Source organism: Hyla sarda, chromosome 10, assembly GCF_029499605.1.
Source record: "Hyla sarda isolate aHylSar1 chromosome 10, aHylSar1.hap1, whole genome shotgun sequence".
Classification (NCBI taxonomy): domain Eukaryota; kingdom Metazoa; phylum Chordata; class Amphibia; order Anura; family Hylidae; genus Hyla; species Hyla sarda.
In genome coordinates, this window is record NC_079198.1 from 55,103,191 (window position 1) to 55,391,548 (window position 288,358).

The 288,358-nt window shown below is 43.8% G+C and overlaps 1 protein-coding gene and 1 long non-coding RNA gene across 5 annotated transcripts; both read right to left on the reverse strand.

Moving 5' to 3' along the window:
* Positions 1 to 21,787: 21,787 nt before the first annotated feature.
* Positions 21,788 to 132,669, reverse strand: LOC130293503 (3-beta-hydroxysteroid sulfotransferase-like). Of its 4 annotated transcripts, XM_056542282.1 has the most exons (9): positions 132,547 to 132,669; positions 132,339 to 132,401; positions 123,028 to 123,120; positions 74,179 to 74,331; positions 51,826 to 52,034; positions 51,063 to 51,189; positions 27,155 to 27,249; positions 26,412 to 26,592; positions 21,788 to 22,033 (listed from the first exon to the last, which is right to left on the reverse strand). In XM_056542282.1, exons 2-9 carry the CDS (start codon positions 132,385 to 132,387, stop codon positions 21,924 to 21,926), a joined length of 1,017 nt encoding a protein of 338 aa, XP_056398257.1. In that variant the 5' UTR covers positions 132,388 to 132,401; positions 132,547 to 132,669; the 3' UTR covers positions 21,788 to 21,923. The 4 variants fall into 4 exon arrangements, with proteins under 4 accessions (XP_056398257.1, XP_056398260.1, XP_056398261.1 ...); XM_056542285.1 differs by lacking the exons at positions 123,028 to 123,120; positions 132,339 to 132,401; positions 132,547 to 132,669 and adding exons at positions 101,599 to 101,693; positions 102,228 to 102,348; XM_056542286.1 differs by lacking the exons at positions 123,028 to 123,120; positions 132,339 to 132,401; positions 132,547 to 132,669 and adding an exon at positions 108,652 to 108,784.
* Positions 132,670 to 139,665: 6,996 nt separating this feature from the next.
* LOC130293504 (uncharacterized) lies at positions 139,666 to 167,745 on the reverse strand. The gene is made up of 3 exons (XR_008848227.1): positions 167,686 to 167,745; positions 157,492 to 157,562; positions 139,666 to 139,804 (listed from the first exon to the last, which is right to left on the reverse strand). It is a non-coding gene; the product is annotated as an uncharacterized LOC130293504 (long non-coding RNA).
* Between the last annotated feature and the right edge of the window lie 120,613 nt (positions 167,746 to 288,358).

The following is a 288,358-nucleotide window of genomic DNA, read 5'->3' on the forward strand; positions in this document are numbered from 1 at the left end:
TGAGAGCCCCCGCGATCTCTCTGTAGCACCCGCATTCTATGTAGGTGCTGAATCTCCAGTTTTGGAAACCTCCAGGTTTCCGGGACTGGGGACGTGACGTCACGCCATGCCCCCTCCATTCATGTCTATGGGAGGGGGCGTGACGGCCGTCATGCCCCCTCCCACAGACATGAATGGAGGGGGCGTGGTGTGACATCACATCCCCAGTCCTGGAAACCCGGAGGTTTCTGAAACTAGGGACGCAGTCCCCGCATAGAATGCAGGTGCTGCAGGGAGATCGCGCGGGGGGGGGGGGGGGGTCTCAGCAGCGGGCCCCCTGCGATCAGACATGTTTTTGCCCGGAAAACTCCTTTAATACATGTGCCTCTGGTGATAGAGATGGGTAGGGAATTATTTGTGTGGAGTATAAGGAATAGCAAGGGTTTGGAATGAGCAAACTTTGAAACATCCACTTATCCAATAAACCCAAAAATAGGTCCACAACACACTTTGAATTAATTGTCTTTCTGACCACAGTGCTCTCTGCTGACACCTCTGTCTGTGTCAGGAACTGCCCAGAGCAGGATAGGTTTGCTATGGGGATTTGCTCCTGCTCTGGACAGTTCCTGACATGTACAGAGGTATCAGCAGAGAGCACTGTGGTCAGACAGAAAAGAAATTCAAAAAGAAAATAACTTCCCCAGAGCATACAGCAGCTGATAAGTACTGGAAGGATTAAGCTTTTTTTTTAATAGAAGTAATTTACAAATCTGTTTCACTTTCTGGCACCAGTTGATTAAAAAAAAAAATTTTAAACGGAGTACCCTTTTAAGGCTGCTCCACCACCTTTGATGCTGCTTAGATTCTGCTCTTGAGTTTCAAACTGGCCAGCTAGCACAGTACAATACTTAGTGGGAAAACCATTAGATCTGGCTGGCTTTATTAATTTTAACTACTTTAACCCCTTAAGGACCAAGCCCATTTTCACCTTATGGACCAGAGAGTTTTTTGCACATCTGACCATTGTCACTTTAAGCATTAATAACTCTGGGATGCTTTTATTTTTCATTCTGATTCCGAGATAGTTTTTTAGTAACATATTCTTCTTTATTTTAGTGGTAAATTTTCATCAATGCTTGCATCATTTCTTGTTGAAAAATTTGAAAATGTTGCATTTTTCTATATTTGAAGCTCTCTGCTTGTAAGGAAAATATACATATCAAATAAGTTAGTACACAAAAAAAGGACCCAAATTGATACTTTTCTATTTCATGTATCATTGTTTATAGTCAGATTCTCTCATGATCCTACAAAGAATGGTCACTCCACAATACTATACCACTAAAGAAAACACAAACCGGAGTGTATATACCATATCAAATCAGTACATCTTTATTGAAAACATAAATACAAAATTACACTACAAAAATGAAGAGAGGAGCAATAAAACAGATCCTGAACTGCTGCCGAGGTACAATATTGTTCATATATCACGTAGCCTGATACACAATTACCACGGATAAAAAAACATTCAATGATGCAATTAAACACAAATATCTCCACTAGACCACATTTCAATGAAGTAAACAGAGATTAGGCTAATCCAATATCAGAAGCAGAGACTCTGAGGTGCAACTTGCATACCTCAATAATGTAACGAATCCTGCTGCCGAGAGCCTATCTCCATAGTGCAAGTATGCAATGTAAACTCTATACACAAAAGGTGTATAGTGCTGTGGAAGAAAACAGTGGTAAAGTGCATAGGGCTTACCCATGTATAGTCAGCGTACCTCGGCTCCCCAACGCCGTTTGGTACCACACTTTTTCAAGGGGCCGCCGTCTACTCTTTACTGTTTGGATCGAGTTTTTATATCCGGTAATCCGGAAATAACTGTCACGTGATTACGGCTCTCATGGCGCAGGCCCGGAGCTGAGCTCCGCTCTACACTGCCCCACTTCTGTCGCCCGCTCCGGAGAGCGCAGGCCCGGGCTGACAACCAAGCACCAGGCGGACGGCGGCTGGGGCAGGTCCGCTGGAAGCTAAGCTCTGAACATGTTCACTAGCTGCAATCACGGACTAGGTAAAGATAATGGGAAATAGATGAAAAAAGACTCTAACTCACAGCAGAATCCCTTACTACTTCAATATTAAAGGCCAGCAGCATCATTATATAGCAATAATTTAAAAATGGACATGAAATAAGATGGATAAATTTCCCCTCCTCATATCATCTCCCCCAAAATCACAAAGTATAAATAGAGTAGAAATACAAGTTTTATATATGAAATAAATGAGCATAATGAATAGATAGTGATATACGTAATATTAACAAAAATAATACCCCTTTTATTCTCACGTGCATAATGTGTAATAATAATACATGTGACTAATACTAATGGATAATTCAAGAGGGTGAGGATGGGTGTTTGTATAAACTTGAGGGTATGTATATATATATATAATGAAGGAGGGTGATAGGTGTTCCTGTATAAACTGGAGAATCTGTATATAATGATCGGTGTATATGGGAGAGAGGGAAAAGTATGGGGGAGAAAAGTATCTTGATAGGTGTTTGTGAATGATTGGAGAGGGGGATGGTAAGTGTTACTGTATAAATTGGAGAATATGCATGTATATAATGAATATTTGTGATGATAGGTGTTTCTATATAAACTGCAGGATGTGTGTGTATATATTGATCGGTGTATATGGGAGAGAGAAGTATAGGGGAGAAGGAAATGATTGAAGGAGAAAGGGGATGATGAAAGAGAGATAGAGGATGGTGAAAATAAAAGAAAAGGCTCTTACTTGGATAGATAAAAGCGTACTTTATTTGTAATTTAATAATATAAAACAGGAAAAAACGCTGGGCCCTAGCGCTTATACTTTCCAATGCATATGAAACAGTTAAAATAATTCATAAATGTAATTCATAACAAGGTCAGTAGATGAAAAGCACTAAATAGTTATACAATGTGCAATAGTAGGTAAATGAACCCGGTGCTGCGACCACAAGGTATAACAGACCAAGTCAATTGCTCTCGGTACGGCGACCGTAGAGATGTGTGAAATAGTCAAGTAGTCCACGGTGCTGCGACCGTATGCCAGAAAGAAGAAACAAAGTCACAATGTAGCGGTACTGCGACCGTATGCCAGAAAGAAGAAACAAAGTCACAATGTAGCGGTGCTGCGACCGTAGTTGGTAGTACAATTCAATGGGACACAGTGTGTCAATGTTGCGAGGGTGCGTGCTGTCTCTAACAGAGTGAGGGAGCCATGGATTGGCAGTGGGCCAAAAGGAGGAAGCTCCAGCGGTTGCAAGGCTGGGTAGTGGAAAGGGGGAAGAAATATCTTGTGGTACTATGTACCTCTCACCCGGTCACTCCTATGGACTTTGTGATGTCGGTCCTCACTCTGGAAACGAAGCCGCTTGTTTGTGGCTGTCTGCGGTCACTGGTGCTCGGCTTCTCCTCGTGGCGGTGAGCGTGTTGGGCGCGTAATAGAATCCTGGCGCGCTGTGATGATCCTGTGGTTCAGCTGGTGGTGATAGTGCTTGCAATGGTGTCTACTGCCTTAAGACTAGACGCGTTTCGGACCCTCTAGGTCCGTCCTCAGTAGTCTGCTTGAACACTGCCAAATTGTGCCTTTATATACAGTCCAAGTAAAAGATGGAAGGAAAACATGGTGGAAGATCCGGACCCGGGTCCAAAATGGAATAACAGGAATGGACTCGCAGTCCGGGTGGTGAAAAAAGAGGTAGGTGAATTGGGGAAATAGAGTTTGAAGAGTTAGAGGTTGTAGATGATTAGTATGTGTATATGGCAAGGTGTGGATTTGACCTAAATGTATATATATCTCCAGGTGTGTTCTTATGGAAGGTCTGGTGGAGGTAATAGGTGAAGTATATATTACATGATGAATGGTATGTTTGAGGGGACAAGAGCTGAATAATTAATGTTTGCAGGTATGGCTGGGTAAATGTAGAGGTGAAAACAGTTTTTCCATGTAAACTTATGTATAAGCCAATGGATCTATAGTCATGAGTAAGAAGAATATAATGAATGGTGTGTATGGAGGGACAAGAGCTGTGTAATTAACAGGTCTGGCAGGTGTATGTGGGAATGGAAACGATTAATTGTATGATTATATATAAATCAATAGATACATAGGTATATATAAGAAAAATGGGCAAGATAACTGATTGTAAGAGTAGATATGGATAACAATTGGTGATATTCTGGGTGATCTAATAAATATGAGTAAGATCAAATTAAGTGGTGCAAGTGGGAGAAGTAGTGAAAAGATATTAAAAAGATGTTAAGGTAAAAAATTGGATAATAGAGGATATATGTAGAATGTGGAGTGCTGCTCTTATTGGAACACATGATTAATAGTAATAAATATGAAATAAAAAAATAATAAAATAATAAAATATAAAAAATATAAAAAAATATAAAAAATATAAAAAAATTAAATAAAATAAAATAAAAATAATAATAATAAAATAAAAATAAAAATAAATAAACAAAAATAATAATAAATAATAAAAATAAAAATAAATAAATATAAATAAATAAAAATAAAAATAGTATAAAAATAAAATAAAATAAAAAAATGTAAAATGAATATAAAAATAAAAATGCTAATAATAAAAATAAATCTAAATAATAAAAAATATAAAATAGTAAAAATGGTAAAAGATGTAGTAGAAATAAGAATAAATGTAAATAATTGGGTAAAATGAGTAAAATAATATAAAATATAATATACTCTGTAGCTGCGTACTGAAATTGTCTGTTTATAGGAATCCGAAAATTTCCAAGTCTGCGTTTAGTCCAAAGGGCGCCAGAGTTTGCAGGTCATAGATCATTTTGCTTTCTTGTCTCGACATTTTCCTGATGTGGTCGCCTCCCCTCCAATCGTGTTTTACTTTTTTAATGGCTGCAAAGGTAAGTCCTGATGGGTTCCTGTTATGTTTATCTCTAAAATGCGTTGATAGAGAATGGTTCTCAAATCCTGTTTTTATGTTATGAACGTGTTCTTGTATTCTTTTTTTGAGGCTTCTTTTTGTGCGTCCTATGTATTGTAGTCCACATGGACATGTGATAATATATATCACAGACACGCTGTCACAGGTGAGGAACTCGGTTATCTTGTGTTCCTGTCCATTACCTTTGGATATTATTGTCTCCGTTTTCTTTGGGAAATCCGTGATCTTGCAGTTGGTGCATTTTCCACAGCGAAAAAAACCTTTGAGTTTTAGCCACGTTTCTGTTGGTTTTTGGGTTTCTCCAATCACTGGTTGTTTAGTACTGGGGGCTAGTTTCAGTCCCAAATTCGGCGCTTTCGTGTAAACTATCTTCGGTTTGTCAGTTAAAATTGAGTTTAAGGCTTTGTCCTGTTTTAGTAGTTCCCAATTGCGTTTGATAATATTTTCAATTTGTTTATGTTGGTTGTTAAAGGGTAGGATAATTTTCGGATTTTGTTCCATTGTTGTAAGTTTGGTCTTTGGTTTGAAATAGTCTTTTCTTTCTTGTTTTCTGATTTTTTCAAATGCATTTGTCAGTATTTTCTCTGGATAGTCTTTGTTCTTGAATTCTTCTGTTAGAGATCTTGCTTCCTCCTCAAAATCTTCCTCGTTGGTGCAATTTCTTTTTAAGCGTCTAAACTGGCCCTGGGGTACATTTAGGAGCCATTGGGGTAGGTGGCAGCTGCTGAAGAGGATATAGGAATTCCTCGCTGTGGGTTTTTTGTATGTTTGGCATTTTAAATTACCGTCATTGATTGAGATGAGAAGATCTAAAAATTCGACCCGTTCTGTACTGATTTGTGGGGTAAAACGGAGATTAAAATTATTGTCATTAAGAGAATCTAAAAATGTATCCAATTGGGGTCTTGAACCTCTCCAAATCATTATAATGTCGTCAATGTATCGCTTCCATAGGACCAGATCTGCGCCAAGCTTGGGGATAATAACCTGTTGTTCCCAATATCCCATGAACAAATTAGCATAACTCGGCGCAAATCTGGTCCCCATGGCTGTTCCGACCTTCTGGCGATAAAATTGTTGATTAAAAAAGAAATAATTATGTGTTAAAATATATTTGATACTTTCTGTTAAAAAGCCGATTTGGGTGGGAAAAAGTTCTTCTGCTTGGGTTAAAAAATAGTGCGATGCTTCTATCCCTTGTTCATGATTAATACAGGTATAGAGTGAACTTACATCTAGGGTTCCGATTATCCAGTCTTCATGCCACTCTAGTTTTTCCAATGTGGTTATGGTGTCTGTTGTATCCCGTAGATAGGATGGTATTCGTTTCACATAAGGTTGTAAGTAATGGTCTACATATTTGGATAGATTGGACGTGATAGACTGTATACCTGATACTATAGGGCGTCCAGGTGGGTCTGTTGGATGTTTGTGGACTTTTGGGAGGCAATAAAATATTGGGAGTCTTTTTTCTGTTCCTAAGATAAAATCCAATTCAGTTTTGTTTAAAATTTTTTCTAGTAGCGCTGCTTCACACAGGGATTCCAGTTCCTTTATGTACTGTGTTGTGGGGTCTTCTAATAGGAGTTCATATGTTTCTGAGTCTGATAGTTGTCTATTACATTCTTTCACATATTTGTCGGTATCTAAGATCACGATGGCTCCTCCCTTATCAGCTGGTCTGATGGTGATTTGATGGTTATCTTGTAATTCTTTTATTGCCTGAATCTCCTTTTTTGTTAAATTGTTAGTTAGTTTGTTTACAGGTTTTAAATTCCGTATCTCTTTCTCCACGCAGTATCTGAAGGCGTTGATTTCTCCTCCTACTTCTTGTGTTGGGTAAAACGTAGACCTTTTCTTTAAATTAGAATGTACATAATGTTCTGCTGGGAGATCCCTTCTTTCAAGTGGTTTTTTCAGGAAATATTTTTTAAGACTCAAGTTCCTAATGAATTTTTCAATGCCGACATAAACATCAAATTTACTCATCTCTTTAGTTGGGGCGTATTTCAGGCCTTTGTCTAATAGTTTCTGTTGGTGTGGTGTCAAAATGGTTTTGCTCAAGTTGATGATCGCTGTCTCTAGCTGGATTTTCCCATCTTTTTCTTTCGGTTCGGGGTTCTCTCTTGATCCGAAATTTCTGTTTCTATGTCTAATTCTCTTTTTCTGCTGTTTTTTTCTCCTCCCAGGTGCTGATTGGATTTTTCTTGTATTTTCTTCGGCTGCATGTATGCTATCATGCTTGTCGTTCTTACTGGTTGGTGGTGTATCTGTGCTATCGTAATTGTCTCCTTCTTTTTCGTGATATTCTCTGTTGGTTGGTTTGGTTCTTGTGTTGGTATCCTCTCCTCCTCTTGTGGGTCTGGGTTTCTTTGCCTCTGGTCTCTTATTGCTTGTTCCCGTGGGTGGCTGTGTGATTGCTGAGTCTGGTGTTTGTTTCTCTGCGTTTCTTGATATGACTTCTGAGGATGGTTCCGGTATTGTGGTCTGTATCCTAAAAAATCATTCTGGGGGTAATAGTTGCCCCTCACTGGTCTATGGTTTGATCCCGATTGTGTCTGGCTTGAATAGGTGGAATAATGATTTTTGTAATAATTATGTCCTGTGTGGTGTCTTGGGCCGTCATATTGGTTGTAATGGTTATGACGTCCTCTCACCATGTTTTGGTCCTGGGTGTAATATCTTCTGTTTTCAGAGTGGTAAGTCTGTGTTTGTTGTCCTGTCTGTTCATAGGTCCGTTGATTATTCTGATCTTTCTCCCAATTACCTCTCAGTTTTCCAGATTTTTTCTTGATTATCTCTTGTTCAAGTGTGTTGAGAGATCTTATAATGGCAGTTTGATAGCGATGGTATTCTTCATTCTTTTCAAATGTTTCAATCCTTTCTTTTAATACAGTTAGATCCTCTTCCATTTTCTTGGTCAGGATTTTCCTTCTTTCTATGATCAATTTGACCAGTTCTATAGATTTTTCTTTGAAGAAAGTGTCCCACAAATTTTTGAATGGTTCATCTTCAAGGTCTCTGGATATTGTTTTGTACAACGTGAGGCCTTTTGGTACCATATTCTGTTCTACCAGGAATGTCAGGGATTTAATTTCCCATTGGTGTCTCAATGTTTTCTTTAAAAGGTTTTCCAATTGTCTGAATGTTGTAGATATATCATGATTAATTATAGGTGTTCGTTCTGGTGTTTTCGGTGAATCCTTTTCTGTCTCCTCTATGAACTGAAATTCATTTATAGTATTCTTTTTCTGTTCTAAACAGTCCCATAAATTCATTGTGGTATAGATGTGTGTTATATAGGGAATATGATCAGAGAGTACTATCTCTGGAGATAAAGAATGAATTGAAAACGATTAAGGAAGTGTGAGATGTACTCAATCTGGTGTGGTGACCGAGAACTTCAGTCTGGGTATAATCTCCTGTATACCCTGATTAAGCAGAAAATTCGTAAAGATAAATGGGGGTGACTGGTTCTCAAGGTCTTGAGTGTGATGGAAATGTGTTGTATGGTTTTGTCTGTGAATATGTAATGATGATAGTGGTGTTTATGAATAATTCAAGAGGGTGAGGATGGGTGTTTGTATAAACTTGAGGGTATGTATATATATATATATAATGAAGGAGGGTGATAGGTGTTCCTGTATAAACTGGAGAATCTGTATATAATGATCGGTGTATATGGGAGAGAGGGAAAAGTATGGGGGAGAAAAGTATCTTGATAGGTGTTTGTGAATGATTGGAGAGGGGGATGGTAAGTGTTACTGTATAAATTGGAGAATATGCATGTATATAATGAATATTTGTGATGATAGGTGTTTCTATATAAACTGCAGGATGTGTGTGTATATATTGATCGGTGTATATGGGAGAGAGAAGTATAGGGGAGAAGGAAATGATTGAAGGAGAAAGGGGATGATGAAAGAGAGATAGAGGATGGTGAAAATAAAAGAAAAGGCTCTTACTTGGATAGATAAAAGCGTACTTTATTTGTAATTTAATAATATAAAACAGGAAAAAACGCTGGGCCCTAGCGCTTATACTTTCCAATGCATATGAAACAGTTAAAATAATTCATAAATGTAATTCATAACAAGGTCAGTAGATGAAAAGCACTAAATAGTTATACAATGTGCAATAGTAGGTAAATGAACCCGGTGCTGCGACCGCAAGGTATAACAGACCAAGTCAATTGCTCTCGGTACGGCGACCGTAGAGATGTGTGAAATAGTCAAGTAGTCCACGGTGCTGCGACCGTATGCCAGAAAGAAGAAACAAAGTCACAATGTAGCGGTACTGCGACCGTATGCCAGAAAGAAGAAACAAAGTCACAATGTAGCGGTGCTGCGACCGTAGTTGGTAGTACAATTCAATGGGACACAGTGTGTCAATGTTGCGAGGGTGCGTGCTGTCTCTAACAGAGTGAGGGAGCCATGGATTGGCAGTGGGCATACGGTCGCAGTACCGCTACATTGTGACTTTGTTTCTTCTTTCTGGCATACGGTCGCAGCACCGTGGACTACTTGACTATTTCACACATCTCTACGGTCGCCGTACCGAGAGCAATTGACTTGGTCTGTTATACCTTGCGGTCGCAGCACCGGGTTCATTTACCTACTATTGCACATTGTATAACTATTTAGTGCTTTTCATCTACTGACCTTGTTATGAATTACATTTATGAATTATTTTAACTGTTTCATATGCATTGGAAAGTATAAGCGCTAGGGCCCAGCGTTTTTTCCTGTTTTATATTATTAAATTACAAATAAAGTACGCTTTTATCTATCCAAGTAAGAGCCTTTTCTTTTATTTTCACCATCCTCTATCTCTCTTTCATCATCCCCTTTCTCCTTCAATCATTTCCTTCTCCCCTATACTTCTCTCTCCCATATACACCGATCAATATATACACACACATCCTGCAGTTTATATATAAACACCTATCATCACAAATATTCATTATATACATGCATATTCTCCAATTTATACAGTAACACTTACCATCCCCCTCTCCAATCATTCACAAACACCTATCAAGATACTTTTCTCCCCCATACTTTTCCCTCTCTCCCATATACACCGATCATTATATACAGATTCTCCAGTTTATACAGGAACACCTATCACCCTCCTTCATTATATATATATATATATACATACCCTCAAGTTTATACAAACACCCATCCTCACCCTCTTGAATTATTCATAAACACCACTATCATCATTACATATTCACAGACAAAACCATACAACACATTTCCATCACACTCAAGACCTTGAGAACCAGTCACCCCCATTTATCTTTACGAATTTTCTGCTTAATCAGGGTATACAGGAGATTATACCCAGACTGAAGTTCTCGGTCACCACACCAGATTGAGTACATCTCACACTTCCTTAATCGTTTTCAATTCATTCTTTATCTCCAGAGATAGTACTCTCTGATCATATTCCCTATATAACACACATCTATACCACAATGAATTTATGGGACTGTTTAGAACAGAAAAAGAATACTATAAATGAATTTCAGTTCATAGAGGAGACAGAAAAGGATTCACCGAAAACACCAGAACGAACACCTATAATTAATCATGATATATCTACAACATTCAGACAATTGGAAAACCTTTTAAAGAAAACATTGAGACACCAATGGGAAATTAAATCCCTGACATTCCTGGTAGAACAGAATATGGTACCAAAAGGCCTCACGTTGTACAAAACAATATCCAGAGACCTTGAAGATGAACCATTCAAAAATTTGTGGGACACTTTCTTCAAAGAAAAATCTATAGAACTGGTCAAATTGATCATAGAAAGAAGGAAAATCCTGACCAAGAAAATGGAAGAGGATCTAACTGTATTAAAAGAAAGGATTGAAACATTTGAAAAGAATGAAGAATACCATCGCTATCAAACTGCCATTATAAGATCTCTCAACACACTTGAACAAGAGATAATCAAGAAAAAATCTGGAAAACTGAGAGGTAATTGGGAGAAAGATCAGAATAATCAACGGACCTATGAACAGACAGGACAACAAACACAGACTTACCACTCTGAAAACAGAAGATATTACACCCAGGACCAAAACATGGTGAGAGGACGTCATAACCATTACAACCAATATGACGGCCCAAGACACCACACAGGACATAATTATTACAAAAATCATTATTCCACCTATTCAAGCCAGACACAATCGGGATCAAACCATAGACCAGTGAGGGGCAACTATTACCCCCAGAATGATTTTTTAGGATACAGACCACAATACCGGAACCATCCTCAGAAGTCATATCAAGAAACGCAGAGAAACAAACACCAGACTCAGCAATCACACAGCCACCCACGGGAACAAGCAATAAGAGACCAGAGGCACAGAAACCCAGACCCACAAGAGGAGGAGAGGATACCAACACAAGAACCAAACCAACCAACAGAGAATATCACGAAAAAGAAGGAGACAATTACGATAGCACAGATACACCACCAACCAGTAAGAACGACAAGCATGATAGCATACATGCAGCCGAAGAAAATACAAGAAAAATCCAATCAGCACCTGGGAGGAGAAAAAAACAGCAGAAAAAGAGAATTAGACATAGAAACAGAAATTTCGGATCAAGAGAGAACCCCGAACCGAAAGAAAAAGATGGGAAAATCCAGCTAGAGACAGCGATCATCAACTTGAGCAAAACCATTTTGACACCACACCAACAGAAACTATTAGACAAAGGCCTGAAATACGCCCCAACTAAAGAGATGAGTAAATTTGATGTTTATGTCGGCATTGAAAAATTCATTAGGAACTTGAGTCTTAAAAAATATTTCCTGAAAAAACCACTTGAAAGAAGGGATCTCCCAGCAGAACATTATGTACATTCTAATTTAAAGAAAAGGTCTACGTTTTACCCAACACAAGAAGTAGGAGGAGAAATCAACGCCTTCAGATACTGCGTGGAGAAAGAGATACGGAATTTAAAACCTGTAAACAAACTAACTAACAATTTAACAAAAAAGGAGATTCAGGCAATAAAAGAATTACAAGATAACCATCAAATCACCATCAGACCAGCTGATAAGGGAGGAGCCATCGTGATCTTAGATACCGACAAATATGTGAAAGAATGTAATAGACAACTATCAGACTCAGAAACATATGAACTCCTATTAGAAGACCCCACAACACAGTACATAAAGGAACTGGAATCCCTGTGTGAAGCAGCGCTACTAGAAAAAATTTTAAACAAAACTGAATTGGATTTTATCTTAGGAACAGAAAAAAGACTCCCAATATTTTATTGCCTCCCAAAAGTCCACAAACATCCAACAGACCCACCTGGACGCCCTATAGTATCAGGTATACAGTCTATCACGTCCAATCTATCCAAATATGTAGACCATTACTTACAACCTTATGTGAAACGAATACCATCCTATCTACGGGATACAACAGACACCATAACCACATTGGAAAAACTAGAGTGGCATGAAGACTGGATAATCGGAACCCTAGATGTAAGTTCACTCTATACCTGTATTAATCATGAACAAGGGATAGAAGCATCGCACTATTTTTTAACCCAAGCAGAAGAACTTTTTCCCACCCAAATCGGCTTTTTAACAGAAAGTATCAAATATATTTTAACACATAATTATTTCTTTTTTAATCAACAATTTTATCGCCAGAAGGTCGGAACAGCCATGGGGACCAGATTTGCGCCGAGTTATGCTAATTTGTTCATGGGATATTGGGAACAACAGGTTATTATCCCCAAGCTTGGCGCAGATCTGGTCCTATGGAAGCGATACATTGACGACATTATAATGATTTGGAGAGGTTCAAGACCCCAATTGGATACATTTTTAGATTCTCTTAATGACAATAATTTTAATCTCCGTTTTACCCCACAAATCAGTACAGAACGGGTCGAATTTTTAGATCTTCTCATCTCAATCAATGACGGTAATTTAAAATGCCAAACATACAAAAAACCCACAGCGAGGAATTCCTATATCCTCTTCAGCAGCTGCCACCTACCCCAATGGCTCCTAAATGTACCCCAGGGCCAGTTTAGACGCTTAAAAAGAAATTGCACCAACGAGGAAGATTTTGAGGAGGAAGCAAGATCTCTAACAGAAGAATTCAAGAACAAAGACTATCCAGAGAAAATACTGACAAATGCATTTGAAAAAATCAGAAAACAAGAAAGAAAAGACTATTTCAAACCAAAGACCAAACTTACAACAATGGAACAAAATCCGAAAATTATCCTACCCTTTAACAACCAACATAAACAAATTGAAAATATTATCAAACGCAATTGGGAACTACTAAAACAGGACAAAGCCTTAAACTCAATTTTAACTGACAAACCGAAGATAGTTTACACGAAAGCGCCGAATTTGGGACTGAAACTAGCCCCCAGTACTAAACAACCAGTGATTGGAGAAACCCAAAAACCAACAGAAACGTGGCTAAAACTCAAAGGTTTTTTTCGCTGTGGAAAATGCACCAACTGCAAGATCACGGATTTCCCAAAGAAAACGGAGACAATAATATCCAAAGGTAATGGACAGGAACACAAGATAACCGAGTTCCTCACCTGTGACAGCGTGTCTGTGATATATATTATCACATGTCCATGTGGACTACAATACATAGGACGCACAAAAAGAAGCCTCAAAAAAAGAATACAAGAACACGTTCATAACATAAAAACAGGATTTGAGAACCATTCTCTATCAACGCATTTTAGAGATAAACATAACAGGAACCCATCAGGACTTACCTTTGCAGCCATTAAAAAAGTAAAACACGATTGGAGGGGAGGCGACCACATCAGGAAAATGTCGAGACAAGAAAGCAAAATGATCTATGACCTGCAAACTCTGGCGCCCTTTGGACTAAACGCAGACTTGGAAATTTTCGGATTCCTATAAACAGACAATTTCAGTACGCAGCTACAGAGTATATTATATTTTATATTATTTTACTCATTTTACCCAATTATTTACATTTATTCTTATTTCTACTACATCTTTTACCATTTTTACTATTTTATATTTTTTATTATTTAGATTTATTTTTATTATTAGCATTTTTATTTTTATATTCATTTTACATTTTTTTATTTTATTTTATTTTTATACTATTTTTATTTTTATTTATTTATATTTATTTATTTTTATTTTTATTATTTATTATTATTTTTGTTTATTTATTTTTATTTTTATTTTATTATTATTATTTTTATTTTATTTTATTTTATTTTTTTATATTTTTTATATTTTTTTATATTTTTTATATTTTATTATTTTATTATTTTTTTATTTCATATTTATTACTATTAATCATGTGTTCCAATAAGAGCAGCACTCCACATTCTACATATATCCTCTATTATCCAATTTTTTACCTTAACATCTTTTTAATATCTTTTCACTACTTCTCCCACTTGCACCACTTAATTTGATCTTACTCATATTTATTAGATCACCCAGAATATCACCAATTGTTATCCATATCTACTCTTACAATCAGTTATCTTGCCCATTTTTCTTATATATACCTATGTATCTATTGATTTATATATAATCATACAATTAATCGTTTCCATTCCCACATACACCTGCCAGACCTGTTAATTACACAGCTCTTGTCCCTCCATACACACCATTCATTATATTCTTCTTACTCATGACTATAGATCCATTGGCTTATACATAAGTTTACATGGAAAAACTGTTTTCACCTCTACATTTACCCAGCCATACCTGCAAACATTAATTATTCAGCTCTTGTCCCCTCAAACATACCATTCATCATGTAATATATACTTCACCTATTACCTCCACCAGACCTTCCATAAGAACACACCTGGAGATATATATACATTTAGGTCAAATCCACACCTTGCCATATACACATACTAATCATCTACAACCTCTAACTCTTCAAACTCTATTTCCCCAATTCACCTACCTCTTTTTTCACCACCCGGACTGCGAGTCCATTCCTGTTATTCCATTTTGGACCCGGGTCCGGATCTTCCACCATGTTTTCCTTCCATCTTTTACTTGGACTGTATATAAAGGCACAATTTGGCAGTGTTCAAGCAGACTACTGAGGACGGACCTAGAGGGTCCGAAACGCGTCTAGTCTTAAGGCAGTAGACACCATTGCAAGCACTATCACCACCAGCTGAACCACAGGATCATCACAGCGCGCCAGGATTCTATTACGCGCCCAACACGCTCACCGCCACGAGGAGAAGCCGAGCACCAGTGACCGCAGACAGCCACAAACAAGCGGCTTCGTTTCCAGAGTGAGGACCGACATCACAAAGTCCATAGGAGTGACCGGGTGAGAGGTACATAGTACCACAAGATATTTCTTCCCCCTTTCCACTACCCAGCCTTGCAACCGCTGGAGCTTCCTCCTTTTGGCCCACTGCCAATCCATGGCTCCCTCACTCTGTTAGAGACAGCACGCACCCTCGCAACATTGACACACTGTGTCCCATTGAATTGTACTACCAACTACGGTCGCAGCACCGCTACATTGTGACTTTGTTTCTTCTTTCTGGCATACGGTCGCAGTACCGCTACATTGTGACTTTGTTTCTTCTTTCTGGCATACGGTCGCAGCACCGTGGACTACTTGACTATTTCACACATCTCTACGGTCGCCGTACCGAGAGCAATTGACTTGGTCTGTTATACCTTGCGGTCGCAGCACCGGGTTCATTTACCTACTATTGCACATTGTATAACTATTTAGTGCTTTTCATCTACTGACCTTGTTATGAATTACATTTATGAATTATTTTAACTGTTTCATATGCATTGGAAAGTATAAGCGCTAGGGCCCAGCGTTTTTTCCTGTTTTATATTATTAAATTACAAATAAAGTACGCTTTTATCTATCCAAGTAAGAGCCTTTTCTTTTATTTTCACCATCCTCTATCTCTCTTTCATCATCCCCTTTCTCCTTCAATCATTTCCTTCTCCCCTATACTTCTCTCTCCCATATACACCGATCAATATATACACACACATCCTGCAGTTTATATAGAAACACCTATCATCACAAATATTCATTATATACATGCATATTCTCCAATTTATACAGTAACACTTACCATCCCCCTCTCCAATCATTCACAAACACCTATCAAGATACTTTTCTCCCCCATACTTTTCCCTCTCTCCCATATACACCGATCATTATATACAGATTCTCCAGTTTATACAGGAACACCTATCACCCTCCTTCATTATATATATATATACATACCCTCAAGTTTATACAAACACCCATCCTCACCCTCTTGAATTATTCATAAACACCACTATCATCATTACATATTCACAGACAAAACCATACAACACATTTCCATCACACTCAAGACCTTGAGAACCAGTCACCCCCATTTATCTTTACGAATTTTCTGCTTAATCAGGGTATACAGGAGATTATACCCAGACTGAAGTTCTCGGTCACCACACCAGATTGAGTACATCTCACACTTCCTTAATCGTTTTTAATACTAATGGATAACTATATCCATTACATGATAAGAGTACACCATGATACTCCGTACGTTTCATAACGTGCAAATAAATGTAACCTAGTAACATAGTTCATAAGGTTGAAAAAAGACCAAAGTCCATCAAGTTCAACCTATATCCCTAATGAGTCCCTACTGAATTAATGTGTCACTATGTGTGAAATAATATGCAATAAATAAAATATGGATGTAAGGAGCCAAGTGCCAACCTGTGGACCTGGTACCACATGTCCACTGCGTGGCTCTCAACCACCGAACACCACTGCCAGATACCCAAGTGATTTACATAAGAAAAATAATGTTGAATTGCACTCATACTTCAAAATAGTGAAAAAATAAACAAACAATATATGGATTATTAACCCCCACACATGCGCAAAAAAAAAAAGGAGGAGATTAATGGAATGTACACAATTTTTGTAACCATAGTGTTCTTTTATCTTTCTGGTGGGTTCCTTATGATGGGCTGCTGTGAAGATCTTCCGTATGGTGAGTATCCATATATCTTGACATGTAAAAATCTCTCTCCCGGAAAATTAAATCTAAAATCACAGAATTAAAACAGAACAAAAAGCCTGGTTTTCAGCGGTCCTGCCCTGGCCGCCGGCCGCCTGGTGGGCGCATGCTCTGTTATCAGCCCGAGCCTGCGCTCTCCAGAGCGGGCGACGGAAGTGGGGCAGTGTAGAGCGGAGCTCGGCTCCGGGCCTGCGCCATGAGAGCCGTAATCACGTGTCAGTTATTTCCGGATTATCGGCTATAAAAACTCGATTCAAAGAGTTAAGTAGTAAATGGCAGCCCCTTGAAAAAGTGTGGTACCACACGGCGTTGGGGAGCCGAGGTACGCTGACTATACATGGGTAAGCACTAGGCACTTTACAACTGTTTTCTTCCACAGCACTAGACACCTTTTGTGTATAGAGTTTACATTGCATACTTGCACTATAGGCTTTCGGCAGCAGGATTTGTTACATTATTGAGGTATGCATGTTGCACCTTAGAGTCTCTGCTTATAATATTGAATTAGCCTAATCTCTGTTTACTTAATTGAAATCTGGTCTAGTGGAGATATTTGTGATTAATTGCATCATTGAATGTTTTTTTATTCGCGGTATCAGGCTACGTGATATATGAACAATATTGTACCTCGGCAGCAGTCCAGGATCTGTTTTATTGCTCCTCTCTTTCTTTTTGTAGTGTAATTTGTATATATGTTTTAAATAAAAATGTACTGATTTTATGTTGTATATACACTCCGGTTTGTGTTTTCTTTAGTGGTATATCAAATAAATGATATATTGATTCACATATACAATATGTCTACTTTATGTTTGCATCATTTTTGCTTTTGGAAGACATCAGAGGGCTTCAAAGTTCAGCAGCAATTTTCACATTTTTCCCAAAATTTTAAAAATCAGAATTTTTTAGGGACCAGTTCAGTTTTGAAGTGTATTTGAAGGGCCTTCAGATTAGAAATACCCCAAAAATGATCCCATTATAAAAACTGCACCCCTTAAAATATTTAAAATGACATTCAGTAAGTGTGTTAGCCCTTTAGGTGTTACACAGGAATAGCAGCAAAGTGAAAGAGAAAATTAAAAATCTTTATTTTTTACACTTGCATGTTCTTGTAGACCCAGTTTTTGAATTTTTACAAGGGGTAATAGGAGAAAAAGCCCCCCAAAATTTGTAACCCAATTTCTCTCGAGTAAGGAGATATCTTGTACGTCAATTGTTCGGCAGGCGCAGTAGAGGGCTCAGAAGGAAAGGAGCGGTAATGGGATTTTGGAGAGTGAATTTTGCTGGAATAGTTTTTGGGGGGCATGTCACATTTAGGAAGCCCCTATTGTACCAGAACTGCAAAAAAAAAAAACACATGACATACTATTTTGGAAACTACACCCCTCAAGGCACGTAACAAGGGGACCAGTGAGCTTTAACACCCCACAGGTGTTTGACGACTTTTCATTAAAGTAGGATGTGTAAATAAAAAATAAAAATTTCACTAAAGTACAGTTTTTCCACCCAAATTTATCATTTTTACAAAGGGTAATGGGAGAAAATGCCCCCCAAAATGTGTAACCCCATCTCTTCTGAGTATGGAAATACCCCATGTTAGGACACAAAATGCTGTGCGGGCGCACTACAATGCTCAGAAGAGAAGGAGTCATATTTGTCTTTTGGAAAGCAAATTTAGCTGAAATGTTTTTTGGGGGGCATGTTCCATTTAGGAAGCCCCTATTGGTGCATGAACAGCAAAAAAACACATGGCATACTATTTTGGAAACTAAACCCCTCAAGGAACATAACAAGGGGTACACTGAGCCTTAACATCCTACAGGTGTTTGATGACTTTTTGTTAAAGGTATAAGATGTCAGATCGCCGCGGTCCCGCTTCTGGGAACCCCCGGAATCGCCGCTGCGGCACCGCACTATCATTACTGCACAGAGCGAGTTCGCGCTGCGTGTAATGATGGTCAATACAGGGGCTGGAGCATCGTTACATCACGGCCCCGCCCCTAGTGACGTCACGGCCCGTCCCCTCAATACAAGTCTATGGGAGTGGGCGTGGTGGTCGTCAGGGGGGGCGGAGCTATGACATCACGCTGCTCCGTCCCCTGTATCGCCCGTCATTACGCACAGAGAGAATCCCGGGGCAGCGATCCCGGGGGTCCCCTCTTATCCCCTTTGGATAGGGGATAAGATGTCTAGGGGCGGAGTACCCCTTTAAAGTCAGATGTGTAAATCAAAAAAATGTTTTTTCATTTTCCCATCCAACTTTAACGAAACACATTAAAGTGTCAAACAATTGTGGGGTGTTAAGGCTCACTATACCCCTTGTCACGTTCTGTGAGGGGTGAAGTTTTCAAAATGGTGTCACACGTGGGTATTTATTTTTTTGTGTTCATGTCAGAACCGCTGGGAAATCAGCCACCCCTGTGTAAATCACCAATTTAGTCCTCAAATGTACATAGTTTGCTCTCTCCTGAGCCTTGTTGTGCGTCCACAGAGCATTTTACGCCCCACATATGGGGTATTTCCGTACTAAGGAGAAATTTTGGGGGTATTTTTTTCCTTTTACTGCTAGTGAAAATAAAAAGTATGAGGCAACACCAGCATGTTAGTGTAAAAATTTTTTTTTTTTACACTAACAGGCTGGTCTATACCCCAACTTTTCCTTTTCATAAGGGGTAAAAGGGCAAAAAGCCCCCCAACATTTTTAACACAATTTCTTCCGAGTACGGAAAAACCCCATATGTGGCCCTAAACTGTTGCCTTAAATATGACAGGGCTCCCAAGTGAGAGAGCGCCATGCACATTTGAGGACTATGTTAGGGATTGCATAGGGGTGGACATAGGGATATTCTACACCAGTGATTCCCAAACAGGGGGCCTCCAGCTGTTGCTAAGCTCCCAGCATGTCTGGACAGTCAGTGGCTGTCTGGAAATGCTGGGAGTTGTTGTTTTGCAACAGCTGGAGGCTCCGTTTTGGAAACACTGACGTACAATACGTTTTTCATTTTTATTGGGGGGACCATGTAAGGGGGTGTATATGTTGTGTTTTACCCTTTATTTTGTGGTAGTGTAGTTTACTGTTTTTAGGGTACATTAACACTGGTGGAGGTTTACGGTGAGTTTCCTGACAGACCATGCATGCTGGGAGTTATACTTTTGCAACAGCTGGAGGCACACTGGTTTGAAAATCTTCAGTTAGGTTCTGTTACCTAACTCAATATTTTCTAACCAGTTTTCCTCCAACTATTGCAAAACTACAACTCCCAGCATGTACTGAACTCAGAAGGGCATGCTGGGGGATGTAGTAATGCTACAGCTGGAGGTACCCAACTACAACTCCCAGAATGCCGAGACAGCTGTTTGCTTTTTGTGCAGGCTGGGATTTGCAGTTTTGCAACATCTGGAGAGCTACATTTTTGAGACCACTTCACAGTGATCTCCAAACTGTGGCCCTCCAGATGTTGGAAAACTACAAATCCCAGCATGCTAGACAGCAAACTGCAGCTCTCTAGCTGTTGCAAAACTACAAATCCCAGCATGCCCAAACAGCAAACAGGAGGATCGCCGCCAAGGGTAAGTGACCTCCAGCGCTGGTCACCAACGGTTCCCCTGCTCTACAACAGTGGGTGGGCAGAGCTGGGGAATCGAACATTAACCCCCCTGCCCCGATTGACCAATAGCAGGGATAGGAGGGGTGGCACCCCTGCCACCTCACTCCTATCCCTTCAGGGCAATCGTGGGTGTCCTGGACAACCACAATCCCCCTTATTTTCCAGGTCACCGTAGACCCATATGACCCGGAATCGCCACAAATCTCCGGTGTTAATTCACCGCTGCTTTGCTGCGATCAATATGCACCCTAAAGTTACTTATGTGTATAAAGACATTATGCCGGGCTGAACAGGCTGATATATCTAGCACATCATAAGTGACTAAATATTGGGAAATTCTTGAGTAGATTAACCCTAAAGTCTTAATCACAGTCTTAGGAGTTGTAGTTCTGTTCTTGTTTACTACCCCTGCTAACACAATAACTTGGAATTACCTTGGATAAAAAATTGGAGGCAAAGACTGCACAGTTATGAGATGGACATTTAGAGACTTAGATCTGGCTTATTTATATTAATGGTTATTAGCTTTATCAGCATTTTGGTACCTTTGTGTCAATACATGGAAAATGAAGAATACTTAATAAGTGTAGGGCTGTAGTGATTGCTTATTGGATGATGAAGGGACTGGATATTCGTGTTTATTGTATAAAGAAGCTACAAGAGAGCTAGATCCTTCACATCTCATGATTGGTTGGGTTATAGAAGTCGGTCCCCTACTGATCATAAAGTGATAGCATATCCTAGTGATAAGTCATATCTTTACATGATATAAATTATAAGCAGGGTCAGCTCTGCCTATAGGCAAAATAGACAGCTGCACAGAGCGCCCTCTTGATGGGCCTGCCGCAAGAAAGTTAGACGATCAGCATCTGAACCACTGGCTCAGCCAGCACCATAAGGAGGAGGTATGTTACAGTGTGTCACCACAGTAGTAAGGTGGGTCGTGTCAAAGGGTGGGCCAATGGGCGGAGTCAAGGGGCAGCAAAATAAGCTTTTGCCTAGGATGGCAAAAATCCTTGCACTAGCCCTGGTTATAAGGGGATGCCTCTTTATTGTGAAACAGTTCTTTCAGGTAGAAAACTTTATACTAGTATGAATCCAAATATTTTTATTGAACATTTATTTCATACTTTTTATTGTAAACAAATAATACTCATCCTCCCATGTTCATTTTATAGACTATTTTATCTTCATATGTGTTTCTTTATAAGGAAAGTAAAAATATTTTAATTCCAGGAATAGTTTCTTCATTTTTTTAAAAGGGAAATGTTGATGTCTTCCATACACTCTTTGTAAATCCTTTCAAATTCCTCTTCTTGAGCAGGAGTAAAATGATTCTTATAATCTCCAGCGATACCTACAGGGAAGAAATGGAATATGCAAGAGTATAAATACTACTTGTATGTAATTGGAAGCAAGGGTCTCTTCCTTATTGACAGTCATTTAGTTTTCTGTACATGATCTTTGAATTTCAGTTTTTAAATTCTGTGAGTGCACCCCTCACATTTCTGTTAATATTTTATTATCTTTTTATGTGACAACAGTGAAGAAATGACAAGCTGCTACAGTATAAAGTAGTGAATGCACTGCCTGTACAGGGTGGGCCATTTATATGGATACACCTTAATAAAATGGGAATGGTTGGTGATATTAACTTCCTGTTTGTGGCTCATTAGTATATGTGAGGGGGGAAACTTTTCAAGATAAGTGGTGACCATTGTGGCCATTTTGAAGTCGGCCATTCTGAATCCAACTTTTGTTTTTTCAATAGGAAGAGGGTCATGTGACACATCAAACTTATTGGGAATTTCACAAGAAAAACAATGATGTGCTTGGTTTTAACGTAACTTTATTCTTTCATGAGCTATTTACAAGTTTCTGACCACTTATAAAATGTGTTCAATATGCTGCCCATTGTGTTGGATTGTCAATGCAACCCTCTTCTCCCACTCTTCACACACTGAAAGCAACACCGCAGGAGAAATACTAGCACAGGCTTCCAGTATCCGTAGTTTCATATGCTGCACATCTCATATATTCACAGCATAGACAATTGCCTAGGAATGCTGGGACCTGGCACGTTCCCTGAGTTTTTCCAGCAAGATGGTGCACCACTACATTATGGGTGTCAGGTCCGAGAATTCCTAGATGGGGCCCCCGCAATCTCCTGTATGGGGCCTCAGCAGTATGCAGGAAGTGCCAGTGCCATGTCATCCCCAGCAGGAAGCCACAGCAGACACCCTACAGGAGATGCCCAGGAAGGTCCCAGTGGTCAGGCCCCCCGCAATCTATAACTTATCCCCTGTCATTCGGATAGGTTATATTGCACTACAGTTCTCCTTTAAAAAGAGTACTCCACTGGAAAAAAAATTTTTTAAATCAACTGATGCCAGAAAGTCAAACAGATTTGTAAATTATTTCTATTTAAAAATTCCTTCCAGTACTTATCAGCTGCTGTATACTCCATATTGAGTATGGCCACATATAAGGAACTGTCCAGAGCAGGATAGGTTTGCTATGGGGATTTGCTCCTACTCTCCTACTCTACTCCTAGTTCCTGACATGGACAGAGGTGTCAGCAGAGAGCACTGTGATCAGACAGAAAAGAATCATACAACTTCTTCTGTGGCATACAGCAGCTGATAAGTACTGGAAGGATTACGATTTTTAACCCCTTAAGGACGCAGGGTTTTTCTATTTTTGCACTTTTGTTTTTTTTATCCTTACCTTTTAAAAATCATAACCCTTTCAATTTTTCACCTAAAAATCCATATGATGGCTTATTTTTTGCACCACCAATTCTACTTTGTAGAGACATCAATCATTTTACTCAAAAATATACGGAAATATAAAAAATAAAATCATTATGCCACAAAATTGAAGAAAAAACACTTTGGGGGGGGGGGGGGGGGCATCCGTTTCTACACAGTAAATGTTTTGGTAAAAATTACACCTTCTCTTTATTCTGTAGGTCCATAGGATTAAAATGATACCCTACTTATATAGGTTTGATTTTGTCGTACTTCTAGAAAAAATCATAACTACATGCATGAAAATTAATACATTTAAAATTGTCATCTTCTGATCCCTATAACTTTTTAATTTTTATGTGTACAGGATGGTATGAGGGCTAATTTTTGTGCCATGATCTGAAGATTTTACTGGTATCATTTTTGTATTGATCAGACTTTTTGATCGCTTTTTATTCATTTTTTCATGATATAAAAAGTGACCAAAAATACGCTATTTAGGATTTGGAATTTTTTTGTGTGTACGCCATTGACCGTGCACTTTAATTAACAATATATTTTTATAGTTTGGACATTTACGCATGCGGCGATACCACATATGTTTATTTTTATTATGGTTACATGTTTTTTATATGGAATTTGGGAAAAGGGGGTATTTGAAACTTTTAAAGGAAGGGGTTAATGGGTGTTTTTTTAACCCCTTGGTGACGGAGGGTTTTTCCGTTTTTGCACTTTGTTTTTTTTCTCCTTTCCTCTTAAAAATCATAACCCTTTTAATTTTGCACCTAAAAATCCATATGTGGCTTATTTTTTGTGCCATCAATTCTACTTTGCAATGACATCAGTCATTTTACCCAAAAATCTATGGTGAAATGGAAAGAAAAATCATTGTGCAACAAAATTGAAGAAAAAAACGCTATTTTGTAAATATGGGGGCTTCCGTTTCTACGCAGTACATTTTTTGGGTAAAAATGACACCTTCTCTTTATTCTGTAGGTCCATATTATTAAAATTATACCCTACTTATATAGGTTTGATTTTGTCGTACTTCTGGAAAAAATCATAACCGCATGCAGGGAAATGTACACGTTTAAAATTGTCATCTTCTGACCCTTATAACTTTTTTATTTTTCCGCTTACAGGGTGGTATGATGGCTCATTTTTTGCGCCATGATCTGAAGTTTTTAGAGGTATAATTTTTGTATTGATCAGACTTTTTGATCACTTTTTACTAATTTTTTATGATGTAAAAAGTGACCAAAAATACGCTATTTTGGACTTTGGAATTTTTGGGCGCATACGCCTTTGACCATGCAGTGCGGTCCAAATTTTATTAGGGAGGGGTTAAATGACCTTTATTCACTTTTTTTGCAGTGTTATAGCTTCCATAGGGGCTATAACACAGCACACACTGATCTTTTACATTGATCAATGGTTTCTCATAGGAAACCATTGATCAATGATTCTGCCACCTGACTGCTCATGCCTTGATCTCAGGCACTGAGCAGTCATTCAGCGATCGGACAACGAGCTTTCCTAAAGCTGTTCGGGATGGCTCAATTTTGCCACGGCGATCCCGAACAGCCCACTGAGCTAGCCGGGAGCAGTTTACTTTCATCTTAGATGTAGCATTCAACTTTGAATGCCGCATCTAAAGGGTTAATAGCACGCGGCATCGCGATTAGTGTAGCACACTATTAGCCACGGGTCCCGGAGTTGTACAGGTACGCCCTCCGTCCCCAACAGGTTAAACTTGTTATTCAACTTTTCTTTTTACACTTTTAGTCCCCTTAGGAAACTTTTAAGAGAAATCATTAGATTCCTCATACAGATCAATGTCATTTCATAGAACCACATTGATCGGTGTGCTCTGCGCTCGATTGATAAAGCCCGGCCCTGCCACAGATGGAGAGGTAAGCCCCCCGGCTACCTCAGAAGTGGATTACCCCCCCCCACGATCACACTGCAGGGGGCAATCCACCCCACTGGACCACCAGGGAGCGATTAAATGTCCCTTTAGACGCCGCAGTCAACTTTGACAGAGGTGATCTACAGGGTTAATAGCCGGCTGCTGCAATTGCCGCATGTCGGCTATTAATGCCGGACCCCAGCTACAGGAATCAGCTGGGGGCTGGTCGATATGACGCGGGCTCGAGTCGGGAGCCTGTGTCATGCAACAGTGCCGTCTCAGGACGATCCAGCTTTTCCTTAGATGGCAAACGGTTAAAAGGAAGCATTTTACAAATCTGTTTAACTTTCTGGATCCAGTTGATTAAAAAAAATGTTTTAGTTCAAGAGAAGGTACACAGGGCACATAAGGCATGAAAAGCTTATCTAGGGTCCTGTTCCTCTATTCATTATTGACTTGTGAGTGTTCAGCACACAGACATTTGTAATTAGTTTTCTCCAGCTTTTGGCCAATCATTATTTGTTATGTATTTATTTATTTACTTATTTTAATAATATCATTTTTATTATTGTTTTCAACAACTATATAAAAATGAAAAAACCATTGTGTGATAATAGATGTCTATTGCTATCTAAAACTGACCTGTCTACTACCATTAGATGTCTAGTCCTGTCAGTGAGTTGCCTTTTGGATTATTGCTTTTTACATTAATGAATGCTTGTACTATTTCCTTGCACAACTGCTGACTGTTTAGCCTATTCTGTCCTATCATAAGTCATGAAGGTATCTGAGTAATGATAACTATTATTCGGTCCAAGGAAAGGGTACTGATAAAGGTGAAGCCAGTTTTTTTAGTCTAGTAAGCCCTTACAATTGTTACAATACCCTACAATGAATTCAGTTCTATCACTTATTCTGCAGACCCCAGCTTCTGTTCATTACTGTATATTCCCTCATTTAGGATACTGTTGTAAGAAAGTACAAAAATGTTTTATAAGTAAATTTCTTTCATGTATTGCTTTTTACTGGTGTTGAATGCACCTGTTTTCATAATTTTTTTTCTTAAACACACCCACCTTTTCTGTGAAAATTTCCCTGGTCTTTGTTAAAAACATCATTGGGCACTGCAGAATAGTTGGACATGGGGTTGGCCTTCATTGCATGAAAACTAGAATGCTCTACAACAGAATCGATGGCAGCATCATCCAGCTCTTTTCCCAGGAATTTGCTAATTTTAATAACATTGCTTTTTAAATCCTTGAGGAAAAAAAGCAAATGTTAGTCAGTATTTTTTACTACTAAAAAATAATCACAAGTGAATATAAATATGCAGAGAAAATGTGTTTGGTATTTAAATAAAAAGAATAAAGGCTTTATAAATATTAAGTTAGCATTTCTGGCCTGTATGATAACCACAAATTCTGGCCTGATCATAGGTCTGATCACTCAGACTAACAACGTTATAAAGGGCCTATGATATTTTAGTTCCAGTAAGCAGAATGACAGATGAGCTAGACTCAAATGTTCCCATATTAAATTTGCATAAAATATACCACAAGTGATTCTGTTGTATTACATATTACTAATTAGGTTAAGCAAATATAAAAGCTATGATGAATCTTGTTTATAAGAAAGGGTGATAAGATTACCAAAGATAATCATGTACATTTATAGGAGGGGATTGAATAGACTTTATCCCATACTAATGTTAATATTTTGTTTCCTATGAATAACCCAGGGATTCCAACTCACCATTCATCCTTCACTATTTTGATGAAATACTTAATAATTATTTCCAGTTCCAAAATTTATTGCATACCTTAAGCATGTCCTCATATGACAGAATAAGTAAGTTTGGGTTATCTTTTATTGTTAGCCATCCTTTTACATGTTCAAACCAGCGACCAAAGATAACTACGAAACGAAAAAAAAAATTCAATGTATAGCCAATTAGCAACAACAGTGACCCTAACCTTTCAGAATATTTAAATGGATTTTTAAGGCTAAATGTATTAATGCCCTATATTCAGCATAGGTCAACAGTAACAGATCGGTGTGGTGCCAGAGCCGCACCACCCACATATATGGAGAACACAGCCAGCAGCAGACAGCTCTGTACATTGGGGGAGATTCATCAATACCTGCATAGAGAAAAAGTTGACCAGTTGCCCATAGAAACCAATCAGATTGCTTCTTTCATTTTTCCGAGGCCTTGTTAAAAGTAAAAGAAGCAATTGTATTGGTTGCTATGGGCAAATAGTTCTTGACAAATTTGGACCCTTGTGTTTTAGCTGTGCTAGGTAACTGCAGGTCAGTTCCCATTAAATTGAATGGAATCCCACTGTGCCTCCATAAATATAATGCTGCCACACACTATGTTGCTAAATATAATGCTGCTCCTCACCATGCCCCCTGAAAAAACTATTGCATCCCCAGATATAACACTGCTGCATACTCTGTATTCTGAATATGGTACTTCCATACATTGTGCTTCCTGAATATAATACTCCATACACCATTTGACACACTGTGCCACCTAAATATAATACTCTTACTTACTATAATACTCTCACTTACTCTAAGTGGTGAGGTAGATTGGTCACAGGTGTATACATTTTAGTTTGGGAGCGTGCTTTGTTTCAGTGGACTTTGGAAGAGAGGCAGTGAAAGAGAGTTATAAAACTTTGCAGAGTGAATCTGTCAAATTGGAGTGACTTGTGTTAGTACTTACATTTGCACATAGAGGGATCACTGATTAAACAGCCTTTTCACTCTTTTTTTTTCTGTACTCAACCTCTGGGGGGAGGGGTAGATTGGTTACAGGTGTATAAATCTTAGTTTGGGACATAGCTCTGTGCGTGCTCTGTTTGAGTGGGCTTTGGAAGAGAGGCAGTGAAAGTTATAAAACAGAGTTTGAAAGCTGGAGTTTGAGTGTTACTTTACTTACACTGTAGAGAGCAACTGGCAACATTGAGACGCATTGACAACTTGGGGAGGAGTCTCCTGCTCACTGAGCAAGTACTCTCTGGGGTAGAGGTGGGGGAGGATATTGAGACGGAGGAGCAGGACAATCAGGCAGTTAGCAGGGTTACAGTCAGAAAACGGGGTTAAGGGAAAAGTGTCAGGGAGGCTAGTCCTGATCTGGCACACCCCAGATTGCCCAGTTGGCGGATGGGGGGGATGCCATTTCAGACCTAGCAGTACTGCAGCAAGACACTGCCTCTGATCCCCATGGGGGTGTCTGCTCCAGTAAGGAGCGAAGTAGGAGTGCAGGGCAGGCCAGAAAGGTACTGGTAGTGGGGGAATCAATTATTAGGGGGACAGACAGGCCGATCTGTAACAAAGACAGGGATCGCCGAACAGTGTGTTGTCTTCCTGGCGCTTCAGTTTGGCACATCACAAATCGGTTGACAGGTTGCTGGGTGGGGCTGGAGAGGACCCAGTGGTCATGGTACATATTGGCACCAATGACAAAGTGAGAGGTAGGTGGCGTGTCCTTAAAAATTATTTCAGGGACTAAGGCCGCAAGCTTAAGGCAAGGACCTCCAAGGTAATATTTTCTGAAATATTACCTGTACCAAAAGCCACATCAGAGAGGCAGCGGGAGATTAGAGAGGTAAACAAGTGGCTCAGAAGCTGGTGTAGGAAGGAGAGGATTGGGTTCATGGAGAACTGGGCCAACTTCGCTGTTGGATACCGGCTCTTCCGTAGGGATGGGCTGCATCTCAATGGGGAGGGTGCAGCTGTGCTTGGGGAGATGATGGCTAGAAGGGTAGAGGAGTGTTTAGACTAGGGATTGCGGGGGAGGGTACCTACAACATAGAGGGGGAAGATAGTGTAGATAGAGAAGGGGGGACTTATTAAAGTACCAGGGGTGGAGCGAATGCAGGGGTTAGAAAAGTTAATAGGGATAGGCTTCATAGGAAAAAAAAAAACATAGACCATTGAAATTCATGTTGACTAATGCCAGAAGTCTGACCAATAAAACTGACGATCTGGAGTGGTTGATGTCTGGGAGAATTATGACATAGTGGGTATAACAGAGACTTGGTTGGACGATAGCTGTGACTGGACAGTCACCATAGAGGGTTATAGTCTATTCAGGAAGGATCGGACAAAACAGAAAGGGGGAGAAGTTTGTCTTTATGTGAAATTGAATCTGAAGGCCGCACTGTGGGAGCATATATGGGAAGGAAATGATAATGTGGAGTCATTATGGGTAGAAATATATGGAGATGAAAATAAAAAAAATTCTGATAGGGGTTTGCTATAAGCCACCAAACATAATGGAAGAGGCAGAAGGTCAATTACTGAGGCAAATAAACAAGGCATCAATTCAAAATGAGGTGATTATACTGGAGGACTCTAACTATCCTGATGTAAACTGGGAGACTAAGACCTGTGAATCTCATAAAGGAAACAGGTTTATGACTATAGCTAAAGACAATTATCTGTCCCAAATGGTGCAGGGCCTGACCAGAACGATAAGGGGCAATCAATGACAAAAATTAAGCTTTTACACTATTAAAACAGGACAGCAGTGAAGAAGCATTAAAAAGCTATAGAGAAAAATGTAAAATATGTAAAAAAAAACAAAACGATAAAATTCACAAAAATAGAGACAGAAAGACTCATTGCCAAAGAGAGTAAAACTAACCCCAAAATATTCTTCAACTATATAAATAACAAAAAGGTCAAAAATTTCCATTTTGCATTTTCGTTCTTTCCTCCTTACCTTTAAAAAATCATTACTCTTTCAATTTTGCACCAAAAAATCCATATGATGGCTTATTTTTTGCACCACCAATTCTACTTTGTAATGACATTGATCATTTTACCCAAAAATCTACGGCAAAATGGAAAAAAAATCATTGTGAGACAATTTTTTTTTAAACGCCATTTTGTAAATTTTGGGGGCTTCTGTTTCTACACAGTACATTTTTCAGTAAAAATTACACCTTCTCTTTATTCTGTAGATCCACACGATTAAAATGATACCCTACTTATGTAGGTTTGATTTTGTCGTACTTCTGGGAAAAATCATAACTACATGCAGGAAAATATATATGTTTAAAATTGTCATCTTCTGACCCCTATAACTTTTTTATTTTTCCGCGTATGGGGCGGTATGAGTGCTAATTTTTTGCGCCGTGATATGAAGTTTTTAGCGGTACCATTTTTGCATTGATAGCACTTTTTATTAATTTTTTTCATGATATAAAAAGTGAACAAAAATGCACTATTTGGGACTTTGGAATTTTTTTGCACGTACGCAATTGAATGCGGCTTAATTGACAATATATTTTTATAATTTGGACATTTCCACACGTGGCGATACCACATATGTTTATTTTTATTTACACTGTTTTTTTATGGGAAAAAGGGGGTGATTAAAACTTTTATTAGGGGAGGGATTAAATGATCTTTATTCACTTGTTTTTCACTTTGTATATCTCTGCATACACTGATCTTCTACATTGATCAGTGGTTTCTCATAAGAAACCACTGATCGATGATTCTGCCGCTTGACTGCTCATGCCTGGCACTGAGCAGTCATTCGGAGATCGGATAGCATGGAGACAGGTAGGGATCCTTTGGCTGTCTTGTAAGCTATTCGGGATACCATGATTTCGCCCCGGCGATCCCGAACAGTTCCTGAGCTAACCGGCATGGTTTTACTTTCACTTTAGATGCGCGTTCAACTTTGAACGCCGGGTCTAAAGGGTTAATAGCGCGCAGCACCGCGATCAGTGCTGCGCGCTATTAGCCACAGGTCCAGGCCGTTGTTAGAGGCCCGACTCGCTATGACGCAGGGCCATTCCATGGCCCTGCGTTATAGAACGGGAGCGGACTCATGAAGTATCGGTACATCATGAGGCTTTTCTAATGGATGCTATTTTGGAGTATCTTGAAAAAATAAATGTTTGACTCCATATCAGCATGGCTTTATGAGGGATTGGTCCTGTCAAACTAACCTGATCAGCTTTTATGAGGAGGTGAGCTCCAAACTGGACCAGGGAGAATCGCTGGATGTCGTATATCTGGATTTTTCCAAAGCATTTGATACGCTGCCACATAAAAGGTTGGTGCATAAAATTTGAAGGATTGGGCTGGGGGAGAATGTGTGTAAGTGGGTAAGTAACTGGCTCAGTGATAGGAAACAGAGAGTGGTTATTAATGGTACTTATTCTGATTGGGTGACTGTTACTAGTGGGGTACCACAGGGGTCCGTCTTGGGTCCTGTCCTATTTAATATATTCATTAATGACTTTGTAGATGGGTTGAATAGTTAAGTAGCAATATTTGCAGATGATACTAAACTCTTTAAAGCGGTAAACACAATAGAGGACAGGGAACTGTTTCAAATGGATCTGGATAGGTTGGAGGTTTTGGGCTGGGAAGTGGCACATGAGGTTAAACACTGATAAATGTAAGGTAATGCACATAGGGAAGAAAAATCCGGGCTAGAATTATGTATCAAAGGGAGAACACTTGGGACGACTGATGGGGGAAAGGACTTAGGAGTCTTAGTTAAAAGTAAATTTAGCTGTTGTGACCAGTGTCAGGCAGCTGCTGCCAAGGCAAATAAAATCATGGGGTGCATCCATAGGGGCATAGATGCCCATGACAAGGAAATAATTCTACCGCTGTACAAATCACTAGTCAGACCACACACAACTGTGTACAGTACTGGGCAGCAGTGTACAAGAAAGATATAATGGAGCTGGAGAGGGTTCAAGGACGGGCAACCAGGGTAATACGGAGAATGGGAGGACTACTGTACCCAGAAAGATTATCCACCTCTACAGTTTATTTGCCAGCACCTTGTCTTTTTCTGCAAAAAGACTGTCTTAGCACCCCAGGTACTAAAGAAGATATTCAAGATAGTTTCCTGCTAATGATTTGTGTAAGAAAAATCAGCATTTGGACAGTGATAAGAAGGAGCATTAGGTGGAGGTAGAGGACATAATGAATTAAATGCCTAGCTGTTTTGGCAGTGGTAGTAATGGCTAGAGATTAGCACATTTTTGAAAACTTTGATTTGGCCGATTTGCCGAATTTTCCCAAAAAATTTGGTTAGATACAAATTTATTTCCGGTGAATCGCAATTAAAAATGGCAATTTCCTGGCTACACAGAGCCTCAATAGGGGTGTAGAACACTTTGCCTTGCTGTAACACGCATATGGAGTATGCTGTGTTAGTGAAATAATACTATTATTCAGTATGACATGGAGATCACAGGTGTCGCAATTAGAATCACTGCCACACATCGGCACAATGACAGAGCCTGATTATTGGAATAAGCAAACTTTAAATCCATTTTTGAGGACACATTGGAGGGCAAGTCTGGTGCCAGCAACCATGGTAATTCCAGCTCCAATAATGTATAATTGCTGCAGTGTATAAGTTGCTGCAGTGAAAAAGCTTGTACTTGTATCTTAAAAATTAGCTGGCGGTCTGCAGCTAGGCCAGATACCACCTGTCCCAGCCCCTGCCGCTCAGCGCACCCCCATGCTCATGACTGAGTATCCACTTGAAAAGGGAGGGACTGCAGCACCAGCAACTTGGACAGGACAAACATTCCAACATTCAGCTTTTGCACCTTTGGATGAGTGGGCGCATACTGCTATAAGTTGCTGCAGTGAAAAAGCTTGTACTTGTACCTTAAAATCGAGCTAGCGGTCCGCTGCGAGGCCAGCTACAGCCTGTCCCAGCCCCTTCCTCTCAGCGCCCCCCCCCCCCCCCCCATGCTCATGACTGAGTGTCCCGGGGTGCCTGAAGTGTTTATTTAAAAAAAAAATACTGTCAAACTACAAGATCAATTTAACAAGATCACATGGCGGCACAATGACAGAGCCTAGAGGTGACAGTAGTATGATGAGACCATATGTCGGCACAATGACAGTCTAGAGGTGGCGGCAGCCTATGTAGGCTGCAGAGGCACAATTTTAGAGTAGTGTGTCAGTTTGTACTCCCTCTAGTGGTGCAGGCCTGACTTGGGAGGGCTACTGGGTAGATCCTGCCAGTATCAAATGTTTGTCGAAAATATCAAGGCATGCACATGTAAGTAAACACGACTGGTTCTGCAAAGTGTATAATTATTGCAACAAGATCAATATAACAAGATCACATGGCGCACAATGACAGAGCCTGGAGGTGGCTGCAGCCTGACGAGACCATAGTGCCTCTAAATTGAAAAGATTAAATATATTTTTTAAATGTCAATTGTAATTTAACGTGCCAGCAGCATAAGGAGACCACATGGTGGCAGAATGACACAGCCTGGATGTGGCAGCTGCATAAGGAGACCATATAGTGGGTGTGGCTGAATGAAACAGCCTGGAGGTGGCAGAAGCATGAGGAGACCATATAGTGAAAAAATGACACAGCCTGGAGGTGGCAGAAGCATGAGGAGACCATAAAGTGGCTAAATGACAGCCTGGAGGTGATGGCAGCATGAAGAGTCCATATAGTGGCTGAATGACGCAGCGTGGAGGTGGCGGAAGCATGAGGAAACCAAATAGTGGCTGAATGACACAGCCTGGAGGTGGCAGAAGCATAAGGAGACCATAAAATGGCAGAATGAAACAGCCTGGAGGTGGAGGAAGCATGAGGAGAACATATGGTGTCTGAATGACACAGCCTGGAGGTGGCATCAGCATAAGGAGAACATATGGTGGCTGAATGACACAGCCTAGATGTGGCATTAGCATGTGAACATATGGTGGCACAATTACACAGCCTGGAGGTGGCGGCAGCATGAGGAGACCATATAGTGGCAGAATGACACAGCCTGGAAGTGGCATCAGCAGCATCAGGAGTCCTGAAACTGACCCAGTGACAGAGTGGGGCGGTGGATGTCAATACCAGTACCAGGAGACGAAGGTGGGTAAGAGAAGGAGCACTTGGCTTCAGATGTGTAACATCAGGTGGGTGGCAGGATCAGAATAGTAGCTGAGGCAGATAGGCAGAAGAAAACAGTCTCTTTTGTCAAAGTGTTGGTGTGCATAAGTAAGTATTGAGGATATGCATTCTGTAAAAATTAACTTTTAATACTATTCCTAGGATAAAATATATGGACCCAAATATTTTTTGAAATCAGACAAAAGGAAAGGTGTGCAGAGAACACCATGTGCCACCAACACCACCAAGTATTGATGTGAGAAAAATACCTCTAAAAGGTGGAAGGGAACAACGTATTGTCCATTGTAACAGGTGGGGTAAAAAATTCCCTCTCGCCGTATTAATTCCCTTCTTGGCAAGTGTTACTCGACCACACGTGAACCTCTCCCTGTTTTCACCTAAAAACCCTGGGAAATGGCAGTCTTTTAGGTGGAAATAGGGAGTGGTTCCTGTGTGGGGCTGCCCTTTTTAAGGCCAGTAACACTTGCCAAGAAGGGAATTAATAGGGCACGAGTAGGGCCTTACAAGGGAAGTTTTTACCCCCAACCTGTTGCAATGGACTAAATGTTGTTCCCTTCCACCTTTTAGAGGTCTTTGTATCACATCAATACTTGGTGGTGGAGGTGGCACATGGTGTTTTTAGTACATCTTTCCTTTTGTTAAATAAATAAAAAAATTGGGGTCCATATATTTTATCCTAAGAAAAGTTATGTTTTAGCTAATGCATATTCTCCATACTACTTGTGGTCTGATGAGGAGGAATTTCTTTAACTGGGGAGCAGCACCTTAAATGTTTTTTGCAGAATACATATTTGTGAAGTGTTGATGTGGCACCATGGTCAATCTACTCTGATGCATCAGGCATTGGTGGGTAGAAATCCTGGCTGATCAAAGCCTGATTCATCTTCACAAAGGTCAGTCTCTCCATATTTTTGGTGGACGGATGAGTTCTCCTTGGGACTACTATGGCCCTGGCAGCAATAAACACCCGCTCTGATGGCACACTACTGGCCGGGCAGGACAGCATTTCCAGGGCAAACTCTGCTAGTTGCGGACGCAAATCAAGTTTGGCTGCCCAGAAGTCCAGTTTTGCATGGTCATGTCAAGGTATGCCACCATCTACTGGTTCAGGTCCTACTCCAGGTCTACCTGCTGCTGATGAGTTGCTTCACTATGCAGGTGAAGAAAGGTACTCGTCAGTGACTGTAGACTCAGGCTGGGTACTGATGGAGCTGGTACTGCTCCTGCCACCCCACCCCTCCCCAGCAACCATAGCAGTGGAACGTGAGCGCAGGGGGCCCCCCCTAGTCAGACCTGCAAGAGGCTGGACGATGGCGCCGATAGGCATCGGCACACTGACTACATAGGATGTCTCTGTAGTAGGTCAGTTTGTCCAGTTTGCCCAGTTTGCAGAAGTCATCCCACTGCCGAATGGTGACAATACGCTGTCACTATGCAAGAAACTGAGCATGCATCGTGACATTTTTGCAAGTGACTCGGAGCACCTCCCTGCCTCCATCTTCACTGCATACTGCCATGGTGTGTCTGGGTCCTCTGTCTTGCCTTCCTCATAACACTCTAGCTCCTCTGGCTGCTCCTGCTCCTCCTCTCCTGATGACTAGAAAAATTGCCCATTTGGCGAACCCTTAACTGTGTTCCACTGTGCCCCTCCTACTCCAGTTCAGCCCCCACAGGGCTCGTGTGGCCGTAGGATGTAGGTGCCATGTCTCCATTGCCCTGAGCAGCCATCGTTTCCAACACGTGTTGTAGTAGATGAAGCAGTGGAATGTCGTTGTTCATCCCGTAATCCTGGTGACTTACTAATAATGTGGCTTCCTCAAAGGGCCTGAGCAAATGACAGGTGTCATGTATGAGCTGCCAATGGTATACGTTGAAGTCACACAGTGGAGTCCCCCTATCCGCTTGGATCATCAAGAAATCAGTGATGGCTTTTCTCTGTTCGTACAGTCAGTCCAACATATGGAGGGTGGAATTCCAACGTGTGGCAAAGTCACAAATCAGACTATGTTGGAAGATACCATTCTGACTTTGCAGCTCAAGGAGGGTGTGCATTGCGGTGTACGAGTGACTGAAGTGCATGCAAAGTTTCCTTCCAATTGTTAGGATGTCTTGCAGATGGGGGGGAACAACTAAGGGACCTCTTCCCAACCAGATTGAATGCATGTGCCATGCAGGGGGCATTGCTCAGCCTTCCCAGTCACAGTGCATGCAAGATGTTTGTCCCATTGTCCCAAGTTGAATAACTTTTAGCAGTTTCTCCCCTGTGTGACTCCGTTCCCAATGCAAACCATGTGAAGAACAGCGTGACACTGCCGTGCCCTGCACACATGGTATGCTGAAGGGCCACTGAGACTTGTCTGGGCAGTGGAGGCTGAGGACACTATAGAGGATGAGGAGGCGGAGTCACACACTGTCACAAGACCGCTGACCTTAGAGCATGGAGGAGGAAGCGGCGTAACTTGTTCAAGTTGGTGTTGTGGTTGTTCAGGAACCATATTCACCCAGTGAGCCGTAAAGGACATGTATTGTCCCTAACCATAGTTACAGCTCCAGATGTCGGTGCTGCCGTGCACTTTGGTACACACAGAAAGGCTCAAGGACTTGCCCACCTTCTCTTCCACAAAATTGTGCAGGGCTGGTACTGCCTTCTTCACAAAGAAATGATGGCTTGGCACTCTCCACCTCAGCTCAGCACAAGCCATCAATTCTCTGAAAGGTGCAGAGTCCACCACTTGAAAAGGGAGGGACTACAACACCAGCAACTTGGACAGTAGCACATTCAGCTTCTGCTCCATTTGATGGGTGGGCACATGCTGTTGTCTCTTGGACATGGCTTCGCTAAAAGTAGGAGGAGCAGGAGCATCTGGAGCAACAGAAGGAGGGTATGACACACTGCTCCCTTCGGCTGAGGTGGTGGAGCCTTGGCTGGCTGAAAGAGAGAGCGGAGTGCCACTGGGTAATGCAGCAGGCTGGACCACTACGTCGGAGCCACGGTTCTCCCAGGCCGCTTTATGGTGGTGAAGCATATGTTGATGCAGGGCCATGGTGCCAACATTGGGACCCTGGCCACGCTTCACTTTCTGCCCCGACATATCTTGCATGTGGCTATGGGATCCTCCTCCGGATGCTTGATGAAAAACTGTCACATCGCAGAGTAGCTGATTTTCCCACCAACAGTCCACACTAATTGACTGCTACTGCCGCCGTCTCCAGGAACCCCTGTTCACCTACCTCCAGGGAAGGTAGGCTGCCACAAAGCAGGAGTTGTCCCCTGGGCACGTTTTGCTCCAGAATCTCCACTTCTGCCACAATGCTGACTTCCAACCATGCTACCACCTTGCTGGCTCAGCTGCTGCAACTCTCTTGATGATGATAAAGCCCCTTCTGCACTCAGCTCCCTAATGAGATTGGCTTCATCATCATCAACAAGTGTCTGCACGTCACTGATGTCCTCATTAGGTTCCTCAACAGTGTCTGCTTCAGGACCTTGAACCCTGGCAACACCGCTTTGCAGGTCCCTCACCTTATCACTACTTGCTTGCCTAGTAGGGGAAGCTGCAGATGTCTCCTCCACTTCTTGGCTGGGCAGTAGCTGCTGACTGTCCTCTATTAGATCGTCCTCAGTGAATAGTGGAGCTGAACCCACAGCATAAGATACTTATCTAGGGGAGGAAACAACATAGGGCAGAGGCAATGGGAGGACATGGACTGCTCTTGGGAAATGCCAACTGAGGGTTGTGTCTGAGGAACCCACCGACTGTTGACTGGGGGTATCAGATGTCACTTGTGATAAAATGGATGACCATACTGACTAATCGATGACTGCAGATGTGTTGCTGGTTGAGACAGCTAGCTGATAACGGGATCTCAGGCCTCTAGCAGTAACTCCTGCTGCCACTCGCCCCTAGTCTTCTGCGACCTCTGCCTGATGAATTTAGGCCTCTGACACTCCTCTGTACACATCCTGGCACTTCTCTGCCTAACATACTGAGTACGTATATGAGGGGAGTACAATACACTTTACTACGCTTAAAACAGTATTTGTCTAGAACAGCAGCCAGTGATTACTTTTGTCTGGTCTTTCACAGTATGTAGGACTTTGACAGATTAACAGGTACAAAATAGTACCCTACTTAGATGCAGGTATGTGGTATTTACTTATGAGGGTAGAAAAATGCACTATAGTACACTTAAAAAATAATCTGAGTACAACACCAGCCGGTGATTACTTTTGCCTGGACTTTCACAATATGTAGGCCCATGACCGATTAACAGGTTAGAAATAGTACACTACTTAGAGAAGTACGTATGTGGTATGCACTTTTGAGGGCAGAAAAATGTGGTACAGTATGATATGATTAAAAAAAGTATTTTAGTCGAACAACAGCCGGTGATTACTTTTGCCTTGACTTTCACAGTATCTAGGCCCTTGACAGATTAACAGGTACAAAATAGTACACTACTTAGAAGTACGTATGTGGTATGCAGTTATGCAATTATGAGTGCAGAAAAATGTGGTACAGTACGCTTAAAAAAACATATTTTAGTAAAACACCAGCCATACTTTCACAGTATCTAGGCCCTTGACAGATAAACAGGTACAAATAGTACACTAATTAGATGTATGTATGTGGTATGCACTTATGAGGGCAGAAAAATGTGTTACAGTATGCTTAAAGGGGTTATCCACCATAAGGTGATTTTAGTAGGTACCTGGCAGACAGTAATGGACATGCTTAGGAAGGATCTGCGCTTGTCTTGGGGCTAAATGGCTAAGTCAAGAGATTACCATAACAATGTGGCTAGCTTTTTGTGAACTTGTATTTCCTGTTTGACTGTTCTTTTTTTTACTACAAATCCCACAATTCTATTTTCCTCCTTCCCACACATCAGCCACCCAACCATTGAAACATAAATGAGCTGAAGGCCTCTGGTTTTCAATCAGGGTGCCTCCAGCTGTTGCATTAGTTGCATATTGATCCCTCCACCCATTGAAGCAGACAGGCTCCCTGTCATCAGCTGACTAGTGAGTCAGGTCTCGGCCGCATTGCAAGTTGGGAAAAATCTGAGACAGCAGTCATTTTGTGTGCTAGTAAAAATAAATAGCGGGGTGAAAATCACAGAAGAATTGTGAGAAAACGGTCACACACAGGTACAGACACTATATTAGGAACTACACTAACTTTACAGCCCCTGTAGCATAGTCAAATAAAAAAAATTCCCGGAAAAAAAACGTATTTTTGCACAACACCAGCAGTACACAACAGTGCTGCAGAACAAAAAAAAGCTGCGTGCTAAACACAAAATTGCACTCTGTCACAGACCATTAGGAATGGACTGCTGGGTATTATACCGTCTACAGACTAGTATAACCAGTAGATGATTTGTTGCGGAACAAAGACACAGAATTGATATATTATTCCTGCCTCCTCTGCTAAGGTTTATGAAGTTGAGGCAGCTTGTTGAAATGTATGAGGCAACACACAGCTATCTGCCCCTCTCTGTAATACAATGCTGAAGAAAGTAACTGGGAGGTTAATGGCTGCAGTAAAACTTATTTTCAGTGAAAAAAACACTGCTCTCTGTCTATCAGTACGCTGATGTGACTAGGATGTGAAACACTGCTGAATGAGCTTTTCTGTGTAACACACACACACACAGCAATGTCTCTATGCAGTGTAATGAATGATATGACATCACAGGGGTGACTGGCTGCTGATAGGCTGCATCTTGCATGTGATTCAGGGTCATCCCGTCTACTTCCCTTCCCGCCTTGCCTTCTCGCCTTCCCAGTGTTCCTTGCCCCATGTACTGACATGTGGATCCGCCATTTTAGATGCCCTGGAGCCCTGAGTAAATGGAGTTCAATAAAGCGATTTGTGCGATAGAATTGCGGCGATATCCGCATTCATTGCAAATCTAATATTTCCTGAAATTCATAACAAATTCGGGTTTGTCAGCTTTGATTCGCTCATCTCTAGGGGGAATGGTGGTAGCAGTAGAAAAACTTTATAGCCATGATGGTGGCAGGTGTAGTTCTGGTAGGCGTGGCGGCGGAAGTACTGGCACTGATAGCTCAGTTGTTGGAGAACTTGTAACAGTGGTGGTGGTAGGTGTACCAGTAGCTGTGGCAGCAGTGGTACTCAAGGCAAATATAGAAGTGGGGATCATAAGCATGGGCAAGGAGTCCATGACATATCCCATTCTGAGAAAGTATTAAGGGGGGGCTAGATAAATATGACTAAAATGATGAATATATGTTGGACATGATCTGGAAACTGCATCGGGTGAGGAGATTATTAGCAGCAGGAGTGTGACACTAAAGAGCTTATGTAGCAAAATCATATTGGCCACCAGTATCAGGAAAAGCCTATTCCTCCATTTCCTCCTCCACCCTATCATCATGCTAGTAGTAAGGCCACATCCATCATTGATTTAATCAACATCATTATCTACTGCCTATCTTACACCTCCTACTTCTCTTCTTTTCCATTGATTCAGACGGACAGACTGGTGGTGCAGTTGCTTTAGGCAATTGATAGTGTGTGCTCATCCTCAACGACGAATACCTATCCACCATTATTTCTCAAAGTTGTTCCTGCCTTGTACTTTCATATTTTGATAATGTGAGCTGAACCTCGTGACAAAGCAGCCATTATAATCAGGGATAGAACATGCGCTTCATGGTCCACAGGGTCAGTGTTTCTATTGGCACTGGCGATGATGCTCCACAGCACTTAAGTGGCCAGGAATAACACTGACACCTTTACAGTTGTGTAAGTCTGGTTCCGACAATGGGAGCTTGTACATTTCCTCCTGTCATCCTCAATTGGCATTGCCCATGTCTTCTTTTACACTGTTTGTGTGAGCTGAAGCATTTCTATGTTGTCTTACTTATGATAAATCTGGATGCAAAAAGCCACACAACGGGTTTGTTTGCTGTTCAGCACTTAGAAACAAATTTCCTGAGTCTCCCAGCTCACTATACCTGGATATTGTACTAAGTAACAACAGCAAGAACATTGTTACTGCACTTCTACTGTATTGCTGCTGCAGGAATCCCTGCCTAAAACAATTAGCAAACCTTAAACTGCGACCCCCCAAAAAAAAAAAAAAATGTAATGCCATTGTTTAAAAGCCATTGCTTTTTACTTTCCAAGACCATCGGGTATACTACAACTGGCACATGTAGTAATGGCAGTGATGGATAATTTGTGCAGTTCATTTATTATTATCATTTTTATTTTTTAAATAACGCCAAACCTGTTGCTACTATCAAGAAAGGGATCATTTCTGGACAGCTTACACCCAAAATGAATTAAAAAAATGCCCAGTTAGCAAACTCATCACAGTGTTATATTCGTAGCTTACACTGCCCAGTACTATTCTATAATGTCCAAGATGCTGTTGCTGCTTTATAGGCTGTACTATAGGCCTACCTTAGAGACAACTGAAAATTAGAAGTTTGCAGAAAAGAAATATGGTAAAGATGCAATTTAAAGTTTTATAATAGCTAAAAATAGTCCTACTTTTTATATATGCACACATGAAAGCTTATCCAAAGGAGTTACCTGAAACTACTGCTACACTTTATTTGCATTACAGCATTTAGTGGCTCTGATGATTGCCATTAGAGAAGAGCGAATTTAAAAAAAATTTGATTTGGCAAATTTTTCTAAAAAAATTAGTTTTGATCCAAATTTACTTGCGGGGAATCTATATTAAAAACTGCTATTTCTGGCCTACAGAGAGCCTCAATAGGGGTGTAGAACACTTTGCTGTGTTTTATCACGCATATAAAGTGTGCTGGGGTAGTGAAATAATATGAATGACACAGCGTGTAGGTGTTGGCAGCATGAGGAGACCATATAGTGGCTGAATGACACAGTGTGGAGGTTTTGGCAGCATGAGGAGACCATAGAGTGGCTGAATGACACAGTGTGGCGGTATTGGCAACATGAGGAGACCATATAGTGGCTGAATGGCACTGTCTGGTATTGGTTACAGATGAGGAGACAATAGGGCATCACAATCTCTAAGAATAAAAAATTAATTTAGAAATTTCAATTGAAGAGGTATGGTACCTAGTGCTACCATAAACATATATAGGTAATGTCCTAGGCCCAGCAGCATCACTAAACTATGTAGTTGCTGAATGACACAGACAGGAGCAGGCAGCAGCATGAGTACACAAGAGGGGTTCACTACCCCTAACATTAAAAGGTGAATGTTGAAATCTCTATTGAAGATGCATGTTAGCTAGGGCTACCATCCAAAAATGTAAGGACCAAGCTCAGCAGCATCACTAAACCATGTAGTTGCTGAATGACACAGACAGGAGCAGTCAGCAGCAGGAGTACACAATTAAGCATGTATGTAAGCTAGTGTTAACATTCAAAAATTTAAGGACCAAGCCCAGCAGCATATGTAAGCCAAGTAGTTCCTGAAAGGCACAGTCAGGAGCAGGCAGCAGCAGTACTCAAGAGGGTTTTATAACCCCTAAGATTGTAAGATCAATGTTGAAATCTCTATTGAAGAGGTATGCTACCTCGTGCTATCATCAAAGAATTTAAGGCCGAAGCCCAGCAGCATCACTAAGTACAGTAGTTCCTGAAACACACAGCCTGGAGCAGGCATCAGCATGAGTTTACAAGAGGGCTTCAAAAGCCCTTACATTAAAATGTTAATGTTGAAATCTGTATAGAAGATGTAAGTTAGCTAGTGCTAACATCAACATTTTTTAGGCCCAGGCCCAGCAGCATCACTTAACCATATAGTTGCTGAAACACACAGCCTGGATCAGGCAGCAGCAGAAGTACACAAGAGGGCTTAATAACCCCCAACATTAAAATATTAACGTTGAAATCTGTATAGAAGATGTATGTTAGCTAGTGCCAACATTAAAAAAAAATTAGGCACAGGCCCAGCAGCATCAGTAAGCCAAGTAGTTCCTGAAACACACAGCCTGGATCAGGCAGCAGGATGCATACAAAAGAGGGCTTAACAACCCCTAACATTAAAAGATCAATGTTGAAATCTCTATTGAGCATGTATGTTTGCTAGTACTACCATAAAAAAATTGTAGTTAATATCCAAGACAGTCCCAGCAGCATCAGAAAACAATATATTGGCTAAATGACACAGCCTGGAGGTGGGGAAAGCATAAAGAACCCATTTAGTATCTGAATGGTACAGCCTGGAGGTGGCCGAAGCATGAGGAGACCATATAGTGGCTGAATGGCACAGCCTGGAGTTGGCAGAAGCATAGGGAGACAAAATAGTGGCTGAATGAATCAGCCTTGAGGTGGCAGCAGCAGCATCAGAAGTCCTGAAAGTGACCCGGTGAGAGAGTGGTGCGTTGAGTGGCAAAACAAGTACCCAATAATGAAGGTGGCTGGAATGTTTGTAAATGGGGAGCAATGCCTTAAATCTGCATGGCACACTCCATATTTGTGAAGTGTTGGTGTAGCACCATGGTCAATCTACTCTGATGCATCTGGCAGTGGTGGGTGGAAATCCAGGCTGATCCATGCCTGATTCATCTTCTCAAAGGTCAGTCTCTCCACATTTTTCGTGGACAGACGATTTCTCCTTGGGGTGACAATGGCCCCTGCTGCACTAAACACCCACTCTGATGGCACACTACTGTGCAAGTGACTCCGAGGGACTCCCTGCCTCCTTCTCCACTGCATACTGCCACGGTGTGTCTGGGTCCTCTGTCTCGCCTTCCTCATAACCCTCTAGCTCCTCTAGTTGATCATGCTCCTACTTTCCTGTCAGATGATTAGAAGCACCACCCATCTCATGAAACCTAAACTGTGCTCCACTGTGCCCCTCCTCCTCCAGTTCAGCCATTACAGGGCTCATGTGGCCGTGAGATGTAGGCGCAACGTCTTCATTGCCATGACCAGCCATCGTTTCCAACATTTGTTATAGGAAATGAAGCAGTGGAATGACGTAGTTCATCCCGTAATCCTGGCAACTTACTAATAATGTGGCTTCCTCAAAGGATACAAAAAAAAAAAGTTTGCAGCAGCACTCTTGGTCAAAAATTGAGTCTCTTAGCGCACCTTTTGATCAAAACGTGTCCCACATCCAGGTGGTCTCATTTTGGATGGGACCCTAAAATTAATTTCACTCACCTCTGCTGGGCATATGGCCTCTGACTGAGTGACATGCTGTATCCACTATCAATTTAAAAACCTCCTGTGAAAAAGGGGAGGGGTGCACGGCTAGGGAGGGTGCCAATCCCCCTAAATTGCACAGCAAAAACAAAGAGAAACATAGCCTGCACAACTACCTAATACACGGGTGCACGCTGCTGTGGCAATAGAGTTAAATAGTGAAAATAGTGTTACGGTCCCGTCCGAATTGAGGCCACCTCCAGCATACCACTGGGTGATACAGCAGTCTGGACTACTACATCGGAGCTACGGTTCTCCCAGGCCACTTTATGGTGGTGAAGCATAGGTTGACGCAGGACCGTGGTGCCAACATTGGGACCCTGGTCACGCTTCACCTTCTGCCATCATATCTTGCATGTGGCTATGTGAACCTCCTCCGGATGGTTGATGAAAAACTGCCACACTGCCGAGTAGCTGATTTTCCCTCCAACAGTCTGTACTAATTGACTGCTACTGCTGCCGTCTACAGGAACCCCTGTTCCACTACCTCTCGGGAAGGTAGGCTGCCGTGATGCAGGTGGTCTCCTCTGGGCACGTTTGGCTCCAGAATTTCCACTTCTGCCACCACGCTTACTGCCAACCATGCTACCACCTTGCTGGCTCAGCTGCTGCCTCACAGGCAACCTGCAACTCTCTTCTCCTGATGATGATGAAGCCCCTTCTGTGCCCAGCTCCCAATTGCGATTGGCTTCATCATCATCAACAAGTGTCTGCACGTCACTGATGTCCTCCTCAGTTTCCTTAAGAGTGTCTGCTTCAGGACACTGAGCCCTGGCAACACCGCCTCCCACGTCACTCTCCTCATCATTACTTGCCCGTCGAGTGGAGGAGTAAAATGGAAAAAAGGAGGAAATTGGGTGGAGCGCTTCTGCTGGAAATGACAGGACTTGGAACACCATGACATTTATGAAAAGATTTCGGACAACGCATTTCGGCGCAGGCACGTCCTCAGGTCTCCAAAACAATCAAGTTAGTGCATCCTGGGTATTGTAGCTGTGCTATTGGTGGCATGCTACCGTTGCAGGGTCTCACTTGTTTCGTTGGACCACTCCAGCGGATCAGGTGTGTCACCAAGCACTAGATGGTGGGTTCCGTTCGCTTTTTTCTACAAACAGCACTCCAGATAGCAACCTTTTTTTTTTCTTTTTTCTCTGCACGTCTAGTGGAGGAAGCGGTGGATGTCTCCTCCACTTCTTGGCTGGGCAGTAGTTGCTGACTGTCCTCTATTAGATCGGCCTCAGTGAATAGTGGAGCTGAACCCACAGCATAAGATACTTCTGTAGGAGAGGGAACAGCAAAGGACAGAGGAAAGTGGAGGACAGGGACTGCTCCCGGGCCATGCCAACTGAGGGTTGTGTCTGAGGAACCCACCAACTGTTGACTGGGTGTGTCAGATGTCACTTGTGATGAAGTGGATGACCGTGTTAACCAATCGACGAAGGTAGATGGGTTGCTGGTCGAGACACGACCGCTAGCTGATAACGGGAGCTCAGGCCTCTCGCTGTGACTCCTGTTGCCACTCTCCCCAAGTCTGCTGCGACCTCTGCCTGAAGTATTTAGGCCTCTGCAACTCCTCTGTGCACGCCCTGGCACTTCTCTGCCTGACATACGTGGTATGTACAGTGGTCCCTCAACATACAATGGTAATTTGTTCCAAACGAGCCATCGTTTGTCGAATCCATCGTATGTTGAGGGATTCGTGCAATGTAAAGTATAGGAAGCTGTACTCACCTGTCCCTACCACTCGAGATGGTGTCCCCGGGCCTCCGCTGGGCTCTCCGCTGTCTTCTCCGGTCCTCCGCAGTCTTCTACGGTCCTCTGCTTTCTTCCGCAAGGCCTTACTGGGCCTGCTTAGCGACATCATTACACCGCTGCGTACGCCATTCTTATTGGATGACGTGCGCAGCAGCGTATTGACGTCATCGGAGAGGGCCGAGAAGACACCGGAAGACCAGCGCTGGACCCGGAGGGCACCGCGGAGCATCGTGGAGGGGTAAGTAATACATACCGCACCACACGGGGAACATTAAGCTGCTATCCGGCAGCAGCTTAAGCATTTGGCGCTGCCGGATAGCACTTAATGCGATGGCCCCGACATAAAAAAGCATTGTATGTCGATGCTTACATCGACATGCGATGGCCTCTGAGAGGCCATCGTATGTCGATTTCATCATTTGTTGGGGCCATCGTAGGTCGGTGGGTCACTGTATATGAGGGGAGTACGATACACTTCACAACGTTCAAAACAATATTTGTCAAGAACAGCAGCAGGTGTGCACTTTTGGCTGGCCTTTCACAGTATCTAGGCCCTTGACAGATTAACAGGAAAACAATAGTACACTACTTAGATGTAGGTAAGTGGTATGCACTCTGATGAGGGCAGAAAAATGCTCTGCAGTACACTTAAAAAAGTATCTGAGTGCAACACCAGCCGATGAGTATGCGGTTGTAAGGATGCGGTATGCACTTATGAGGGCAGAAAAATGTGCTACAATGAGCCTAAAAACACCAGCTGGTGATTGCTTTTGGCTGTCCTTTCACAGTATGTGTAACGTACCGGCAGGACTGGTAGTGGATCCTCCGGACCAGAGAGGCGTTGACGCGGGTTGTACTAGAGGACCGGTTCTAAGTGGTTACGGGTTTTCACCAGAGCCCGCCGCAAAGCGGGATGGACTTGCTGCGGCGGTAACCACCAGGTCGTATCCTCCAGTAGCAACTCAACCCCACTGGTAGCTGATATGGCGTGGTACACAGGGAGCAGGCAGGAGCGTAGTCGAACGTAGCAGAGGTCAGGGCAGGCGGCAAGGGTACAAAGGCGAATAGAGGGTAGCAAGGGTACGGCAACAGGCAGGGCAGTATACACAGTATGGAACGCTTTCTCAAAGGCACTAGGGCACAAAGATCCGGCAAGGGCAGGAAGAGGCAGGAGACTTTTATTAGGGAAGGAAGCAGGGATAATTAGCCAGAACACCAATCAATGGTGCACTGGCCCTTTAATTTTACAGAAGGTGGCGCGCGCGCCCTAGAGAGCGGGGCCGCGCGCGCCGAAGGCAGAGCCAGTCTGCGCCGGGAACGAGGAGCCAGGTAAGTCAGACAGGGACGTGGCACGTGAGCGGGGACCGGCCGCCGCGGCAGCCGCGTCCCCGACACGAGGGATCCCGTGCTCCCGGTCAGTGTGACTGTGCGCGAGGCACCGGGATCCCGGGAAGGGGAAGTGGGGAAGCGAGCGCTCCGGTCCGGAGGCGGGGACCGGAGCGCTGGCTGTGACAGTATGTAGGCCCTTGCCAGATTAACTTCCTTCTTATCTGCCAGACACTAAGGACACTGTTCTCAAACTGACAGATATCACGGTAACAGATACCACTATATTAACGAGTCCGGACGGAGAGAGTCTCTACAGCAATATACAACACCAGCTAGGTTTGGAAGCTGTCTCCAGATATGTAAGAACCAAAAGTACACTATTTCACAGACACAATAAATTTGTTTTGACACTACTTGAATTCATTCTTACTCACAATTATTTTCTTTCAATGGCACTTTTTATCACCAGACACAATGCACCGTTATGGGGGCGTCTTGTGCACCTAATTATGCAAATGTATTTTAGGGGTGGTGGGAGAGCACGTTTGTTTTTTCTGATGAGTTGAGTTTTTACACCGAGCACATTTTATTTTATGGACATTATATAGATGACGTCCTCCTCTTATGGGACGTGTCTTGCAACTTATTTCAGGAATTTAATGATAAATTGAACAATAACAACATTGGAATGACATTTACTTCGGAGATTGGAGGCAGAGCCATTACGTTTTTGGATTTGAGAATATACATTGATGGATAGAATTGTATACAGACGGATATCTTTGTAAGCCTACGTCCACTAATTCTCTCCTGCACTGGGATAGCTAGAACCCGGGGTCTCTGAAAAAGAGTATCCCGGTTGACCAGTATCTCAGGGCAAGGAGGAATTGTTCAGAAGAAGCTAGCTTTCAGAGGGAAAGCTCCAATCTATTTAGGAGATTTAGACAGAGGGGTTACCCTGGAAAGTACTTGAAACAAGCTTTTCATAGAGCATATAACTCTGAGAGAAACACTCTAATGGCCAGATCAAGCATTTCTTTAAATTGTAATCTTCAGTTACAAATTTCTATAGACTTACAGCGTTTAATTTTAATATTTATGTGTTGGCTGCCAGAGCGAGTTACTAAGTAGGACCCTTCCTCTCCTGCAAAGGACATTAGGCCAATTTGGAAGACATCACCCACTAATGAATAATCCCTATTTTAATTTGACATATTACTTTACTCCAATTTGACATATTAATCACAATGCTACCAAATAATCCTCAACTAAATTTTTACATACTAGCTGAATTTTCTCTAATATAGGTATATTAAAACTCTCTTGCATAGTGAATATTAGTATCAACCTTTAAGTTATATCTATATTTACTTTCATATTGGTTTTACCTATGAAATGTGCATTATATCATAATCACTATTATCAAGAGAATTAACACAATGGCATAGAGATTATATAGGGACATAGAAGGTTTTGTCTTTAAGTGTACACACATGCGCAGTCTTTTCTTTGATGCGTCTAAGTACTAGCGCGTGCGCAGTAATGACAGCTATGTCAGACTCAGAAGCAGAAGTTCTCCGGATCGCGGAGCAGACATGCGCGGCGCATAGAAGTGACACAGGCACCTTACATCGGCGCTGCACACTGACAGCGTGTGACGTGTACATGTTGCGTTCTGAAGTGAATCAACATCCAAGTACGGGATTGGTGAGGTCTGGAGGCACACAGGTGATTCCAATGGCTACTGTCATGGGATTGGTAAGATGTGAAGTAAGATATTAAATGGGAATCTCTATAGAAGATAGCTAAGGTCCAACAATTATGTCACTAGGATGGGTTATAAATACCCCCATCGCCATTTTGGAGCAGCCATTGCCACCATTGCCTCTTGAGAAAGCCGTTGTCACGGCAAAAACATGTAAAGGCGGCAATAGTGTGATTTTTTAAGCGATACCAGTGTGATCAGAGATTTTGCGGCCACTGCAGGGCTGCACCATCACTAAGAGAAGAGTGTTCTCCAATTATAAGTTACACCTACCATGAGATCACCTGGTTATCAGTTTTAAACACCTTTTTTGTTGGGACTTTGATATTATATTAATAAGTACACAGTAAAAGTTATGTTTTAGAGGTTGTATTATAGGGGTTTTACACCCCGGGCTGTGGCTCAGAGGTTACGTCATTTTGGTCAATTGGCCCCTTACTGCCCTTGGGTAGTTTGTTTTGTACCCTTGCCAGATTAGCAGGTATAAAATAGTACACTACTTAGATGTATGTATGCGGTATGCACTTATGAGAGCAGAAAAATGCGCTACAGTACCCTTAAAAAAAATATATTTTTGTAAAACACCAGCAGTACACAACAGTGCTGCAGCCAAAGAAAGCTCTGTACTAAACACAAAATTGCACTCTGTCAAAGACTATTAGGAATGGACTGCTGTGTATTATACCATCTACAGACTAGTATAGCCAGTAGAGGATTTTTTGTGGGACAAAGACACTGAATTGAGCTGAAAAATTATTCCAGCCTCCTCTGCTAAGGTTTATGAAACTGAGGCAGCTTGTTGAAATGTATGAGGCAACACAAAGCTATGTGCCCCTCTCTGTAATACTATGCTGAAGAAAGTGACTGGGAGGTTAATGCCTGCAGCTGCAGTAAAAATCCTTTTCAGTGAAAAAAAAAACAATGCTCTCTGCCCACGAGAACGCTGATGTGACTAGGAGGATGTTAAACGCTGCTAAAATGCACTTTTCTCTGCTGTAACACACACAGTCTGTCCGTCCAATCTCTCTGCATTGTAATGAATAAAGTGGCTGGCCGCAATATGGCTGCCGATTATATAGGGCTGTGACATCACAGGGGTGACTGGCTGCTGATAGGCTGCATCCTGCATGTGATTCAGGGTCATCCCGCCTACTTCCCTTAATAGCATCCCTTGCCCCATGTACTGATATGTGGATCCACCATTTTCGATGCCCTGGAGCCTGGAACGCTGTAAAATGGAGTTTAATGAAGGGATTCGCGGGATAGAATTGTGGTGATATTCACATTCATTGCAAATCAAATATTTCCTGAAATTCGTAAATAATTCGGGTTCATCAGCTTCGATTCGCTCATCTCTAATTGCCATGATGGACACCTAATAGTGTCCAAACCTACATGGTTTCATAGCAAGAAAATTGCACAAAACACAAACTGTTGACAAAATGTAGCTATAGCTGTGGTTCCTCTATTGTATTTAGAAGACCACTGACAGAATTCTATTAATTTGTATTTAATTTTCCAATGTGTAGTTTCACATCTTCCATTATGCATAGTGATCACAACTCTCACCATCAAAAGGAAATTTGCAGAGCTTCATAATAGCGGTCATGCCTGCTACCCTGGTAGCTACTCCCATAGCCGGATCAATATATACTAGATACATTTTCACCAAAACCAGCAAAGATTAAAAATCTTGCAACAGGCAGAATAAAGCACACACACTGTAAAGGGGTTATGCTGGAAATTTTTTATGACATGAGATACTCACTGTCTTTACTAAGAAACAAAGACACAAAATCCTGAAAGTCTTCTCTGTATTCCATAAATTGTGCAAACTTAGAGAAGTGGTAAAGGGAAACACAAACATCTTTAGGATTCCGTATTGTGTAGATAGCCTAACATAAAAACAAGAAATAAAAAAAAATAAAAATAAAATCTTAAATTAAAAAGAAAAGCAAGGTTTCTATTTAAATGAAAGGAAGTGTATATTACATTTTTAAATGCACTTTCATGGCTGAAATAGGGCACAATATACAGACACATTTTTTTTAAAATGCTTGTACAGTATATACAGATATGGAAAGTCAGAAAATATAGGCTTGATCAGCATTACTCTAAAGACATTTTTGTCACATGACCCTTATGTAGGACAAATGAGACTTTCACTATGTTAGAGTACTTTTCCTGTCATTGTTTCATATGCTGAAGATTAAAGGGGTATTCCGCCATTAAACTTCCTATCCCATATCCAAAGGATAGGGGATAAGATGTCTAATTGGGGGGATCTCCATATAAGATGAAGATAAGATGTCTATGGATGGAATACTCCTTTAACTTGTCAAAAAGCTAATAAATAATAAATAAATAAAACTCTTTAATCATCCATACTCCTTGCAATACTTTAATCCATAACATGTTTAGAAGAGCATTAATGCATTAAATTATTTAGAAGAGTTCTCAAGACTTGCAGGCATTGAAAAATGTCATTTAGAACTGATGTGCATAATATTATTGTTTGAGTGTCTACATACTTTGGCTTTGGTCTTGGAGAATGATTGTGGAAACAGATGAAAAGGAAGATGTGTTGTAATAAGTCGAGGAGATGGTTTGTGTTCAAGGTGTTGTCGTCCACTATGCTGTTCAATCCATGGCACACGATCCCAGCTTAAAGTTGTTTTTACTGGTGTGGGATCTCCATTGCTATAAACAAGAGAAAGGATCTCTTGCAGCCATGTGGTACCTATAACACAAAATGCATAGTATAACATTATTCTTTTAAAGAATATTTAAAAAGTGTACAGTTATAATCAAAACAATAATAAAAAAATTATGAGACTCTATTCATTAGATATTTTAATTTAAATGTATTTAAAGACAATGACAAATGCACTTATTGTCTGCAAGTAGAACAAAAATCAAAATAGAACAATAAACTGCTTGGGAGTCCTGGCCACCACATATGTACCAATAACACACTGATTCATTTTTGACATAAATATTTTTACTATTGCTAAGAATAGCCTTTTGCTAGATGGAATCCAGTGCAGGATTTTTTAGTCCCTCCAAATTATGTCACAAATAGAGATGAGCGAATCGAAGTTGACGAACCCGAATTCGTTGCGAATTTCATGAAAGATATGATTCGCAACGAATACGAATATCGCCGCGATTCCATCGTGCGAATCGCTTCATTAAACTCCATTTTACAGTGTTCCAGGCTATTTGGGACCTAAGATGGCGGATCCACATGTGAGTACATGGGGCAGGGGATTATGGGAGGGCGGGAAACAGCGGCGGAAATGAAGGTAGGCGGGCTGACCCTGAATCACATGTGAGATGCAGCCTATCAGTGTTCACTGACCCCTGTAATGTCACAGCCCCTATATAATCGGCGGCCATCTTGCCTCTCTTCATTTCATCTATGCACTCAAATGGAGAGGACGGGACTGTGTGCGTGTGAATAGCTCATACCACAGCATTACACTGCAACTGCTAGTCACATAAGCATTAGGGAAAGACAGGAGTGCAGAGTGCTGTGCTGTTACACTGAGAAGGGTCATTGATTGCTAAACCTCCTATTCACGTTATTGAGCATTGCAGCAGAGAGGGGCAGATAGCTGTCAGCTGCCTCATACAGATCTCCAAGCTGCCTGAACTTTCTAAAGCATCTTATCTCTAGTGTTGCTCTCGAATATTCGCAATACGAATTTTATTCGCGAATATCGCATATTCGCGAATTCGCGAATATTCGCCAATATAGCGCTATATATTTGTAATTACGAATATTTTTTTTTTTTTTTTTCACAGTACACATCACAGTGATCACCCCTCTCTGCTTCCAGCTTGTGTGGTGTAAAGAAGGCTCTAATACTACTGTGTGAGACTGGTGTGCGAATTTTCGCATATGCAAATTTTTGCTTATGCTAATTTAGTATATGCTAATTTTCGCATATGTTATTTTCGCATACGCAAATTTTCGCATATTTTCGCACATGCAAAAATAAAACGAGAATATTACGAATATGCGAATATTCGCGAATATATGACGAATATTCGTCCATATGTTCGCGAATATTCGCGAATTCGAATATGGCCTATGCCGCTCAACACTACTTATCTCCTCATTGTTCAGCCCAATTGAGTTTATTTTTGTTTGCTCCACAAAACTGCAATTGCAATTTAGGGTTTAATCCCTGGATTTTTTTTTTGTGGTGCTGCACTGTTGGGTCCTGCTGCTGTTCAGAAATACGTGATTGTTCAGTGGACTGTAGTGCATTTGCACCATTTTGTACCTGTTAATCTGTCAAGGGGCTGGCTACATACTGTGCAAGTTCAAACAATACTATTCACCGGCTGTTTTTTTTTTTTTTAACAGTTTTTTCTGCGTATAATTACGCATATATAACTGCCCTCATCAGTGCATACCGCATAGGAACATGCAAGTATTGTACCATTTAGTACCTGTTAAGCTGTCAAGGTGCTCCATACCGTCAAAGTCCAAACAATAGTATCCACCGGCTGGTGTTTTACAAAAATACAGAGTTTTTTCTGCTAATAGGCATATTACTGCCGTCATCAGTGTATACCGCATACGTACATCCAAGTATTGTACCATTTAGTACCTGTTAAGCTGTCAAGGTGCTCCATACCGTCAAAGTCCAAACAATAGTATCCACCGGCTGGTGTTTTACAAAAATACAAAGTTTTTTCTGCTGATAGGCATATTACTGCCCTCATCAGTGCATACCGCATACGTACATCGAAGTATTGTACCATTTCGTACCTGTTAAGCTGTCAAGGTGCTCCATACCGTCAAAGTCCAAACAATAGTATCCACCGGCTGGTGTTTTACAAAAATACAGAGTTTTTTCTGCTAATAGGCCCTCATCAGTGCATACTGCATACGTACATCCAAGTATTGTACCATTTAGTACCTGTTAAGCTGTAAATGTGCTCCATACCGTCAAAGTCCAAACAATAGTATCCACCGGCTAGTGTATTACAAAAATACAGAGTTTTTTCTGCTAATAGTTAGGCATCTTACTGCCCTCATCAGTGCATACCGCATAGGTACATCCAAGTATTGTACCATTTAGTAGCTGTCAAGGTGCGCCAAACCGTCAAAGTCCAAACAATAGTATCCACCGGCTGGTGTTTTACAAAAATACAGAGTTTTTTCTGCTAATAGGCCCTCATCAGTGCATACCGCATATGTACATCCAAGTATTGTACCATTTAGTACCTGTTAAGCTGTCAAGGTGCTCCACACCGTCAAAGTCCAAACAATAGTATCCACCAGCTGGTGTTTTACAAAAATACTGATTTTTTCTGCTAATAGTTAGGCATATTACTGCCCTCATCAGTGCATACCGCATAGGTACATCCAAGTATTGTACCATTTAGTACCTGTTAATCTGTCAAGGTGCTCCATACCGTCAAAGTCCAAACAATAGTATCCACAGGCTGATGTTTTACAAAAATACAGAGTTTTTTCTGCTAATAGTTAGGCATATTACTGCCCTCATCAGTGCATACCGCATAGGTACATCCAAGTATTGTACCATCTAGTACCTGTTAATCTGTCAAGGGCCTACATACTGTTCAAGGACAGCCGTAAGTAATCACCTGCTGCTGTTCTAGACAAATACTGTAGTAGTGTAGCGTATTGTAATACCCTCATAAACGCACTAAGTATGTCAGGCAGAGAAGTGCCAGGACGTGAACAGAAGAGTGGCAGAGGCCTAAACACTTCAGGCAGAGTTGGCAGCAGACTTGGGGTGAGTGGCAGCAGGAGTCGCAGGGAGAGGCCTGAGCTCCTGTTATCAGCCAGTGGTCGTGTCTCCACCAGCAACCTATCTGCCGTCGTCGATTGGTTAACACGCTCATCCACATCATCACAAGTGACATCTGACACCCCCAGTCAACAGTCAGTGGGTTCCTCAGACACAACCCTCAGTTGGCATGGCCCGGGAGCAGTCCTTGTCCTCCCATTGCCTTTGTCCTATGCTGTTCCCTCTCCTAAAGAAGTATCTTATGCTGTGGGTTCAGCTCCACTATTTACTGAGGACGATCCAATAGAGGACAGTCAGCAGCTACTGGACAGCCAAGAAGGGGAGGAGACATGCGTTGCTTGCTCCGCTAGGCGGCCAAGTAGTGATGCGGAGAGTGACGTGGGAGGCGGTGTTGCAAGTGTTCAGGGTCCTGAAGCAGACACTGTTGGGGACCTGAGGAGGACATCAGTGACGTGCACACAACTGTTGATGATGATGAAGCCAATCGCAATTGGGAGCCGGGTGCAGAAGGGGCTTCATCATCATCAGGAGAAGAGAATTGCAGGTTGCCCTTGAGGCAGCAAGGCGATAGCACGGTTGGCAGTCAGCGTGGTTGCAGTAGTGGAAATTCAGGAGCCAAACGTGCCCGGGGGAGACCACCTGCTTCGCGGCAGCCTACCTTTCCGGGAGGTAGTGGAACAGGGGTTCCTGGAGACGGCGCCAGTAGCAGTCAATTAGTGCGGACTGCGGGTGGGAAAATCAGCTACTCGGCGGTGTGGAAGTTTTTCATAAGGCATCCGGAGGAGGTTCATGTAGCCACATGCAAGATATGTCGGCAGAAGGTGAAGCATGGCCAGGGTCCCAATGTCGGCACCACGGCCCTGCGTCAACACATGCTTCGCCACCATAAAGCAGCCTGGGAGAACCGTGGCTCCGATATAGTGGTCCAGCCTGGTGCATCACCCAGTGGCCAACCGCTCCCTCCTTCATCCAGCCAAGACTCCACCACCTTAGCCGAAGGGAGCTGTGTGTCAAACCCACCTTCTGTCGCTCCTGCTTCTCCCGCTTTTAGTCAGCCATTCCGCCAACAATCCATCGACGAAGCCATGTCTAAGAGACAACAGTATGCGCCCACTCATCCAACGGCGCAGAAGTTGAATGTGCTCCTGTCCAAATTGTTGGTGTTGCAGTCCCTCCCATTTCAAGTGGTGGACTCCGCACCTTTCAGAGAATTGATGGCTTGTGCCGAGCCGAGGTGGAGAGTCCCAAGCCGTCATTTCTTTGCGAAGAAGGCAGTACCAGCCCTGCATAAGTTTGTACAAGAGAAGGTGGGCCAGTCCTTGAGCCTGTCGGTGTGTTCAAAAGTGCACGGCAGCACCGACGTGTGGAGCTGTAACTACGGACAGGGACAATACTTGTCTTTTACGGCTCACTGGGTAAATGTGGTTCCTGCACAGCCACTATAGCAACTTGGACAGGTCACACCGATTCCTCCTCCAAGCTCTCGCTCCCAGGCAGTTGATCCTGTTACAGTGTGCGACGCTGCCTCCTCATGCTCCACCGTGTCCTCGGCCTCCACTGCACGTCCAAATCTCGGTGGCCATTCATCGTACCATGTGTGTAGGGCACGGCGGTGTCAAGCTGTTGTTCACATGGTTTGCCTTGGCGAACGGAGTCACACAGGGGAGGAACTGCTAAAATTCATTCGTAAACAAATCCGAGTATGGCTTACTCCACAAAATCTGGAAATGGGAACCATGGTGACAGACAACGGGAAGAATATCGTGTCCGCGCTGCGACAAGGAAGTGTGAAACATGCGCCCTGCATGGCACACGTGTTGAATCTGGTTGTCAAGCACTTCCTAAAGTCTTCACGCCATTTGCAAAACTTCCTGAAAATGGCAAGGAAACTGTGCATGCACTTCAGCCACTCGTACACCGCCAAGCACACCTTCCTTGAGCTGCAGAGTCAGAACGGTATCCTACAACATAGTCTTATTTGTGACGTTGCCACACGTTGGAATTCCACCCTCCATATGTTGGACAGATTATACGAACAAAGAAAAGCCATCACCGATTTCTTGATGATCCAAGCAGATAAGAGTACTACCCTGTTTAACTTCAATGTGAACCAGTGACAGCTCATACGTGACACCTGCCATTTGCTGAGGCCCTTTGAGGAAGCCACATTATTTGTGAGTCACCTGGATTACGCCATGAACGACGTAATTCCACTCCTACATTTCCTACAACAAATGATTGAAACCATGGCTGGTCACGGCAATGGAGACGTTGTGCCTACATCTCAAGGCTACATGAGCCCTGTGGGGGCTGAACTGGAGGAGGAGGATGATGAGGGGCAGAGCGGAGCACAGTTTAGGTTGGATGAGATGGCCGGTGTTTCTAGTCTTCGGACAGGAAAGGAGGAGCAGGAGCAGCCAGACGAGCTGCAGGGTTATGAGGAAGTTGAGACAGGGGACCCAGACACACCGTGGCAGTATGCAGTGGAGATGGAGGCAGGTAGTCCCTCCGAGTCAATGGCGCAAATGGAACGATGCATGCTCAGATGCTTGTGTAGTGACCCCCGAATTGTCAAAATTCGTCAGCGGGATGACTTCTGGATCTCCACCATATTAGACCCTCGCTACCGTCCATAAATGGGGCCTTTTTTACACCCACTGAGAGGGAAAAAAAACTGACCTACTACAGAGAGATTCTACGTAGTCAGCTGGCTGATGCCTATCGGCCACATGGTCCATCCACTCGCAGGTCTGACTCGGGGGGCCCTTTGCGCTCACCTTCCACTGCCATGGATGCTGGGGAGGGGAGGGGTGGGAGGAGCAGTACCAGCTCAATTAGCAGCAGCCTGAGTCTACAGTCGCTGATGAGTAGCTTTCTTCACCCGCATAGCGAAGCAACTCATCAGCAGCAGGTAGACATGGAGCAGGACCTGAACGAGCAGGTGGTGGCATACCTTGACATGGCCATGCCAACAACCATTGAAGATCCGCTGGACTTCTGGGCAGCCAAACTTGACTTATGGCCACAACTAGCAGAGTTTGCCCTGGAAAACTGTCCTGTCCGGCCAGTAGTGTGCCATCAGAGTGGGTGTTTAGTGCGGCCGGGGCCATAGTCACCCCAAGGCGAACTCGTCTGTCCACCAAAAATGTGGAGAGACTGATGTCCAGCCACCAATGCCAGATGCCTCAGAGTAGATTGACCAAGCTGCTACACCAACATTTCCCAATTATGGTTGGTTATGAATTAGGGTTATGGAACCCTCTTTGGTACTGCGATTGCCTGCTCCTTGCTCATCCTGTGTCTTTCAGGAACTACTTACCTAACTGATGCTTCTGGCCTTGGGCCTTTAATTTTGGGATGTTTAGCAGCAGCTAAATACATGCTTAATGCAAATTTCAACATTGACTTTTAAATGTAAGGGGTTGGTTATGAAACCCTCTTGGGTACTGCGAATGACTGCTCCTGACTCATTCTGTGTCTTTCAGGAAATAATTGCCCCCCTGATGCCTAAGGCCTTGGGCCTTAAATTTTTGGAAGTTTAGCAGTAGCTAATACATGCTTAATGCTAATTTCAACAATGATCTTTAAATTCTCAGCGCTCTACTAGGGCCTTCTCCTACCCCGCCGGGGCCGATCTGAGAACCTCACTAAACCATAAAATCGGTAGTAGAGACATGCGGTGTGTACAAAGGGCAGGGACTTAATGAACCCGAGCTTATGACCGGCGCTTAGTTGTGATTCTTCTTTCCTGGCAAATAATTGCAATCCCTGATCCCTATCGCGAAAGGGGTTCAGCGGGTTACCTGCAGCCCCGTACATCTGAGGGCATAACACACCTGTTATTGCTCGATCTCGCGAGTGATCGTGCAATGTAAGGAGTTATTAAAGCCTCTTGGGTACTGCTGATGCCTACTCCTGACTGCTGCTGTGTCTTTCAGGAAGTACTTGATTTCCTGATGCTTCTGGGCTTGGGCCTTTAATTTTAGGATTTTTGAAATGCATACATACATGCTTAATTAAAATTTCAACATTTATGGTGCAATGTATGGGGTTAATAAACACTCTTGGGTACTGTTTTTTTTTTACATTTTCTGATAATTATCACAGTATTAAACTTGAATTTTCCACAATAGCAACCATTACACCATTGAACGACTGTTGCGTGTGATTTTTTAAGCAAAAACTTCAAAGAAAATACGCAGAGGGATGAACTCTGCTTCTTTATTTCATAAAAAATTCTTTTAAAGAAGAATGTCTTTTGGTGGTCCACCGTCCTGCATTATAGAGGCTTCTGGACTCTTGGATATGCGCTTGTTCTTAAACAAAGGTACAAAAACCAACAATGGCAGGTCAGGGCTATGGAGACGTTGCGCCTACATCTTACGGCCACATGAGCCCTGTGGGTGCTTGTGAGATTATGTCCTTTGTACCCACACGGCTGGGTCCGGGACACAAATTTTGATTTAAATTTCAAATAAAAAAAATCACACATTTCAATGGTCTCCTCATGCTGCAGCCAACTCCAGGCTGCGTCATTCTGGTAATATATAGAGAGCACTCGCTGTCCTAAATTTTGGTTAAAATTTTTCCTCAAAAATGTTTGTCTTTTTTTATTAGGGATTGTGAAGCTTTGGTGCGTACTCATGCATTAGCCAACTCCAGCCTATGTCATTCAAGCAATATATGGTTTACTGATGGCGCTGCTGGGCCTGGGTCTTGGAATTTCAAATTTTTTCATAGGTAGCACCCTCTATCCATAAGTCTTCTTCATAAATTTCTACAATTGTTGTGTTGTTTTTTTGAGGGATTGTGAAGCCCTAGTGTGTACTCATGCATCAGCCAACTCCAGGGTGTGTCATTCATGCATCATATAGGTAGCACCCGCTGTCCTAAATATTCTTAAAATTATTTTGAAAATGGTTGTTTTTTCTTTGGGATTCTGAAGCCCTGGTGTGTACTCAATGATGCTTCCTGCTACACTCTGTCAGCCCGTTGGTCCTGCGACAGTGTGCTACTCCGCCTCCACATCCTCCTCTGTGTCTTAAGCCTCCACTGCCCAGACAAGTCTCAGTGGCCCTTCCATGTGAGCATTTCACGGCGGTGTCACACTGTTCTGCACATGGTTTGCCTTGGCGAGAAGTCTTGGAAACAATGGCCGGTCAGGGCGATGGAGACGTTTCGCCTAAATCTCACGGCCACATGAGCCCTGTGGGGGCTTGTTGGATTTGGTCCTTCGTACCCACATGCTGGGGTCCGGGACAAGCAAAGGTTGTTTTAAATTTCAAATAAAAAAATGATGGCGCTGCTGGGCCTGGGTCTGTTAATTTCAAATTTTCTCATGGGTAGCACACGCTATCCAAAATCTTTTTCAAAAATGTCTAAAATTGTGGTGTTTTTGGGGGGGGGGGGGGGATTGTGAAGCCCTGTTGTGAACTCGTGCATCAGCCAACTCCAGGCTGTGTCATTCAGGCAATATATGGGTTACTGATGCCGCTGTGGGGCCTGGGTCTGTTAATTTCAAATTTTCTCATAGGTAGCACCCGCTATCCAAAATCTTTTTCAAAAATTTCGAAAATTGTGGTGTTTTTTGGGAGGGATTGGGAAGCCCTGGTGTGTACTCATGCATCAGCCAACTCCAGGCTGTGTCATTCAGGCAATATATGGGTTACTGATGCCGCTGTGGGGTCTAGGTCTGGTAATTTCAAATTTTATCATAGGTAGCACCCGCTATCCAAAATCTTCGGTTTACATTTCTTAATTAATCTTTTAATCTTAGGGATTGTGAAGGCCTAGTGCCTACTCATGCTACTGGCAACTCCGGGCTTTGCCATTCATCCACTATATGGTCTCCTCATGCTGCCAACACCTCCATGCTGTGTCATTCAGCCACTGTATGGTGTCCTCATGCTTCAGCTTCATCCAAACTGTGTCATTCAGCCACTATATGGTGTCTTCATGCTGCCAACACCTCCACACTGTGCCATTCAGCCACTATATGGTGTCCTCATGCTGCCAACACCTCCATGTTGTGTCATTCAGCCACTATATGGTGTTCTCATGCTTCAGCCTCATCCAAGCTGTGTCATTCAGCCACTATATGGAGTCCTCATGCTGACAACATGTCCATGCTGTGTCATTAATCCACTATATGGTCTCCTCATGCTGACAACACCTCCATGCTGTGTCATTCTGCCACTATATGGTGTTCTCATGCTTCAGCTTCATCCAAGCTGTGTCATTCAGCCACTATATGGTGTCCTCATGCTGCCAACACCTCCACACTGTGCCATTCAGCCAAAATATGGTGTCCTCATGCTGCTAACACTTCCATGCTGTGTCATTCAGCCACTATATGGTGTCCTCATGCTTCAGCCTCATCCAAGCTGTGTCATTCAGCCACTATATGGTGTCCTCATGCTGACAACATGTCTATGCTGTGTCATTCAGCCACTATATGGTGTCCCCATGCTGCCAACATGTCCATGCTGTGTCATTAAGCCACTATATGGTCTCCTCATGCTGACAACACCTCCATGCTGGGTCATTCTGCCACTATATGGTGTTCTCATGCTTCAGCTTTATCCAAGCTGTGTCATTCTGTGTCATTCAGCCACTATATGGTTTCCTCATGCTGCCAACACCTCCACACTGTGCCATTCAGCCACTATATGGTGTCCTCATGCTGCCAACACCTCCATTTTGTGTCATTGATCCACTATATGGTGTCCTCATGCTTCAGCCTCATCCAAGCTGTGTCATTCAGCCACTATATGGTGTCCTCATGCTGACAACATGTCCATGCTGTGTCATTCAGCCACTATATGGTGTCCTCATGCTGCCAACATGTCCATGCTGTGTCATTAAGCCACTATATGGTCTCCTCATGCTGACAACACCTCCATGCTGTGTCATTCTGCCACTATATGGTGTCCTCATGCTTCAGCTTCATCCAAGCTGTGTCATTCAGCCACTATATGGTGTCCTCATGCTGCCAACACCTCCACACTGTGCCATTCAGCCACTATACGGTGTCCTCATGCTGCCAACACCTCCATTCTGTGTCATTCAGCAACTATATGGTGTCCTCATGCTTCAGCCTCATCCAAGCTGTGTCATTCAGCCACTATATGGTGTCCTCTTGCTGCCAACACCTCCACACTGTGCTATTCAGCCACTATATGGTATCCTTATGCTGACAACACCTCCATTTTGTGTCATTGAGCCACTTTATAGTGTCTTCATGCTTCAGCCTCATCCAAGCTGTGTCATTCAGCCACTATATGGTGTCCTCATGCTGCCAACACCTCCACACTGTGCCATTCAGCCACTATATGGTGTCCTCATGCTGCCAACACCTCCATTCTGTGTCATTCAGCCACTATATGGTGTCCTCATGCTTCAGCCTCATCCAAGCTGTGTCATTCAGCCACTATATGGTGTCCTCATGCTGCCAACACCTCCACACTGTGCCACTCAGCAACTATTTGGTGTCCTCATGCTGCCAACACCTCCATTCTGTGTCATTGAGCCATTATATGGTGTCCTCATGCTTCAGCCTCATCCAAGCTGTGTCATTCAGCCACTATATGGTGTCCTCATGCTGCCAACACCTCAATGCTGTGCCATTCAGCCACTAAATGGTCTCCTCATGCTGCCAACACCTCCATGCTGTCTTTCAGTCACTATATGGTCTCCTGACACTGATGCCACCACCAGGCTCTGTCATTGTGCTGCTGTGCGGCAGTGATTCTAAAAGTGATGCCGGTAATCTGCATGTTATTCTGAATAACAGTATTATTTCACTAACCCAGCACACTCCATATGCGTTTTAGAACACAGCAAAGTGTTCTATACCCCTATAGAGGCTGTATGTAGGCTAGAAATAGCCTTTTTTAATATAGATACGCCTCAAAAAAATTCTGATCAAAACAAACTTTTCTGGAAAATTCGGCGAATCAGCCAAATCGAATTTTTGAAAAGTTCGCTCATCTCTAGTCAAAACCACAGAAAAAAAGACAATAGACAGAAAAGTTTTGCCAAATCAAATATGTCATTTAGTTTCTATTGCCACAAGAATACACCAAATTATCAGCATCAAAGTCCACCCTTGAAAGAAAGATCTTAAATATTTAAACTTAAACCTTAGCATCTGACTGCACACTTAAACTTTCACTCCATTTGTAATCAAGGGCAGGTCATATTGGTGTAAGTTACTGGGTAAAATATTAGGTGGCATTGTTGACAGCTACCATGGATGTCAACAGGATTCACTGTTGATCTAATGTGAAAGGCAGCACGAGCCTTAATTTTCTGTTAGGCTATGTTCACACAGCAATGCCCGCTCAGAAAATCTTTGTGCAGACATTGCCCCTGAAGGCAGAGTGCTCCTACAGACCAGGCCCGGACTGGCCTTCCGGGATACCGGGATCTATCCCGGTGGGCCGCTGGGCCTGGGGCCGGATTAACGTAGGGGCTCCGGGCCCCTACATGAAAATAGGACTAGTGGGATGCACAGGCGGCCGCATAGGCCGCCTGCAGGCCCGGCTCTATAACTAGGCGGACCAAGCGCCAGGGGCGGCCAGGTCCGCAGTCCGGGGGGGGATGAAAATTTGCTGCCCGCTCCGGTCTGTGTCCACCCGCTCTGTCTGCCCCCCTGTCCAGCCTAGGGAGCGCAGGGGAGTCACGTGCGACGTCACGTGCGGCGTCATTCCCCCCTGCGTCTTCATTCCCCCCTGCGCCGTGAAGCTGGGAGCCCAAACTGCTGCTGAGCGCGGGACGGATCTGCGTGTGAATAAGGTAAGACTGAGGAGAGGGGGGGAGGTGTTGTATATGTATTATTGATATTGGGGGGGAGGCTGGGGGTGACGAACAAGGAGGAAGGGGTGTATAATTATGATTGATGGGGGGGAGACTGGGGGGTTAGGACCAAGGATGAGGGGGTTGGGGGGTTAGTAGCAAGGATGGGGGGGGTGTATATTTATGATTGATGGGGGGGAGGCTGGGGGGGTTAGGACCAAGAATGAGGGGGGGTGTATATTCATGATTGATGGGGGGGGAGGCTGGGGTGTTAGGACCAAGGATGAGGGGGGGTGTATATTTATGATTGATGGGGGGGAGATTGGGGGGTTTAGGACCAAGGATGAGGGGGGGGTGTATATTTATGATTGATGGGGGGGGCTGGGGGGTTAGGACCAAGGATGAGGAGGGGGGTGTATATTTATGATTGAAGGGGGGAGGCCAAGGGGTTAGGACCAAGGATGAGGGGGGGTGTATATTTATGATTGAAGGGGGGGAGGCCGAGGGGTTAGGACCAAGGATGAGGGGAGGGGTATATATTTATGATTGAAGGGGGGGAGGCTGGGGGTTGTTGATGAGGATAACAAGGATGGGGGGGTTTGGGGAGGTATGAGGCTGAGGAAACCAAGGATAAGGGGGAGGTGTATATGCATGATTGATAGATGCGGGGTCCAAAGAATATGGGATAAGTTATAGATTGTGGGGGGGGTCCAAGCGCTGGGACCCCCGCGATCTCCAGTACGGGCCTTGGCAGTCAGCTGGAAAAGAGGTATGCCGACCCCGCAAGAAGTGCCGGCCGACACACCCCTCCATATACTCCAAAGAGATACATGGAGGGAGCGTGCCGACCATGGCTTCTGGCATACTGACTGGGCCCCCGTGCAGGAGATCGTGGGGGATCTCAATGCTTGGACCCCCCGCAATCTATAACTTATCCCCTATCCAAAGACTAATGGCAGTATTATGTTTAGGGCACAGTGCATGGCAGTATTATATTCAGGGCACAGTGTATGGCAGTATTATATTCAGGGCGCAGTGTATGGCAGTATTATATTCAGGGCGCAGTGTATGGCAGTATTATATTCAGGGTGCAGTGTATGGCAGTATTATATTCAGGGCGCAGTGTATGGCAATATTATATTCAGGGCGCAGTGTATGACAGTATTATATTCAGGGTGCAGTGTATGGCAGTATTATATTCAGGGTTCAGTGTGTGGCAGTATTATATTCAGGGCGCAGTGTATGGCAGTATCATATTCAGGGCACAGTGTATGGCAGTATTATATTCAGGGCGCAGTGTATGGCAGTATTATATTCAGGGCGCAGTGTATGGCAGTATTATATTCAGGGCACAGTGTATGGCAGTATTATATTAAGGGCGCAGTGTATGGCAGTATTATATTCAGGGCTCAGTGTATGCCAGTATTATATTCAGGGCGCAGTGTATGGCAGTATTATATTAAGGGTGCAGTGTATGGCAGTAATATATTCGGGGCGCAGTGTATGGCAGTATTATATTCAGGGCGCAGTGTATGCCAGTATTATATTCAGGGCGCAGTGTATGCCAGTATTATATTCAGGGCGCAGTGTATGGCAGTATTATATTCAGGGCTCAGTGTATGGCAATATTATATTTGGGGCGCAGTGTATGGCAGTATTATATTCAGGGCTCAGTGTATGGCAGTATTATATTTGGGGTGCAGTGTATGGCAGTATTATATTCAGGGCTCAGTGTATGGCAGTATTATATTTGGGGTGCAGTGTATGGCAGTATTATATTCAGGGCTCAGTGTATGGCTGTATTATATTCAGTGGGTACAGTGTGTGGCAGTATTATATTCAGTGGGTACAGTGTGTGGCAATATTACATTCAGTGGGTGCAGTTTGTGGCAGTATTTTATTTAGGGCACAGTATCTGGCAGTATTATAATGATTATTGTCGTTATACAGAGGATCTGCTGACATAGTGAGGAGCCAATTAAGTTTGGGCCTCAGACTCTGCAGAGAAGATGAAGCTGGAAGAAGACCTGGCATCTGGACCAGAGGAAAAGGAACGACAACAGAGAAGACATCACTCAGGTCAGTGATATCATTGTGTATTCTCCTGACTGTCCCATCACTGCTGTCATTTGTAAGTTCTGCAGTGATGATGGGGACACTGTACTCCAATCTGTGGCCTTCAGCTGTTACAAAACTGCATACCATAATGCCTGAGGCTCCAGACATGATGGGAGTTGTAGCTTTGCAACAGCTGGAGAGCAACTTGAAGCGAGGTGATTGGTGGAGGTCCCAGCATTCAGACCCAACCAAAAAAAAATAGGGGACTGCTTATTCTTAAATGTCAGAGTGTATTTTTGGTCCCAGTCCAAACCCCCTTAAAAAAATTCGCAAATTTAAGCCTGGTCAGACCTGGCTTACAAAATGTGCTGTAGCATTTTAAAAAAAGGTGCACAAAAAGTTGCAAACTGCTACTTTTTGTACAACTTTTTGTGAAGCTCCGCTCCCCGGCCATTTGCCCGCATCTACCTCCCACTGGCTAGCTGGTAGAACTACAACTCCTAGCATTTCCTCACTGTAAGAGCATGCTGGGAGTTTAGTCTTCCAACAGCTAGCTGGCAGGTGGGAGATGTGGGGGGGGGTGTCTTTGTTTTTGTACTTGAGGATTGGGGGGGGGGCTGTCCTCAGTGTACAGAACCCCGCTTGTCCTCAGTGTACAGAGCCCTGCTTGTCCTCAGTGTACAGAGCCCTGCTTGTCCTCAGTCTACAGAGCCCTGCTTGTCCTCAGTGACTGCACCTAATGTGGGGAACTATACTGCACCTAATGTGGGGGGAACTATACTGCACCTGCTTGTCTTCAGGTACAGACCCCTTCTTGTCCTCAGTGTACAGAGCCCTGCTTGTCTTCAGTGTACAGATCCCTGCTTGTCCTCAGGTACAGATCCCTGCTTGTCTTCAGTGTACAGATCCCTGCTTGTCCTCAGGTACAGAGTCCCGCTTGTCCTCAGTGTACAGAGCCCCGCTTGTCCTCAGTGTACAGAACCCCGCTTGTCCTCAGTGTACAGAGCCCTGCTTGTCCTCAGTGTACAGAGCCCTGCTTGTCCTCAGTCTACAGAGCACTGCTTGTCCTCAGTGACTGCACCTAATGTGGAGAACTATACTGCACCTAATGTGGGGGGAACTATACTGCACCTGCTTGTCTTCAGGTACAGAGCCCTGCTTGTCCTCAGTGTACAGAGCCCTGCTTGTCTTCAGTGTACAGAGCCCTGCTTGTCCTCAGTGACTGCACCTAATGTGGGGAACTATACTGCACCTAATGTGGGGGGAACTATACTGCACCTAATGTGGGGGGAACTATACTGCACCTAATGTGGGGGAAACTAATATTTTTTTAAATGCATGATTTTACCTTTTATGAACAAGAAAATGACGACGTGCTGGTATAATGACGCAACACTATGGGGCTGGTATGTAATTTTTTCCAGGGCTGGTTTTCACACCCAGTCCAGCCCTGCTACAGACTACATTACAATTTCCCTGTCATATACAAATATACATAAATATTTTCAAAATATAATATTTACATCAAGGGAGAATGAGGTGTGTGAGCTGAGCAGTGCCACATGAAGAGGAGCAGGCTAGGAATGAATACAGCAGCTTTTATGGACTTTCTGTGTGGGGAGTCTGCTGTGCTATGCATGTTTTACAGCAGCTATGGGTAGGGAACTGGCATGAGTTCTATCGGAGGGTAGTGGTCAAGGTGGAAGAGCTGAGGTAATGCGCAATCTGGGAATTGGAGGACAGAGCAACTTCTCAATCAGAATAGTGAGAGGACATGGAAGTGGAAAGAATTAAATGTTTGAGGATGGTTTCATACAAGCATTTTTAGAAATTATGCTATCTGGGCCTATGGGTATTCTGATTATGTTGGACTACAGAAAGCTCTAAGCACATCATTTGCAATTAAGTTATTTTTTAGCTATACTTGGAAGAGGACAAACACAAAAGCAATAAGTGGGAGCTGTCCTCATGTCATCATGTCCTTATGTGGGGAATGCCTTCCTAATTCCAAATAAATAAATAAAAAAAAGTCCTCTGGATCAATACTGACCTAAAATCAATAACTTGCCTATTGTTATTTTAAATTCACCTAAATAGTTACTCATTATTGCTTTCATAGCCAAATTAACATTAACGCCATGCGACCTGTACGATCTACGAAGCAAGAGCTTCATAGAACATGCATTCCAGTTGCAATCAGTTAATCGCACTGATTACTGCCATTAATCCTTTAGATGCCGTGATCAATACTCCAACCAAAGCATTTAGGGGGCTTTGTGAGACTCATCGAACCACCCACAACTCTGCTGTGAACTATGTGTTTGGTCTGCCTTCTGGCAGGCTATACAAGAGCCCATGCATAGCACTGAACAGTAATAACAACCAGAAGATTGTAAAAAGAAAAAAGTAATACAATGTTTTTTAAATTGTAAAAAAAAAAATTACCCCTTTTTCCTATTTTACAAAAAATAAAAAAAATAAACATATTTGGTATCGGTGCATGCGGGAATGCCCAAAATATTAAAGTAAAATGTTAATGATCCCTTATGGTGAACTACAGAAATGTAAAATAATAGCAAATATAAAAATTGCTAGATTTTTGGTAACATCACATCCCATAAAAGTGCTTCCCCCTACCAATAAACTACCGATCACGTGTCAAAAATTAACCCTAATACAGTTGCATGTATAAAAAAGTAGCAGAAGGTGTTGCGGGAGTCTCTGGCGGGGGTTGTCCCGAAGGTCCGACTTTCGGGAGCGGCGCTGCACCGGGAGGTGGAAGAAATGGACGTAGGCAGTGGAATTGTGGAAACCGTTTTTATTTGCCGAAGTGCGGGTGGTACAAAGGCAAACAGGTTCTCACAATGATATTGGTAGGCTGGACAGCGCATTTTGAGAGGGGATTCCTCTCTTCGTCAGGTCCGCTATCACAGGAGTTATGAAATGTATTTATACAGTAGTGGAGTTGGACACATTTTCTAATTTTGGCAGGTTTGTGAGGTCACTGGGGGCTGGTGGTGGCAGTAAGGTAGTGCGTGAGACAAATCTCATAGGGGATTGAAAGCATGGGGAATTGGGGAGGTGAAAAGGTGATGAAATAAATGTTCTTGTTTAAGAGTTTTAATTATCTTAATAATTTCTGATTATTATTTTTATAATTTTTTGGTGTTTGCTATTATGCTTTTTTTATTTTTTCAGTTTATAGTTTTTTTAGGTTTTTATTATTATTTTGTGTTTTTTTTACGTGTTATTTTTTTGTATTGTTTTTTTTTACCTATTTATAGATTTTTTTTTATTTTTGTATGTTATTGTTATATTTATTATATTTATGGTTTTCTATTTTTATAAATTTTTATTATTGGTTTTTATACTTTTTGTTATACTTTTTAGGGTATTTTGCCATAGGGGGTGTGGGCTGGTTGGGGGGGTATAAGGTGGGGATGTGGTGTGACTTGTAGTGGGTAATGCTTGGTGGGTAGACTGGTGGTTAACTTGTAGCGGGTCCGGCTTATGTGGGTAGACCAGTGGGTAAGCGCTGCTGGTGGTTACATGATAAGTTCAGTTGCATTGTTTAGGCCTTGGGGTTGGAGTGTCCCCAGGCGGTAGATCCAGTACATCTTACGCTTCTTTAGGTTGTAAATCAGTCATTTCTGTGTGCTGGGATGTGATCACTGGGACAGATGGTCATGGGGTTGGTCATGTCCGGATATTTTTCGTGGCAATGTTTTGAAAGGCTGTGGTGGAGAAATTTTCATTTTTTGTTGTTCCTGTGTTGATTCAGTCGGAGGTGAAGTTGTTGATTGGTCCTTCCCACGTATTGCAGACCGCAGATGCAGGTGATTAGATAGATGACCAGGCTGGATTTGCAGATTAAGGAAAATTTTATGTTGAAGGTTTCCTTGGTGGATTTATTGAGAAAGTTTTTTTTTTGTTTTGGCTAATGGTGGTACAGCATAGGCATCTTTTTGTTCCGCATTTGAATGCTCCATTTGGTTTTGTGTTTGGGGTGGTTTCATGGTTTGTGTGACGTCTAAGTTTGCTTGGGGCTAGAATGTTTTTCAGGGTTGGTGTTCCTCTGTGGGTGATTCTTGGTTTTTTGGGGAGGGCTTGTTTGAGTATTGGTTCGGATTGGAGTGTCAGAGTTTTTGGGTTTGTTTGTTGGAGGATTTAGACAGTCGTCTTGTGTCATTGATTTTGTTTTGTTGAAGGCCTCATTGAGAATGCTTTTTCAATTTTCCCTAAACTGCAAATCCAGCTTCGTCATCTATCTAATCACCTGCATCTGTGATCTTCAATACGTGGGAAGGACCATCCAACAACTACACCTCCGACTGAATCAACACAGGAACAACATTAAGTGAACACTTCTCCTCCACAGCCTATCAAAACATTGCCACAAAAAACATCTGGACATAACCAACCCCATCACCATCTGTCCCATTGACCACATCCCAGCACTCAGAAATGACTGATTTACAACCTTAAAAAAGCATGAGATGTATTGGATCTACCGCCTGGGAAAACTCCTAAACAATGCAACTGAACTTATCATGTTACCACCAGCACCGCCTACCCACCGGTCTACCCACATAAGACGGACCCGCTACAAGTTAACTACCAGTCTACCCACCAAGCATTACCCACTACAAGTCACACCACATCCCCACCATACCCCCCCCGCAGCCCACACCCCCTATTGCAAAATATCCTAAAATGTATAACAAAAGTATAAAAACCAACAATAAAAATCTATAAAAATAAAACACCATAAATATAATAAATATAACAATAAAATAAAAAATTTATAAATAGATTAAAAACCAATACAAAAAAAAAAAATAGCACGCAAAAAAACACAAAATAATAATAAAACCTAAAAAAACTCTAAAATGAAAAAATAAAAAAGTATAATAGCAAACACCAAAAAATGATAAAAATAATAACCAGAAATGATTAAGATCATAAACACAAAAAACTCTTAACCCCTTAAGGACGCAGCCCTTTTTCACCTTAAGGACTGAGCCCTTTTTCGCAATTTTGACCACCGTCGCTTTACAAATTAATAACGCGAAAACGCTTTTACCGAATATTCTGATTCTGAGACAGTTTTTTTGTGACATATTCTACTTTATTTTGATGGTAAATTTTCGGCGTTACTTGCATCCTTTTTTGGTGAAAAATCCCAAAATTTCATGAAAATTTCGAAAATTTAGCATTTTTCTAACTTTGAAGCTCTCTACTTGTAAGGAAAATGGATATTCCCAATAAATTTTATTTTTATTCCCAAATACAGTATGTCCACTTTATGTTGGCATCATAAAATGGACATATTTTTGCTGTTTGAAAAAATTAGAGGGCTTCAAAGTAGAGCAGCAATTTTCAAAAATTTCATGAAAATTGCTAAATCTGAAGGGACAGATGTTACAGAATTACAACTCCCAGCATGCCTGGGCAGTCCAGGCATGCTGAGAGTTGTAGTTTGGCAACATCTGGAGGGCTACCGTTTGGGCACCACTGTAACAGTGGTCTCCAAACTGTGACCCTCCAGATGTTGCAAAACTACAACTCCCAGCATGCCTTTGGCTGTCTGGGCATGCTGGGAGTTGCAGTTTGGCCTTCCTAGTGGTTGCCACAGTAATGATCACTTTACTTTCACTTTCATTCCACCCCCGCCCCCACCGTAGTTTCCCTACCTGAGCCAGGATCCAGCAGTCTCCAGCAATGATCGGGGGTCCCAGGCATCTTCTCCTCCAGGAACCGGCCTCCATGTTCTCCCCATGTTCCCCTCGACATCCAGGGGTGGGCAGAACGGGGGGTTGCCGTGACAACCCACTGTCCTGCTCTGCCATTGGTCAGAATCAGTTCTGACTAATGGCCTATTGATTTCAATGGGCAAAATTCTTTAAAGGGGTTCTCCGGTGCTTAGACATCTTATCCCCTATCCAAAGGATAGGGGATAAGATGCCTGATCGCAGGAGTCCCGCCGCTGGGGACCGCCGGGATCTTGCACGCTATCACGCCCCCTCCCGTAGGCTTGCATTGAGGGGCGGAGTGTGATGTCACACGGGGGCGGAGGCGTGACGTCACACGCCGCTGGCCTTTTGGTCGTCGGTAATCAGACCCGGAGCGAACATGCTCCGGGGACTGATTATAAATGGGGTGCCGCGTGTAAGATCCCTTGGGTCCCCAGCGGCTAGATTCCCGCGATCAGGCATCTTATCTCCTATCCTTTGGATAGGGGATAAGATGTCTGAGCACCGGAGAACCCCTTTAATGTTATAGATACACACAACACAGCCTCAGTAAACCCTCCCATAGAGGTCACGGAGGCTGACTTCACACACCAGCCCCCAGTGACCTCAGAAGCCCGCCAACATTTGAAAATTTGTCCAACCCCACTACTGTATAAATACATTTCATAACCCCTGTGATATCGGACCTGACAAAGAGAGGATTCCCCTCTCGAAATGCGTTGTCCAGCCTACCAATATCATTGTGAGAACCTGTTTGCCTTTGTACCACTCGCACTTTGGCAAATAAAAACGGTTTCCACAATTCCACTGCCTACATCCATTTCTTCCACCTCCTGATGCAGCGCTGCTCCAGAAAGTCGGCCCTTTGGGACAACCCCCGCCAGGGACTCACGCACCACCTCCTGCTATGTTCTCGACTGCTGCCTGTGGTACTGACGACCGGCTGCTTCTGAACCGTGCCGCAACTTGTCAAAATGCTCAACAGTGTGCCTGCCGACTAGCACAACCCCGCAAGGTAAGCGGCATTTCTCATTTTCCTCTGTCTACATTTTAAAACCTACTATCAGAGCGCCATTTCTCTTGTCTTTTCTCATCCCCCTACTACATGTATAAAAAAGTATGAAAGTTTTGTTAAAAAAGTTAGACTTTCTAAAAAGCATTACAGTAATAGAAAAGCATGTAATCATGGGTATTGTTTTGACACACAGAATAAGCATAACATGTTGGTTTTCCCGTAAAGTGCACTGCGTAAAAACAAAATCTCCTAAAAGTAGCAAAATTCTGTTTTCTTTTTAATTTCCCACCACAAACAATATTTTTTGGTTTCGCTGTACATTTTATGATAAAATGAAAGGCCCATTCCAAAGTACATTTGGTTGCACAAAAAAAAAACAAGCCTTCATATAGCTTTGTGGGTGGAAAAATAAAAGAGTCATGGCCCTTAAAAGGCAAGGAGGAAAAAACAAAAACATAAACATTTTAATTGGCTGTGCCCTTAAAAGGGTACTCCGGTGCTAAGACATCTTATCCTCTATGCAAAGGATAGGGGATAAGATGCCTGATCGCGGGGGTCCCGCCACTGGGGGCCGGTGCATTGTGATGTCACGGGGATAAGATGTCTTAGCACCGGAGTACCCCTTTAAGGGAAAAATTGGCTCTGTCCAAGGGGTTGAGATCAAATACTTTTTCAAGATGTACAACATAGACCTTGTCATTGTTTTCTTTGAATGGTTCATTCCTGAGTAAAAAAATAAAAATAGTTGAACCAACAATCTGAAGAAGCTTTATATTTTGCTAAATATATGTCCGTAAGCTGCTATTGTACACCGTGCTTTGACATTTTTATTTTTAAAAATGCCAGAAAAACATTGGTTTTAAGTGTTACAAAGTAAGGAATGCCATTGAAAAGCTAGGTACTAGAAAACTAGGTAGATTTTGTGCATTTTTGGCTGTCTAGTTTAAATTCTGTCTAATAATTAGTTGGCTTACCTTACACAAAAAACATTTGTGGCAGAATGTTGTGTCAAATTCAAGTAATGCCCCTTTCCCCATTTAGCCATGCCTCCTATTGACCCTTGGTAAAGGTTAAAAAGTGATTTAAAAAGCTTTTTGGTTGGAACAGCATGACTATTCTGGTGCATTTAAAATAGTAACTCTACCCTAATATGTACAACATAATTCATTTATTTCTTCAAAGTAAAAGCTTAATATTTTAGAGAAAATCACAAAATAGATCTATAAGTGGACAAGAAGAGAAGGTGAACAGTAGATGGGGACAGTAAAGAATGATATCACACAAAACTCCTGACTATGTTGTTTGTTACTTTATAGTTTGTATAACCATTGATACATACAATAAGCCTGTAGAAGAGCTGTATGCACAAAACAATATTTCTTATCATATCCCCACAGACTTTCACTTGGTGAAATGGGGCTATATTCTGCAAAAAGGCCTAAGCCCACTGCAAGTTAATAAATGAGTTACCTGATTTGGGATATGTGACATTGAAAACATCATCATCACGTGTTTCAAATTCTTTCCATGCGTAGTTTAAGCTTTCCACTGTGTGTACACCTTCAGGTACTCTTATATCCTCATACTGCATGTATTTTCTGGTGGATCCAATCATGATAAAACCTTGTGGGGAAAAAAGGATATGGTTAACATCAGAATGTAATAGATATGTAAAATAAAAGATGTTTTCAAGAGAAGGTGCCACCATACTCGGAGAAGGAAGCAGACAGCTCCGTACATTGTGTAGTGGCCATTCTGGGTTACTGCAGCTCAGTAACAGGTTTTGTTTTTTAATTTTACATAACAATAAAGACAAATCAAAAAAAAGAAAAACAGAGGTAGAGAATGAATAACAGACGTCGAGTTTAGATGTTGAGATAGTCCACAAATAGGTTCAGTCCATTCATGTTGTTGCCAATTCGTGGAATGGTGGATATGTTGGATACATGTTGGAATGGGTAGGTGCAGTCCAAAATTATCTCTATTAAACAGTCAAGCATATATGTTGATCCTTTATGTTGGATCATAAACATCTTAAAATTCTTTGTTCTTGTTAATTCAATTCAGTGACTGCTGTTTATAAGTAAATATCACCTTCCCCTATTCCCCGCTGCCACTGTTCTGACAATGCCTGGTCTTGCTGCTTAACATGGTCCCACTGAGGAGGAGGAGCACTGGATAACATCTGAACACCAATGGCAGAGGATCTGTAAAGGGTACAGTTTTGTTCTTTTTTACGGTAACTAGCAATGTGTGCAGCTCACAACCAGAGATCTAAGGTCTAAGTGGTTAAATGCCGATCCCCACTAGCAAGAAAGGAGAGTACGTAACAAAGATTGCCTCCAGGTAAGTCCTGGATGGATAATATATTATCCATACAGCACCAACGGCAAAATTTGGAAAGCCCAATTATTTACTGAAAATATCCAGGACTTACCTGCAGTCAAAGTTTGCCATAGCTGCTGACATCACCCGCTACAAGTGAGACCGTGCACTTTTCCACCTGCCGGAGTCCTAGCCAGGACTGTGATCATCCTGCTCCTGCCAGAGCCCTGACCTGACAAACTCCTTGCTCCTGCCAGAGCTGCAGTGTGACATCTCTACTAGTGTGACAACTTCTGCCAGCGTGATACCACTGCTGGAGTCCGTCCAAGTCAGTACAGTGTAACATCAGCTGTCTCCGCAAGCAAACCTCCCAGTGTCCAGCTATTCACACTACATCCATCAGGTAAGTCAGAGCACATGACCACACTGGTGAGTGTATCAGTACAATTACAACACAGCAACAGCGTGTCCACATGGGTGCTTTGTATAAATAAGAATGATAAAATCTATTTGAGAATATTTAAAGTTACGGACATTTGTCATTACTACGAATGGACTTTCTTTGATTTTAATGCCGATGCTATTTAACAACCATTTTAGATTAATTTATTATACCATCTACCACTAGGGCCCAGTGGTAGAAATCAATATTGGTAGAAACTATTATTGGTGCTTTCACTGTTATTTTTTACATATGTTTTATTAATACACTTTTTATCATTTTAAATTTAATTATAAATAAATATATATATAAATATATAAATAGTGTAAACAATTTCTGCATTTTTTCAAACAAGTCTGTCTTCATTAATTTCATTGAGTACCATCAAACTTTTAATACATTTTTTATCAATTTTATTTGGAGTAAAATGTTATAAAAAAAGCAGCAATTTTGGAATTTTTTTTTTACGTTCATGCCGTTCACCAGACGGGATAATTAACATTATATTTTAATAGTTTGGATATTTACGCAAGCGGCTATAACAAATATGTTTATTAAAAAAAATTACACTTTTTGGGGGTAAAATGGGGAAAACGACAATTTAAATTTTTATTGGGGGAGGGGATTTTTCTAATTTTTTAACTTTTGTGTTTTACTTTTTTTACTTTTATTTTTACACTTTAATAGTCCCCACAGGGGACTATTTATAGCAATCATTTGATTGCTATTACTGTTCAGTCCTATGCATAGGGCATAGCGACTGATCAGTGCTATCGATCACAGATGACCCGTGGAAGGCAGCGGAGGCAAGTGATGGGACCTCCATCTGCCGTTCTGGAGGATCGGATCACCGTGGCAGAGCTGGGCGATCACATCCATTTCCAATCATCCATTTTACTGACTGCAGTGCTGCAGATGCCGTGATCTATTTTGATCACGGCCTCTAAGGGTTTATGGCAGACATCCGCACGATCGCAGATGCCCGCCATTACCGGCGAGTCTCTGGCTGCTATCAGCAGCCGGGACCTGCCACGCATGACCCGAGCATTGCTCCAATGCTTGCGGTTATATATAGGACATAAATATACTTCCTGATGCATTATGTACCACCGCACAAGGTAGTACATTTACGTCCTGTGTCGTTAAGGGGCTAAGATCTCTCCACAGTTATTCAATGGGATTTAAATCTGGTATCATTGCTGGCCACTTCAGAACTCTCCAGCGCTTTGTTGTCATCCATTTCTGGGTGTTTTTGACATATGTTTAGGGTCATTGTCCTGCTGGAAGACCCAAGATCTCGGACACAATCCCAGCTTTCTGACACTGGGCTGTACAGTGCGAACCAAAATCCGTTGGTAATCCTCAGATTTCATGATGCCTTGCACACATTCAAGGCACCCAGTGCCAGAGGCAGCAAAACAACCCCAAAACATCATTGAACCTCCACCATATTTCACTGTAGGTACTGTGTTCTTTTCTTTGTAGGCCTCATTCCATTTTCGGTAAACAGAATGATGTGCTTTACCAAAAAGCTCTATCTTGGTCTCATCTGACCACAAGATGTTTCCCCAGAAGGATTTTGGCTTACTCAAGTTCATTTTGGCAAAATGTAATCTTGCTTTTTTATGTCTTTATGTCAGCAGTGGGTTCCTCCTGGGTCTCCTGCCATAGTGCTTCATTTCATTTAAATGTTGAAGGATAGTTTTCGCTGACACTGATGCTCCCTGAGCCTGCAGGACAGCTTGAATATCTTTGGAACTTGTTTGGGGCTGCTTATCCACCATCCGGACTATCCTGTGTTTACACCTTTCATAAATTTTTTTCTTCCATCCACACCCAGGGAGATTAGCTACAGTGCCATGAGTTGCAAACTTCTTGATATTGTTGCACACTGTGGACAAAGGCAAATCTAGATCTCGGAGATGGACTTGTAACCTTGAGATTGTTGATATTTTTCCACAATTTGGGTTCTCAAGTCCTCAGACAGTACTCTATTCCTTCTTCTGTTGTCCATGCTTAGTATGCGCACACACACAGACATACAATGCAAAGACTAAGTAAACTTATCTCCTTTTTATCTGCTTTCAGGTGTGATTTTTATATTGCCCACACCGGCTACTTGTCCCAGGTGAGTTTAAATAGCATCACATGCTTTAAACAACCAAATAATTTTGTCCAGACCATTTGTGGAGTTTGGTGGGACTTTATGTCCAATATGCTTTTTTTCCTCCCTTTTTTTGGTTTAGTTCCAATACACACAAAGGGAATATACACGTGTATAGCAAAACATGTGTTACTGCAATCCTTTTCTGTGAGAAGTACTTCATTTTCTCGAAAAATTTCAGGGGGGCCAACATTTACGACCATGAGTGTATATACAGGGTGGGCCATTTATATGGATACATCTTAATAAAATGGGAATAGTTGGTGATATTAACTTCCTGTTTGTGGCACATTAGTATATTCACACACTGATAGCAACACTGCAGGAGAATTGCTAGCACAGGCTTCCAGTATCTGTAGTTTCAGGTGCTGCACATCTCGTATCTTCAAAGCATAGACAATTGCCTTCAGATGACCCCATAGATAAAAGTCTAAGGGAGTCAGATCGGGAGACCTTGGGGGCCATTAAACTGGCCCACGATAACCAATCCAATTTCCATGAAACTGTTCATCTAGGAATGCTCGGACCTGACACCCATAATGTGGTGGTGCACCATCTTGCTGGAAAAACTCAGGGAACCTGCCAGCTTAAGTGCATAAAGAGGGAAACACATCATCATGTAGCAATTTCGCATATCCAGTGGCCTTGAGGTTTCCATTGATGAAGAATGGCCCCACTATCTTTGTAACCCATATACCACACCATACCATCAATTTTTGTGTTCCAACAGTCTTGGAGGGATCTATCCAATGTGGGTTAGTGTCAGACCAATAGCGGTGGTTTTGTTTGTTAACTTCACCATTCACATAAAAGTTTGCCTCATCACTGAACAAAATCTTCTGCGTAAACTTTGGGTCCAATTTTTGTTTTGCCCATTCTCCAGCACCTGAAACTACAGATACTGGAAGCCTGTGCTAGCATTTCTCCTGCGGTGTTGCTATCAGTGTGTGAAGAGTGGGAGAAGAGGGTTGCATTGACAATCCAACACAATGGGCAGCACATTGAACACATTTTATAAGTGGTCAGAAACTTGTAAATAACTCATGAAAGAATAAAGTTATGTTAAAACCAAGCACATCATTGTTTTTCTTGTGAAATTCCCAATGAGTTTGATGTGTCACATGACCCTCTTCCTATTGAAAAAACAAAAGTTGGATTCAAAATGGCCGACTTCAAAATGGCCGCCATGTTCACCACCCATCTTGAAAAGTTTCCCCCTCACATATACTAATGTGCCACAAACAGGAAGTTAATATCACCAACCATTCCCATTTTATTAAGGTGTATCCATATAAATGGACCACACCTTATAGATGCAGGTGGCTTTCTCGCATCTAGATAGGACTATCGCATCGGGTGTCAGGAGTGACACCTGCTGTGATCTGTCCTCAACTGCAGGTACTATTGCTCCCAACATGGAGCATACTCAGCTCCATGCTGGGAGCTGTAGTATCTGCATTAATAGACAGATCGCAGTGGGTGTCACTTCTGACACCTGATGCAATTATCTTGTATAATGTATAGATGCGGGCAGCTGGTTGCTCTTCTCTGGTCCCACTCTAGTATGAGTATATGCCATATTTATACCTATTATTCATATTTCCCATGGAGAGCTGTGATTGGCTGAAACCATCTGGCCAATCAAAGCTCTCTGCAGGAAATATGAATAAATGATGTGAATTCTATTCACATCACTGGCTGGCCAGAGTATAGTGCAGTGTTGCGAGCGCAGGAGAAAGCTGCTCCATCTTTGACACAGAAAGGACAATCGCATTGTTACGCCGAGCGCTCTGGGTCCCCGCTCCTTCCCGGAGCGCTCACAGCGTTCTCCCATTCGCAGCGCCCCGGTCAGACCTGCTGACCGGATGCGCTGCGATAATGTTCCCAGCCAGGATGCGATTCACGATGCGGGACGCGCCCGCTCGCGATGCGCATCCCGACCCGCTTACCAGACTCGTTCCCCGTCTGTGCTGTCCCGGCGCGTGCGGCCCCGCTCCCTAGGGCGCGCGCGCGCCGGGTCTTTGCGATTTAAAGGGCCAGTGCGCCACTGATTGGTGCATGGGTTTTAATCAGTACCTTCACCTGTGCACTTCCCTATTTATACCTCACTTCCCCTGAACTCCCTTGCCAGATCTTGTTGCCATTGTGCCAGTGAAAGCATTTCCTTGTGTGTTCCTAGCCTGTGTTCCAGACCTCCTGCCGTTGCCCCTGACTACGATCCTTGCTGCCTGCCCTGACCTTCTGCTACGTCCGACCTTGCTTTTGTCTACTCCCTTGTACTGCGCTTATCTCAGCAGTCAGAGAGGTTGAGCCGTTGCCGGTGAATACGACCTGGTTGCTACCGCCGCTGCAAGACCATCTCGCTTTGCGGTGGGCTCTGGTGAAAACCAGTAGCAACTTAGAACCGGTCCACCGACACGGTCCACGCCAATCCCTCTCTGGCACAGAGGATCCACCTCCAGCTAGCCGAATCGTGACAGTAGATCCGGCCATGGATCCCGCTGAGGTCCCGCTGCCAGTTGTCGCTGACCTCACCACGGTGGTCGCCCAGCAGTCGCAACAGATAGCGCAACAAGGCCACCAGCTGTCTCAACTGACCGTGGTGCTACAGCAGCTTCTACCACAGCTTCAGCAACCATCTTCTCCGCCAACTCCTGCACCTCCTCCGCAGCGAGTGGCCGCATCCAGCCTCCGTTTATCATTGCCGGACAAATTTGATGGGGACTCTAAATTTTGCCGTAGTTTTCTTTCGCAATGTTCCCTGCATTTGGAGATGATGTCAGACCAATTTCCAACTGAAAGGTCAAAGGTGGCTTTCATAGTCAGCCTTCTGTCTGGGAAAGCCCTGTCATGGGCCACACCGCTCTGGGACCGCAATGATTCTGTCACTGCCTCTGTACACTCTTTCTTCACTGAGATTCGAAGTGTCTTTGAGGAACCTGCCCGAGCCTCTTCTGCCGAGACTGGCCTGCTGAACCTGGTCCAGGGTAATTCTTCTGTTGGCGAGTACGCCATCCAATTCCGTACTCTCGCCTCCGAATTGTCCTGGAATAACGAGGCCCTCTGCGCGACCTTTAAAAAAGGCCTATCCAGTAACATCAAAGATGTGCTGGCCGCACGAGAAATCCCTGCTAACCTGCATGAACTTATTCATCTTGCCACCCGCATTGACATGCGTTTTTCCGAAAGGCGTCAGGAGCTCCGCCAGGATATGGACTTTGTTCGCACAAGTCGGTTTCTCTCCCCGGCTCCTCTCTCCTCTGGTCCACTGCAATCCGTTCCTGTGCCTTCCACCGTGGAGGCTATGCAAGTTGACCGGTCTCGCTTGACACCTCAAGAGAGGACACGACGCCGCATGGAGAACCTTTGCCTGTACTGTGCTAGTACCGAACATTTCTTGAAGGATTGTCCTATCCGACCTCCACGTCAGGAAAAACGCACTCCGACTCCGCACAAAGTTGAGACAGCTCTTGATGTGAACTCTGCTTTTCCACGTCTTACTGTGCTTGTGCGGATTTCGTCTTCTTCCTTCTCCTTCTCAGCTGTGGCCTTCTTGGATTCCGGATCTGCAGGAAATGTTATTTTGGCCTCTTTCATCAACAGGTTCAATATCCCTGTGACCAGTCTCGCCAGACCCCTCTACATCGCCTCTGTTAATAATGAAAGATTGGACTGTACTGTGCGTTACCGCACGGAACCCCTCTTAATGTGCATTGGACCCCATCACGAAAAGATTGAATTTCTGGTCCTCTCTAACTGCACTTCGGAAATTCTTCTTGGACTACCGTGGCTTCAACGCCATTCCCCAACCCTTGATTGGACCACCGTGGAGATCAAGAAATGGGGTACTACTTGCCACAAGAACTGTCTTAAGCCCGCTCCCTGTACTGTCAGTCAAGACCCTGTGGCTCCTCCGATACCTGGTCTCCCCAAGGCCTATCTGGACTATGCTGATGTTTTTTGCAAAAAACAAGCAGAGACTTTGCCTCCTCACAGGCCTTATGACTGTCCTATTGACCTCCTCCCTGGTACTACTCCACCCCGGGGCAGAATCTTTCCTCTGTCTGCTCTGGAAACACAAGCCATGTCAGAGTACATCCAAGAGAATTTAAAAAAGGGGTTTATCCGCAAGTCTTCCTCCCCTGCCGGAGCTGGATTTTTCTTCGTTCCCAAAAAAGACGGCTCCTTACGTCCTTGCATTGATTACCGCAGACTTAATAAAATCACTGTAAAAAAAACGCTATTCCCTACCTCTTATCTCGGAACTCTTTGACCGCCTACGAGGCGCCCACATCTTTACCAAGCTGGACTTAAGAGGTGCATATAATCTCATCCGCATCAGGGAGAGGGACGAGTGGAAGACCGCGTTTAACACCAGAGATGGACACTTTGAATATCTGGTTATGCCCTTTGGGCTTTGCAATGCCCCTGCCGTCTTCCAAGACTTTGTAAATAAAATTTTTCGTGATCTTCTACCATGGGCCGAATTCTCGTACAATTGCAGAGTCTCTGAGTCTCCTGCTAAATCCCCATTTTTTGTGGTGTACGGCCGTCATTCTCTTCCCCCCCTTCCCACTCCCATGCCTTCTGGTTTGATGAGGTGTTGATGAGGTGACTCTGGACTTCTCCACCATCTGGAAAGAGACTCAAAATTCTCTCCTACAGGCCTCATCCCGGATGAAGAAACATGCCGATAGAAAAAGAAGAATTCCCCCCATTTTTTCTCCCGGAGACAAAGTATGGCTCTCCGCCAACTATGTCCGCTTTCGTGTCCCCAGTTATAAACTGGGACCACGTTATCTTGGTCCTTTCAAAATCAAGTGCCAAATCAACCCTGTCTCTTACAAACTCCTTCTTCCTCCTTCTCTCCGTATTCCCAATGCTTTCCATGTCTCTCTCCTTAAACCACTCATCCTTAACCACTTCTCTCCCAAGGTTGTTGCTCCCACTCCTGTTTCCGGGTCCTCTGACATCTTTTCGGTGAAAGAAATTCTGGCATCCAAGACGGTCAGAGGTAAAAAAAAAAATTCTTGTTGATTGGGAGAATTGCGGCCCAGAGTAGAGGTCATGGGAACCCGAGGACAACATCCTTGACAAGAACCTTATCCTCAAATTCTCAGGTACCAAAAAGAGGGGGAGACCCAAGGGTTACGCCGTTACGCCGAGCGCTCCGAGTCCCCGCTCCTCCCCGGAGCGCTCACAGCGTTCTCCCATTCGTAGCGCCCCGGTCAGACCTGCTGACCGGGTGCGCTGCGATAATGTTCCCAGCCGGAATGCGATTCGCGATGTGGGACGCGCCCGCTCGCGATGCGCATCCCGACCCGCTTACCAGACTCATTCCCCGTCTGTGCTGTCCCGGCACACGCGGCCCCGCTCCCTAGGGCGCGCGCGCGCCGGGTCTTTACGATTTAAAGGGCCGGTGCGCCACTGATTGGCGCATGGGTTTTAATCAGTACCTTCACCTGTGCACTTCCCTATTTATACCTCACTTCCCCTGCACTTCCTTGCCAGATGTTGTTACCATTGTGCCAGTGAAAGCGTTTCCTTGTGTGTTCCTAGCCTGTGTTCCAGACCTCCTGCCGTTGCCCCTGACTACGATCCTTGCTGCCTGCCCTGACCTTCTGCTACGTTCGACCTTGCTTTTGTCTACTCCCTTGTACTGCGCTTATCTCAGCAGTCAGAGAGGTTGAGCCGTTGCCGGTGGATACGACCTGGTTGCTACCGCCGCTGCAAGACCATCCCGCTTTGCGGCGGGCTCTGGTGAAAACCAGTAGCAACTTAGAACCGGTCCACCGACACGGTCCACGCCAATCCCTCTCTGGCACAGAGGATCCACCTCCAGCCCGCCGAATCGTGAAACGCATCGGGTGTCAGGAGTGACACCTGCTGTGATCTGTCTATTAGTACAGGTACTACAGCTCCCATCATGGAACAGTCATGCTGGGAGTAGTAGTACTACCTAAAAAAATTTAAAAAATAGAAAAAAGTGAAACACACATACATACACACTTTATTAAACACAATATTAAAATACATTACTAATAAAAAATATTATAATTATTTAAAATATATTATTTTTACTTTTAAATGGCCTCTTTCTACGTTTTTATTATTGTACATTTTTAAGTCCCTGCCCACCCATATAGATTGAAGATTAAAAATGAACATTTACTTTTTTTTTGTGGCTTTATAATTTTTTATACACCCCAGAATGGAGTCTGAATGTTATTATATTCTGCCAAAGCAGAGAAAATCATTAACTGCAAAGGTCACGGGTTAAATATGTGGTTAACCAAAATTAATTTGCATAATAAGTAGGTCAATTGTGTGTATTCTTTTGGTTTACAACTATTTAACCTGTGATCTTTGTAGCTACTGTTTATTGATAATGATTATTTCAGCTCTGTGCTGAAAATAAAAAAAATCTGCTATGTGGATTTCAATAATTTCCTTATATATCACAAAAATAAAGAAATAAAAGATGTAAAACTGATATTGTGGCCATGCCTGAATTTGTAGGCAACACAACTTAAATGTTTTAAAACTAAATTATTTTTGAAAGCAGTAAACTGAGAACCATGGCAAGCCAATATTAACATGCAAAGCAGCCTGTGAAAATGAATAGAATACTGTAATATAGTATTACAGTAAAGGTTAGAATAGACAAATAATATTCTTAGACTGGTGCTTTATATACAGTCATCACTGTAAATGTTGGTACCCCTGAAATATTTCAAGAAAATGAAGTATTTCTCACAGAAAAGGATTGCAGTAACACATGTTTTGCTATACACATGTTTATTCCCTTTGTGATTATTGGAGGAGAAAAAGCACATTGGACATAATGTCCCACTAAACTCCAAAAATCGGCTGGACAAAATTATTGGCACCCTTAACTTAATATTTGGTTGCACACCCTTTGGAAAAAATAAGTGAAATCAGTGGCTTCCTATAACCATCAATAAGCTTCTTACACCTCTCAGCTGGAATGTTGGACCACTCTTCCTTTGCAAACTGCTCCAGGTCTCTCTTATTGGAAGGGCGCCTTTTCCCAATGGCAATTTTAAGATCCCTTCACAGGTGTTCAATGGAATTTAGATCTGGACTCTGGCCACTTCAGAACTCTCCAGTGCTTTGTTGCCATCCATTTCTAGGTGCTTTTTGACGTTTGTTTGGGGTCATTGTCCTGCTGGAAGACCCAAGATCTCGTACGCAAACCCAACTTTCTGACACTGGGCTGTACAGTGCAACCCAAAATCTTTTGGGAATCCTCAGATTTTATGATGCCTTGCACACATTCAAGGCACCCAGTGCCAGAGCCAGCAAAACAACCATGAAACATCATTAAACCTCCACCATATTTCACTGTAGGTACTGCATTCTTTTCTTTGTAGGCCTCATTCCGTTCACGGTAAAAGGTAGAATGATGTGCTTTACCAAAATGCTCTATTTTGGTCTCACCTGTCACCTATGTCTCTGTGTCAACAGTGGGGTCCTCCTGGGTCTCCTGCCATAGCGTTTCATTTCATTTAAATGTCGACGGATAGTTTGCGCTGACACTGATTGTCCCTGAGCCTGCAGGACAGCTTGAATATCTTTGGAACCTGTTTGGGGCTGCTTATCCACCATCCGGACTATCCTGCATTGACACCTTTTCATAAAATTTTCTCTTCTGTCCATGCCCAGGGAGATTAACTACAGTGCCATTGGTTGCAAACTTCTTGATAATGTTGCGCACTGTGGACAAAGGCAAATCTAGATATCTGGAGATGGACCTGTAACCTTATCATTGTTGATACTTTTCCACAATTTTGGTTCTCTTCTCCTCTTCCTGTTGTCCATGCTTAGTGTGGCACACACAGACACACAATGCAAAGACTAAGGGAACTTCTCTCCTTTTTCTCTGCTTTCTCTGCTTTTATATTGCCCACACCGGTTACTTGCCCCAGGTGAGTATAAAGGAGCATCACATACTTGAAACAATCTTATTTTCCACAATTTTGAAAGGCTGGCAATCATTTTGTCCAGCCCATTTTTGGAGTTTGGTGTGACATGATGTCCAATTTGCTTTTTTTTCCCTCCCTTTTTTGGTTTAGTTCCAATACACACAATGGGAATAAACATGTGTATAGCAAAACATGTGTTACTGCAATCCTTTTCTGTGAGAAACACTTAATTTTCTTGAAAAATTTCAGGGGTGCCCACATTTATACTGTAATGTCTGCAGGAATAGTTTACACTGCCGTGTGCAGAAGATTGAATCTGCCTGTGGTACAGTTCTGCCGGGATGGATTTATTTTGCTAACATTTTTAATAAGGGGGAATAGTGAAAAGTACCACTATTAAAAATACTAGGTTTATATGGCATAACAAAAGGTGCTCCAGGCGCAATGGTACATATGCTGTACGGGTGTATTTTGTATATAAAGTATATTATATATTCAATAGCGGTACTTTTAGTCACTATTCCACCTTATTAAAAAATGTTAGCAAAATAAATCCATCTCGGCAGAACTGTACAACAGGCTGATTCAATCTTCTGGTGTATAAAAAATTATAAAGCCACCAAAAAATAAGTTAATGATAATTTTTAACTCCTTCAGGACGAAGGGCGTACCTGTATGCCTTACGCCCGGTCCCGGTGTTAAAAACGGGGTCACACTAACGATAGCCGGGACCCTGGGCTAATAGCGTGCGGCACCGATCGTTGTGCCTTATGCTATTAACCCTTCAGATGTGGCGATCAAAGTTGATCTCCGCGTCTAAAAATGAAGGTTAACGCTTCCCAGCAGCTCAGTTGCGAACGGAGACCCCCTTACCTTTCTCCATCGCGTCCGATCGGTGTTTGAACCCCTCCCCTATTAAAAGTTAATCACCCCCCTTTTCCCATAAAAAAAAAACAGTGTAAATAAAAATAAACATATGTGGTATTGCTGCGTGCGGAAATGTCCGAATTATAAAAATATATCATTAATGAAACTGCACGGTCAATGGCGTGCACGCAAAAAAATTCCAAAGTCCAAAATAGTGCATTTTTGGTCACTTTTTATATCTTTTTATACCGCAGAAAAATAAAAAAGTTATAGGGGTCAGAAGATGACAATTTTAAACGTATACATTTTCCTGCATTTAGTTTTGATTTTTTAAGAAAGTACGACAAAATCAAACCTATATAAGTAGGGTACTGTGCAGAAACGGAAGCCCCCAAAAGTTACAAAATGGCATTTCTTTTTCAATTTTGTCTCACATTGATTTTTTTTCCATTTCGCCGTAGATTTTTGGGTAAAATGACTGATGTCGTTACAAAGTAGAATTGGTGGCGCAAAAAATGAGCCATCATATGGATTTTTAGATGAAAGATTGAAAGAGTTAGGAGGAAAAACCGAAAATGTAAAAACGGAAAAACCCCGGGTCCTTAAATGGGCACTGTCATGAAATAAAAAAAATTGATATGTTGTTGTACTTAAGTACTACAACATATCTCTAATATACTTTAATTTAAAAAAGTGATTTTAAAACAGTTTAAAATCTTTTTTAAATTCGGCCACTAGGGATCGCCCTCCTAGTGGCCGAATGCATTCCGCAGTGACGTCACTAGTGAAGGAGGGGAACGCTGGAACCCCAAGACATGACTTTGTCCGCTGAACCATGAAGAGGGTCCGGCATTTCTATGGGGATGTGTTTCAAGCAATCATCAGAACAGTCACACAAGACATTGTAAGGTCCCAGGCAGAAACAGTCCCAGAGTCTATTCCGTAACACGAGATAATCCAGACGTCAATAATAGAGGGAAGGGGCCAAACGTGTCGAGGTGGTGAGGGAGGTGGGAAAGGACAGGGGCGAAGGGAGAAGGGATTAAACATCCAGCATCTGGGGTATAGCAACAATTTCGGTCACCTTCCTGCATTGTGAAATAAAAAGCGATCGAAAAGTCTGATCAATACAAAAATGGTACCGATAAAAACTTCAGAACATGGCGCAAAAGACTGAGCCCTAATATCGGCCCGTACGTGGAAAAATTAAAAAGTTAGAGGGGTTAGAAGATGATAATTTTAAACGTATAAATTTTCCTGCATGTAGTTATGATTTGTTTCCGAAGTATAACAATATCCAACCTATAAAAGTAGGGTATCATTTTAACCGTATGGACCTACAGAATAAAGATAGAGTGTTATTTTTACCGAAAAATGCACTGTGTAGAAACGGAAGCCCCCAAAAGTTACAAAATGACATTTTTTCTTCAATTTTGTCAGGCAATGAATTTTATTAGCCATCATATGGAATTTTATATGCAAAATTGAAAGCACTATGATTTTTAGAAGGTGATGAAAAAATGAAAATGCAAAAAAGGGAAAAACCCTGCATCCTTAAGGGGTTAAATAATTTATGTGGGCGGGAGGGGACTTATGTAGCCGACTATAATAAAAATGTAGAAAGGGGCCATTTAAATGTAAAAATAATATATATTTTTTATAATTATTTTTTTTTATTTTTTTTTATTAGTAATTATTAAATTGTGTGTATGTGTGTTTCACTTTTTTCTATTTTTTTGTAAACATTTTTTAGGTAGTACTACTACTCCCAACATGTAACAGACTCTTCCATGATGGGAGCTGTACTACCTGTACTAATAGACAGATCACAGCAGGTGTCACTCCTGACCCAATTGCTCTTTCTATTGCAGAAATGGAGCGGCTTTCTCCTGCGCTCGCATCACTGCACCATACTCCGGCCGGCCAGTGATGTGAATAGAATCCACATCACTAATTCATATTTCCCGCAGAAAACTGGAATTGGCCCGATAGTTCCAGCCAATCACAGCTCTCTGCGGGCAATATGAATAATAGGTATATATACGGCATGTACTCATACTACAGTGGGATCAGAGAAGAGCGGCCGGCCACCCGCATCTAGACATTATACAGGGCAATTGCATTGGGTGTCAGAAGTGACACCAAATGTGATCTGTCTATTAATGCAGGTACTACAGCTCCCAGCATGGAGCAGAGTGTGCTCCATGTTTGGAGCAGTAGAACATGCAGTTAACCTCTTCAGGACCCATGTCGTACCGATACGTCATGAGACCCTGGTAGTTAAGGACCCATGACGTACATGTACGACCGTGGGAATTCCGTCCCTGACGCGATCAGTAGGCACCCCGTGTAAATGCACAGGGGGGTCATCAGACCCCCCCCATGTCGGCGATCGTGGCAAATCGCAAGTGAATTCACACATGCGATTTGCGTGATTCCGGGTCATTACGGGTCTATGGTGACCCTGTGACCCAAAATATAAGGGGGATCGCGGTTGTCCAAAACACCGACGATCTCCCTGAAGGAATAGGAGTGAGGTGGCAGGGGTACCACCCCTCCTATCCCTGCTATTGGTCGTACAGATGCGACGACCAATAGCAGATCGGGGGCGGGTGGTTACTATCCGTTTCCCCGTTCTGCCCACCCACAATAGGTGGGGAAGAAAGGGGAAACTGAGAGGGACCGGCGCCGAAGGTGACTTACCAATCGGCGGAGGCTGTGGGCGACGGTGATTGGCGGGCGGCGATGTTGTGTGGCTGGCTCCCTGGATCCTACGGAAGCCGGTGAGTTGCCTATTAACATCTGGAGGGCTACAGTCTGAGACCACTATACAGTGGTCTCTATAGTGTAGCCCTCCAGAATTTGCAAAACTACAACTACCAGCATGCCCAGACAGCTGTTTGGGCATGCTGGGAGTTGTAGTTTTGCAACAGCTGGAGGTCTACAATTTACAGACCACTGCACAGTGATCTCCAAACTGTAGCCCTCTAGATCTTGCAAAACTACAATTCCTAGCATGCCCACACAGCAGTTTGCTGTCTGTACATGCTGGGATTTGTAGTTTTGCAACATCTGGAGGGTCACAGTTTGGAGATCACTGTGCATTGGTCTCTAAATTGTAGACCTCCAGATATTGCAAAACTACAAAACCCAGTGTGCCCAAACAACAAACAGCTGTCTCAGCATGCTGGGAGTTGTAGTTGCGTACCTCCAGCTGTTGCAAAACTACATCTCCCAGCATGCCCTTTGGCGATCAGTACATGCTGGGAGTTGTAGTTTTGCAACAGTTGGAGACACACTGGTTGGAAAATACTGAGTTAGGTAAAAGAACCAGTGTGCCGCCGCGCAAACTCCTAGCGGGAAACTGACCGTAACCCGCCAGTGTGAATGTACCCTAAAAACACTACACTACACTAACACATAATAAAGGGTAATACACTACATGTACACCCCCTTACACTGCCCCCCCCCAATAAAAATGACAAACGTATTGTACAGTAGTGTTTCCAAAACGGAGCCTCCAGCTGCTGCAAAACAACAACTCCCAGCATTTCCGGACAGCCACTGACTGTCCAGGCATGCTGTGAGTTTAGCAACAGCTGGAGGCACCCTGTTTGGGAATCACTGGCGTAGAATACCCCTGTGTCCACTCCTATGCAATCCCTAATTCAGTCCTCAAATGCGCATGGAGCTCTCTCAATTCAGAGCCCTGTCGTATTTCAAGGAAACAGTTTAGGGCCACATATGGGTTATTTCCGTACTCGGGAGAAATTGCACTACAAATTTTGGGGGCTTTTTTTCCTTTTACCCCTTATGAAAAGGAAAAGTTGGGGGCTACACCAGCTTGTTAGTGTAAAAAAAAAAAAAAATCACTAATATGCTGGTGTTGCCCCATACTGTACATTAGAGGCCTAAATTGGTGATTTGCACAGGGGTGGCTGATTTTACAGCGGTTTTGACATAAACGCAAAAAACTAAATATCCACATGTGACCCCATTGTGGCAACCACACCCCTCACCGAATGTAACAAGGGGTATAGTGAGCCTTAACGCCCTTAACACCCCACAGGTGTTAAAATTCTTCAAAGTTGGATGGAAAAATGAAAAAAATAAATTTTCACTAAAATGCTGGTGTTACCCTAAATTTTTCATTTTCACAAGGGAAAATAGGAAAAAAGAATTTTTTTCTGAGTAAGAACATACCCCATGCGTGGATGTAAAGTGCTCTGCGGGCGAACAACAATACTCAAAAGTGAAGGAGCGCCATTGGGCTTTTGAAGATAATTTTTTTCCGGAATTGAAGGCCACGTGTGTATAGTGCCAGAACAATGGACCCCTCCACATGTGACCCCATTTTGGAAACTACTACCCTCATGTAAGGTAATAAGGGGTGCAGTGGGCATTTATACCCCACAGGTGTCTGACAGTTTTTTGGAACAGTTGTCCGTGAAAATGAAAAATGTAATTTTTCATTTGCACAGCCCACTGTTCCAAAGATCTGTCAAACGCCACTGCACCCCTTATTAAATTCTGTGAGGGGTGTAGTTTCAAAAATAGGGTCCCATGTAGGGGGGTCCACTGTTCTGGCAGCACGGGGGACATTGTAAATGCATGTGGCCCCTAACTTCCATTCCAAGCATTTTTTTTTTCCAAAAGCCCAATGGCGCTCCTTCTCTTCTGAGCATTGTAGTGCGCTAGCAGAGCACTTGACATCCACACATGGGGTATTTTCATACTCAGAAGAAATGAGGTTACAAATTTTGGGGTCATTTTCTACTATTACCCCTTGTAAAAATGTAAAATTTGGGGAAAAAACTGCATTTTAGTGAATTTAAAAAAAAAATTCATTTACACATCCAACTTTAACAAAAGTCGTCAAACACCAATGAAGTGTTAAGGCTCACTGTACCCCTTGTTACGTTCCTTGAGGGGTGTAGTTTCCAAAATAGTATGCCATGGGGTTGTTTTTATTTTATTTTTTTGGCTGTTCTGGCAGCATAGGGGCTTCCTAAATGCGACATGCCCCCCAAAAACCATTTCAGCAAAATTTGCTTTCCAAAAGCCAAATGTGACTCCTTCTCTTCTGAGCATTGTAATGCGCCAGCAGAGCACTTGACGTCCACACATGGGGTATTTCCATACTCAGAAGAGATGGGGTTACACATTTTGGGGGGCATTTTCTCCTTGTAAAAATTTAAAATTTGGGGGAAAACTAGCATTTTAGTGAAAAAAAAAATAATTTACACATCCAAATTTAACGAAAAGTTGTCAAACACCAGTGGGTTGTTAAGGCTCACTGTACCACTTGTTACGTGCTTTGAGGGGTGTAGTGTCCAAAATAGTATGACATGTGTTTTTTTTTTTTTTTGCTGCTCCATAGGGGCTTCTTAAATGTGACATGCCCCCAAAAACCATTTCAGAAAAACTCACTCTACAAAATCTCATTGTCGCTCCTTCCCTTCTGAGCCCTCTACTGCGCCAGACGAACACTTGGCATACACATATGAGGTATTTCCTTACTCGAGAGAAATTGGGTTACACATTTTAGGAAGATTTTGAATTTTCTTCTTTCATTTGCTGCTATTCCTGTGAAACCCCTTAAGGGTTAACAAACCATTTGAATGTCATTTTGAATACTTTGAGGGGTGCAGTTTTTATAATGGGGTCATTTATGGGGTATTTCTAATATGAAGGCCCTTCAAATCCACTTCAAAACTGAACTGGTCCCTGAAAAATTTAGATTTTGAAACTTTTGTGAAAAATTGGAAAATTGCTGCTATACTTTGAAGCCCTCTGATGTCCTCCAAAAGTAAAAACATGTCAACTTTATGATGCAAATATAAAGAAGCCGTATTGTATATGTGAATCAATATATAATTTATAATTTATTTGTGATGTCCATTTTCTTTATAAGCAGAGAGCTTCAAAGTTTAAAAAAATGATACATTTTCATTTTTTTCATAACATTTTGGAATTTTTCACCAAGAAATGATAAGTATCGACAAAATTTTACCACTAACATAAAGTAGAATATGTCATGAAAAAACTATCTCAGAATCAGAATGAAAGGTAAAAGCATCCCAAAGTTATTAATGCTTAAGGTGACAGTGGTCAAATGTGCGAAAAATGGCCGGGTCCTACAGTGAAAATTGTCTGGTTCCTTAAGGGGTTAAAGGGGTTATCCAGGTAAAAAACTTTATATATATATATATATATATATATATATATATATATATATATATACTTGTAGTCCGCTGCAGGCATCCTCCATTGTATGCATTTTTATGCTGGGGATCGCCCTTAGCAACGGACTACAAGGGCAGGATCTGCTCCCCCAGTATAAATGCACAACCGCATTTGGGGTTGAGCACCTCCAGCCATCTGAGACCACGTTTTTTGTTGTTTGTTTAAATTTTATACTTGGAGGTGTGTAAACTCCAAAATTAATGTGCCTTGAATATCTTCAAGGCAGCATTAAGGTAGCACCTGTGAGGCCAGGCACCCATATTAGCCAACTCAGGTGGGGCTTGCAGCTTGCCTCCCTCCTCCCATTGCATGTGTGCTCAGACACGCTGGAGGGTATCTGGGAGGAAGTTGTGAGTCGACCGAATGCTGCCGTAATTGCCCACTGGCCCCTGTTTTGCTTATCAAGCACAGGTAGGATTAGCGTAGGTCCCGCACCATCTTGAGAAACCATGGCGTTGGTGTGCGGGCTCTGGTGTGTCCTTCATATAAGGATACACTGGCGAATGTCTCAATTTTAACATCAGTGTTGAGGGATAGCCAATGTCATTGTATACATCTACCACAGTAGTGCACCCATATTCCTGTATTGTGCATATATATATATATATATATATATATATATATATATACATATCAAATGGCTCCAGAGAGTTAAACAGATTTGTAAATTACTTCTATTAAAAAATCTTAATCCTTTCCGTACTTATGATCTGCTGAAGTTGCGTTGTCCTTTTTTGTCTAAGTGCTCTCTGGAACTGTCCAGAGTAGAGGCGCATCCCCATAGCAAATCTCTTCTACTCTGTGCAGTTCCCGAGACAAGCAGAGGTGTCAGCAGAGAGCGCTGTTGCCAGACAGAAAAGAACAACTCAACTTCAGCAGCTGATAATTATTGGATGGAGAAAGATTTTTTAATGGAAGTAATTTACAAATCTGTTTAACTTTCTGGAGCCAGTTGATATATAAAAAAAAGTTTTTTCCTGGAATACCCCTTTAAGGACAGATCACAGCAGGTGTCACTCCTGACACCCGTTGCGATCGTCCTATCTATTGCAGAGATGCGAGCAGAGGAGAAAGCCGCTTGCAGCTATACATTATACAGGACGATCGCTGGGGTGTTGCTAATAAAGAAATTTGTTATTTCAAACAAAGTTTTCATTAAATTCGTAACTAATTCTACTTCGTCAGATTTGATTCGCTCATCTTTATCTTTAGAACCCTAATATGTTTGGAATGCACATGGATGGAATGAGTGTTTGCGGAAAAATATGCCAGATACGTGTCAGAGGAACACGCTTTTGCATGCCAGAGATGACAGCACAATGAGTACTGAAGGTTTTTGTGGAACAATATAAAATTCAAAAGACCAGTATAAACACTACAGGCTACATATGTGTGACTTAAACACACGCTTTTTGACTGGCAGAGGAGACAGCACAATGAGTACTGATGGTGTTTATGGAACAATATGAAACGCAACAGACCTGTATTAACACTACAGGCTACATATGTGTAACTTCAACATGCTTTTTGGGTGACAGAGGAGACAGCACAATGAGTACTGAAGTTGTTTGCTGAACAATATTAACCCCTTCCCGCAGAACGCTGTATATATACGGCGGATGATGTGATACCTTTGCGCATTCCACTGTAAATATACAGCGTTCACTGAATATGTGCTCCTGCAGCGCTTATCGGGTAAATTAGCTAAAGTCCTAGGGTATCTGGGGGGAGAGCAATCCCGCCTGACACCCCGGGACCCCATTAGATTAACCCGATCAGCGATGGGGTGTGCATGTGCGGCAGAATCGGTGGGTGCGCGCGGCAGGATTGGTAGGTGTGCGGCAGTTGTCAGGAGGTCCGGTGGCAGCTATGAAGCGGCGGGTGAGTGCACTCCCCCTTTCAATTTTCAAAACTGTCTGGGCATGCTGGGAGTTGTAGTTTTGCAACATCTGGAGGACCACAGTTTGGAGACCCCTACACAGTGGTCTCCAAACTGTGGTCCTCCAGATATTGCAAAACTACAACTCCCAGCATGCCCAGACAGGCATTGGCTGTCTTAACATGTTGATAGTTGTAGTTTTTCAACATCTGGAGGACCACAGTTTGGAGACCACTGTGTTGTGGTCTCTAAACTGTTGCCATCCACATGTTGGAAAATGACAACTCCCATCATGTCCAGACATCCAATGCCTGTCTGAACATGCTGGGATTCTCTGCTGTGCGGCCTGACCGTACCCCATGTGCAGACTGTGCTGATTGCTGATCAGTGAATTATTGATCACACTTTTTTAGGGTACAGGCATATTTGCTTTTTGGGGGGGTAGTTTGCGGTCCGGCCACACATCGCAGAACAGTCGCTGGTGGCACGGACCACAAACACCTAAAATAAAAGCCCCCCCCCCAAAATCTGTACCTGCAATAATTCACTAATCAGCAATCAAAGCAGCCTGAACGTGGATTACGGTCCGGCCACACAGCGCAGAATATTCGCTAGTGGCAAGCACACATACGCTCCCCAAAAAGTGCAAAAAAATTAAAATAAAAACCTTCACCGCAAAAAAGCCTACAGTAAACATAAATATCACTACACTACACCTACACTACACACTGAAATAAAGTGAAAACACTACATTTACACACTTACTACCCCCCCCCTCTATAAAATATAAATACCCTTAAGCCTTTTCGGTGGAGGAGGCATACGCCATACGCATACGCCACACCAAGACCGCCAATGAGGGAGAGGAGAAAGACCCCACATTTCTTTCTCCTCCCCCATCATCATCCAGTGATGATGAGCCCCCCAGAGGGTGCTGCAGGGCAATAACAGTAGTAGAGGTCCCCCCATACTAGTGACCCTGTCCTCTATACAATTCCCCCTGTCCCCCACATAAAGGTGACCCCGTATTGTGTCACATATATGAGCGACTGATTCTTTTTTCCTTTTACCACTTCTGAAAACGAAAAAATTGGGACTACACCAACATGTTCGTTTAAAAAAAATTTTACACTAACATGCTGGGTTTTTCCTTAATTTTTAATTTTCACAAAATAAGTAACACAATTTCTCCTGAGTATGGAAATACCCCATATGTAGGCGTAAAGGGCAGACATCATGGCTCAGGAGTGAGAGTACACCATGTACATTTGAGTCCTAAATTTGGGATTTGCACAGGGCTGGCTGAGGTTTTGACATAAAAGCTATAAAAAAAATAAAAATAAAAAAACTGTGCAGTGAGCATTTAACTTTTACAAATTCCCATCAGGGCTCACACCCATCCAGGACTAATGATTCCCAGCTAGGGAATCCCCAAATTTCTATTGTTTAAAATTCCACTTTATTATTTCCTCTTAAAAAATTCAAAAGGTGACAGAAAACAAAATATACACATGGGACTTAAAATCCCAGCTTCTGGATCATTTACTAATGGAGTACAGGCTCCTATTAATACGTTATGGACAACCTAATAGCTCCCTAAAAGGATGCCAAGTTTTTTCCATTGTATTTATTGTTTTCCAACATTGTTATTTGATCCAGGTATGCTGCTACTTAAAAATGCACCACATACAATTGACCATGTAATTAGGTTGTCCATAATAAAATAATAGGAGACTGTACTCCATTAGTAAATTTTCCAGAAGCTGTGATTTTAAATCACAAGTGTATATTTTGTTTTCTGTCACCTTTTGAATTTTTTAAGAGGAAATAATAAAGTGGAATTTTAAACAATAGAAATTAGGGGGCTCCCTAGTTCAGGATCATTAGTCCCGGATGGGTGTGATGGGAATTTGTAAAAGTTATAAACCCTGGGTGCCCTTCTTGGGAGATTTAGTATAAGTCAGTGAGCATTTACGCCCCACAGGTGTCTGACAGATTTTTGGAACAGTGGGCCGTGAAAATGAAAAATGAATTAAATTTTGCTTACCTGAAAATTTCAATTCCTGGAGTCCGTAGGCAGCACAGAATGGGTTAAGTTCGTCCTCCCGAACATGTCAGAAGAGGTAATTAGCATAAAATTTTTTACAAATTAGCGTAATTAGCCCAATTAACAGACCCCTCCCTCTAGGTATAAATGGACAAACCCACAAACAGGCCATAGAGTAGTTATAAAGCAATATTTAATTAGGGTGGGATCCCTGTGCTGCCTACGGACTCCAGGAATTGAAATTTTCAGGTAAGCAAAATTTAATTCATTCCTGGACGTCCTACGGCAGCACAGAATGGGATTTAAGTAGCAGAAAATAATAAAGGGAGGGCATTACTTCTTAAACACTTCTTCCAACACTGCCTTGCCTAGGGCTGAGCTACTGGAGACGTCCAGACGGTAGTGTTGAATGAATGTGGTTGGCGTTGCCCACGTAGCCGCTCTACAGATCTCCTGAAGTGATACCTGAGAAGCTTCAGCCCAAGCTGCCGAGGTTGCCCTGGCAGAATGGGCTTTTAGATCCCTTGGAGGCTCCAAGCCTTCTTTATGGAAGGAAAAACTGATAGTCTTCTTAATCCAGTTGGCAATAGTGGATTTGGCTGCCTTTGAGCCTTTAGATTTGGCTCCGAACTGCACAAACAAGTGTTCCGAACACCTGAATGATGCTGTTCTAGCAATATATTCCAACACTGCCCGTCTGACATCTAACTTGGAGATTTCTTGATGTTCAGCCAGAGCCGGTAGAATAATTTCTTGTTGAAGGTTATGCACAGAATGGACTTTCGGGATAAACCCGGGAAGAGTACGAAGTACTAAGGCATCCCCAAGATCTCTCAGATATGGCTCACGGCAAGAGAGTGCCTGAATCTCACTGACCCTGCGCGCTGAAGCGATAGCCACTAAAAAACAAGCTTTCCACGTGAGAAATTTTTGTTTCAAATACATTTTTATTGAATTTTCAAGAATACAAAGAACTAATAAAAATGACATATAACTAAAACAAAAATAACATGTCTGTATATAAACAATAAATCTCAAACAATCTGAAACATGTTCTAGAATTGTAACACATGTGTCAAAATTAAGGCTTCAAACGTAAACTGTACTTATTTTGTTACTATCAAGAAGCTACGTATAGATAAGTGAAGCTCGGAAATTCTCTACATATACTACATACAAAATATATATAATGTAGTGGGTGTTAACATCTTAAATATATTGAGCATATTTCAGTTGAGTAGGGATAGAAAATGTGAACAATAAATTTTCAATAACAGTTTATACCATATAATCATACAATCTTACTTGATTTCCGCACTATGCTTCCCCAGGCTCCTCCGTCTCCCTTTATTTCAGAGCACTCGTCTCGTCCGTCCAGGTAAGTATAAACAGTTCGTAAAATATACCAATGTATGTAGTGTTTCATATGCCTTTATTGAAATGTGAGTTCCATTTTTGCCATGCCTCTCTACATGCAATGCCCTTACCTAATTGCCATGCAAAGGTACATTCATATATTCCTGCCGTGGAAACCATTTCCGTGATTTCATTGATATGTGGTATGGTAGCTGTTTTCCAGTTTTTTGCAATGCAACATTTTGTTGTAATCGCTACATGACATAATGGGGTTCTAACGTCGTTGGGAAGGGTGTCCACGTGAGAAATTTTATACCATGGATTGAATGGGTTCAAAAGGGTCTGATGTGAGGCACTTCAAGACTCTGGAAAGATCCCAAGACGGTATAGGCTTGCTTACTTTCGGGCAAATATTATTTACCCCTTTAAAGAATCTTTTGACCAACGGGTTTCTAGTAAATCTTCCTGCTAGAAAAAAATTTATAGCGGCAAATTGAACTTTCAGAGTGGACTGCTTGAGACCCTTACTGAGTCCGAGCTGAAGAAAGTTCAGAATATCAATAATTGACGGATCATCTCCAGGAAATTTAGACTTGAAAAGACTCCATACTCTGGAGTAACACTTTCTTGTACCCGTCTTGCTTGATTTGTCCAAAGTAGATAAGACCTCACTAGATAGCCCTTTGGACCTCAGCAGGTTCAATTCACCTCCCAAGCAGTCAGATGCAGGGAGTTGAGGTCCTGATGGCAAATCCCCTGCTGGGATAGAAGATCCTTTGTCTTGGGCAGATGCCAGAAACGATTGTGAGATATTTCCATGGCTAGGGAGAACCAAGCCCTCCTGGGCCAATAAGGGAGGATCAGGATCGCTCGAGGGTTCTCCGTCTTGACCTTCAGTAGGGTCCTCTGGATTAGAGCAGGAGGAGGAAACAGATACAGAAACCTCCCCTCCCAGGATAATGACAGACCGTCCAGATGATATGGGTGGTCCAGACAAGAGAGAGAGCAGAGCTTCTGCAGCTTGGCATTCCTCCTCGTCACAAATACATCTATCTCCGGGGTACCGAACCGTTCTTTTAATTGGTTGAAGATCTCCATGCTCAATTCCCATTCGCCTGGATGAAGGGATCTCCGACTGAGAAGATCCGCCTTGACATTCAGGATACCTTGTAAGTGTACTGCCACAAGACTGTTGACGCTGCATTCCGCCCATCTGAAGATCCTGGCACACTCGGACATCAGGGATTGAGACCTGGTTCCCCCCTGTTTGTTCAGATAGAAAACTGTAGGCAGATTGTCTGATCTGACTAGGACATCCTGGTGAAGCAAAACAGGGTTGAAGTGAAGCAGTGCTAGACGCACCGCTCGCAGCTCCTTTATGTTTGAGGACAGCGATTCTTCTTCATGGGACCAAAGGCCTTGGGTCCAGCGATTGCCAATGCAGGCTCCCCATCCACGAGCTGAAGCATCGGTCGTGATGACCATTTGCTGCGATGGTAGTAACGATCTTTCTTGAGAGAACCTGTTCCGCATGAGCCACCAACGAAGTTCCCTGCGGAAAATTGAAGGAATCCAGACACAGCTTTCCAAATCTGTCTTTGATCTGTTCCAGCATGAGAGAACCCTTGTCTGCAGACTGCCAATATGGGCCTTTGCCCAGGGGACTGCATCTATCGTTGATGTAAGGCTGCCCAGGACTCTCATTGCTTGACGAATAGACACCTTCTTGGATTTTATCAGGAATTTTATCTGATTCCTCAACTTCGTTTCCCTGTCCCGGGAAATGGAGATTTTCATCGCTAGGGAATCTACTATGAACCCTAAAAAAAGAATCTGCTGTGATGGAATCAACTGAGACTTTTCCAGGTTGACTAAGAAGCCATGAACTTGGAGAAAATGAATTATTTCCTTCATGTGATGGGACAAATCCAGGCTGGACCCAGCTCTCACCCACCAGTCGTCCAGGTACGGTACTACCGTGATTTCTTGGAGGCGTAATGCCGCCAAAAGAACCACCACTAGTTTCGTAAACACCCTCGGTGCTGAGCTCAGCCCGAAGGGAAGACACTTGAACTGTAGATGCCATGTTGTGTCATCTACCATTAATGTGAATCTGAGAAATTTTCTGTACGCCGGATGGATGGGAACATGTAGATAGGCGTCTGACAAATCCAGAGTTGCCATGAAGTCCCCCTGGTTCACCAAAGGAAGCACTGATCTTATAGTTTCCATTTCTTGATCATGAACTTGTTCAGGTACGTGAGATCCACAACTAATCTCCACTTCCCGCTGGACTTCGGTACTGCGAAAATCCTTGAATAAATCCCGGTGAACCGCTCCTGATGTGGTACCCATTCCACTGCATTCTTCTCCAGAAAACTCTTGACCAGAGAAATCACATTCTGGTCCTGCTTTGTGTTGAGAAGAAATCTCCCCGGAGGGGGGTAAAGAAGCTCGAGTTTGTAGCCTTTCTGAATTACTGAAAGAACCCACTTGTCCTGTGTTGTACGAGCCCACACTTGAAAAAATGTTTCTAACCTTCCTCCAACCTTGGGGGATGCTAAGGTGGCGTCATAAGGCCTTCCTTTTTTCTGGAGGTTTGCTCTTAGAGGCAGAGCTAGAGTTTGCGCCTCTCCTCTGCCTCCCAAACCTAGGCCTATTATACTGGCCTGGCTGAAAATTCCTCCTTTGGAACTTGGGAGACCTCCGCCATTTTGGACGGCCTTTAGATGCTTCCCTTTTGGATGTTCCTGGGAAGGCATCGTTGTCATCATTCATGTCTTTGAGGATACTCTTTAGGCTTGGCCCAAAGAGAGATTCTGGGGAAAAAGGTAAGGAGCAGAGGTTATTCTTGGCTGCAGACTTCATGACAGGAATTTTCCTGATGATGTCGTCCCTAGGGACTCCATCAATAAGATCTCTGGATAATTGACTTATCCAAATTCGGAGCGCTCTGGCCACCGGAACAGAGGACATTGCCACCTTGGATATTGCTGCAGCAGTAGAAAAAGCTTTTTTAGACAGAGACTCTGCTTTTCTATCCATAGGATTAGCTAGAACAGAAGATTCCTCGGAAGGAAAGTATGACTTCTTGACTAGCTTGGCTACAGGCAAATCCACTTTAGGCGGATTGAACCATGAGGAGGTAGCCTCGGATGACAGCTTGTATACCTCCTTGAAACGGGATCCAACATCCACTCTTTTCTCCGGCTTATCCCAGTTGGCCGTGAACCACTTGGTGATGGCAGGATGAGAGGGTAACACTCGGTCCTTGGAGACAGGAAAGTAATAAAGACTTTCCCTGGGAAGTCTCCCCTCTGTGGAACGATCCGTCTCTAATACGTGTTTCACTGACTTTATTAGGGAATGCATGTCATCCTTGTGAAAGATATAGTAATCCTCCGGAGAGTCTTGTGACTCTACAGAGGACCTTGATTCAGATGCCTCCGAGTCTGCAGGAGAGACAGCTCTGTGTTGTATCTTACGCCTTTTTACTGAGGGACTCTCTCCCGGTAGTATAGTAGATATGCGTTTTTTAAACCACTCAAGGTGGAGGCCTCATCTCCAAACCTATCATCTTCCACTGCCTGCTGTAGTGAACATCTGCCGCACACATACCCTTCTGCATCATCTGCCAGAGGCTGGGAACATGATTCACATAGCCTGTGTTTTGTCTTGCTGGACCTTTTGCCCCTAGGTGCCTTGTCCGACATCTGTAGAAAAAAAGGGGGGTCAAATAGTAAAGCAGTTCTGAACTGTATGACCAGACCACAGCATAAATAACCACGATAGTAGCGACAGTAATTAAACGGGAAGGTACTTCACAGTAACCTAAATAATAGATGTATATTCACAGTATGCTAAACAATCAACTACTATATACATATTGGCAGTGTGGGAAACTTCACAGTTAACCATGTATACCCAGAAGCAAAACAAAAAACTTACTTTAAATCTCCAGAGCCCCGCTGCCCTAAGCACAGTGTCTACGGCAGCAGGGATGCCAAGGAGCAAGTTTATAAGCCTTACATGCGGGAACGCAGGCGTCCCGCCCGCCCCCCGTGACGCGCAGCTCACTTCCGGTCTCCCGCGAATAGCGACTCACTGCACGCGGGAACGCCCCCTGGATCGCGGACCTCCGAGCGCTCTGGAGACTGGCGCTGCGTTGAATCGGAAGCAAACACGCCGAGCCAAGAGCACACAAGACCGGGCAGGCGCCGTATGGTAAGCTAAGTAGTTCACAGTACCTGCTAGGCTCCAAACACACATCTTATGTGACCGGGATTTCACAGCACCCCGGTTCACCATCGTAGGGGCCTTCACAGTCACCCAAACACACTGAGAAAAAACGTAGTGCTTCACAGCCTATCCGCATAATCCAGGCCAAAAACCTGTAAAAAAAAGAAACAACAGTATATATAAAGAAAGGAGGGATAAAAAAAAACCCTAAATACCCCTTCTGAGTCCAGAAGAATAAAAACTCTATGGCCTGTTTGTGGGTTTGTCCATTTATACCTAGAGGGAGGGGTCTGTTAATTGGGCTAATCACGCTAATTTGTAAAAAAATTTATGCTAATTACCTCTTCTGACAAGTTCGGGAGGACAAACTTAACCCATTCTGTGCTGCCGTAGGACGTCCAGGAATGTAATTTTTCATTTGCACAGCCCACTGTTCCAAAAATCTGTCAAACGCCAGTGGGGTGTAAATGCTGGGGTTACAAATCTTGGGGGATATTTCTCCTGTTACTCCTTGTGAAAATGAAAAATTTGGGGTAACACCAGCATTTTAGTGAAAAAAATTAAATTTTTCATTTTCACGTCCAACTTCAACAAAAATTCATCAAACACCTGTGGGGCATTAGGGCTCACTGTACCCCTTGTTATGTTCCTTGAGCAGTGTAGTTTCCCAAATAGTGTGCCATGTTTTTTTTTTTTTCCCTGTTCTGGCAACATGGTGGCTTCCTGAATGCGACATGCCCCCCAAAAACCATTTCTTCATTTCACTTTCTTGAAAATCCCAAAGTTGCTCTGAGCCCGTCTGAGCCCTCTAGTGCACCCGCAGACTGCTTTACATTCACATATGAGGTATTTCCATACTTGAGAGACATTGGGTTACACATTTTGTGGGGCTTTTTCTCCTTATACCACTTGTAAAATTGAAAAAAAATGGGGCTACAAGAACATGTAACTGCAAAAAAATTTGATTTTGAGAATTCTCTTCCACTTTGCTGCTATTCCTGTGAAACACCTAAAGGGTTAGCAAACTTTCTGAATGTCATTTTGAATACGTTGAGGGTTGCAGTTTCTATAATGGGGTCATTTATGGGGGATTTCTCACAGAAAGGCCCCTCAAATCCACTTCAAACTGAACTAGCCCCTGAAAAATTAAGATTTTGAATTTTTCAAGAACATTTGGAAAATTGATGCAAAACTTTGAAGTCCTCTCATGTCTTCAAAAAGTAACAACATGTCAACTTTATGATGCCAACATAAAGTAGACATATTGTATATGTGAATGAATATATAATTTATTTGGCATGTTCATTTTCCTTACAAGCAATGAGTTTCAAAGTTAGAAAAATGCAAAATTTTCATGAAATCTTGGAGTTTTTCACAAAGAAATGATGCAAGTATTGACGAAAATATTGCACTATATTAAAGTAGAATATGTCACGAAAAAACAATCTCTGAATCAAATTCATAAGTAAAAGCATCCCAGTTATTAATGCATAAAGTGACGGTAGTCAGATTTGGTCAAAATAGGCTATGTCTTTAACCTTCTTAGCGGTTATACCGAGCGTCACTCAGGGTTAATTTTCCCTGCCAGGTGCGGTAACCCCGAGTCACGCTTGGGGTAGAATTACAGAGTTGCCGGCGGGGCTGCACGATATATCGCAAAAGCAATGGAATTGCGATTTTTGCTTTCTGCGATATAGCGATACAGCCCCCGGGAAAACATGCGATTATCTGCTCGGGACGGCTCCCGTGATGGGGGGGGGGTGATAAGGGGGGGATGTGATGGGGGGATCTGATAAGGGGGGGAATGTGATAAGGGGGGGGATGTGATAAGGGGGGGGATGTGATAAGGGGGGGAATGTGATAAGGGGGGAATGTGATAAGGGGGGGAATGTAACAAGGGGGGAATGTGATAAGGGGGATGTGATAAGGGGGATGTTATAAGGGGGGGATGTGATAGGGGGGAATGTGATAAAGTGGGGGGAATGTGATAAGGGGGGTGATAAGGGGGGCTGTGATAAGGGGGGGAATGTGATAAGGGGGAATGTGATAAGGGGGGATGTGATAAGGGGGAGAATGTGATAAGGGGGGAATGGGATAAGAGAGGGGAATGTGATAAGGGGGGATGTGATAAGGGGGGGATGTGACATGGAGGGGGAATGTGACATGGAGGGAGGAAGAATGTGACAAATGGGGGAATGTGACAAGGGCAAAGAATGTGACAAGGGGGGATGTGACAGCGGGGGAGGGGAATGTGACAAGGGGGAAGAATGCGACAAGGGGGGATGTGACAGCGGGGGAGGGGAATGTGACATGGAGGGGGGGAATGTGACAAGGGGGGAAGAAGGTGACAAAGGGGGGGATGTGACAAGGGGGGGATGTGACAAAGGGGAAGATAATTTGATAAGGGGGGAGGGGATGTGACAAGGGAGGGGGAATGTGACGGGGGGGAGATGTGAAATTTCAATGCACAAAATTGAACCACTTTTGGTAAAAATTTCTAGACATAACCATACCGCCAGGGAGGTTAAGGGGTTAAATACACTACAGGCTAGATATGTGTAATTTAAACATGCTTATTGGGTGGCAAGGATGGCAGCACAATGCGTACTGAAGGGGTTTTCAGAAATCTATTATTTTTCACTACTGTGTTGAAAGGCCTTATAGGTATAAAGGTGCCCCTTGAATACGTTTTGTGGGTGGGTGGCATAGATCATTGAACCTCACTGGATACTGAAGCTGGTTCAGGAACACTATTTAATTCAGGTATATGCAGGTATGGGCCTTGAAAAGGGCTTTGATTTTGTGGTAGCAAAATATGAGCCCTTCAGAAGCTGTGATTAAGATGTCTCCTCCTTATGTGCTGTTTTGGTAAATAGGAGCCCCTATAGGATTCTTCTTATACATGGGAATAAATTCCACACACAAGGTCTCTATTTCTAATCTTTATCTCTATCTTTATGATCACTAACTGTCTCTATTTCTCCTCTCTTTGTAATCTGTATCTCAGTCTTTATCATTCTAACCACTAACTGTCCCTATGTCTCGCTCTCTCCCTCTCTCTTTCTGCTCTCTGCAAAAGTTCCCAGTGTGTCCTATTGGCCTTTTTTTGCTTGATTGACAAAGTAAGCAGCAAATCACATGGTAGACCTGGGTTATCATGTGATCTACTGCTTTCCTTACATCATCTCACCATCCCCTGCCCGTCCTGCTTCTTCTGTTATCTGCCAAAAAAAATCATGCTTTCATGTTTTTCGAGCTATTTACTGCCTCGTGCAAGCTGAACTGGTAAAGGCTCGAGTGTTCACCGAGCCAGAAAAATTCTAAAGTTTGGGTTGAATCCTGGCGTGCCTGATTTGGCTCGCTCAGCTCTATTCCTAACACCCTAACATTGGCCCTCTTGACTCTGACATCTCCCAAACTAACCCATAATATGCTAACCATAAGCTTAATCTTAAATTTATACAGTTCAATGGGTCTGGTGCCTGTTGAAGACATTAATGAGGTTTCTTCAGCAAAAAAACAAAAGTGACTAATGATCTCACCATGGTCTTCTTTGCAGGTTTTGCAGATATTCTGTTACTCTCATAATACAAGCCTCCAATGGTAATATAGATGACCCACACTGCAGGTCTTATATCACTCTCAGGACCTTGCTGCACACTGACTGATTTACTGTCAGGGTCTTTGCCATTCTCTGCTTATCTACTTGCTTCTCAGCAGCTATCAACCCTCTGCTGATGCTATCAAGCAGCTTATCATTTCCTGCTAATTAGCCAGCCCTTTTTCCTGCTAGGCCCATGCTATGCAGTGCCTCTTTCCTTCTGCGGTCTCTAATCTCCAAGCTCATTCTTGTTGTTCCTGTTTGTGATTCTGTGTATCAACCTGGCCTGGCTGACAACCACTCTGGTTCCTGATACTGGTTCTGACTTCTGACTATGCTGCTCCCAATATATTCTGACTCCAGCTATTCTATGTTGGCTCCAGATCCCAGACTGTGTATTTTACCAAGCCCCAGGATTCCACTATTGTTTGTTATATTGCATATTTTATCATTTTAACAAAGGCAAGATTTGTACTATGATCTCTATCAGCTTTAATTGTTCCTGGCATTTAACTCCTTAAGGACGCAAGGCGGTTGTGATGGCTAACAGTAACCGGGACACAATCTAATACCGGACATCACTGATCACAGTGATGTCCGGTTTTAACCCTTTAAACGTGGCGATCAAAGTTGATCACAGCATCTAAATAAAAAAAAAGCATTTCTGCTGCTCAGTCATGCTGATGCTTTTTTTTTAAATTTAGATGTGGCGATGCTTTAAAAAAGCATTCCCGGCTGCTCTGGGGAAACCGGGGTATCCCGATCAGCTAGGACGCACGAGGAGGGTCCCTTACCTTCTCCTCCTCGTCGGATTGGTGATCCCGGCTTGAGCAATCGACCGCCGATAACACTGATCAATGTAATGCTATGGCATAGCATTGATCAGTGCCTGCAATCAATGTAATGCATGCTATAGTCCCCTATGGGGGCTATAACATTGTAAAAAAAAAGTTAATAAATGTGATTTATCCCCTTCCCTAATAAAAGTTTGAATCACCCCCCTTTTCACATAAAAAAAACTATGTAAATAAAATGAAATATAAACATATGTGGTATCGCCGCATGTGTCAATGTCGGAACTATAAAAATGTATTGTTAATTAAACTGCACGGTCAATGTAAAAAAAAATTCAAAGTCCAAAATAGCATATTTTTGGTCACTTTTCATACCATAGAAAAATTTATAAAAAGCAATCAAAATGTCTGATCAAAACAAAAATGGAACCAATAAAAACTTCAGATCACGGTGCAAAAAATGAGCCCTCATACATCCTCGTATGAAGAAAAAATTTAAAGTTATAGGGGTCAGAAGAGGACATTTTTAAACATACATTTTTGTGCATGAAGTTATGATTTTTTCCAGAAGTAAGACAAAATTAAATCTATATATGTAGGGTATCATTTTAATTGTGTGGACTTACAGAATTAAGATGAGGTGTCATTTTTACCGAAAAATTTACTACGTAGAAACGTAAGCCCCCAAAATTACAAAATGGCATTGTTTCTTCAATTTTGTCGCACAATGATTATTTTTTTTTTCGCTATAGCTTTTTGGGTAAAATGATTTATGTCATTACAAAGTAATGTCATTGGTGGCACAAAAAATAAGCCATCATATGGATTTTTTGGTGAAAATTTAATGGAATTGTTATGAATTTTAAAAGGTAGGGAGGAAAAAACTAAAATGCAAAAACTGAAAAATGCTGAGTCCTTAAGGGGTTAATAGTGGAAGTCCTCACTAAATCCAGGCTTCTCATAAGCAATAGATCAATAGCAGGCTTCTTAGATGACACAAGAAAGAAAAATATATACTCCTTCATGAAATGATGAGGTGCATCGGCACCACTCAGTGCTTGTCTAAATGAGGCCCACTCTATTTCTAATGTTCTCCTCCGACCAGAAAGACAAATCATCCTCACTGTCAGCCAACATCATGGTCTCTGACAGCACTGCAAAGCCCAGTGGCCCATCACCCCATAATGTTCTTAAAGCAGAAAGGGGCTTTCCACACAGGGCACTTCAACATTCATATAACATGTTTTAACATAACAGAGGCAAACAGCGGAGTTGTATCTCATATAATAGGGCTGAGTTAAAGAAACACAGCTTATATTACCTGCAGGGGATAAAAAAAGAACATAATATTTACTGCCTTTATAGGCTAAACCATGTCTGATTCTTAACTCCCTGACACCCTGGACCTGAGCTGGTTAACAGTAAAAAATTGTGCTTTTCAAGTATTGTGTAATATTGGTTGTAGTCATAGTATAGTTGAAAAAGACAAATGTCCATCAAGGTCAAACAAGGAAGTGAAGGTATAAATGATATAGTTATTTATAATAACATCTTCTTGTGTACTGTAGCTTCATTTCTTTTCTTTTTAAGTATCTGCAGAAACAAATTAAGATTCCAGACAAGTATCACATTAGTCTACAGAGTTGTGTTGAACTGTAATTAAAATGATGTGTGCTGGATCTCTTCGCTTGCACTATTAAAGGAATACATAAATATCAACTGGACTCATTCATCTACATAAATGAAATTATATTCTAGCTATCTTAATTCATAAACATTTTGAATTACATTATAGTTAGAAGGAAACAACAAGCAGCAAAAGATCACATAGTGCATGCATCCCTCTAGTTTGCCCTAATATTATTTCCTTTTACATGTTTATCCCGAATATGCTTTAATTACTGTTGATTTCCAAACCACAATTGCTGGAAGTTTGTCCCAGGCATAAATATTTTTTTTTTAGTAAAATCATATTTTCTAACATGTCATACTATACTATTTAAAATACATTCATGGATGTTTACTCGTCTTGCTTACCAGAGGAGTGTAGAGATGTCAACTTCCAACAGCTAAAACTGAGACGTCTCAATCCTGCTCCAGCTAGTTAATGTATGAAAGGGGGACACATTTATAGAATAGGTTTCACTACAAGTGGGAGAAAGTGCTCTGCACTGTCATGACACTCCCTCTGAGAGGGCAAAGTGCACATGCAGTCTTTATCAGGTATGATCAGGTTTCTTATCAGTCCACTGTTAACCAACATGTCTTTAAACTAAAAGGTTTCACATTTAAATCTTCAACTATGTTGAACTTATAAAATGTTAGCTCCATTTCATTCTATTTTGTTTATTCTATTCTGTTTTTAGTATATGTTACACCTCAAGCACTTACTAGAGTTACAAGGCAAAATACAAACAATTTTTTTACACCCTCACATATTTTTTTGCTAGGTTTTTAATATTAAGTGATATATTTTTTTTTAAATGATACATTTGCATTAGTTGAGTTTGCTTCATATATGGAGGAAAACAATGGGTCATATACACTGTGGACAATTGGTGTGAAACACCAAATTTGAAGACAAATATGTGTCTCTAATTCTGTGGACACATATAAAACATATTTTAAAACAATTAATTAGAGATGAGCAAACTTTTCAAAAATTAGATTCGGCCGGTTCGCCGAATTTTCCGAAAAAGTTTTTTGCGGGGAATCTATATTAAAAAAAAGGCTATTTCTAGCCTACATACAGCCTCTCTAGGGGTATAGAACACTTTGCTGTGTTCTAAAACGCATATGGAGTGTGCTGGGGTAGTGAAATAATACTGTTATTCAGAATAACATGCAGATTATCGACATCGCTTTTAGAATCACTGCCGCACAGCAGCACAATGACAGAGCCTGGTGGTGGCATCAGTGTCAGGAGAACATATAGTGACTGAATGACACAGCGTGGAGGTGTTGGCAGCATGAGGAGACCATATAGTGGCTGAATGACACAGCATGGAGGTGTTGGCAGCATGAGGAGACCATATAGTGGCTGAATGACACAGCTTGGATGAGGCTGAAGCATGAGGACACCGTATAGTGTCTGAATGGCACAGCGTGGAGGTGTTGGCAGCATGAGGAGACCATATAGTGGATGAATGACACAGCCCGGAGTTGCCAGCAGCATGAGTAGGCACTAGGCCTTCACAATTCCTAAGATTAAAAGATGAATTAAGAAATGTAAACCGAAGATTTTGGATAGCGGGATGCTACCTATGAGAACATTTGAAATTCCCAGCCCCAGGCCCAGCAGCGCCATAATTTTTTTTTTGAAAATTAAAACAAACTTTGAGTGTCCCGAACCCCATCGTGTGGGTACGAAGGACCAAATACAACAAGCCCCGACAGCAACATCAGTAAAGCATATATTGCCTGAATGACACAGCCTGGAGTTGGCTGATTCACGAGTACACAGCAGGGCTTCACAATTCCCCCCCCCCCAAAAAAAAAACCACCACCATTTTAGAAATTTTTGAAAAAAAATTTGGATAGCGGGTGCTACCTATGAGAAAATTTGAAATTCCCAGGCCCAGCAGCGCCATCATTTTTTGATTTGAAAATTAAAACAAACTTTGAGTGTCCCGGACCCCATTGTGTGGGTACGAAGGACCAAATCCAACAAGCCCCCACAGCAACATTAGTAAAGCATATATTGCCTGAATGACACAGCCTGGAGTTGGCTGATTCATGAGTACACAGCAGGGCTTCACAATTCCCCCCCCAAAAACACCACAATTTTTGAAATTTTTGAAAAAGATTTTGGATAGCAGGTGCTACCTATGAAAAAATTTGAAATTCCCAGACCCAGGCCCAGCAGCGCCATCATTTTTTTATTTGAAAATTAAAACAAACTTTGAGTGTCCCGGACCCCATTGTGTGGGTACGAAGGACCAAATCCAACAAGCCCCCACAGCAACATCAGTAAAGCATATATTGCCTGAATGACACAGCTTGGAGTTGGCTGATTCACGAGTACACAGCAGGGCTTCACAATTCCTCCCAAAAAACACAATTTTAGAAATTTTTGAAAAAGATTTTGGATAGCGGGTGCTACCTATTAGAAAATTGGAAATTCCCAGACCCAGGCCCAGTAGCGCCTTCATTTTTTGATTTGAAATTTAAAACAACCTTTGAGTGTCCTGGACCCCAGCGTGTGGGTACGACGGACCAAATCCAACAAGCCCCCACAGGGCTCATGTGACCGTAAGGTGTAGGCGCAACGTCTCCGTTGCCCTGACCGGCCATTGCTTCCAAGACTTCTCGTCAAGGCAAACCATGTGAAGAACAGCGTGACACCGCCATGACCTGCACACATGGTATGCTGAAGGGCCACTGAGACTTTTCTGGGCAGTGGGGGCTTAAGACACAGTGGGGGCTTAAGACACAGTGGGGGCTTAAGACACAGCGGGGGCTTAAGACACAGTGGAGGATCTGGAGGCGGAGTAGCACACTGTCACAGGACCAACGGGCTATCAGAGTGTAGCAGGAAGCAGCATTGAGTACACACCAGGGCTTCAGAATCCCAAAGAAAAAGCAAACATTTAAAATAAGAATTTAAGAATATTTAGGACAGCGGGTGCTACCTATATATTGCCTGAATGACACAGCCTGGAGTTGGCTGATGCATGAGTACACACTAGGGCTTCACAATCCCCCCAAAAAACACAACAATTGTAGAAATTTATGAAGAAGACTTTTGGATAGCGGGTGCTACCTATGAGAAAATTGATACCTATGATAAAAATTTAACATTTTTAAAAAGGGTAAAAGCAGAAAATACCCCCCATAATTTGAAGCCCAATTTCTCCCGATTCAGAAAACACCCCATATGGGGGTGAAAAGTCCTCTGCTGGCACACTACAGTTCTCAGAAGAGAAGGAGTGACATTTGGCTTTTTGAAAGCAAATTTTGCTCTGGGGCATGCCGCATTTAGGAAGCCCCTATGATGCCAGAACAGCAAAAAAAAAAACACAAGGCATACCATTTTGGAAACTAAACCCCTCGGGGAACGTAACAAGGGGTAATGTGAACCTTAATACCCCACAGGTGTTTTCAAGAGAGAGCGCCATGCGCATTTGAGGCCTAAATTAGGGACTTGCATAGGGGTGGACATAGGGGTATTCTACGCCAGTGATTCCCAAACAGGGTGCCTCCAGCTGTTGTAAAACTCCCAGCATGCCTGGACAGTCAGTGGCTATCTGGCAATACTAGGAGTAGTTGTTTTGCAACAGCTTGAGGCTCCGTTTTGGAAACAGTGGAGTACCAGACTGTGTAGGGATATGTGTATATGTAGCGTTTTTTACTTTTTATTTTATTGTGTGTTAGTGTAGTGTAGTGTTTTTAGGGTACAGTCGCATGGGCGGGGATTCACAGTAGTTTCTCGCTGGCAGTTTGAGCTGCGGCAGAAAATTTGCCGCAGCTCAAACTTGCAGCCGGATACTTACTGTAAACCACCGCCCATGTGAGTGTACCCTGTACATTCACATTGGGGGGGGGGGGGGGGGGAAACATCCAGCTGTTGCAAAACTACAACTCCCAGCATGTACGGTCTATCAGTGTATCAGTGCATGCTGGGAGTTGTAGTTTTGCAACAGCTGGAGGCTCACTGGTTGTGAAACACCGAGTTTGGTAACAAACTCAGTGTTTTGCAACCAGTGTGCCTTCAGCTGTTGCAAAAGCTACAACCCCCAGCATGTACAGACAGTGGAAGGGCATGCTGGGACTTGTAGTTATGCAACAGCTGGAGGCATACTACTTTGGCTGGGGATTGTAGCTATGCAACATCTGGAGACACACTGGTTTGCTACTTAACACAGTGTTTCACAACCAGTGTGCCTTCAGCTGTTGCAAAACTACAACTGTCAGCAGTCACCGACAGCCAACGGGCATGCTGGGAGTTGTAGTTATGCAACCAGCAGATGCACCACTACAACTCCCAGCAGGCACTTTAGCTGATTGTGCAAGCTGGGAGTTGTAGTTATACAACAGCTGAAGGTACACTTTTCCATAGAAAAAATGTGCCTCCAGCTGTTGCAAAACTATAAGTCCCAGCATGCCCATAAGGGAATGCTGGGAGTTGTTGTGGTCTGCCTCCTGCTGTTCCATAACTACAGCTCCCAGCATGCCCTTTTTGCATGCTGGGAGCTGTTGCTAAGCAACAGCAGGAGGCTGTCACTCACCCAACTGCTGATCAACGCTGCAGGTCAGTCCCTCGCCGCCGCCTCTCCTGGGGCCCTAATCCCAACAGGGACGCCGGGGATCGGGGTCCCCAGCTGCCGGGGTCCTCTTCCCGCACCCGATCACATCCTCCGGAAGAGGGGCGGATCGGGTTGCGGGAATGACATCCGCAGCAGGTGCCCTGATTGGTCGGCCGGTAAACCGGCCGACAAATCAGGGCGATCGTGAGGTGGCACTGCCAACTCACCCCTGCTGGCTATGGCTGTTCGGATCAGTCAGAGACGGCCCCAATCAGCCAGTAATTCCAGGTCACCGGGTCACTGGAGACTCGATTGACCCGGAATCGCCGCAGATCGCTGGGCTGAATTGTCCAGCGATCTGCGGCCAACGCTGACATGAGGGGTCATCATGACCCCCCTGGGCGATATGCCGCGATGCCTGCTGATCGATATCAGCAGGCATCGGGCACCGGCTCCCCTCCGGCTAGCGACGGGGGGCCGGGAATGGACAGGACGTACTCCTACGTCTTCGGTCCTTAAGGACTCGGAAACGGGGGCGTAGGAGTACGTCCATTGTCCTTAAGGGGTTAAAGGCTCAAGCCCAGAAGCATCATGAAGTCAAGGAGTTCCTGAAAGAAACAGAAGCAGTCAGGAGTAGGCATCAGCAGTACCCAAGAGGCCTTAATAACCCCTTACATTGCACGATCAATCGCGAGATTGAGCAATAACAGGTGTGTTATGCTCTCAGATGTCCGGGGCTGCACGCGCGCTACACTGAACAGACCAGCGTGTCTATCTTTCACCAACAGGTGCGGGTAACCCGCTGAACCCCATTCACGATAGGGATCAGGGATTGCAATTATTTGCCAGGAAAGAAGAATCACAACTAAGTGCGGGTCAAAAGCTCGGGTTCATTAAGTTCCTGCCCTTTGTACACACCGCATGTCTCTATTACCGATTGGATGGTTTAGTGACGTCCTCGGATCGTCCCCGGCCGGGTAGGAGAAGGCCCTGGCAGAGCGCTGAGAATTTAAAGATCATTGTTGAAATTTGCATTAAGCATGTATTAGCTACTGCTAAACTTCCAAAAATTAAAGGCCCAAGGCCAGAAGTGTCAGTGAGGCAAGTAGTTCCTGAAAGACACAGGATGAGTCAGGGGCAGGCATTCACAGTACCCAAGAGGGTTTCATAACCCCTTACATTTAAAGATCAATGTTGAAATTTGCATTAAGCATGTATTAGCTACTGCTAAACTTTCAAAAATTAAAGGCCCAAGGCCAGAAGTATCAGTGAGGCAAGTAGTTCCTGAAAGACACAGGATGAGCCAGGAGTAGGCAATGGCAGTACCAAAGAGGGTTTCATAACCCTAATTGATAACCCAAGAGGGTTTCATAACCAACCACAATTGGGAAATGTTGGTGTAGCAGCATGGTCAATCTACTATGAGGCATCTGGCATTGGTGGCTGGAAATCCTGGCTGATCCATCCCTCATTCATCTTGACAAACGTCAGTCTCTCCACATTTTTAGTGGACAGAAGAGTTCTTCTTGGGGTGACTATGACCCCGGCCGCACTAAACACCCGCTCTGAAGGCACACTACTGGCCGGGTAGACAGCTTTTCCATGGCAAACTCTTCTAGTTGCAGATATAAGTCAAGTTTGGCTGCCCAGAAGTCCAGCCGATCTTCAATGGTTGTTGGCATGGTCATGTCAAAGTATGCTACCACCTGCTGGTTCAGGTCTTGCTCCATGTCTACCTGCTGCTGATGAGTTGCTTCACTATGCGGGTGAAGAAAGCTACTCATCAGCGACTTTAGACTCAGGCTGCTGCTGATTGAGCTGGTACTGCTCCTGCCACACCTCCCCAGCAGCCATGGCAGTGGAAGGTGAGCGCAGACTGCCGCCCGAGTCAGACCTGTGAGCGGATGGACCATGTGGCCGATAGGCATCGGCCAACAGACTACATAGAATTTCTCTGTAGTAGGTCAGTTTGTCCTCCCTCTCAGTGGGAGTAAAAAAGACCCCCATTCTGGGACGGTAGCGAGGGTCTAATAAGGTGGAGATCCAGAAGTCATCCCGCTGACGAATTTTGACAATTCGGGGGTCACTACGCAAGCAACTGAGCATTCATCGTGCCATTTGCGCCAGTGACTCGGAAGGACTACCTGCCTCCATCTCCACTGCATACTGCTACGGTGTGTCTGGGTCCTCTGTCTCGCCTTCCTCATAACCCTCCAGCTCCTCTGGCTGCTCCTGCTCTTCCTCTCCTGTCCGATGACTAGAAACACCGGCCATCTCATCCAAACTAAACTGTGCACCGCTCTGCCCCTCATCATCCTCCTCCTCCAGTTCAGCCCCCACAGGGCTCATGTAGCTTTGAGATGTAGGCGCAACGTCTCCATTGCCGTGACCAGCCATGGTTTCAATCATTTGTTTTAGGAAATGTAGGAGTGGAATTACGTCGTTCATGGCGTAATCCAAGCAACTTACAAATAATGTGGCTTCCTCAAAGGGCCTCAGCAAACTGCAAGTGTCACGTATGAACTGCCACTGGTTCACATTGAAGTTACACAGGGGAGTACTCCTATCTGCTTGGATCATCAAGAAATCAGTGATGGCTTTTCTTTGTTCGTATAGTCTGTCCAACATATGGAGGGCGGAATTCCAACGTGTGGCAACGTCACAAATAAGACTATGTTGTGGGATACCGTTCTGACGCTGCAGCTCAAGGAAGGTGTGCTTGGCGGTGTACGAGTGGCTGAAGTGCATGCACAGTTTCCTTGCCATTTTCAGGATGTTTTGCAAATAAGGTGAAGACTTGAGGAAGTGCTTGACAACCAAATTCAACACGCGTGCCATGCAGGGCGCATGTTTCACACTTCCTTGTCGCAGCGCGGACACGATGTTCTTCCCATTGTCGGTCACCATGGTTCCCATTTCCAGATTTCGTGGAGTAAGCCATACTCGGATTTCTTTACAAATGAACTTTAGAAGTTCCTCCCCTGTGTGACTCCGTTCGCAGAGGCAAACCATGTGAAGAACAGCTTGACACCGCTGTGCCCTACACACATGGTACGATGAAGGGCCACCGAGATTTGGACGTGCATAGGAGGCCGAGGACACGGTGGAGGATGAGGAGGCGGTGTCGCACACTGTAACAGGACCAACTGCCTGGGAGCGAGAGAATGGAGGAGGAGGAAGCGGTGTGACCTGTCCAAGTTGCTGTTGTGGCTGTGCAGGAACCACATTTACCCAGTGGGCCGTAAAAGACAAGTGTTGTCCCTGCCCATAGTTACAGCTCCACATTTCGGCGCTGCCGTGCACTTTTGAACACACCGACAAGCTCAAGGACTGGCCCACCTTCTCTTGTACAAACTTATGCAGGGCTGGTACTGCCTTCTGCGCAAAGAAATGACGGCTTGGGACTCTCCACCTCGGCTCGGCACAAGCCATCAATTCTCTGAAAGATGCAGAGCTCACCACTTGAAAAGGGAGGGACTGTAACACCAGGAACTTGGACAGGAGCACATTCAACTTCGGCGCCGTTGGATGAGTGGGCGCATACTGTTGTCTCTTGGACATGGCTTCGCCGATGGATTGTTGGCGGAATGGCTGACTAAAAGCGGGAGAAGCAGGAGCGACAGAAGGAGGATTTGACACACAGTTCCCTTCGGCTGAGGTGGTGGAGCCTTGGCTGGATGAAGGAGGGAGCGGATGGCCACTGGGTGATGCAGCAGGCTGGACCACTACATTGGAGCCACGGTTCTCTCAGGCCGCTTTATGGTGGCGAAGCATGTGTTGACGCAGAGCCATGGTGCTGACATTGGGACCCTGGCCACGCTTCACCTTGTGCCGACAGGTCTTGCATGTGGCTACGTGAACCTCCTCCGGATGCCTTATGAAAAACTTCCACACCGCCGACTAGCTGATTTTCCCACCCGCAGTCCGCACTAATTGACTGCTACTGGCGCCGTCTCCAGGAACCCCTGTTCCACTACCTCCCCGAAAGGTAGGCTGCTGCGAAGCAGGTGGTCTCCCCCGGGCACGTTTGGCTCCTGAATTTCCACTCCTGCCACCACGCTGACTTCCAACCCTGCTACCGTCTTGCTGCCTCAAGGGCAACCTGCAACTCTCTTCTCCTGATGATGATGAAGCCCCTTCTGCACCCGGCTCCCAATTGCGATCGGCTTCATCATCATCAACAGGTGTGTGCATATCACTGATGTCCTCCTTAGGTTCTCCATCAGTGTCTGCTTCAGGACCCTGAACACTTGCAACACTGCCTCCCACGTCACTCTCTGCATCACTATTGGCCGCCTAGCGGAGCAAACGGCGCATGTCTCCTCCCCTTCTTGGCTGGGCAGTAGCTGCTGACTGTACTCTATTAAATCGTCCTCAGTAAATAGTGGAGCTTAACTCACAGCATAAGATACTTCTTTAGGAGAGAGAACAGCATAGGACAAAGGCAATGGGAGGACAGGGACTGTTCCCGGGCCATGCCAACTGAGGGTTGTGTCTGAGGAACCCACCGACTGTTGACTGTGGGTGTCAGATGTCACTTGTGATGATGCGGATGAGCGTGTTAACCAATCGACGACGGCAGATGGGTTGCTGGTGGAGACACGACCGCTGGCAGATAACGGGAGCTCAGGCTTCTCGCTACAACTCCTGCTGCCACTCGCCGCAAGTCTGCTGCCAACTCTGCATAAAGTATTTAGGCCTCTGCCACTCCTCTGTGCACGCCCTGGCACTTCTCTGCCTGACATTCTTTTGCGTTTATGAGTGTATTACAATACGCTACACTACTCTTTAAACAGTATTTGTCTAGAACAGCAGCAGGTGATTACTTACGGCTGTCCTTTCACAGTATGTAGATTAACAGGTACAAGATGGTACACTACTTGGATGTACCTATGCGGTATGCACTGATGAGGGCAGTAAGATGCGCAACTAAAGGCAGAAAAAACTCTGTATTTTTTTTAAAACACCAGCCGGTGAATACTATTGTTTGGACCTTGACGGTATGGAGCACCTTGACAGATTAACAGGTACTAAATGGTACAATACTTGAATGTACCTATGCGGTATGCACTGATGAGGGCAGTAATATGCGCAACTATAGGCAGAAAAAAACTCTGTATTTTTTAAAAACACCAGCCGGTGAATACTATTGTTTGGACTTTGCGGGTATGGAGCACCTTGATGGATTAACAGGTACAAAATGGTACAAATGCACTACAGTCCACTGAACAATCACGTATTTCTGAACAGCAGCAGGGCCCAACAGTACAGCACCACAAAAAAAACAAAAATAGAAGGATTAAACCCTAAATTGCACTCTGTCACACAATTCTGAGCAGCAGAAGATTTGTGAAGCAAAAAAAAAAAAAAAAACTCAATTGGGCTGAAAAATGAGGAGATAAGATTCTTCAGAAAGTTCAGGCAGCTTGGAGATCTGTATGAGGCAGCTGACAGCTATCTGCCCCGCTCTGCTGCAATGCTCAATAACGTGATTTGGAGGTTTATATATATCGTAAGATCTTCCCCAGTGAGAACATAACAGCACTGCAGTCCTGTCTTTCCCTAATGCTGATGTGACTAGCAGTTGCAGTGGTACACTGTGGTATGAGCTATTCACACACGCAGTCCCGTCCTCTCTATCTGAGTGCATAGATGAAATGAAGAGAGGCAAGATGGCGGCCGATTATATAGGGGCTGTGACATCACAGGGGTCAGTGAACACTGATAGGCTGCATCTCACATGTAATTCAGGGTCAGCTCGCCTACCTTCATTCCCTCTGCTTTTTCCCACCCTTCCATAATCCCCTGCCCCATGTACTCACATGTGGATCCACCATTTTAGGTCTCCAATAGCCTGGAACGCTGTAAAATGAAGTTTAATGAAGCGATTCAAGCAATCGAATAGCGGCGATATTCGCATTTGTTGCAAATCAAATTTTTCATGAAATTCGTAATGAATTCGAGGTCGTCAGCTTTGGTTCGCTCATCTCTACTCAAGACGAAGCACTAAGGCGCGATAACGGACCGTCGCCCATCGGCTGCATCCACACGCATGCTTGTCATCTGTCCACCTCCCTGCTACCTTGTATACAGCAACATGAAATAAAGCATCTTCGCAAGAAATTACCTGGTGTCCGAGGTTAGTGCTCCAATGTTCACACATCTCTTTGTCCATGATACACTTAAAATAGTATTTGGGTAGAACACCAGGTGTTGAGTATTTTTGCATGGACTTTCACAGTCTCTAGGCCCTTGACAGATTAACAGGTTTAAAACAGTACACTACTTAGATGTAGGCATGTGGTATGCACTTATCGGGGCAGATAATTGCGCTTAATTAACGTATTGGAGTAAAACACCAGCCAGTGATTACTTTTAGCTGTCCTTTCACAGTATGTAGGCCCTTGACAGATTAACAGGCACAAAATAGTACACTTCTTAGATGTACGTATGTGGTATGCACTTATGCGGGCAGAAAAATGTGCTACAGTACACTTAAAAGTATCTGAGTAAAAACACCAGCCGAGGATTACTTTTTCCTGGACTTTCACAGTATCTAGGCCCTTAACAGATTAACAGGTTTAAAATAGTACACTACTTAGATGTTGGTATGTGGTATGCACTTATGAGGGCAGAAAAATGTGCTACAGTACGCTTAATAAATGTATTGGAGTAAAACACCAGCCGGTGATTACTTTTGGCAGTCCTTTCACAGTATGTAGGCCCTTGACAGATTAACAGTTACAAAACAGTACACTATTTAAAGTAGATATGTGGTATACACTTATGAGGGCAGGAAAATGCGGTACAGCATGCTTAAAAAACGTATTTTAGTAAAACACCAGCTGGTACTTACTTTTGCTTGGACTTTCACAGTATCTATGCCCTTGACAGATTAACAGGTTTAAAAAGTACAGTACTTAGAGGTAGGTATGTGGTATGCACTTATGTGGGCAGAAAAATGCGCTACTGTACCCTTCAAAAACTATTTGAGTAAAACACCAGCCTGTGATTACTTTTGGCTGTCTTTTCACGGTATGTAGGCCCTTGACAGATTAACAGATACAAAATAGTACACCACTTAGATGTAGGTGAGTGGTATGCACTTATGAGGGCAGAAAAATGTGGTACAGTACTCTTAAAAACTTTAAATTTTAATTTTAGTAAAACACCAGCTGGTGATTACATTTGCCTGGACTTTTAAAGTATCTAGGCTCTTGACAGATTAACAGGTACAAAATAGTACCCTACTTAGATGTAGGTTTGTGGTATGCGCTTATGAGAGCAGAAAAATGCGCTACTGTACGCTTCAATAAATATTTGAGTAAAACACTAGCCGGTGATTACTTTTGTCTGTCCTTTAGCAGTATCTAGGCCCTTGACAGATTAACAGGCGAAAAATAGTATGCTACTTAGATGTAGGTATGGGGTATGCACTTATGAAGGCAGAAAAATGTGGTACAGTACGCTTAACCCCTTAAGGACCGGGGTTTTTTCCGTTTTTGCATTTTCGTTTTTTGCTCCTTGCCTTTTAAAAATCATAACCCTTTAAATTTTGCACCTAAAAATACATATGATGGCTTATTGTTTGCACCACCAATTCTTCTTTGCAGTGACATCAGTCATTTTACCCAAAAATCTACGGTGAAACGGAAAAAAAATCATTGTGCGACAAAATTGAAGAAAAAACGCCATTTTGTAAATTTTGGGGACTTCCGTTTCTACGCAGTACATTTTTCGGTAAAAATGACACCTGATCTTTATTCTGTAGGTCCATACGGTTAAAATTATACCCTACTTATATAGATTTGATTTTGTCGTACTTCTGGAAAAAATCATAACTTCATGCAGGAAAATTAATACGTTTAAAATTGTCATCTTCTGACCCCTATAACTTTTTTATTTTTCTGCGTATGGGGCGGTTTGAGGGCTCATTTTTTGCTCTGTGATCTGAAGTTTTTCAGATTACCATTTTTGCATTGATAGGATAAAAAGTGACCAAAAATGCACTATTTTGGACTTTGTTTTTTTTTTTGTGCGTACGCCATTGACTGTGCGGTTTAATTAACAATATATTTTTATAATTCGGACATTTCCGCACGCGGCGATACCATATATGTTTACTCTTATTTTTATTTACACTGTGTTTTTTTTTAATGGGAAAAGGGGGGTGATTCAAACTTTTAATAAGGGAGGGGTTAATTGATGTTTATTAACTTTTTTTTCCTCTTTTTTTTGCAGTATTATAGCTCCCATAGGGACCTATAACACTGCACACACTGATCTTTTACATTGATCACTGGTTTCTCATAGGAAACCAGTGATCGATGATTCTGCCACTTGACTGCTCATGCCTGGATCTCAGGCACTGAGCAGTCATTCGGCGATCGGACAGCGAGGAGGCAGGTAGGGACCCTCCAGCTGTCCTGTAAGCTGTTCGGGATGCCGCGATTTTGCCGCGGCTATCCCGAACAGCCCACTGACCTAACCGGCATACTTTCACTTTCACTTTAGAAGTGAATAGCGTTAATAGGGTTAATAGCGTGCGGCACCACGATCAATGCCGCGCGCTATTAGCCACGGGCCCCAGCCGTTGTTAGAGGTCGGGCCTGACCCGCTATGATCGGGCCATGCGTTATAGATCGGGAGCGGACACATGACGTTCCAGTACGTCATGTGTCCTTAAGGAGTTATAAAAATGTATTTTAGTAAAACACCAGCTGGTGATTATTTTTGCCTGGACTTTCACAGTATCTAGGCCCTTGACAGATTAACAGGCATAAAATAGTACACTACTTAGATGTAGGTATGTGGTATGCACTTATGAGGGCAGAAAAATGCGGTACAGTTTGCTTAAAAAAATACATATTTTAGTAAAACACTAGCCGGTGATTACTTTTTCCTGGACTTTCACAGTATCTAGGCCCTTGACAGATTAACAGATACACTACTTAGATGTTGGTATGTGGATGCACTTATGAGGGCAGAAAAATGTGGTACAGTACGCTTAAAATAAGTATTTTTGCACAACACCAGCAGTACACAACAGTGCTGCAGCACAAAAAAGCTGTGTACTAAACACAAAATTGCACTCTGTCAAAGACTATTAGGAATGGACTGCTGGGTATTAAACCTTCTACAGACTTGTATAACCAGCAGATGATTTGTTGTGGAACAAAGACAGAATTGCGCTGAAAAATTATTCCTGCCTCCTCTGCTAAGGTTTATGAAGTTAAGGCAGCTTGTTGAAATGTATGAGGTAACACACAGCTATGTGCCCCTCTCTGTAATACAATGCTGAAGAAACAAACATTGTTCTCTATCCACCAGAACACTGATGTGACTAGAATGTGAAACGCTGCTGGAATGAGCTTTTCTGTGTAACACATACACAGTGATGTCCATCCTATTTGTCTGCAGTGTAATGAATATGACGAGCCGCAAAATGGCTTCTGAATATATAGGGCTGTGACATCACAGGGGTGACTGGCTGCTGATAGGCTTTTTCCTGCATGTGATTCAGGGTCATCCTGCCTACTTCCCTTCCCGCCTTGCCTTCCCGCATTCCCAGCGTTCCTTGCCCCATGTACTGACATGTGGATCCGCCATTTTAGATGCCCTGGAGCCTGGACCGCAGTAAATGGAGTTTAATGAAGCGATTTGCACGATAAAATCGCGGCTCTATTCGCATTTGTTGCAAATCAAATTTTTCATTAAATTCGTAATGAATTCGGGTTTGTCAGCTTCGATTTGCTCATCTCTAGTGAGGATGTTGAAACCACAGGTTGCCAGGACACAGATTAACCACATTTGTATGCTTTTCTGCAACCACAACTGTGTCAAAATCCATATATATTGTTCCACAATAGATAGATACTGTTTTGTCCACTGTATTTGTACTTGATGTAGACATTGTGCACCATCACTTTGAGATGAGGAACCAATTTTATTTATTACATACAATCTTCAGCTTGCAATTTCAGGGGACCATAGACAGGGCCAACAAAAGATGCATTTCTTTAACATTTGCATAGATTTTCTAAACATCAACAGGAAGAATGTTGCAATTGAACCAAAGCTTTGAGGGTATTACTTTTGATGTAGTAGACCACAAAGCAATTTTATTGAGTTGTACCTATCAGCACAATTGAAAAAGTTGAGCACACACCTGATTTGTTCTTGTTCTCTTCTGCACTGTATACTAAAATATTGCCCTCAGTTAAGGTCTTCTGTGTTTCCTCATTGTCTTCTTTTCCTCCAGCTATAAGCATACATACAATAAAGTGAGCCATTATACATTATGGGGGAGATTTATCAAAACCTGTTTAGAGGAAAAAATTGCTGAGTTGCCCATAGCAACCAATCAGATCACTTCTTTCATTTTTCAGAGTCCTTTTCAAAAATTAAAGAAGCAATCTGATTGGTTGCTATGGGCAACTCAGCAACTTTTCCTCTAGACAGGTTTTGCTAAATCTCCCCCTATGGTCTATGGTTTAAAGTCGACAAATAGCTGAAATGAAATATTAAGAGGTTAGTAATACTTTGTTTAATTGAAACAGAGGCAACATCCAAAAATGAGTATTTTGTTTTAAAATAGCAACATAGCTTTCCACTGGATTTTTTTTTTTTATGTATTATTTAGTTGTGTATAGAATGTCTGCTTTATGTGTGAGTTGTCTAATGAATTTTGGAAGTGAGTAAATAATTTAAATGCACAGCATCTACTGTGGATAGGAATGAAAAGGCTTTTCTTTAAGCACTAATTTGCTTAGATGTAGGAGACAGTTGATAAATTATACATATGAAAGTTTTTATAGTGAAAGTACTTTTGAATTTTCATTGTGCTTTTCTTCCATTGCTTTTCAAACAATGATTTACGCTCAATATGAGTGGTTTATTCCAGTCTACTGTATGAGTTATAATGAGTAAAGTATGACATTTTACAGACACAATACATATGATATGACACTACTTTTAGTAAACATAAACAATTACAGTTACTAAACTGTGATCTTTAGTGTTATGTTCTTTCGGAATATAAATGAAAAATCCAGTACATTTTGAAGGGCTGTAAATTTGTATGAGGAAGAAAAAAGCAAGAGACCGGAGGAGGCGCCTCGTGTGATACCGTATGGGTGGTTAAACAAGGGAGAGGGGAAGAAGATGATGCGGGGCGTGCAGGCCCCTTAGGTCATAGCTGCTCACAAAGGAGCAAGTATTAAACTTGAACCGCTGCTAGGCCTGAAGGTGCAGATGAGGGGAAACCGTCTCCTGGAGAAAGGCAGGTAGTAGTAGAATAATCAAAAAAACTCTGCATGGCGCTGCTAGTTCCGTGGATGGGTGTAATAAACCAAATCCGGAGTTGAATAGGTATAACAGCTTGAAGGTTTATTGCATGAAGAGAAAAACAATAAAACCAATACAAGACAGAATGAATACAATCCTGTCTTGTATTTGTTTTATTATTTTTATCTTCATGCAATAAACCTTCAAGCTTTTATACCTAGTCAACTCCGGAATTGGTTTATTACACCCATCCACGGAACCAGTAGCGCCACATAGAGGTTATTTTTGTTGTTCTACTATTACCTATCTTTGTAAATTACATATGAAGATTATAAATGTTAAATTGGTAATAATATACATTTTAATTTCAATTCATAAACAAATCTACTGACATATTGGCCCTTATTTACTAAGAGTGTTGTGTAGGTTTCTTTGTGGGTTTTAATTCCCTAAAATTTATTTTCCACGGCATTTACTAAGGTTTCCCTACATGTTCCCCTTTCCCTACACTTTGCTTTTTTTTACACATGCTCTGATCTGTCTGGTTTTCCTCAGCGCAAATCCACCACATTTTCCGTGGAAACCTTAGTAAATATGTTGGTTTTTTGTGAAATTGTCGGGAACATGCCCCTTTTCAGAGACCACGCCCCCTTTTCACGGCTTCCCACCCCTTTTTTGGGGTTTTCTTAGCAAAATGGAGAGTTAGTCGGGTTTTTTCAATTCTGGCACAAATTATGGCGCAAAATCTGGCGCAGACAATATTTCTTTTGCAATGCGACAGAATCAGGCACACAACCTGACAAAACATGTCAGGTTTGCAATAGTAAATGAGGGCCATTGTACCATTTTCAACCATTATTTAGGAAGATTCCATAGTGTAAGAAAAGCTTAGCTGTTAATTAATGATGTGCCTCTGCCGGGGCCACTTATAGTATCTGTGGCCTGGGCCAAATTAAAAGAAGGGCCCCAAATGCTGAAATATGACACCAAAAACACATTCATATACTACAGTAAACCATTATACAAAGACTAATATAACCAGAATTCCCCCATGTAAGGCCAAGTAATACAAGATCAGGAACACTACCATTACACAATAGTGACTAAATAATACCATTATGCTGCTACTGAATGAAACACTATGCTAAGACCAATATTACCCATTCACCATATATTTGTATATCACAGCCAAACAATTAATCTGTATACTATACATGTGATTACAGCTTTTTGACTTAAAGGGGACGTCTTCTCTGATTAGAATCATTCACTTTCCCTTTTCTTCTCCATCCAGATGTTTGATGTTTGCACAGTTAATGTCTCTATATACTTATTAAAGACGGTAAGACTGTAAACCCCTACGTGTTAACATTGCCATATTTGGTTTTTATAACATTGTAGTCAATGCAATCCGCATTGAGCATCCAATTTGTACAGTTGTGTCAGTTTTTTTGAATACCATTTAAAAAAAAAAAAAAAAAAACTGATACAAAATTTTATTGCAAATTAAGATGTGAATGTAGCCTTAGTGAGAGGAAGTAAATGGGACAGCCTATCTCCTGCATAGTTGTTACGCCGAGCGCTCCGGGTCCCCGCTCCTCCCCGGAGCGCTCGCTACACTCTCGCTGCTGCAGCGCTCCGGTCAGATCCACTGACCCGGTGCGCTGCGATACCGCCTCCAGCCGGGATGCGATTCGCGATGCGGGTGGCGCCCGCTCGCGATGCGCACCCCGGCTCCCGTACCTGACTCGCTCTCCGTCGGTCCTGTCCCGGCGCGCGCGGCCCCGCTCCCTAGGGCGCGTGCGCGCCGGGTCTCTGCGATTTAAAGGGCCACTGCGCCGCTGATTGGCGCAAGTGGTTCTAATCAGTGTGTTCACCTGTGCACTCCCTATGTATACCTCACTTCCCCTGCACTCCCTCGCCGGATCTTGTTGCCATTGTGCCAGTGAAAGCGTTTCCTTGTGTGTTCCTAGCCTGTGTTCCAGACCTCCTGCCGTTGCCCCTGACTACGATCCTTGCTGCCTGCCCCGACCTTCTGCTACGTCCGACCTTGCTTCTGCCTACTCCCTTGTACCGCGCCTATCTTCAGCAGTCAGAAAGGTTGAGCCGTTGCTAGTGGATACGACCTGGTCACTACCGCCGCAGCAAGTCCATCCCGCTTTGCGGCGGGCTCTGGTGAAAACCAGTAGTGACTTAGAACCGGTCCACTAGCACGGTCCACGCCAATCCCTCTCTGGCACAGAGGATCCACCTCCTGCCAGCCGGCATCGTGACAGTAGATCCGGCCATGGATCCCGCTGAAGTCCCTCTGCCAGTTGTCGCCGACCTCACCACGGTGGTCGCCCAGCAGTCACAACAGATAGCGCAACAAGGCCACCAGCTGTCTCAACTGACCGTGATGCTACAGCAGCTACTACCACAGCTTCAGCAATCATCTCCTCCGCCAGCTCCTGCACCTCCTCCGCAGCCAGTGGCCGCTTCAGGCCTACGACTATCCCTGCCGGATAAATTTGATGGGGACTCTAAATTTTGCCGTGGCTTTCTTTCTCAATGTTCCCTGCACTTGGAGATGATGTCGGACCAGTTTCCTACTGAAAGGTCTAAGGTGGCTTTCGTAGTCAGCCTTCTATCTGGAAAAGCTCTGTCATGGGCCACACCGCTCTGGGACCGCAATGACCCCGTCACTGCCTCTGTACACTCCTTCTTCTCGGAAATTCGAAGTGTCTTTGAGGAACCTGCCCGAGCCTCTTCTGCTGAGACTGCCCTGTTGAACCTGGTCCAGGGTAATTCTTCCGTTGGCGAGTACGCCGTACAATTCCGTACTCTTGCTTCTGAACTATCCTGGAATAATGAGGCCCTCTGCGCGACCTTTAAAAAAGGCCTATCCAGCAACATTAAAGATGTTCTGGCCGCACGAGAAATCCCTGCTAACCTACATGAACTCATTCATCTAGCCACTCGCATTGACATGCGTTTTTCAGAAAGGCGTCAGGAGCTCCGCCAGGATATGGACTTTGTTCGCACGAGGCGTTTTTTCTCCCCGGCTCCTCTCTCCTCTGGTCCCCTGCAATCCGTTCCTGTGCCTCCCGCCGTGGAGGCTATGCAGGTCGACCGGTCTCGCCTGACACCTCAAGAGAGGACACGACGCCGCATGGAGAATCTCTGCCTGTACTGTGCCGGTACCGAACACTTCCTGAAGGATTGTCCTATCCGTCCTCCCCGCCTGGAAAGACGTACGCTGACTCCGCACAAAGGTGAGACAGTCCTTGATGTCAACTCTGCTTCTCCACGTCTTACTGTGCCTGTGCGGATATCTGCCTCTACCTTCTCCTTCTCTACTATGGCCTTCTTGAATTCCGGATCTGCAGGAAATTTTATTTTAGCCTCTCTCATCAACAGGTTCAACATCCCAGTGACCAGTCTCGCCAGACCCCTCTACATCAATTGTGTTAACAATGAAAGATTGGACTGTACCATACGTTTCCGCACGGAGCCCCTCCTAATGTGCATCGGACCTCATCACGAGAAAATTGAGTTTTTGGTCCTCCCCAATTGCACTTCCGAAATTCTCCTCGGACTACCCTGGCTTCAACACCATTCCCCAACCCTGGATTGGTCCACTGGGGAGATCAAGAGTTGGGGTTCCTCTTGTTTCAAGAACTGCCTTAAACCGGTTGCCAGTTCTCCTTGCCGTGACCCTGTGGTTCCCCCTGTAACCGGTCTCCCTAAGGCCTATATGGACTTTGCGGATGTTTTTTGCAAAAAACAAGCTGAGACTCTACCTCCTCACAGGCCTTATGACTGTCCTATTGACCTCCTCCCGGGCACTACTCCACCTCGGGGCAGAATTTATCCTCTCTCTGCCCCAGAGACTCTTGCTATGTCTGAGTACATCAAGGAGAATTTAAAAAAGGGCTTTATCCGCAAATCCTCCTCTCCTGCCGGAGCCGGATTTTTCTTTGTGTCCAAAAAAGATGGCTCCCTACGTCCTTGCATTGACTACCGTGGTCTTAATAAAATCACGGTAAAGAACCGCTACCCCCTACCTCTCATCTCTGAACTCTTTGATCGCCTCCAAGGTGCCCACATCTTTACCAAACTGGACTTAAGAGGTGCTTATAATCTCATCCGCATCAGAGAGGGGGATGAATGGAAAACGGCATTTAACACTAGAGATGGACACTTTGAGTATCTGGTCATGCCCTTTGGCCTGTGCAACGCCCCTGCCGTCTTCCAAGACTTTGTTAATGAAATTTTTCGTGATCTCTTATATTCCTGTGTTGTTGTGTATCTGGACGATATCCTGATTTTTTCTGCCAACCTAGAAGAACACCGCCAGCATGTCCGCATGGTTCTTCAGAGACTTCGTGACAATCAACTTTATGCCAAAATGGAGAAATGTCTGTTTGAATGTCAATCTCTTCCTTTCCTAGGATACTTGGTCTCTGGCCAGGGACTACAGATGGATCCAGACAAACTCTCTGCCGTCTTAGATTGGCCACGCCCCTCCGGACTCCGTGCTATCCAACGTTTTTTGGGGTTCGCCAATTATTACAGACAATTTATTCCACATTTTTCTACCATTGTGGCTCCTATCGTGGCTTTAACCAAAAAGAATGCCAATCCTAAGTCATGGCCTCCTCAAGCGGAAGACGCCTTTAAACAGCTCAAGTCTGCCTTTTCTTCGGCTCCCGTGCTCTCCAGACCTGACCCATCTAAACCCTTCCTATTGGAGGTTGATGCCTCCTCAGTAGGAGCTGGAGCGGTCCTTCTACAAAAAAATTCTTCCGGGCATGCTGTTACTTGTGGGTTTTTTTCTAGGACCTTATCTCCGGCGGAGAGGAACTACTCCATCGGGGATCGAGAGCTACTAGCCATTAAATTAGCACTTAAGGAATGGAGGCATCTGCTGGAGGGATCAAGATTTCCAGTTATTATTTACACCGATCACAAGAACCTCTCCTATCTCCAGTCTGCCCAACGGCTGAATCCTCGCCAGGCCAGGTGGTCTCTGTTCTTTGCCCGATTTAATTTTGAAATTCACTTTCGGCCTGCCGATAAGAACATTAGGGCCGATGCTCTCTCTCGTTCCTCGGATGCCTCGGAAGTAGAGCTCTCTCCGCAACACATCATTCCTCCTGACTGCCTGATCTCCACTTCTCCAGCCTCCATCAGGCAAACTCCTCCAGGGAAGACCTTCGTCTCTCCACGCCAACGCCTCGGAATCCTCAAATGGGGTCACTCCTCCCATCTCGCAGGTCATGCGGGCATCAAGAAATCCGTGCAACTCATCTCTCGTTTCTATTGGTGGCCGACTCTGGAGACGGATGTTGTGGATTTTGTGCGAGCCTGCACTGTCTGTGCCCGGGATAAGACTCCTCGCCAGAAGCCCGCTGGTCTTCTTCATCCTCTGCCTGTCCCCGAACAGCCTTGGTCTCTGATTGGTATGGACTTTATTACAGACTTACCCCCATCCCGTGGCAACACTGTTGTTTGGGTGGTCGTTGATCGATTCTCCAAGATGGCACATTTCATCCCTCTTCCTGGTCTTCCTTCAGCGCCTCAGTTGGCAAAAAATTTTTTTTTACATATTTTTCGTCTTCACGGGTTGCCCACGCAGATCGTCTCGGACAGAGGCGTCCAATTCGTGTCAAAATTCTGGAGGGCTCTCTGTAAACAACTCAAGATTAAATTAAACTTTTCTTCTGCCTATCATCCTCAATCCAATGGGCAAGTAGAAAGAATTAACCAGGTCCTGGGTGATTATTTACGGCATTTTGTTTCCTCCCGCCAGGATGACTGGGCAGATCTTCTACCATGGGCCGAATTCTCGTATAACTTCAGAGTCTCTGAATCTTCCTCCAAATCCCCATTTTTCGTGGTGTACGGCCGTCACCCTCTTCCCCCCCTCCCTACTCCCTTGCCCTCTGGTTTGCCCGCTGTGGATGAAATATCTCGTGATCTTTCCACCATATGGAAAGAGACCCAAAATTCTCTCTTACAGGCTTCATCACGCATGAAGAAGTTTGCTGATAAGAAAAGAAGAGCTCCCCCCATTTTTTCTCCTGGAGACAAGGTATGGCTCTCCGCTAAATATGTCCGCTTCCGTGTCCCTAGCTACAAATTGTGACCACGCTATCTTGGTCCTTTCAAAATTTTGTGCCAGATTAATCCTGTCTCTTACAAACTTCTTCTTCCTCCTTCTCTTCTTATTCCTAATGCCTTTCATGTTTCTCTTCTTAAACCACTCATCATCAACCGTTTCTCTCCCAAACTTGTTTCTCCCACTCCTGTTTCCGGCTCCTCGGACATCTTCTCCGTAAAGGAGATACTGGCCTCCAAGAAGGTCAGAGGGAAAACTTTTTTTTTGGTCGATTGGGAGGGTTGTGGTCCTGAAGAGAGATCCTGGGAACCTGAGGACAATATCCTAGACAAAAGTCTGCTCCTCAGGTTCTCAGGCTCTAAGAAGAGGGGGAGACCCAAGGGGGGGGGTACTGTTACGCCGAGCGCTCCGGGTCCCCGCTCCTCCCCGGAGCGCTCGCTACACTCTCGCTGCTGCAGCGCTCCGGTCAGATCCACTGACCCGGTGCGCTGCGATACCGCCTCCAGCCGGGATGCGATTCGCGATGCGGGTGGCGCCCGCTCGCGATGCGCACCCCGGCTCCCGTACCTGACTCGCTCTCCGTCGGTCCTGTCCCGGCGCGCGCGGCCCCGCTCCCTAGGGCGCGCGCGCGCCGGGTCTCTGCGATTTAAAGGGCCACTGCGCCGCTGATTGGCGCAAGTGGTTCTAATCAGTGTGTTCACCTGTGCACTCCCTATGTATACCTCACTTCCCCTGCACTCCCTCGCCGGATCTTGTTGCCATTGTGCCGGTGAAAGCGTTTCCTTGTGTGTTCCTAGCCTGTGTTCCAGACCTCCTGCCGTTGCCCCTGACTACGATCCTTGCTGCCTGCCCCGACCTTCTGCTACGTCCGACCTTGTTTCTGCCTACTCCCTTGTACCGCGCCTATCTTCAGCAGTCAGAGAGGTTGAGCCGTTGCTAGTGGATACGACCTGGTCACTACCGCCGCAGCAAGTCCATCCCGCTTTGCGGCGGGCTCTGGTGAAAACCAGTAGTGACTTAGAACCGGTCCACTAGCACGGTCCACGCCAATCCCTCTCTGGCACAGAGGATCCACCTCCTGCCAGCCGGCATCGTGACAATAGTTTAGGCCTTAGAGCTCTTGGATAATCTTGGAGCTTAGAGCCCCTGAAAAAATAATGGAATTAAACAGGTCATTGTTTGCTTTGTCCATTACTAAGTAATCACCAAGAACTATGGGGGAGATTTATCAAAACCTGTGCAGAGGAACAGTTGCCCAGTTGCCCATAGCAACCAATCAGATTGCTTCTTTCATTTTGCAGAGGCCTTGTTAAAAATGAAACAAGAGAGCTGATTGGTTGCTATGGGTAACTGGGCAACTTTTCCTCTGGACAGTTTTTCATAAATCTCCCCTATTATATCCACAAACTAGGACTAATTGCTAAGTATAAAACTTAAAGGGGTACTCCACTGCCCAGAGTTTGGAACACTTTGTTCTGAATGTTGGGTGCGGGCTATGGGGGGTTGTGACATCATGACCACACCCCACATGATGTCACGCGATGCCTCCTCAATCAAGTCTACAGGAGGGCACATGTCAGCTGCAGCGCCCCCTGCCATAGACTTGCATTGAGGGGGCATGGTGTGACATCAAGAGTGGCTCGGCCGTGACATCACAACCCCAGCAGTCTGCACCCAGCGTTCAAAATAAAGTGTTCTGTATGCTGGGACAGTGAAATACCCCATTAACCTTTGATATGTTATATAAAATAGAGAAATGATACAAAAAATACATACACAGAAAATAACACAAATACACACAAAAAATGTCCCAAAGACCCAAATCCCAGTAGATGATAAGAAGAAAATAGGGGGAAACCTGTTTTTCTCCCTGATCTCTCCTTATCATCTACTTGGCTCTAAGTCATTGAGCCATTTTTTGTGTGTATTTGTTTATTTTTTTGTGTGTGTATACTTTGCTATCTTTTGGACTGCAATTTTTTGTGACATATGAAAGGTTACATTTTATTCTTAGTAATATTCACAATTTGTGGATATATTGCTCGGTAATTACTCCATAAATGGGCTCAGCCACATAGGATGAACCTTACCTGGGTCAGTGTAGCTGTTTGTTCCACTTACGATGAAACCTTTGTTCATTACTAAATAGAATTCTAATGAGGAAAGAGGGAAAAGAGAGAATGAGGATTATTGAGGTCTGTGGGGAAAAGACCCCATTGTGTAGCTAGGACCCAGTGGGTCCCAGGCTGGGCCTAGTTACGTACTTGGCTATTGATGCTGCAAAGAATAATAACTTACAAGTGGAAACCACTTTAAAGATGCAAAGACAGTGGACCATTCCTATCTGAATGTACTGAGGAATCCTTGCTACACCATTACTGAGGTCTCACACATAGCTGGAGTAGCCCAAACATAACCTGGTTCCCTAGAGCCTACTTGACTGTGACCAGCTGTGGCACTGCAAAGTCCAGACAGCTGACAGGTTCTATCCCTTAGTGGTCTTACCCCTGGATTGCTGCTGATTGCAAGGGTTGGACAAATGGAAACAAAAAGTTTTACTTATTTCAGTAAATTATATGATTAAATTCAACAGACATTCAGCCCTGTGTGCTTATTTTATTCATTTGGGATGCCCATATAAAAGTTTTGAATTCTTTGTTATTCTAGTGCTATTTATGATGTTTGTACAAGGCATACTGATGACTGTAGCTTGGCTTCTGTTAAAAATTCCCCTAAATGCTTTCACATATCACATTAATTTCATGATAGCTACAAATGCTAGACACATAACACTGAAAATTTGGTGGTTTAACTTCATATTCTTAAAATATATTTTAGGTATAGTAGATGACTTTTAAAAATATCTTGTTGTCTTTTCAAATTTTCATTATAATAACAGCATTTCAAGTATTCAGTTAATAGAGTGTTAAAACAAATAGTGGGTGTGGACAGCCACATTGTCTTTGGGCCACTTTTGAGGATGTTGTCTAACATACCCTGTTTTAAACCCTTTTAACAGTCTCCTTAGAAAATCAATGCAGGAGACCACCAGGTTTCAAGTATAAGTGGCAGCTGGCGTAGTGGTCCATGCATACTAGTGCAAAGCATAGTGGTGAAACAAAGGATAGACAGCGCTCCGTAGTGTATTATCCAAGGGCTGCAGTGGGGGAAGGGGGGGTTAAGACAATTGAACGCTTACCCCAAGAGGTTACACTCCACGAAGTGAAACCATGGATAAAAGCAAGAAGTAACCAGTGACTGCAGCCTTTCCACGTCCAAAGCAATGCAATCTTAAGAACAATCCTCCGGTGGTCGACAGGATAGCAAGGCGCTTTCCTCTGTTACCTTTTGCACACGTCGTCAATGACGTGCAGCAGGTAACAGAGGACAGCACCTTGCTATCCTGTCGACTACCAGAGGTTTGTTATTAAGATTGCAAGGCATAGTGGTGACAGAGAGAAAATTTTGGCCTGGCTAAGGTTTTGGGCTGGCAGCCTATGTATACGGCTGTAGAAGTTCATCCTCTAGCAGAGGGGAAAGCCAGCACTCCAACTAAGCGCTGCGGAATCTGTAGGCGCTATATAAATAAATAAATAAAAAATAATGTATAAAAAAACTTGAAAGCTTTTTTCATTTGCGATTGGACATAAAAGACTAAAATCACAAATAACGGACTGACAATCAGTATTAGTCCTATATAGTCCACAATCAAATAGTCATCACTAACATTTTTTCTTTTTAGTGCCTGCGGCCAGATGCTATAGTATCGGGCTCAGTGCATGCAGGCACATTCGCGACGAGGGTTCCCTCCCATAATTCTTTTCTTTAAAAATGCTGAAACTTACACTCACACTTTTGATAGTGATCTTTATATGAGGCACTGTAATTTATGACATGGACATGTATATATGCTCAAGTAATGATTGTAAGCCTGTTATTAGTGATTTTAGTCTGACATGCCCAGTGGGCGTTTCATTTGTATATGGTGCCACATGCAGAACATAAATACTGGTCATTGTATTATGTCTACATGTAAGCCTGTGTGGTGACTGGGGTGTGAAGACAGCAGAGCTAGAGTCCCCCCCCAGTGGGTGCAGGCCGCAGAGTTTCCCCCCCACTCCCAGTAGGTGTAGGCAGCAGAGTTAGAGCCCCCCCCCCCAAGTAGGTGTAGGCAACAGAGTTAGAGTTCACCCTCCCCTTCTAGTCAGTGTAGGTAGGTGTATGCAGCCGGGTTTTCCCCCATCCCCCCCTTCCCAGGTTGAAAACAATAAATGATGCTCACCTGTATGTGTCACACGCAGCGATCTTCTCCTCCAGAGTGCAGCAGGGCCCGCGTCTTCTTTCCTCCACAGTGCAGGCGCCAATGAGTGATGTCATCAGCACCTGCGCTGCGTGGAGGCAGAGGTCACGTCTTCTCTGTGGAAGTCGCAGATACGGCTCACACAGAGGGGACGCCTTCTCCTGTATGTGTGTGTGTATCGCATATACAGGAGAAGGCAGTGCTGTCCGCTGGGGATCCGGGACAAGTGTCCTGGTTCCTCAGGAGCGGTGGGCCCTTAAACCTACAGGCCCCTCAGATGACGTCCGATCGGACCGGCCAGTCAGTCTGCCCCTGCTGCAGGATTTTTAAATGACCCTGGTGAAGCAGATCTCCCTAGTAGCCATATTGCAACTCAACACAGTATAACAGGTGCCAAGCTGAAGGGAAGGACCTCTAAGGTTGTGTTCTCGGGAATACTTCCTGTGCCATGCGCATCGCAGGAAAGACAGCGGGAGCTTAGGGAGTTAAATGCATGGCTTAAGTCGTGGTGTGAGGGGGAAGGGTTTGGGTTTTTAGAGCACTGGGCTGACTTTTCATTGGGGTACAAACTCTATTCTACGGATAATTTGCACCTGAATGGAAGGGGGTCTGCTGTGCTGGGGGAGAGAATCCTGGAAGGGGTGGCTGAGTATTTAAACTAGGTGAGTGGGGGGAGGATAATAAAGCAAAGAAAGCAGACAGTGGGATGGATAGGTTAGAGAGGGGTCAGGACATAATGGCGGGTGGAGAGGAGTCCTGTGGGGGGAGGTTAAGAACAGTGGATAAGGAGATTCATGCGTTACAAACCAGCTGTAAAAATAAATGTAGCCCGAAAAATTGTAATCCCAATAATTCAAAAAATTCCATTAGCCCCAATAACTCAATAACTACAATAAGCCCCATTAACTCAAAAAATACCATTAGCCCCAATAACTTAAATAACAACGTTAGACGCAATAACGCAAAAAATCCCATTAGCCCCAATAACTTAAATAATAACGTTAGACCCAATAACTCAAAAAATCCCATTAGCCCCAATAACTTAAATAGTACAATTAGCCCTTATAACTCAAAAAATGACATTAACCCCAATAACTCTGAAAATCCCATTAGTGAGACTATATGTGTAAAACTTAATGGAAATGTAAAGTGTATGTTCACAAATGCCAGAAGCCTAGCAAATAAAATGGGGGAGCTTGAGGCCTTGATACTGGAGGAACATATTGATATAGTTGGGGTCACTGAGACATGGCTGGACTCCTCGCATGACTGGGCTGTTAATCTGCAGGGGTTTACATTGTTTCGCAAGGATAGAATGAACAGAAAAGGTGGTGGAGTCTGTCTGTATGTAAGAAGTGGTATGAAAGTCAATGTGAACGATGCCATAGTGTGTGATGATTCTGAGGAGGTGGAATCACTGTGGGTAGAATTACAAAAGGAGGGAAATACTGAAAAAATAATATTTGGTGTAATTTACAGACCCCCTAATATCACTGAAGAGATAGAAGGTCGGCTGTATAAACAAATAGAGAGGGCCGCCCGGGCAGGTACAGTGGTAATAATGGGAGATTTTAACTATCCAGATATAGATTGGGGCCGGGGGTTGGCTAAAACTACAAAGGGGAGAAAATTCCTAAATTTATTGCAGGATAATTTTATGGGCCAGTTTGTGGAGGACCCAACAAGAAGTGATGCCTTGTTGGATCTGATCATTTCCAACAACGCAGAGCTGGTTGGTAATGTAACTGTGCGGGAAAACCTTGGTAATAGCGACCACAATATAGTTACTTTTGACTTAAAATGTAGAAAACAAAGACAGACGGGGAAAGCAAAAACATATAACTTTAAAAAGGCAAATTTCCCTGGGCTGAGGGCTGCACTACAGGACATAGACTGGGGGGAGGTGTTCTCAAATACTGATACAGAAGGTAAATGGGACATCTTTAAATCAACTCTAAATAACTATACAGCTAAATATATACCAAAGGGGAACAAATATAAACGATTAAAACTAAATCCTACATGGCTGACAAATGAGGTTAAAAGAGCAATAAACAACAAAAAAATAGCCTTCAAAAAATACAAATCTGATGGGTCAGCTATAACATTTAAACAGTACAAGGAGCTTAATAAAATCTGTAAAAATGTAATAAAAACAGCAAAAATTCAAAATGAGAGACAGGTGGCCGAAGAAAGCAAAACTAATCCTAAATATTTTTTTAGATATATAAATACAAAAAAACCAAGGACAGAGCATGTAGGACCCCTTAATAATGATAATGGGGAGGTTGTCACGGGCGATCAAGAGAAGGCGGAGCTACTGAATGGGTTCTTTAGTTCTGTATATACTATGGAAGAAGGAGCTGACATTGGCCAGGTCAGTGCTGGTAACACATCATATAATGTACTGAACTGGCTTAATGTAGAGATGGTACAAGGTAAGTTAAGTAAAGTAAATGTAAGCAAATCTCCAGGGCCGGATGGACTACACCCAAGAGTTCTTAGAGAGGTAAGTCCAGTAATATCTGTACCCTTGTTCATGATATTTAGAGATTCTCTGGTGTCTGGTATTGTGCCAAGGGACTGGCGCAAGGCTAATGTGGTACCTATCTTCAAGAAGGGCTCTAGGTCTTCGCCAGGCAATTATAGACCGGTAAGTCTAACGTGCATTGTGGGTAAATTGTTTGAAGGACTTATAAGGGATTACATACAGGAATACATAGGGGATAATAGTATTATAAGTGATAGCCAGCATGGGTTTACTAAGGATAGAAGTTGTCAAACCAATCTAATTTGCTTTTATGAAGAGGTGAGTAGAAGCCTTGACAGAGGAATGGCTGTGGATATAGTGTTTCTGGATTTTGCCAAAGCATTTGATACTGTCCCTCACAGACATCTGACAGGTAAGTTAAGGTCCTTGGGCTTGGAAACTTTAGTTTGTAACTGGATTGAACACTGGCTCATGGATCGTACCCAGAGAGTGGTGGTCAATGATTCGTACTCTGATTGGTCCCCGGTTATTAGTGGTGTACCCCAAGGTTCAGTACTGGGCCCGCTGCTGTTTAATTTATTTATCAATGATATAGAGGATGGTATTAACAGCTCTGTTTCTATCTTTGCAGATGACACCAAGCTTTGTAGCACGGTACAGTCTATAGAGGATGTGCATAAGTTACAAGATGACTTGGATAGACTAAGTGTCTGGGCATCCATTTGGCAAATGAGGTTCAATGTGGATAAATGTAAAGTTATGCATCTGGGTACTAATAACCTGCATGCGTCGTATGTCTTAGGGGGGATTAAACTGGCAGAGTCACTGGTAGAGAAGGATCTGGGTGTACTTGTAGATCACAGACTACAGAATAGCATGCAATGTCAGGCTGCTGCTTCCAAAGCCAGCAGGATATTGTCATGTATCAAAAGAGGCATGGACTCAAGGGACAGGGACATAATACTCCCCCTTTATAAAGCATTGGTACGGCCTCACCTGGAATATGCTGTTCAGTTTTGGTCGCCTGTTCATAAAAGGGACACTGCAGAGTTGGAAAGGGTGCAGAGACGCGCGACCAAACTAATATGGGGCATGGAACATCTTAGCTATGAGGAGCGATTAAAGGAGTTACAATTGTTTAGTCTTGAGAAGAGACGTTTAAGGGGGGATATGATAAACGTATATAAGTATATTAATGGCCCATACAAAAAATATGGAGAAAAACTGTTCCAGGTTAAACCCCCCCAAAGGACGAGGGGGCACTCCCTCCGTCTGGAGAAGAAAAGGTTTAGTCTAAAGGGGCGGCACGCCTTCTTTACCGTGAGGACTGTGAATTTATGGAACGGTCTACCTCAGGAACTGGTCACAGCAGGAACAATTAACAGCTTTAAAACAGGGTTAGATACATTCCTGGAACAAAATAACATTAAAGCTTATGCAGAATTATAAAACTACATCCCTTTCCCTTATCCCCTTACATCCTTCCCTTCAATCCCCTGGTTGGACTTGATGGACGTATGTCTTTTTTCAACCGTACTAACTATGTAACAAACTATGCAATCTATGCCAACAATACCGGAAAAAGTGTCCCATGAAGCAAACATAGATAAAGGTCTTTTTGGTCTTTTTAAGAAATGTCATATGGATATAGAATGGAGGGAAAATACCCTTCAGCTCACTGCTACTCAAATGATACTGCTATTCCAGTTCCCCCCACAAAAAGTGTAACAGGTAACAGTCTGTAGACCATGGTTCCTGTAGATCATGAGACATCATGTTTAGAATCTACTCACTTTAAAACAACATGTAGCTACAAAAGCCAAAGCTAGTGACATCCTTTAAATTATGGACAAAAAAAGTAAAAATCAAAAGACTTATATTTCCTACTAACAGTTATTTATGGACTTTTAGTCATATTGATATAACATTATATGTAACAAACTTTTATGAGCTTCCTAAAAATAAATCCAAAACTCCAAAATGTATATGAACCGCATTTGGGTAGAAGCTGACAATGATTGCTCTTTGTCTTAAAGACCTGCCAAACAATGCAAAGGAACATCAAAAGTCAATGTGGCAAACTTACAGCTGAGATGTACAAAAGCTCATTTATTTCCGTTTCACAAGCTTGGCGAGTTTCGTTACTTTTAAGGAGTGAAGGATAGTGATAGCTTGATACCTGGTCTAGTAAGATTAAATTGCTACCCAGTATGAAGTTGATAGACTGCGCCGTGAGCATTTACAGCTCTTTGTGTAAGATCTGTATGAAATATAATCATAAAACCTTCCAGATAAAACCAGCTATTCATTAAAATAAAGGGCACTGACAGATGCTCTATTCGGGGGAAAAAATCCTCTCTTTTAAAAGTTGTTCCTCTCTTTAAAAAATTTCATTTTTTCACACCTTTGTTAGTAAAAAATACAAATAGCAAAGATATAAACCAAAGGATTTGTGAAAATATTATATACAGTGGCTCAGGAGCCAGATTTATGAATAACAATTCTTGTTTATGTAACAATACAATTTCAGTAGCCTCGTGAAAAAAGAACTAGGTTAAAAGTGTTATCTATAAAACATAATAATAAAACTTCAGAAGAATAGGAGATTGTTGGTGGCATGCCTTTATGTATTTTCCCGATGAAGGCCTACTGTTCATTTCTTGAAGGACACTTCTAATTCAGCTTGTCTCCACCTTCCATTCCTACCAGATCTCCAGTGTTATTGATTGGAGAGGGATTATTATCAGTCTTCAGTCCAATGCCAACTGTAGGACCATAAGTACAAACAGTTCAAGCTTTTGAATAACAAAGTATATGGGCTTAAAATGTCGAACATGACATTCTGAACAAATAGCAGAAAATAGCAAAATCTACAGGGCCGTCATGCCTTGTGTAACCAGTTCAGCCTGGTGGTCATATAATGGGTGGACATCACATTTCCCCTCAATACCGATCATTCATTTTAAGTATTGCTGCTGACTATAAGTGTTTGGGAAATATTCATGAAATATAAGCAATCAGGAGTGAAATCGAACAGTAAGGCAGGGTTCACACTAAGGAATCTCTGGCCAGACAAATTCCGACTGGAGATTCCGAGTGTGCCAGACGCTGACTGAATCAAATGGCATTAGGACTGTGCGGGCATTGCCATCCCCATAGATGGCAATGCATTGTGATTGGATTCCACCAAAATAATGAGCAGAGCAGGATTCTTTTGTCGGCAGAGGCGGAATGTCCACTGTTGAAATTCCATATTGTCTGCATTGTGCAGCAGAATCGACATTGTTAGCAATTCCCAAGCATGATTTTGAAGCAGAATTATGCTTAAAAATTCTGTAGTGTGAACCTAGCTAAATTACTTTTATAAAAACTTCCACACAGATCTTTATCCTTCTAACTCACAGCTAGACATACATCACTTACTGTTTCCTCTCCTTATATGCTCTGCTCTTAAAGGCATATACATGCTTGCTTTATGTTACCGAAGACACCCCTATTTTACATAATTACAGGTAAGAAGAACTCTTCTTGACATGCCTGCCATAGCAAGTAAGTCTATGTTCACATTGCTGTCTGGCTCCGCTATATAGAACTCTGCCAGCAAATCTGTTGTAATGACAGGAGGTTATCTGAGAAAAAAAAAATTGTGCATGCATGTGTATGCCTAAAGGTCACTGAATGAAGCCTACAACGTTAACTGCCTTAAAGTGGTACTCCACCCCTAGACAAAGGATAGGGGATAAGATGTCTGATCGCGGGGGTCATGCTGCTGGGGACCCCCGCAATATAGCATGTTTCTGCTCCAGAAGCGCTGGAGGGTCTGGGTCCCGACCATCGGAACGGAAGTCCGTGACGTGACGACTCCACCCCCGTGTGACGTCACGCCCCGTCCCCTCAATGCAAGTCTATGGGAGGGGGGGTGACAGCCGTCTAAAAATAGAGTTGTATACAGTGCGGTGAGTGCGGAAAACTTTTTGTACTCTATTGATACATTTGGATATATATATATATATATATATATATATATATATACACATAAATACACATACGCAACAGAGTTAGCCCCCCACCCTTCACCATAGGTATAAGCAGCAGACTTAACCCCCCTTCCCCATAGGTATAAGCAGCAGAGTTAACCCCCCTTCCCAATAGGAATAGGAACAGAGTTAACCCCCCATTTCTCCTTAGGTATAAGCAGCAGAGTTAGCTCCCCCCCCCCCCATTCCCTGTAGGTATAGGCAGAGTTAAACTCCCTTTTCCCCATAGGTATAGGCAGAGTTACCCCCCCTTTCCCCATAGGTATAGGCAGAGTTACCCCCCTCCCCCTTTCCCCATAAGAACAGGCAGAGTTACCCCCCCCCCCCCTCTTCCTCATAGATATAGGCAGGGTTAAAAAAAAATAAAAAAAGTGATGCTCACCTGATATCCCAGCAATCTCCTCAGCAGCAGGGCCCGCGTCTTCTCCTCTCCACAGTGCAGGCGCTGATAAGTGACGTCATCGGCGCCTGTTCTGCGTGCTGCATGGGGCGGTTGGGCAGACCAGGCACACCCTGTGTGCATGCCTATGGACATCACTGTATGTATTATCCCTGTTCTGTGACATCACTGCTTATTATATCTGTACTGTGACATCACTGTGTCCAATATCCCTGTACTGTGACATCCCTATGTCCAGTATCCCTGTACTGTGACATCACAGTGTGTAATATCCCTGTACTGTGACATCACTGTGTGTAATATCCCTATATTGTGACATTACTCTGCATATTAACCCTGTACAGTACAAAGGGTACAGTAGGACATGGGCATTATTATTATGTGGGGCCACAGGACAGGGGGCATTATTATTAGTTCAGAGGCATAGGACATGGGCATTATTATTATGTGAGGGGCACAGAGTGTTTTGCATTTCAGAGGTGTGGTGTATATTAAAAGTAATTTCTGGGGTGGCACAGTTTTTATGCCTATCAATATGTTGTCGTATTGTATTCAGAAGGTGCAATGTATTGCATGATTATATTCAGAGGACGCAGTATGAGGTAGTATTATATTCACAGGGTACAGTGTGTGGTACTATTGTATTCAGAGAGCAAAGTGTGTGGTAGTATTATATTCAGAGAGTACAGTCTGTGGTAGTATTTTATTCAGAAGGTATTGTGTGTGGCAGTATTATATTCAGAGGGTACAGTGTGTGGTAGTATTATATTCAGAGGGTACAGTGTGTGGTAGTATTATATTCAGAGGGTACAGTGTGTGGTAGTATTATATTCAGAGGGTACAGTGTGTGGCAGTATTATATTCAGAGCGTACAGTGTGTGGCAGTAATATATTCAGAGGGCACAGTGTGTGGCAGTATTATATTCATTATCTTTGTGATATAGAGGATCAGAATCCTCTGACAAAATGAGGAGGCAATGCCATCTGGGCATCACGTTCTGCAGAGAGAAGATTTAGCTTAAACAAGCACGGCGACATGTACCAGCTGAATAAGATAAGAAAAGACTGTAGAGAAGACGTCACCTGTAGTCTCTGATATTGTGTATTCTGCCTCACTATTTACCATCAGAGCTGTAGTCAGTTCTGCAGTAATAATGGATAAAACCACAACTCCCAGCATCCCCTTTCCACTGCTTATATCATACTGGGAGCTGTACTCTTACAAGGTATAAACTTCTTTAGTGCTTTCTTCTTACTTGGCAATTTGTATGTTTGATTATTATACTGTAAAAAAAAAATCTGCAACGTGCTACACTGCAGGCATCCATCATGACAGAATAAAGTCTACAAAATTACTTGGGGTGTGTATGAGGTAACACCATTTTCTACTGCACCCTTGACACCAACCCTAGCAATGTTGCCATCAGTTCGTAAAATGTCTTCCCTCTTTGATCATGTCAACTACAAGTGATATTATTAAGAAATGGAAACATTTAACACCTTTATGTAATATAAATTATTTTCATTTTTGAATTTTCATTCTGTACTTCTCACCTTCTAAAAGCCATAACTCTCTTTGTCTATCTGCATAGCCATACGAGTGCTTTTTTTGTATTGTGTTTTTTTTCCCTCTGAATTAATTTTACTTTTCAATAGGACCTTTTCAATTTTGAATAGAAAAAATGCATATATTTACAGAGTGTGCCTTATGATAAAACTGGCATATTGGGCCCCATGTACTGTTTCCCCCTTTTCCCCCTTTTTACAGTGAATTTGTATTAAAGAAGGTACTCCCGTGGAAAACTTTTTTTTTTTAAATCAACTGGTGCCAGAAGGTTAAACAGATGAGTAAATGACTTCTATTAGAAAAAAATTCTTAATCCTTTCAGTACTTATTAGCTGCTGAATACTACAGAGGTAATTATATATTTTTTTGGAACACAGAGCTCTCTGCTGACATCATGGCCACAGTGCTCTCGGCTGACATCGCTGTCCATTTTAGGAACTGTCCAGAGCAGCATATGTTTGCTGTGGGGATTTTCTTCTACTCTGCACTGTGGTCATGATGTCAGCAGAGAGCTCCAAAAAGAAAATCCTTTTTTCTGTAGTATTCAGCAGCTTATAAGTACTGGAAGGATTAAGATTTTTTTTATAGAAGTAATATACAAATCGGTTTAACTTTCTGGCACCAGTTGATTTAAAAAAAAAGTTTTTCACCGGAGTACCCCGGACGCTGCCGTTTTTTGCAAATCTGACCTCTGTCACTTTAAGCATTAATAACTCTTGGATGCTTTAACTTATGACTTTGATTCCAAGATTGTGTTTTTTCTGTGACATATTCTACTTTATGTTAATGGAGTGGTGTCGCTCCGATCTCCTCCTCCCTACTTGAGATATTTCCTGTATGTATACCCCCTAATCTTGCATATATACCTTGTGGTGCTGTTTTTGACTTTTCTTATGGGACACTGGATAGTGCTATCTTTTACTATGTAATACTGTTGCACTTTAGTACTGTTTTGCATCATTGCACATATAGGTATCCTGTTACTTGATTTATGCATATGCACTTTACTGGGGACAGCAATATTTCATAATTGTATATTGTTATAAGGGTCACTGGAGGGGCTCGGAGTGAGACCTTTTTGTTTTTTGCCACTTGTTTCTTCTCCCCTTGAGGATTGTTTCCTCTCTTGTTTTTATGCTACTTAATAAAGAAATATATTATTTATATGAATTGGTGAAATGACTCCTTTTTCTCTTGTGTGTATATACTTTATGTTAGTGGTATATTTTCGGCGATAGTTGCATCATTTCTTGGTGAAAACTTACAAAAATTCATGAAAAATTTTAACATTTTGCATATTTTTTACTTTGAAACTCTCTCTTTTGGACATAGCAAATACATTATATATTGATTCACATATACAATATGTCTACTTTATGTTGGCATCATAAAGTTGAATTTTTTAAAACTTTTTAACCCTTTAACGACGCAGGACGTATATTTACACCCTGCGCCGGCTCCCGCGATATGAAGCGGGGTCGCGCTGCGACCTTGCATCGCATCGCGTCGGTCCCGGCGCTCATCAACGGCCGGGACCCGCGGCTAATACCACACATTGCTGATCGTGGCGATGTGCGGTATTAACCCTTTAGAAGCGGCGGTCAAAGCTGACCGCCGCTTCTAAAGCGAAAGTGAAAGTATCCCGGATAGTCAGTCGAGCTGTTCGGGACCGCCGTGGGGAAAACGCGGCGTCCCGAACAGCTTACAGGACACCGGGAGGGCCCTTACCTGCCTCCTCAGTGTCCGATCGACGAATGACTGCTCCGTGCCTGAGATCCAGGCAGGAGCAGTTAAGCGCCGATAACACTGATCACAGGCGTGTTAATACACGCCTGTGATCAGGATGAGAGATCAGTGTGTGACCTGTAACACTGCAAAAACAAAGTAAAAAAAAAGTGTTAATAAAGGTCATTTAACCCCTTCCCTAATAAAAGTTTGAATCACCCCCCTTTTCCAATAAAAAAAATAAAACAGTGTAAATAAAAATAAAAATAAACATATGTGGTATCGCCGCATGCGTAAATGTCCAAACTATAAAAATATATAATTAATTAAACCGCACGGTCAATGGCGTACGCGCAAAAAAATTCCAAGGTCCAAAAAAGCGTATTCTGGTCACTTTTATACCATTAAAAAATGAAAAAAAAGTGATCAAAAAGTCCGATCAAAACAAACTTCAGTACCAATAAAAACTTCAGATCACAGCGCAAAAAATGAGCCCTCATACCACCCTGTACGTGGAAAAATAAAAAAGTTATAGGGGTCAGAAGAGGACATTTTTAAACGTATAAATTTTCCTGCATGTAGCTATGATTTTTTCCAGAAGTACGACAAAATCAAACCTATATAAGTAGGGTATCATTTTAACCATATGGACCTACAGAATAATGATAAGATGTCATTTTTACCGAAATATGCACTGCATAGAAACGGAAGCCCCCAAAAATTACAAAATGGCGTTTTTTCTTCGATTTTGTCGCACAATGATTTTTTTTTCCGTTTCGTCGTGAATTTTTGGGTAAAATGACTGATGTCACTGCAAATTAGAATTGGTGATGCAAAAAATAAGCCATAATATGGATTTTTAGGTGGAAAATTGAAAGGGTTATGATTTTTAAAAGGTAAGGAGGAAAAAACGAAAGTGCAAAAACGGAAAAACCCTGAGTCCTTAACCCCTTAAGGACCAATGCAAATAAACCTTTACGCCCCTGAAAGACCAGGCCTGTTTTTTCAAATCGGGGATGTCTGTCTTTATTAGAGAATAACTCTGGTAACGTTTTGCCAATCACGATAATTCTGACATTGTTTTTTTGTCACAAGTTGTCCTTCATGTACATAGTAAAAGTAAGCCGATATCATTTGTAGTTTTTTTTTACAAAGCAAAAAATCATGAAATTTTTACAAAAAAATACGAAATTTTAACACTAATAGGTTGCATATATTTATACATACTGACCAAATAGTTTATGAAACTTATACTTTCAGATGTCTACTTTATTTTGCCATAATTTTTTAGTTTTTAATTAACATTTTAAATTCGTTAGAAGCCTAACAATTTAACTTGAAATTTTGAAAATTTTGAAAATTTGAAAAGTACATCTTTTTTTGTGTGCTATGCAAGGTTTGCAGAAATGAAAAGGTAGAAGAACATAGGAACACCCCCCAAATGACCCCATTTTAAAAACTAGACCCCTCAAGGTATTCGCTAGGGGGTACAGTGAGTATTTTAACACCATAGTTTTTTGGCAGGAATTATTACAAAGTCAGTGTTAAAAATTCGAAATTAGCAATTTTTCACAAATGCATCATTTGGGGGGCATATTTTTTGTACATCACTTCTGATATTGTAAGAAATGCACCCTATATTGTATTTAGCTGCTTGTCCCATGTTCGGAAATACCCCCGCTTTGGCCATATATGGTTCCTTGGCCGCGTGGTAGGACTCAGAAGGAGAGGAGCGCCATTTGGCTTTCAGGGCAGAACAGTACCCCCACCCCCACAAGTGACCCCATTTATATACCGCACCCCTACAAGTTATTGGCTGGACCAGGGACCACTCTGATTGGTCCTTGGTCGGCTGGCAGTATAACGCGTCTGTCTGTGACAATTAAGGCTCCTGATGGATATATCCGCCATGTTGCGGGAATAAGCACCCGCTCATGGCGAATATATCCATCACTGCTGCGGCTGGGTAGCTCAGTATGTCCGCGCATGACTGCTGGCGGGAAATCCGCCGCTATGAGTGGACACACAAAGCTACCCAGCCGCAGCAGGGAGCTCATTACCGTGACTGCTGCATAATGTGTAGGATCACATGGTGGAAATCCGCAGCATATTACATGCTGTGGATGTCCGCCAATGCGATCCTACACATTATGCATTTTTTTAAATTAGATTCATTTAATAAATGTATTAAAAAAAATAAAAATAAAATATATATATATATATATATATATATATATATATATATATATACATATTTTTATTTATTTATTTTACACTTTTATTACATTTTTATTTATTTTTACACTTTTATTTTATTTATTTATTTATTTTTACACTTTTTAATGCTTTGGAATACTTAGTATTCCAAAGCATTGCAGTTATATGCTGCCTGCCAGTTTTCACTAGCAGGCAGCATATTAGGATGTGCCTCTGGCGCGTCCTTTCAGGCAATACCCAGGGCAGACCTGGGGGTCTTTGTAGGACCCCCGGCTGCCCAGGTATGCAGCAGCACCCCGCGATTGCGCTGCGGGGTGCTGCAGAGGAGACAGAGGGAGCCCCCTCCCTCTGTCAGAACTCCTTACAGCGCGCGGTCACTTCTGACCGCGGCTGTAAGGGTTAAACTGCCGGGAGTGAAGTGAACTTCACTCCCGGCAGTGCGGCAGGGTCCCGGCCAGCCGCGTATTACACGCAGCACCCCGCGATCGCGATGCGGGGTGCTGCAGAGGAGGCAGAGGGAGCTCCCTCCCTCTGTCATAACACTTACAGCCCGCGGTCACTTCCGACCGCGGCTGTAAGGGTTAAAACTGCCGGGACCGAAGTTTACTTCGGTCCTGGCAGTGCAGCAGGGTCCCAGCTGTGTGATACAGCCGAATCCCTGCCGCGATCTCGTGGGTGCACTGGGCAGCACCCACGAGAATAATGGACGAGTATAGACGTCCAGGTGCGGGAACGCCCGCCAACCTGGACGTCTATACTCGTCCGTGGTCGTTATCGGGTTAAGGGGTTAAAGACATTAAAGGGCTTCAAAGTTAAGCAGCAACTTTCCAGTTTTTCATGGAAATTTCAAAATCTGAATTTTTCAGTGACCAGTTCAGTTTAAAGTGGATTTTAGAGACCTTTCTGTGAGAAATACCCATAAATGACCCCATTATATAAAATACACCCATCAAAGTATTGAAAGTATTCAGAATGTTTGTTAACCTTTTAGGTGTTTCCAGGGCCGGACTGGCCTAGCGGGATACCGGGAAAATCCCCGGTAGGCCGACCGCACAGTGGGCCGGCAGGGGCCGGCCTGTGTGCAGCCACACAGTGGCTACTCACTCACACAAGCTGCTGACACTAAGTCAGGACCTTGTGTGAAGCGGCCACAGAGGCAGAGCTATGAGCTGTAGGCTCCCAGCCCCGCCACTTAACCAAGTACCTGCGCATCCAGAGCGCAGTGATTCCCAACCGTGATTATTTTTTAATTTCCCTCCCCGGCGCCTCTGTAACAGGACCTGCGATGATGTCACCGTCATTTGATCAGTCACATGGTGGTGGAGGAGTCACATTCAGGGGCCGCAGTTCTAGACCTTTGCGTACCCCTACGTCCCCCAGCCTCCCTTAGCTTCCCCCTGCGGCCCAGAGAGGGGAAGTATGCGGAAGCTGCGCCGGGCCGGTGTAGTAACCCATACCACATCGTCCCCCTCCCCCCTGTGGCGCAGTGAATGATTGTCCTGCCAGAGCCTTGAGTCGGTGCCCTGCAGGAGAGGGGAAGAACGGAGAAGAAAAATGGCTTTCTTAAAGTACTGTACTATGTCCATCCCCCCCTCCCTTACCCATGTCCATCCCCCCTCCCTCACCCATGTCCATCCCCCCCTCCCTCACCCATGTCCATCCCCCCCCCTAACCCATGTCCATCCCCCCCCTCCCTCACCCATGTCCATCCCCCCTCCCTCACCCATGTCCATCCCCCCTCCCTCACCCATATCTATCCTCCTGTCATTCATGTCCACCTTGTCCACCCCCTGTCCATCCCTGTCACCCATGTCTACCCCCCTATTCACCCCTCTGTCCCCCCTCTTTTATCCCCCTTGTCATCCATGTCCACCTTGGCCACCCCTCTGTCACCCCTGTCCATTCCCTGTCACACATGTTCACCCCCCCTGTCCATCCCTCTGATCACCCCCCTGTCTACATCTGTCACCTATGTCCACCCCCCATTAACACCTCTGTCACCACAGTCCACCCTTCTTTGTTACTCCTGTCCCCCCTCTTTTAACTGCTTGTCACCCTTGTCCACCACTCTGTTATCCTTGTCCATCCTCGTGTCACCCATGTTCACCCCCCATTGTCCACCCCTCTGACCACATACTTGTCACCCATGTACACCCCTCTGTCCCTTAGTCACCCCTGTTACCACCTTGTCACTCCTGTCCACCCCTGTCACCCCTTTACACCTGTCACTCATGTACAGTCTTCTACACCCCTCTGTGACCCATGTACACCCCTTTACACCCTTCTACCACCCCTCTACACCCCTCTGCCACCCATGTCCACTCCTCTACACCCCTCTGCCACCCATGTACACTCCACTACACCCCTCTGTCACCCATGTCCATTCATCTACACCCCTCTGTCACCCATGTCCACTCCTCTACACCACTCTGCCACCCATGTTCACTCCTCTACACCCCTCTGTCACCCATGTACACTCTTCTACACCCCTCTGTCACCCATGTACACTCCTCTACACCCCTCTGTCACCCATGTACACTCCTCTACACCCCTCTGCCACCCATGTAAACTCCTCTACACCCCTCTGTCACCCATGTACACCCCTCTGTTACCCATGTACATCCCTCTACACCCCTCTGCCACCATTGTAAACCCCTCTATCACCCCCTACACCCCTCTGTCACCCCCATATACTCCTCTACACACCTGTCTCCCATGTACACCCCTTTGTCACCCATGTACAGCCCTCTGTCTCCGCCGTATACTCCTCTACACACCTGTCTCCCATGTACACCCCCTCTGTTACCCCTTTACACCTATACGCTCCTGTATTCCTCTTCACTTGTAAAAGGGGAAACTGGAGGCTAATGCTGGTAAAGTGCAGAGCCTAATAGATTGGTTTTGCAGGTTTAATGGTGAAGAGTTGTGGCTGGAAGAAATGGTCAGGACGGTCCAGACCAGACGAACAACGCTGATCAGAGAAGATGTCACATGTGAGTTGCTGTATAAAGCAGCACTTTAACCCCTTAAGGACCCAGCCATTTTGCACCTTCGGACCCGGACATTTTTTGAACATCTGACCACTGTCATTTTAAACATTAATAACTCTGGAATGCTTTTAGTTATCATTCTGATTCCGAGATAGTTTTTTCGTGACATATTCTACTTTAACATAGTGGTATTTTTTTTTGATAACTTTCATCCTTTCTTGGTGAAAAATCCCAAAATTTTTATGAAAAATTAGAAAATTTTGCATTTTTCTAACTTTGAAGCTCTCTGCTTGTAAGGAAAATGGATATTCCAATTTTTTTTTTTTTATTCACATAAACAATATGTTCACTTTATGTTTGCATCATAAAATTGACATGTTTTTACATTTGGAAGACACCAGAAGGCTTCAAAGTTCAGCAGCAATTTTCCAATTTTTCACAAAATTTCCAAAATCACAATTTTTCAGGGACCAGTTCAGGTTTGAAGTGGATTTGAAGGGTCTTCATCTTAGAAATACCCCACAAATGACCCCATTATGAAAACTGCACCCCCCAAAGTATTCAAAATGACATTCAGTCAGCATTTTAACCCTTTAGGTGTTTCACAGGAATTGCAGCAAAGTGAAGGAGAAAATTTGCAATCTTAATTTTTTACACTCGCATGTTCTTGTAGACCCAATTTTTGAATTTTAAAAGGGGTAAAAGGAGAAAATGTTTACTTATATTTGTAGCCCAATTTCTCTCGAGTAAGCACATACCTCATATGTCTATGTAAAGTGCTCGGCGGGCGCAGTAGAGGGCTCAGAAGCAAAGGAGCGACAAGGGGATTTTGGAGAGTTCGTTTTTCTGAAATGGTTTTTGGGGGGTATGTTGCATTTAGGAAGCCCCTATGGTGCCAGAACAGGAAAAAAAAACACATGGCATACCATTTGGGAAACTAGACCCCTTGAGGAATGTAACAAGGAATAAAGTGAGCCTTAATACCCCACAGGTGTTTCACGACTTTTGCATATGTAAAAAAAAATCACTAAAATGTGTGTTTCCCCCCAAATTTCACATTTTTGCAAGGGTTAATAGCAGAAAATACCCCCCAAAATTTGTAACCCCATCTCTTCTGAGTATGCAGATACCCCATAAGTTGACCTGAAGTGCACTACGGGCGAACTACAATGCTCAGAAGAGAAGGAGTCATATTTGACTTTTTGAGAGCAAATTTTGCTCGGGGGCATGTCGCATTTAGGAAGATCCTTTGGTGCCAGGACAGCAAAAAATACCCACATGGCATACCATTTTGGAAACTAGACCCCTTGAGGAACGTAACAAGGAATAAAGTGAGCCTTAATACCCCACAGGGGTTTCACGACTTTTGCATACGTAAAAAAAAATATTTTTTTTTCACTAAAATGTGTGTTTCCCCCTAAATTTCACATTTTTGAAAGGGTTAATAGCAGAAAATACCCCCAAAAATTTGTAACCCCATCTCTTCTGAGTATGGAGGTTCCCCATAAGTTGACCTGAAGCGCACTACGGGCGAACTACAATGCTCAGAAGAGAAGGAGTCATATTTGGCTATTTGAGAGCAAATTTTGCTCAGGGGGCATGTCGCATTTAGGAAGCCCCTATGGTGCCAGGACAGCAAAATAACGCCCACATGGCATACCATTTTGGAAACGAGACCCCTTGAGAAACGTAACAAGGGGTACAGTGAGCATTTACCCCCCACTGGTGTCTGTCAGATCTTTGGAACAGTGTCAGTATCACTATGATGGTAATATGTATGGTGATAATATTCCTCTTTGTATACTGGTATAATTGGTAATATTGGTCGCAGTATACAGGATTTGGCCAGTAACAGTATGAAGGTAATATGTATAGTGATAATACTCCTCCTTTTATAGTGCCATTATTGTTAATATCAGTTTAAGTATAGAGGACTTGGTCAGTTACAGTGTGATGGTAATATTTCCTTTCCTCCTTTCCTCCCACTACACAGTTATCTCCAAACTGTGGTCCTCCAGATGTCGCAAAACTAAAATTCCCAGCATGCCCAGACTGTCTGGACATGCTGGTAGTTGTAGCTTTGCAACTTGTAAGGGGGAAGGCACTTGCCCCGTCATCGTGGACACCGCCGCCGGACCTCCACGCACCCGCCGAACCCGTCGATCCCGCCACGCACCCGCCACACACCCGCCACGCACCCGCCACACACCCGCCGCCCCTGCACACCCGATCGCTGATCGGGTTAAACAAATGGGGTCCCGGGGTGTCGGGTGGTATATAAGCGGCGTTCTACGCAAAGGGGTTACATTTCAAAATTCATCTTTTAAACTTAAAGCATACCTGTCAGAGCACTCAAAAAAAAAAAAACTGTTATATGTTGCTCAGTATTGCAAAAAAAACTAAGTAGGTGCCATAAAATATAACTTTTAAATAGATGCGCACCCGGCATTGTACGGGCACTCTGCCACTGCAGAGTCTACTTGGCACCCAGCCTCTGATTCAGCAGCAGCTAGATGGCCCCTTAGTATAACCTGAGCCTCTATGATCCATATGGTGTATGAAGAGCTCTTTGGTATCCCCTGCTATATTGGTATCATCCATTTTCAGGTTATCATGCCTGCAAGGGGTTATTTGTTACAATTCTGAAGTTCTAATAACCTAATTCTTATTAGTTGTGCTAATTTTAGTATTTCTAAGCAATTGGGCCTGCTGCTGTCTTAATGCGGTTTCTCCATTTACCTAATCTGACACCGGTCATCTATATTGTGTTTTTTTGTGGTATAATACCTGTGCCCTCCAGATTACCCCTGATGAAGATCTGATAGAACACAAATGCGTTGGGTATATATATATATATATATATATATATATATATATATATATATATATATAAAAGGGGTTGATATTGGTGTTATCTTGGTGTACAGAGATAAGGATCTTTATGTGAGTTAGGGGAGCTGCATTTTGTGTTTCCCCCCCTTCCTTTGTATTTTTGTTTTGGGTTGGTATCACATTAAATACACTACCCTTTATTATTTTGGTGTATTTTAATATCATCTAATTAAAAGTTATATTTTATGGCACCTACTTAGTTTTTTGCACATTTGAGTCCGTGGGTTATTTTCATCTGGTTTTGTATGACTTCTAATACATACAAGTAATCATATCATGTTGCTCAGTATCTCATCCTGATCACGTACGTGTACTTTGTATGTGTCTGTGACCTGAATTTCTCTCAGAATTAGCTTTAATTTTGTCCACCAGATGCAGGTTGGCGGGTACTCACTGTGATAATCACTCCCCCTCCTCCCCTCCCTCACTCTGCTCATTCCAGTGCTTCCCAACCAGAGTGCCTCCAGCTGTTGCAAAACTACAGCTCCCTTTATGACCACACATCATTTGGCTGTGCAGGCATGCTGGGAGTTTTAGTTTTGCAACAGCTGGAGGCATATGCTTGTAGTCCCCCTTTATGACACACACACCCTGGCTTCACATACTCTTACACATACACATTAGATAGACACACTCATATACACACATACACATATATTCACACACACACATGCAGGGACACTTATTTTTAAACAAGTAAATCCTCTATTCACTGTCTGCAATGTGTTTCTGCCTCTCCCCCCTTCTCTTCACAGGAGCAGGTCTGCAGTGTGTCCTGCCCCTCCCCCTCCCCTTCCATTCACATCATGAAGTACGACCAGTGATGTTAGGATGAAGCAGTGTACACAGCAGGACTGAATGCATCCCAGGAGGCGGGGGGGGGCAGTTCTTTGACTGCCACCACCTCGATACGGTCTCCTCATGCCGCCACCACCTCCACGCTGTGTCATTCAGCCACTTTATGGTCTCCTCATGCTGTCAACACCTCCACGCTGTGTCATTCAGCCACTATATGGTCTCCACATGCTGCCAATACATCCACACTGTGTCACTCAGCCACTATATGGTCTCCTCATGCTTCAACCACATCCACGCTTTGTCATTCAGCCACTATATGGTCTCCTCATGCTGCTACCACCTCCACGCTGTGTCATTTAGCCACTATTTGGTCTCCACATGCTGCAAACACCTCCATGCTGTGTCATTCAGCAACTACATGGTCTCCTCATGCTTCAGCCTGATCCAAGCTGTGTCATTCAGCCACTATATGGTCTCCTCATGCTACCAACACCTCCACGCTGTGTCATTCAGCCACTATATGGTCTCTTCATGTGACCAACGCCTCCATACTGTGTCATTAAGCCACTATATGGTCTCCTCATGCTGCCAACACCTTCACGCTGTGTCATTCAGCCACTATATGGTCTCCTCATGCTTCAGCCACATCCAAGTTTGGGCATTCAGCCACTATATGGTCTCCTCATGTTGCTAACACCTCCACACTGTGTCATTCAGCCACTATATGGTCTCCTCATGCTGCTAACACCTCCACACTGTGTCATTCAGCCACTATATGGTCTCCTCATGCTGCCAACACCGCCACGCTGTGTCATTCAGCCACTATATGGTCTCCTCATGCTTCAGCCACATCCAAGTTTGGTCATTCAGCCACTATATGGTCTCCTCATTCTGCCAACACCTCCACGCTGTGTCATTCAGCCACTATATGGTCTCCTCATGCTGCCGCCACCTCCATGCTGTGTCATTCAGCCCCTACATGTGACCCCATTTTGGAAACTACACCCCTCACAGAATTTAATAAGGGATGCAGTGAGTATTTACACCCCACTGGCGTTTGACAGATTTTTGGAACAGTGGGCTGTTGAAATGAAAAATATAAATTTTCTCAGACCACTGTTCCAAAAATCTGTCAGACACCTGTGGGGCATAAATGCTCACTGTACCCCTTATTACATTCCATGAGGGGTGTAGTTTCCAAAATGGGGTCACATGTGGGGGGGAGGTCCACTGTTCTGGCACTATGGGGGCTTTGTAAACACACATGGTCTTCAATTTTGGACACATTCTCTTGGCGCTCCTTCTCATCTGAGCATTGTAGTGCACCCGCAGAGCACTTTACACCCACATATGGGGTATGCTCTTATTCAGAAGAAGAGGGCTACAAATTTTGAGGGGCTTTTTTCCTATTCTCCCTTGTGAAAATGAAAAATGTAGGGTAATACCAGCATTTTTGTGAATTTTTTTTTTTTTTTCATTTTCACATCCAACTTTAATGAAAAATTGTCAAACACCTCTGGGGTTTTAAGGCTCACTATACCCCTGTTACATTCCTTGAGGGGTTTAGTTTCCAAAATGGAGTTACATCTGGGTATTTATTGTTTTGCGTTTATGTCAGAACCGCTGTAAAATCAGCCACCCCTGTGCAAATCACCAATTTAGACCTCAAATGTACATGGCACGCTCTCATTCCTGAGCCATGTTGTGCGCCTGCAGAGCATTTTACGCCCGCATAAGGGGTAGTTCTGTACTCAGGGGAAATTGCGTAAAAAATGTTGGGGGTCTTTTTTTTCCTTTTATCGCTTGTGAAAATTAAAAGTATGGGGCAACACCAGCATGCTAATGTAATTTTTTTTTTTTTACAAGAACATGCTGGTGTAGCCCCCAACTTTACCTTTTCATAAGGGGTAAAAGAAGAAAAAGCCCCCCAAGATTCGTAACGCAATTTCTCCTGAGTATGGAGATACCCATATGTGGCCCTTAACAGTTTCCTTGAAATACGACAGGGCTCTGAAGTGAGAGAGAGCATTTGAGGCCTAAATTGGGGATTTGTATCCACCACAAAAATACCCTAAGGCAGTGTTTCCCAAACAGGGTGTCTCCAGTTGTTGCAAAACTCCCAGCATGCCTGGACAGTCAATAGCTGTCAGGCAATACTGGGAGTTGTTGTTTTTCAACAGCTGGAGGCTCCGTTTTGGGAACAGTGTCATACAAGACGTTTTTTGGTTTATTTCATTGGGGGGGGGGGGGGGGGACTGTGCAGGGGTATGTGTATATGTAGTGTTTTACTTTTTATTTGGTGTAGTTGTAGTTTAGTGTTTTTAGGGTACATTCACATGGGCAGAGGTTTACAATGAGTTTCTCACTGGGAATTTGAGCTGCGGCGGAAAATTTGCCACATCTCAAACTTGCAGAGGATAACTTGCTGTAAACCCATCCGTGTGAATGTACCCTGTACATTCACATGGGGGGAGAAAACCTCCAGGTGTTGCAAAACTACAACTCCCAGCCTGTACTGACAGACCATACATGCTGGGAGTTGTAGTTATGCAACAGCTGGAGGCACATTGGTTGCGAAACACAGAGTTTGTTACTTAACTCGGTGTTTCGCAACCAGTGTTCCTCCAGCTGTTGCAAAACTACAACTCCCAGCATGTACACTGCTACAACTTACAACATGCACTTTGGTAGTCTGTGCATGCTGGGAGTTGTAGTTATGCAACAGCTGGATGCACACTTTTTCATAGAAAAAATATGCCTCCAGTTGTTGCATAACCACTTACCCCCAGCATGCACAAACTACCAAAATGCATGCTAGGAGTTGTAGTTGGAACTCCTGCTGTTACAGAACTACAACTATCAGCATGCCCTTTGGCTGTGCATGCTGCGAGTTGTTGCTAAGCAACAGCAGGAGGGGAACAGGCCTTACCTCCTGCTGTTTCCTGCTGCCTGTACCGTTGGGACCATCGCTGCTGCTGCCACCGCTCCTGCCGCCTGGACCGTCGCCACCGATCCTGAGGTGACCCCCGCCGGACGAGGGGAAGGTTGGAGACCCCTGCTGGCACCGATCGCCACCATCTTCGCCATCCCGATCGCCACCCAGCAGGTCCGTGATTATTTGGTCATTCCGACCGATCAATCACATGATAGTGAGGCGGCACCCATGCCAACTTACTCCTGCTGGGTAAGGGTGAACGGGGCTGTCTCAGACAGCCCCATTCACCCTTTTCTTCCAGGTCACTGGGTCACCCGGAAGAACCGCAAATCGCAGGTCTGAACCCCAGGGGTTTGCAAGGGGTGCCTGCTGATAGATATCAGCAGTCAACCCTGTCCGGTCCCCGCCTGGTGAGTGGTGGGGACCGGAATTCCCACGGGCACATGGATACGCCCTATGCCGTATCCTGAAGAGGTTAAAGAAGGCTTCTGGGATTATTATTTTTTTTCTAATGTAGTGCAGCATAGGCTATTATTACTTATAATAGTGATAGCATATTCTATCTTTTACATGTTTGCATTGTCCGACATCTTTTCCCTGTGCTGGAGGAAAACTAATGCTAGAACAGTTCACATTCATCCTGTGTCTCAGTTTGGATGCTGGATAATTGGACTCAACTTACCGGCACCGGACAGGGGAACGCATCTTGCTCCCCTATTCAGTGTTCAGAAACACTGGACATCAGATGCTAAACAAGTGATGTCCTTTGTCATCAGTTGCGGCATCAGTTGTGTCAAAATTAGGCTGGGTTTACCTATGCCGGACACCGGACATGTGTAATCCTAGGCTTAGAGAGTAATGTGGACAATTTTGTGTATGCATTTTGCCTACCTCTTTTTTGCTGAAGTGGCAGGCATGGGAAATGCTTCATTTTGTTTTACTAACACACAATTACGTGGGTTCTGTAATGCAGCAAGGATCATTTGATTAATAAACCCGGTCAGTGCTGGAGATCACCCAGGTGAACTGATTAGACTCGTAGTGGGATAAGGTCAATTCATACAGTGCAGCTCTAAAGCATTTTCTTATTCAAAAGGAGGGGTTTTTTTTAGAAAAATATTGCCATGGGGCAAAAGTGGTTTGACCTACAATCACAATTGAGGTGTTTTATGAAGATTTGACATCTTTAGACTGTGTTCAAAGGGTACTCCGGTGGAAAACTTTTTTTTCCTTTTCTATCAACTGGTGCCAGAAAGATGAACATAATTGTAAATTACTTCTCTAAAAAATCTTAATCCTTCCAGTACGTAGTAGCTGCGGAATACTACAGAGGAAATTATTTTCTTTTTGGAACACAGTACTCTCTGCTGACATCATGACCACAGTGCTCTCTGCTGACATCTCTGTCCATTTTAGGAACTGTCCAGAGCAGCATATGATTTCTATGGTGATTTTCTCCTACTCTGGACAGTTCTTACAATGGACAGAGGTGTCAGCAGAGAGCAGTGTGGTCATGATGTCAGCAGAGAGCTCAGTGTTCCAAAAAGAAAAGTAGCTGTAGTATTCAGCAGCTGATAAGTACTGGAAGGATTAAGATTTTTTAAATAGAAGTAATTTACAAATCTGTTTAACTTTCTGGCACCAGTTGATTAAAAAAAAAACTTAATGACGCAGGAGCTATGAGTAAGGATCAATAGATCAGAAACACGTTAGTTATTGCTTGGGACCTCTCTCTTTTTCTACATGTACAATATTTTTGTACTTTTTTACATGTCAATGTTTGTCTGCCACCTGAAGGTTTTTAATATGGAAGATTCCTGAATAAAAGTCAAGTTTTATGCTTCTACTTGCTGGCCTTTTTTGCATTGTTCTTCTAATTTACAAATCTGTTTAACTTTCTGGCACCAGTTGATAAAAAAAAAAAAGTTTTCCACCGAAGTACCCCTTTAATTTAACCCCTTAGTGACGCAGGACATAAATGTACGTCCTGGTGAGCTGGTACTTAACGCACCAGGACGTACATTTACGTCCTATGCATAACCGCAAGCATGGGAACTATGCTCGGGTCATGGGCGGCAGGTCCCGGCTGCTGATAGCAGCCAGGGACCCGCCGGTAATGGTGGACATCCGCAATCGCGCGGATGTTCGTCATTAACCCCTCAGATGCCGTGATCAATACAGATCACGGCATCCGCAGCAATGTGGACACTAAAATGGATGATGGGATCGCCCTCAGTGCTGCCGTGGGGATCAAATCATCCAGAATGGCAGCCGGAGGTCCCCTCGCCTGCCTCCGCTGCCTTCCATGGGTCTTCTGCACTGGTCTGCGATCGAGCAGACCAGAGCAGAAGATGACCGATAATACTGATCAGTTCTATGTCCTATGCATAGCACTGAACAGTATTAGCAATCGAATGATTGCTATGAAGTCCCCTATGGGGACTATTAAAGTGTAAAAATAAAAGTAAAAAAGTTTTTTTTTTTTAAGTTTTAAAAAAAATTGAAAATCACCCTCCCCCAATAAAAACCTAAATTGTCCCATTTTCCCTATTGCACCCTCAAATAGTGTTAAAATTTTTTTTTATATACATATTTGGGATCGCCACATGCGTAAATATCCCAACTATTAAAATAAAATGTTAATGATACCATACGGTGAACGGCGTGAACGGAAAAAAAAAGTCCAAAATAGCTGCTTTTTTTTAATAACATTTTATTCCCCAAAAAATGTATAAAAAATTTATTAAAAGTTTTATAAAAGCAAATAATGTATCAATAAAAAGTACAGATCACAGCACAAAAAATGAGCCCTCATACCACCGCTTATACGAAAAAATGAAAAAGTTATAGGTCTTCAAAATAGGGGGATTTTAAACGTACTAATTTGGTTAAACAGTTTGCGATTCTTTATAAGCGCAACAGTAATAGAAAAGTATGTTATCATGGGTTTCATTTTAATTGCATTGACCCAAAGAATAAAGAAAACATGTAATTTTTACCGTAAATGGTATGGCGTGAAAACAAAACCTTCCAAAATTTGCAAAATTGTGGTTTTCTTTTTAATTTCCCCGCACAAATAGTATTTTTTTGGGTTGCACCATATATTTTATTGTAAAGTCCGTTCATTACAACGAACAACTGGTCGCACAAAAAACAAGCCCTCATACTAGTCTGTGGATGAAAATATAAAAGAGTTATGATTTTTTGAAGGCAAGGAGGAAAAAGAGTCCTTATGGCCCAAATGGGCTGAGTCCTTAAGGGGTTAAACTGCTTTTTTCCCCCTCATTTTTATTGCATTTTACTTATTCTTATAACTTTTTATTTTTATTTTTTTACCATAGTATCTCCATGTGTTATGGATATTGAAATGATGTGTTTTTACATCCATTATATCCCATTTAGTATAAATTTCCCTGCCCCCACGGTCTAAAGCTTAGTTTCACATACAGCCACAGTAGGTGTGGCTAAAGAACCTGTTTTTCCACTTCATGTGAGGAGAGTAGGCGGACACTAAGCTAAAGGGTTGAGGCATTAGGGGATTTCACTGGAAATCATATGGCCCTCTGTCTTCCTTTGAGAGGGGAGCATCTTCTGCTCCTTAGCCTAGGATGGATAAGTATATTGATTGTATCTTTTCTACACTAAATATTCATGCATCACTTGGGTATATTCATGCTAGTTTGCTAAACATAGAGTATGTACTATTGTATTAATGCTTGTATGTATGTCTTATTTGGTTTAGCTAATTAATGTTTTATTAAATGTTATCAAATTTGCTGGTTACCGAGTGATTGTTGATTTGGTGGGAAACACTGCTGGTACAAGACATTTCTGCCAAAATAACTTGTACAATTATTTCATAGTTGTACAAAACTTAATCAGTGTCTCTGGGTGTTTACAAACATATTTAGGTCCTATAAATTTAGCCTGTACTTCCTGCTTCCGTTTCATATAGTTGGTGGCCATTTTGGGGACTCTAACAAAGAAAGCACATGGTTGGGAGAGGGGAATATTTGTTTTACTCTAATTCTAAAACCACAATTGGTGTAGTCAGCAGGATTTGCCACAATAAGTGGAACTGCAGATAGGATTATCTCCCTAGAACCACCACACCATTGTCACGATGCCGGCTGGCAGGAGGTGGATCCTCTGTGCCAGAGAGGGATTGGCGTGGAACGTGCTAGTGGACGGGTTCTAAGTCACTACTGGTGTTCACCAGAGCCCGCCGCAAAGCGGGATGGTCTTGCTGCGGCGGTAGTGACCAGGTCGTATCCACTAGCAACGGCTCAACCTCTCTGACTGCTGAAGATAGGCGCGGTACAAGGGAGTAGACAGAAGCAAGGTCGGACGTAGCAGAAGGTCGGGGCAGGCAGCAAGAATCGTAGTCAATAAGGCAATAGCAGGAGGTCAAGTACACAGTATGGACAAACACAGTAACGCTTTCACTAGGCTCTAAGGCAACAAGATCCGGCAGGGGAGTGCAGGGGCAGAGATCAGATATAGTCTGGGAGCAGGTGGAAGCCAATTAAGCTAATTGGGCCAGGCACCAATCATTGGTGCACTGGCCCTTTAAGTCTCAGGGAGCTGGCGCGCGCGCGCCCTAGAGAGCGGAGCCGCGCGCGCCAGCACATGACAGCGGGGGACCGGGACGGGTAAGTGACCTGGGATGCGATTCGCGAGCGGGCGCGTCCCGCTGTGCGAATCGCATCCCCGACGGCCAAGACAGTGCAGCGCTCCCGGTCAGCGGGACCGACCGGGGCGCTGCGGAGAGAGAGACGCCGTAAGCGCTCCGGGGAGGAGCGGGGACCCGGAGCGCTAGGCGTAACAGTACCCCCCCCCTTAGGTCTCCCCTTCTCTTTGTCCGGTAACTGCCTCCCCTGGGATGAGGACACCGGGAAAGAATGGAGGGTTTCCTCAAAGGCAGGCAGTACAGCAGGAGTGGGAATGGGGAGGGAGGGCAGAGGGCGAGGCCAGGCACGGGGCAGTGTGACACCAGGACGGGGGCCATGAGGAGGCACCGAGGCTTGCCTGACTGGACTGGGAGGGGGGGAGAGGCACTTCTTATGGCAGGCAGAGTCCATAAAGACCTTAGGGAGACCGGTTACAGGGGGAACCACAGGGTCACGGCAGGGAGTACTGGGAACCGGTTTAAGGCAGTCCTTGAAACAAGAGGTACCCCAGCTCTTGATCTCCCCTGTGGACCAATCCAGGGTAGGAGAATGGTGTTGAAGCCAGGGTAGTCCAAGGAGAATTTCGGAAGTGCAATTGGAGAGGACCAAAAACTCAATTTTTTCGTGATGAGGTCCGATGCACATTAGGAGGGGCTCCGTGCGGTAACGCACGGTGCAATCCAACCTGACTCCGTTGACCGCGGAAATGTAGAGTGGCTTGACGAGACGGGTCACTGGGATGCGGAATTTATTCACCAAGGAATCCCGAATAAAATTCCCAGAGGCACCAGAGTCCAAGCAGGCCACGGCTGAGAGGGAGGAGTTGGCTGAAGGAGAAATCCGCACGGGCACCGTGAGACGTGGAGAAGCCGACTTTGAATCAAGAGACGCCACCCCCACGAGAGCTGGGTGCGAGCGTGCGTTTCCCAGACGTGGAGGACGGATAGGGCAATCCACCAAGAAATGTTCGGTACTGGCACAGTACAGACAAAGATTTTCTTCCCTACGGCGATTCCTCTCCTCCTGGGTCAGGCGAGACCGATCCACTTGCATGGCCTCCTCGGCGGGAGGCCTAGGCGTAGATTGCAACGGAGACTGTGGGAGAGGTGCCCAGAGATCTAAGTCTTTTTCCTGGCGGAGCTCTTGATGTCTCTCAGAAAAACGCATGTCAATGCGAGTGGCTAGATGAATGAGTTCATGCAGGTTAGCAGGAATTTCTCGTGCGGCCAGAACATCTTTAATGTTGCTGGATAGGCCTTTTTTAAAGGTCGCGCAGAGGGCCTCATTATTCCAGGATAGTTCAGAAGCAAGAGTACGGAATTGTATGGCGTACTCGCCAACGGAAGAATTACCCTGGACCAGGTTCAGCAGGGCAGTCTCAGCAGAAGAGGCTCGGGCAGGTTCCTCAAAGACACTTCGAATTTCCGAGAAGAAGGAGTGTACAGAGGCAGTGACGGGGTCATCGCGGTCCCAGAGCGGTGTGGCCCATGACAGAGCTTTCCCAGACAGAAGACTGAATACGAAAGCCACCTTAGACCTTTCAGTAGGAAACTGGTCCGACATCATCTCCAAGTGCAGGGAACATTGTTAAAGAAAGCCACGGCAAAACTTAGAGTCCCCATCAAATTTGTCCGGCAGGGACAAGCGGAGGCGAGGAGTGGCCACTCGCTGCGGAAGAGGTGCAGGAGCTGGCGGAGGAGAAGGTTGTTGCTGCTGTAGCTGTGACTGAAATTGCAGTAGCTGAGACTGAAGCTGCTGTAGCTGCGACTGAAGTTGCTGAGTCATGGTGGTCAAGTACGACAGCTGGTGCTCTTGTTGGGCGATCTGTCGAGCTTGCTGGGCGACCAGCGTAGTGAGGTTGGCGACAACTGGCAGAGGAACTTCAGCGGGATCCATGGCCGGATCTACTGTCACGATGCCGGCTGGCAGGAGGTGGATCCTCTGTGCCAGAGAGGGATTGGCGTGGACCGTGCTAGTGGACCGGTTCTAAGTCACTACTGGTGTTCACCAGAGCCCGCCGCAAAGCGGGATGGTCTTGCTGCGGCGGTAGTGACCAGGTCGTATCCAGTAGCAACGGCTCAACCTCTCTGACTGCTGAAGATAGGCGCGGTACAAGGGAGTAGACAGAAGCAAGGTCGGACGTAGCAGAAGGTCGGGGCAGGCAGCAAGAATCGTAGTCAATAAGGCAATAGCAGGAGGTCAAGTACACAGTATGGACAAACACAGTAACGCTTTCACTAGGCTCTAAGGCAACAAGATCCGGCAGGGGAGTGCAGGGGCAGAGATCAGATATAGTCTGAGAGCAGGTGGAAGCCAATTAAGCTAATTGGGCCAGGCACCAATCATTGGTGCACTGGCCCTTTAAGTCTCAGGGAGCTGGCGCGCGCGCGCCCTAGAGAGCGGAGCCGCGCGCGCCAGCACATGACAGCGGGGGACCGGGACGGGTAAGTGACCTGGGATGCGATTCGCGAGCGGGCGCGTCCCGCTGTGCGAATCGCATCCCCGATGGCCAAGACAGTGCAGCGCTCCCGGTCAGCGGGACCGACCGGGGCGCTGCGGAGAGAGAGACGCCGTAAGCGCTCCGGGGAGGAGCGGGGACCCGGAGCGCTAGGCGTAACAACCATGTTTAGCATGAGTTGAAAAAAATCACAGCAAGAACAGAAAGAGGCAACAAAAAGCGCAATGTGTGAACACTGCATAATGGAAGGTGTATAACTACTATATATCTTGATCCAATGGAGATAGCAGATTGGGCTGGAAGGGGTGGAGAGGAGTTTGGGAGCTAGTAGGAGGGAATCAGGAAGTAGATGTGTAATCCTTTAGTCCCCAGGAAGTCAGAGTCTGACATCCTGTTGTAACTATTAGGCACAGGAAGATCTGGAGAGTCAGACTTGTGATCACTTGACCACATTAGAGGAGTATAAAAAGCTGCATTGGAATGAAACAAAAGGAGCTGTATGACTGATGATAGCGAGTATGGTTAATATAGGCAAAAAAAAGAAAACAACAACCCTGGAGTGCCTGTAGAGCTATGCTTGTATTAACATTTTGTGTGGTCCTTACAAATACTATTCAGCTGCTACTCCCCTGAATGATTACATGATGACCGGTACTCACCTACCACGATCTCTCACAGCGGCCACATTGATGCTCCCATATCCCAGTCCTTTCAGCTGCTTTCTGGTTCCTGACGATTATCCATCCCCACAAGAACAGCCCTGTTAAACTGTGGTGTCCCAGAACCAAAGGCTGTCCTGTGGCTTCAGACTTTCTCAGGAAGACCTGCGGCACGGGTGCTGGACCCACTGAGAGACTAATTATGGTTTCTATTGAGTTTTCACAGTTTATCAAAAGATAATATATTTTCATTATTATCATTTTATGTTATTTCTATATATATTATTTATATGTGTTATACCTTTATGAGAGGAGCAATGTGAAGCCATGTAACCCTGCTTGCCAATGGGAACCCCTAAATTCTTGTCCATATAGTGTAGTGGTGGAGGAGTTGCCCCACTTCAGCCTAGAGCTGGGAGCAGAGCAAAAGTGTGGTATAGGTGTGAGGTGTGTGGAGAAGCCCTAAGGAGAGGCCCAGCTCAAATCTATCTCATCTGGTCATTCTGCAAGGATCAGCCACACAGTGGAAGTTCATGCCCTGGCAGAGGAAGCTACAGGACCTTGACAGAACCCTAGCTACCTTGATCAATCTTCAATTCTCTCAAGTCAGAATTAATCTATTGGGTGAAAGCACCACAAGTCCCAGCAAGCCAACAGGGCTCCCAAGAGGTTACACTGCATCCTCTCCACTCTGCACCTTACTGTCTGTGTAATACCATCTGCACCCTGCTCAGTAAAGACAGTTATCTGTAACATGATGTCGATGTGTTCCTTTACTCCCCGTGTTTGGCCCAAAATAAGGTGTCTCCAACCTTGGACCGTATATAGGCTAACGGTGCCCTGGCATCACGAAGTGATAAGGTGTTTTCCTAGCACCACCGTGGCTTTCAGAAAACAAATCATTGACTGAGGCAGGACACGACTGCAGCCAGTAAATTATTGAGGGGGACAGTTCCTGTGGGGAAGGGAATTTCCAAGAACCAGAATGCAGTTGACAGGACCCATGAGAGGCCATGAGCTAACATCAATGTCTGAAGAGGTGTCTGCTGGAGGGGTCCCAATGCAAAATCTGTATCAGGGCTCCTGTCTACCATGGCACATTTATATTACTGGTGTCTCCTGATGTGACTAAAGGGTAATTGCCCTGGTGTGCTTGATATCTCTGCACTTCCTATAGAAATGCAAAGAATACTGCAGCACTCCGGGGTAAAGGTGAAAACACTGTGAAAGTAGTTTATTCCATCAGGGTGCACAAGGCAACATTTTGGCTGCAGACATGCAGCCTTTTTCAAGCACTTCCTATAGATATTATGTCAGTGGTGACTGCTTACTCTATAGGTTTTGCCAGTAAACTTTGAGGTTCTGTATTTCAAAAAAATATATTGGAAAAGAACAGTGCACAACTTTAAAGGCATGTTTTAAGATTTTAATAAAGAAAGTAAAAGGGAGGAAATGCTACATACCTCCCAACCGTCCCCAATTCGGCGGGACATTACTGTTTTTGGGGTCATGTCCCGCTGTCCCAGAATGGCCCCTTCATGTCCTGTTTTATTTTGAGCAGCCATTAGTGTACTCACATTTAATGTCCAATGGAGGTCCGCTTGGGCTGGCTGCCGCTACCACCTTAGAGTAGTGGCAGCCAGGAGGAAGCGTAGCAGGACGTGCCATGCACAGACACGTCCGGTGCTACGTCATCATCCTGCCCCATGTCAGGATACGCAGCGGATAGACACATCGAGGACAGGACCGTGAGGAGGAGTCTGGCCCCACAGCATCCGCCGCAGGTATCTACTCTACAGCTCCTGTGCTCCACTGCTCCTCCGATCGAGGGACCTACTGCTTAGGGCTATGGCCCATAGAAGTAGGTCCCGACCTGTACCAGCAATGGAGCACTCAAATATGGGGGTCCACTGGGGGGGGGGGGTGACCGGCGGAGGGCTGCAGCAGTAAAGTGAGTGGAAAAGGCTGTTTGAGCATGCTGAGAGTTGTAGTTTTGCAACATCTGGAGGGCCACAGTTTGGAGATGGCCCTCCAGATGTTTCAAAACTACAACTCCCAGCATGCCCAGACAGTCCAGGCATGCTGGGAGTTGTAGTTCTGCAACATCTGGCCCTTCAGGGGGAGGGTCTGCTAACTACAGGTGGTCATCTGTTTACAGGGGGTCTGCTACCTACAAGGGGGGGAGGCATTTATCTTCTGGGGTCTGCTACTTACAGGAGGCCATCTATTTACTACAAAGAGGGGGGGAACATTTATCTACAAGGAGTCTGCTACCTACAGATGGAGGGGGACTGATACCTACAAAGCAGCTACTACCTAAAGGTGTGGGTGGGGGGTGGTCTATTACAGTTTGGGGCACTATAGCTAAAATGTTTTTCTCCTGCAGGTTCTGCGGAAATAATGGTCACCATAAAAATTCATCATGATAGCCTCAGCTGGATGGCGCAGAAAAAGGAAAGTAAAGAACTCCGATCAGCAAAGAAGTCACCTTATATAACGGTATGTGACCATTTATATGATCTGTCGTGCAAATTATGTTTGTTGTCACTCTGTCACCTGTGTATCGGAGATCCTCCTAACTCAGATGACAGACTGACAATATTGTTGTTGTTAAATAGGTATTCCCATTCCCATGTGCAGGGGTGGGTAGGGGCGTGGTTAAGGGAGTGGTTACAAGGTTGGCTGGGTGTGGTTAGGGGGTGTGGCTTGTCCCTCTTTGCTCTGAGCAAAAGTTGGTCGGTATGAATGCTATAAAATAGAAAAGAGCCATAACCACCGCTGTAATGTTTCCAGTGGTCTTTGTACATAGCATAAAGCTGTCTATACACTTTAGATCACTGTCAGCTGAGCCTCATTCAGCTTACAGCTTTCACTCCTGACTCTACACATTGGGGGAGTTTTATCAAAACCTGTCCAGAGGAAAAGTTGCCCAGTTGCCCATAGCAACCTTCTTTCATTTTTAACAAGGCCTCTGGAAAATAAAGAAGCGATCTGATTGGTTGCTATGGGCAACTTTTCCTCTGCACAGGTTTTGATAAATCTCCCTTATTGTACTGTATAATAGATGACAGCCAGTTGTCTACTTTAATACATAGTTAATCAGTATTCCTTCAAGAAAATTCCTAAAGTAGTGCTGCCGGGAGAGTTTATAGCAATTTGTACACATGTAAAAACCAACACACAAAGGAAAAGTACTTCCTGCTGCGTCTATTAGCTACATAAGCAGTATGGGATGACTTTTTATGTTTATGGGACTGACTAAAAATATTAAATATTAACTTATCAAGGACATACTTACAGCGCAGTTTACACACACATGGTGAAAAGAGGTGCAAGTTATTGTCCTCGTCACTTATTAAGAAGATTGATTACATATTTGTTGCTTGTAATAAAAATTCCAGTAACCAAGGGTTACATATTGTCATTTTGAGAACATAATACATCTCTGCATCATTTCAGCCTCCCAGCTCGGTTCATAGCAGTAGTCTTGCCCTTGTACACCCAGCTATATACCAAAGTTTAAAGTGGTACTCCGCTGGAAAACATTTTTTTTTATCAACTGGTGCCAGAAAATTAAACAGATTTGTAAATTACTTCTATTTAAAAATCTTCATCCTTCCAGTACTTATCAGCTGGTATTTGCTCCACAGGAAGTTATTTTCTTTTTAAATTACCTTTTTGTCTGACCACAGTGCTCTGGAGTTCTTTTCAGTCTGAGCACAGTGCTCTTTGCTGACACCTCTGTCCATAGCAGGAACTGTCCAGAGCAGGAGAGGTTTGCTATGGGGATTTGCTTGTACTCTGCACATTTCCTTATATGGACAGAGTTGTCAGCAGAGAGCACTGTGGTCAGACAGAAACGAAATTCAAAAAGAAGAAAACTTCCTGTGGAGCAAATAGCATCTGATAAATACTGGAAGGATTAAGATTTTTTAATAGAAATAATTTACAAATTTTTTAACTTTCTGGCACCAGTTGATTTAAAAAAAATTTTTTCCAGCGGAGTACCCCTTTAAGTAAATAGTCCAACTCTTTCAATTTTACCAGGTTTTCCTTTATCTTTATTCTTGTTTAGAATATTTATGCAAACCTTAAAGGGGTATTCCAGGAATTTTTTTTTTTATATATATCAACTGGCTCCAGAATGTTAAACAGATTTGTAAATTACTTCTATTAAAAATTCTTAATCCTTTCAGTACTTATGAGCTTCTGAAGTTAGGGTTGTTCTTTTCTGTCTAAATAATTACTGATGACACATGTCTCGGGAACCGCCCAGTTTAGAAGCAAATCCCCATAGCAAACCTCTTCTAAACTGGGCAGTTCCCGAGACACGTGTCATCAGAGATTACTTAGACAGAAAAGAACAACCTAAACTTCAGAAGCTCATAAGTACTGAAAGGATTAAGATTTTTTAATAGAAGTAATTTACAAATCTGTTTAACTTTCTGGAGCCAGTTGATATATATGAAAAAGTTTTTTCCTGGAATACCCCTTTAAGGTTTGCATAAATATTCTAAACAAGAATAAAGATAAAGGAAAACCTGGTAAAATTGAAAGAGTTGGACTATTTACTTAAAGGGGTACTCCGCTGGAAAAAAAATTTTTTAAATCAATTGGTGCCAGAAAGTTAAACAAATTTGTAAATTATTTCTATTAAAAAATCTTAATCCTTCCAGTATTTATCAGATGCTATTTGCTCCACAGGAAGTTTTCTTCTTTTTGAATTTCGTTTCTGTCTGACCACAGTGCTCTCTTGATAACCCCTTTAATTCAAAATATTCAAAGAGAATGACTTATTGTTTTAAGGTGTATGAACACACACACAGTATCTTGTGCATTTTTGATATGCAGGATTTGAAGCTGCAGATTTGAAGCTGTGTTTAGCCATTTAGTTCGCATTGAACTCAGCAATGTAAAATCTGCAGCTCTAGACCCTGCACATATAATACACTCAGGATACTGTAAGTGTGAATACACCATAAATCAGGTTTTTATGTTTAGATTGCTCCGGGTCTCACTCCTGAGAACCACTGTGATCTTGAGTCATAAGAATTGTTAGTGTTTTTTTCTTATTTTCCATTTTTACTATCTATATTATAAACTACTCCTGAAATCTTGCAGTTTTAACAATAAACCTAATTTTAACCTTGTACTTCCTGTTCTGCAGAAATATCTTTTCAGCAGTCTCATGATTATCGATAGAATTATGGTAAAAGGTCAAACATGTATATAACTGATTGTATGTGGCAGGAAAACGTTTGCAATGGCGCTGCTTTCACACGATCACTTCAAACTCCGCATCACAGAATAGATTGAATTTAAATGGGTTTTATTGTTGCATTAAAACAAATAAAACACAGGACAGTGTGCAAAAAGTTTTATTTGTTTTAATGCAACAATAAAACCCATTTTAATTCAATATATTCTGTGATGCGGAGTTTGAAGTGATCGTATGAAAGCAGCGCCATTGCAAACGTTTTCCTGCTACATACAGTCGTCTACAATTACCGACCCCTCTTGGAAGGTGACCGGTCCTACACTTGCAGGCTGCAGCTCTTCCACAGAAGTAAGGTGAAGCAAATTGGAGTTCAGTTTCAGTACAGCTGGAACCTTCACCCAGTACAGGAAGAGGCCCGCAAAGGCCGCCCGCAACAGCTAGATTTACAGAAAAGAGGGCCGGTGTGAGGTGAGAGTTCCGAACCCAGCTTATAGATAGATTTACCTATAACTTTTAGTCAAATCTGTCTATAATAGCTTAGCTATGATAAGCAGATATGCCATTCAGAAGCCCAGAAAAGCTAGGGGACAATTTCTAACCTAGCTTTTTTCATGCTCCTGAATGGCATTTCTTCTTCTAAAAGCTCAACTATTATTAGCAGACATGCCATTTAGGAGCATAGACAAACTAGGTGAGAAATTGTAACCTAGCTTTTCTGGGCTTCTGAATTACATATCTGCTTATCATAGCTCAGCTATTATAAATAGATTTACCTATAACTTTTAGTCAAATCTGTACATAATAGATGAGCTATGATAAGCAGATATGCCATTCAGGAGCCCAGAAAAGCTAGGTGACAAGCTTTTTCATGCTCCTGAATGGTATATCTGCTTATAATACATCAGCTATTATAGGAGCTATTATTAGCAGATATGCCATTCAGGAGCATGAAAAAACTAGGTGAGAAATTGTCACCCAGCTTTTCTCTGCTCCGTATTGCTCTTTCTTATATTAGTTAAAGGGGTAGTCCAGTGGTGAAAAACTTATCCCCTATCCTAAGGATAGGGATAAGTTTGAGATTGCGGGGAGTCCAACCGCTGGGGCCCCCTGCGATCTCTCTGTACGGGGCCCCGGCTCTCCACCTAGATAGCGGGTGTCGACCCCCGCACGAGGCGGCGGCCGACTTGCCCCCTCAATACATCACTATGGGAGATCCGAAGATTGCCGAAGGCAGCGCTTCGGCTCTGCCATAGAGTTGTATTGAGGGGGCGTGTCGGCCGCCGCCTCGTGCGGAGGTCGACACGCCCCCTTCCCGCGGGCTGTCGGGGCTCCATACAGGAGTTCGCAGGGGGCCCCAGCGGTCGGACCACCCGCGATCTGCAACTTATTCCCTATCCTTAGGATAGGGGATAAGTTGCTCACCACTGAGTCACCACTGGACTACTCCTTTAAGCTATTATAGACAGATTTGCCTATAATTTAGAGAAAGTTATCCTTATAGGCTATAAGCAGCAATGGCATTCAGGAACACAGAAATGCTAGGTGATCATTTCTCACCTAGCTTTTTCATGCTCCTGAATGGCATTTCTGTTTATAATAGCTCAGCTATTTAGTAAAACCTGTGTCAAGGCAGCGTGGTGCAGTTGCCCATAGCAACTCCCCCTTTATAAAGCATTGGTACGGCCTCACCTGGAATATGCTGTTCAGTTTTGGTCACCAGTCCATAAAAGGGCCACTGCGGAGTTGGAAAGGGTGCAGAGACGCGCGACTAAACTAATATGGGCCGTGGAACATCTTAGCTATGAGGAGCGATTAAAGGAGTTACAATTGTTTAATCTTGAGAAGAGACGTTTAAGGGGGATATGATAAACGTATATAAGTATATAAATGGCCCATACAAAAAATATGGAGAAAAACTGTTTCAGGTTAAACCCCCCCCAAAGGACGAGGGGGCACTCCCGCCGTCTGGAGAAGAAAAGGTTTAGTCTAAAGGTGCGACACGCCTTCTTTACCGTGAGGACTGTGAATTTATGGAACGGTCTACCTCAGGAACTGGTCACAGCAGGAACAATTAACAGCTTTAAAACAGGGTTAGATACATTCCTGGAACAAAAAAACATTAATGCTTATGAAGAAATATAAAACTACATCCCTTTCCCTTATCCCGTTACACCCTTCACTTCAATTCCCTGGTTGGACTTGATGGACGTATGTCTTTTTTCAACCATACTAACTATGTAACTATGTAACTATGTAACCAGTCAGATGGCTTCTTTCATTTTTATAAAGACCTCTGAAAAAAGAAAGAAGTGATCTGATTGGTTGCTATGGGCAACTGCACCTCTCTTCCGCTATACAGGTTCTGATAAATCTCTCCCAATATGTCACCGTTTGCAAAAAGTGCACTGTGTAGAAAGCCACCAAAAAAAATGCTAAATTGCATTTATTTTTATTTTTATTTTCACCCACTAGTATTTGTTTGTGTTTCACTGTAGATTTCATGGTAAATAAGTGAAGTCATTGCAAAGTATAATTGGAGATGCAGCAAACATCTCTGGAGGTGGAAAACAGCAATGGCATTCAGGAGCATGAAAAAGCTTGGTAACAATTTTTCACCTGGCTTTTCCATGCTCCTGAATTGCAAATCTGCTCATAATAGATCTGCTATAAGACAGATGTGCCTATAAGCAGATATGCAATTCAGGAACACAGAAAAGCCAGGTGACAATTTCCCATTTAGCATTTTCATGCTCCTGAATGGCATATCTATTTATATCAGCTCAGCTATTATAAACAGATATGACATTCAGGAGCATGAAAAAGCTAGGTGTGAAGACCTTTTCCTTGTTTCTGAATGACATATCTTCTTATAGATGTACTACTTTATGTGGTGCTGGGTAATTGCTGCGCCTAAAATGTTTCCCTACTGATTCTGCAGAAACGATATACGTCTGGAAGGAATCGTCACATAGGTCCGAGCTAGAGGGAAAAAAAGAATACAAGAGGACAACTCTAATGAGAGAAGATATTGCCTGTGAGTCCCACAAAGATATGGCATTATAACCATTTGGGCACTATAGATAGGCGAGGTTCACACTTGCAAACAATGGAAAACAAGTTTTGACATTCCGCACATTTGATAAACCGGAGGGCACTAGGACTGTTTGGGAATGCACCATGTAATAGACAGCAGTGCATTTCCATGCGGTATCCGCAAGAAGAATAGACGAGTGTATTCTTTCTGCGGATGCCAGAATCTGAATTTTTGCACAAGAAACATGCCATGTGATTTAAATCAATGGGACTCTGCTGCTGTGGGATATTAATGTGGAATTCCTAACGGACATTCTGTCATGTGAACATACCCATAGAGTATTTGCATAGAGGGGCCAAGGGTGCCGGATAATTGCAGAGATCTTTTCTGTAAGGTGTCTGTTATGGCACTTTATTGGTAATTAAAATTGTTTAAAGTGCATCTGTCGTATGTTTTATGCATATGAAAAAAATATGTTTGATACTTTGCATATCTTCATAGATGTTGTTTGATCCTTTATTTTGCTAAACGAAAACATTTTTTGTAGGGGTGCATTAAGTGTCAAAGAGGTGTGGCTAGGGTGTGCTGTGCTACAAGGCCACAACACTTCTCCGCACCTTCTTTGACACATGCATCCCCTATGCGCTGTGAATGGGGATTGCAATGGATGCGCAGTCTGACAGGTTTGAATTCAGACTTGCAGCTTGTGAACCCCAATCCCCATTCATGTTGCATGCACAGGATGTCAACACGTTGCTGGCAAGCAAGCCCTGGTGCTAACCAAAGAAGCAGTGGATGGGACTTTACATCAGATAGATGTTACAGTCTGGGAGTATAGCGGACCCTTTACCACACTTCTTTGACACTCTGGGCCCCCATAAAAGTGAGGTTTTTTGTTTCTTTGTTTTTATAGCTGAAGAACATATTCTATAAAGATATGCAAATTTTCCATACACTATCATATATTCATCTATCCTGGTAATTTAATGTGCTTAAAACATGTGACGAATGCACTTTATTTGTGTTGCACGAAATTTCTTTGTGTTGCATTTTCATTTTATATATTTCTATAAAAAAGGCCCATCAAAATCTTCAGCACCAGGCCCATGATGCTCTTAATCCGGCCCTGACCAACACTACACAATGGCTACTAAACAAAAAAATATAGGGGTGCTTCCTTCTGTAGCATCACTAGGTGACTAATATGGTTAAGTATTTTGCCCATAAGACAGGGCTTTTGTAATATGGGGAGTGTTTGTGGAGGTAAGTTTATGAGATCCCTTAAATATCAACTATTGATCTCTGATACATATTTCTACATCAAGAGATGAGCGAACTTTTGAAAAACTTGATTCGGCAAATTGGCCAAATTTTTCGAAAAAATGTGGTTCAATCAGAATTTATTTGCAGCTAATCTATATTAAAAATGGCTATTTCTGGCCTACAGAGAGCCTTAATAGGGGTGTAGAACACTTTGTTGTGTTCCAACACGCATATGGAGTGTGCTGGGGTAGTGAAATAATACTGTTATTCAGAATTAAATGCAGATTACTGGCTTCACTTTTAGAATCACTGCCACAGAGCGGCACAATGACAGAGCCTGGAGGTGGCATCAGTATGAGGAGACCATATTTTGGCTGAATTACCCAGCGTGGAGGTGTTGGCAGCATGATAACACCATATAGTACCTGAATGACACAGTGTGGAGGTTTTGGCAGCATGAGGAGACCATATAGTGGCTGAATGACACATGGTGGAGGTGTTGGCAGCATGAGTAGACTATATAGTGGCTAAATGACACAGCGTGGAGGTGTTGGCAGCATGAGGAGATCATAGAGTGGCTGAATGACACAGCGCGGAGGTGTTGACAGCATGAGGAGACTATATAGTGGCTGAATGACACAGAGTGGAGGTGTTGGCAGCATGAGGAGACTATATAGTGGCTGAATGACACAGCATGGAGATGTTGGCAGCATGAGGAGACTATATAGTGGCTGAATGACACAGAGTGGAGGTGTTGGCAGCATGAGGAGATCATAGAGTGGCTGAATGACACAGAGTGGAGGTGTTGGCAGCAGGAGGAGACTATATAGTGGCTGAATGACACAGAGTGGAGGTGTTGGCAGCATGAGGAGACAATATGGTGGCTGAATGACAGAGCGTGGAGGTGTTGGCAGCATGAAGAGACCATATAGTGGCTGAATGACACAGCGTGGAGGTGTTGGCAGCATGAGGAGACTATATAGTGGCTGAATGACATATCATGGAGGCGTTGGCAGCATGAGTAGACCATATAGTGGCTGAATGACATAATGTGGAGGTGTTGGCAGCATGAGGAGACCATATAGTGGCTGAATGACATATCGTGAAGATGTTGGCAGCATGAGGAGACCATATAGTGGCTGAATGACACAGCGTGGAGGTGTTGGCAGCATGAGGAGAGCATATAGTGGCTAAATGACACAGCGTGGAGGTGTTGGCCGCATGAGGAGACCATATAGTGGCTGAATGACACAGCGTGGAGGTGTTGGCAGCATGAGGAGACCATATAGTGGCTGAATGACACAGCGTGGAGTTGTTTGCCGCATGAGAAGAACATATAGTGGCTGAATGACACAGCGTGGAGGTGTTGGCAGCATGAGGAGACCATATAGTGGCTCAATGACACAGTGTGGAGTGTTGGCAGCATGAGGAGACCATATAGTGGCTGAATGACACAGCTAGGACGTGTTGGCAGTATGAAGAGACAATTTAGTGGCTGAATGACATGGCGTGGAGGTGTTGGCAGCATGAGGAGGCAATATAGTGGCTGAATGACACAGCTTGGGTGAGACTGAAGCATGAGGAGACCATATAGTGGCTGAATGACACAGTGTGGAGGTGTTTGCAGCATGAGGAGACAATATAGTGGCTGAATGACACAGCGGGGAGGTGTTGGCAGCATAAGGAGACCATATAGTGGCTGAATGACACAGCTTGGATGAGGCTGAAGCATGAGGAGACCATATAGTGGCTGAATGACACAGCATGGAGGTGTTGGCAGATTGAGGAGACAATATAGTGGCTGAATGACACAGCGTGGAGGTGTTGGCAGCATGAGGAGACCATATAGTGGCTGAATGACACAGTGTGGATGGAGATGTTGGCAGCATGAGGAGACCATATAGTGGCTGAATGACACAGCATGGAGGTGGCGGCAGCATGAGGAGACCATATAGTGGCTGGATGACACAGCTTGGATGAGGCTTAAGCATGAGGAGACCACATGGTGGCTGAATGACACAGCGTGGAGGTGTAAGCAGCATGAGGAGACCATATAGTGGCTGAATGACACAGCGTGGAGGTGTTCGCAGCATGAGGAGACCATATAGTGTCTGAATGGCACAGCCAGGAGTTGGCAGCAGTATGAGTAGACACTAGTCCTTCACAATCCTAAACATGCCAAAATGTGAAGCCCAAGCCCAGAAGCATCAATAAGCCAAGTAGTTCCTGAAACACAGTCAGGAGAAGGCATCAGCAGTACACCAGAGGGTTTCATAACCTCTAAGATTGAAAGATCAATTTGATATTTCTATTAAGCATGTATTTAGCTAGTGATAAACATCCAAAAAATTAATGCCCAAGCCCACAAGCATCAGTAAGCCAAGTAGTTCCTGAAAGACACAGGAACAGTCAGGAGCAGACATCAGCAGTACACCAGAGGGTTTCATAACCCCTTACATTGAAAGATCAATGTTGAAATTTCTATTAAGCATGTATTTAGCTAGTGCTAAACATCTAAAAATGTAAGGCCCAAGCCCAGAAGCATCAGTAAGCCAAGTAATTTCTGAAAGACACAGGAGCAGTATGGAGCAGGAATCAGCAATACCCAAGAGGGTTTCATAACCCCTTACATTGAAAAATCAAGCTTGAAATCTCAATTAAGAATTTATGTTAGCTAGTGCTACCATAACATATTTGGAGTTAAAATCCTAATCCCAGTAGCATCAGAAAATTACATATTGGCTGAATGACACAGCCTGGAGGTGGGGGAAAGCATAAGGAGCCCATATAGTGTCTGAATGGTACAGCCTGAAGGTGGATGAAGAATGAGGAGACCATATAGGGGGACATTTATCAATGTTTGCTTATGTATTCCTTTTTTTAGTTATTTTTACCTTACTATTTTTTTGCTTAAGTACCCCAAATTTATCAACAGGTCTCAGCCTGTTGATAAATGTTGCTTTCCTAGGCTTTTTTGTATTTTGGCTTACCTGCTCCTTTTTTTTTTTTGCTTAAAAAAGTCACATGGGTGATGTCAAATTGTCTTTTTAAAAGCTATCTAATTATTGTAACTTAAAAAAATGGAAAACAATCAAAGGAAGAGGAGACAAGAAAGGAAACATATATCATCACCTACTGCAGCTGAGCAATTGCTGCTTTCTATGGCTTCTGAAAGTGAGGGCACACAATCCAAGCCTTTGTTAGAAGCTCCGATGTCCTTGGAGGCTTCTGGGTCTGGACCCAAGACTCGGTTATATATATATATATATATATATATATATATATATATATATATATGTATGTGTGTGTGTGTTTGTGTGTTTGTGTGTTTGTGTGTGTGTGTGTTCATTGCATTTTTTTAATCACTTTTTGCCCCCTAAAAGTACTTGCTAATTTTTTTTGTTTTAATTCTCATTTCAGATCCATGTATCCTGTGGATTACTTCAGATTCGGAGGAGTACAATTACCAACTTTTTTTTGGTTTAATGTTAATAAAATGGTTAACGAGGGCTTGTGGGGGAGTGTTTTTTTGGAATAATTTTTTTTTAAATGTGTTTGCCAGGGAAAATACGCTGGTCATCGACGCAGTCCACCGAATCCACTGGATATACGGATCTGAAATGAGAAGAAAAAAAGAAAAGAAAAATAGGTTAATACATTTATTGTCACCCGCCAATGCATCTCCCGTGCCGCACAACTACAACTCCCAGCATGACCTTACAGTAAGGACATGCTGTGAGTTATAGTTGTGCGGCACGGAACGGGTGACAAGCTTGTCACCTGCCCCCCCCCCCCCCCCCTTACAGTAAGGACATGCTGGGTGTTGTAGTTGTGGGGCAGGTGACAAGCTTGTCACCCACCCCACAACTACAACTCCCAGCATGCCCTTACAGTAAGGGCATGCTGGGAGTTGTAGTTGTGCAGCAGAGGGCAGGTGACAAACCTGTCACCCGCCCCACAACTACAACTCCCAGCATTGGCATGCTGGGAGTTGTAGTCGTGCAAGCCAGGGAAGCAAGCGGTAATGCACTCCGCTCCCTTGCTGGGGGTGATAAGAAAATCACTGTAATTTCATATTTTCGGCCGGGTCCCGTGACACAGAACCCGGCTGGAAATTTGAAATTACAGCAAAGTCCGCAATGCCGTGGTAAGGAGCCTGGGCTGACACAACTCAGCAGCGGGGTGGGGAGATGTGCAGGAGCCGTCCCTGCCATGCTGAGGGAGGGCAAGGACGGCTCCTACACATCTCCCCGCCCGGCTGCGGGAGTCCCGGGCGGCTGCAGTGATGTCAGCCCGGGCTCCTTTTAACATATAGTGGAGCCGCAGAGTTTTTAGTCCCTACTGTCACATCAAATTTCTCGCCGGGTCCCGTGATTGGCTGCTCAGTTCCGGACAATCACGGGACCCAGCGGGAAATATGAAATTACAGTCGGGATATAGAAACTCTGCAGCTCTGTGCTATGTTAAAAGGAGCCCGGGCTGGCATCACTCTGCAGCCGCCCGGGCTCCGTCTGATTCTAACCCCGCTACCCTAACATAATGACGGGGACACTGATTTACATCACCTCTTGTCTCCCACCCGCCCATCGCACATCTCCTTCCCGCTACCTGCTACAAGACTGCAACTCCCAGCATGCTCTCACTGTAAGGGCTCACTACAAGGGGGGGATGTAAATCAGTGTCCCCGTCATTATGTTAGGGTAGCAGGGTTTGAATCAGACGGAGCCTGGGTGGATGCAGAGTGATGCCAGCCCGGTCTCCTGTGTACAGTTGTAATATTATATTTCCCGCTGGAGCCGTGATCTCCAAAGCCGTTTTTTACGCCAGCTCCGGAGCTGGCTTACATTTACGCTGTTTTGGAGGGCTTGCGGCTGTTTTTGCGACTTTCGCTCTTGTTAAATCCCTCACCACTGCAAAGTAAAAAAATAAAATTTACTTTCGTACGCTCTTTTGTAGCTTTTTGCTTACAGCCAAAAGTCAAACTAAAAATTGCTTAGGTGCTAATGCGACTTTTTGTGCGACTTTTGTAAGCAAAAAAAGAGCTCTAAATCCCTTGATAAATGTCCCCTATAGTGTCTGAGTGACACAGTGTGGAGGTGTTGGCAGCATGAGGAGACCATATAGTGTCTGAATGGCACAGCCAGGAGTTTGCAACAGCATGAGAAGACACCAGGCCTCCACAATCCCTAAGATTATAAAATTAATTCTTTAATTTAGGGTAGCTAGGTGCTACCATAACAACATTTTTATTTCCAGACCCAGTCCCAGCAGCATCAGTAAACTATATACTGCCTGAATGGCACAGTCTGGAGTTGGCTGAAGCATGAGGAGACCATTGAAATATAAGAATTTTAAATAGAAATCAAAAATTTTGAAATTGAGGATTTTGAAATGGAACTTTGAACTACCAAGTTTTAGTGTCCCGGGCCCCGGCGTATGGGTACAAAGGACCTAATCTTATAAGGAGTCCCATGTCACATGACAGCACAATGACAGAGCAACGAGGTGGCATCAGTAGGAGGAGACCATATAGTGTCTGAATGGCACAGCTTGGAGTTGGCTGAAGCAGGAGGAGACCCCCCCAGGGCTTCACAATCCCTAAGAAAAAAAGATGAAGTTTGAAATTTAAACTGAAAATTTTGGGTAGCTAGTGCTACTATAACAATTTTTTTTAAATCCCAGGCCCAGCAGCATCATTAAACCATATATTGGCTGAATGACAGCCTGGAGTCAGCAGCAGCATGACGAGACCATTGAAATTTCATATTTTTTTATTTAAGATTTTGAAATTGATGTCATGGATTTAGTAATTGAAATTCCGCTACTCGGCCTGACATACTTATTGCGTATATGAGGGGAGTACAATATGCTTCAGTTCGCTAAAAACAGTATTTGCCTAGAACAGCAGCAGGTGTGTACTATTGGCTGTCCTTTCACAGTACAGTATATAGAATATAGAATATGAAAGATTAACTGGTACAAAATAGTACACTACTTTTATGTAGGTATGTGGTATGCACTAATGAGGGCAGAAAAATGTGCTACAGTACGCTTAAAAATACTTATGTTTACTTGTGTCCCAGATTACAAAATTCCGTTATGATCAGAAATTGTCAGAGTACCACCTGACATTCAAAATAATAAAATGATAGATACGTTCCCTTAAGAAAAGGATCCTTCATTAGAAGACAATATGAGTATTGTGTGTTCTAGTGACATTCGCTCATCGGAGGAACAGGAAAATATGATACAACTTCATTCTACAACTGAGGAATAGAGATGTCGCGAATTGTTCGCCGGCAAATTTGGCATGATCGCGTTAGCATCGCCGGGCGAACATATGTGAAATTCAATCCGCCGCCCCCTATACTTTAACATTGCAGTAAACTTTGACCCTGTGAGTCAGAGTCAGCAGACACATTACAGCCAATCAGCAGCAGTCCCTCCCTTCCAGACCCTCCTACCTCTTGCACGGACGCCATTTTACCCTCATTCAGCGTGCTGCAGGCTTAGGAAGTGGAGGGTCAGAGAAGCTGCTCCTGCTGTATAGGGAAAGCGATAGCTAGGTTGCTGCTAGGTGGTGTATTCAGGGTCCAGTTTACTTCTAAAGCACTAGTGTAGCATCTGCTTTAAGGTCAGCACCCAAAAAAGCCTTTTTAGGGCTGAAAGATATCAGTCCTGGTTGGGAGGGAACCGCTGGTAAAAAGGGGTATTCCAGAATCAAACTTAAGTTCCTTCAAGCAACTAACTACTACAGTATTCAAAGGGCTGAAAGATATCAGTCCGTGAGTCTTGCAACAGCTGGAGGCACCCCGGTTGGGAGGGAACCGCTGGTTAAAAGGGGTACTCCAGAATCAAACTTAAGTTCCTTCAAGCAACTAATTACTACAGTATTCAAAGGGCTGAAAGATATCAGTCCGTGTGTTTTGCAACAGCTGGAGGCACCCTGGTTGGGGACCACTGCATAAAAGGGGAATTCTGCTGGCAAGCTTTTTTTCTTTAAAGCAACTACCTACTACAGTATTCAAATCAGTCAGCGTGTTTTGCAACAGCTGGAGGCACCCTGGTTAGGGACCACTGCTTAAAAGGGGAACTCCGCTGGCAAGCTTTTTTGCTCATTGTCACTAGTGCAAATCACATTTGGTGTGACGGTTGTGCAAATAAAAAAAAATACCTTTTTTGGCTGTTAAATAAAATCAGTCGTCACTGTCAGTTCACGACACAGTTGCCATTTTTTTGTGCCTGCAGGGCAAATTGTGTCACCTTAGTGCAAACCACATTAGGTGTGACAGTTGTGTAAATAAAAAAATAAAAAAACTTTTTTAGCTGTTAAATAAAATCAGTCGTCAATGTCAGTTCACGTCACAGTTGCCATTTTTTTGCCTGCAGGGCAAATTGTGTCACCCTAGTGCAAATCACATTAGGTGTGACAGTTGTGCAAATAAAAAAAAATACCTTTTTTGGCTGTTAAATAAAATCAGTCGTCACTCTCAGTTCACGTCACAGTTGCCAGTTTTTTTGCCTGCAGGGCAAATTGTGTCACCCTAGTGCAAATCACATTTGGTATGAGACTGTAAAAAATTACAGGCAGAGGAAGGCCACTCCGCAGTGGCCGTCGTGGTGCTGGGATTCCCTTTGGCCCTAGAATGGCCAGTGTTCAGAGGCCACGTACCCTGAACCCCCAAAGTTCTGAGGACTTTGTTGACAAGACACCCAATCTACTACAGCTTCCGCTCGGAACCTTGACGAACCGTCCTCCTCCTCTAGCTTAGCTTCGGGCCCCTCTCATGCTACCATTTGCCTGCCTGCCACCGCCACCACCAACACTAGCACCACAGCAGCTTTACTTGATCCGTCAGAGGAGTTATTTACACATCAGTTTGAAGACATGAGTGATGCGTAACCATTATTGCCAGAGGATGTAGTTAACAGGGATATGTCTCCATCAGGCAGCATTACACACATGGACGTACGGTGTGATGATGATGTTGTACCCGCTGCTGCTTCCTTTCTTGAGGTGTCAGATAGCGGTGGAGGTGTTGATGATGACGATGTGTCCGTGGATTCCACGTGGGTGCCCGCTAGAAGAGAAGAAGAGGGGGAAAGTTCAGATGGGGAGACAGAGAGGAGTCAGTCAGACAACATGCATCGGCACCCGGGGTCAGCCAGACGGGACGCCAATCAACGCATGCTGTTGCCACCACCAGAATGCCGTCATCGCAGAGCTCAGCAGTGTTTCATTTTTTTTGTGTGTCTGCCTCTGACAACAGCGAGGCCATTTGCAACCTGTGCCAGAAGAAACTGAGTCGTGGGAAGTCCAACACCCACCTAGGCACAACTGCTTTGCGAAGGCGCATGATGTCACATCACAAACGCCTATGGGATCAACACGTCAGTACAAGCAGCCCACAAAGTCAAAGCCGCCATCCTCCTCCTGGTCCAGCATCTTCAGCCAGGTCAACCACTGCTGCCATCCTTGCCCCCTCTCAACCATCTGCCTCTCCCTCTCTCGCCTTGAGCAGTTCCTGAGTCAGTGTGAACGATGCCATAGTGTGTGATGATTCTGAGGAGGTGGAATCACTGTGGGTAGAATTACAAAAGGAGGGAAATACTGAAAAAATAATATTTGGTGTAATCTACAGACCCCCTAATATCACTGAAGAGATAGAAGGTCGGCTGTATAAACAAATAGAGAGGGCCGCCCGGGCAGGTACAGTGGTAATAATGGGAGATTTTAACTATCCAGATATAGATTGGGGCCGGGGGTTGGCTAAAACTACAAAGGGGAGAAAATTCCTAAATTTATTGCAGGATAATTTTATGGGCCAGTTTGTGGAGGACCCAACAAGAAGTGATGCCTTGTTGGATCTGATCATTTCCAACAACGCAGAGCTGGTTGGTAATGTAACTGTGAGGGAAAACCTTGGTAATAGCGACCACAATATAGTTACTTTTGACTTAAAATGTAGAAAACAAAGACAGACGGGGAAAGCAAAAACATATAACTTTAAAAAGGCAAATTTCAGCGTCAAGCTGTTTCCCCATGTACGTTACAGGACTTACTACTTTTTCCTATTTGGAAGCTGCCCCCACCCAACGTTTCCAACCCAGTTATTTCAGCCTCCTTCTCTGCATGGCGTACCTTCCTTAATAAACTAAATTGTCCTTGGACATTAGGACCCCATGATATACCCCTATCGGTAATCCAATCCCATCTAATTGACATCCCTCTCCACAACTGGATAACTCAAGGCATCACACACGCGGGACTTCTTTATAGACAAAATGTGCTCCTTCCCTTTGACATCATCCAGGGTCTATATAACATACACAAATCTGACTTTTACAAATATCTTAGAATCCGCCACTTCCTCTCTAGTCTGACAACACCCTCGATAGGCCTGCACACACAAGTCTTGAAATATTTTCAATCCACAGGCAAAGGCCTCCGGCCACTTTACACTATGCTCATGGATTCAGACAATTTAGTCAAAAGTTACCCACTACGATTGTGGGATAGGGATTTAGATAGATCCATTGAACTACCAGACTGGCAAAGGTCCCTCCGAAGTGCGAATAGGGCCCTACAATGCTCTTCGTACTTAGAATCTTACTATAAAACGGTCCTCCGCTGGTATTTCACTCCAGACAAAATTTCGCTAGCTTACCCAAACTCTTCTCCGCTCTGCTGGCGTGGTTGCGGTCAGAAAGGCTCATTATACCACATTTTATGGTCCTGCCCCCTTATATCACATTTCTGGAACGCTTGTAAACAGCTTTTATTCTCCATCCTCCCATATCGCTTCCCATGGTCCCCGGACTTGGTCCTATTATTTCTGAACATAGATAAAATACTCCCACAACATAGAGACTTTTTTTGCATTTTTTGCATCACAGCCAAGGTACTCCTTACTAGCTGCTGGAAAACTGCAGCCACACCATCACTAGACTCATTAATAGGTAAGCTTAACACTACTTATTCCTATGAGAAAATAATTGCTATGGGATCTCAGAGACTGAAACACTTCTCTGCTAGATGGGCAGTCTGGTTTACATCCACACATTGCAAGGATATTTGATTTGACGATGAATCAATACCCATACCTCATTTAATAAACCTCCTCATTATACCAACTCATTAACATTCCCCATCTGATTACATCTTTATATGGGCACAAGACCGTTCTCCGTAAGTACACCATTCCAGACCTACACTCATTTCCATTAGTACAGGTATTGCACACTTGATTTTTATATTGCACAACACCTACTTGTCCTCCCTTTGGTTTACCCCATTGATTTTGTTGAGTTCTATGTTATCATTTTTCTATGACAGCTGCGCCTGTCCCACTGTTTAATTTCTGCCGTTATCTATAAGACAGCTGCGCCTGTCTCGATGCTTGTTTTATCTTGATACTTATTTTGTGTCACTTGAACGAAAATTTCTTAATAATAAAAAAGTATTGAATGTAAAAAGGCAAATTTCCCTGGGCTGAGGGCTGCACTACAGGACATAGACTGGGGGGAGGTGTTGTCAAATACTGATACAGAAGGTAAATGGGACATCTTTAAATCAACTCTAAATAACTATACAGCTAAATATATACCAAAGGGGAACAAATATAAACGATTAAAACTAAATCCTGCATGGCTGACAAATGAGGTTAAAAGAGCAATAAACAACAAAAAAATAGCCTTCAAAAAATACAAATCTGATGGGTCAGCTATAACATTTAAACAGTACAAGGAGCTTAATAAAATCTGTAAAAATGTAATAAAAACAGCAAAAAGCAAAACTAATCCTAAATATTTTTTTAGATATATAAATACAAAAAAACCAAGGACAGAGCATGTAGGACCCCTTAATAATGATAATGGGGAGGTTGTCACGGGCGATCAAGAGAAGGCGGAGCTACTGAATGGGTTCTTTAGTTCTGTATATACTATGGAAGAAGGAGCTGACATTGGTCAGGTCAGTGCTGGTAACACATCATATAATGTATTGAACTGGCTTAATGTAGAGATGGTTCAAGGTAAGTTAAGTAAAGTAAATGTAAGCAAATCTCCAGGGCCGGATGGACTACACCCAAGAGTTCTTAGAGAGGTAAGTTCCATAATATCTGTACCCTTGTTCATGATATTTAGAGATTCTCTGGTGTCTGGTATTGTGCCAAGGGACTGGCGCAAGGCTAATGTGGTACCAATCTTCAAGAAGGGCTCTAGGTCTTCGCCAGGCAATTATAGACCGGTAAGTCTAACGTGCATTGTGGGTAAATTGTTTGAAGGACTTATAAGGGATTACATACAGGAATACATAGGGGATAATAGTATTATAAGTGATAACCAGCATGGGTTTACTAAGGATAGAAGTTGTCAAACCAATCTAATTTGCTTTTATGAAGAGGTGAGTAGAAGCCTTGACAGAGGAATGGCTGTGGATATAGTGTTTCTGGATTTTGCCAAAGCGTTTGATACTGTCCCTCACAGACATCTGACAGGTAAGTTAAGGTCCTTGGGCTTGGAAACTTTAGTTTGTAACTGGATTGAACACTGGCTCATGGATCGTACCCAGAGAGTGGTGGTAAATGATTCGTACTCTGATTGGTCCCCGGTTATTAGTGGTGTACCCCAAGGTTCAGTACTGGGCCTGCTGCTGTTTAATTTATTTATCAATGATATAGAGGATGGTATTAACAGCTCTGTTTCTATCTTTGCAGATGACACCAAGCTTTGTAGCACGGTACAGTCTATAGAGGATGTGCATAAGTTACAAGATGACTTGGATAGACTAAGTGTCTAGGCATCCACTTGGCAAATGAGGTTCAATGTGGATAAATGTAAAGTTATGCATCTGGGTACTAATAACCTGCATGCGTCGTATGTCTTAGGGGGGATTAAACTGGCAGAGTCACTGGTAGAGAAGGATCTGGGTGTACTTGTAGATCACAGACTACAGAATAGCATGCAATGTCAGGCTGCTGCTTCCAAAGCCGGCAGGATATTGTCATGTATAAAAAGAGGCATGGACTCGAGGGGCAGGGACATAATACTCCCCCTTTATAAAGCATTGGTACGGCCTCACCTGGAATATGCTGTTCAGTTTTGGTCGCCTGTTCATAAAAGGGACACTGCGGAGTGGGAAAGGGTGCAGAGACGCGCGACTAAACTAATATGGGGCATGGAACATCTTAGCTATGAGGAGCGATTAAAGGAGTTACAATTGTTTAGTCTTGAGAAGAGACGTTTAAGGGGGGATATGATAAACGTATATAAGTATATAAATGGCCCATACAAAAAATATGGAGAAAAACTGTTCCAGGTTAAACCCCCCCAAAGGACGAGGGGGCACTCCCTCCGTCTGGAGAAGAAAAGGTTTAGTCTAAAGGGGCGGCACGCCTTCTTTACCGTGAGGACTGTGAATTTATGGAACGGTCTACCTCAGGAACTGGTCACAGCAGGAACAATTAACAGCTTTAAAGCAGGGTTAGATACATTCCTGGAACAAAATAACATTAATGCTTATGCAGAATTATAAAACTACATCCCTTCCCTTATCCCCTTACATCCTTCCCTTCAATCCCCTGGTTGAACTTGATGAACGTATGTCTTTTTTCAACCATACTAACTATGTAACTATGTAATCTGCCCACAGTCAGGTGTCTGTCAAGGAGATGTTTGAGCGCAAGAAGACAGTGTCACCCCCTAGCCCGGCGTCTGACAGCTGGCTTGTCGCAAATGCTAGCACGCCAGCTTTTACCATACAAGCTGGTGGAGTCTGAGGCCTTTAAAAAATTTGTAGCCATTGGGACACCGCATCGGAAGGTACCCGGCCGAAATTATTTTGCACAAAAGGCAATCCCCAACCTTTACTCCATTGTGCAAAAGGAAATTATGGCATGTCTGGCACACAGTGCAGGGGCAAGGGTCCATCTGACCACCTGGTCTGCAAAGCATGGTCAGGGCAGGTATATCACCTACACTGCGCATTGGGTAAACCTGGTGACGGCTGCTAAGCATGGAATGCGTGGCTCTGCAGAGGAGTTGGTGACACCACCACGACTTGCAGGCAGGCCTGCTGCCACCTCCTCTACTCCTCCTACTCCATCCTCTTCCATAACATCCTCGGCCGAGTCCTCTTCCAGTGCTACGTCTTGCTCCACATCACCGACACCCCCAGCTCCCCAGGTGCTATTCCACATCCCGGATACGGTAGTGTCACGCCATCTTGGGGTTGACTTGCCTCAAAGCGGAGAGTCACACTGCACCAAGGCTCCTGTCGGCCCTGAACGCACAGGTGGACCAGTGGCTGACTCCGCACCAACTTGAGATCGGCAAGGTGGTTTGTGACAACGGAACAAATTTGTTGGCGGCATTGAGATTGGGCAAGTTGACACATGTGTGTAATCTGATTGTACAATGCTTTGTGCTCAAGTACCCAGGCTTACAGGATGTCCTGAAGCAGTCCAGGAAGGTGTGTGGCCATTTCAGGAGTTCCTACATGGCCATGGCACACTTGTCAGATATCCAGCGGCGAAACAACATGCCAGTGAGGCGCTTGATTTGTGACAGCCCGACACATTGGAATTCAACACTCCTAATGTTCGACCGCCTTCTCCAACAAGAAAAAGCCGTCAACGAATATTTGTATGACCGGGGTGCTAGGACATCATCTGCGGAGCTGGGAATTTTTTTGCCACGTTACTGGAGGCTCATGTGCAATGCCTGTAGGCTCATGCGTCCTTTTGAGGAGGCGACAAACCTGGTCAGTCGCACCGAAGGCACCATCAGCGACATCATAACGTTTGTTTTCTTCCTGGAGCGTGCCCTGCGAAGAGTGCTGGATCAGGCAGTAGATGAGCGTGAAGAGGAAGAGATGTGGACACCATCACCACCAGAAACAGCCTTATCAGCATCGCTTGCTGGACCTGCGGCAACGCTGGAAGAGGATTGTGAGGAAGAGGAGTCAGAGGAGGAATGTGGCTTTGAAGAGGAGGAGGAAGACCAACCACAGCAGGCATCCCAGGGTGCTCCTTTGTCACCTATCTGGTTCTCGTGGTCTTGTACGTGGCGTGGGGGAAGAAGATTATACCTTCCCTGACATCACTGAGGACGAGGAACGGGACATGAGTAGCTCGGCATCCGTCCTTGTGCAAATGGGGTCTTTCATGCTGTCGTGCCTGTTGAGGGACCCTCGTATAAAAAGGATGAAGGAGAACGACTTGTACTGGGTGTCCATGCTACTAGACCCCCAGTATAAACATAAAGTGCCTGACATGTTACCGTATTACAGCAAGGCGGAAAGGATTCAACAGGTCCAAGATAAATTAAGAAGTATGCTGTACACAGCGTATAAGGGTCATGTCACAGCACAACAGGGATCTAACAGGGGAAGAGGTGAAAGTAATCCTCCTCCTCCCACGAACACGCCGGCAAGGACAGGATGCTGTACAGACATGCTGTTGATGGATGACATGCGGAGCTTTTTAAGTCCTATGCATCGCCACAGCCCTTCGGGGTCCACCATCAGAGAACGACTTGGCTGACAGGTAGCAGATTATCTGGCCTTAACCGCAGATATCGACACTCTGAGGACCGATGAACCCCTTGACTACTTGGTGTGCCGGCTTGACCTGTGGCCTGAGCTATCCCAATTTGCGCTCGAAGTACTGGCCTGTCCCGCTTCAAGTGTCCTTTCAGGAAGGACCTTCAGTGCAGCAGGAGGTATTGTCACTGAGAAGAGGAGTCGCTTTGGTCAAAAAAGTCTGGATTACCTTACCTTTCTTAAGATGAATGAGGGATGGATCCTGAAGGGACTGACACTGGGCGATACATTTGACTGAACAAGGCCTGATCAGATGAGCTTCCTTGGGCTAAAAATGGTTCACACGCTGCTGTATGTGAACTCTGAATGCCGGATGACTTGCGTGACTTATCCGCCACCAACTAGGGTTCAAGCCGCAATGTTTTAGGGCACTTTCTGCCTGGCGAAACAAACAGAAATTTTTCTGCCCGCTGCTACAGCGGCTGGACAATACCAAAATTTTCCAGCCAGGTGTACATTCCTAATTTTTCTGGCCTCTTGTTATGGTGCTGCAATTTTTCTGGCTGCTGCTACAGCTGCGGCTGCGACAATACCCAATTTTTCATCCATGTGTACATGCCTAATTTTTCCGCTCTCTGCTGCTGCACTTGTTATGGTGCTGCAATTTTTATGGCCGCTGCTACAGCTGTGACAATACCAAATTTTCCAGCCAGATGTACATGCCTAATTTTTCTGGCCTCTGCTGCTGCACTTTTTCTGGTGCTGCAATTTTTCTGGCTGCTGCTACAGATGCGGCTGCGACAATATCAAATTTTTCATCCATGTGTACATGCCTAATTTTTCTGGCCTCTGCTGCTGCACTTGTTATGGTGCTGCAATTTTTATGGCTACTGCTACAGATGCGGCTGCGACAATACCAAATTTTTCAGGCATGTGTACATGCCTGATTTTTCTCGTACTCTCTGTTGACATCTCTGTCCATTTTAGCAACCAGGGATATTAGATGTATGCTAAGGCTAGCATGGTGGCTCATAGGTTAGCACTGTGACCTTGCAGCGCTGGGGCTTTGGGTTCAAATCCCACTATGTGCTGCCTAATATGGGGGAATCTTATGTGCTGCCCAAAGGGGAGCTCTAACTGTGTGCTGACTAACATGGGGGAATCTAACTATGTGCTACCTAAAGGGAGGCTCTATGTGCTGCCTAAAGGGGGCTAAAGCATGTTATTCCAAACCATTTAGGAATAACAGGTGATTTATGCCCTTTATGGATTAAGACCAGACTCTGCATCAACTATGTAATTTTCCATGGGAGTTTTGCCATGGATCCCACTCCGGCACGCCACAGTCCAGGTGTTAGTCCCCTTGAAACAACTTTTAAATCACTATTGTGGCCAGAAAGAGTCCCTGTGGGTTTTAAAATTCGCCTGCCCCTTGAAGTCAATGGCGGTTTGCCCGGTTCGCAAACTTTTGCGGAAGTTCGCGTTCGCAAACCGAAAATTTTATGTTCGCGACATCACTACTGAGGAACCACAACAGAAAATGATCGACTTAAAGCCTACTGGAACTGAGGAACTTCAAAATGGTAAATCTACCACCTGGGATAGTCAATGGTCAGTATCCACAGCTCCCTGTTTCTGCTAGTCCTTGGCAATATTCTTTTTATTACTGGTCTGGTATCAACATGGCAATAATGCTGGGAGAGTAACTCAAGGATAGCCACATGTTTCCTGAATGACACAGCCTGGAGGTGGCTGAAGCATGACAAGACCATATAGTGTCTGAATGGCAGGCAGATGAGGAGACAATAGGGCCTCACAATCTCAAAAAATAAAAGATGAATTTTGACATTTCAATTGAAGATGTATGGTACCATATGGTGGCACAATGACAGAGCGTGGAGGTGGTAGCATTAGCATGAGGAGACCATAGAGCAGCAGAATGAGAGAGCCTGGAGGTGGCAGCATCAGCATGATGAGACCATATTGCAGCACAATGACAGAGTCTGGAGGTGGTAGCAATAGCATGAGGAGACCATAGAGCAGCACAATGACAGAGCCTGGAGGTGGCAGCAATAGCATGAGGAGACCATAGAGCAGCACAATGACGGAGCCTGGAGGTGGCAGCAGCAGCATGAGGGCCATGCCAATTAAGGGTTGAGTGTGAGGAACCCAACGACAGTTCACTGGGGGTGTCGGATGTCACTTGAGATGAAGTGGATGACCGAGTGAACTGATCAATCACGGCTTCTGGGTTGCTGGTCGCGACACGACTGCTAGTTGACACCGGGAGCTCAGACCTCTCGCTGCGACTCTGGCTGCCACACACCCCTACTCTGCTACGACCTCTGCCTGCACCTGATGAATTTAGGCCTCTGCCACTCCTTTGTACACGTCCTGGCAATACTCTTCCTGACATACTTATTGGATATATGAGGGGAGTACAATACATTTCACTACACTTAAAACAGTATTTGTCTAGAACAGCAGCAGGTGTGTACTATTGGCTGTCCTTTCACAGTATCTAAGCCCTTGAAAGATTAACAAGTACAAAATAGTACACTACTTAGATGTAGGTATGCGGTATGGACTGATTAGGACAGGAAAATGCACTACAATACGCCTAAAAGTACTCACCAGCCGGTGAGTACTTTTCCCTGGCCTTTCACTGTATGTAGGCTTGTTACAGATTAACAGGTACAAAAAAGTGCACTACTTAGATGTAGGTATGTGGTATGCACGTATGAGGGCAAAAAAATGCACTAGGGTACACCTGAAAAATGTATTTTCGTAAAACACCAGCCGGTGATTACTTTTCCCTGGCCTTTCTCAGTATCTAGACTTGTTACAGATTTACAGCTACAAAATAGTACACTGCTTTGATGTAGGTATGTGGTATGCATGTATCAGGGCAGAAAAATGCACTACTGTCCGCTGAAAAAACTTATTTTGCACAACAACAGCAGTACACAACACTGCAGCATCACAAACGAAAGTGTATTAACCCCTTAAGGACCCAGCCAATTTTCACTGTAGGACCCGGTCATTTTTTGCACATCTGACCACTGTCACTTTAAGCATTAATAACTCTGGGATGCTTTTACCTTTCATTCTGATTTCGAGATCGTTTTTTCCTGACATATTCTACTTTATGTTAGTTGTAAAATTTTGTCGATACTTGCATCATTTCTTGGTAAAAAATTCCAAAATTTGATGAAAAAATTGAAAATGTTGCATTTTTTTTACTTTGAAGCTCTCTGCTAATAAGGAAAATGAATATTCCAAATAAATTATATATTGATTCACATATACAATATGTTTGCATCATGAAGTTGACATGTTTTTACTTTTGGAAGACATCAAGGGCTTCAAAGTATAGCAGCAATTTTCCAATTTTTCACAAAATGTTCAAAATCGAAAATTTTCAGGGACCAGTCCAGTTTTGAAGTGGATTTTAAGGGCTTTCATATTAGAAATACCCCATAAATGCTAAAAATATTATAAAAACTGCACCCCTCAAAGTATTCAAAATGACATTCAAAAGGTTTGTTAACCCTTTAGGTGTTTCACAGGAATAACAGCAAATTGAAATAGAAAATTCAAAATCTAAATTTTTTACACTGGCATGTTCTTGTAGACCCAGTTATTAAATTTTTACAAGGGGTAAAAGGAGAGAAATCTTCCTAAAATATGTAACCCAATTTCTCTCGAGTAAGGAAATACCTCATATGTGTATGTCAAGTGTTCGGCAGGCGCAGTAGAGGGCTCAGAAGGGAAAGAGCAACAGTGGGATTTTGGAGAGTGAGTTTTTCTGAAATGGTTTTTGGGGGGCATGTCACTTTTAGGAAGCCCCTATGGTGCCAAAACAGCAAAAAAAAAACACATGGCATACCATTTTGGAAACTCCCTCAAGGCACGTAACAAGGGGTCCAGTGAGCCCCACAGGTGTTTGACGACTTTTCGTTAAAGTTTGTATGTGTAAATAATTTTTTTTCACTAAAATGCTGGTTTTCCTTCAAATTTAAAATTTTTACAAGGGATAATAGGACAAAATGCTCCCCAAAATTTGTAAACCCATCTCTTCTGAGTATGGAAATACCCCATGTGTGGATGTCAAGTGCTCTGCTGGCGCACTACAATGCTCAGAAGAGAAGGAGTCACATTTGGCTTTTGAAAAGCAAATTTTGCTGAAATGGTTTTTGGAGGGCATGTCGCATTTAGGAAGCCCCTATGCTGCCAGAACAGCAACCCCCCCACACATGGCATACTATTTTGGAAACTACACCCCTCAATGAATGCAACAAGGGGTACAGTGAGCCTTAACACCTCACAGGTGTTTGACAACTTTTTGTTAAAGTCGAATGTGTAAATGAAAAATAAAAACAATTTTCACAAAAATGCAGCTTTTTCCCCAAATTTTACATTTTTACAAGGGGTAATAGAGAAATTGACCCACAAAATGTGTAACCCCATTTCATCTAAGTACGGAAATACCCAATGTGTGGATGTCAAGTGCTCTGCTGGCAGACTACACTGCTCAGAATAGGAGGAGCGCCATTGAGCTTTTGGAGACACAAATTGGTTGGAATAGAAGTCGGGGGCCATGTGCGCTTACAAAGCCCCCCATGGTACCAGAACAGTGGACCCCCCCACATGTGACCCCATTTTGAAAACTACAATTAAATTTTTCATTTTCACAGACCACTGTTCCAAAAATCTGTCAGCCACATGTGAGGCGTAAATGCTCACTGTACCCCTTATTACATTACATGAGGGGTGTAGTTTCCAAAATGGGGTCACATGGGGGGTGGTCCATTGTTCTTGCACTATGGGGGCTTTGTAAACACACGTGGCCTTCAATTCCGGACAAATTTTCTCTTCAACATTCCAATGGTGCTCCTTCTCTTCTGAACATTGTAGTGCGCCAAATTAGGGTAACACCAGCCTTTTAGTGAAACATTTTATTTTTTCATTTTTCCATCCAACTTTGAAGAATTTTCATTAAACACATGTGGAGTGTTAAGGATCACTTTACCCCTTGTTACATTCCGTGAGGGGTGTAGTTTCCAAAATGGGGTCACTGTTACGCCAAGCGCTCCGGGTCCCCGCTCCTCCCCGGAGCGCTCGCTACACTCTCCTCACTGCAGCGCTCCGGTCAGATCCACTGACCCGGGGCGCTGCGATACCGCCTCCAGCCGGGATGCGATTCGCGATGCGGGTAGCGCCCGCTCGCGATGCGCACCCCGGCTCCCGTACCTGACTCGCTCTCCGTCAGTCCTGTCCCGGCGCGCGCGGCCCCGCTCCCTAGGGCGCGCGCGCGCCGGGTCTTTGCGATTTAAAGGGCCACTGCGCCGCTGATTGGCGCAGTGGTTCCAATTAGTGTTATCACCTGTGCACTTCCCTTTATCACCTCACTTCCCCTGCACTTCCTTGCCGGATCTTGTTGCCATCGTGCCAGTGAAAGCGTTTCCTTGTATGTTCCTAGCCTGTGTTCCAGACCTCCTGCCGTTGCCCCTGACTACGATCCTTGCTGCCTGCCCCGACCTTCTGCTACGTCCGACCTTGCTTCTGTCTACTCCCTTGTACCGCGCCTATCTTCAGCAGCCAGAGAGGTTGAGCCGTTGCTAGTGGATACGACCTGGTCACTACCGCCGCAGCAAGACCATCTCGCTTTGCGGCGGGCTCTGGTGAAAACCAGTAGTGACTTAGAACCGATCCACTAGCACGGTCCACGCCAATCCCTCTCTGGCACAGAGGATCCACTACCTGCCAGCCGGCATCGTGACAGTAGATCCGGCCATGGATCCCGCTGAAGTTCCTCTGCCAGTTGTCGCTGACCTCACCACGGTGGTCGCCCAGCAGTCGCAACAGATAGCGCAACAAGGCCAACAGCTGTCTCAACTGACCGTTATGCTTCAGCAGTTACTACCACAGCTTCAGCAATCATCTCCTCCGCCAGCTCCTGCATCTCCTCCGCAGCGAGTGGCCGCTTCTGGTCTACGACTATCCTTGCCGGATAAATTTGATGGGGACTCTAAGTTTTGCCGTGGCTTTCTTTCCCAATGTTCCCTGCACCTGGAGATGATGTCGGACCAGTTTCCCACTGAAAGGTCTAAGGTGGCTTTCGTAGTCAGCCTTCTGTCTGGAAAAGACCTGTCTTGGGCCACACCGCTCTGGGACCGCAATGACCCCGTCACTGCCTCTGTACACTCCTTCTTCTCGGAAATTCGAAGTGTCTTTGAGGAACCTGCCCGAGCCTCTTCTGCTGAGACTGCCCTGTTGAACCTGGTCCAGGGTAATTCTTCCGTTGGCGAGTATGCCGTACAATTCCGTACTCTTGCTTCAGAATTATCCTGGAATAATGAGGCCCTCTGCGCGACCTTTAAAAAAGGCCTATCCAGCAACATTAAAGATGTTCTGGCCGCACGAGAAATCCCTGCTAATCTACATGAACTCATTCACCTAGCCACTCGCATTGACATGCGTTTTTCCGAAAGGCGTCAGGAGCTCCGCCAGGATATGGACTCTGTTCGCACGAGGCGTTTCTTCTCCCCGGCTCCTCTCTCCTCTGGTCCCCTGCAATCTGTTCCTGTGCCTCCCGCCGTGGAGGCTATGCAGGTCGACCGGTCTCGCCTGACACCTCAAGAGAGGACACGACGCCGCATGGAGAATCTCTGCCTGTACTGTGCTAGTACCGAACACTTCCTGAAGGATTGTCCTATCCGTCCTCCCCGCCTGGAAAGACGTACGCTGACTCCGCACAAAGGTGAGACAGTCCTTGATGTCTACTCTGCTTCTCCACGTCTTACTGTGCCTGTGCGGATGTCTGCATCTGCCTTCTCCTTCTCTGCTGTGGCCTTCTTGGACTCCGGATCTGCAGGAAATTTTATTTTGGCCTCTCTCGTCAACAGGTTCAACATCCCGGTGACCAGTCTCGCCAGACCCCTCTACATCAATTGTGTAAACAATGAAAGATTGGACTGTACCATACGTTTCCGCACGGAGCCCCTTCTAATGCACATCGGACCTCATCACGAGAGGATTGAACTTTTGGTCCTTCCCAATTGCACTTCTGAAATTCTCCTTGGACTTCCCTGGCTTCAACTTCACTCCCCAACCCTGGATTGGTCCACTGGGGAGATCAAGAGTTGGGGGCCCTCTTGTTCCAAGGACTGCCTAAAACCGGTTCCCAGTAACCCTTGCCGTGACTCTGTGGTTCCTCCCGTAACCGGTCTCCCTAAGGCCTATATGGACTTTGCGGATGTTTTTTGCAAAAAACAAGCTGAGACTCTACCTCCTCACAGGCCTTATGATTGTCCTATCGACCTCCTCCCGGGCACTACTCCACCCCGGGGCAGAATTTATCCTCTGTCCGCCCCAGAGACTCTTGCCATGTCTGAATACGTCCAGGAAAATTTAAAAAAGGGCTTTATCCGTAAATCCTCCTCTCCTGCCGGAGCCGGATTTTTCTTTGTGTCCAAAAAAGATGGCTCTCTACGCCCTTGCATTGACTACCGCGGTCTTAATAAAATCACGGTTAAGAACCGCTACCCCCTACCTCTCATCTCTGAACTCTTTGATCGCCTCCAAGGTGCCCACATCTTTACCAAACTGGACTTAAGAGGTGCTTATAATCTCATCCGCATCAGAGAGGGGGATGAATGGAAAACGGCATTTAACACCAGAGATGGACACTTTGAGTATCTGGTCATGCCCTTTGGCCTGTGCAACGCCCCTGCCGTCTTCCAAGACTTTGTTAATGAAATTTTTCGTGATCTTTTATACTCCTGTGTTGTTGTATATCTGGACGATATCCTGATTTTTTCTGCCAATCTAGAAGAACACCGCCAGCATGTCCGTATGGTTCTTCAGAGACTTCGTGACAATCAACTCTATGCCAAAATAGAGAAATGTCTGTTTGAATGCCAATCTCTTCCTTTCCTAGGATACTTGGTCTCTGGCCAGGGACTACAAATGGATCCAGACAAACTCTCTGCCGTCTTAGATTGGCCACGCCCCTCCGGACTCCGTGCTATCCAACGTTTTTTGGGGTTCGCCAATTATTACAGACAATTTATTCCACATTTTTCTACCGTTGTGGCTCCTATCGTGGCTTTAACCAAAAAAAATGCCGATCCCAAGTCTTGGCCTCCTCAAGCGGAAGACGCCTTTAAACGGCTCAAGTCTGCCTTTTCTTCGGCTCCCGTGCTCTCCAGACCTGACCCATCTAAACCCTTCCTATTGGAGGTTGATGCCTCCTCTGTGGGAGCTGGAGCTGTCCTTCTACAAAAAAATTCTTCCGGGCATGCTGTTACTTGTGGTTTTTTTTCTAGGACCTTCTCTCCGGCGGAGAGAAACTACTCCATCGGGGATCGAGAGCTTCTAGCCATTAAATTAGCACTTGAGGAATGGAGGCATCTGCTGGAGGGATCAAGATTTCCAGTTATTATTTACACCGATCACAAGAACCTCTCCTACCTCCAGTCTGCCCAACGGCTGAATCCTCGCCAGGCCAGGTGGTCTCTGTTCTTTGCCCGATTTAATTTTGAAATTCACTTTCGGCCTGCCGATAAGAACATTAGGGCCGATGCTCTCTCTCGTTCCTCGGATGCTTCTGAAGTTGAACTCTCTCCGCAACACATCATTCCTCCTGACTGCCTGATTTCCACTTCTCCAGCCTCCATCAGGCAAACTCCTCCAGGAAAGACCTTTGTTTCTCCACGCCAATGCCTCGGAATCCTCAAATGGGGCCACTCTTCCCATCTCGCAGGTCATGCGGGCATCAAGAAATCTGTGCAACTCATCTCTCGCTACTATTGGTGGCCGACTCTGGAGACGGATGTTGTGGACTTTGTGCGAGCCTGCACTATCTGTGCCCGGGATAAGACTCCTCGCCAGAAGCCCGCTGGTTTTCTTCATCCTCTGCCTGTCCCCGAACAGCCTTGGTCTCTGATTGGTATGGATTTTATTACTGACTTACCCCCATCCCATGGCAACACTGTTATTTGGGTGGTCGTTGATCGATTCTCCAAAATGGCACATTTCATCCCTCTTCCTGGTCTTCCTTCAGCGCCTCAGTTGGCTAAACAATTTTTTGTACACATTTTTCGTCTTCACGGGTTGCCCACGCAGATCGTCTCGGATAGAGGCGTCCAATTCGTGTCTAAATTCTGGAGGGCTCTCTGTAAACAACTCAAGATTAAATTAAATTTTTCTTCTGCATATCATCCTCAATCCAATGGACAAGTAGAAAGAATTAACCAGGTCTTGGGTGATTATTTACGACATTTTGTTTCCTCCCGCCAGGATGACTGGGCAGATCTTCTACCATGGGCCGAATTCTCGTATAACTTCAGAGTCTCTGAATCTTCCTCCAAATCCCCATTTTTCGTGGTGTACGGCCGTCACCCTCTTCCCCCCCTCCCTACCCCCTTGCCCTCTGGTCTGCCCGCTGTGGATGAAATTTCTCGTGATCTTTCCATCATATGGAGAGAGACCCAAAATTCTCTCTTACAGGCTTCATCACGCATGAAGAAGTTCGCGGATAAGAAAAGAAGAGCTCCTCCCATTTTTTCCCCTGGAGACAAGGTATGGCTCTCCGCTAAATATGTCCGCTTCCGTGTCCCTAGCTATAAGTTGGGACCACGCTATCTTGGTCCTTTCAAAATTTTGTGCCAGATTAATCCTGTCTCTTACAAACTTCTTCTTCCTCCTTCTCTTCGTATTCCTAATGCCTTTCACGTTTCTCTTCTTAAACCACTTATCATTAACCGTTTCTCTCCCAAATCTGTTCCTCCCACTCCTGTTTCCGGCTCCTCGGACATCTTCTCCGTCAAAGAGATTCTGGCATCTAAAAAGGTCAGAGGGAAAACCTTTTTTTTAGTGGATTGGGAGGGTTGTGGTCCAGAAGAGAGATCCTGGGAACCTGAGGACAACATCCTAGACAAAAGTCTGCTCCTCAGGTTCTCAGGCTCTAAGAAGAGGGGGAGACCCAAGGGGGGGGGGTACTGTTACGCCAAGCGCTCCGGGTCCCCGCTCCTCCCCGGAGCGCTCGCTACACTCTCCTCACTGCAGCGCTCCGGTCAGATCCACTGACCCGGGGCGCTGCGATACCGCCTCCAGCCGGGATGCGATTCGCGATGCGGGTAGCGCCCGCTCGCGATGCGCACCCCGGCTCCCGTACCTGACTCGCTCTCCGTCAGTCCTGTCCCGGCGCGCGCGGCCCCGCTCCCTAGGGCGCGCGCGCGCCGGGTCTTTGCGATTTAAAGGGCCACTGCGCCGCTGATTGGCGCAGTGGTTCCAATTAGTGTTATCACCTGTGCACTTCCCTTTATCACCTCACTTCCCCTGCACTTCCTTGCCGGATCTTGTTGCCATCGTGCCAGTGAAAGCGTTTCCTTGTATGTTCCTAGCCTGTGTTCCAGACCTCCTGCCGTTGCCCCTGACTACGATCCTTGCTGCCTGCCCCGACCTTCTGCTACGTCCGACCTTGCTTCTGTCTACTCCCTTGTACCGCGCCTATCTTCAGCAGCCAGAGAGGTTGAGCCGTTGCTAGTGGATACGACCTGGTCACTACCGCCGCAGCAAGACCATCCCGCTTTGCGGCGGGCTCTGGTGAAAACCAGTAGTGACTTAGAACCGATCCACTAGCACGGTCCACGCCAATCCCTCTCTGGCACAGAGGATCCACTACCTGCCAGCCGGCATCGTGACAGTCACATGTTGGTATTTCTTTTTTTTTTTGTGTTTATGTCAGAACCAGTGTAAAATCAGCCACCCCTGTGCAAATCACCAATTTAGGCCTCAAAGGTACATAGTTTGCTCTCACTCCTGAGCCTTGTTGTGCGCCCGCAGAGCATTTTACGCCCACATAAGGGGTATTTCCGTACTCAGGAGAAATTGCTTTACAAATTTTGGGGGTCTTTTTTTCCTTTTAACACTTGTGAAAATAAAAAGTATGGGGCAACACAAGCATGTTAGTGTAATTTTTTTTTATTGTTTTACACTAACAGGCTGGTGTAGCTCCCAACTTTTCCTTTTCATAAGGGGTAAAAGGAGAAAAAGTCCTTCAAAATTTGTAGTGCAATTTCTCCCGAGTACGGAAATACCCCATATGTGGCCCTAAACTGTTTCCTTGAAATACGACAGGGCTCCGAAGTGAGAGAGCGCCATGCACATTTGAGGACTTAATTAGGGATTGCATAGGGGTGGACATAGGGGTATTCTACGCCAGTGATTCCCAAATAGGGTGCCTCCAGCTGTTGCTAAACTCCCAGCATGCCTGGACAGTCAGTGGCTGTCCAGAAATGCTGGGATTTGTTGTTTTGCAACAGATGGAGGCTCCGTTTTGGAAACACTGCCATACAATAAGTTTTTCATTTTTATTGGGGGGGTGGGGGGGACAGTGAAAAACACTACACTACACTAACACATAATAAATGGTAAAACACTATGTATACGTAGTGTTTTACCCTTTATTATGTGTTAGTTTAGTGTAGTGTAGTGTTTTTAGGGTACATTCGCACTGGCAGAGGTTTACAGTGAGCTTCCCGCTAGAAATTTGCGCTGCATCGAAAAATTTGCCGCAGCTCAAACTTGAAGCAGGAAACTTACTGTAAATCTGCCCTGTGAATGTACCCTGTACGTTCACATGGGGGGACAAACCTCCAGCTGTTTCGAAACTACAACTTCCAGCATGTACTGACAGACCTTGCATGCTGGGAGTTGTAGTTTTGCAACAGCTGGAGGCACACTGGTTGGAAAACCTTCAGTTAGGTTCTGTTACCTAACTCAGTATTTTCCAAGCAGTGTGCCTATAGCTGTGCAAAACTACAACTCCCATCATGTACTGATGCTGGGAGAAGTAGTTATGCAACAGCTGGAGGTACACAACTACAACTCCCAGCATGCCGAGATAGCTGTTTGCTGTTTGGACATGCTGGGAATTGCAGTTTTGCAACATTTGGAGGGCTACAGTTAGAGACCACTGCACAGTGATCTGCAAACTGTGGACCTCCAGATGTTGCAAAACTACAAATCCCAGCATGCCCAGACAGCAACCAGGTGTGTGGGCATGCTAGGAGTTGTAGTTTTCCAAGATCTTGAGGGCAACAGTATAGAGATCACTGTGCAGTGGTCTCTAAACTGTAGATCTTCAGCTGTTGCAAAACTGCAAATCCTAGCATGCCCAAACAGCTGTCTGGGCATGCTGGGAGTTGTAGTTTTGCAACATCTGGAGGGCTACAGTGTAGAGACCACGACATGCTGCCCTCGCCGATCACCGCAACCAATCGCGTCCCGCAGCCTCCGCCGATGGGTAAGTGGACTTCGGCGCCCGGTCCCCTTTGGTTTCCCTGTTCTGCCCCCCCTATTGTGGTTGGGCCGAACGGGGAAAACGAAAGTTAATCCCCCTGCCCCCGATCTGCTATTGATCGTCGCTCTTGAAGACCAATAGCAGAGATAGGAGGGGTGGCACCCCTGTCACCTCACTCCTATCCCTTCAGGGGGATGGTAGGTGTCTTGAACAACCATTATCCCCCTTATATTCCGGGTCACCGGGTCACCATAGACCCGTATGACCCGGAATAGGCGCAAATCGCAAGTGTGAATTCACTTGCAATTTGCGCCGATCGCCGACATGGGGGGATTGGATGACCCCCTTGGGCATTTGCGCGGGGTGCCTGCTGATCAATATTAGCAGTCACCTCGGTCCGGTCCCCACCCGGCACGCAGCAGGGACCAAAATTGCTACGGACGTACATGTACGTCCTGGGCCCTTAAGACCCAGGGTGTCAGGATGTACCTGTACGCCCGGGGTCCTGAACAGGTTAAACCCAAAATTGCACTCTGTCAAAGAGTATTAAGAATGGAGTGAACTGCTGGTTATTTTACTGTCTACAGACTAGTGTAAGCAGCAGATGATTTCTTGTGGAAAAAATTCACAGAATTGCGCTGAGAAATCATTCCTGCCTCCTGTGATAAGGTTGATGAAGTTGAGGCAGCTAATTGAAATGTATGTGACAACGAAAAGCTATCTACCTCTCTCTGATAAAATGCTGAATAAAGTGACTGGGAGGTTAATGGCTGGTGTAAAAATCCTTTTCAGTGAGAAACGGCACTGCTCTCTGTCCACAACGCTGATGTGACTAGCAGTTGGAAGTCGAACGCTGCGGTATGATCAATTCAGCGTATCTGTGTAACACACAGAGACACGCAGTCCATCCTATCCCTCTGCAGTGTATGGCCTGAAATGAGCAGCTGCAAAATGGCTGCCGATTATATAGGGCTCTGACATCACAGGGGTGACTGAATGCCGATAGGCTGCATCCTGCATGTGATTCAGGGTCACCCCGTCTACCTCCCTTCCCGCCTTGCCTTCCCGCCTTCTCAGCATCCCCTGCCCCATGTGCTGACATGTGGATTCGCCAATTTAGGTGTCCTGGAGTCTGGAACGCTGTAAAATGAAGTTTAATAAAGCGATTCACGTGATAGAATGGCGTTGATATTCTCATTAGTTGCAAAGTGAATATTTCCTGAAATTCGTAACGAATTTGGGTTCATCTGCTTCGATTCGCTCATCTCTAGTTACAAGGTCTCAGGTGTAATTCTGGTCACTGGAAGGTAAATATATCCCCTTATGGGAACTCTCTAAAGACCTGAAAAATAAAAAAGAATTATTGTTCTACATAAAGATGGCCTAGGCTATTAGAAGATTTCCAAGATCTGCAAACTGAGCCACAACACGATGGGAAAGACCATACAGCAGTTTTACAGTACAAGTTCCTCTCGGAACAGGACTTGCAAGGGTCAACCAAAGAAGTTAAGTGCACAGGCTCAGCATCATCTCCATAGGTTGTCTTTGGAAAAAAGATGTATGTGTGCAGCCATCATCACTGCAGATGTTGAAGAGGGGTGGGGGGGGGGTTCTCAGCCTGTCAGTGCTCTGACCAAACGCTGCACACTGCATCAAATTAATCTGCATGGCTGTCACCCCAAAGGAAAGCCTCTTTTAAAGATGGAGCACAAGAAATTCCAAAAAAAAGTTTACTGAAGACAAGAAAAGAAAGGGCGTGAATTACTGGAACCATACCCTGTTGTCCTATGTGACCAAGATAAACTTAGTTCAGATGGTGTCAAAGGTGTGTAGTGGCAATTAGATGAGGAGTACAAAGACAAATGTTTCTTGCCTACAGTCAAGCATGGTGGTGGGAGTGTCATAGTCTTGGCCTACATGAGAGCTGCTGGCACTGCAGACATGCAGGTCATTGACAGAACCATGAATGCCAACATGTACTGTTACATACTGAAGCAGGGCATGATCCCCTCCCTTGGCCATAGGACAGTATTCCAACATGATAACAGCCCCGAACACACCTCCAAGCATAGGCGTGTGCAGCCTATTGCATTAGGGTGTGCACCCTAAAGCACAAACTCAGTGAATTGCACTCAGTAAACCAACCCAGGTCAGGTGCTCTGTGTGAACAATATGCAGTATCATGCAAGTTTAAAACAATAAATCAGAACAATCTGTATTTGAATCTAAACTATCAGTAGGTACCCATTTGCCCCTTTAACATGTGACACAGATGAGTCTGACTGAGGCTGAACGAATGAGTAAATGAATAAAAATGCAGCATGAAGGAAGAATAAATAAACTCTTAGTGTACTCTTAGTATGGCTAAGGAAGCAAAAATACCATCTGAAAAAAATATATAAAATAAATAAACAATAGCTGTTATCATTAAAGCTGTTAAACTAAAACATCAGGGTGACTAACTAGAGAATCCATAGAAAGATGGTAGTGCTAACGTACACTATCATAATAATAATAATTATATAACCAATAAACTACACAATTTATTACAAATTGATGATTTAAAAGTGAAAAAATCACCTCTAGCAGATATTGGCTGGAGTAAGCCGTTCTAGGAGATTGGGATGCCGAGAGTAATGACGCTGGTATTGCGCAGCAACCACCTGGCCATGCCTCACCCTTGAGTTGCCGTGACTCCGCCTCCACATGATGTCACGGAATGCGCCGTGCATGCTACAGTGGAGGTCAGGAGGAGGAGCATGTCCATCCTACACTGTGCGGTGATATGATTCGCATTGTGTAGGAGGATTGGATCGTCAGGAAAATAAATGCAGGGCCGTTTGAAGGAATTTGGGGGCCCCAAGCAAAATAGACATGGAGAGTACTCTGGGGGTACTACCTGCCTACTGGGGGAGGGGGTTAATCTGAGGGTACTACCTTCCTACTGGTAGGAGGGGGTTAATCTGGGGGTACTACCTGCCTACTGGGGGGAGGGGGTTAATCCGGAGGTACTACCTGCCTACTGGGGGGGGCAGAGTTAATCTGGGGGTCCCAGATTAACCCCCTCCCCCCCCAGTAGGCAGGTAGTACCCCGAGGTTAACACCCCCCCAGTAGTAAGGAAGTATCCCAGGATTAACCCCCTCCCCCCCCCAGTAGACAGGTAGTACCCATAGATTACACACATCCCTGGCTGGTACCTCTGCTGCTGCAGTTGCCGGAAATTTAGGGCAGTTGCCCCAGTCCCCAGATAAGGGCTTGCACAGCTATGCGTAACGTGCGGTAATGATGTTTGGGCACGTCACGCTCTCAGAATACCTAGGGCCTGGACGTAGTAATGCCGGCCCTTGAATTCTGAGAGCGTGACATGAGCGAACGTCAATACGAGGCCGTCACGCGTAGCTGTATGACACTTAACTGGGGGCGGGGACATCCCGAGTTCAGGGCAACTACAGGTGAGCTGGGCACAAAAATAGGAGCCGGAGGCCGAGCTTTAGTCTCTGACTCCTGCTCCGGGCTCTCGCACTGCTGGGATAGGTTCTAAAAACAGGAGAGAAGGCGCTCCATAGGGTAATACCACCGGAGATGGGGGGAGGGGAGAGTAAAAGCTAATTTTAAACTGCTCACCCTGGGTGGTTGTGTAGCCTCATACACAACAATGGAAATTGCTTGGATACAATGGTCCGTCTGCGGCCCTCCTGGTGTGGATTCCACAACGTATAGGTACAAGACAAGGCTTCAGTATAGGGTGCAGGAGTACATCGGCGCTGAACGGACCCAGGACACAGCAGGTAAGAAAGTAAAATCCAATTTATTTGATGCAACGCGTTTCCCTGCGCAAGCACATATTCATCAGGCATGATGAATCTGTGCTTGCGCAGGGAAACGCTTTGCATCAAATAAATTGGATTTTACTTTCTTACCTGCTGTGTCCTGGGTCTGTTCAGCGCCGATGTACTCCTGCACCCTATACTGAAGCCTTGTCTTGAACCGGGATAGGGGCAGGAAGATACTTGGTTTGTATGTCCTGTAGTGACGGGCCTGAACAAATGCACAGGAAGGCAGTGCAGAAGGAGGTGATAGAGCCTCAAGTTTGAGGCTTGATTAGTGTGTGTCCAGGCACACCCGGCACACCCTGTGTGCACACCTGTGCCTTCAAGACAACAACTGCCTTGCTGAAGAAGCTAAGAAGAAAGGTGATGGACTGGTCTAGCATGTCTCCATACCTAAACCATATTGAGACTCTATGGGGCATCCTTAAATGGAAGGGGTGAGAGCGCAAGGTCTCTAACATCCACCAGCTCTGTAATGTCTAAGAGGCTTAATGGGGAACTCCAGTACATAACAACTTTTTCCCTATCCACAGGATAGGGGAAAAGTGTCTGATTTCAGAGGTCCGACTGTTGGTACCCACATACAATATCCTGCCTGGCGCCCCGTCGCAGTTGCTGATACGCCCTCTTGATACATCTTTGTGGGGGAGAGATAGCGTCCCTGTTTCTCTGGCTTCCCCATAGAGATGCATGGAGGGGTATGTTGACCACCATTCTTACTCCCTGCATGTGAGCTGGGGCACTGGGCAGGATATCTTGGTGGGTCCCAACAGTCAGACTCATCATGATCAGACACTTATCCTCTATTCTGTGGATAGGGGAAAGTTGCTAAATAGGCACTCTCAGATTTATAAATTGTGTTTGTTACTGGTGAAAATTAAAGAAACCACAACAAGGGGTCCCTTTACCTACTGGGACACTAACTATATATATATATATATATATATATATATATATATTTAAATTAGCTCACCACACCACCTTCACAGGTAGTGTGTCCTGCAAAACAGCTCAGTACTGACGAGGGGCAAACACCCCGAAACAGCTGTCTGCAGATGGGTCCTCTTTCCTTCTGGAGAGAGTTCTGGCTTGGCATAAATCACAATCAGTTCTGAGACTTCTTAAATGGAGCCTGAGCTGTTTTGCAGGACACGCTACCTGTGAAGGTGGTGTGGTGAGCTAATTTAAATATTTTTTTACCCAGAAGCCAGCGGAGTGCTAAAGTGGCCTAACTTGAATCTCCGTTACACCTGAAAAGGTGTCCTCTCCCCGAGGAAAGTACTGACCACGTATATATATATATATATTTTTATTTTTATTTTTTTTTTGGGGGGGGGGGGATATGACAGGTATGCTTTAAGTACCAGAATTCCCCTTTGAGGCAGTGTTGGAAAATAATGGTGGCCACTCAAGATATTGACACTTTGGGCCCAATTTGGACATTTGCACCTAGAGGTGTACTTCCTTTTGTTGCCAAAGTATAGACATCTATCTATTTATCTGTCTATCTATCTATGTATCTATCTATCTATCTATCTATCTATCTATCTATCGAAAGAGGTAATATGTAAAGTAGCTCACTCACACTTCTTGCCTTCTGGTGAGAAAACTCCTAAAACTCTTTTTCTGGAGTGAAATACTGATGTTTAGAGAAAATGACCTGAAAAGGTGGTGTGATTGAGCTGCTTTGCACACTTCATCTTTCTAGAATGCTCAGTGGAGTGCTAATGGCCTTTGAAGTTCCACATACCAGCAATAGTGTCTCTTTAAGAAGAAACATTATTCCTTTACATCTTTATGCAAATATTTTACTATTTTTTCTGTCCTGCTTTTGTTCCATGACTCTCTTTTTTTTTATTCTTTAGTCTTCTCTTAACAACCTGTCTGGAATATCAAATTACAGTTAGTTTAGATGGTAGTAGTTTTATACATGAGAGCACTGAACAATAAAAATAATGGAGCTGGAGCTTGGCAAGAACATGGGATACTCTCTATCTGGGGAGTAAAATAAGGCAGGATGATACCAATCATATACTAAGGCAATCTTATCATTCGAGTTTAACAAAGAATTTCTTGTTATTACACCAATTAATACTATATTTCTTATTCTTTGAACTCCCTCTGCTAACATTCCAGCTACATTAGTGGAAGTGTCATAGACCTGGACTATGGAATCTCTGATTAAGTGTAATAAAGAGACATTTTCTGCTGTATCTCTGGAATGTCTCATTTTTTAAAATACCATGGGTCTCCACAAAGATTACCCATTCTTATTGCCTCCCTACATGTCAGGATAAAAGTACTTGCATCGTGATCCCATAATCTCAACACCTAAGCCAACAATTTCTCTCCTGTTTGCCATCTATACCTTGTGTCCAACACGGTTAATTCACCATAATTATAACCACTCATTTCCTTTATCATTCTAGCTTCAGCAGCAGTTTGTCATGTCCCATCATAAGCATTCTGCATGACTTCTCTGTTTTGTTGTAACAACTGGTCTTATCTGTGGTTTTTTCTTCTGTCATTTCCCATTTTAGTAAGTCCACTTGCCACCTCATTGTCACCTGATTCCAGTGGGTCTATTATTTTAATGGTGTAGTGCATTGCCACAATGCCAGTGCCCAGGGGAGGAATGGTGAAGTGGTCTGGAAGCCATACTACTGCCAGATCTAGCCCCCTGGCTCTGGACCATGCCACCCCACAGAAACAGTACCACGGCAACAATTTCTGTCTAAAGTCTTTCTTTCTAAAGTTGTGGTACAAATACTTATATATTGCAGTGTATTGTACTATTACTGATTTCCTTTTACATCCTGCCTATGGAAGGCCCCAGCTGCCATGAAAACCAAACTAGGTACTAACTAGGGGTGGGGGAGGAGGTGGTGCATTTGATGTCAGAAGAGACTGGCTCCATTGAGAGAGGCATCTATGTGATTGCATGGATGGCATTGCAGTTCTTTCTTATGCTAGCCACTCATGAAGGCTGTTTATGGAGCTCCATACATGCTTAGTTCCATCACAATATATAATATTTAAATAGCAAAAAGGTTAAAAATGAAAGTGTTGCCCCTTTAAAAAATGATGATGAGGAAATTATACACGGGGATCAGGAAAAAGCAAATATATTAACCCCTTAAGGACGCAGGGTTTTTCCGTTTTTGCATTTTCATTTTTTCCTCATCACCTTCTAAAAATCATAACGCTTTCAATTTTGCACATAAAATTCCATATGATGGCTTATTTCTTGCACCACCAATTCTAATTTGCAGTGACCTTAGTCATTTCACCCAAAAACCCACGGCAAAATGGAAAGAAAACTCATTGTGCGACAAAATTGAAGAAAAAATGTAATTTTGCAACTTTTGGGGGCTTCTGTTTCTACGTAGTTCAGTTTTCGGTAAAAATAACACCTTATCTTTATTCTGTAGGTTCATACGGTTAAAATGATACCCTACTTATATAAGTTGGATATTGTCGTACTTCGGAAATAAAATCATAACTACATGCAGGGAAAATTATATGTTAAAAATTCTCAACTTCTTACCCCTATAACTTTTTTATTTTTCTGCATACGGGCCGGTATGAGGGCTCATTTTTTGTGCCGTGTTCTGAAGTTTTTATTGGTACCATTTTGTATTGATTGGGCTTTTTGATCACTTTTTATTCATTTTTTCATGATATGAAAAGGGACCAAAAATACGCTATTTTGGACTTTGGAATTTTTTTGTGCGCACGCCATTGACCGTGAGATTTAATTAACGATATATTTTTATAGTTTGGACATTTCCACACGCGGAAATACCAGACATGTTTCTTTTTATTTTTATTTACACAGTTTTTTTTATGGGAAAAGGGGGGTGATTCAAACTTTTATTAGGGAAGGGGTTAAATGACCGTTGTTAACTTTTTTTTTCACTTTTTTTTTGCAGTGTTAAACTCCCATAGGGACCTATAACACTGCAGACACTGATCTCCTATGCTGATCTCTGCAAAGCCATAGCTTTTCACGGATCAGTCAGATAGGGGCTTGATTGCTCAAGCCTGTAGCTCAGGCTTGGAGCAATCGACGATCGGACGCCACGGAGACAGGTAAGGAGACCTCCGCCTGCGTCCCAGCTGATTGGAACATCGCCAGGGAAGCGTTTACTTTCGCTTTGAGACGCGGCGGTCAACTTTGATCGCCGCATCTGAAGTGTTAACAGCGCCCGGCACAGCGATTGATGCCGCGCGCTGTTAGGCCAGGGTCCCGGCTATGATTAGCAGCCGGGACCAACCCGGTGTGATGCGGGGTCACGGCCTACGTCCTTAAGGAGTTAAACAAATTCTTCTCCACTGCATTCACCGAGGAAAATGAAATGCCAAGTTAAATACTGCGAGATAAGATAAACTCCCCAGTACAGGTCACCAGTCTAACCCAGGAAGAAGTACAGTGCCGCCTACAAAAAATCAAAATAGACAAATCACCGGGTCCAGATGGCATTCACCCTCGTGTTCTAAAGGAATTGAGTAATGTAATAGACAGACCCCTATTTTTAATATTCAGGGACTCTATAGTAACAGGGACAGTTCCCCAGGACTAGCACATGGCAAATGTGGTGCCAATATTTAAAAAGGGGACAAAAGGGGACCCTGGGAATTATAGGTCTGTTAGTTTAACCTCTGTTGTATGTAAATTGTTTAAAGGGTTTTCTAAGGGATGCTATTTTTAGAGTATCTTGAGAAAAATAAATGTTTGACTCCCTATCAGCATGGCTTTATGTGGGATCGGTCCTGTCAAACTAACCTGATCAGCTTTAATGAGGAGGTGAGCTCCAGACTGGACCAGGGGCAATCGCTGGATGTTGTATATCTGGATTTTTCCAAAGCATTTGATATGGTGCCACATAAAGGGTTGGTGCATAAAACAAGAATGCTTGGACTGGGGGGAAATGTGTGCAAGTGGGTAAGTAACTGGCTCAGTGATGGGAAACAGAGGGTGGTTATTAATGGTACTTATTCTGATTGGGTGACTGTTACTAGTGGGGTACCACAGGGGTCAGTCTTGGGTCCTGTTCTATTTAATATAATTATGAATGACCTTGTAGAGGGGTTGAACAGTAAAGTAGCAATCTTTGCAGATGACACTAAACTATGTAAAGTGGTAAACACTATAGAGGACAGTGTACTGTTACAAGTGGATCTGGATAGGTTGGAGGTTTGGGCTGGGAAGTGGCACATGAGGTAAGACACTGATAAATGTAAGGTAATGCACATGGGGAGGAAAAATCTGGGCTGGGATTATGTATTAAACGGGAGAACACTTGGGACGACTGATGTGGAAAAGGACTCAGGAGTCCTAGTTAAAAGTAAATTTAGCTGTAGCGACCAGTGTCGGGCAGCTGCTGCCAAGGCAAATAAAATCATGGGGTGCATCAATAGGGACATAGATGCACACAAAAAGGAAATAATTCTACCGCTGTACAAATCACTAGTCAGACCATACATGGAAACTGTGTACAGTACTGGGCACCAGTGTACAAGAAAGATATAGTGGAGCTGGAGAGGGTTCAAAGACGGGCAACCAGAGTAATACAGAGAATAGAAGGACTACAGTACCCAGAAAGATTATCAGAATAAGGGTTATTTAGTTTAGAAAAAAGAAGGCTTAGGGGAGACCAAATAACTATGTATAAATATATCAGGGGACAGTACAGAGATCCCTCCCATGATCTATTTATACCCAGGACTGTATCAATAACAAGGGGGCATCCTCTACGTCTAGAGGAAAGAAGGTTTCTACACCAGCATAGATGGGGGTTCTTTACTGTAAGAGCAGTGAGACTGTGGAATTCTCTGCCAGAGGAGGTGGTCATGGTGAACTCAGTAAAATAATTTAAAAGGGGTCTGGATGCATTTTTGTAGAATAATAACATTACAGGTTATGGATCCTAGATCTATATGGACAGCAGGTTGATCCAGGGATCTATTCTGATGCCATATTTGGAGTTGGGAATTCATTTTTACCTCTAGTATAAGGGTTTTTTGCCTTCCTCTGGATCAACTTAGTAGGGACTTCTTAGGGTTAAAGGTTGAACTTGATAGACTCTTGTCTTTTTTTGACCTTATGAACTATATTACAATGGATAAAGCTACCTTGTGGCACTTGGGGGTTAAAGTTTATTCCTTAGACAGTTAGAGTATATTTCTAGTAAAAGAAATAACCATAGACCTCTAGATAAATATCAGATAAACTGATACATGATGTGGATGAATAGACCGTGCTTCAATTATAAGATGAAAAGATGTATTTATTAAAATTCATGAATGTTAAAATTGTGCTACACCTCCTCTCACAGGGCCCTTGTGGGGAGGTGAATAATAGGTATTAAATATTCAACAAATATCAGATAGTACAATATTAAAAGCCACATCACTGCAACAATTTCTACTTAGTTCATCAATCCGGCATTCAATACTGCGGAATATTAGTTGTAATTTAACAGTTCGCAATGTAGCAGCCTGGGCATTTAATACCCGATTTCATGTATCAACCACCTAAAGGAATGGATGTATCTTTACCAGCGAACACTGTAGTTGTGAAGTTTACTTGCTCCACTGGAAAATAGATGCCGGCAAGCGCCCGTCCAAACCGCGGTCTGTGTGTGCTGTGAGGCAAGCGCTGACGTGTGTTGATGCAGCTGTTCTGTCTGCCACAGAACCGAAGGATGCCGCATGATGTTTAGGTAGACAGGTTACAGATCCCGATGACCGGACCTCGTGGAGTTCCTTGGTGACTGATGTCAGAGAAAGTGGGCTGGATATGTGGAGGCTGCTAGTGTAGTTAATGAGGGATTCCGGTCTGCTGACTCACATTGGTGAGTATCTCATGCGGCAATGGTGCGTTAATTCGTAGATCTAGATGTGTTTCAGGGTACTTTAAATTATAAACGACCCTTTCCTCAGTGGAAGTGTGTATCAATGGGAGAATTCGTTCATTTTATACATGAATGGTTACAGTTAAACAGGTGGGAACAAGCAGTCACATCATTAGTGATAATTCCAGGAACAGATTTGTTGGACCAAACTTGTAGACTTTTCCTGCATAAATTAGTTCAGCTTTCCGGTGCTCCGGTGGGCTGGAAAAGGTGGATACAGTCCTAGGAAAGAGTCTCATAGGACTGTATCCTCCTTTTCCAGCCCATGGGAGCACCTGGAAGCTGAACTAATTTATGCAGGAAAAGTCAGCAACCGCCGAGCCGAGAAGTTTGTGACAAATTGAATTTACTGTAAGTTCGCTCATCTCTAATTATCATGCAAAAAAGTAAACTTTGCAAAGACAGTAAGATATAGATCACATACAAGATACATAAATGAAAAAAAAAATTAAATAATAAATACTAAGGTGAGAGAAATTAATTATATACATATATGGAAAATAAATATGAATAACATAGAATGAATAGTGGAAACTGAATATAAATATAATAAATAAAAATAGAAAAAAATAAAAATTAGATAAAATTTAATGAAAATGAAATCAAAATAAATGAAAATAAATATAAATGAGAATAAAAGTAAAAATCTAATAAATAATCTATCCATTTTCTGAACCTGGAAATAAAAGCTAATCTGGATAAATTGACATGTAATGCATTTAAAAAACCAACAGCAAAAAATTGCTACATCAGCTATGATAGTTGTCATCTGCCAATATGGCTGATGAATGTGCCTAAAGGCCAATATCGAAGAAAGAAACATAATTGCACCTCCAATACTACCTTTTTAGAGGAAGCTGAAACTTTAACAACATTATTTAGAAAAAAATTATCCACATTCGCTTTAAAAAAAATCTGCTTTTAAAAAAATCCTTGGACCAAATTAGGCAGCTAGATAGAACATCATTCTTTACACCCAAAGAAACTGACTCGAACACTTCGGATCATAATCTAAAAAAGTTGAAACACTGGCACATAATCAAACAAGACAAGGAGATTGGCTGAATATTACCTGGCCGCCCCCCTGTGATATACACTAAAGCTCCCAATTTGGGAATTACAATAGCCCCTTCTATCAAACCTTCTCCTAAGAAAACAATAAATTCAAAAACATGGTTGAGAACAAAAGGCTTCTTCCGTTGTGGTTTATGTCCCAATTGCTTAAAAACAAAAGGCCCTAAAAAAAAAAACAACCGAAGTTACTTAATGCATTAATGATTTTAGGTGGTCAATAGAATACCACCTCTTGTAATACAAATGGAGTCCTCTATCTAATAGAATGCAGTTGCAAAAAACAATATATAGGAAGAACCAAAAGACAGATAAAAATCCGTATAGCGGAACATCTGAATAACATCAAAAATGGTAACCTAAATCATCCCTTATCAGCCCATTTTACTACTGTCCACAACAAAGAACTAACTAAGTTATCTTACACTGGGACACAACTAATTAAAAAAGATTGGAGAGGTGGTAGTAATATAGTTAAAATGTCGAAGGCTGAAAGCAAGAAAATCTACGAGTTTGATACTTTGGACCCTAAGGGTCTGAACTCCAATTGTGAACTATTTGGATTTCTGTAGGGGATCCACTGCATCCCAGTGTTTGTCTTTCTATTTAGAGGACAACCACTGCGACACACTGCATCCACTGCATACATTCTTGGTGCCAGCATATTTCTATAACCTTCTGGGTCATTTCATTCCATTATATTGGATTTATATAACAGTGGTAATTTTTATCACAATTTAATTTCATTTCCATTACCATTTTCATTCTTATTTTTATTCTCATGTATATTCATTTTCATTTATTTTTATTTCATTTTTATTTTATTTTATCTTATTTTTTTCTATTTTTATTTATTATTTTTATAATTACATTCATATTCAGTTTGCATTATTCATTATTTGTTATTCATATTCATTTCCCATATATGTATATAATTTATTTCTCTCACCTTAGTATTTATTATTTATTATTATTATAATTTTTTTCCATTTTTGTATCTTGTATATGATCAAAGTTTATTTTTCTCATGATAATCTGTATTAGGTCCTGAGATATACAAGTTTGGTCCAGCATATCTGTTCCTGTATTATCTTTAATGATGTGAACGCTTGTTCCCAGCTGTTTAACTGTGACCATGCATGTATAAAATGAACCATTTCTCCCATTGATACACACTTCTACTGAGCAAAGGGTCGACTATAATTTAAAGTACCCTGAACACATCTAGATCTACTAATTAACGCGCCACTGCTGCATGAGATACTCACCAATGTGAATCAGCAGTTCGGAATCCATCGTTAACAACAGCAGCAGCCTCCACCTATCCAGCCCACTGTCTCTGACGTCAGACGCCAAGGAACCCCGGTTATGGGGTCTGTAAGCTGTCTCCCTAAACATCATGCGTCACCCTTCGGATGCGTCATCCATGTGGCAGACAGACCAGCTGCATCAGGGCAGGCCAGCGCTTGCCTCTTAGCGCACACAGAATCTGTTTTCCAGTGGAGCAAGTAAACTTCACAACTACAGTGTTCGCTGGTAAAGATACATCCATTCCTTTAGGTGGTCGGTACATGGAATCGAGTATTAAATGCCCAGGCTGCCACATTGCGGACTGTTAAATTACAACTAATATTCCGAAGTAGTGAATGCCGAATTTATGAACTAAGTAGAAACTGTTGCAGTGGTGTGGCTTTTAATATTGTGCTATCTGATAATTGTTATATATATAATACCTATTATTCACCTCCCCACAAGGGCCCTGTGAGAGGAGGAGTAGCATCAATTTAACATTTATGAATAATAAATACATCTTTTCATCTTATAATTGAAGCACGGTCTTTTCATCCACATCATGTATCAGTTTATCTGATATTTGCCTAGAGGTTTATGGTTATTTATTTTTCTATAATTTATTTAACACCTAAGGTGTAGGTGTCTAATCATAGTTAGAGATGAGTGAACTTTAGAAAAATTTGATTTGAAATGTATTTGTGGCGAATGTATATTAAAAACGGATATTTCTGGCCTACAGAGAGCCTCAATAAGGGTGTAGAACACTTTGCTGTGTTCTAACACGCATATGGAGTGTGCTGGGGTAGTGAAAAAATACTGTTATTCAGAATAACATGCAGATTACCGACATCCTTTTAGAATCACTGCCGCAGAGCGGCACAATGACAGAAACTGGAGGTGGCATCAGTATGAGGAGACCATATAGTGGCTGAATGACACAGCGTGGAGGTGTTGGCAGCATGAGGGGACCAGATAGTGGCTAAATGACACAGCGTGGAGGTGCTGGCAGCATGAGGAGACCATATAGTGGCTGAATGACCCCGTGTGGAGGTGTTGGCAGCAGGAGGAGACCATATAGTCAAAACCTACATAAATAATGCCACAAATACACGATTGTGTATAGCACAAAGAATAGGGGATGCACTGAGCAACCACAACTGTTACGCCAAGCGCTTCGGGTCCCTGCTCCTCCCCTCCGCGGCGTTCTCCTCTCTGCAGCGCCCTGGTCAGACCCGCTGAACGGGAGCGCTGCACTGACATTCACGATGGGGATGCGATTTGCATAGCGGGAAGCGCCCGCTCGCGAATCGCATCCCAAGCCACTTACCCGTCCCGGTCCCCGGCTGTCACATTCTGGCACGCGCGGCTCCGCTCTCTAGGGCGCGCGAGCGCCAGCTCTCTAAGATTTAAAGGGCCAGTGCACCAATGATTGGTGCCTGGCCCAATCAGTCTAATTAGCTGCCACCTGCTCCCTGTTCATATAACCTCACTTCCCCTTCCCTTCCTGGCCGGATCTTGTTGCCTTGTGCCAGAGAAAGCGTTTAGTGTATGTCCAAAGCCTGTGTTCCAGACCTTCTGCTGTTGCCCCTGACTACAACCCTTGCTGCCTGCCCTGACCTTCTGCTACGTCCGACCTTGCTCTTGCCTTGTCCTTTTATACCGCGCCTGTCTCAGCAGTCAGAGAGGTTGAGCCGTTACCGGTGGATACGACCTGGTTGCTACCGCCGCAGCAAGACCATTCCGCTTTGCGGCGGGCTCTGGTGAATACCAGTAGCAACTTAGAACCGTTCCACCGGTACGGTCCACGCCAATCCCTCTCTGACACAGAGGATCCACCTCCAGCCTGCCGAATCAGAACAGTAGATCCGGCCATGGATCCCGCTGAGGTGCCTCTGCCAAGCCTCGCTGACCTACCCACGGTGGTTGCCCAGCAATCTCAGCAAATTGCCCAACAAGGACAGCAGCTGTCGCAGTTGACCGCCATGTTACAGCAACTTCTGCCACTGCTACAGCAGCAACCATCTTCACCGCCAGTTCCTGCACCTCCTCCGCAGCGAGTGGCCGCTCCTAGCCTCCGCTTGTCCCTGCCGGACAAATTTGAAGGGGACTCTAGACTCTGCCGTGGTTTCCTGTCTCAATGTTCCCTACATATGGAGATGTTGTCGGACCAATTTCCTACAGAACGGTCTAAGGTGGCTTTCGTAGTTAGTCTTCTGTCTGGAACGGCCTTGTCTTGGGCCACACCGCTCTGGGACCGCAATGATTCTGTCACAGCCTCAGTCCAGTCCTTCTTCGCTGAAGTCCGTAGTGTCTTCGAGGAACCAGCCCGTGCTTCTTCTGCCGAAACTGCCTTGCTGAACCTGGTCCAGGGAAATTCTTCTGTAGGCGAATACGCCATCCAATTTCGTACCCTCGCCTCCGAATTATCTTGGAACAACGAGGCCCTCTGCGCGACCTTTAAAAAAGGCCTATCCAGCAACATCAAAGATGTACTGGCCACACGAGAAATTCCAGCTAACCAGTCAGAACTTATCCTTTTGGCCACCCGCATTGACAAGCGTTTTTCTGAAAGACACCAGGAGCTCCGCCAGGAAAAGGACCTTGATCTCTGGGCACCTCTCTCCCAGTATCCTTTGCAATCTACCCCTGTGCCTCCCGCCGAGGAGGCTATGCAAGTGGATCGGTCTCGCCTGACCCATGAAGAGAGGACTCGCCGCAGAGATAAAAATTTATGTCTGTACTGCGCTAGTACCGAACATTTCTTGGTGGATTGCCCTATTCGTCCTCCACGTCTGGGAAACGCATGCACGCACCCTGTTCAAATGGGAGTGGCGTCCCTTGGTGTGAATTCTGCTTTTTCACGTCTCACTGTGCCCGTACGGATTGCTCCTTCTGCCAACTCCTCCTTCTCAGCTGTGGCCTTCCTGGACTCTGGTTCTGCTGGAAATTTTATTCTGGCCTCTTTGGTTAAAAGGCCTATCCAGCAACATCAAAGATGCACTGGCCACATAAGAAATTCCAGCTAACCAGTCAGAACTTATCCTTTTGGCCACCCGCATTGACAAGCGTTTTTCTGAAAGACACCAGGAGCTCCGCCAGGAAAAGGACCTTGATCTCTGGGCACCTCTCTCCCAGTATCCTTTGCAATCTACCCCTGTGCCTCCCGCCGAGGAGGCTATGCAAGTCGATCGGTCTCGCCTGACCCATGAAGAGAGGACTCGCCGCAGAGATAAAAATTTATGTCTGTACTGCGCTAGTACCGAACATTTCTTGGTGGATTGCCCTATTCGTCCTCCACGTCTAGGAAACGCATGCACGCACCCTGTTCAAATGGGAGTGGCGTCCCTTGGTGTGAATTCTGCTTTTTCACGTCTCACTGTGCCCGTACGGATTGCTCCTTCTGCCAACTCCTCCTTCTCAGCTGTGGCCTTCCTGGTCTCTGGTTCTGCTGGAAATTTTATTCTGGCCTCTTTGGTTAATAGGTTCTGCATCCCGGTGACCCGTCTTGTCAAGCCGCTCTACATTTCTTCAGTCTACGGAGTGAAGTTGGACTGCACTGTGCGTTACCGCACAGAGCCCTTGCTTATGAGCATTGGACTGTATCACGAGAAAATAGAATTTTTTGTTCTGCCCAACTGCACCTCTGAAGTCCTCCTCGGTCTGCCATGGCTCCAGCGTCATTCTCCCACCCTTGACTGGACTACCGGGGAGATCAAGAATTGGGGTCCTGCTTGTCACAAACGATGCCTCACATTTGCTCCTCATAGCCCCCTTCCTGGTGACACTCTGCCCCGTGACAAGCTTCACCCTCTGCCCCCCCTCCCCATTCCCACTTCTTCTGGTTTACCTGCCGCTGATGTAGCTACCCAGGACTTCTTTTTGTTCCGGAAGGAAACCCAAGAGGCGTCCCCTATGTTCTCCCCGCATACCGGGAGCGCTGCATTGACATTCACGATGGGGATGCGATTCGCAAAGCGTGACGCGCCCGCTCGCGAATCGCATCCCAAGCCACTTACACGTCCCGGTCCCCGGCTGTCATGTTCTGGCGCGCGCGGCTCCGCTCTCTAGGGCGCGCGCGTGCCAGCTCTCTAAGATTTAAAGGGCCAGTGCACCAATGATTGGTGCCTGGCCCAATCAGTCTAATTAGCTGCCACCTGCTCCCTGTCCATATAACCTCACTTCCCCTTCCCTTCCTGGCCGGATCTTGTTGCCTTGTGCCAGAGAAAGCATTTAGTGTATGTCCAAAGCCTGTGTTCCAGACCTTCTGCTGTTGCCCCTGACTACGACCCTTGCTGCCTGCCCTGACCTTTTGCTACGTCCGACCTTGCTCTTGCCTTGTCCTTTTATACCGCGCCTGTCTCAGCAGTCAGAGAGGTTGAGTCGTTACCGGTGGATACGACCTGGTTGTTATCGCCGCAGCAACTTGCGGCGGGCTCTGGTGAATACCAGTAGCAACTTAGAACCGGTCCACCAGTACGGTCCACGACAATCCCTCTCTGACACAGAGGATCCACCTCCAGCCTGCCGAATCATAACAACAAAATCCCAAAACAAGAAAAAAGCAACCCCAAAATAAAAAAAAATAAAAAATAGGACAGTAGAAATTAACAATTATTCAAACTGTATTAAGCACATAACAAATGACAGCAAAGACACCCTAAAAAAACATATACACTTAAGACAGGATAAAAACAGTCGTGGGGGAACACCGTAATGCAACTGATACCATAATTAGCATTGACATAAATGCTAGCAAATTGCTAAATATTACAGATACTACACGTCCACAAAGGACATATTACTCTACCACATTAAAAGACATTAAAAGACAAGTATATATTTCAGAAGTGGGTTAACAATGCCTCAGATGTCTGAGGCTAACATCATGATAGATAAGAAACACAATCTCCATAGATATAAAGTGGAAATACTAACCACAACAGAACAGTACTCACCACTCCGGCGTTCCCCCACCTCACACTCCAACGCGTTTCGCCCCGTTTCGTCCAGGAGTGATGAGGAGGGAGGACACAGGGAGCTTTATATATGGGGTGTCCATGTGTGCTTACCAATAGGAAGTACTGAATTGGCGCCATCTATTGCGGCGCTTACCGTGCGCCGCCCAGAGTCACTGTGCTTCCGGATCCCCGTCATCCTCTCGCCGGATCAGCCACAGCCAGTGATGTCACCCGAGAGAGGAGAACGTGATCCGAAGCGTCGCGAAACCCGCGCATGCGCACAACAAGCGCTCGGCTGCCGCTGCCATATCAGATGTGGGCAAATATTCCCAAGCAATATAACGGAGGGTACTAACCAAATGGCCAAGACAAGAGGGCAAACCTATTTATTTTTCACCCATTGTATACACCTTTATCCCTTTTTATCCTTTTTTATTGTTATCTGTGAGTTATTCACATGTATATTCATCATCATCACCTGTTTATTTTTATTCTTTTTTTCATACAATTGTGTGACATTTAGTGTATTTATTATCTTTTTATAGTAGTATATATACAATTAATTGAGTTTATAATTTTTTTTCATGAATCACATATTTATTTTGATTCATAGTATTATTTTTATTCACAGTATTATTTTTCATATATTAATTGTCATTAATTTTCTTTTTTGTCATAGGCACTTATTCACTTCGTCAATAAATTTCACTTATTTTTGCACTATAGCACTTTTTTGTGGTATTCTTCACTATGTTTGCATGTTTTCACGTGTGTAGTTTTGTAGTTGCTATATGTAAACTGTCACTCATATAATTACATTCACTTCATTCACACACTTATCTTAGTCAGCACCCAGTCATTATTCTAAATCTTTCACACACTTTCACTTTGTCTTTAATCACGTTTTTTGCTAATTTATGGCACATATGTGACACACCATATGATATAATTTGCCCTCTTGTCACCCCCAGCCTGGACGTGGGGAAAGCATGAGGAGCCCATTTAGTGTCTGAATGATACAGCCTGGAGGTGGCCGAAGCATGAGGAGAACATTTAGTGGCTGAATGGCACAGCCTGGAGTTGGCAGAAGCATAAGGAGAAAAAATAGTGGTATGCCACCTCCTGCTTTTTCAGGTCCTGCTCCATATCTACCTGCTGCTGAGTTGCTTCACTATGCGGGTGAAGATAGCTACTCATCAGTTACTGTAGACTCAGGCTGCTGCTGATGGAGCTGGTACTGCTCCTGCCACCCCTCCCCAGCAGCCCTGGCAATGGAAGGTGAGCGCAGAGGGCCCCCCGAGTAAGACCTGTGAGTGGATGGACGATGGCGCCGATAGGCATCGGCCACCTGACTATGTAGGATCTCTCTGTAGTAAGTCAGTTTGTCCTCCCTCTCAGTGGGTGTAAAAAAGGCCCCCATTTTGTGCCAGTAGTGAGGTGGAGAGCCAGCAGTCATCCCGCTGCTGAATATTGACAATTCAGCGATCACTACGCATGCATCATGCCATTTGTGCAAGTGACTTGGAGGGACTCTCTGCCTCCACCTCTCCTGTCAGATGACTAGAAGCACCGCCCATCTCATGAAACCTAAACTGTGCGCCAACATTGGGACCATGGCCACGCTACACCTTCTGCCGACATATCTTGCTTGTGGCTATGTGAACCTCCTCCGGATGCTTGATGAAAAACTGCCACGCCACAGAGTAGCTGATTTTCCCACCAACAGTCCTCACTAATTGACTGCTACTGCCACCGTCTCCAGGAACCCCTGTTCCACTACCTCCCGGTGAGGTAGGCTGCTGCGAAGCAGGTGGTCTCCCTCGAGCACATTTGGCTATAGAATTTTAACTTCAGCCATCACGCTGACTGGCAACCATGCTACCTCCTTGTTGGCTCAGCTGCTGCCTCATGGGCAACCTGCACCTCTGTTCTCCTGATGACGATGAAGCCCCTTCTGCACCCGGCTCCCAATTGCGATCAGCTTCATCATCATCGAGTTGAGTCTGCACGTCACTGATGTCCTCCTCAGGTTCCTCAACAGTGTCTGGTTCAGGACCCTGAACCCTGGCAACACCGCCTCCCACGTCACTCTCCTCATCACTACTTGCCCACCTAGCGGAGGAAGCGGCGGATGTCTCCTCCCCTTCTTGGCTGGGCCGTAGCTGCTGACTGTCCTCTATTAGATTGTCCTCAGTGAATAGTGGAGCTGAACCCACAGCATAAGATACTTCTTTAGGACAGGGAACAGCATAGGACACAGGCAATGGGAGGACAGGGACTGCTCCCGGCCATGCCAACTGAGGGTTGTGTCTGAGGAACCCACTGACTGTTGACTGGGGTGTCAGATGTGACTTGTGATGAAGTGGATGACCGTGTTAACCAATCAAGACCCGCAGATGGGTTGCTGGTCGAGACACGACCGCTAGCTGATAATGGGAGCTCAGGCCTATCTCTCCTGCTGCCACTTGCCCCTAGTCTGCTGTGACCTCGGCCTGAAGTATTTAGGCCTCTGCCACTCCCCGGTGCACATCCTGGCCCTTCTCTACCTGACATACTTAGTGCGTATATGAGGGGAGTACAATACGCTTCACTTTGCTTAAAACAGTATTTGTCTAGAACAGCAGCAGGTGTGCACTTTTGGCTGGCTTTTAACAGTATGTAGGCCCTTGACAGATTAACAGGAACAAAATAGTACACTACTTAGATGTAAGTATGTGGTATGCACTGATGAGGGCAGAAAAATGCTCGACAGTACACTGAAAAAAGTATCTGAGTACAACACCAGCCGATGAGTACTTTTGCCTGGACTTTCACAGAATGTAGGCCCTTGACAGATTAACAGGTACAAAATTGTACAATACTTAGATGTACATATGCGGTATGCACTTATGAGGGCAGAAAAATGTGATACAATGCGCCTAAAAACTCTGTATTTTTGTAAAACACCTGCCGGTGATTACTTTTGTCTGTCCTTTCACAGTATGTAGGCCCTTTACAGATTAACAGGTACAAAATAGTGCACTATTTAGATGTAGGTATGCGGTATGCAGTGCCGCAGCCAAAAAGAGCTGTGTACTAAACACAAAATTGCACTGTTGGAATGGACTGTTGGTTATTATACGGTCTACAGACTAGTATAACCAGTAGATGATTTTTTATGGACTCTGAATTGCACTGAAAAATTATTCCTGCCTCCTCTGCTAAGGTTTATGAAGTTGTGGCAGCTTGTTGAAATGTATGAGGCAACACACAGCTAGGTGCCCCTCTCTGTACTACTATACAGAAGAAAGTGACTGGGAGGTTAATGCCTGCAGCTGCAGTAAAAATCCTTTTCAGTGAAAAAAAATCTCCGTCCACGAGAACGCTGATGTGACTTGGAGGATGTTAAACGCTGCTGGAATGCGCTTTTCTCTGCTGTAACACACCCACACACAGGCTGTCCATCCTATCTCTCTGCAGTGTAATGAATGAAGTGGCTGGCCGCAATATGGCTGCCGATTATATAGGGCTGTGACATCACAGGGGTGACTGGCTGCTGATAGGCTGCATCCTGCATTTTCTTCAGGTTCATACCGCCTTTTTCCCTTCCCGCCTTGCCTTCCCGCATTACCAGCGTTCCTTGCCCATGTACTGACATGTGGATCTACCATTTTAGCCCTGGAGCCTGGAATGCTGTAAAATTGAGTCTAATGAAGCGATCAGTGCGATAGAATCGCGGCGAAATTCAAATTCTTTGCAAATCGAATATATCCTGAAATTCGTAACGAATTCGATAGACATGTGCAGAAGAAAAATTTGTTTTTGTTTTTTTGTTTTTTATAATATTTTCAGTTTTGATTTTCAGATACATTCGGTATTCGTGTGTCCTGGTTTCATTTTTTTTCCGGATGCATTCGGTATTCGGGGGTCCGAGGCTCATTTTTTTCGGATACATTCGGTATTCGGGTGTCTGGGTTTGATTTTTTTTCGGATACATTCGTATTCGGGTGGGTTTGATATTTCGTATACATTCGTTATTCGGGTACATTCGGGTAAATCTTTTTTAAGCAGGGGACCATTATCAGGAGTGTGTGCAGGAAAAGAGGGCAGCCGCAGAGATCGGAACATTGGAAGACACGTAAGATAATATAATTTTATGTGATTTATATTAATACATAATGTAATGTTGAATTAATGAATGAATGAGTAAATGAATGAATGAATGCTGTATGAATGATTGATGTGTTTGATCGATGTGTTTGATTGTCGGGTGATTTATGTATAACATGATGTTATACATAAATCACCCGACAATCAAACGCATCGATCAAACTGTTGAAAAACTACAACACCCACCCAGCATGCGGCTGTCTGGGCATGCTGGGAGTTGTAGTTTTGCAACAGCTGGAGGCACACTTTGGCAAACACACGTATTCGCGCAATGCTTTTTAATTCATTTTCAAATTCCGCTGGCTTTTGTCAGAAATGGGTTACCAGGTCAATGACATGCATAGTAATTGCCATGGGAACATTTTCCATTCATAAAACCGCAGACTTAATTGGATAATTGCAGTGTAGAATGTTTGGTGTCCTAAGCATTCTACACGGCAATTATCCAATTAAGCCTGCAGTTTTATAAATGAAAAATGTTCCCACGGCAATTACTATGCATGTCATTGACCTCAATCACCCGACGATCAAACACATCAATCATTCATACAGCATTCATTCATTCATTCATTTACTCATTCATTCAACATTACATTATGTATTAATAAATTATTAATACATAAAGAAATGTTAAATGAATGAATGCTGTATGAATGATTGATGTGTTTGATCGATGTGTTTGATTGTCGGGTGATTGAGGTCAATGACATGCATAGTAATTACCGTGGGAAAATTTTTCATTCATGAATGTTTGGTGTCCTAAGCGTTCTACACGGCAATTATCCAATTAAGCCTGCAGTTTTATGAATGAAAAATGTTCCCACGGCAATTACTATGCATGTCATTGACCTGGTAACCCATTTCTGACAAAAACCAGCGGAATTTGAAAATTAATTAAAAAGCATTGCGCGAATGCAAATTGTGCCTCCAGCTGTTGCAAAACTACAACTCCCAGCATGCCCAGACAGCCGCATGCTGGGTGGGTGTTGTAGTTTTGCAACAGCTGGAGGCACCCTAGTAACAGTAAAACAGTAACTAACAGTCAGAAACAGTGTAGCGCAAGGAACAATAAAAAAATTAGAAAGAATTCTTTACTTTCGTTTTTTTACCGCATGTATTCGGAGAATAACAAATGCATTCGTTATTTTGCTATTCATTTATCGGTGCTATTCGGAAATATTCAAAAAATGTTTTTGTGCATTCGGAACGGCCCGAATGCACGAAAATGGCAAAATTTGGTAAATTTGACATTCGTGCAGAACCGAATTGCACATGTCTAGAATTCAAGTTTGTCAGCTTGGGTTCGCTCATCTCTTATCATAGTATACCTTGGCCAATTAATTGTTAACTGCACTGATCTATATTTTCTCTATTTAGTGTTACGCCGAGCGCTCCAGGTCCCCGCTCCTCCCCGGAGCGCTCGCAGCGTCCTCTCATTCGCAGCGCCCCGGTCAGACCTGCTGCGATATTACTCCCAGCCGGGATGCGATTCGCGATGCGGGACGCGCCCGCTCGCGATGCGCATCTTGGCTCCCGTACCTGACCCGTTCCCCGTCTGTGTTGTCCCGGCGCGCGCGGCCCCGCTCCTTAGGGCGCGCACACGCCGGGTCTCTGCGATTTAAAGGGCCACTGCGCCACTGATTGGCGCAGCAGGCCTAATCAGTATCCTCACCTGTGCACTCCCTACTTATACCTCACTTCCCCTGCACTTCCTCGCCGGATCTTGTTGCCATTGTGCCAGTGAAAGCGTTTCCTTGTGTGTTCCTAGCCTGTGTTCCAGACCTCCTGCCGTTGCCCCTGACTACGATCCTTGCTGCCTGCCCTGACCTTCTGCTACGTCCGACCTTGCTCTTGTCTACTCCCTTGTACCGCGCTTATCTCAGCAGTCAGAGAGGTTGAGCCGTTGCCGGTGGATACGACCTGGTTGCTACCGCCGCTGCAAGACCATCCCGCTTTGCGGCGGGCTCTGGTGAATACCAGTAGCAACTTAGAACCGGTCCACCGACACGGTCCACGCCAATCCCTCTCTGGCACAGAGGATCCACCTCCAGCCAGCCGAATCGTGACATTTAGGGTATATTTCTACACAATTTATTTTTCCATAGGTTCACCTTTAAACTTGATTTGGTAAAAAATGTGGGGTAAAATTTTTCAACTGGTACTTCTCAAGCCTAGCGGTGAGTACGGGTAACCGTGTCTCTTCTATGCTATTTGTATTAAGTGAATTATTTATTTTTGGTTCCCAGCACCGACAGACCCGTACCCTCAGGTCTTCAGTCTCCCACTGTGATAGAGGTACCGCAGCCCAGTGCCCTCACTACTTTATAACAATAGTGCCACTATACCATTGAAGTTATATATTTTTTTTTATATTTTTCCTGTTTATGTCAACAAAATAAACAATGAGGGTAGGGTCACACATGCCATATTTTGCTGCATATTGATTTTAACGCCTTAAGGAAGCAGGGTTTTTCTATTTTTGCATTTTTATTTTTTCCTCATCACCTTCTAAAAATCATAACGCTTTCAATTTTGCACATAAAAAAATATTGCGCTACCAATTCTACTTTGCAGTGACATTAGTCATTTTCCAAAAAATCCACTGCGAAATGGAAAAAAAAATTCATTGTGCGACAAAATGCAATTTGGTAAATTTTGGGAGCTTCCGTTTCTACGCAGTGCATTTTTCTGTAAAAATGACACATTATTTTTATTCTGTAGGTCCATACGGTTAAAATGATACCCAACTTATATAGGTTTGATTTTGTCGTACTTCTGGAAGAAAAATCATAAATACATGCAGGAAAATGTATACGTCAAAAATTCTCACCTTCGGACCCCTAAAACTTTTAAATTTGTCTGCGTACAGGCCGGTATGAGTGTTCATTTTTTGTGCCATAATCTGAAGTTTTTATCGGTACCATTTTTGTATTGATCTAACTTTTTGATCGCTTTTTATAAATTTTTTCAAAAAGTGACCAAAAATACGCTATTTTGGACTGTGGAATTTTTTGCGCATACGCCATTGACAGTGCGGTTTAATTAAAGATATATATTTTAATTCGGACATTTCCTCACGCGGTGATACCACATATGTTTATTTTTATTTACACTTTTTTTTATGGGAAAATAGAGGTGATTGAAGCTTTTATTATTGTAGGGGTTAAATGACCTTTATCAACTTTTTTTTCCCTTTTTTTGCAGTGTTTTAGCTCCCATAGGGGGCCGGGCTTAGGGCCTACAGGCAGGCCCTACATCCTTAAGAGGTTAATGGGTAGGAAAATACATAGTAAAATCAACAACAAAACATGGCACTTTTGACCCTACCTCAAAAATAAAGCTCTTTCTTAGAATGCAGTATTTACTGCACCTTTCCAGACATTATCCCCTTAATGACAATGGATGTATATTTATGTCCATTGCTGGCTCTCGCTGTATGAAATGCAAATAGGAGCTGTTCATGCTTCATACCGAGGTGGGTCCCGGTTGCTATCAGTAAAATGGACCCACGGATAATGCCGGACATTGTTGATTGAGCTGATATCCAGCATTAATCCTTTAGATACTGCGATCAACATGTTGATCCCGGTGTCTAAATGTGGGAAATAGCTTTGCCGGTTAACTCGGGCTTAACGGGATGTCTCTAACCTGGTTCCTTGCCACCTGATAGATGCTCCAAGGCTCCAGTCATGGCAGGCTGGAGAAATGAAGTGTCAATAATGCTTCTCAATGCTGTGCAGTGTCATAGCATTGAATATTGTATGCAATCCATCGACTGCATGTAATAGTCCCCTATGGGGACTAAAAAAAAAAAATAAGTAAAAAAACAGGGAAAAAGGAAGTTAACAAATGTGAATTAACCCTTCCCTAATAAAAGGTTAAATCACCCCATTTTCCTATTTTTTTTAAATAAAATATGGTAAACAAAAATAAACATATGCGTTATCGTGGCATGCGTAAATGTCCAAACTATGAAATTATAATGTAAAAAAATACAAGTCCAGAATTGAGTATTTTTGGTTACTTCCTATATCTTTAAAAAGAAATGAATAAAAAGTAATAAAAAAAGCCCCATGACAACAAACAAGGTACTGATAAAAACTATAGATTAGTGCAAAAAAATTAGCCCTCACATAGGATCGGAAAAATAAAAAAGATGTAGGGGTCAGAAGAGGACAATTTTCAAGGAAATCTGTCCTCATTGTCACCTGCATTAACCTGTTGGTATATGCAGGTAGTGCAGGTGACACTGATGACAATGATACTTACCTGGTTCTGTTGCGTGCTCTGGTTCTCCTGCAATCTTCCACCATATATTCCAGTTCAGTGCCTTGGAGCATGGGCAGAGCTTAGTGACATCACAGCTGCTGCTTCTCTGCTGGGTCCCACTGCAAACAGCAGCAGCGACATCACTAAGCTCCGCCCATGCTCCAAGTTGGCCTCTGAACGAAAGATACAGTGGAAGATTGCGGGAGAACCTAAGCATGATTGCGGGAGAACCAGACAGGTTAGTACAGGTGACACTGATGACAGATTTCCTTTAACCTCTTCAGGACGCAGGGTGCATGCAAACGCTGTGAATCCTTAATCCTTAAGAACGGAGGGCGTAGGGATACGCCTGTGGGAATTCCGGTCTCCGCCGCTAGCTGGTCGGGGACCAGACCGGGATGACTGCTGATTTCTATCAGCAGGCATCCCGTGCATATGCCCAGGGGGGTCCTGAGAACGCCCCATGCTGACGATCGCCGGAAATTAATGGTCAATTCAGACCAACGATTTTCGGCGGATCCGGGTCATACCGGTGTCTGGTGACCTGGAGAATCAGGGGGATCGGGGGTGTCCAAGCCACCCCCGGTCCCCTGAAGGTATAGGAGTTAGGTGGCAGGGGTGCCACCACTCCTATCCCTGCTATTGGTCATCAAGAAGCGACGACCAATAACAGATTGGGGGCGGGGGGGGGTTGAAGTTTGGTTCCCCCGTCCTGCCCACCGACGGAAATCCGGGCAGAACGGGGGAACTGTAGTGTGACCGGTGGCGGCAGCGGTGGAGGTCCCTTACCTGACCTGTGGCAGCGGGCGGCAATGACGTGCGGCTCCCTCGTGGCTCCCTGGTGAAGACTACGGAAGCTGATGAGTAGTTGCCTAGCAAGATTTGGGGGGGGGGGGCTAAAGTTTGGAGACCACTATACAGTGCTCTCTAAACTGTAGCCCCCCCCCCCCCCCAGATGTTTCAAAACTACAACTCCCAGCATGCCCAGACAGCAGTTTGCTGTGTGGGCATGCTGGGAGTAGTGGTTTTGCAACATCTGGAGGGCCACGGTTTGGAGATCACTGTGCAGTGGTCTCTAAACTGTAGCCCTCCAGATGTTGCAAAACTGCAAATCTCAGATCTCAGCATGCCCAAACAGCAAACTGTCTCGCCATGCTGGGAGTTGTAGTTGCGCACCTCCAGCTGTTGCATAACTACATCTCCCAGCATGCCCTTCGGTGATCAATACATGCTGGGAGTTGTAGTTTTCCAACAGCAGGAGGCACCCTGGTTGGAAAATACTGAGTTAGGTAACAGAACCTAACTGAATGTTTTCCAACCAGTGTGCCTCCAGCTGTTGCAAAAGTAGTTTTGCAACAGCTGGAGGTTTGCCCCCCCCCCCCCATGTGAATGTACAGGGTACATTCACACGGGCAGGTTTACAGTAAGTTTCCTGCTTCAAGTTTGAGCTGCAGCAAATTTTCTTCCGCAGTGCAAACTCCTAGCGGAAACTCACTGTAAACCTGCGCCAGTGCGAATGTACCCTAAAAACACTACACTACACTACATTAACACATAATAAAGGGTAAAACACTACACATACACCCCCTTACACTGTCCCCCCCAATAAAAATAAAAAATATCGTACGGCAGTGTTTCCATAACGGAGCCTCCAGCTGTTGCAAAACAACAATTCCCAGAATTTCTGGACAGCCACTGACTGTCCAGGCATGCTGGGAGTTTTACAACAGATGGAGGCACCCTGTTTGGAAATCACTGGCGTAGAATACCCCTATGTCCACCCCTATGCAATCCCTATTTTAGTCCTCAAATGCGCATGGCACTCTCTCACTTTGGAGCCTTGTCGTATTTCAAGGAAACAGTTAAGGGCCACATATGGGGTATCTCCGTACTCGGGAGAAATTGCACTACAAATTTTTTTTTTTTTCTCCTTTTACCCCTTATAAAAAGGAAAAGTTGGGGTCTACATCAGCCGGTTAGTGTAAAAAAAAAAAAAAATTTACACTAACATGCTGGTGTTGCCCCATACTTTTTATTTTCACAAGAGGTAAAAGGAAAAAAAACCCCCAACATTTTTAACGCAATGTCTCCTGAGTACAGAAATACCCCATATGTGGGAGTAAAATGCTCTGCGGGCGCACAACAAGGCTCAGGAGTGAGAGCGCATTATGTACATTTGAGGCCTAAATTGGTGATTTGCACAGGGGTGGCTGATTTTACAGCGGTTCTGACAGAAATGCAAAAAACAAAATACCCACATGTAACCCCATTGTGGAAACTACACCCCTCACGGAACGTAACAAGGGGTATAGTGAGCCTGAACACCCCACAGGTGTTTGACAAATTTTCTTTAAATTTGGAGGGGAAAATGAAAAAAACTTTGTTTTTTTTACTATAATGCTGGTATTACCCACAAGTTTTTCATTTTCACAAGGGAAAATAGGAAAAAAAAAAATATGTAACCCCATTTCTTCTGAGTAAGAACATACCCCATATGTGGATGTAAAGTGTTCTGCGGGCAAACTACAATGCTCAGAAGAGAAAATTTGTCCGGAATTGAAGGCCACGTGTGTTTACAAAGCCCCCCATAGTGCCCAATTTTGGAAACTACACCCCTCACGGAATGTAATGAGGGGTGCAGTGAACATTTACCCCCCCCCCCCCACATGTGTCTGACAGATTTTTGGAACAGTGGTCTGTGAAAATGAAAAATGTAATTTTACATTTGCAAAGCCCACTGTTCCAAAGATCTGTCAAACACCAGTGTGGTGTAAATACTCACTGCACCCCTTATTAAATTCTGTGGGGGTGTAGTTTCCAAAATTAGTTCACATGTAGGTGGTCCACTGTTCTGGCACCACGGGGGGCTTTGTAAATGCACATAATCTCAATGGCGCTCCTTCTCTTCTGAGCATTGTAGTGCGCCAGCAGAGTACTTGATGTCCACACATGGGGTATTTCCATACTCAAAAGAAATGGGGTTACAAATTTTGGGGGGCATTTTCTCTTATTACCCCTTGTAGAAATGTAACATTTGGGGGGAAAAAGGCATTTTAGTGAAAAAATAATAATTTACACATCCAACTTTAACTAAAAGTCGTCAAACACCTTGTTACGTTCCTTGAGGGGTGTAGTTTCAAAAATGGTATGCCATGTGTTTTTTTTTCTGTTCTGGCACCATAGGGGCTTCCTAAATGTTACATGCCCCCAAAAACCATTTCAGCACAATGTGCTTTCCAAAAGCCAAATGTGACTCCTTATCTTCTGAGCATTGTAGTAAGCCCGCAGTGCACTGGACGTCCCATGGGGTATTTCCATACTCAGAAGGGATGGGGGTCACACATTTTGGGGACAATTTCTCCTACTACTCCTTGTAAAAATTTAAAATTTGGGGAAAAAAATGCATTTTAGTGAAAAAAAAAATCTATTTCCATGTCCAACATTAAGAACAAGTCATCAAACACCTGTGGGGTGTTAAGGCTCACTGGACCTCTTGTAACGTTCCCTGAGGGGTGTAGTTTCCAAAATAGTATGCTATGTGGGGGGGTTATTGCTGTTCTGGCACCATAGGGGCTACCTAAATGTGACATGCCCCCCAAAAACCATTTCAGAAAAACTCACTCTCCAAAATCCCATTGTAGCTCCTTCCCTTCTGAGCCCTCTAGTGCACCCACGTAACACTTCACATACAGATATGAGATATTTCCTTACTCGAGAGAAATTGGGTTACAAATTTTAGGAAGATTTTACTCCTTTTACCCCTTATCAAAAATGTGGTCTACAAGAACATTTGAGTGTAAAAAATGAAGATTTTTAATTTTCTCCTTCACTTTGCTGCTATTCCTGTGAAACACCTAAAGATAACTCTTACTGAATGTCATTTTGAATACTTTGAGGGGTGCAGTTTTTATAATGGGGTCATTTGTGGGGTATTTCTAATATGAAGGCCCCTCAAATCCACTTCAAAACTGAATTGGTCCCTGAAAAATTCTGATTTTTAAAATGTTGTGAAAAATTTGAAAATTGCTGCTATACTTTGAAGCCCTCTGATGTCTTCCAAAAGTAAAAACATTTCAACTTTATAATGCAAACATAAAGTAGACATATTGTATATGTGAATCAATATATAATTTATTTGGGATGTCCATTTTCCTTACAAGCAGAGAGTTTCAAAGTAAAAAAAAATGCAACATTTTCAAATTTTTCATAACATTTTGGAATTTTTCACCAAGAAATGATGGAAGTATCGACCAAATTTTAACACTAACATAAATTAGAATATGTCATGAAAAAACTTTCTCGGAATCAGAATGAAAAGTAAAAGCATCCCAGAGTTATTAAAGGGGTATTCCAGGCCAAAACTTTTTTTTATATATCAACTGGCTCCGGAAAGTCAAACAGATTTGTAAATGACTTCTATTAAAAAATCTTAATCCTTCCAATAGTTATTAGCTTCTGAAGTTGAGTTGCTGTTTTCTGTCTAACTGCTTTCTGATGACTCACGTCCCAGGAGCTGTGCAGCTCCTATGGGGATATTTCCCCATCATGCACAGCTCCCGGGACGTGACATATTCATTGAGCAGTTAGACAGAAAACTTCAGAAGCTATTAACTACTGGAAGGATTAAGATTTTTTAATAGAAGTAATTTACAAATCTGTTTAACTTTCCGGAGCCAGTTGATATATATAAAAAAAGTTTTTGCCTGGAATACCCCTTTAATGCTTAAAGTGACAGTGGTCAGATTTGCAAAAAAAAGGCCTGCGTCTTTAAAGTGTAGCTCCCATCATCCTTTTTTTTTCTGTCCCTGCCTACTGTCCATATATCCCTATCCCCCTCCCTGCCTTAATTTTTTTTTTTTTACTATATTAAAAATGCTTTTTTGTCTACCTGGTAGTGTGCTCACTACCAGGCAGACTTCCCCAGCAGGCGCGATGTTGCTGATGCCTGCTGGGGGGTACTTCCGCCCTTAGTTCTTCTACACAGGGTGCCTCCAGCTGTTTCACCAATACAACTTCCAGCTTGCCCTGATATCTATTGGCTGGCAGGGTATGCTGGAAGTGGTGAAACTATTGGAGGCACCCTGTGTTAAAAACAATATCCTTGCATGGCCAACCCCCCCCCCCCCCACTTGTCAGTGATTTTGCTGTGACAATTAACACTATAATACACCCCCCCGAAGCCCGCGACAATCAACGCTATAATACACCCCCCAATCCGAACCCCACGACAATCAACTCTATAATACACCCCCCCGGACTCCACTGCGTAACCCGCTCCCCCCTCATACCAAGCTGCAGGACAGTCTGGCAGCAACGACGAGATGCCGGGAGGTGGGGCCGGCGTGCGAGGCCAGGGAGCAGGGGAGCCAATGCGCGCTTCTTCTGTTCTCAGCGCTCGCTCCCGTCTGTCTGATTGACAGGCAGGGAGCGAGAGCAGCCTGAGTGAATTCAGACCAATTGCCCCGCTGGCGTCACGCCAGGCTGCAGCCGGCCACTAGGAGGGAGACTCCTAGTGGCCGGTTTTCAAAAGTAAAATACAGTACGTCAATTTTAGCCCACAAATATTTTTTTTTTGCTTTACCCTAGATTTTCTGGTAAAATAAGTGATGTAACTACAAATTAAAATCAGTGGTGCAAAAAACAAGCCCTCATATGGACCTGTAGGTGGAAATTTGAAAGCGTTATAATTTTTAAAAGGGGAGGAGGAAATAAAAAGTTCAAAAAAAGTTATCCTAAAGGGGTTTTCACCTTAAGGACTCAGCATTTTTCCATTTTTGCATTTTCATTTTTTCCTCATCACCTTCTAAAAATCATAACGCTTTCAAATTTGCACATAAAATTCCATATGATGGCTTGTTTTTTGCGCCACCAATTCTACTTTGCAGTGAAAAATTTTCATTTTGTAAATTTTGGGGGCTTCCGTTTCTACGCAGTGCATTTTTCGGTAAATATTACACCTTATCTTTATTCTGTAGGTCCATATGGTTAAAATGATACTCTACTTATATAGGTTTGATATTGTCGTACTTCAGAAAAAAATCATAACTACATGCAGGAAAATTTCTATGTTATAAATTCTCATATTCTAACCCCTATAATTTTTTTTTTCCGCATATGGGCCGGTATGAGGGCTCATTTTTTGTGCTGTGTTCTTACGTTTTTATCGGTACCATTTTTGTATTGATCGGACTTTTTGATCGCTTTTTATTCATTTTTTCATGATATAAAAAGTGACCAAAAATACGCTATTTTGGACTTTGGAATTTTTTTGTGCGTACGCTATTGACCGTGCGATTTAATTAACAATATATTTTTATAGTTCGGACATTTCCGCACACGGCGATACCACATATGTTTTTTTTTTTTTTTTTTTTCTTATGGGAAAAGGGGGGTGATTCAAACTTTTATTAGGGAAAGGGTTAAATGACCTTTGTTAACTTTTTTTCACTTTTTTTTTTCGCAGTGCTATAGCTCTTATAGGGACCTATAGCACTGCACACACTGACCTCTTATGCTGATCCCTGCAAAGCCATAGCTTTATATGGATCAGTGAGATTGGGGCTCGATTGCTCAAGCCTGTAGCTCAGGCTTGGAGCAATCAAACCCCGATCGGATGCCGCAGAGATAGGTAAGGAGACCTCCGCCTGCGTCCCAGCTGATCGGAACATCGCAATTTTATCAGCCCGACTGAGCTGCCGGGACGCGTTTACTTTCACTTTCAGAAGCGGAGGTCAACTTTGAACGCCGCGTCTGAAGGGTTAATAGTGCACGGCACAACGATCGGTGCCGCGCTGTTAGCCCAGGGTCCCGGCTATGACTAGCAGCCGGGACCAACCTGGTGTGATGCGGGGTCACGGCGTGACCCCGTTTTAAACACCGGGACCGGGCTCAGGGCGTGCAGGTACGCCCTGAGTCCTTAAGGATCGGGGATGCAAGGCGTATGCATACGCCCAGCGTCCCCAAGAGGTTAATGTACTACTATGTCATAATGAAAATTAGTTTGAAGCAGGATCAGAAGCTGAGTATACTCCTTACATGGAGACTGCCAGGTAAGTATTACAGCTGACACTACCCCTATTAGCAGGGGACAGGATCAGCGATATCTCCAAAACGTCTGGCCATTTATCTCTCTAGCTGTCAATACCAACCGCTACATCTAGAAGTAGTGACCCCACACCCCCACCCCACACTTGTCATCTGAATAACCTGAATGGTTAAGATGGTAGCTAGAGGCCTGATGATTTTTGTCTTGCAGCGCTGGGCTCTTGAGTTAATATCCCACCAAGGACAACATCTTCAACACGTATGTTCTCCCCATGTTTGTATGGTTTTCCTTCCACATTCCACACAGGTGACTTTAGATTTTCAGCCCCAATGGGGACAGGGACCAATACAAGTAAACAGTGTACAGTGCTGTGTGCTCCCAAAAAAATAGAGAATTCTTCATTTTGATAAATCTCCTTCATTGTGTGTAACCCCTTAAAGGTGTATTCCAGGAAAAAACTTTTTTATATATATCAACTGACTCCAGAAAGTTAAACAGATTTGTAAATTACTTCTATTAAAAAATCTTAATCCTTTCAGTACTTATGAGCTTCTGAAGTTAAGGTTGTTCTTTTCTGTCTAAGTGCTATCTGATGACACCTGTCTCGGGAAACGCCCAGTTTAGAAGAGGTTTGCTATGGGGATTTGCTTCTAAACTGGGCGTTTCCCGAGACAGGTGTCATCAGAGAGGATTTAGACAGAAAAGAACAACCTTAACTTCAGAAGCTCATAAGTACTGAAAGGATTAAGATTTTTTAATAGAAGTAATTTACAAATCTGTTTAACTTTCTTGAGCCAGTTGATATATATATATATATATATATATATATATATATATATATATATATATAAAATTCCTGGATAACCCCTTTAAGTACACATACTTTATTTCATAAATACTAGCATTTTTTGTAGGTCCTCTTTCTGAAGAAATTATTAAACCCTTCATGAATATTGCATTTGCTAATTTGCTGATACATGCTAGGTATTCATTTGTAACTTTTGTTTCTTAACCCCTTAACGCTGCAGGATGTAAATGTATGTCCTGGTGAGCTGGTACTTAAGCCACCAGGACGTACATTTACGTCCTATGCAAAACCGCGAGCATAATGCGATCGCGCAGATGTCCGCCATTAACCCCTCAGATGCCGTGATCAATACAGATCACAGCATCTGCAGCATCGCGGTATTTTGAATGGATGATCGGATCACCCGCAGCGCTGCCACGGCAATCCGATCATCCAGCATGGCGGCCGGAGGTCCCCTCACCTTTATCCGGCCGTCTCCCGGGGTCTTCTGCTCTGGTCTGCGATTGAGCAGACCAGAGCAGAAGATGACCGATAATACTGATCAGTGCTATATCCTAGACATAGCACTGAACAGTATTAGCAATCGAATGATCGCTATAAGCAGTCCCCTATGGGGACTATTAAAGTGTAAAAATAAAAGTAAAACATTTTGATAAACCCCCTCCCCCAATAAAAACGTAAATTGTCTCATTTTCCCTATTTCACCCCCAAAAAGTGTAAAAAATAATGTTATATACATATTTGGTGTTGCCGTGTGTGTAAATATCCCAACTATTAAAATAAAATGTTAATGATACCGTACGGTGAATGGTGTGAATGTAAAAAAAAAAAATAGCTGCTTTTTTGGAACATTTTTTTCCCCAAAAAATGTATAAAAAACAAGTATTAAAAGTTTTATATAAGCAAATATGGTATCAATAAAAAGTACAGATCACAGTGCAAAAAAATAGCCCTTATTCTGCTGCTTATACAGAAAAATGAAAAAGTTATAGGTCTTCAAAATAGGGGGATTTTAAACATACAAATTGGTTAAACAGTTTGCGATTTTTTTTAAGCGCAACAGTAATAGAAAAGTATGTTATCATGGTATCATTTTAATTGTATTGACCCAAAGAATAAAGAACACATGTCATTTTTACCGTAAATTGTACAGCGTGAAAACGAAACCTTCCAAAATTAGCAAAATTGCGGTTTTCTTTTTAATTTCCCCACACAAATAGTCCTTTTTGGTTGCGCCATACATTTTATGGTAAAGTGAATGATGGCATTACATCGGACAACTGGTCGTGCAAAAAACAAGCCCTCATACTATATGAAAATATAAAAGAGTTATGATTTCTTGAAGGCGAGGAGGAAAAAACGAAAACACAAAAAATAAAATTGTCTGCGTCCTTAACCCCTTAATGACCAAGCCCATTTTCACCTTATGGACCAGGCCAATTTTATTTTTTTCATTTTCGTTTTTTCCTCCTCGCCTTCTAAAATCCATAACTCTTTTATTTTTCCATCTACAGACCCATATAAGGGCTTGCTTTTTGCGTACCAATTGTACTTTGTAATGAAACCTCTAATTTTACCATAAAATGTACGGCGAACCCAAAATAAAAAAAAATTTAGGGAGGAAATGTAAATGAAAACCAAAATTGTGCACATTTTGGAGGGTTTTGTTTTCACACTGTACACTTTACGGTAAAAATGACATGTGTTCTTTATTCTGTGGGTCAATACGATTAAAATTATACCCATAGCTAGATACTTTTATATTTTTGTACCGCTTAAAAAAAATCTAAACTTTTTGTACAAAATTAGTAATCTAAAATCGCCCTATTTTGACCACCTATAACTTTTTCTGTTTCAATAGTTTTTATTGAAAAATTTTTCATAAACATTACAGAAAGTAGAAGACCAAAACATAACACATTGCAAACAAGCATTATCTCAGCTTAGAGATGGTACAATGGTACAGGAAAAAAGTGCATACTACTGCATATAACTTGTGTTAAACCAACAAAGTAGTTCAGAGTAACCTGATTCAACCATAGAACAAGAAGATAACAAGGGGATGAGACTGGAGGAGATTAGTAGGCCAGGTGAGGGGAAGATCAAGGGGTGTGTGTGGGGAGAGAGAGAGAGGCGAGAAGGAGGGGGGGAGGGGTAGGAGCAGAGAAGATTGGTTAAAGTAGGAAAGAGAAGTTAGAAAGGAATCAGGAGTTAGGGTAACACCTTCCAGCTTGCAACTCCATAGTTCATTAATCATAAATGGGGAATACGGTGTTATTGCATTTGGTATTAAACAGCAGTATATTTAGAATATCTAGATTGAACCCAAGGCTGCCAGACCTTTGCCAAATTTGTAAGAGTTCCAGTATTCAAAGCAATTGCTTTTTCACAGGAGTAAGCCTGTTGTAATGTTACATATAGTTCATCAATATTTGATATATCCACAGATTTCCAATATCTAGTAATAAACAATTTGGCTAAAACTAGAATTTTCACGGCAATACATCTAAGCGGTGACGATATAGTATGCAGATCTAATAGTAGAATTGCTAGCGCTGGTGTCACCTCAATCTGGCAACCGAGGATCCCTTGAATCATGTCCTCCACTCAACCCCAATAAAGAGTCAGCTTTGGAAAGGACCATAGCGTATGTAAAATGGTACCCTTATGTTCGCATTCCCTCCAGCATTCAGGCTTTGCATCAAGGTACATCAAGTGTAACCTATCAGGTGTAAGATACCATCTCAGTTTAGATTTAATTGCTGCTTCTAAGTGTGTTACACATGGCAAGGCCCTCCTGGTCCACCTGCTGGCTTGTGACTACTCCATGTCTGTAATGGTGCTAGATAAATCCTTTTCCCAAAACCTATATGGAGCGTATGAGGAGAGGTACATGTCTGATTCTAGTAAAGTCATACAGTGGACGAATTCCTTTGAACCCTGTATTAGAAAAATGCAAAATTTTCAAAATTTTCATGAAATTTTGGGATTTTTCACCAAAAAAGGATGCAATTAACGCCGAAAATTTACCACGAAAATAAAGTAGAATATGTCACGAACAACTGGAACAAGTATGGAAACGGTGATGATGTAATACCATCTCTGGTGTGAGGGGGGAAACTCAAAGTCCATTGTAGGCAGAGCAGGGCGAGTCCACGAATCCAAGCTGTGCAGTGATCAACGAAGTCCCTCTGATGGATTGCCACAACTCTCCAATCTGGCTTGACTTTATTCGGTGAGGAAGGAGGTCTCTTTTGAGGAATGTCGACTGTGATGCCCCATATTTTAAGCTGTGCGTTGCTATCTTCCAAAGAACGGATTACATGCATTTTATCATTGCGGTGTATAAGAAGGCGTGTAGGGTATCCCCATTTGTATAGGATCTTTTTATCACGTAGAGCCGCAGTGACAGGAGCTAGGCTCCTTCTGATCTGCAAGGTGACCGCTGACAGGTCAGTGAATAAAGATACATTCTGGTATTTCTCAGGGATATTTCTTTTGTCTATAGATTTCAGCATGAGAGCCTATTTAACCTCTTCAGGACACAGGGCGTATGGATACGCCCTGCATTCCGAGTCCTTAAGGACCGAGGGCGTATCCATACGCCCGTGGGAAATCCGGTCCCCACCGCTAGCCGGTTGGGGACCGGAGCCGGATGCCTGCTGAAATCATTCAGCAGGCACCCTGGCACATCGCCCAGGGGGGTCATGAGACCCCCCCATGTCGGCAATCGGAGAAAATCGCATGTCAATTCAGACATGCGATTTTCTCCAATTCTGGGCTGATCGGGTCTCTGGTGACCCGATCACCCGGAAAATAGGGCTGATCGGAGTTGTCAGCAACAACCCCGATCAGCCTAAAGGATTGGAGTGAGATCGCAAAGCTGCGATCTACTCCTATCCCCTGCCATTACTCAGAATGGAGTTCTGACCAATGGCAGCGCAGAACAGGGGGTTGCCATGGCAACCCCCGTTCTGCCCGCCCCTGGATGTCGAGGGGCTCTGTGAAGAAGATGGAGGCCGTACCTGCAGGAGAAGATGCCTGGGGACCTGGGATCTTCGCTGGAGCCTGCAGGATCCTGATCAGGTAGGGAATCGACAGTGGGGGGGGGGGGGGGAATTGAAAGTGAAAGTAAATCGATCTTTACTGTGGCAACCACTAGGGGGGCCAAACTGCAACTCCCAGCATGCCCAGACATACATAGTTACATAGTTACATAGTTAGTATGGTTGAAAAAAGACATACGTCCATCAAGTCCAACCAGACAGCCAAAGGCTGTCTGGGCATGCTGGGAGTTGTAGTTTTGCAACATCTGGAGGGTCACAGTTTGGAGACCACTGTTACAGTGGTGCCCAAACAGTAGCCCTCCAGATGTTGCCAAACTACAACTCTCAGCATGCCTTGACTGCTCAGGAATGCTGGGAGTTGTAGTTCTGTAACATCTGTCCCTTCAGATTTAGCAATTTTCATGACATTTTTGAAAATTGCTGCTCTACTTTGAAGCCCTCTAATTTTTTCAAAAAGCAAAAATATGTTAATTTTATGATGCCAACATAAAGTGGACATATTGTGTTTGTGAAAAAAAATTAAATGTATTTGGAATATCCATTTTCCTTACAATTAGAGAGCTTCAAAGTTAGAAAAATGCAAAATTTTCAAAATTTTCATGAAATTTTGGGATTTTTCACCAAAAAAGAATGCAATTAACGCCGAAAATTTACCACGAAAATAAAGTAGAATATGTCACGAAAAAACAATCTCAGAATCAGAATATTCGATAAAAGCGTTTTCGCGTTATTAATTCGTAAAGTGACGGTGGTCATAATTGCGAAAAAGGGCTCAGTCCTTAAGGTGAAAAAGGGCTGCGTCCTTAAGGGGTTAATATGGAAGAAGTGTACACATATCAAAACGTCTCTGGGTACCTCCTCAGACAGGTGAGACGGTTTGGGACCCTGTGGGCTCTGTCTAGTAGCAAGTCTCTGTTGGAAGCTTCAGGCAGAAGTGTATGCATAAATGAGGTTAGGTATTGAGACAGGTCCCTTGCAGCAATAGATTCTGGGATACCTCTGAACTTAACATTGTTTCTGCGGGATCTATCCTCCATGTCAGCAATTTTTGCCCGAAAAGCAGAAACATCTGATTCTAGGTCGTAGTGTGAGTCAATGAGATCATTATGTGACTTCACCAGAACCACCATTTTGGTTTCTACCCGTGTCTCAACTTCAGTCATTGCAGATCTAATAGGTTGCAGGGTGTGCAGCAGGTTGTTAGCAATGGAGGAGTTAAGGAGGAGCAACATCCTTTTAAGTGAGATCTCAGTCACCGGGACCTCAGAAGCTGGAACTGAATTAAAGAAATCTTCTCCTGCAATCTGGAAGGCCTCTATCAGGGGGTTAGAGTCCTCTCCGGTCTCTCCTCCGTCCATGCGCGGGTGCTGCTTAAGGGGGCTGTTGGAAGCCGAGGACAGGGAGGACAGAGCAGAGGCGCCATGTTGGCGCGAAGCGAGAGACCCTGTGAAAGGACTGCTCCGCTTCTCAGGCTGGTCAGCTCGTTCATCTGGGGCTAAGAACTTCGTTACCAAAGGTAAGGAGGTGCTCTGCCTGAGGTGTTCTGTGAGCGGTATTTTTGTCTGACCTTTTATCAGGCTGTCCGTTACAGCAGCCGCTTTGAGTGGAGTCTCTGGCGCCATGTTGGGAGGCCTGTCCGGGTGAGGGCACATAAAAGTCCGTAAGTTTGCGCGATTTGTGTGACGATCTCCCTCTTCCTCTTCTGTGGGATGTCATCTTGTGCTGGAGAGGTTTAGGTGTCTGTTCCGCTATAATTTGAGAGTTTTCCGGGGATTTCCGAGGGTCACCATCGCTGTAACAGTCACGTACTGCAGGAGCTCAGACTCTAGGCAGCCACCCTGATCCGTGGCCAAACCACGCCCCCCACCTATAACTTTTTAATTTTTCCGTATATAGGGCGCTATGAGGGCTCATTTTTTGCGCCGTCATCTGTACTTTTTGTAGGTACCACATTTGCATATATAAAACTTTTAGATAATTTTTTATTATTTTTTTTTCTCAAATGTGACAAAAAAAGCAGCATTTTTTGGACTTTTTAATTTTTTTACGTTTACACCATTCACTGTATGGGATCATTAACATTATATTTTGATAGTTCTGACATTTACGCATGCGGCGATACCAAATATGTTTATAAAAAAAAAATGTTTACGCTTTTTGGGGTAAAATGGGGTAAAATTTTATTGGGGGAGGGGATTTTTCACTTTTTTTTACTTTTTATTTTTAAATTTTTCAACTTTTTTTTAACACTTTTTATGTCTCCATAGGGGACTATCTATAGCAATCCTTTGATTGCTAATACTGTGCAGTGCTATGCATAGGACACAGCACTGCTCAGTATTATCGGTGATCTTCTGCTCTGGTCTGCTCGATCGCAGACCAGAGCAGAAGACCCCGGAAGACGTCCGGAGCTAGGTAAGGGGACCTCCGGCTGTCATGCTGGATGATCGGATCCCCGCGGCAGCGCTGCGGGCGATCCGATCATCCAATCAAAGTGCCGCAATGCCGCAGATGCCGTGATCTGTATTGATCTGTATTCTCTTATGAGAAACCACTGACCAATGTAAAAGATCAGTGTGTGCACTGTTATAGGTCCCTATGGGAGCTATAACACTGCAAAAAATAGTGAAAAAAAAGTGAATAAAGATCATTTAACCCCTCCCCTAAGAAAAGTTTGAATCACCCCCCTTTTCCCATAAAAAAAAAACAGTGTAAATAAAAATAAACCTATGTGGTATTGCCGCGTGCGTAAATGTCCGAATTATAAAAAATATATTGTTAATTAAACCGCATGGTCAATGGCGTACGTGCAAAAAAATTCCAAAGTCCAAAATAGTGCATTTTTGGTCACTTTTTATATCATGAAAAAATCAATAAGTCCTATCAATGCAAACATGGTACCGCTATAAACTTCAGATCACGGCACAAAAAAATGAGCCCTCATACCGCCCCATATGCGGAAAAATAAAAAAGTTATAGGGGTCAGAAGATGACAATTTTAAACGTATAGATTTTCCTGCATGTAGTTTTGATTTTTTTCCAGAAGTAAAACAAAATCAAACCTATATAAGTAGGGTATCATTTTAATCGTATGGACCTACAGAATAAAGAGAAAGTGTCAATTTTGTCTCACAATGATTTTTTTTTCCTTTTCGCTGTAGATTTTTGGGTAAAATGACTGATGTCATTACAAAGTAGAATTGGTGGCGCAAAAAATAAGCCATCATATGTATTTTTAGGTTAAAAATTGAAAGAGTTATGATTTTTTAAAGCTAAGGAGGAAAAAAAATGCAAAAACAGAAAAACCCCGGGTCCTTAAGGGTTAAGGGGTTAAAACAGTTCATCATTCATAGACTAACACATTAAACTTGTCGGTCTATTTAATTTGAACTTTGAAATGACAATATTTTTTAACTATTTTCCATTTTACCAACACCATTTATAAAAAGAGTATAACTTTATGTATATTAATACAGCCCTGCCTTATCACCCTGTGAGATTTGATACAAGTTACTATTTTATAATACATATTCACCACAGGAAAACAGTAAGTGGTTAGTGTGAAATTAACAACTCACATGGATACTTAACCGCTTCTGCATGAAAACAAGACAGGTGTATTTTGTCACCTACCTGTTAGTAGTCTGACGTACGGGTATTCACATATCAAATAGAAAAGAATGAAAAATTACGATATAGTGTTTGGTGTACAAAAGACAAAACTTAATTTCAAATGAATGTACCACTTAGATTCTTTTTTTTTTTTACTTTATTTACTTTATTTTATTTTTATTTCATACCAAATACATTATTATGATGGGGAGCCATCGTGCCTGTTAAATAGCATATAGAAGCATGCTTTATAGCAAGCTCCATGTACATAGGGGCAATAGACTTCTATAGGACAATTTTCTAGGCATGCTCTGCGACCTGTGCAGGGGAGGTAGAGAGCTTTGAGCATTAATTATTGTGAATGGTCTGGTCCCATCTCACTGTGATGATAGTGAAGAAAGTGATCTCTACAGAAATAAAGTGTTAGGCTAAGTCTCCAGAATAAAAGCTTAAACATTTCAGGATTATTTTATATTAGATAGTAAAATAAAAGTTAGAAAAAAAAAACACCACCAAACATTCTTAACCCCTTAAGGTCTCAGCCCATTTTCACCTTAAGGGTGCGTTCCCACCTGGCGTATTTCATGCTGCGCAAAATTTACGGCAGCAGCGGGAGATACACTGCATATTCCTTGCTCACTATACATACTGGCTTTCCAACAGCAGCCCTATGTGTGCAGTGAGTTTAGGAGGCGGGCCGTATGCCAGCGTGATCGTGACGTGCGGCTCCGCCAGGAAAACTCATTGCACACATAGGGCTGATGTATAGGAATGAATGGGCAAGATCTATAACATTGTGTTTTTTTGCCCATTGAAATCAATGAGCCCATTGTGGTCTATGTAGAGCTTGTGGCAAATGTGGTAGAAAGCTAAACAGCAGGGTCCTGGTAGTAATGTGGATGGGTGACCTTGGTGTGGGTTCATATTCCTGGGTTAATATACAATGTTGGGATTATACTTTAATTAGGATAGACATATATGGGTCAATTGATAGTTGAGAACGTGTTTGAACTGTGGGAACTAAGTCAATTGGATACCATAAATGGGCAACTAGGTTAATTGAAACAGGAGGAAATGTGTGGTATCCAATTGTCCTAGTTCTCATGGTTAAAAAAAAAAATCATGTCTATCCTTATTAAAGTATAATCCCAACCCTGTATATCAACCCAGGAATTGACCCTACACCAGGGTCTCCCATCCACATTACTACCAGGACTCTGCTGTGTAGCTTTCTACCCTGTTTGCCACAAGTTCTCCATAGACCACAATAAGCCCATTGAATACAATGGACAAAAAAAATCACAATGTTATAGATCTAACCAATTCATTCCTATAGACCCTGGAGGCTGCCGTTATACTCAGCCTCCAATTGCATTCAGACCCTGCAAACTTCAAATGTTTAGTGGGTTAATGTATTCATGGAAATATGTAAATATAAAGTACTGTATCCACACACTGTAAGGAGGGAACCCCGCAGAAAGGCATAGTCCTACCATGTATTGCCACTTTTTATGATTTTCAATAAAAAGCAATTACGAATTTATACCCGACTCCTGTGTCACCACGCAGGTGTAGCGCTCCAGTGCTGAAGTCGGATATTCACTGGCTGGGATTCCCACCTCCCACATCTGCACTTCTGTAGAAGAAACCTTGCAACAGAAATAAACCTGCCTGCGACAGAATTTACAGTGCGACAGAAATTACTGTGACAGAACCATGCAACAGAATATACTGTGAAACAGAATTTTTCCCTGCGACTAAAAATATCATGAAAAGTGCGACAGATTGGTAAATACCAAGTGAAAAAAAAAGGTTGAAAACACGAAAAAGAAACACAAACCATCACTCCACTCTTAGTAAATGAGGGCCATTATCTTTATTCTGTAGGCCCATACGCTTACAGGGATAGCCAATGTATGTAGGTTTTATTTATTTTACTACTTCAAAAAAATTATAACTACATGCACTAAAAGGATTATGTTTAAAATGTCATCTTCTGACCGCTATACCTTTTTTATTTTTCTGCATGGGCTATATGAGGGCTAATTTTTTGTGCCGTGGTCTTTAGTTTTTATCGGTGCAATTTTCGTTTTGGTTGGACTTTTTGATCGATTTTTTTTTATGGAATATGAAGTGACCAAATATTCACAATGCGGTGCCCTGCATTAGTCACGAGTCCTAGCTGCCCATAGCAACCGGGACCCACAGGGATTAACCCGTTCTCAGCTCGTGAGAACAGTTTAAACCCCATTAGCCGGACTCAGGACGTACAGGTACACGATGAGTCCTTTAGAACCAGGATTTTAGGGTGTACCTGTATACCCTGCGTTCTTAAGGGGTAAAAAAAATATGTATACTGTATTTTTTGTTCACAATATCCCATAAGGTACTGTGAGATTTGCCACAAGTTAGTATTGCAGGGAAGTTCTGCATTTCAGGGTCCTTAATCTTCTGTATTCCTTGTGTGGTAGGCCTCTGGTGTAGGGGTAGTACAGTCAGGGTTTTGCTTCAGTATATCAGGGGTTAAGGTTAACTCTATAGTTCGTGACGCCAGGCTGAGGCTAGTATGCTGAGGTAATTCTCCAGCCTATCGCCGCCCTTCCCAGTAACGACAGGTGCATATGAATAATGACTGAAGGTCCACAAGATAGTTGAACTTCTTGAACTTGGATAAACTTTACTTAAAGGCTTGTGATACATCCAATGAACAGTAACAGTCTCATCAATACAGTCTCTATACACTTCAGTGACTGCCAGTTGTTGCGGACCTTGACTTGTTTTATAAGTCTCTAGATTTAGGGTTAATCGCGAAGATCTGTCCGGATTGAGGAGATAGATAAGGTCCGGTGATCTTGCAGAGTGCTTAGGGATTGATACACTCACGGTTTGTTAACGATCAGCCGTTGCCGCAAGGCTCAGGCCTAAACTTACTGATGACAGCAGCGCAGATCCTTCTCTCATGAAAGCCCGGGAACAAGAGAGATGCTGCTCGCTTGGCAGCCCAGGAACAAGAGAGCGAGCTATGGCCGCCACTCCCTTATATGGGCAGGGGTGGGGCCGTTTTAATTGGTCCGAATATCTGTCACTCACTGTTACAAGGAATTGTGGGCGCAAATACGTCACAGGGATCTCCTAAGGTCCTTACGCAAAAACCATAGAGTTTACCTGATCACGTGACCCGCAGGTGCTGTTACGCTCCGTACAGGTAATTAACCACTTATATACATTTGTACAATTATACTTATATAAACCCTGAGTAAACTGTAAGATAACTAATATCTAGATGAGAGGTGACAAGGGGTGGACTAAGTAAGAAGGACCCTGACGTCCTAGGGACTCTGGCTATGGGGACCTATATACAGGTACCGTATAGGATGCGGTACCGGGATACCACACTTGTAAAAAAGTTATTTGAAAAAAACTAATTTTCAATTTCCCTGGCCCAGTGTTAATTCATTCTACCGGGTGGGCCATTGATATGGATACACCTTAATAAAATGGGAATGGTTGGTGATATTAACTTCCTGTTTGTGGCACATTAGTAAATGTGAGGGGGGAAACTTTTCAAGATGGGTGGTGACCATGGCAGCCATTTTGAAGTCAGTCATTTTGAATCCAACTTTTGTTTTTTCAATAGGAAGAGGGTCATGTGATACATCAAACTTATTGGAAATTTCACAAGAAAAACAATGATGTGCTTGGTTTTAACATAACTTTATTCTTTCATGAGTTATTTACAAGTTTCTGACCAATTATAAAATTTGTTCAATGTGCTGCCCATTGTGTTGGATTGTCAATGCAACCCTCTTCTCCCACTCTTCACACACTGATTGCAACACCGCAGGAGAAATGCTAGCACAGGCTTCCAGTATCCGTAGTTTCAGGTGCCGCAGAATGGGCAAAACAAAAATTGGAACAGGACCCTCCATTTATGCAGAGGATTTTGTTCAGTGATGAGGCAAACTTTTCTGTGAATGGTGAAGTTAACAAACAGAATCACCGCTATTGTTCTGACACTAACCCACGTTGGATAGATCCCTCCAAGATTGTTGGAACACAATTATTTATGGTATGGTGTGGTATATGGGGTACAAAGATAGTATTAAAGAAACCATTGAATTTCTACCACTTTTCTTATTTTAACCCCTTAAGGACTTAGGACATAGGAGTACGTCCTAAGTCCGGTCCCTGTCTATAACACGGGGTCCCGATCAGCTACCCGGAGTTAAGAAGGTCTTTTACCTTCTCCGGCAGCGTCCGGGCTCCGATTGATTACTCCCAGCCTGAGTTGCAGGCTGGAGCAATCAATCACCGATTTCACTGATTGTCGCCATGCAACGGCAAGGCAGCAGTCTGTGAATGAAATCAGCCATTGCAAGCTGATAGGTCTCTATGGCACCTATCAGCTTGCAAAAAAAAAAGTGTTAAAAAAAAGTTAACCCTTTCAGGTATTCCCTTCTGAATTAAAAGTTTGAATCACCCGGCATTTCCTAGTAACAAAATAAAACAGTGTAAATAAAAATACACATATGTGGTATCACCGCATGTGGAAATGTCCGAATTATAAAAATATACCGCTTTTTACACCGCACGTTCAATGGTGTACGCGCAAAAAAATTCCAGAGTCCAAAATAGCGCATTTTTTATCACTTTTTATACCACAAAAAAGTGAATAAAAAGTGATCAAAAAGTCTGATCAGAACAAAAAGGTACCACTAAAAACTTCAGATCACAGCGCAAAAAATGAGCCCTCATAGCCCCCTGAACGCAGAAAAATTAAAAAGTTATAGGGCTCATAAAATGACATGATGCCTGAGGAAGCGGGTGACCGTGAAACGCGTTGCATTATGGGAAATAAATCCTTTTAACTTCTTATCTGGTCTCAGCGCTTCCATTGATCCTGCTCTGCAACCTGGAGGTTGCTTGTTTTTATCGTGATTCTATTTCAGCGGGACGAAGCTGCAGAGACCCTTTGATGACACGCCCTGTTCCATTGTTGTACTTGGTTGGAGTACAACTTCATGTGGTAAGCGCAATTCACACTTAGCGTTACCAACTCACCTTTGGTGTTACACTATGGAGCGCATCCGTTTGTGCTTTTTTTATTTCAATTTTAACCGTATGGACCTACAGAATAAAGATAAGGTGTCACTTTTACCGAAAAAATGTACTGCGTAGAAACGGAAGCCCCAAAAATTTACAAAATGGCATTTTTTCTTCAAATTTGTCGAACAATGAATTTTTTTTCCGTTTCGATTTGGGTTTTTCGGTAAAATGAATAATGTCACTGTAAAGTAGAATTGGTGGCGCAAAAAATAAGACATAATAAAGATTTTTAGGTGTAAAATTGAAAGGGTTATGATTTTTTAAAGGCAAGGAGGAAAAAACAAAAATGCAAAAACGTGAAATCGCTCAGTCCTTAAGGGGTTAATATTAAGTTGATTCTTAAGAGGCAATGAAATTACATTTTTGCTTTGTCATGAATAGTTGTTTTCTTACCAAATATATTCTGCTTATGTGTTGCTTTGTGTGTGTAAAATACTCATGTCATCACGCCCTACCAAGGAGCATCTGGAGTCAAGATAAAGAAGATGAATGCGTACATACTTTCTTTGTCTCCGGATTGGCTGAACAATGGACAAATTACATTATAAAGACAGTGCTCTTATCTGATCAAATTCCATATGCCCAAGAGACCCATGTTATATGCTAACTTTATGCATGTTCCATTGTAATCCTGCCTAATTAATTAATAATAATTTCTTTTAGAAGTTGGTCCAACTGTTTCACATTATCTTTGCTTTATCAAATTGGTGCCGAAACCTGGGAGTTTGAAAGTGATCAAAGGACAGAACCAGGATGAGGATCAGAGGAATGAGACCACACCGGCACCAATAATAGGTGAGATCCCTTGTTTCTCAGTAGCTTTCTCTCTCCTCTCATCCCCAAACCCTCTGTCCTCTGTCGCGAGTACAAACCCTAAGAACCTGATACAGCTGTGTTATATGTTCTAACATCTTTTGTTATGTATGTGTGAGTGAATGAGGATATTGGTGTACTACACTATATCAGTGTGACAGGATACCTTCACGGTGAATGATTGTACTGTTTCAAGTCACACCTCCTCACAGAGAAAGCCAGTGGGAACAGTGATGTGAAAAGTAAGAGAACCCTACCGTTCTCAGACACGCGTGTTTTCTATCTTCTGAGTTTGTCAAGTAAATCTGTTACTAACATTGTCTGCCAGTGGAGGGACATACGAATGAGAAGGTTAAGTGTGGGTCGATGCAGTGTTTTTACCGGCTCGCCTGGGATTGTCAGAGCAAGTCTCTTGGGTACCCCCTGTGTTCGACCTTTGAACATCGTCAATTAAATTTGGCTGCAGTTCACATGCTGCTATTGGACACAGTGCTATTCCCAGAGAACGAGAGGACCCGATCTTTTGATCAACTCTCGGCTTGTTTCTGAACAGCCTTGTAACAGCTGGTGTAGGCCTGTATTCTCCTATGCTAAAGGGAGTCCCAAAGCTGCAGCATATCAGTCCCTCATGAGCAATACTACTGATTCAGTCAGTTCCTTCTTAGTGTGGTTTGATTTAGATGATTTTAGAGGTCAGATACTTTGTGTAATTTGCTCCTTGCCGTTTGTCATTTGGCTCTTTTGGAGAATTTGGCAAAACCGGGAAAAGGGATATTTCTCAGTGTGGGACCTTCCCTAACAGCCAATAGCCATAGTGAGCTAAGTAATTGAGTGAGAAGGGTAAGAGTCCCCTCCATCATAGCCGGGCTATGGTAAACAATCTTAGCATGGGTGGCTGTGTGCCACCCAGAGGTAATGGACGTCCAAAACTCCTCCCACCCCACAGGAGGAGATAAATAATATGGCAGATGGGTCATTCGGCATTTTCCAAAATGGTGCTGCTGACTAGGGGAATAGAGCTTAGGATTCCAAAAGGGGGAACCTTGGAATTATCCTGCGGGTCCGGTTTTTACAAAAAAAATTTGGCCCAAAATTAACAGAGCCAAATGAGAAGGGGGATTGAAGTAGATGGATTGTAGAATCCTGTTGGAAACAGAAAGAGCCCAAGGTATTTTTACTGTAGAAACTAGGGCAGAGAAGGAAACAGTCTGAACTAGAGGTATAACCAGAGTTGATAGATCAGCTTGCAATATCTCTAGTGGAGCACACCGTGGTTAATATAGACATCCCTGACTAGAGTACTCAACGGACCCCAGTAGATATGGGAGCTAGACCAAAGGGTCCTGCTAGCTCCACCACGGTGTACCCTACTGGAGATCTTATCAGTCCACCTTCTACATACAGTGAGCCCACAGTTAGGGCCACTGCTCCACCATATGTACCTCCAACCACCTCTTGGCAGGAGTTATCTGACCCAAGTGGTGGTAAAGTCTTTTGTGGAGTTGAAGGTGAACTGCTAATCACTCCTAAAGTAAATACAGAGGACGAATTGATGCTGTAGGATTAGAAGGTAAACCTATCATGCTAAGGGAGACTGAGGAGACTCCTATGACTATAGGTGAAATAGAGACCTCTCTTTCTTTTGTCCTCAGTGACACTGTTCCCTGTAATTTGTTGGGAAGATATGCACTGATGAAATTGAAAGCAAAGATACAATATACTGAGGATGGACCAAAAGTGACTACATCAGTGGGATCGGAGGATCATAACACTTTGGAGAGTCTGGTTCCCCTGATGGCAGTTAACACTCCTCCGGATCAGGACATTCCACCTGATCTGCAGGATGTTTCCTGGAAGTCTGGGCTAGGAAACGTAGTCCAGTGTGCCTGATAAAACAAACAGACCCAGTGGTCATCAAACTCAGACCTGGAGTAAAATTACCCAGGATTCCTCAGTATCATCTCAGCATGAAACAAATGAATGGTGTAAGAGACCAAGTCAAAGCTTTTGAGAGTAAGGGGATCCTGTTTTCTATAAAATCACCTGTGAATACACCTTTGTATCCTGTGGCTAAACCAGGAAGGCCTGGTCAGTTTCGCTTAGTCCATGATCTGCGAGCTGTGACCTCAAGTGGTAAAGTGGTGAAACGTGCAGATCTCATACAAGATCTGTTGCTAAAAGTAAAGTTACCTAGAGTTATGGCTGTGATGAAATGCCAAGCACATCAGTGAGAAGTAGATCCTATCACTATGGGTAACAATAGAGCAGATGAAGCAGCTAAGAGAGCAGCTCTAATGCTTCTCCAGCTGCCTTCTACAACCACAGAGAATGTGACAATGGATGTTTTAAAAACCCTCCAAAACTAAACAGGACCTCAAACTCAGGTGGAGAGAGGCTGGTTGCAGACCGGACAATGATCTTTGGAAACATGGGGATGGCCGATTGTGTGCACCCCCAGTCATGTATCCCATTTTGGCGTTATCTCATCTCCCTTCCCATGTTTCCAAAGGGGGAATGATTGCTAACATCAACAAATTTTGGTTTGCACCAGGTTTCTCACAGTTTGCAACTGAGTGGTGTAAAAAGTGCATGATCTGTGCCAAGTACAATCCAGGTAAAATGACAAAGGTGGAAATGAAACATCTTGTAAAACCTGACTACCCATTCTAGAGACTACAAATAGACTACATCCAGCTGCCCAAATGTGGTGTCTATGAGTCTGTTCTGGGGTGTGTAGACATGTTCTCCTCTCGGGTGGATGCGTGGCCTGTTGCTAAGGCGACAGCAAGTGTGACAGCAAAGAAGCTGATATGTGAAATTGTGTGTAGATATGGCCGACCTGAGGCAGTAGAGTCTGACCGAGGGACTCACTTTACAGGACAAGTGTTTGCAGAAATGCTGAAAGGGTTGCAGATTAATCAGCATCTCCATACTCCATACCATCCACAATCATCTGGCAAAGTAGAGAGAGCAAATGGGGATTTGAAAAACAAAATAGCTAAGATCTGTGAGCAGACAAATCTTATGTGGGTACAAGCCTTACCTTTAGCCCTCTTTGCAATTAGACATACTCCAAAGGGGCAACATGGCCTTTCACCATTTGAGATTTTGTTTGGCAGACCACCACCGACAGGTCTACCCTTTCCACAAGAACTGCATGGACAGTACATGTCCTTAACTGACTATGTCGTCCAGCTGAATATATAACTGACTAATTTGCATGGAAAAGTTTTCTCTTCCTTACCAGATCCTGAAGAAGTAACTGGAACTCACCCCCTGCACCCTGGAGGCTTGGTGGTGATAAGAAGATTTGTGAGGAGACATCTGGAGCCCTGATTTGACGGCCCATATCAGGTACTACTGACTACACCCACCTCAGTCAAGGTGGAAGGAAGGCCAAACTGGATACACACTTCCCACTGTAAGAAGGTGGACTTCCAGGTTGGTGAAAAGGACTAGCACCAAAAGGGTGAGGCCTCAGGGGATGAAGAGGATTGATGGAATCGAAATGCATGTACTGTCCTACGTGGTGTTTTGTGCTTTTTATCTTCATGCACAGGTGGAAGGTGAAAAGAAGAAAAATTCAATCTGGCTTCTCCATCAGCAGACTGCCAAACAGCTGAACACAACTGACTGCTGGATCTGTTCTCATATCCCTACTACCCACAGGAGGATTCCTCTAATAGGTGTCCCTATATCAATGAATGATCTGAATCTCACAGATTATAGCTATGCTGTTCAATTAGATGTCTATCACACTTCCCATAATGCTCTCTCAGACCAGGATACATATCTAGAAATTTATGGTATTGTCTCTACACCCACAATATGTTTAGGTCCCATGTACCTGAATTACATAGCCAAAATTAAAAGTCGACTTGTCAATTTGCCCAAGGTATATGTTGGAGAAACAAATTGTAAGAATGCCACCCTGATATTTAACATGGAAAACAGGGAGATGCCATGTGATATGATGGTGGCTGTAATAGTTTATGTTTTTGTCCAACTGTTAAAGCTTTTTGTGCCCCCACGTGTGCCTGTCCTGAACAGACAGATGAGGATGACTGGATCTGTAAAATTCAGTTGTACCGTAATATGGTATGGTTTCAAAATTGGCCTGGAAATCATGGTAAGATCATTCCTAGGGTCCTAAAGCAGGGGCTCTATTACATCCGTGGTAACAGGCTCTATTCATGGCTTCCAATGGGAGCATGGGGTAACTGTAATATAGGAAGAGTTGTTCCAGCCATTAGACCACGCTCAAATATCATAGAAGGTGGGACCTGCACTGTTATAGGGGAGGAGTGTTGTACTTGGATTGAGGGCTCACATGATCCCATTGAGGCACACATGAATAAAGTAAAGGAACTTCAGCAAAAATCTAGAGACATATATAAGAAGGGGTGGAATCCATTTTCCTGAATTGGTTCTATTGGTGTTCGGTTTAATAATATCATCCATGCATAAGAAAAAAGGTCGCACTCACCAATCCACTTCAGTGCTTTATTTCTTGATCGTGAACTGGGGGTACTTACAAACAGGACACAAAATGGAGCGCTAGTTGTGCATTGTCTGGCTCCCCGTTCACGATCAAGAAATAAAGCACTGAAGTGGATTGGTGAGTGCAACCTTTTTTCTTATGCATGGATGATTCGCATAATCTATGAACTTTACTCTGAGGATCAGCACCACCTTTAGATAGTGCACAGCATACGTCCAGCCGTGGGTCCTTATCAGCTCCAGATATTCACAGCCTGATAGCATAGGGGATATATGCAAGTAGTGCCAGTCTTCTACATTCATTGGTTTAATAATATGCTTTCAGACCTCATGAAACCCATTGTGGTAGTGATAGGAGTGCTATTGATGTGTTTAATTGCTTGGAAAATGTCAATGTTTTGTATTTCTCGTTGCAGTAAAGAAGTGGACACATCCACTCCCTGACAGATGACATCACAGCCTCAGAGATGACCGTCTGATAGCTCAGCTCAACTACCTGACTTTCCTGCAGACCTTCCAGTGATTCTGAAAGACAGGTGGAAGACATCATCTCTGAAAGAGTGTCCCACAGTTACACCATAGCAGTTTGGGTTTTGAAATAAATAAATAAAGTTTGTCATCAAGTGCGTGGAAACCTACACAGAGTCAGGCTCTGGTAGTCCAGTGACCCAGCCTGGGCCTGTGGTGTGGTGCATCTTTGGCTGCTGTCAGTCATCTATTTAGTTAGAATATATAATGTGTCCTTATATCAATAAAGTTTGGTGCTTGTTTAGAGTAACTGACCACTAATAGGTAGGTGGAAATGGATGCATATGACATCCCATGGTTTATACAGCTTATCTGTGTAATCTGTGATATACCATCTGTCTAAGGGGTCAGTTTCGGATAGGGAGGATGTTAGTTAGACGAGAAGTGCAAAACAATCCATATACATGTGCTGTGCTAATAAAATCTAAATATATGTGTGATAATATAATTATCAAAAGGGTGAAATATGTTAAAGAAATCAATGAATTTTTACCACTTTTCTTATTTTAATATTAAGTTGATTCTTAAGAGGCAATGAAACAATTACATTTTTGCTTTGTCATGAATAGTTGTTTTCTTACAAAATATGTTCTGCTTACGTGTTGCTTTGTGTGTGTAAGATACTCATGTCATCACGCCCTACCAAAGAGCATCTGGAGTCAAGATAAAGAAGATGAATGCATACATACTTTCTTTGTCTCCGGATTGGCTGAACAATGGACAAATTACATTATAAAGACAGTGCTCTTATCTGATCCAATTGCATATGCCCAGGGGACCCATGTTATATGCTAACTTTATGCATGTCCCATTGTAATCCTGCCTAATTAATTAATAATAATTTATTTTAGAAGTTGGTCAAAATGTTTCACGTTATATTTGCTTTATCAATAGTGGGGCCATTCTTCATCAATGGAAACCTCAAGGCCAAATGGATATGCAAAATTGCTACATGATGATGTGTTTCCCTCTTTATGCACTGAAGCTGGCACGTTCCCTGAGTTTTTCCAGCAAGATGGTGCACCACCACATTATGGGTGTCAGGTCCGAGCATTCCTAGATGAACAGTTTCCTGGAAAGTGGATTGGTCGTCGTGGGCCAGTTGAATGGCCCCAAGGTCTCCGGATCTGACCCCCTTAGACTTTTATCTTTGGGGTCATCTGAAGGCAATTGTCTATGCTGTGAAGATACGAGATGTGCAGCACCTGAAACTATGGATACTGGAAGCCTGTGCTAGTATTTCTCCTGTGGTGTGGCTATCAGTGTGTGAAGAGTGGGAGAAGAGGGTTGCATTGACAATCCAACACAATGGGCAGCACATTTAACACATTTTATAAGTGGTCAGAAACTTGTAAATAACTCATGAAAGAATAAAGTTAGGTTAAAACCAAGCACATCATTGTTTTTCTTCTGAAATTCCCAATAAGTTTGATGTGTCACATGACCCTCTTCCTATTGAAAAAACAAAAGTTGGATTCAAAATGGCTGACTTCAAAATGGCCACCACGGTCACCACCCATCTTGAAAAGTTTCCCCCCCTCACATATACTAATGTGCCACAAACAGGAAGTTAATATCACCAACCATTCCCATTTTATTAAGGTGTATCCGTGTAAATGTCCCACCCTGTACAAGCACCTGTATGGTAAAAATGCTCACTCAGCACCTCAATTATTTTCTTGATAACACAACGTTCTTTGATAACACCACTTTTAACATTTCAAAATGTTTTTTTTTCACAAATATACACGATTTGTTGACGAACATTTACCAGTAACATAAAGTAAATAATGTTGCTAAAAACAAAATCTCAGCCTTTCAAAGTTTTTAGCACACAAAATCACACGTCAGATTTGTAAAATGGCTTTTGGTTATGTAAGGCAAAAATCAGCCAGGTCTTGAAACAGTAAAGAAAGTCTTTTAAATCAGTAATTGAAGACATATGTAATTCAAAGTGTGAAAATTGTCAATGGCATGACATTGTAATTCAAACATTACATAACACCGCGGTCTTTGACTTCTCTACATGTTATCTATTATCAGCAGCAAACTATTAGTAAATCATTAACTTAAAGGACAAGTCTCACAGTAAACAATTGTTCTGCTTCTAGTGCAGAAGGTAAAGTTATACAGGTTTGTAAATCACTTCCATTACCAATGCTGCTTAGAAACCAGCTTTATCTGCATTCTTCTGTCTGACAGGAAACTCAGCTGTTCCAGGTTTTCATGACTTTCGACCCCCTATTCAGGCTGTTATCAGCAGCATCCAGGGGCCGTGACGTGACAATTACCCAGAAAACCCCTGTGCTGCAGAGAACTGCCTGAGCTCGGGCTTAGCCCCTCCCATCTGATGAATATTCACACTGTCCTCCCTCTGTTCTGCAGTGATTGGCTGAGCAGCACTGCCTATATGCCGGCTGATTCAGATCATAGCAGAGTCAGCAAACAGGCTGATTCTCTCCCCTCTCCTTGCTAATGTTTATACACTGAGAACGGAGGAGAGGGGGGAGGGGAGGGAGCTGTCACACTGAGCACTGGGGAGAGAGGAGTGCAGGGCAGAGAAGGGGGGGAGGTGATTGTGCCACTGTAATGCTATTTCACTGAGAGGAGGAGGGGGAGGGAGTGATTTTACAGTGTAAAACTGCAGCTTCCACTCCAGGGTCCCTCTCTCTGAGCACTGAGATTAGTTTGTTTCCTCGTGGCCACCCTGCTGTATAGGGATATGATTGGAGCTCAGTGTTATGTGGGAGTGACTAACATAAGTTAGGGGTGGTAACAAGTTCTCTGCTCAGGCAGCTGAGAGCAGGAAATGTGAGCAGTGCATGCAGGGAAATGTAGTCTTTGAGATCACAGGCATAGCCACCATAACCAGGAAGTAACTGGAATTTATGAGCTGAATAGCTGGTGAATGGGGGCCGGAAAAAAAATCACAAACATGTCAGAGAGGTGGTAGGTGAATATACTATGGAATGGCTAGGTATATTTTTTTTCTTTGCTGCATGGGATATCTTCTTTAACCACCCTGGAGGAAGTGTTTCAACTTAAATGGGTACTCTGGCCCTAAGACATCCTATCATAAGATGTCTGACCGTGGGGGTCCCGCTGCTGGGGACCCCCACAATCTTGCATTCAGCACCCACCTCAGGGAGCTGCATGCTGCACTGCCAGCTCAGAATCTGCCGTATGACGACCACGTGGCCAGAGTATCATGATGTCACGACTACACCCTCGTGTGACATCACGCCCTGCCCCGCCCCAGCTATGCAAGTCTATGGAAGGGGGCGTGATGTCTAGGAGCGGAGTACATCTTTACCTTATAAAGGTCACTTGGCCTAAGAGGCATCCAAAATATAAAACAAGCGCAGGAACTCCCTGTATGGAAATTAGCAGCCGGACCTCAGAGCACAACAAGACAGGGTAGTCAGTGGTAGAAGAGACTCACAAATGTCTAACTAGTGTTCTACGAACAAAACCCACAAACCCACAATTGCAAAAATTTTCAGCATGAGCACCAAATTCCCTCTGATTCTTCTTCAATCTTGACGGAAAAATCATTTTCAGAAAAATATGTGATAAAGACCCTTTCATTCTGCATTCTCTCCAGCTGTCATTTGAATGACCTTCAAATATGGAAGCCAGTTGTACGGGGGTAAAGTACCAACTGAGTAATAATTTGCTGTACTGTTCACCATGGTTAGCACAGTGTGTTAAGGATTTAATTTGTGTTATGGCTTTTTGCCATGTATTAACAGGGAAGGTCTTACCCATTTCCTCTTCCCAATTAAAAATGTGTTTTTGCTTATACTTCCCATGAGCGTCATTGAAGTGGGCATAAAATAATTTTAAGCCACATTTGTATGGTGAGAGCCTGTGGTATATAACAGTAGGCCATATTGTGTTTTAGTAGATAACTTTTTATGATTTTGTACATATTCTCCATTGAGGCCGGCATAGCATATAGAATTCTCAAGCACTCAAATGGAAGAATAACACCCCCTTTCATGACTGACAAAATGTTCCGTATGCCATATCCTTCCCACACATTTTCTTGCAGAAGGTTTTTGGCTGGGTGCCAGAAATGTTCTACTTTTGAGAGTAAGCACAGACACTGGAAATGAGAAATGTTACGCCGAGCGCTCCGGGTCCCCGCTCCTCCCCGGAGCGCTCGCTACACTCTCCCCGCTGCAGCGCTCCGGTCAGATCCACTGACCCGGGGCGCTGCGATTCCGCTTCCAGCCGGGATGCGATTCGCGATGCGGGTAGCGCCCGCTCGCGATGCGCACCCCGGCTCCCGTACCTGACTCGCTCTCCCTCGCTCCTGTCCCGGCGCGCGCGGCCCCGCTCCCTAGGGCGCGCGCGCGCCGGGTCTTTGCGATTTAAAGGGCCACTGCGCCGCTGATTGGCGCAGTGATTCCAATTAGTGTCTTCACCTGTGCACTTCCCTATATCACCTCACTTCCCCTGCACTTCCTTGCCGGATCTTGTTGCCATCGTGCCAGTGAAAGCGTTCCTTGTGTGTTCCTAGCCTGTGTTCCAGACCTCCTGCCGTTGCCCCTGACTACGATCCTTGCTGCCTGCCCCGACCTTCTGCTACGTCCGACCTTGCTTCTGTCTACTCCCTTGTACCGCGCCTATCTTCAGCAGCCAGAGAGGTGAGCCGTTGCTAGTGGATACGACCTGGTCACTACCGCCGCAGCAAGACCATCCCGCTTTGCGGCGGGCTCTGGTGAAAACCAGTAGTGTCTTAGAACCGGTCCACTAGCACGGTCCTCGCCATCCCTCTCTGGCACAGAGGATCCACCTCCTGCCAGCCGGCATCGTGACAGTAGATCCGGCCATGGATCCCGCTGAAGTTCCTCTGCCAGTTGTCGCTGATCTTACCACGGTGGTCGCCCAGCAGTCACAACAGATAGCGCAACAAGGCCAACAGCTGTCTCAACTGACCGTTATGCTACAGCAGTTACTACCACAGCTTCAGCAGTCATCTCCTCCGCCAGCTCCTGCACCTCCTCCGCAGCGAGTGGCCGCTCCTGGTCTACGCCTATCCTTGCCGGATAAATTTGATGGGGACTCTAAGTTTTGCCGTGGCTTTCTTTCCCAATGTTCCCTGCATCTGGAGATGATGTCGGACCTGTTTCCCACTGAAAGGTCTAAGGTGGCTTTCGTAGTCAGCCTTCTGTCTGGAAAAGCCCTGTCTTGGGCCACACCGCTCTGGGACCGCAATGACCCCGTCACTGCCTCTGTACACTCCTTCTTCTCGGAAATCCGAAGTGTCTTTGAGGAACCTGCCCGAGCCTCTTCTGCTGAGACTGCCCTGTTGAACCTGGTCCAGGGTAATTCTTCCGTTGGCGAGTATGCCGTACAATTCCGTACTCTTGCTTCAGAATTATCCTGGAATAATGAGGCCCTCTGCGCGACCTTTAAAAAAGGCCTATCCAGCAACATTAAAGATGTTCTGGCCGCACGAGAAATTCCTGCTAATCTACATGAACTCATTCACCTAGCCACTCGCATTGACATGCGTTTTTCCGAAAGGCGTCAGGAGCTCCGCCAAGATATGGACTCTGTTCGCACGAGGCGTTTCTTCTCCTCGGCTCCTCTCTCCTCTGGTCCCCTGCAATCCATTCCTGTGCCTCCTGCCGTGGAGGCTATGCAGGTCGACCGGTCTCGCCTGACACCTCAAGAGAGGACACGACGCCGCATGGAGAACCTCTGCCTGTACTGTGCTAGTACCGAACACTTCCTGAGGGATTGTCCTATCCGTCCTCCCCGCCTGGAAAGACGTACGCTGACTCCGCACAAAGGTGAGACAGTCCTTGATGTCTACTCTGCTTCTCCACGTCTTACTGTGCCTGTGCGGATGTCTGCCTCTGCCTTCTCCTTCTCTACCGTGGCCTTCTTGGACTCTGGATCTGCAGGAAATTTTATTTTGGCCTCTCTCGTCAACAGGTTCAACATCCCAGTGACCAGTCTCGCCAGACCCCTTTACATCAATTGTGTAAACAATGAAAGATTGGACTGTACTATACGTTTCCGCACGGAGCCCCTTCTAATGAGCATCGGATCTCATCACGAGAGGATTGAACTTTTGGTCCTTCCCAATTGCACCTCGGAAATTCTCCTTGGACTTCCCTGGCTTCAACTTAATTCCCCAACCCTGGATTGGTCCACTGGGGAGATCAAGAGTTGGGGGCCCTCTTGTTCCAAGGACTGTCTAAAACCGGTTCCCAGTAACCCTTGCCGTGACTCTGTGGTTCCTCCAGTAACCGGTCTCCCTAAGGCCTATATGGACTTCGCGGATGTTTTCTGCAAAAAACAAGCTGAGACTCTACCTCCTCACAGGCCTTATGATTGTCCTATCGACCTCCTCCCGGGCACTACTCCACCCCGGGGCAGAATTTATCCTCTCTCTGCCCCAGAGACTCTTGCCATGTCTGAATACGTCCAGGAAAATTTAAAAAAGGGCTTTATCCGTAAATCCTCCTCTCCTGCCGGAGCCGGATTTTTCTTTGTGTCCAAAAAAGATGGCTCCCTACGTCCTTGCATTGACTACCGCGGTCTTAATAAAATCACGGTTAAGAACCGCTACCCCCTACCCCTCATCTCTGAACTCTTTGATCGCCTCCAAGGTGCCCACATCTTTACTAAACTGGACTTAAGAGGTGCCTATAACCTCATCCGCATCAGAGAGGGGGATGAGTGGAAAACGGCATTTAACACCAGAGATGGACACTTTGAGTATCTGGTCATGCCCTTTGGCCTGTGCAACGCCCCTGCTGTCTTCCAAGACTTTGTTAATGAAATTTTTCGTGATCTGTTATACTCCTGTGTTGTTGTATATCTGGACGATATCCTAATTTTTTCTGCCAATCTAGAAGAACACCGCCAGCATGTCCGTATGGTTCTTCAGAGACTTCGTGACAATCAACTCTATGCCAAAATGGAGAAATGTCTGTTTGAATGCCAATCTCTTCCTTTTCTAGGATATTTGGTCTCTGGCCAGGGACTACAAATGGATCCAGACAAACTCTCTGCCGTCTTAGATTGGCCACGCCCCTCCGGACTCCGTGCTATCCAACGCTTTTTGGGGTTCGCCAATTATTACAGGCAATTTATTCCGCATTTTTCTACCGTTGTGGCCCCTATCGTGGCTTTAACCAAAAAAAATGCCGATCCCAAGTCTTGGCCTCCTCAAGCGGAAGACGCCTTTAAACGACTCAAGTCTGCCTTTTCTTCGGCTCCCGTGCTCTCCAGACCTGACCCTTCCAAACCCTTCCTATTGGAGGTTGATGCCTCCTCAGTGGGAGCTGGAGCTGTTCTTCTACAAAAAAATTCTTCCGGGCATGCTGTCACTTGTGGTTTTTTTTCTAGGACCTTCTCTCCGGCGGAGAGGAACTACTCCATCGGGGATCGAGAGCTTCTAGCCATTAAATTAGCACTTGAGGAATGGAGGCATCTGCTGGAGGGATCAAGATTTCCAGTTATTATTTACACCGACCACAAGAACCTCTCCTACCTCCAGTCTGCCCAACGGCTGAATCCTCGCCAGGCCCGGTGGTCTCTGTTCTTTGCCCGATTTAATTTTGAGATTCATTTTCGTCCTGCCGATAAGAACATTAGGGCCGATGCTCTCTCTCGTTCCTCGGATGCCTCAGAAGTTGAACTCTCTCCGCAACACATCATTCCACCTGACTGCCTGATCTCCACTTCTCCAGCCTCCATCAGGCAAACTCCTCCAGGAAAGACCTTTGTTTCTCCACGCCAACGCCTCGGAATCCTCAAATGGGGTCACTCCTCCCATCTCGCAGGTCATGTGGGCATCAAGAAATCTGTGCAACTCATCTCCCGCTTCTATTGGTGGCCGACTCTGGAGACGGATGTTGTGGACTTTGTGCGAGCCTGCACTATCTGTGCCCGGGATAAGACTCCTCGCCAGAAACCCGCTGGTTTTCTTCATCCCCTGCCTGTCCCCGAACAGCCTTGGTCTCTGATTGGTATGGATTTTATTACTGATTTACCCCCTTCCCGTGGCAACACTGTTATTTGGGTGGTCGTTGATCGATTCTCCAAAATGGCACATTTCATCCCTCTTCCTGGTCTTCCTTCAGCGCCTCAGTTGGCTAAACAATTTTTTGTACACATTTTTCGTCTTCACGGGTTGCCTACGCAGATCGTCTCGGATAGAGGCGTCCAATTCGTGTCTAAATTCTGGAGGGCTCTCTGTAAACAACTCAAGATTAAATTAAATTTTTCTTCTGCATATCATCCCCAGTCCAATGGACAAGTAGAAAGAATTAACCAGGTCTTGGGTGATTATTTGCGACATTTTGTTTCCTCCCGCCAGGATGACTGGGCAGATCTCCTTCCATGGGCCGAATTCTCGTATAACTTCAGAGTCTCTGAATCTTCCTCCAAATCCCCATTTTTCGTGGTGTACGGCCGTCACCCTCTTCCCCCCCTCCCTACCCCCTTGCCCTCTGGTCTGCCCGCTGTGGATGAAATTTCTCGTGACCTTTCCATCATATGGAGAGAGACCCAAAAATCTCTCTTACAGGCTTCATCACGCATGAAGAAGTTCGCGGATAAGAAAAGAAGAGCTCCTCCCGTTTTTTCCCCTGGAGACAAGGTATGGCTCTCCGCTAAATATGTCCGCTTCCGTGTCCCTAGCTACAAGTTGGGACCACGCTATCTTGGTCCTTTCAAAATTTTGTGTCAAATTAATCCTGTCTCTTACAAACTTCTTCTTCCTCCTTCTCTTCGTATCCCTAATGCCTTTCACGTTTCTCTTCTTAAACCACTCATCCTCAACCGTTTTTCTCCCAAATCTGTTCCTCCCACTCCTGTTTCCGGCTCCTCGGACATCTTCTCTGTCAGAGAGATCTTAGCTTCTAAAAAGGTCAGAGGGAAAACTTTTTTTTTAGTGGACTGGGAGGGTTGTGGTCCTGAAGAGAGATCCTGGGAACCTGAGGACAACATCCTAGACAAAAGTCTGCTCCTCAGGTTCTCAGGCTCTAAGAAGAGGGGGAGACCCAAGGGGGGGGGTACTGTTACGCCGAGCGCTCCGGGTCCCCGCTCCTCCCCGGAGCGCTCGCTACACTCTCCCCGCTGCAGCGCTCCGGTCAGATCCACTGACCCGGGGCGCTGCGATTCCGCTTCCAGCCGGGATGCGATTCGCGATGCGGGTAGCGCCCGCTCGCGATGCGCACCCCGGCTCCCGTACCTGACTCGCTCTCCCTCGCTCCTGTCCCGGCGCGCGCGGCCCCGCTCCCTAGGGCGCGCGCGCGCCGGGTCTTTGCGATTTAAAGGGCCACTGCGCCGCTGATTGGCGCAGTGATTCCAATTAGTGTCTTCACCTGTGCACTTCCCTATATCACCTCACTTCCCCTGCACTTCCTTGCCGGATCTTGTTGCCATCGTGCCAGTGAAAGCGTTCCTTGTGTGTTCCTAGCCTGTGTTCCAGACCTCCTGCCGTTGCCCCTGACTACGATCCTTGCTGCCTGCCCCGACCTTCTGCTACGTCCGACCTTGCTTCTGTCTACTCCCTTGTACCGCGCCTATCTTCAGCAGCCAGAGAGGTGAGCCGTTGCTAGTGGATACGACCTGGTCACTACCGCCGCAGCAAGACCATCCCGCTTTGCGGCGGGCTCTGGTGAAAACCAGTAGTGTCTTAGAACCGGTCCACTAGCACGGTCCTCGCCATCCCTCTCTGGCACAGAGGATCCACCTCCTGCCAGCCGGCATCGTGACAAGAAATAATAATAGTTGTTATTTTATTTTCTTCCTTTTTTTAACTAACTTTTTTTTTTTTAACTGAAGGTAGACCAGGGATATATATATATATATATATATATATATATATTTTACGTAATAAAAGGGTTACTAAGGGTCCAAAGGGGGAGAGTTATTTCAATAAAGTTTTTTAAGCCATGTGTGTGTCTTTTTTTTCATACCTATGCTAAAGCCATCAGATAGCTATAATCCTGTTATGCCAAGCGCTCCGAGTCCCTGCTCCTCCCCGGAGCGCTCGCGGCGTTCCCCTCTCTGCAGCGCCCCGGTCAAACCCGCTGACCGGGAGCGCTGCATTAACACTGCCGACAGGGATGCGATTCGCATAGCGGAACGCGCCCGCTCGCGAATCGCATCCCAAGTTACTCACCTGTCCCGGTTCCCGGCTGTCACGTCCTGGCGCGCGCGGCTCCGCTCCTTAGGGCGCGCGCGCGCAAGCTCTCTAAGATTTAAAGGGCCAGTGCACCAATGATTGGTGCCTGGCCCAATCAGTCTAATTAGCTTCCACCTGCTCCACGTCCATAAAACCTCACTTCCCCTTCCCTTCCTTGCCGGATCTTGTTGCCCTTGTGCCTAGAGAAAGCGTTTACTGTGTTTTCCTTATCAGTGTTCCAGACCTCTTGCTATCTCCATTGACTACGAACCTTGCCGCCTGCCCTGACCTTCTGCTACGTCTGACCTCGCCTCTGTCTAGTCCTTCTGTCCCACACCTTCTCAGCAGTCAGCAAGGCTGAGCCGTTGCCGGTGGATACGACCTGGTTGCTACCGCCGCAGCAAGACCATCCCGCTTTGCGGCGGGCTCTGGTGAATACCAGTAGCAACCTAGAACCGGTCCACCGACACGGTCCACGCCAATCCCTCGCTGACACAGAGGATCCACATCCAGCCTGCCGAATTCTAACAGTAGATCCGGCCATGGATCCCGCTGAGGTCCCGCTGCCAGTTGTCGCTGACCTTACCACGGTGGTCGCCCAGCAGTCTAAACAGATAGAGCAACTAGGACAACAGTTCGCTCAACAAGGACAGCAGCTGTCGCAGCTGACTGCCATGCTACAGCAACTTCTGCCACAGCTACAACAGCAACCATCTCCTCCGCCAGCTCCTGCACCTCCTCCGCAACGAGTGCCCACTCCTGGTCTCCGCTTGTCCCTGCCGGACAAATTTGATGGGGACTCTAGACTCTGCTGTGATTTCCTGTCTCAATGTTCCCTACATTTGGAGATGTTGTCGGACCAATTTCCTACAGAACGGTCGAAGGTGGCTTTCGTGTTTAGTCTCCTGTCTGGGAAGGCCCTGTCATGGGCCACACCGCTCTGGGACCGCAATGATCCTGTCACTGCCACTGTACAGTCCTTCTTCGCTGAGGTTCGTAGTGTCTTCGAGGAACCAGCCCGAGCTTCTTCTGCTGAAACTGCCTTGCTGAACCTGGTCCAAGGAAATTCTTCTGTAGGCGAATACGCCATCCAATTTCGTACCCTCGCCACTGAATTATCTTGGAACAACGAGGCCCTCTGTGCGACCTTTAAAAAAAGGCCTATCCAGTAACATCAAGGATGTGCTGGCCGCACGAGAAATTCCTGCCAACCTGCATGAACTTATCCATTTGGCCACCCGCATTGACATGCGTTTTTCTGAAAGACACCAGGAGCTCCGCCAGGAAAAAGACCTTGATCTCTAGGCACCTCTCTCACAGTATCCTTTGCAATCTACCCCTGTGCCTCCCGCCGAGGAGGCTATGCAAGTGGATCGGTCTCGCCTGACCCATGAAGAGAGGACTCGCCGCAGAGATAAAAATTTATGTCTGTACTGCGCTAGTACCGAACATTTCTTGGTGGATTGCCCTATTCGTCCTCCACGTCTGGGAAACGCACGCACGCACCCAGCTCACGTGGGAGTGGCGTCTCTTGGTATGAAGTCTGCTTCTCCACGTCTCACTGTGCCCGTGCGGATTTCTTCTTCTGCCAACTCCTCCTTCTCAGCTGTGGCCTTCTTGGACTCTGGTTTTGCGGGAAATTTTATTTTGGCCTCTTTTGTTAATAAGTTCAACATCCCTGTGACCCGTCTCGTCATGCCGCTCTACATTTCCTCGGTCAACGGAGTAAAATTGGACTGCACTGTGCGTTACCGCACAGAACCCCTGCTCATGAGCATTGGACTGCATCACGAAAAAATTGAATTTTTTGTTCTGCCCAACTGCACCTCTGAAGTCTTCCTTGGTCTGCCATGGCTCCAACGCCATTCGCCTACCCTTGACTGGACCATTGGGGAGATCAAGAGCTGGGGTGCTTCTTGCCACAAAAAATGCCTCACGTCTGCTCCCAGTCCCGTCAGTCAAACCTCAGTGTCTCCTCCTTTACTAGGTCTCCCCAAGGCCTATCAGGACTATGCCGAGGTTTTTTGCAAAAAACGAGCAGAGATTTTGCCTCCTCATTGCCCCCTTCCTGGTAACACTCTGCCCCCCCTCCCCATTCCCACTTCTTCTGGACTGCCAGCCATTGATGAGTTTACCCAGGACTACACGTCTTTCAGAAAGAAACTCTAGAATCGCTCCCAATGGATTCGTCCCATGTGAAGCGACAAGCGGACAAAAAGAGGGGGAGACCTAAGGGGGGGGTACTGTTACGCCGAGCGCTCCGGGTCCCTGCTCCTCCCCGGAGCGCTCGCGGCGTTCCCCTCTCTGCAGCGCCCCGGTCAGACCCGCTGACCGGGAGCGCTGCATTAATACTGCCGGCAGGGATGCGATTCCTATAGCAGGACGCGCCTGCTCGCGAATCGCATCCCAAGTTACTCACCTGTCCCGGTCCCCGGCTGTCACATCCTGGCGCTCACGGCTCCTCTCCTTAGGGCGCGTGCGCGCCAGCTCTCTAAGATTTAAAGGGCCAGTGCACCAATGATTGGTGCCTGGCCCAATCAGTCTAATTAGCTTCCACCTGCTCCACGTCCATATAACCTCACTTCCCCTTCCCTTCCTTCCGGATCTTGTTGCCCTTGTGCCTAGAGAAAGCTTTTACTGTGTTTGCCTTACCAGTGTTCCAGACCTCTTGCTATCTCCATTGACTACAAACTTTGCCGCCTGCCCTGACCTTCTGCTACGTCTGACCTCGCCTCTGTCTAGTCCTTCTGTCCCATGCCTTCTCAGCAGTCAGCGAGGCTGAGCCGTTGCCGGTGGATACGACCTGGTTGCTACCGCCGTAGTAAGACCATCCCGCTTTGCGCCGGGCTCTGGTGAATACCAGTAGCAACCTAGAACCGGTCCACCGACACGGTCCACGCCAATCCCTTGCTGACACAGAGGATCCACATCCAGCCTGCCGAATCCTAACACATCCATTATTAAGTTGGGGCTTAGCATTAGCTCATAAAATGGTGTGTTTTTTTAAATTATTTTTTGCTTAGTAGTGGAATTCTAATATATGCCATTCACTGCAAAGCCAGAGCTTATTGTCAGTATGTACACTAACACCCCCAATATAACCTTGGTACCTTCCTGCAAAGGGGTACCTGGAAGAGCTAGCTATCATCAGACCCAGAACGTACAAAAAAGTTAAATCTGGGACTTGACTGTAGCAGGCTGGTGTTTGTAGTCTAAATAAACTGCTTCTTGGTTTTGTACCTGGCTTGGGAGACCACATATTTAAATCTTTTTTTTTTATAGTTAAATTAATAATATAGAAACCTGTGGTCCTCCATATTTTATTTTACCAGCTACATACAAGACATTCTACACTCCAGGACTGACAGTACCCAGCTCTTCCCAGAACCCCTTGGTGCCAGTGAGTGCTGGAGTAATAATGTGGGGGTAGCATCAACCGTTTTACAAACTAACTCTAAGCCCTGACTTAGTAATTGATGCTGTCTAACAGACAGCTTCCACTACTAATCCAAAAATTAGTAGAAAAAAACAAGCACACAAGGTTTAAAAAAAAACTTTCTTGAACCCAACCGCCCTCTGAGGCCCCTCATTAACCCATGTATGCCCTGTATCATTACGGTGTTAAAACTGCCATCTGTGACATCAGCCTTCAGTATGTTAATTGATGGTGGAAACACAAGAGATTAAGTATTTAAAAGATCCAGTATGATGTAGAGAAAGGACATGATTAGAGATGAGCGAACTTTTGAAAAATTCGATTCGGACAAATCGCCAAATTTTTCAAAGAAATTTGGTTAGATCAGAATTTATTCGCAGCAAATCTATAATAAAAACAGCTATTTCTAGCCTGCAGAGAGCCTCAATAGGGGTGTAGAACACTTTGCTATGTTCTAAAACGCATATGGAGTGTGCTGAGGCACTGAAATAAAACTGTTATTCCATATGACATGCAGATTACAGGCATCACTTTTAGAATCACCGCTGCAGAGCGGCACAATGACAGAGCCTGGAGGTATTGGCAGCATGAGGAGACGTATAGAGGCTGAATGACACATCCTGGAGCTGGCAACAGCATGAGTAGACAATAGAGCTTCACAATCCCTAAAATTAAAAAATAAATTTTGAAATTTAAATTGAAGATTTAGGGTAGCTAGTGCTACCATAAAAAATGTTTAGGCCCAGACCCAGCACCACAGCATCAGTAAACCATATATTGCCTGAATGACACAGCCTGGAGTTGGCTGAAGCATGAGGAGACCATATAGTGTCTGAATGGCACAGCCAGGAGTTGGCAGCAGCATGAGTAGACATTATGGCTTTACAATCCCTAAGATTAAAAGAGTAATTCTGAAATTTAAACTGAAGATTTTGGGTAGCTAGTGCTACCATAAAAAAAATGTTATTCCCACACCCAGGCCCAGCAGCATCAGTAAACCATATATTGCCTGAATGACACAGCCTGGAGTTGGCTGAAGCATGAGGAGACAATATAGTGTCTGAATGGCACAGCCAGAAGTTGACAGCAGCATGAGTAGACACCAGGGCTTCACAATGACTAAGAAAAAAAGACAAATTTTGACATTTAAATTGAAGATTTAGGGTAGCTAGTGCTACCATAAAAAATGTTTAGGCCCAGACCTAGGCCCATTAGCATCAGTAATCCATATATTGCCTGAATGACACAGCCTGGAGTTGGCTGAAGCATGAGGAGACCATATAGTGTCTGAATGGAAGAGCCTAGAGTTGGCAGCAGCATGAGAAGACCATTGAAATTTATGATTTTTAAATTTAAGATTTTGAGCATGAAATTAAGGATTTTGAAATTGAAATTTCACTACTCTGCCACTGAAGAACCACATCAAAGAATGAACGACTTAAAGCCTACTGGAACTGAGGAACTTAAAAATGGTAAAGCTACCACCTGGGATAGTCAATTCCAACAGCCGGTGGTCAGTATCCACAGTTCCTTGTTTCTGCTAGTCCTTGGCAATATTCCTTTTATTACTGGTCTTGTATCAACATGGCAATAATGCTGGGAGAGTAACTCAAGGATACCCACATGTTTCCTACAATACACAGTCAATATATGGAGACTAAATGTAGCCCGAAAAATTGTAATCCCAATAATTAAAAAAATTCTGTTAGCCCGAATAACTCAATAACTACAATAAGCCCCATTAACTCAAAAAATCCCATTAGCCCCAATAACTTAAATAATAACGTTAGACCCAATAACGCAAAAAATCCCATTAGCCCCAATAACTTAAATAGTACAATTAGCCCTTATAACTCAAATAATAACATTAACCCCAATAACTCAGAAAATCCCATTAGTGAGACTATATGTGTAAAACTTAATGGAAATGTAAAGTGTATGTTCACAAATGCCAGAAGCCTAGCAAATAAAATGGGGGAACTTGAGGCCTTGATACTGGAGGAACATATTGATATAGTTGGGGTCACTGAGACATGGCTGGACTCCTCGCATGACTGAGCTGTTAATCTGCAGGGGTTTACATTGTTTCGCAAGGATAGAATGAACAGAAAAGGTGGTGGTGTCTGTCTGTATGTTAGAAGTGGTATGAAAGTCGGTGTGAACGATGCCATAGTGTGTGATGATTCTGAGGATGTGGAATCATTGTGGGTAGAATTATAAAAGGAATTAAATATTGAAAAATAGTATTTGGTGTAATCTACAGACCCCCTAATATCACTGAAGAGATAGAAGGTCGGCTGCATAAACATATAGAGAGGGCCGCCCGGGCAGGTACAGTGGTAATAATGGGAGATTTTAACTATCCAGATATAGATTGGGGCCGGGGGCTGGCTAAAACTACAAAGGGGAGAAAATTCCTAAATTTATTGCCGGACAATTTTATGGGCCAGTTTGTGGAGGACCCAGCAAGAAGTGATGCTTTGTTGGATCTGATCATTTCCAACAATGCAGAGCTGGTTGGTAATGTAACTGTGCAGGAAAACTTTGGTAATAGCGACCACAATATAGTTACTTTTGACTTAAAATGTAGAAAACAAAGACAGACGGGGAAGGCAAAAACATATAACTTTAAAAAGGCAAATTTCAATTTGAATCAATTCTAAATAACTATACAGCTAAATATATACCAAAGGGGAACAAATATAAACGATTAAAACTAAATCCTACATTGCTGACAAATGATGTTAAAAGAGCAATAAACAACAAAAAATAGCCTTCAAAAAATTCTAATCTGATGGGTCAGCTCTAACATTTAAACAGTACAAAGAGCTTAATAAAATCTGTAAAAATGTAATAAAAACAGCAAAAATTCAAAATGAGAGACAGGTGGCCAAAGAAAGCAAAACTAAGCCTAAATATTTTTTTGCATATATAAATACAAAAAAACCAAGGTCAGAGCATGTAGGACCCCTTATTAATGATAATGGGGAGGTTGTCACGGGCGATCAAGAGAAGGCGGAGCTACTGAATGGGTTCTTTAGTTCTGTATATACTATGGAAGAAGGAGCTGACATTGGACAGGTCAGTGCTGGTAACACATCATGTAATGTATTGAACTGGCTTAATGTAGAGATGGTACAAGGTAAGTTAAGTAAAGTAAATGTAAGCAAATCTCCAGGACCGGATGGACTACACCCAAGAGTTCTTAGAGAGGTAAGTTCAGTAATATCTGTACCCTTGTTCATGCTATTTAGAGATTCTCTGGTGTCTGGTATTGTGCCAAGGGACTGGCGCAAGGCGAATGTGGTGCCAATCTACAAGAAGGGCTCTAGGTCTTCGCCAGGCAATTTTAGACCGGTAAGTTTAACGTACATTGTGGGTAAATTGTTTGAAGGACTTATAAGGGATTACATACAGGAATACATAGGGGATAATAGTATTATAAGTGATAGCCAGCATGGGTTTACTAAGGATAGAAATTTTCAAACCAATCTAATTTGCTTTTATGAAGAGGTGAGTAGAATTCTTGACAGAGGAATGGCTATGGATATAGTGTTTCTGGATTTTGCTAAAGCATTTGATACTGTCCCTTTTAGACGTCTGACAGGTAAGGCTGGGTTCACACTACGTTTTTGCCATACTGTTTTCAATCCGTTTTTCTAGAGAAAACCGTATGGCAAAAAAATGGATGGAACAGTATGGAAAAAAGTAAACCGTATGCGTTTTTAAACAGTATACTGTTTTTAAAAGTGCATACAGTTCCGTCAGTTTTTATAGAAAAAAAACCCATACGTTTTTGAAAATTTTGTCCATTTTTAATGGGAAGGGTCTTGGGTGGGGACTTTAGGATTCAAATGCACATGTGCAAAGTAAAAACGTATACGTTTTTCCCGTATGGAACCGTATACATGTGCGTTTCCCATTGACGTCCATGTTAAAAAAAAAGTATGCGGTTGCAGTACGGTTTTTAAACCGGAGTGAAAACCGTGGTTGACCACAATTTTGTCTCCGGTTTAAAAACCGTACTGCAACCGCATACGTTTTTTTTTTAACATGGACGTTAATGGGAAACGCACATGTATACGGTTCCATACGGGAAAACGTATACGTTTTTACTTTGCACATGCGCATTTGAATCCTAAAGTCCCCACCCAAGACCCCTCCCATTAAAAATGGACAAAATTTTCAAAAACGTATGTTTTTTTTTCTATATAAACTGACAGAACTGTATGCACTTATAAAAACACTATACTGTTTAAAAACGCATACAGTTTACTTTTTTTCCATACTGTTCCATCCGTTTTTTTGCCATACGGTTTTCTTTAGAAAAACGGATTGAAAACAGTATGGCAAAAACGTAGTGTGAACCCAGCCTAAGTTAAGTCTTTGGGCTTGGAAACTTTAGTTTGTAACTGGATTGAACACTGGCTCATGGATCGTACCCAGAGAGTGGTGGTCAATGATTCGTACTCTGATTGGTCCCCAGTAATTAGTGGTGTACCCCAAGGTTCTGTACTGGGCCCGCTGTTGTTTAATTTATTTATCAATTATATAGAGGATGGTATTAACAGCTCTGTTTCTATCTTTGCAGATGACGCCAAGCTTTGTAGCACGGTACAGTCTATAGAGGATGTGCATAAGTTACAAGATGACTTGGATAGACTAAGTGTCTGGGCATCCACTTGGCAAATGAGGTTCAATGTGGGTAAATGTAAAGTTATGCATCTGGGTACTAATAACATGCATGCGTCGTATGTCTTAGGGGGGATTAAACTGGCAGAGTCACTGGTAGAGAAGGATCTGGGTGTACTTGTGGATCACAGACTTGAGAATAGCATGCAATGTCAGGCTGCTGCTTCCAAAGCCAGCAGGATATTGTCATGTATCAAAAGAGGCATGGACTCAAGGGACAGGGACATAATACTCCCCCTTTATAAAGCATTGGCACGGCCTCACCTGAAATATGCTGTTCAGTTTTGGTTACCTGTACATAAAAGGGACACTTTGGAGCTGGAAAGGGTGCAGAGACATGCTACTAAACTAATATGGGGCATGGAACATCTTAGCTATGAGGAGCGATTAAAGGAGTTACAATTGTTTAGTCTTGAGAAGAGACGTTTAAGGGGGGATATGATAAACGTATATAAGTATATAAATGGCCCATACAAAAAATATGGAGAAAAACTGTTCCAGGTTAAACCCCCCCCCAAAGGACGAGGGGGCACTCCCTCCGTCTGGAGAAAAAAAGGTTTAGTCTAAAGGGGCGACACGCCTTCTTTACCATAAGGACTGTGAATTTATGGAACAGTCTACCTCAGGAACTGGTGACAGCAGGAACAATTAACAGCTTTAAAACAGGGTTAGATACATTCCTGGAACAAAATAACATTAATGTTTATGCAGAATTATAAAACTACATCCCTTCCCCTTATCCCCTTACACCCTTCCCTTCAATTCCCTGGTTGGACTTGATGGACGTATGTCTTTTTTCAACCATACTAACTATGTAACTATGTAACTATATAGTGGCTGAATGACACAGCCTTGAGGAGGCTGAAGTATGAGGAGACCATATAGTGTCTGAATGGCACAGCCAAGAGTTGGCAGCTGCATGAGTAGACACTAGGGCTTCACAATCCCAAAGATTAAAAGATCAATTTTGAAATTTAAACTGAAGATTTTGGGTAGCAATTGCATACCAACCATAACCACATTTTTATTCCCAAACCCAGGCCCAGCAGCATCAGTAAACAATATATTGCCTGAATGACACAGCTTGGAGTTGGCTGAAGCATGAGGAGACCATTGAAATTTATGATTTTTATATTTAATTTTAAGATTTAAATTTGTGTGGGTACAAAGGACCTAATCTAATCTCTGAATGGCACAGCCTGGAGTTGGCTGAAGCATAAGGAGACCATATAGTGGCTGAATGGCACAGCCTGGAGGTGGCTGACACACGAGGAGACCATTTAGTGTCTGAATAGCACAGCCTGAAGTTAGCAGAAGCATGAGGAGACCATTGAAATGTAAGAATTTTAAACAGAAATGTAAGATTTTTAAATTGAAATTAAAGGTTTTGAAATTGAACTTTTAACTCCCAAGTTTTAGTGTCCCGGGCCGCGGTGTGTGGGTAAAAATGACCAAATCTAACAAGGAGTCACATGGCAGCACAATGACAGAGCCTGGTGGTGGCATCAATAGGAGGAGAACATATAGTGACTGAATGGCACAGCCTGGAGATGGCTGAAGCATCAGAAGAGACCATATAATGGTTGAATGACTGCTTGGAGTTTGTGGCAGCATGGAGAGACCATATAGCATCACAAAACCATGTAGTTGCTGAATGACACAGACTGGAGCTGGCTGAAGCATCAGTAAACCATATATTGGATGAATGACACAGCCTGGAGTTGGCTGAAGCATGAGAAGAGACCATATAGTGGCTGAATGAAACAGCCTGGAGGTGGCAGCAGCAGCATCAGGAGTCTTGAAAGTGACCCAGTGACAGAGTGGTGTGGTGGGTGGCAATACCAGTACACGGTGACGAAGGTGGGTGAAAAACGGTCTGATGTGGAGGAATGTTTGTAACTGGGGAGCTGCACCTTAAATCTGTTTGGCACTATCCATATTTGTGAATAGTGATGAGCGGCATTGCCCATATTCGAATTCGCAATATTTTGCGAATATATAGACTAATATACATTCGCAAATTTTGCATATTCGTTATATTCGCATATGTGAATATTCATGTATTCGAGGAAGAAAATAGTGAGGGGTGGGCAACTTGACTATTGGTTGCTAGGGATGTTGTTGATAACCTCTGACAAGTGTATTTGCATCATTCCAATTGGCCCACAAGTGAAAAGAAGGAACATGTCAATATTCACATATGCAAACATGCGCATATACGAATATTCACATATGCGAATATTCACATATGCGAAAAAAGCGAATATTCACAATTTCGAATATACAGCGAATATATTTGCAATATTCGCGAATTTGCGATATTCGGGATAAAAATTTGAAATGCGAATATTCTCTATATTCTATAATATGCGAATAAGTGTTGGTGAGGCACCATGGTCAATCTATTCTCATGCATCAGGCATTGGTGGTTGAAAATCCTGGCTGATCCATGCCTGATTCATCTTCACAATGGTCAGTCTCTCCACATTTTTCGTGGACAGACGAGTTCTCCTTGGGGTGACTATGGCCCCCGCCACACTAAACACTCCCTCTGATTGCACACAACTGGCCGGGCAGGACAGCTTTTCCAGGGAAAACTCTGCTAGTTGCGGCCACAAATCAAGTTTTGCTGCCCAGAAGTCCAGCGGATCTTCAAGGTGTGTCGGCATGGGCATGTGAAGGAATGCCACCACCTGCTGGTTCAGGTCCTGCTCCAGTTGTACCTGCTGCTGATGAGTTGCTTCACAATGCGAGTGAAGAAAGCTACTCTTTAGCGACTGTAGACTCAGGTTGCTGCTGATGGAGCTGGTACTGTTCCTGCCACCCCACCCCTCCCCAGCAGCCCTGGCAGTGGAAGGTGAGCACAGGGCCCCCCCGATTAAGACTTGCGAGAGGATGGACAATGGCGCCAATAGGCATCGGCCAACTGACTACATGGGATGCCTCTGTAGTAGGTCATTTTTTCCTCCCTCTCAGTTGGTGTAAAAAAGGCCCCTATTTTGTGGTGGTAGCGAGGGTCTAACAAGGTTGAGATCCAGAAGTCATCCCGCTGCAGAATGGTGACAATTCGGCTGTCACTACGCAAGCAGGTGAGCATGCATCGCGCTATTTGTGAAAGTGACTCAGGGGGACTCCCTGCCTCCATCTCCACTGCATCCTGCCACGGTATATCTGGGTCCTCTGTCTCATCTTCCTCATAACCCTCTAGCTCCTCTGGTGCTCCACTGTGCCCTTCCCCCTTCTCCTCCTCCAGTTCAGCCCCCACAGGGCTCATGTGGCTGTGAGATGTAGGCGCCACTTCTCCAGTGCCCTTACCAGCCATCATTTTCAATACGTGTTGTAAGAAATGAAGCAGTGGAATGACGCTCATCCTGTAATCCTGGCAACTTACTAGTAATTTGGCTTCCTCAAAGGGCCTGAGCAAACGGCAGGTGTCACCTATGAGCGGCCACTGGTTCACATTGAAGTTACACAGGGGAGTACCCTTATCCGCTTGGATCATCAAGAAATCGATGATGGCTTTTCTCTGTTCAAACAGTCAGTCCAACATATGGAGGGTGGAAGACCAACGTGTGGCAACGTCACAAATCAGACTATGTTGGGGATACCGTTCTAACGCTGCAGCTCAAGGAGGGTGTGCTTTGCGGTGTATGAGTGGCTGAAATGTATGCAAATTTTTCTTCCCATTGTTAAGATGTCTTGATGGGACAGGAACTGCTTCACAACCAGATTGAACACGTGTGCCATGCAGGGCCCATGTCTCAGCCTTCCCAGTCACGGCGCATGCAAGATGTTCTTCCCTTTGTCAGTCACCATGGTTCCCATTTCCAGTTTTTGTGGAGTAAGCCATGCTCCAATTTCGTTACGATGACTTTTAGCAGTTCCTCCCCTGTGTGACTATTTTTGCCATGGCAAACCATGTGAAGAACAGCGTGACACCGCCGTGCCCTGCAAGCATGGTATGCTGAAGGGCCACTGAGACTTGTCTGGGCAGTGGAGGCTGAGGACATGGTGGAGGATGAGGAGGCGGAGTCGCACACTGTCACTGGACCAACGGGCTGAGAGCGTGGAGGAGGAAGCGGTGGGACCTGTCCAAGTTGGGGTTGTGGCTGTGCAGAAACCACATTCACCCAGTGAGCCGTAAAGGACAATGTATTGTCCCTGACCATAGTTACAGCTCCAGACGTCGGCGCTGCCGTGCACTTTGGTACACACCGACAGGCTCAAAGGACTGGACCACCTTCTCTTCCACAAAATTGTGCAGGGCTGGTACTGCCTTCTTCGCAAAGAAATGACGGCTTGGCACTCTCCACCTCGGCTAGGCACAAGCCATCATTTCTCTGAAAGGTGCAGAGTCCACCATTTGAAAAGGGAGGTACTGCAGCACCAGCAACTTGGACAGGAGAACATTCAGCTTCTGCACCGTTGGATGAGTGGGTGCATATTGTTGTCTCTTGGACATGGCTTCGCCGATGGATTGTTGGTGAAATGGCTGATTAACAGTACGAGGAGCAGGAGCATCTGGAGCGACAGAAGGAGGGTATGACACACAGCTCCCTTCGGCTGAGGGTGTGGAGCCTTGGCTGGCTGAAAGAGGGAGTGGTGTGCCACTGGATGATGCAGCATGCTGGACCACTACATCGGAGGCATGTTTCTCCCAGGCTGCTTTATGGTGGCGAAGCATATGTTGACGCAGGGCCGTAATGCCAATATTGGGACCCTGGCCACGCTTCACCTTCTGATGAACATATCTTGCATGTGGCTATGTGAAGCTTCTCCGGATGCTTGATGAAAAACTGCCACACCGCCAAATAGCTGATTTTCCCACCAACAGTCTGCACAAATTGACTGCTACTGCCGCCGTCTCCAGGAACACCTGTTCTACTACCTCCCGGGAAGGTATAAAGAAAATAGGAAAAAAATAAATAAAAAAGTGGCACTATCCCATAGAAAGCAGAGATGTATATCTTGGTTAGTAAACGGTTCTTTATTGAAAAAGTCAGTCTACATGTCATACATAGGCAAGACGCGTTTCGGGTATTTCATTACCCTTTATCATTTGCAGATGTGTGTCATGGCAAATTCATAGCTTCTATATATATATATATATATGTATATTCAAAAAGAGGTGCCAATAGAGAGGGGGAGTGATTTGCCCAGCATAATAAATGTACATAGAAATAGAATAAGAATGTCATTAAAAGAAATCACATATAAGAAATAGTAAAATTACAGAAAACAATTATTATAAAAGAATACTTATTTAAAAACATTACAAAATAAAGTAACTGGTTACGTAATTGAACCCGGATGTAATCAAGTGAAATCCTTCCGGATAAAATGTAAAAAATTAAGATTTGCTGGAAAAAAACATCTAATAAAATGTATAAGATAAAATTTATATATAAACGGACATCTGTAAATTTAGTAATAAAACATATAAATTGCTGGGAAATAACAGAAAATATATTGTGTTTGTGCAAACGTACTGGCAGCAATTTATGAATGGAATGCTTCTAACAACAGTGTGTAAGCAGCCGGGGCACAGTGGATTTTTATGAATGAATAGGCATTACGCCAGATGTTTATAATGTAAAATGTAAATGAGGCCACATGACAGATCTTACTGGCAGATAGCTATGCTGAAAGTACAGGCCCTTAACAGCGCAGAGAAAAAAAGATGGAGATCTCAGAGGAGGGGATAATAGATGTAAGGGAACGGCTTAGGATGAGAATAGGAAGATATGAAAGAACACCTGTTGGTGAGTACTTATGAATAATCCCGTAATAGAGGGCATATTTAGTGATAGAATAAATGATAAGGATGTATCAATGTGAGGAGGCATCTGAAGTAAAATAAAAGTACAAAGAACTCTTAGTGCGGAACTATATAATATATAATGACAGATATAATAATATAAGAAATATATGTGTAACCTTTAAGAGAATAAGAGACCAGCACTGTCAGACCCAAGGCCTGATTATTAAAATCCTATATGTGTATTATAAATTATAACTGTGTGTGAGGTGTTATCCAAGACCTGGGGGTGGAGGTCATTCAGACTGTGGGTTTGTGTGTTGCATTTTATTGGGGGTCTGGCTGTTTGCTTTCTCCTTTGAAGTCATGCACTCGGGTCCCATCATATAATCAAACAGATAAGGGGTCAGGAAGAGAGAAGAGGGATCAGAGGGGAGGGGGGAATGGAGTCTCCCTCCCAAGAAATCAGATATAATATTTAAACAATGCTAGACTCAGCTTGTTCAAGGCTGTGCCACAAGCTAATAAGACCATCCTAAGAATGGCACTCTCATGGACTGCTATACCATCATGCTGTAAGAACTTCTTTTTTGTTTTCTGAACTTGTCTTGCTAAACTCTTTTATATATTGTTATACCTGTATGTCATTTGTTCCTGTATTTTTTAAAAATATTTAGCACTGTGATACCTTTTATCAGATTAAATGTTTAATTAATCAGCTCTGGTCTTTGATCTCTAAATATATGAGCTCACCTTTCTGAAGGCAGCTCTGGTGGAAACACGTTTATCTAAGGGTTAATTTGGTGACTTGCTGGGACTAGTAGTGGATACCCAGAGGTCCGGTGGCCTTAACCCTTGCACCATCATACTCTCTCTAATGTCTTGGCTGGAACGATAGGGTGTGATCGTGTCAAGCACTGACGCTCGGGTAAATAAATGGTCTGTAATACAGACCGGCGTGTTAAACCATCTGATGTATCAGTAAAACAGCAAATTATTATTAATGCAATAGTATGGCAGTGGCAGTCCACCATAAATATACGTAGACAGCCATGTCAAAGCAGCAAAACATAAGGCAATAAAAAAAAAAAATATATATATATATATATATATATATATATATATATATATATATATACAGATTCCTAGAAAAATAGCAGCAAACATGTCGTAGCAGCGCAATGATGAAGAACAATAGCATGTCATATTGTAAAGCATAATAACAAAGATAGATAAAATATATATAATATCTTTAATAAAATATATGTACTGGGGGGCATTCTGCAATATACATAGTATTATGAGAATGCATTAAATTAATATTACATAAAAGAAGGGATGAGAAATGGGAGGTATTATACGAAGCAAGTAAGGTGGAAAATTGTAAGTGTATATTTTCAATATATTCGTTGAGGCCAGAAGGAACCAGGGTTTTTAAACGCTATATCCAGTCATTTTCTTTCTTTTTCAGAGAGCTAAAATGCTGATTAGTACCCCTATATATGTGTTCAATAGGAAAAAACTTGAACACGCTAAAATTGCAGTTATGTTGTTTAGCAGCATGTCTGGATACACTATGTAACAAATAGCCATTAGTGACGTTAGCCCGATGTCATAAACCTTATGGAGTGTCCATGTGGCCTCCAGTACGTTGGCCATACCATCCAATCCTTTAGATGCCGTATTAACAAACATTGGGCTAACGTCACTAATGGCTATTTGTTACATAGTGTATCCAGACATGCTGCTAAACAACATAACTGTGATTTTAGCGTGCTCAAGTTTTTGATCATAAAGAAATTAGACAGATTTTATTGAAACACTGGGGTATTTTAAAACTAGACCCCTACTTAAAAGATATTTTACCAGCAAAACCGAATATTACATTTCGCAAATCAAAATCATTAAAGAATATGTTGGCTCCCAGCAAATTAAAACAGAATAATAAGCAGACCACAGCTAACAGTTTTTTATCTGTTCCTCTGGGATGTTTTAAGTGCAGTATCACCACTTGCATTATTAGTGAATTATTCCAGATTAAGTCTTTCATGAACTGCAGTACCATCTATGTCACATAGTTACATAGTTAGTATGGTTGAAAAAAGACATACGTCCATCAAGTCCAACCAGGGGATTGAAGGGAAGGATGTAAGGGGATAAGGGAAAGGGATGTAGTTTTATAATTCTGCATAAGCATTAATGTTATTTTGTTCCAGGAATGTATCTAACCCTGCTTTAAAGCTGTTAATTGTTCCTGCTGTGACCAGTTCCTGAGGTAGACCGTTCCATAAATTCACAGTCCTCACGGTAAAGAAGGCGTGCCGCCCCTTTAGACTAAACCTTTTCTTCTCCAGACGGAGGGAGTGCCCCCTCGTCCTTTGGGGGGGTTTAACCTGGAACAGTTTTTCTCCATATTTTTTGTATGGGCCATTTATATACTTATATACGTTTATCATATCCCCCCTTAAACGTCTCTTCTCAAGACTAAACAATTGTAACTCCTTTAATCGCTCCTCATAGCTAAGATGTTCCATGCCCCATATTAGTTTAGTCGCGCGTCTCTGCACCCTTTCCAACTCCGCAGTGTCCCTTTTATGAACAGGCGACCAAAACTGAACAGCATATTCCAGGTGAGGCCGTACCAATGCTTTATAAAGGGGGAGTATTATGTCCCTTCCCCTCGAGTCCATGCCTCTTTTTATACATGACAATATCCTGCCGGCTTTGGAAGCAGCAGCCTGACATTGCATGCTATTTTGTAGTCTGTGATCTACAAGTACACCCAGATCCTTCTCTACCAGTGACTCTGCCAGTTTAATCCCCCCTAAGACATACGACGCATGCAGGTTATTAGTACCCAGATGCATAACTTTACATTTATCCACATTGAACCTCATTTGCCAAGTGGATGCCCAGACACTTAGTCTATCCAAGTCATCTTGTAACTTATGCACATCCTCTATAGACTGTACTGTGCTACAAAGCTTGGTGTCATCTGCAAAGATAGAAACAGAGCTGTTAATACCATCCTCTATATCATTGATAAATAAATTAAACAGCAGCGGGCCCAGTACTGAACCTTGGGGTACACCACTAATAACCGGGGACCAATCAGAGTACGAATCATTTACCACCACTCTCTGGGTACGATCTATGAGCCAGTGTTCAATCCAGTTACAAACTAAAGTTTCCAAGCCCAAGGACCTTAACTTACCTGTCAGATGTCTGTGAGGGACAGTATCAAATGCTTTGGCAAAATCCAGAAACACTATATCCACAGCCATTCCTCTGTCAAGGCTTCTACTCACCTCTTCATAAAAGCAAATTAGATTGGTTTGACAACTTCTATCCTTAGTAAACCCATGCTGGCTATCACTTATAATACTATTATCCCCTATGTATTCCTGTATGTAATCCCTTATAAGTCCTTCAAACAATTTACCCACAATGCACGTTAGACTTACCGGTCTATAATTGCCTGGCGAAGACCTAGAGCCCTTCTTGAAGATTGGTACCACATTAGCCTTGCGCCAGTCCCTTGGCACAATACCAGACACCAGAGAATCTCTAAATATCATGAACAAGGGTACAGATATTACTGAACTTACCTCTCTAAGAACTCTTGGGTGTAGTCCATCCGGCCCTGGAGATTTGCTTACATTTACTTTACTTAACTTACCTTGTACCATCTCTACATTAAGCCAGTTCAATACATTATATGATGTGTTACCAGCACTGACCTGACCAATGTCAGCTCCTTCTTCCATAGTATATACAGAACTAAAGAACCCATTCAGTAGCTCCGCCTTCTCTTGATCGCCCGTGACAACCTCCCCATTATCATTATTAAGGGGTCCTACATGCTCTGTCCTTGGTTTTTTTGTATTTATATATCTAAAAAAATATTTAGGATTAGTTTTGCTTTCTTCGGCCACCTGTCTCTCATTTTGAATTTTTGCTGTTTTTATTACATTTTTACAGATTTTATTAAGCTCCTTGTACTGTTTAAATGTTATAGCTGACCCATCAGATTTGTATTTTTTGAAGGCTATTTTTTTGTTGTTTATTGCTCTTTTAACCTCATTTGTCAGCCATGTAGGATTTAGTTTTAATCGTTTATATTTGTTCCCCTTTGGTATATATTTAGCTGTATAGTTATTTAGAGTTGATTTAAAGATGTCCCATTTACCTTCTGTATCAGTATTTGAGAACACCTCCCCCCAGTCTATGTCCTGTAGTGCAGCCCTCAGCCCAGGGAAATTTGCCTTTTTAAAGTTATATGTTTTTGCTTTCCCCGTCTGTCTTTGTTTTCTACATTTTAAGTCAAAAGTAACTATATTGTGGTCGCTATTACCAAGGTTTTCCCGCACAGTTACATTACCAACCAGCTCTGCGTTGTTGGAAATGATCAGATCCAACAAGGCATCACTTCTTGTTGGGTCCTCCACAAACTGGCCCATAAAATTATCCTGCAATAAATTTAGGAATTTTCCCCCCTTTGTAGTTTTAGCCAACCCCCGGCCCCAATCTATATCTGGATAGTTAAAATCTCCCATTATTACCACTGTACCTGCCCGGGCGGCCCTCTCTATTTGTTTATACAGCCGACCTTCTATCTCTTCAGTGATATTAGGGGGTCTGTAAGTTACACCAAATATTATTTTTTCAGTATTTCCCTCCTTTTGTAATTCTACCCACAGTGATTCCACCTCCTCAGAATCATCACACACTATGGCATCGTTCACATTGACTTTCATACCACTTCTTACATACAGACAGACTCCACCACCTTTTCTGTTCATTCTATCCTTGCGAAACAATGTAAACCCCTGCAGATTAACAGCCCAGTCATGCGAGGAGTCCAGCCATGTCTCAGTGACCCCAACTATATCAATATGTTCCTCCAGTATCAAGGCCTCAAGCTCCCCCATTTTATTTGCTAGGCTTCTGGCATTTGTGAACATACACTTTACATTTCCATTAAGTTTTACACATATAGTCTCACTAATGGGATTTTCAGAGTTATTGGGGTTAATGTCATTTTTTGAGTTATAAGGGCTAATTGTACTATTTAAGTTATTGGGGCTAATGGTATTTTTTGAGTTAATGGGGCTTATTGTAGTTATTGAGTTATTGGGGCTAATGGAATTTTTTGAATTATTGGGATTACAATTTTTCGGGCTACATTTATTTTTACAGCTGGTTTGTAACGCATGAATCTCCTTATCGACTGTTCTTAACGTCCCCCCACAGGACTCCTCTCCACCCGCCATTATGTCCTGACCCCTCTCTAACCTATCCATCCCACTGTCTGCTTTCTTTGCTTTATTATCCTCCCCCCACTCACCTAGTTTAAATACTCAGCCACCCCTTCCAGGATTCTCTCCCCCAGCACAGCAGACCCCCTTCCATTCAGGTGCAAATTATCCGTAGAATAGAGTTTGTACCCCAATGAAAAGTCAGCCCAGTGCTCTAAAAACCCAAACCCTTCCCCCTCACACCACGACTTAAGCCATGCATTTAACTCCCTAAGCTCCCGCTGTCTTTCCTGCGATGCGCATGGCACAGGAAGTATTCCAGAGAACACAACCTTAGAGGTCCTTCCCTTCAGCTTGGCACCTAGTTCCTTGTAATTATTCTTCAAGGACCTCCACCTACCATGTATTCTGTCGTTGGTTCCCACATGGACCACGACAGCTGGGTCATCCCCAGCCCCCCCTAGTAATTTGTCCACCCTTTCCACCACATGCCGAACCCTGGCACCAGGGAGACAGCAAACCATTCGGTTGAGGTGGTCTTGGCGACAAATTATTCTATCCGTCTTCCTGATTATAGAGTCCCCTACTACAACTAACTGTCTTGGCCTACATGCGTTACCATCCCCCACACTACTAGTTGAGCTGTTCCCCCGGCTGTTAGGGAGACCAGTATCCACTAGTGTTACGCCGAGCGCTCCGGGTCCCCGCTCCTCCCCGGAGCGCTCGCTACACTCTCCTCACTGCAGCGCTCCGGTCAGATCCACTGACCCGGGGCGCTGCGATACCGCCTCCAGCCGGGATGCGATTCGCGATGCGGGTAGCGCCCGCTCGCGATGCGCACCCCGGCTCCCGTACCTGACTCGCTCTCCGTCGGTCCTGTCCCGGCGCGCGCGGCCCCGCTCCCTAGGGCGCGCGCGCGCCGGGTCTTTGCGATTTAAAGGGCCACTGCGCCGCTGATTGGCGCAGTGGTTCCAATTAGTATGTTCACCTGTGCACTTCCCTATATCACCTCACTTCCCCTGCACTCCCTTGCCGGATCTTGTTGCCATCGTGCCAGTGAAAGCGTTTCCTTGTGTGTTCCTAGCCTGTGTTCCAGACCTCCTGCCGTTGCCCCTGACTACGATCCTTGCTGCCTGCCCCGACCTTCTGCTACGTCCGACCTTGCTTCTGTCTACTCCCTTGTACCGCGCCTATCTTCAGCAGCCAGAGAGGTTGAGCCGTTGCTAGTGGATACGACCTGGTCACTACCGCCGCAGCAAGACCATCCCGCTTTGCGGCGGGCTCTGGTGAAAACCAGTAGTGACTTAGAACCGATCCACTAGCACGGTCCACGCCAATCCCTCTCTGGCACAGAGGATCCACTACCTGCCAGCCGGCATCGTGACAGTAGATCCGGCCATGGATCCCGCTGAAGTTCCTCTGCCAGTTGTCGCTGACCTCACCACGGTGGTCGCCCAGCAGTCGCAACAGATAGCGCAACAAGGCCAACAGCTGTCTCAACTGACCGTTATGCTTCAGCAGTTACTACCACAGCTTCAGCAATCATCTCCTCCGCCAGCTCCTGCACCTCCTCCGCAGCGAGTGGCCGCTTCTGGTCTACGACTATCCTTGCCGGATAAATTTGATGGGGACTCTAAGTTTTGCCGTGGCTTTCTTTCCCAATGTTCCCTGCACCTGGAGATGATGTCGGATCAGTTTCCCACTGAAAGGTCTAAGGTGGCTTTCGTAGTCAGCCTTCTGTCTGGAAAAGCCCTGTCTTGGGCCACACCGCTCTGGGACCGCAATGACCCCGTCACTGCCTCTGTACACTCCTTCTTCTCGGAAATTCGAAGTGTCTTTGAGGAACCTGCCCGAGCCTCTTCTGCTGAGACTGCCCTGTTGAACCTGGTCCAGGGTAATTCTTCCGTTGGCGAGTATGCCATACAATTCCGTACTCTTGCTTCAGAATTATCCTGGAATAATGAGGCCCTCTGCGCGACCTTTAAAAAAGGCCTATCCAGCAACATTAAAGATGTTCTGGCCGCACGAGAAATCCCTGCTAATCTACATGAACTCATTCACCTAGCCACTCGCATTGACATGCGTTTTTCCGAAAGGCGTCAGGAGCTCCGCCAGGATATGGACTCTGTTCGCACGAGGCGTTTCTTCTCCCCGGCTCCTCTCTCCTCTGGTCCCCTGCAATCTGTTCCTGTGCCTCCCGCCGTGGAGGCTATGCAGGTCGACCGGTCTCGCCTGACACCTCAAGAGAGGACACGACGCCGCATGGAGAATCTCTGCCTGTACTGTGCTAGTACCGAACACTTCCTGAAGGATTGTCCTATCCGTCCTCCCCGCCTGGAAAGACGTACGCTGACTCCGCACAAAGGTGAGACAGTCCTTGATGTCTACTCTGCTTCTACACGTCTTACTGTGCCTGTGCGGATGTCTGCCTCTGCCTTCTCCTTCTCTGCTGTGGCCTTCTTGGACTCCGGATCTGCAGGAAATTTTATTTTGGCCTCTCTCGTCAGCAGGTTCAACATCCCGGTGACCAGTCTCGCCAGACCCCTCTACATCAATTGTGTAAACAATGAAAGATTGGACTGTACCATACGTTTTCGCACGGAGCCCCTTCTAATGTGCATCGGACCTCATCACGAGAGGATTGAACTTTTGGTCCTCCCCAATTGCACTTCTGAAGTTCTCCTTGGACTTCCCTGGCTTCAACTTCTTTCCCCAACCCTGGATTGGTCCACTGGGGAGATCAAGAGTTGGGGGCCCTCTTGTTCCAAGGACTGCCTAAAACCGGTTCCCAGTAACCCTTGCCGTGACTCTGTGGTTCCTCCTGTAACCGGTCTCCCTAAGGCCTATATGGACTTTGCGGATGTTTTTTGCAAAAAACAAGCTGAGACTCTACCTCCTCACAGGCCTTATGATTGTCCTATCGACCTCCTCCCGGGCACTACTCCACCCCGGGGCAGAATTTATCCTCTGTCCGCCCCAGAGACTCTTGCCATGTCTGAATACGTCCAGGAAAATTTAAAAAAGGGCTTTATCCGTAAATCTTCCTCTCCTGCCGGAGCCGGATTTTTCTTTGTGTCCAAAAAAGATGGCTCTCTACGTCCTTGCATTGACTACCGCGGTCTTAATAAAATCACGGTTAAGAACCGCTACCCCCTACCCCTCATCTCTGAACTCTTTGATCGCCTCCAAGGTGCCCACATCTTTACCAAACTGGACTTAAGAGGTGCTTATAATCTCATCCGCATCAGAGAGGGGGATGAATGGAAAATGGCATTTAACACCAGAGATGGACACTTTGAGTATCTGGTCATGCCCTTTGGCCTGTGCAACGCCCCTGCCGTCTTCCAAGACTTTGTTAATGAAATTTTTCGTGATCTCTTATACTCCTGTGTTGTTGTATATCTGGACGATATCCTGATTTTTTCTGCCAATCTAGAAGAACACCGCCAGCATGTCCGTATGGTTCTTCAGAGACTTCGTGATAATCAACTCTATGCCAAAATAGAGAAATGTCTGTTTGAATGCCAATCTCTTCCTTTCCTAGGATACTTGGTCTCTGGCCAGGGACTACAAATGGATCCAGTCAAACTCTCTGCCGTTTTAGATTGGCCACGCCCCTCCGGACTCCGTGCTATCCAACGTTTTTTGGGGTTCGCCAATTATTACAGGCAATTTATTCCACATTTTTCTACCGTTGTGGCTCCTATCGTGGCTTTAACCAAAAAAAATGCCGATCCCAAGTCTTGGCCTCCTCAAGCGGAAGACGCCTTTAAACGGCTCAAGTCTGCCTTTTCTTCGGCTCCTGTGCTCTCCAGACCTGACCCATCTAAACCCTTCCTATTGGAGGTTGATGCCTCCTCAGTGGGAGCTGGAGCTGTCCTTCTACAAAAGAATTCTTCCGGGCATGCTGTTACTTGTGGTTTTTTTTCTAGGACCTTCTCTCCGGCGGAGAGGAACTACTCCATCGGGGATCGAGAGCTTCTAGCCATTAAATTAGCACTTGAGGAATGGAGGCATCTGCTGGAGGGATCAAGATTTCCAGTTATTATTTACACCGACCACAAGAACCTCTCCTACCTCCAGTCTGCCCAACGGCTGAATCCTCGCCAGGCCAGGTGGTCCCTGTTCTTTGCCCGATTTAATTTTGAAATTCACTTTCGGCCTGCCGATAAGAACATTAGGGCCGATGCTCTCTCTCGTTCCTCGGATGCTTCTGAAGTTGAACTCTCTCCGCAACACATCATTCCTCCTGACTGCCTGATTTCCACTTCTCCAGCCTCCATCAGGCAAACTCCTCCAGGAAAGACCTTCGTTTCTCCACGCCAACGCCTCGGAATCCTCAAATGGGGTCACTCCTCCCATCTCGCAGGTCATGCAGGCATCAAGAAATCTGTGCAACTCATCTCTCGCTTCTATTGGTGGCCGACTCTGGAGACGGATGTTGTGGACTTTGTGCGTGCCTGCACTATCTGTGCCCGGGATAAGACTCCTCGCCAGAAGCCCGCTGGTTTTCTTCATCCTCTGCCTGTCCCCGAACAGCCTTGGTCTCTGATTGGTATGGATTTTATTACTGACTTACCCCCATCCCGTGGCAACACTGTTATTTGGGTGGTCGTTGATCGATTCTCCAAAATGGCACATTTCATCCCTCTTCCTGGTCTTCCTTCAGCGCCTCAGTTGGCTAAACAATTTTTTGTACACATTTTTCGTCTTCACGGGTTGCCTACGCAGATCGTCTCGGATAGAGGCGTCCAATTCGTGTCTAAATTCTGGAGGGCTCTCTGTAAACAACTCAAGATTAAATTAAATTTTTCTTCTGCATATCATCCTCAATCCAATGGACAAGTAGAAAGAGTTAACCAGGTCTTGGGTGATTATTTACGACATTTTGTTTCCTCCCGCCAGGATGATTGGGCAGATCTTCTACCATGGGCCGAATTCTCGTATAACTTCAGAGTCTCTGAATCTTCCTCCAAATCCCCATTTTTCGTGGTGTACGGCCGTCACCCTCTTCCCCCCCTCCCTACCCCCTTGCCCTCTGGTCTGCCCGCTGTGGATGAAATTTCTCGTGATCTTTCCATCATATGGAGAGAGACCCAAAATTCTCTCTTACAGGCTTCATCACGCATGAAGAAGTTCGCGGATAAGAAAAGAAGAGCTCCTCCCATTTTTTCCCCTGGAGACAAGGTATGGCTCTCCGCTAAATATGTCCGCTTCCGTGTCCCTAGCTACAAGTTGGGACCACGCTATCTTGGTCCTTTCAAAATTTTGTGCCAGATTAATCCTGTCTCTTACAAACTTCTTCTTCCTCCTTCTCTTTGTATTCCTAATGCC

What these genes read in the sequence shown, in the direction of transcription:
- LOC130293503 (XM_056542282.1), bottom strand. Translation starts at nt 132,387, where the DNA reads ATGAACAAAGGTTTCATCGTAAGTGGAACAAACAGCTACACTGACCCA. An exon ending in CATATGAGGACATGCTTAAG is followed by an intron (nt 26,593 to 27,154) that starts GTATGCAATAAA and finishes TTTTTCCTCAAG; the next exon opens with GATTTAAAAAGCAATGTTAT. An exon ending in GGGAAATTTTCACAGAAAAG is followed by an intron (nt 22,034 to 26,411) that starts GTGGGTGTGTTT and finishes TCTTCCCTGTAG; the next exon opens with GTATCGCTGGAGATTATAAG.